At 29.9% G+C, this 288358-nt stretch overlaps 3 protein-coding genes across 3 annotated transcripts in view; 2 read left to right on the top strand and 1 right to left on the bottom strand.

The window, feature by feature from the left end:
• The window catches only part of LOC142322690 (4-aminobutyrate aminotransferase, mitochondrial-like), a 22556-nt gene extending 6553 nt beyond the window's left edge, over window positions 1–16003 (top strand). Inside the window, exons 5-8 of the mRNA XM_075361770.1 lie at window positions 1595–1790; window positions 5990–6162; window positions 8901–9038; window positions 15842–16003. Coding sequence (XP_075217885.1) covers window positions 1595–1790; window positions 5990–6162; window positions 8901–9038; window positions 15842–16003 — 669 coding nt within the window. The remainder of the gene's footprint in view (window positions 1–1594; window positions 1791–5989; window positions 6163–8900; window positions 9039–15841) is intronic.
• An 11587-nt stretch (window positions 16004–27590) lies between these two features.
• Window positions 27591–31062, top strand: LOC142323731 (BRISC and BRCA1-A complex member 1-like). The gene has a single exon (XM_075363891.1). The coding sequence runs from the start codon at window positions 27694–27696 to the stop codon at window positions 28495–28497; it is 804 nt and encodes a 267-aa protein (XP_075220006.1). The 5' UTR covers window positions 27591–27693; the 3' UTR covers window positions 28498–31062.
• A 34217-nt stretch (window positions 31063–65279) lies between these two features.
• LOC142323730 (receptor-type guanylate cyclase Gyc76C-like) lies at window positions 65280–207916 on the bottom strand. Its single transcript, XM_075363890.1, has 22 exons — window positions 207850–207916; window positions 190489–190903; window positions 176474–176671; window positions 134198–134263; window positions 123348–123588; window positions 119935–120081; window positions 109905–110104; window positions 106366–106534; window positions 104567–104721; window positions 98909–99205; window positions 97442–97702; window positions 95759–95830; window positions 94814–94979; window positions 91065–91217; window positions 83951–84143; window positions 80447–80587; window positions 76208–76331; window positions 73072–73170; window positions 70975–71119; window positions 68794–69050; window positions 67935–68183; window positions 65280–65860 (listed from the first exon to the last, which is right to left on the bottom strand). Exons 2-22 carry the CDS (start codon window positions 190876–190878, stop codon window positions 65609–65611), a joined length of 3975 nt encoding a protein of 1324 aa, XP_075220005.1. The 5' UTR covers window positions 190879–190903; window positions 207850–207916; the 3' UTR covers window positions 65280–65608.
• Window positions 207917–288358: the final 80442 nt, after the last annotated feature.

Raw genomic sequence — 288358 nt, 5'->3', positions numbered from 1 at the left:
GGGGTATTCACCGCCACCCCTTCATTGCTACAATTTCAGTTTTCTTAGCTGACAGTTGCAACCGCTGTGTCTGAAGCCATGGGCCAACGCTGCATGGGCACGATGACCTCCTCCCCCTCCTCCCACTCCTCAGACGTGATACTAAAGTTCCTTTTACTGAGGTAAAACTGCATCATCCTCAACAAGTAAGGTGAAATGCCTTGCTCCTCAAACTGCTGCAATATGGCCTCTCACCTCACCAGTGCCATCCAGTAAAATGACTAAGGGAAGCTGTCACTTTTTTAACAGCATCCACTGCGCTACTTCCTTTCCGGAGAATCCCCCAGTTCTCCTAACCCCTCCTTCAGCCTGTTTGCCAGAATAACTTCGAAAAGTTTCCCTAGGCTATGTTAGAAAAACTCATTAATAAGTGCCTGCATATCTTTGGCAAATTATTCAATGATTTCTGTAATTACTTTCTCTGTAAGTTTCATTAAAGAAAATATTAAGATTATCATCTACAGTTAATCACATTCATATACTCTTAAAGTATATGAGCCATTGCTCACAGCCACTGATGTTTGTGTAAGTTCTACACAAACTTACATGTAGACGAGAGTATATTGGCAGTGTGTGAGTGGCAGTGCTTCCCTGCACTGTGGGGGCATGCTTAGTCATGACATCTGCATATGCATGGAACAGAACATTGCGAAGCAAGAACTCTGAAATTACAAATTCCATGCAAGCATTTTTATAGTTTTTTTCAAAAATGAAACAAATGAAGATTACCACTGACAATAGCTTGAATATTACTGTACAAGTATTAAAGAAGTAAAGAAAAGAATCATTACACTTTTTAATATTTTCTGAGTGAAAATAGGAAATACTGCAGTTCCACATTGCTGTACACAATCTGTCCCTGCACACAAGTAAGTAGAGGCAGAAACAAGCAAGTTGTTTACTCATACAAGCAAAAACAAGTAAGTTTTCAATATGCATTACAACCACTTTTAGAATATATGAAAATCGTTCTCTTATTACATGCTATTTGTCTGTTAAGCAATAATTTTTGACTATATAGAGAACATAAGTACACTAAGATAAATTTCTAAACAAATGTAGAAATAGCATGATAAGTCAATAGTTTTTATTGATAAGATGCAGTAATAATCAATCTCGGAAATAACATGCACTTATATTTATGTACAATTGAAATTGATGTGTGCATGCACATACAAGTAGTTACAAAAGTATCTGAGGACTGTTTTGACTATCAATTTTATCAGATGCTTTATATCTAAATTTTCTTTTGTTATTTTGGTAGCTTCGCTAGTCCAGATGCAGATTGACATTCTTGAGATAATCAAACCCCCAACTAGCATGTGCACCAATAATATTGTTCAAATCCCAAAAAAAACTTTTTTGAGATTTGAAAAAAAAATCTGAACCTAAACTAATATAAAAGAATGGTTGTAATAACAGCTAATCAGTAATAATAGGAACAATTCACCAAAAAACTTATTTGTACGAAATTTCCATACTTCATTTTTCATTTTTCTTCATATGCATTAAGTGAATTAAAAAGACTACACATAATTTTATTTTTAAATTTTAGATAGCTCCAGTGGGACTATGTAAAGTAATACCAGCAGTATGTGACGCTGTAGCAACTGAAAATGCACTGAAAAGTGCATTTATAACCCATAAAATGAAACAACGCGGTAAAATATCTTTCACACAAGCTGAGATAGAATCAGCGATGATAAACTTGCCTCCAGGTTCAGCTAACGTATCTATTTTATCATTTAGAGGTTTGTTGGTACTATACTTATCATCTAAGACTAGAAAAGTTAAATAATATTTTTACTCAAACTTTAGAGCTCATATTCTTACTATCTTAATTTTAAAGATTTCACTAAAATACATAATATCTAGGTAATAGTTTCATTAGAAAAAATTAGCTTATAAGCTCTAATTCCTGGACATATAAAGTACCATTTATTCTTAAGACATTTAGGTTCAGATTCCATCTCTTCAATATGAGATGTTGTGGGTGATGTGATAGGTTGAAAATAAATAATTATAATTAATAATAAATAAAATTATATAATTATAATTGGTAGAATGATTAGATTACCTTCTTGCGTTCTTTCATTAATTACTGCTTTGATCTTTGACAGTATACTAAAATGAAGACAAATTCTGGTTATTTTGCAAAACATATTTTATAATATTACAAGTAGCATCAATCCTGATGTTACAGTTTATATGGATGAATCTAAGAACAATAATTCTGTTGGTTGTGCATTTGTGGTAGGCAACAGAACATACATATATCTGGCCTCCATAGAATCACCAGCACTTTCATTGTGGAACTGTTTGCTATTAAGGCATTAAGTACTACATAATTAGTTCAACATTTCGACATGTACTTGATTCCATGAGTGCCTTACAGGCAATTAGTGATGTGTACTCCAGACACCCTATTGTTTGTGAGATTCAGTGTATTATTTCGCAGATGACTAGACATAATACAACAATGAGTTTCTGCTGACTCCCCAGCCATATTGGAATTTCAGGTAATGAGCGTGCAAATAGTGCTGCAAAAGATGCTTGTTTTCACTCTACTTTTACCAATTTTGTTTCTAACGATCTTTTCTGTTTTCTGAATAGGGTAGTACATAATGAGTGGCAAAGTGAATGAGATGCTACTATTAACAATAAACTATATCACTATGGAGCTCCTCGTGCAGAAATAACTGTCAAGAGGAGGTTATTATTTGCCATTTATGAATAGGGCACACGAGGCTCACTCATGGATATCTAATGATGCAAACAGATTCACCCCTTTGTGCTCACTGAAACTGCCAACTAACAGTGCACCACATCCTTGTGGCTTGTATCTATTATGCGGTATTGAATTGCAAGTTTAAACTTGGGGCTGATGTGCAAAATATAAAGATAAATATTGCAGACTATCTTGCAATTTATAAAGGCTGTCTTTAATCTTGATTCAAGAATTTAGTAGTTATTTATTATGTAGTCTTTGTCAACAAAGACAAATTTTTATTGTTTTATATTTTTTTTAATGTATCCACTGTGGTTTTTGAGTTTTTATTTTACTTTTAGCATAAAGTTAACAGGCTTTTTCATTTTAAGATGTATTTTTACATTGCTAGGTTTTAGTTTTTAATTGCTAGTTATCTACAACAAATATAAATATACAAAATCATTTTCGTCCAGAAAAACAAAAAAAAAAATGTATCTGTAAAATTTTTTCTGCATCAATGGTATCTTCAATCAATATTCCAACCAACATATAAATTAAATTGTGATTATTGGAGTCACAGCAGTTATTGTCTTAAGACTGATGACACTATTAAATTTTTCTGACCATGCTGATCTGGGAAAAAATTTAATTATAATCTATATATATAAAAATGAATGTTTGTCTGTATGTCTCTTATGCCTTCGCCTTACTAAACCGTTCATCCAATAGCGATGAAACTTTGGGGAATGGTTGCACGCATTTGGACTCTCTGGGTGGTGCTGGGGTCAGAGATATTTTGAAAAGTTGTACTTATGATCTGATTTGGCTCATATTCAGAATATAAAATATATACCTATAATATAATATTTATATTTTTATAAATATATATTATAGGTATTATATACCTAATATTAAAATATATTCTGAATATAATATATACCTAGCAATAGTGAAGCATTGCCGGGTCTGCTAGTATTCATTTAAAATAAAGGGCAGTAACCACCCACAATAATGTAATTTAAAATGGTTGGGAAATATGGGTAACTATCATAAGTTACTAATGTTTGGTGAAAAGAATTTCACAAATAGCCCCATGTTGTGTTGGTGCATTATTTACCAATAAATAAAATCACTTTAATCTTTTACCAGCCAAACACCTTTTGTATAAATTTTTTTATTGTAAACCATGCTTGAAATAAAATAGATAACATCAATGTGTGTGATTTGTATAATATACCAGATGATTAGAATGAAACTGGAAGCATTCATTGGCAACAAAGAAATGACTCGCCCTCTACTATCAAAAATGGAATGTGGATATCCCTTATGCTTGCATGCTGGTATCCTGTAGTGCAGGTTAACTGACAACTCTATTGTATAAGACTGAGAATACATACATTATTTTTTTATAGAATACTCAAAATTGCCAAATGCTGCATTTATCATTTGTTGTTTTTTACTCTACTTGTGAAGTGCTAATTTAAAATTTTGTTTGTTCATTGCTATTGCTGGAAATTAAAAAAAATCAATAAACAATTTTGTTTATCCAGGGTTATACAATTAATCAAGTTTGTGAATAACTGGGAGCTAAAGAAAGAGGAAAGAAAAATTTAACAGGAAAAATTGATGGTTCCCATAATCTTGAAAAATCATAATTTAATGATCAAAATTACATAACTTTAATTATTAAATTAAGGAGTCTATTTTTATAAAATTATAGGAGTCTATTATTATAGGAGTCTATTCCATTTAAAATTATATTTTAATTTGTTAAATATTCACCATTTTTTAGTGTTAATTTGTTTTTATTTACTGATAAGAGTAAACATTTTTGTTCTGGTAACTACTTTTGGACATAAAAGAAGACAAAAATTAAGTGCTATGGATAGTGAAATGTAAATAATTTTAAAATTATAAAATTTGTTATAAATGTTTCTCCTTCCATTGGAAATGGAAACAAAATTACTAATTAGCAAGAAAACTTAGAAAATAGAGATGACATAGCACAGAATGAAAAGCAGAGGAATTTTAATTGTTTTCTTGTTAAAAAGAATTGAAAGTGAGCAACTTAATCACAAAGGAAGAAAAGAGTTGCAATATGGACTTTGAAAAAAGAAGTAACAATTTACATGTTCATTATGTGAAAAAGGGATGCAGCTGGATGGTTCCAAATCAAGATATCTGTAAGATATCTAAAGACTTAAAAAAATTTCAAACAACTCTAATCATTACTTGTTAACCACTTGTCAAGACATTCACTCATCAAAACATTCCCTCATCAAAACATTTTTTTAAATTGAATAACCTTTTCTTATGTTTTGGGTTATTCTTTTGTAACTGAAGGTTTTATTTTATATTTTATAATACAAATATATATATTATATTTTAAAAATAAAAATTTAAATATCACTGATAAATAATAATAAAATTATTGAAATTTTATCAGCTTATAAATAATAAAAAAATTGACAAAATATGATAATTTTTAAACAAGCAGAACTAAATTACTAAATTTTGCAAAACATATTCCAATAGGAAATTTTTTCCAAAACCAGAACATGGAGAAAATAAGGTGAATGATTTAACAACCACTATTTTCACACCAGTGTGAACAGATAAACAATTATTCATAAAGTTGGTCCCAAATGGGTTAAAATAGAATTTACCACTCAAATGTTTTCCAAGAAAAAGTCATTTCCAAGTCAAAAAAAGTCAGTTTTCCAAGACAAGCCTGATTGTTTCTATTCCATATGTTTCATTCCCATGAAGTTTCCATCCCCTAAAGATCAACATTATGATATGCCACCTTATCACTTACATATAACATTGTTTTACCATCTTATCACTTACATATAACAAAGGGTTGACATGAGAATCCTTTCACAAAATTCCAACTGCATCTTCCAAAAAGCATATTGTTGTCCAGTAATTGAAGTACAAAAGAATGCATCTTTAACTAACACTAACAGTTAAAGCATCATCTAGTGGTAAACCTTTCAGAACTTTTTTTTCATTTAAATTTATCTAATTACATAACATAATTAAAATCATTTTGGGCTATTCTACAGATTTTTGTTGGGGGACCTAAAAATAAACAAGTTCATAAGGATGCAATTAAATTAAAATGCAAAAAGAAAAATATAAATTTAATGATATTAGATTTAGATTTATTTACCTAACATAGTCACATTCATTCATTTTCTATACAAATAATTTCAGTGGCGTAATGACTATTAACAGGTTCATTTCATGGCCGTACTATGGGTGCTTTATCAGTATCACATGCGAAATACATTCATAAAATGGATATTCCTGCATTTAACTGGCCAGTAGCTTCATTTCCGGCATATTCTTATCCACTTCAACAGTACAATCAAGAAAACAGTAGAGAAGATGAGAGATGTCTATGTGAGGTAATTATGATCTTATAACTTCCTTTTTACTGTTTTGTTTTATAAATGATAAACTGAATCTCAACTGCAACAATTAGTTACAAATTTGTAACTGGTCCTCCACATTTTGTTCTTTGATTTACGTTTTCCATATAAGAAAAAAATAGAGTTATAAAATATAATAGAATTATTATATAAAATAGAAGTATAATAAATACACTTCTAAAATGTAGAGATTATACATTTCTTCAACTACAGTTCTCTTAAATGAAACTTATTTCATTTATGAACAGATTTACAAAAGTAATTTAAGATTTAAGTTAATAATCTTCATCTACAAAAAAAAAATACTGAATTATGATTTTCCCTAATCTTCAAACATTTATTGCTGTCATTTAGAAGTAAATTACCTCCATTAAAGAGTATTTTAGACTTATATTAGTAAATTTCTTGTTCAGGCTTATATTTAACAATTAAATAATTATAAATTTAGAATGAGAATAATCTGTGAATGAGAATAATCTGAATGAGAATAATCTCTTTCAGAACTAGAGATTATTTATTAATTAAAAATATTAAAGTCAAAAGAATTTAGGCTGAAAGGCTCTCCTATTAATAATGTTATCAGCAAGAAGTTAGGAAACATTACCTTAAGGTCCCTTAAAAAATCCATTTATTAAAAATTGAACTGTTAGGAAAGTATGAATAAGTTTACAAGAATATTAAAGTAGGACTAACAATTAATTAATTTTTAACACACATTATAAAAAATGTATAAATATTCTAAATGTAATAAAAGAAACCACAAAAATATATATACATTGCAAATCAGAGATAATTTGGCAACACTTAACTGGTGCTTTGGCTTTAATGAGTAAAAAATACAGTTGCTGCTACTCTGCAACAGTAAAGAGTTTAGTTTCAATGGAGTCATGGACTAAGTGCAATGTCCTTTTGTTATGACATTTTTTATAAAAATGAATTTTATGTTAACATTAATTTCAAAGGCAGTTTGGTATTCATCACAACTTTCCCTTATTGTTTATGCCATCAAAACTGGGAATCATAATGTTTAAGCTACTTGAAATACATTTATATTAATGGATAAAAATAAATTTTGCAGTATAAAAATGTATCAGAATGAAATGGCAGTGAGAGGCCACTGAATGGAGTTGATATGATTGTGTCCCACCACTCTGGATTACTTCAATTCTTCAAAGCCAGCATTCAGTACATTTCTTCACTCCTGAATAATTCAAGAGCTAATTGCTAGACAACTTATTGATGACTAATGAAATGAATTTTCATTTATTAGATTTTTTAAATAACACTTCTGTTAACAAAAGAATCCACTGTGGTGTTCAATCTCTCCCTTCAGAATTATTGTATTCTGAACATATTATGTCAACTGTTAGATTTGTTCATCATTCTTTTTCACAGAATGTTTTCTCTTCATACAGAATATCATATTTTCATTGACCTCATAGCAGAATGGTGATAACTCTGCTTTCATCAGGAAGGTTTCTGTGTTAAATTCCAGTCAGGCTTGGTTTATTTAATAAAAAAATTAAATTTAAAGAAGTTCGGGTAGCTGTAATTGGGCATAGGTCTGTAATTATCAGAGAAAGATTAAATTTTAGTGATTAAATTTAAATTTAGTGAGCACATCACTTGGTCTTTCAACTTGTCACTTCCTCCTCAGAAAATCTGAGAACTCTAAATAATTTATTCAATGTATATACATCAATATACAAATCAGAAGTTGAAATATAAAATCTATATTTAATCAAATTTCTGTGAAGATACTAATAAAGAGTGAGCTATGCAACAGACATAGAGGCCTACAGTAAAACTATGATCAATAGGATGTTTTAAAGTTGTAAGGCTTAGTGTTTATCTGTATAAAATACTTTTATACTTCTAAAAATTAGAAAATATTATACATTACATAAAATAATTGATTCACATACCTGTAACATTTAAATTGCATGTATGTGACAGAGAGAAATAATAAAAAAATGGTAATAAAGAAGAAAAAGGTAATGTGATGAAATTTCACAAATTTTTTTAACAATGACCAAATCAATTTGAACTGCTTTGTCTTTCTTCATCTACCAATTGATCTTGCTCATAATTATTTTTGGCAATTTCACACTGAAAAATTTATGCAAACGACATTTTACAGGTTTTCTCGTGTTTACAAGACTGTACCTGTGTTGCTGATTCTGATTCAATATTGTTCCTTTAGGTAAATACAGTTTTCAAGAGTGTAAGAACAAATAATTAATCCAAAATTATTTTGATTTTCACTACGTCATATCTAAATTTATTCATACTTTCATAAATTGTAAACATAATGCATAAATAAAAAATTAGTAAAAATGTTAAGCATTATTTAAAAAGACATATTTACAAATTTGAAACAAGGGCTGTATGACTCTGGTGGAAACTATTATTTTTAACAAGAATTAAAGAAAATAAAAATTAAGACAACCTTCATGGAAAATATTTTTAATTTTGACTGAAAGAGAAAATAGATGAGGAATGAAGTGTCAATTCAGCATAACGATTTTGAATTCATAACAATTTTGTTAATTCATAACAAAATTCATTTTTATAAATTTTTTTCATAAAAATTTATGAAAAATTTTTCACTAACATATGCATGTGTTATAAATAAAAAACCGTTACTTTTATAAAATAATCCAAAATTTTAAATCCTTATTTTTACTTAATACTCACATAATTTTATTTTTTAGGTAGAAGAACTTATAGAGACATTTAAGAAAAACGATAGACCTGTAGCTGGAATAATAATAGAGCCTATACAAACTGTTGGTGGAGATAACTATGCTTCAATATATTTTTTTCAGAAATTGCAAGAAATAACAAAGCAGGTAAATACAGTAGCTATTTATGATTAATGAATAACACAGGTCAACAAAATTAGAACTGATATTAAAAGTAGGTGAATTAGAATGTGTATATTTTATGCTGAATCTTAAAATGAAATCAGTTTTTCTTCATCACCCTCAGATTTAAAAAATAATTGCAATTAAAATTCCTACCTTTATTTTGCAGACATAACATTTATCTTAATTTCTTTTTTCTTATATTCCTAGTGTTCAGTGAAGTGTCTTCTCTTTTTATCATCAAGCAGTTGTCACTCATAGATTCATCCCATCTGCCTTGATAATGTTGTTCCATCTGCAATGTATCTTGGTTAATCCTTTCTCCTTGTTCATTGCTGATATCACCAAAGTTGAAAGGGGAAAGTTCAAATGAGAATGAGAATGTAAAAATGGACTTTCAATGACATTCTGTAACCTAAATTTTTACAGTTCATTTATAAGTTGATCATGGTTTTCAGATTTTTTGTTTGCAAGAAAACCAGTAATGACATCTTTAGGATTCAGTTTGATGTAAATATATTTTCACATGGATATTCCCTCTTTTCATTTGCCTTCACTTAATTGTGAAGGCAAATTAAACCATCTCTTCTAAACAATTTCAGTAAATCATTTCAGTTTCTATATACTGAATTTTAGTATCTTTGTTTAATAAATTCCATTCTTTAAGATGTGATCCTATGAGTACTGCATGTTGTTTCAACATATACAAGTCATGAATTAGGTTGCTCAGTTCTGCTTGTGTGATGAAGTGAGGTCCAGTATTTGATTCTTCTGGAATGTAATTATCTATTGAAGTTGAGGATTCAATGTTTGAGCCTTCTGGGGAATCAATAATTTCTTCCAAGAAATTGGAGCAATCTGGATTGGTAAATCAACACCATGAGGTGAATGAATGTTTGGGTATGCAACACTGATTTTATTGTTTGAACTGAAACCAGTAACATTTGTTAAGCAAAAATATAGCAGTCATCATAATGCTTAGTAGACTCTTGCCGAATCATAGGTATGCCAAAAGGCAAATGCTCTTTTTTTCCTTATAACCACTGGGTTAGTTTAAACGTAGTACTTGATGCAAGTCAAAACAATGTTTGTTTATAAGCAGTTTTCAGCAGATATGACACTGGTTTTTGTTGACTTTTATGGTGAATTCTCCACAAACATAAAAAATATTTGAAGAATTTTTATAAGCCTGACTATTATTCATTGTAAAATTCAAAATGTTAATGAAAAGTGACTGAAATATTTACAGAAATACTTTCTTAATTATAAAAGTAATTAAGTTTTAATTTATAAATACTTAATTACTTAAAATACTTAATTACTTAAAATACTTAATTACTTAAAATACTTCATGCTTAAAATACTTTGAGTGCAATAAAACAGTGTGAAACACACACACAACTTAACAAATCTTGATGGTCAACAAAATAATTCCAAAAGTTGTTCTGTCATAAAAATCACTTTGAATCTTCATAATATGTGTATGATAAAACCACTACCACAATTGAAGAACACAGCAAGTCATACCAAGAGCTGAGCTCATACTGTAGAATTTCATTATGTTGAATTAGTCATTACTTGACTCACCAACATGTCTATACATTTCTGGCTTGACATGAAATCACATAATTTGACTGTTATGTATCAAATATAGGTCTACAGCATACATTATAATATAAATCAGATGTGAATAAGCAAACATACAGACATACTAACTTCTTTGTATTGCTTGTTCCACAAATGATGAAACAAATAAATTGGAGTTGTAACTTAAGAACATTATGTGATGGGTTGTTGCAGAATACACATTCAGATTCAGCATATATAATACTATATAGACTATATAGAACACCTACCAAATGTTATGTTGACCAGTGTATTAGCTAATATTGAAATCAATATCACAGCCTGTGAAATTACTTGGTAAATAAAAATTACCAAATTTCATTCGTTGGCCAAAATTTTTGGCCAATGAATGACAGTTCTGTAACTTAACTACATCTGGGATTCTAGATGTGGACAATAAGCTGCAGCCCTTACAACCTGATAATTCCACACCAGAATATGAAGGGAAAAGCACTATGAAAGTAAAAAAACTGTTAAGAAAGCATAATAAAATACGAAAGACCATGTCATAATTAAGTTTTTTCTGTTCTGAGTGTGAAGTGAGTGTTTTTGTAGTTGATTTTCTTGTTTAATTTTATCTTATCTGTGGTGTCTATGGTGTAATGCCAATTTCCTTCAGATACTCTTATTTCCTGTAACCCAAGGACATTAAAGAATATCAGTGCAGTTGCCCTTTGAACATACTTATTACTTTTTATTACTACTGTTTTAACTACAGCTTTAAAAATCTGATGTGGACACCACATAACTTCTTTGTAGGCCTATTAAATTACATACAACTTTTTTAAAATGAAAACTACATAAAATTTTATTTCATTATTAACTTCTGATATTTTTTCATATATTTTATATTGTTATTGAATTATTATTTATCATAGATTTTTTTACAGTCTAGAGGTTAATAATTAATAATCAATATATTTAAATTAAAAAGAGATGGAAGTCTGATTTGAACTGATGTGAAACAAATATTGAACTGATTTGTCCAAATATTTCATTAACCATTTTATTTGGTCATAACTCTGGAATCAATGAGAGTACTACTTATGATATATCATTGAAAAGCTTTTTTTCCAAAAATACATATTTTTTTGGATTTTGGGCTTTTTTGGACACTCTTGATTAAATTGATTGCAATCAAAAGTGGATATGCACAACTAGATGTTAGTCTTAAATCCAAAATTTCAACATCCTATGACTAAATGTTTTTGAGTTATGCGAGATACATATGTACAGATGTCATGCTGAAACTAGTCAAAATGGACATTTCCATTTATTTCATACAAAGAAGTAAAAATTCACTCTTTACTAGTTCAACATCAAACAAATATTTTTTTTAGACCAAGTACAAGTCAAAAGGTTCTGAACCTGTATGGTGCAAGTAAAGATTACTTTAGTAAGGAGATAGAAGTGCTGCTAGCCTTGACCTTAAACAAATTCATTTTTCAGGTGAGGTTTGTTGTCCTTACCCCATTCATCTACTGTTAAAACAGGTTTTTTTAATGGCTGGCTTCTTCAGCAAGCTGTAGACAAAGAATAAAATTAGTTTCAGAAAAGGTTTTACCAAAGCTGCAACAATTATCTTTTAGTCATCTGTTGTCCAAGTCTCTTATGGGACTGTTTGGGTCTTGCATCCTCCCAGTACTTTTTCATACGTTCTGATCTTTGTACCATTTCTAGTGTTGAAAGTGCTCGTGTTGTGAGTTTTTTCTTATGAGTGTGAAGTGAGTGTTTTTGTACTTGATTTTCTTGTTTAATTTTATCTTATCTGTGGTGTCTATGGTGTAATGCCAATTTCCTTCAGATCCTCTTATTTCTCTGATCCATCTGCATCCTGTCTTTGGTCTTGGTCTTTTTTGAGTTGATATTCTACTGTACTAGCTGCCAGAATCTTGAATCTTGAATCTTGCATCCTAAGATATGTCCAAAGAATCCTAATTTCCTCTTACACATGGTAGCAGTGATGGGTACTAACTCACTGTCCGTGGGTAATCCACAACTGCCCATCTTTCTGGTACTTTTTATTGATGCAGGTTCTTCCATTTCTTCTTTCGATTTTCCCTTGTCTTTTCTGGAAGAGTGTTTCTGCTGTATAAATGGCTTCTGGTTTAATAACTGTTGTTGTGGCATATTTTTACGTTTATTGATAAGCATTTTTTATTGTAAGTGGTACCAGGTTAATTTTGAGCTTTAGCTAGTTTGTTTCTTCTTATTTGGATTGAGGTTTTTTCATTTAGGTTGTTTGTTAAAAAATTATTTCTGAGGTATTATTTCTGAGGGTTACTATTTGATTTTATTTACCATTTATATTTACTTCTTTTAATCGTGTTTGTCTTTGGGACATAATTTCTGTCTTTTCAAATGAAATTTTGAGGCCAATTTTATTTGCAATATTTTGAAGTTCTAATATCTCTGATTTAGATTCGTCAATGTCATTTGCTAGCAGTGTCAAGTTGTTGGTGAAAATAAGACAGTTAGTTTTGATTTTTCTGCCTACTTTTACTTTTGGAAGGAATTTTTTGAGCCATTCCCTCATTACCACTTCTAAAACACATTTGAATAATAGTGTGGACCCCATCGCCTTAGCAGTCCTGCATTGATCTCAAAAGATTTCAAGAGCTCGCCTGTGAATTTTACTTTTGATTTAGTATTTGTGAGGTCAGATTTATCATGTTTATTAATTTGATATGTAGTACAATGTGCCATAGCTTTCTTGAAATCTACAATGTTACCACCATGTCTGTGTTTCATTTCCTGTTGTAATTCATTATTAGTTTGAGACTCACGATCTGGTCTGGACAGCTCCACCAGGGTCTGTCTGAAACCTCCCTGGTGTTCTAGTTTTTTCTTGTTGTGGACTGATACTGTTGAGGATGAGCTTGAAAGAATTTTGTATGTTGTCTAGGAATGAGATTCCCCTGTAATTGCTAGGATCTGTTTTGTCCACTATTTTGTGTAGCAGATGGATGAGGTCTCTGTCGTCCAGTGTTGTTCTAGTAGTTCTTCTTTGATCCAAATGTTGACAAGCTGTTGAAGGGCATTTTTTATGATCTTACTGCATGTTTCCAGATCTCTACAAATCTCATCCAGTGCTTGGTAGACTTCTTTTATTGTAGGAGGGTTGATATTTTCTGGTGGTGTTATTGGGAAGTTGGTGTTGAAGTTTAGGAATTTCTTGATTCTTTACAATTTAGGAGTTTGTTGAAATATTTAGATACTTATTTAAATATTGTTATGGGCTAGTTTACAGTTACCATTCTTTATTAGTAGGGTTGGGGGTTTGTATTTTTGCAGCTGATTTTTGAAAGTTTTGCAGTAGTCCCACGACTGTTTTATTGAATTCTTCAGTTGACTGGGGTCTTTATGGTGTCTTCGTAATCACCTTAGGGTTCAGGTGATTTCTTTTCTTTGTTTACTAGATTTTGGAAGGATATTTCAAATTTTTGGGATTGGTGAAATAGCCATGCTTTTGATGTCTTTTTTCCAGTGTTTTTTATGGGATTTTATTCAGGCTAATTCTTCTGCGATTTAAGATTGTTGACTAGATCTCCCAGGTTTATCCATAATTGTTATTTTTTCGATTGCTTTTTGGTAACTTTCATTCTTGATTAGTTGGGTGGGGTCCATTTTTCTTTCAGTTTTTAGGGGCTTGGTTATGTGTTGCTTTCTTTGGGAAATAATTTAATTTTAACTTGAGTGCATAGTGATCTGAGCCTCTGTCTACTCCTCAGAGGACTTTTTTACATTGATCTCCTTGTGGTGGTGTTAGTCCATGAAGACATGTAGTTGCCATTCTCTTAGTGTAGTTGGGGTGTTTTCAAGTTTTGAGTTTCTGTGGTTTCCTCTTGAAATATGTGGATTTCGAGATTAGGTTGTGGTTTCTGCAGAGATTGACGAGTCCCTGTCCATTTTTGTGTGTTTTCTTTTGGGCAGGCCTCTCTAATTAATTGTCTTTGTTATTTATAGTCGGGTAGATAGTAGGTAGGTAAGTAGTCAGTAGATCCCAGAACATTTGTTTCTTACAGTCAATTTATTAGATGCTTTTAGTATAAGTGTTGAGATTCTTGGGGATTGACTAAGAATTCTTGTATGGAGCTCATTATTTTGAGGATGTAAAAAATGATGTTCCAAACTGTGGGACATTTTTCATCACTCTTCCCAGGTACACCTTTAGTAGTGTCTATATCCTTGAGATTCTATGGCGTCCTGATCAGTGTTTATTTCCTGCTGACCCATGATGAGAATTTTGTGTTTGTCTGTTAGGCCAGTTATTAGTTTTAGTTCATGCAGTCTGCATGGGCAAGTTTACATTGTGTGGGGAAATTCAGGTGCTTTGGTTTGATTTTGGACTTTGTATTTTTCTTGTTGATGTGTGTAGTGTTGGGGCATTCCAATGCTTCCGATCACATATAATCTTCTAAGTGGCAGCCCCACCGTATGACTGAAATTTTTTTATTAATAACTTTTATTAATAAGACTGATCTTTAATCATTCATTAATAATTCAAATGGCTGTACCTTTTGAATCTTGAAAACATATTAACCTAAGACTCCATAGAATGGTGGTAACATCTGAGCCTTTTATCTGGAGGTTCTGGGTTCAAATCTGTCAGGCATATTTTACATACACTACAAAATTTTAATTTCATATTCCCATGCACAAGCTTCAAGGTTATATGGTAAATTCAAAAAAAAAAACTTTCATTCAACAATATACAGAAAAAATTGCAATCTGACCTTGATAGATACAGAACTTCAATTTTATAAAAACAAAATAAGAAAGTTCTTTAAATATGTTAATGATCTTAAACTTCTTATGAAGTGTTTAATAATTTTTAAATTCCTTTTTTTCAAACTTCCTTTTTTTGAAGTTAATATGTAATCATTTTATTCCTTTTTTCAAACAAACCATAAATAAAAGCTTGCAGTTATCAATAATGTAATAATAATAATAATAATAGTATTTATGAATTATAATGTGGCCTAAGGTTAACAAATATCCAATTTCACCATAAAAATATGTTAACATTCTCACAAAAAAAGTTTTTCTCAACAAAAAACAATATATATTGGTAAATTATTAGTGAACAATAAAGATCATGTAGACATTATTTTAAAAATCTTGGTAGATACTAACACTAATCAATTTTTACATTTTTTCAGAATTCTATACCATTAATAATGGATGAATCTAACACTGGTGGTGGAGTAACTGGTAAAATGTGGTGTCATGAACATTTTTCTCTACCATCACCACCAGACATGGTAATATTTGGCAAACTGGCACAAGTCTCTGGTGTCTATTTAAAACATGAATATATGTAAGTTAATATATCAACAATGAGTATAATTTCATTTCATTTCATCTGTTAAAAAGAGTCCTGAACCTAGTAGTCATAGTGAATTTAATACAGTAATAGTCATGTAAATTCATGACTATAATGAATGTAATGTCATGTAAGCAACGATGACATTTGACAGCCTTTGTTGTTTACAAAGTTGAATAACACTATTATAGTTGATGCAGTTAATGACAGTTTTATTGCAGTTTAAGATTTTTTTCACAGTGGATGTCACAGAAGAGGGCAGAACATTGTCAGAATCCTTGAGGCAGCCAAAGGATTCTGTGAGAGCCTGTCAAAAATCTTTGAAACCATTTCGTGTTCGTTTGTGAAAGAGTATTAAGTATTTTACAGAAAAGAAAAGAAATATTAGTGTGCAGAGAATAGTTTTCTGAACATTTTGGTGTTTTTATATTTAAAATATGCTTAAGGAATGAGTAGATATAGAATTTAATCTTTTTCAATAGAAATATAATGTTTAACACTAGCCATATTGATAACAGGGAGTTGGCTTAGGGTTGCCGTCTTCTTCGTTTAGTATGTGTTCGTGTGAGATTGTGTTAGTTGCCAGTCTAGCTGCTGCTACTGGTACAGAGCGGATCATTTGATGCGCCGACCGGATGCGCGCCAATGACTTTCTCCTGCTAAATAAAGAATCCTTTTTTTACTGCTAAATATTAACTAAATTTTAACTGCTAGATATTTTTTCTTTTATTAATAAAATTAATTAATAATAATAAGTAAATAAAAATAACCTACGCTTATAAATTACCTGTAAATTAATTGACAACTGGCTACTTCTAGCGAGAGGGAGTCAGTCGCCTTGCGCAGCCTCTGTGAGCACATACAATAAACAAACGAACAATCACTCACATGAACTATGAACATGTGTGAGAACATTTAAATCTTTTCTTACAGAAATATTTAAAGCAAATATACATTTCTTTTTAAAATTACCATATTTATCTTCATCTTTACAGTATGCATATAATAGCAAGATAATTAATTTCCTTTCCGGTGGTGGGGGGGGGTTGGTGTGGTGGAGCTTAGTTGGTAGGGCATAGAGGCACACGTACGTTTCTTAACATCTTGTGGAACCTGTTAGCGACCAGACACGTAGTGTGTAAATGGCATTCCTCCTCTCACCAGGAAGAAAAAATTAATTTACTTTAAGGCATTTATTATTTTTGTACTTTTTCTTAATGTTACTGGATTTCCGAAATGGAAAATTTTGCAGGAACAACTTGTACCCACAGATTCAGTAATGGGGAAGAGATATATGGGATAGCTTCCATTAAATATTCAGTGTTATAAATGAAATGTTAAAGTTATAATGCATATTTTTTCATGACAGGGCCTAACATTGCTAGATGCCTTTAGGTATAAATAGGTTTATTAGAGTACAATCATGAATAATCTGTGATATTTCATATCTCATTGATAAAAACTGCATTTAACCCATTACACCCAAAAGCAATTAGCATTGTAACATTAACACTGTATATATATGTCCTGGTTAAAGAAACTTTAACCTGAATAAAACTTTTATTTTTCAGGCCACGTGCACCTTACAGGATATACAGTACTGTTGTTTCAGATCCAGTCAAATTTCTCTTATTAAACACAATTATAAATACAATAAAAAATGAACGGCTTTTAAAAAATGTTAGAAAAACTGGGAAAATGTTAAAAAATGGTTTATTAACAATAGAAAAAGATTTTCCTTACAAGATTAATGCCACAAGAGGAAAAGGTCTATTTTTAGCAGTTAATGCAGTCAGCGAAAAGATGCGAGACAATATTATTAAAGAACTTCTATTTAAAGGTATTTTGTTTCTTATGTTAAATGCTTTTTACTATGACATGTGGGTGTATATGGGTGTACCATGTAATATATAGATGAATGATAGTGTGGTGTATATGGTATGCATGTGCATGTGCACACACATAGCCACAAGTTAACATAAAAGGGCTAACTTAAAAGAATATATAGTTTATTCGATTATAAAAATATTTAATATGAAAATGTTAGTTAAATTAAAATTAGCTAACTGTGTATAACTTGACTGACTTGTCTAGAAAATCAGTCCTTGAGAGAACCCCTGTGAGGGGTCTCACTTGTCTTATGAATTGCTACTGCCTAAAATTTTAATATTTTTACAGAGGAAAGTCTCTTATGAACTATATTAACTGCCTAACAGGTGATCCCATCAGAATGTGAAGCTGAGATAATTATCCATTGAGAGATTATATTACCTAAGACTAGTCAGTACAGGTAGCTAATTTAACTAGCATTTTCAAATTAAAGATTTTTATTAAAAAAATCAAAACTTTATATCCATTTAAGACACAGCCCTTATTATAACTGTGTATAATTCTTAACCAATCCTAAAATATTGTGAACATAACTTATAACCAAACCTTGTATGTATAGAGTCAAATATTCCATTGTAATTCAACTTTCTATCATTAATGGCAATCATTACAGACAACCAAGTGCCCATGAATTTTAATATCACATTTATAGTGTCCTGAGCTTTCACAGTTGATGCCACAATAATTTTTTTATTGATTTAAAACATTATGTTAATTTTTCTGTCTTTAGTGTATTATGGTAGCACTAGTAGGCTACAGCAGTTTGATAATAAACATGCATACATGTTTGCTGTACATTCATACAGCAAAATGAAGGAAAATAACTTTTGAGAGATAGTTTAACAAGTGATACCACAAATTTAGTGATTCATTTACCTATAAAAGGCAATATTAAAAAATTTAAGAAATAATTTGAGTCGGATATTTATTTATACAATTAACATAACTTTTTTAATTTTTTTCAGGTATCATTGTTGGACCGTGCGGTTCTCATGGCATTCGATTACGGCCCTCATTTGTTTTCACACCAAATCACGCAAACACATTTTTGGAAAGATTCAAAGATGTTATACAAACTGTAAAATATGAATAATTATTTTATATGTTATTTTAATATTTTAATCAATCTTATACTTGAAATAAATGGCACTATTTTACTCATTTTTGTTTTCAACTTGTGAGAAAAAGTGTTTGATTTTACTACAAAAACAGTTAATACAACTAATTTCTCCCTTGCAGTGAACATTTAACAATTTGCCAACCCATTATTATATATTTATGACAAGAGTGTAAGATACATAAAATAACACATTACATACATTGATGGTGCCACAGGAATTTTCATAAATAATTCTGCACTGTCTGTTACCTCCTATGACTTATCTATTTTTGCCTTTCAGTAGTTTTTGGATTTCTTCACAAAACCTTCGCAGATGTGTACCTTACAGAATGATTAAATTCGTTAAAAGTTTTATGTGCTTATTACCCATTTAACAAAGTTATTGTACAGATTTTCTAGCCCAATTTATTGATTTTCATCCAATTTCCCAAAAATTTCAGTACAACCTCATTTCACCAGGGTAGGTGAAATTGAGTGAAATCATTCACTAAAAAAAAAGAGTATTTTACGACATATGTGTTTATATGAACTTTTACCATTGCTAATTCCTGGGAGAACTTTGTGATACTCTGAATATGGTTATATCTTCAGCTACAGGAACTTACATAAATAATTCTGCATTTATCTTATGACTATTATCACCTCTTATGACTGTCTTTGTCTTTCAGTAGTTTCTGGCTTTCTTCATAGCATTTCAATAGTTTGTGGAATAATTTGCCTTAATATTTCATGATAGCAAATCAGGTAACAAGACAACCTGTTTTCATAGTTTATCTATACTAAACAACCATTGAAGGGATGTTAACTGGTCAATGTTATATTTTCATTTTGAGAATGACTCGTACACTGTTGGTGCTAGTAGTAATATTCATAACTTAATTTGAAAAAGGAACAAACTGACAGCCATAAAAAAATCATTGGCATCAATGTAGCCTCTTGATTCCAATAATTTTTAATAAGGAATATTTTTATAATTTTTGTCATCTCTCACAGATAATGCTCTCTTTAATGCTCTTTTTCCAGCTCCAACTCCGCATGCTGGTGGAATGTACAATTAAGTTAAAGATAATTATTCCTTATCATTACTCATTTAAGTTCAATTGTATTTTCCAAATAATTTTGGGAATGACTCATAGACTTAAAACTTTCTCTTCAATACTACCCATAACTAGCAACTGTTGGTGCTAGTAGTAATATTCATAACTTAAGTTGAAAAAGGAACAAACTGACAGCCGTAAAAAAATCATTGGCATCAATGTAGTAGCCTCTTGATTCCAATAATTTTTAATAAGGAATATTTTTATATTTTGTCATCTCTCACAGATAATGCTCTCCTTAATGCTCTTTTTCCAGCTCCAACTCCGCATGCTGGTGGAATGTACAATTAAGTTAGTTAAGATAATTATTCCTTATCATTACTCATTTAAGTTCAATTGTATTTTCCAAATAATTTTGGGTTATCATGTTAACAGTTAATTCAATGCAACGTAACCTAATTCATCGCCACCTTCAAAGCAACAAAATAGGAAAAATGAAGTATCTTAATTTTTCTTCACTCCAAGAAATGCTTGATGAATACAAATTGCAAATTAATGGTTGAACTCTTTCCAAGTATGGTAGGTTGTGATTTGATCAGTCAAATCTTAAAAAAAAATATATATACATATATCATATGTTGCAGTGGTGGAGATTTGTAATAGCTGAGTAGTGGAGGTTGAAGCACAAAGTTTAATGAATCGAATTAATGAACTGTGAGAATGGTTAGATGTGCTGTTGTTAAGTTCATCATTTTTAGTGTTTTACTAGGTTTTTTGTTTTTCTTGGGATTGGAACTTGCGGTGGAAATTTTACTGGACATGTTTCGCTCTTCTGATTGATTTTTGGTTAATGGATTAACTTTTTGTAGTGATTTTTTAGTGTTCGACCGAGGATGATAGTTGGTTGTATTATTGCTGTGAAAGTTTTTGCAAGTGTATAGAAGAGACAAGGACTTGGAAAAGTCCTGCAACCAGTTTTACAAAGGGGAATACCTTTCCCTGTTTCTCCTCTCCCCTTCCCCCTTCCCACAATTCCAAAATTCTACCGGATCTATCCAATCCAGGACCTCCCTGACCCTCTGACCCCTTCTCCACCAAATTTTGGGGATACCTTTGTCAGAAAAAGAGTACCCTGTGGGCGGTCTGAAAGAAATTACCCAAACTGTTGGGGTTGACGATTTCGATATTGAAACTATGGTTCTGAACTGAATAAACTCATTCATGCACATGAGAAAGAGCTTGCAACTGTTTTTAACGGGTTTAGAGAGTTGACAGATGTGACCACTAGAAGTGGTCACACAGGCTACCCAAACCGAGGCTTTTAAGGGACCGGATATGACCTACATACTCAGGGCGGATTTGTCAGAGATAATAGACCTGTTTCCGTGGCGATGGCCATCTGAGTGTAGTAAGGTGAACTAGTTGAAAATCCTACCCACTGAATCTGGCGATACCTGAAGCTTCATCAAGAGAAAAGCAAGACATCAGTCCTAAAGCCTGGGAACATTGCTCGTGATGTTACGTCAATTATGGGTGAGAACTTCGCTTCCACAGACAGATGTAAATTCAAGATTCACTACAATTCCTTGGCGGGCGATCGAGCATCACCAGTGGTAATTTTGAGGGCACTGAGACGAGTATTGCAGAAGTATGAGTCTCCGGTATCCTACCTGCAGATTATATTGGAAATCAGATCAGGAAGTTATTAGTCTTTCTGTTTAGAGAACGGTCTGAACCGGTGAGTATTTTGGAGGAGGGATCGGTGGAACATGCCGGATGGCCCAAAAAGATCAACACTTCCGGTGAAGGACAGTAGATCAGTGGTTGTCTGGGCTGAGTGCAAGACATATGCGGCCTTGCTCCATACGATGAAGGATAGTATATCTAATAGTTGTCAGGATCAAGGGTTCTACTATGGCGGAGCGGTTCACTTTGACATCAAGAGACAAGGCAGCGGATCTGCAGGTGGACCTGAGATCACGCGGGGATAAAAGAGCGGTGGTCCATATTAAGGACGTAGATGCTGACAGCACAGATCAAGATTGCAGCACAGACCAGTGCTGCGATCTCGATAATAATTGGCGAGGGTAATGATTTCAGGGTCACTTCGGTGCGTCAAAGTGAGACAAAAACTTTCGGTGAGACAAAATACGTGACTATGATCACTACCTTTCAGGTGGCGCATAAACTAATCGAAAGTATAGTTATCGGATGGATCCACCACCGTGCATACATTAGGGATGTTTTGGAGAGATGCTACAGATGATGTGGCGCTGGACATCTGAGAATTGTGGAAGTCAACAACATTGCACCGGAGGCTGGAAATGCGATCCAACACAAAAATGATTTGGTTTTAGTTAACTCTTTAGTTAACCGAAGCACTCTCTCCCACGATATACTGGGGGAGCTTGCCAGAAGGCATGGGATAGACTTTCTGATATTTTCTGAACCGAACAAATGTGTGGTTGCCAGGAGTGATTGGTGTGCCGACACCATAGATGTGGCTATACTGGATGTGAGTCACCAGCTAGGGTGGTAGCTATTGTGCCGTTCACCTGGTTGAAGTAGTAGTGATAGAGACGTACATAATGCCGAACTGTGACCTGATGGTATATGATGAGTTTATTGGGGAGGCTTCATGAAGTTGTAACCAGGTCTTCGAAGAAAATTATAATAATGGGTAATTTTAACAGCAAGTCTGTAATAACGGGCAGTTTCTACACCAACCGTAGAGGTGAAATACTGTTTAACGCAAGAGCGCATTTTTCCGTGCTGGATCTCACCATACTAGATGGTCGCTGGAATCATGACCTATGATCGTGGAGGGTCTTGGACCAAGAGACCGCGAGTGATCATTTCGCGTCTTTACTGATAATTGACGATCCGGCGTTGCCGGATTGCCAGTGCTTATTCTTTTAGATATCAAGAATGCCTTCGGGACCCTGCCGTGGAATGTGATGTTATCCTTCAGAGACAACGGTATCAGCCCATACTTAAAAAAGCAGGTGCAAGAGTATCTCAGTGACAGATGGGCGGCAGCAGACACGGAGAGAAGACAGAGACTATCGCGTTCGCGGATGATCTCATGGTTATGGTTAGAGGCCGGAATGAGGAGGAAGTAACATACTGAGGTAATGAGGTGCTGGCCTAGATTGGTGCCTGGATGGCCGAGCATGAACTAGAGCTTTCGCCACACAAATGCGAATACATCGCCCTTACGTAGAAGAGAAGAATTGGCCCCATCAATCTTAATATCGATGCATTGCCATTACAGATTAGGAATATTTGGGAGTTACGCTTAACAAAGGACTCCGATTTAACGAGCATGTGTTGGAGCGTTGTGAAAAAGAGGGTGATAAAGTCCTTAAACTTGATAATGAAGTCGCGTACCACGCCTTGGGCCTCGAAGAAATTAATTTTGTCGGCAGTAACATCAGTCCCCCTGCAGCCCCGGTGTGGAGCGCGGCCGTCAGGATACAGAGGAAAATCATGAGGCTTCTGAAGATTCATAGAAGAATGCTTATAGGGGCAATTTTGGCGTTTCGTACGGTGTCGTAAGACTCGGCGTGTATAATGGCTTCAACGCCACCCATAATCTGCTGGTATATGAACGAACAAATAGGCACAACGACTTAAGCAAACAAAAAGCAAAACAAGCTACTTGGGTGTCCTGGAGCGCAAGATGGAGGTCTCCAGATCCCGGATCTGGAGCCTTGGTGTCACAGGGGCTTTGGCGAAATGATTGTTAATCTGTCACAAATGTTTACCGAGCACGGTAATTTCGAGTCATTTCTCCACAGAATCAGAAGCGGGAGACTCCGATATGCATGTACTGTCCATCGGAGGATACGGCTGAGCACACGATACTGTACTTCACAGAATGTGCATCCGAGAGAAGGCAGGCCGGTATTGAAGGCCTTAGGCTTGAAATAATTGCATATATGCTGGTCTCTGAAATTAATTGGAGAAGGGTGGATACACTTGCGTTCACCGTAATGGGCGGAAAAGATATCGAGGGAAGGATACGATGGTATTACAGTAAGGTGTGACGGATAGCCCCAGTCGAGAGGGCCGGCACGCTTAGGTGTGTCGGTTCCAATAAACGGCCGTGGACCCATTCAGGAACTGGGCAAAAATGAAAAGACCAGAGACCTGGCTGCCAGGTTGGGGTGCATAGTCGGGCCTGGTACCCTTTCTCGGCAGTTTGAGGCAGGCAAAGTAATGATGAGACCCGTTCTCTGGGTGGGGGTCCGGGAACGACATAATCGGGCCCGGTTACCTCCACTTGGAGATTAGAGGCAGGCACTTAAAAAGATCCAACTGGGAAGGGGGGCTGACCTGCCGTGCCGGACTTACTGACTGTGGGTGGGAGGCCCCCTCAGAGTTAAAAGGACAATCTCCTAGGCTGCGTAATACTTCATTGTTTATCCTGCCCAGGGGAGTAGGGGTAAAAAACATCAATTGAATGAATAATATTACAAAAATAATAGAATTAAATTTATGTTAAAATAATTCCTGTTTTAACAATAACAATAAATAATAGGTGAGATGGGGACTGCATGTGAGGCTATGCAAGCCCCTTCTGGGAGACTAGACCAGTCACCACCATCAACTGGAAACAAATGGGATGCCCCTGGAGCACTGTGTTGGAAGGTGCAATGAAGTGCACTCTTATAAATCTGCAATCATCTGATTTTCAAAATTTGAACGGGGGGTATTTGCTAATAGGTTGAAGGCTAACTTTTGCATGCATCAGGTACACTATCGATCTAACAGATCAGAAATGTACATAATATATATAAAAACTTTGTTTGTTATCGCATCACGCAAGAACCAACTGACAGATTACTTAATTTACTGGACACATTCGTGTTACCAGAGAAGTTTTAAGCTATCTGACCAAGGCCGTAGCTCCCTTTAAGGTTAAGATATTAAAAATATCCATTATTTCTTGGTCCCCAAAGAGAGTGAAGTAGTGAATTAAAGAAATGCATTAACGAAAAAATTGATTAATCCTTTAACATCATTATTATTTTTCTACAACCACGGCAAAGAAATAAGTTATGAATTGTTCATCATCAAAGGTGTTTGTACTTTATTTACCAGTTATTATTTTCACAATCATGAGGATAATGTGAAGTGCAGAGGTCCACGGGGTGGAGCCCTCTGGGTAGATGGGAATGAAAACTGAAGTAAGCTGCAGGTGTCCAGGGCACTGGTCCCCTGGCAAATTGGGTATGGTGAGCAAAGCAAGCTTTTCATTCAATTGGTAGGCCCCTTGGAGCTCCTGAGATAGCTCCAGGATTCAACTGGATTGACCTGAGCACTGAGGGTCCAGGTTCTGGCTAGACAGGCTGGCTAGTAGATAAATAAAACCATAAAAATTTACAACAAATTAATTCTTACAAATTACTAGCAATTATACTGGAATAGTTCACAATTATTAAACTTATAAACGTGAGATGATTTCATATCAAAAAGTTGTATCGCCTTTTTTTTTTTATGAATTTGACCAATAAATAGTATTTACTGTTAAATTTACATATTATTGATACAGTGTACACTATCTATTGTTGCTCTTAATCTTTGTTTTTTATCTGAACTTGTTTTATTAATTCACCTACTTTCTTTGTATTGTACTTTTACAATTTTGTATTCTGTGCATTACATCTGAGGAAGGTACTGTGTACTGAAACAGCTGTCATTTTTTTAAATATATTTTATGAAAATAAATTTTTTTTTTTCATTTTCTTTTTATTATGATAGATTTTCATAAAGTAAAAGGCTTCATCCATCAATTATCAATTTAAATGTGCCATTATAATTTTTTAAGCATGTTTTGGTATGTATGTTTGTTCCATGCATTACAGAAATATTTTAGCTAGTATGTTGGATAAAGGGGACTCCACAGGAAGCCCATCAGGTTGTAAGCTTTTTTGAAATGTAATAAAATCAGAGGCAAGCCCATAATTATTCATAATTACCATGAAAAAACTAACAAAAGCACACTTTAAAAAATACTAAAAACAGGTACTCTCATTTATACTACCTTTTCTCTCTCTTTCTTCCAGGAGAAATACCACTGTACCACATTTTATTACTATAATTAAAGTTTAATTAGCAATTCATTATTTTACTAGGAAATAGTTAATTCAAACTTCATTATTTTTAGTTACTATTTAATTCAATACCATTTTGTATATAGTTTAAATATCACCTTTTTTGTTTGGTAAGTTTTATATAATTTACATACTTTATGTTTACCAGACGAAGTTAGGCGAGCATTAGGTTAAGTTTGGTAACTTAGTATATGGTCTACAATCACTATGAGATACAAAATAGCACTTTCTCATCTAATCGATAATCGGCATACTAATTTACTATAAATAGTAAACTAATATTATAAATTAATTATATACAAATTATATATAATTTGTATATTTAATGTTAATTAAAAGAAGTAATTTACTTTTTCTTTGTTTAGCCTCCGGAAATTACCGTTGAGGTATTACTTCAGAGGATGATATGTAGTATGAGTGTAAATAAATTGTCTTGTAGTCGCAGTTCCACCATTCGTGAGATGTGTGGTTAATAAGAACACCCGCATCCACGATGTAGTATTCAAATCCGCATAAATGTAACCAAGACTAGAACGCTATAACTATTGACTTCCAAATCAGCTGATTTGGGAAGACGCGTTCACCACTAGACCAACCCGGTGCTTAATTATACGAGCGTTAGCTTAACGTCATAGTGTATAGAACTTCGTACGATATCAACATAAGGTAACCTAACCTCGCTTCGCTCGTTAACCTCATCTAATTAACTTTAAATATGCAAATTAAATATTACAAGTATAGATCGAATTATATACACAATGATACGGCAGATGAATAGTAACTAGTAATAACTACCGCCATCTAGTGGAGACTACTAAACTGAGATCTAGATGTAATACAGTGTTTGCCGGTTATATGACGAATTTGAACCTAGTGTTATATGTTTATGAAAGAGAATGTAGTTTCTCAAACACATAATCCCAACATAGCTATAGCTAAAATTCATTGAATAAATACACTATTGACATTCTAATAAGTCTAAAGCTAATTCCAAAAACCCACTAGCGGCAATATCAGCCGACGTCAACGTTAGTTCTAATCGCAAAAACGGCTGAAAATGTTCTGAAGTTAAAAACGTTTTTATTATACAATTTGGTTCCGTTTATAAAAGCAAAACTATATTTTTAAATCAATATTGTCGCTAATTATAAACCTTATGGTTTCAGCAGCAGGAAGTCGTTGACTTTCATTACCAATTTTACATAAGCATACAAGATAACGGAACCTCTCATGGAGGATAAGTTATATAATTCTTAGTTTCTTTAATGGAGAATAACTTTATTCTTATTCACTCATGAAAACGTTTTTAATTTTGTTATTTAAATAAATACAATAAAGGAGAAACGTTATCAAAAAGTAGATAAAAGTATAATTGCTTATTCATTCTTTTACTTCCCTGCAACAGGTTTTTCTTATTACTGTAAGCTCTATGTTTCTAACCTCACTTTTTATTTCGCGTTTTGTTTGTTATTGATATTGGTTAAGTTGAGTTCCAGTGACGTAAAAAGAAATTAATATTTCAATGCCAGCATTGATACAGTCAGAAGTCGAACCTAGTAATATGGAGGAAGCCGAAGATGGAAGAGAAAACATCAGAGAAGAAAAACAAGAAAATTCTGACAGTCATACTCCTTTAGTTGCTGTTCCAGAAAAGATTGTTTTGTGCATTGATGTTTCTGAAGACTATATATTTAAACCCTATATTTTATCGAACGATAATACTTGTAATCCGTTTTTACCATTGAAGAATTGTGTGATAAATTTCGTTCGCAATAAACACACTTTAAATGAGTTGCATGAATTTGCGGTTATGTCGGTCGAACCAGGTGCTGTGAAGTGGGTTCATGACTTTTCTAGTAATCCTGAAGAAATTATAAATGCAATTAACGGCTTGGAAGTTATACAACATCGCGATCCTCTCGATGTTGATATTACACCCGTTTTTAAAGAAATTAAAGGAAAAGTAGTCTTGCCTTTTGGTAGGCTGCCTAAAGTTAGAAACAGTACTGTTCATTTCCCCACACACATTATTCGTTTAATTCTAATCTACAATTCTTCATACAATATCCCAATTTTTGATAATTCTGATGAACATTTACTCTTGTTAACATCATCAAATTATTTTATATGGGATGTGTTATTTTTACATGATGCACCATCAAGAGAAAATAAGTGCCAAGAAATTTATGATGCTTTATTAAATGTATCGTCTCCAGGATCATACATTTTTGAGTCTTCAAGAAAGATTGTCAAACTTTATAATACAATGGCAAAGTTACTTGCACATCCTTTGCAAAGATTTGAACAACCCTTTATTAAAAAGTGAATATGTGTTATTAAATGTTAAGTTATCAGTTGAAACTTTTACAATAATTTTATGTGATAACTACTTGATTTTATCGTAACAATCATGATTAGCAGAACAATTCTTCCCACAATCGTAAAGAAAAAGATGTTACATGAAGTGGTACCATACAATTTTCTTTTTGTTCAGTAAGTCCAAAATGATTATATAAGTTTATTCTCTGTATCATAAGCAATTTGTAAACCATTTTTATCTTGCTGTAGTAATTTGGGAATGCCAGTTTCTTGAACTGGCAAACTAAATTTTTATAATAGAAATACATAATACAGAAAATTGTGCATAAGTTAATATCACTAACAGATAGTATTTAAGCAAATGTTTGTAAAGAACTTAATAATTTACCTGTTATTGGTATAATGTATTGGTATAATGTTATTGGTATAAGGTTGAAAACACTACTGATATTTGAAGTAAAACAAAAAACAGTTTTTGTTATTGGGCAGATGTGTTTTTGAAGTAGTTTTCTTGATTTTATACTAACAGTAAAAAAAATGTTCCTGAGTTCTATTTAATTATGGTATAAATTCAAATTTTAAAAATCAAGTTGTAACGTCTGTTATTAGTGGTAAATGGTTATCTTACGACTAGATGTGGTTATATTCTTAATGGATTTTAATAAATTTGTAAATATAAGTACATACTTAGTTTGTAATTTGTATTATTTATATTAAAAAATAATCTTTGTTTTCTACATTAATTAAAGTAGCCACCAACTTAAAGAAAAACAATTCATAGACCTGAATATAGGTTAACTGATCATAAGGCATGTATTTATTTTATTATTCTAGTTCAATTTTGATCGTTAATAGATTTTATTTATTTTTCAGCTTGTTAAATAATTGAACATAATTAATTTGAAATGCATTGAAAACATCCATGAGTTCTGTATTGTTCTGTATTAAAAGATAATATCATGCAGCAGTAAAACAGTACTTTTAACTCATATAAATAATAAGCTATAATCTAGGCCAAAAACTTAATTCAGTTTTGCATTAGAATTGTATCAAATTTAAATTAATACAGTAACATTTTTAATAAATAAAAACTTTATTTATTAAAGAAATAATGATTAATTGCTAGTTCTATAATACATTATTATGTTTCATACATTCTCCATAAATGTTTATTATTCCAGTTTGTTGTACTTATACAGTATTCTTTGTACTCAGCTTGTAACCAGAGTTGTAGATGGATTTAATGTTATTTGAACCAGTGCACATTTAAGTGCAGCAGACTTCTCATATTTCACATGCAACACTCCAGACAATTTGCCTCTGTATCACATTAACTCAACCAGGTTTATGAGGGGTTCCTCTATGATCTGTGATATGCTGATAAAAACATATTTTTTGTCATCAATCATTTGACTGGTTTGATGCAGCTCTCCAAGATTCCCTATCTAGAATCGTTTCATGTCTGTATACCCCCTACATCCTATATCCCTAACAATTGTTTTACATTTTCCAGTTGTTGCCTGCCCGTACAATTTTTCCCTTCTACCTGCATCTGTTTGCCGCAACACCTCTTCATTTGTCACTTTATCCACCCATCTGATTTTTAACATTCTCCTATAGCACCACATTTCAAAAGCTTCTAATCTTTTCTTCTCAGGTACTCTCATCATCTAAGTTTCACTTCCACACAAAGCTACACTCCAGACATACTTTTAATGTTTTCCTACATTTAAATTAATTTTTGATGTAATCAAATTATATTTCTGACTGAAAGCTCATTTTGCCGGTGCTATTCAGTATTTTGTAATTTCTGTTTTGTTCATCTTTAGTCATTTTTTACAAATGGCAATAACTAATAAGTGGCACACAGATATGATAACTTTTATTTATTTATTTAGCAACAACAGACTGATGCCTAATAAGTTATTTTTTAACACTTTTAGTCAAATAAAAGTACACTTCTCCTCAAATAAAAGTAAAATTAATTTTAGGAAGTTTACAATTGAAGATTTTACAATTCCATCAAAGATTCAATAGTATTGAATTTTTTTTTCTACATGATAAAAATGTGAGTGGAGATTCCAGATTGCTGCATCCACATGAAATTTAAATTTTACTTTTATAAAATGGTATTAGTTTTTAAATTAATTTGGGTGGAGGATTTAATATGATTAAAATAATTTGTTAACATGACTAATCATTTTTCAAACCGACAAGATTGTTTTAAAATTAAAAAGGCTAAATGAGAAAGAACCATGTTAAATCAATCAAAACTGAAATTGTAATAGGTAATTGTGTAAACCAAATATAAATGGTACAATAATTTAGATATGATTTTTAGGGAAAAATATTTGATTTACCCCAGATTGTAAAAATTAATTAATATTGTTAAAAAATTAAACAAAAAATCTATTCATTAAGAAGCATTATACAATCAGAAGATATTTTTGTATCTTTATTTTTGTACCATAAAAAAAATATCATAATTTTTTTTTTTAATAATAAAATGTAGTTAATATATTATTGTCTGTTTTTTATTACGATTATTTTCAATAAAAAAAAAATGTTTTAAAAATTACTTGTGTTATTTTATTTGCATGCTATTTAAAAATGTAAATAATATTGCCAATTTTATTTTATTGTTTATATTAGTGTTTACCTAATATTTTCATTGAAAAATATTATATGGATTAATAATAAAGCTTAGTAGTAATAGTAAAACTTATTTTACTTTATCTCCAGCTTTATTTTTTTTTAAATGCAAGCTTTTATAAGTTTTCTGTTTGTAAACAACCCATTGTAGTATAAAAACCTTAACAATTTTTGTATAGACAAATATATAGGTATATCCCTATTATAGAGTACTACCCTAATTTATTTCTGTTACTTGTCCTTAATTCAAATTCTTAGGACTAACAGCTATTCACAGTATCTTTTTTAAGATGAAATGATCTACTTTTTATTATTTTGTGTGGGCTCAGTCAAGCTATTAAATCTGTTCCATGATGTTCTCAGTATAGTTTATGTTAGCTGCAGACACAGAGCCATACACAACTACTAGATAATTGCATTTTCTAATTGGACACCAGGTGAGAGAATAAGTTTTCTTTGGTATAGTAAGCAATGGCATACATAAGATAATTTCTATTAAATGATGGCCAATACTGTTATAGTATAAATGCCTAAATATATGATTGTGTACCTTTAAATAGTTTTCATAGGTACACACAGGTGTGTGTATGTATATAATTTTTTTTCCTTTTTTTTTAAAGCCTATTTACTGGTCACTAGCCTTCCAGCCGTTTGACGAATGCTCATACATTATATAATGTTATGCTCTTTTATAATTTATTAAGCATACCAAATAGACAGATTGAACTGTTGGACTTTTATACTACTAGAGACTGATGCCTAATAACAGTTATTTTGGATGATGAATTTTTGTAATATATGAAACCTGCCCTCCTTGACTGGAATTTAACCTGGAACCTCTGGATAAAAGGCAAAGGCACTACCAATTTCAGTCTCCTCAAATTAAAATTAATTTTAGGAAGTTAACAATTCCATAGTATTGATTTTTGTTTTCAACATAACAAAAATGTGAGAGATTCCAGATTGCTGCATGCATCATGAAATTTAAATTTTACTTCTTTTTTAATATTTTGCTGCCTGGAAGATTAACTTTTGACAGCTCTTATAAGAAAGAAGATAATAATTTACCCACAGGTTTATTTCTTCAGATTATTAATATATTGAATTTTTTATATCTAGAATACAATGGTCTGAATCTTAGTATTAACTGTGTTATTTTAATAGTATTAATGGCCTGTTCTAAAGAAAATCCATACATCTTACCAAACCACTGTGGATGTGTTAATACTTTTTTGTAAACTCTGTTTTCTGAATGGGTTATTTGTGTGGTTATCTGGTTTTATTTTCAAATAAGGACGACTGGGTATGGATTGGTGATTTTTTTCTATTGGAGGTGTTATTTTTTTACAATTTCAGATAACGGATTGTTGTTTTATTGAGTTTTTATTTTATGAGCTTTATTACCAGTAGCCATAAGGGTCATTATTGAGTAATTACAAACTTTGGTTGTCGTAATGGGTTGAGTTGTTTATGACTAGGAGTTATGACTAGGAGTTATCGTCCTACTAGATATAGGGGATCTTCCTTCACCCATACCTCATCACTCTTTCCTCCTGCCACCGATTCCTTCTGGATCTATCCGTTTTAGACCCATGCCCATCTTTGACCCCCTCTTCCCGCCCCGCAAATCAGACCCCGGATTTGGGGAGATAAATTTTCCCCGACCACTCCCCCCCCCACAAAATATATTGAGTGGGGTGTTGAAATAAGCGGAATTTGGTGGAGAGCACATTTTTTTGGTACCTGAGATTGCTATGCAGCTTGATTTTCGAACTATGGTTAAAAAAAGCCAGAGACAGCAGACACTGCAACATGAGTTAGCATGTAGCTCTAATGATTCTACTACTAGCGAGTCCACTGATGCCATGACAACTAGTGGGAATAAGAAAGTACGCAGAAAGAGGAGTCATTCTAATAAGCCAGCCTTATATGGGAATGAGAAGAAGTATGAAGATATGATGGAGAACAGGGTACAAGGTGAATTGCTTAACTGTGCCCAAGAGTTAATCAGTGTGAGTGGCAGATTGTCAAAACATACCAAGAAGACCCACACTGCCTGTGAGCTGAAAGAACTAGCAGGAGATATGTTAGAGGTGGTCGCGGCACTCTGAATATTTGTCAAATAAAATCAGTTTGATGTAAAGACTGAGGGAATAGATATGGCTTGTGAGACAGTGAGATCCTGCGATGATTGCAGGAAGGAGGCAAGGATGAGGATATAGATAAAATGGTGGTCGCTAGATGGAACAAGGAGTGGTTTACCAATATAGTCAAACTTCAGGAGGGGATTTTCACTGAGAGAGAAAGGAATTTGGCGGTAATCCTGGACTTGGCGAAACTAAAGACTAAATTCTCAGTGTCTATCTTAGGGTGGCTCTGAGAGTTAGAGACATGACTACAGGAGGAAAATTAAGGGTGGGTCAACTGATGGCCTGTAGTGAAGCTGCCACAGTTCTTAGGAAGATAATGTAGAGGACTATGAAAGGAAAGTATTCACAATAGTGATAGATTCAGAGATTGCCGAGGCAAATATTCCTCATCTGAGAAAGTGTATTGTGGAAGTTTTCCTGTTAGCGATCTTTGGGGTGGAAGAGTGTGATGCAGCACGAGTAGCCAGGAAGCTGATAAGAGTATGCTGGCCTCCGATTGGGTAGAACAACTAGCATCTATACAGACAGTTCTGACAAGAGCAAAGATAGAAGGGATAGGTCCGCTAATAGGGCAATAGTAGAAAAGATTAAGAGCCTTGGTGGTTAGATCGGTAGAGAAAAATGGGAAGCAGACATATGAAGACCTTCTCAGAAAGGTCAAGGAAGGCATTAGAGATGGGGGCCCAGAGATCCTCTCAGCCTGTAAGGACAAGGGGGAGGACATTTGAATTCGGGTTCGAGATGATGATGAAGGTCCTGAAAAGTTACAGGAGGAGGTGCAGGGAGTAAAGGTTGCCCTCAAATCGAACTCTTGTGTTAAGAGGTTAAATATAAGAGATATTAATGCACTCACCACCAAGGAGGAGGTTGTTAATGCAGTGAGAGAGGTGATAGAAGTGAACGAGGAATTTGGAGGGGACCATGCGGCTGAGACCAGTGCACTTGATCACGCAAGTGGCATTGATGGTCGTTGGCACTAGGGAGGTGGATATACTCCGGCAGAAGGGGCGCATACAGGTGAGTATGGTCTACTGCAGAGTGACTCCAGATATGGAGCTTGAAGGTGCTACAGATGTTGGGACCTTGGGTACAGACATCCAAGTGTCAGGGTCCTGAGAGATCTAAAAACTGTTTCAACTGTTGCAAAGAAGATCACTTTAAGGCGGGGTGCCAAGAGCCCCCAACCTGCAGGAGGTTTGGTGGTGTAGAGGACCACAGACAAGAAAGTTTGCTGTGTAAAAAGTGAATACTACACCTAAATATGAACAGGAGCTGTCAGGCCCACGACCTCCTATGGTCAATGGCTGACCTGTTAATGATCTCAATGCCTAATCTAGGAGTAATGAGAGGAGACAAATGGTACAAAAATCACGATAATTTATGTGTGATAATGACAGCGTCGAGACACATTTTCATTAACAAAAGTGGACAGGGTAAGGGATTTTTTTGGGTTGTCATAGAGAAGACAACCTTTTTTAGCTGCTATTTTTCGCCAAACATTCCATTGTGGCAATTTTGTGAGGGAATTGAACAGCTGTTGTTGGCAATAATAAATTGTTATGGAAGGGTTGTAATATCGGGGGGCTTCAATGCCCAGAGCCCTGAGCTGAGATGTGAAAGGTTAGATAAGAGGAAGGCATTTGGTGGATGCTATGGCATCCCTGGGTATGATGAGTGTAAATGAGTTCAGGGTCCACATGTACTTTTGGGGGGGAGGGGGGTTATACACTTGATCTGACCCTGGTTAAGGAAGAATGCATGAATGAGGTGGAATGGTGAGTGTTAGATGAGGAGATGCTCGACGATCACAGATGTGTAGAAGAGATTGTTGGGCACCTCAAAGCATGTTGAAATGATACGGATCAACCCTGAGGATGCAGCAGGTATTGACTACTAGACTGCAAAAGGTCTTTGAGGAGAAGGTTGGCAAACTGGACAGGATGGAACCAGAGCGGTTGCATTGCGTGGTGCTTGGCTCTTGCAAGCAGGTCTTGGCAGTTCGAGACAGTGGCACAAGATGCAAACAGGTTTATTGGTGGTCAAAAATTAATGAGATTCGAAGAGAATGTATACAACTTCAAAGAATTTTGACACGAGGTAGAAGGTGACAGCAAACAATAGATACTGAAAGGAACATCACGATGTTGAAACAAGCTAGGGTACAGTTAAATAAAGCCATTATTAAGGCCATGAGGGCGAAGTGGTTGGAGATAGAGCTCAGGGATATTCTGCAGGAACTAATTCCAGCAGATAATAGCTGGAGAAGAAAGGAATTGGTAGTGGGGGAGATTACTAGAATCACAATGGAAGAACTAGAATACGCATTATCGAAGTTTAGGCTGTGTAAGAACTCTGGGCCGAATGGGGTCCCAGCAGACATCTCAGAGGTTTTGCCGGAGCGTCACCACTGGCGTTTATAGAGGCATATAACTAGGCCATCTTGAGAGAAAGTAATACCAAAAAGCTGGAAGGAAGCCCTACTGGTGTTAGTCGGCAAAGAGGGAGGCTGGGTTTTGATCTATTTCCCTTATAAATACAGTGGGGAAGGTATTTGAGGTGATGCTCACCAGGAGACTAGAGTTGGAGATAGAGAAATGAGAAGGTCTTTCACAAAGGCAATATGGCATCAGGAAAAGCAGATCCACCATGGATGCGGTTAGGAGAGTGGTCGAGCTTGCCAATAAGCTCGCTTAAGGCATACCAGGAGAATGCCCATCATGATTATGGTGGATATTAGAAATGCTTTTAATAGTGTCAGATGGGAGGCAGTCATCCAACAGGTGGAGAAGAGAAAGGTGACTCCCTACCTGGTTAGAATGATTCAGGAATAACTGACAGGTAGAGAGATGAGTTCTCTTCTTCTATCATGGTGATCCTGTCACCATGATAGAAGAAGAGAAGATTGTAATGACAATGGAGAAGGGCATGCCTCTGAGTGAGTATGTAGTCTATGCGGACGACCTAGCAGTAGTGGTGACAGCAAGGACAGTTAGAGAGGTGAGGTGGTTGGCTAATAGATCTGGTGGACTAGTCGAAGGCAAGAGGGCTAGAGGTGTCTTCGCATAAAACAACTATGCTGCAGATGATTGGGCAAAGAAGGATTCCTCGGATCTCGGATTGGCTGGAGAGCATTGATGTGACCCCCTTGACAAGAGCAAAGTACTTAGGAGTTTGGCTTGATGGGAAAAGGGGGTTCACCGCACATCTCATAGAAGCATGCAAGAAGGCAGAAAGAGTTACATACACGGTGGTTGCTTTAATGGAGAATGTGTTTGGCTCTTAAACCTCCATAAGAAGGATCATTGTGGGTACAGTTGTTTTGGCTGTTACATGCAGCCCCAGTTTGTAATGCCCTGAAGAAGAAGCGTAATAAAGCTTAGTTGCACAGTGTATACCACAGGCTGGTGCTGCATGTTGCGCAGGCATATAGGACACCCTCTCTGGAAGCAGCTTTGGTGATCATTGGAATGCTGCCACTAGATTTGTTGGCGGAGGAGCGTCTTGCCAGATGCCTGGGTGCAGATTGGAGAAGCCAGGAGGGAGCTCATAAGAAGATGGCAAGAGAGGTGGGACAGCGACAGCAATGGAAGATGGATGCATCAGATAATCCCATGCATTAGAATCTGGTTTAACAGGGGGCATGGAGAGGTGGACTTCTGGACGGCCCAGTAGTTGGCAGGCCATGGGTCGTTTCGGGTCTACCTCCATGCTAGGGCGAGGCGAGAGACGCTGATGGGTCAATACTGTCATGAAGAGGAGGATGTGATATATACATTTCTAAGGTGCCCCAGATGGGCGTCAGAGTATCCATTTAAAAGGAAGTTTCCCTGGAAGAAATAATGGAAAAGTATGATTGGATCAGTAAAGGGTTGGAACCTATGCGGGGGTTGGTTTAGACACGCCCTTGCCAAAAAACTGGAAGAAGAACGGCCCTGATATAAGGAAGTAAGCCTAAGGATGAGGGTGGAAGCTCATAGGGTGGGCAGCTGGGTCCAACAGGATCGTCAGTGCTAGGTACCCTCACGGGACACTGAAAGTCTTCATTCAAGGACAAATCCAGGAGATCCCAAAGACACAGATGGTGACGACAGTAAACCTTCTAGTGATTCTGTCACCTTGTCGTGTGAGAAGGGGAGGGTTTTTAGTGGGTCCCTGCTTTGACAGGAAACCCCACACACCCAGTAGTAGTACAGGCACTGGGAGTCCGGAAGCAGATTTTCCCAACTCCAATGCAAAACAAAAAAAAAACTGAAACCAACCACCAAAGAATACTAGTATTCAAATCAGTATAAAAGTAATTGCAATTTAAAAGACTTAAGTGTATCCATACCATTACATATATGTAAAGTAAACTTAAATTAAAATCGAATTGAATTACCATTAAAGAATTAAATAGGTAGATTGGATATCATACATTTTTTTTTTAAATGACTATTGTATTTGTATATTTTCTTTTATCAAATGGAACTGAGATGAGTGGATAAAGTAGAAATGAGCTTAAGTAAGTTTATGTGTTTAATATATGAAAATGTTGTTGTTCGTAACCCCTTTATACACTCGGGTTCACCATTTTGTTACAAAGCAGCCTCCTTATTGGTATGTTTTTTAGATTATGTTTCATTTGTAATCAATTGTAAGTGAATTTATGGCCTTTTATTGTTGACTTGTTAGTCAACAATAAAAGTAGTACTATAACAATTAATGAGATTTTAGTCATAGTTGTTAATGATGAATGTGTAAGTGAGGATAAGATTGTTGTAGCAAATAAAGAATAGAAGTAGTATAAAAGAAAATTAAAAAAATATATATATATTTTCTCGATCACCAGAGAAAGGTGGTGTATGTCACACACTGGGAAACAGATACCGGCCAAAACACGTTTGTAATAGACATGTTTTATAGAGAAAAATGTGGTACAAAATTTGAAACAATGTAAGGAGAAAGATTTGCAGTCTTATTTCTAAACAAATGAAAGTACTAAAAATGCAATACTTTTTAAGAGTGTTAAAATACAATGTACTGCTTGTCACAGAAATCAGGAAAGAAACTCAAATTAATTTCATCCAAGTAATCTGTTACTGCAGATAAAAAGAGTATACCTGCATGCATAAAGAGTAAACTGCTTTTTTTATCAAATCAGAAGGAAAAAATAGATATAATTCATGAAAAACTAAAACCTGGCAGAATGTGCAACCTATGCAACCTGTGTTATCTAAGGCTATCCCCATCAACAGACCTCATAAAATGGGGAATGATGTAAATCACTGTATAGTTGATCATATAAATAGATTCCTTGCAGAAAGCTTGCGTTATTCGAGACAACAATAATCCTTAAAAATAAAAACCTATGTCACCACTTTAAAATATTAATGAAGTAAAAAATACCAAGCCAATTTATAATTATTTAACTCTCTCTTACTAATTTATATCTTTAACCAAATTTAATCTCACATTTGATGGACCTAGAAATGATGCTTACAGTAAATTCAGTTCTAACAATAGTACTGAAAAACATGTCATATACATCACCATTTAACATCTACAAATGACTTCAGATCTTAATGTTTCTTACCTTACAGAAACAGCAAACAATGCTACTGCCAAAGCTAATCATTTTAAAAGCCTTTTACTTACAGTTGAAAAGTGCAAACCATTAAAAAAATGTAACTGTTTAATTGTCTAGACTCATGCTGTGGCCAGAATAAGAATTTTAATGTTTTGTTTGTATCAGTGATCACTGTAACCTTTAAGGATACAAAAAGGTTACTTTAAAACAATTATCATACATTTTTTTACGTAGGGCAGTAATCTAGATTCTAATCAAGACTTTTTCCAAATCAAGAGAGAAGTATGTACACATGAAACTACTTGTACAACTGAACGATATCATGAAACAATAAAAAATGTAAAATCTGTTGTTGGAATAGTCATGTAAAATTATTTTTGTGAAGTGGATAATTTACATATCATGTTACAACTTTTCAAAAAAAGAAGAATTTCCAGAATTAGGAAACTCCTTTTTGAAATGGAAGTAAATACTTATATAAAGAAAATCACAATCCATTTTGTCAACTCAGATAATTAGCCTCTAAAAAAAGGTGTCAGGGAACTATACAACTAAACCAGTTTTAATACAAATCTGTCCTTTTTTATTTCCTACTGTAGTTTTCTTTGGTTTTTGAAAAAGTTCTGAACTTAAATAAAAAGGATGATAATGTATTAAAAAATATAGTAAGGTGAGAAAAAGAGCAAGGGAAGAAAAAACTGCCACAAAAAATAAAAATATTACATACTTACTGTAAATAATTGCATACTTAGTGTTAATAATAAACACTATGCATGCAAAATACCAGAAATACATAAAAAATTTATTATTAATTTTTATCATAATTTGAACTTGTTTTATATAAATAATTTTTTTCTTTTTTCCGCTTTTACTATGTATTCTGAGAAATAAGTTTTCCTGAAGTATTATGGGTTATTTTCAATAAATAGTTGTACTCATATCCAAAGGAGAACCAGCACTGTAGTCTAATACATTTGAAAGGTAAAAATTAATTTTTTATTAACTAAATTCATTGGATAATGTAATGTATGAAAAAAAGTATAAAAAAAATAATAATTGTGAAAAAAAAATTTTAATAAAAACTTAGTTCACATATCAGGTCTATTATGAACTTCTGATGTATGCAAAGATTTCAGTAAAAAATAAATTAGTGTAAAAGTTTAAGATGAAGAAATTTAAAACTTATTTACTCAGAATATTATAAATGTGATAAAACTTCTTTATCCAGTTAACCCTTCAATTATGATTCTAGATATATAATTATTATAAAAATTAGAAACTTTGTTCAGTCAGTTTTGGGTAGTGAAATCCACTAATTTAAAATAAAATAAAAATTAATATTTTTATTAATCATCATCATGATCTGACATCCTGTTATATTTTGACATAATAATGCTTTAATATTATTAAAAATTAGATAACACTTTCTGGTATTTCCAAAAGTGGACTATTTAATAATTTATACATTTTTTTTTCTGCTCAATTTAATCTACATGCAAAGTAATTAATGGTGTAGTTTTCCTCATTTAGGATTAGACTTTTTTTACAACTACCAGATAGTAAAGTGGGAGCTTGAAAGGTGCTGCCCATGGTAGATTATATTAATACCAGTAACATAACTTACTGGTAATATAATTCTTTTCAAAGGGAGGTCACAACCTATTCAACAGCTGTAGAAGAAAGAATTATGAGAAAGAGATGGTTGATAGTGAGAAAAGGACAAACTATCAGACAGCCTTAAATATGAGTCAAAAAAACGCACCTGAAGATGTGATGCAAAGACTTCTCGTGTCCATCCCAACCACAATCCCCCAGAGTGACATATCTTCATTCAGGACGTGTACACCACACTTGCAATTAATTATTCTGTTCTGACCAGCTCAAATCTATCAACAACAAACTACATTTTTCTAGATTAATAAATAACCACCTGAGAGTAGGAGGTTTCTAAAGAAAACTTGTGCCGGCCATTCCCATAAATGTATGATTGATGAAAGATTCCAATCAAACAATAGGCTGTTAAATCCGATTCCCAAGAATGGAAAGTATCTACTAAACTTATAAACAATATAATTCTAAACAATTCAAAACAGTAAGGGGTATCATAAAAAATAAATGCACAACACATTTTTAAATTATTCACAGATTTTTATGAACATAAATGACAGTTAAGGAAACACTTGATAAATAATGAAAAAAATATGCATTTTGTTATATATTCAGAATATTTTTTTTTTTGGTTTACAGAATAGTAAAACAAAATACTATTTGTAAAATAAAATAATAAATAATCAAATTACAGCCTTATTAACTCCAACATTAATAATAATAATAATAACATTATAACAATATGGATTAATCTAAATACAGTATTATTTTAAATTACATATACATAATAAAGCTTACCTAATATGGCAACAGGTTCACTTTAATACATTTAATAAAATATAATAACATATAACACAATCAAAATACACCTAACAATAAGTAAACAACAATAAAATATGCCATCGTGCACACAAATTATACAACATACACACTTAACTAGAAAAAAATGTTCTTTTTTTATTACTCAGCCAAAAAATAATTATAAACACTTTTTCTAAAAAAAAAAGAAGTTGTATTTTTTACAATCATAAAATTATAAGATGTTTAAATATATTCACCACTGATTTATATATCACTGACTTGCACATCAGATTATTTTTATAAACGCAGAAAAAAAAGACTATTTTCTAATCAAATGAGAATGAAGGCCCTAAACCCTTTGATGTGTTAATTTCTGTAAAAATAAACTGAGCTGTTTTCCCAATTAATCCCTTAACTAGCAGCATCTAGTCTTGGAAAGATACACTTTAAAAGAGCTAAAAATGAAATTTTGATCTTGTAATACACATAAGCAATTATGAAGGCATACACTTTCAAAGTACAAAAATTTCTTCTAAAATATCTCTCCCCCACATCCGTATGATATTAGTGTAGATGACAATAATAAATCATTCCATTTATACTAATTATTTTAATTAAAATTTATTAGTTATTAAAGTATATTTTGTTACTTGTAGAAGAACATAAGAAACTTTGTTGGTTTTTATTTTATCATGTATGTATAATCCATTTATTCTTTTTAATAAATACAAATAATTATTTTACCCATTATTAAACAGGTAATTTTTTAATAAGTAGCTTATTTAAATTTTTATTATTCATTATCCAGTTTATTTTAAAACTTGTTTTACATTTAAAGATATTATTTTTATTAAAAAATATGTAATGATCAAATCATTACACAGTGTTTTCATTCACCTGTTCTCCTCAAGACAAGTATAATGGTCTGATACAGAGCTATAAAATATCTCTTTGAAAAATGAAATAAAAGTTACTATCAAACATACTCTAACATGAAATATCAAACAAGGACTAACATGTACTAACTGTAAGAATACAGTTCATAAAAATAGTCATACATCAAACATTCCTTAGTTCCACATAGTTATTTACAAACACAACGAACTCTATGTAAAAAAATTCACAGTATAGAAAGAATCACAACAGGGTGATATACAATTAATCTAAGCTTCAAATTAGCAATATTTTTTGACATGATTAACCAAATGTGCATCTTATTGCTAATGACATCAGTGTAATAAATTTTAAAAGAGAAAATAGTTTTTGTTTAAAAAACTACAGTCAACCTATCATTGTTCAGTTTTAAATGCTTATTTATGAATGTATGATACTTAAGTATCCATGCTGTTGAAACAAAACCTTTTGCTTTCATTCAATCAATAGTGAAACCTAAGTACTAAAACTCATGCTGTAGAAACAAACATTTTACTTTATTTCAAGCAATTTCTTTTATCAAATTTGTGACTTTTTTGACAAGCAGTCAAATGTCTGGCATTTATTTGCAATACAAACACAACTGTCTGAAATTGTATGATTGACTGAAACTAAAATCAAACCATTAAAAAAATTCATGATAATGAGAGTATAATGCGTAAGTAACAAACAAATAATAAAGTCATCATCTTGAATATTAATTTAAATCTTACAAATGACATTAACAATTGCTATTTAAAGCTAAGTAGCACAGTAAGGCAATCAGGGTAGATAGCAAATTCCTTTTTCTTTCACAATCACTAAGTATCAATGATATGTTCTGTATGCATACAAAAAATTTACAATAAAAATTATATATCTCAACAAAGTATTATCTAACTATTTGAGCCCACAATTAGGCTATTAGCCCACAAAATAGTCAAGTCAGTTATTACTAACCAGCCAAGAACATGATCAGATTAAGTAATCAGATTAAGTAAGCTAGCACTTTAATAAAAATATGTTAGTTACAAAATCATGCATTAATAAGTCATACATCCTTCCTTACTAACTGATTATCAGTTTTGATTCAAACCTCAGAATTTCTAGTATGATATCAACCAGAAAGTGTAGAAGGAGATCTACACCAAAAGTGTTAAATATACACATAAATGACACAACTACAGTCGAACAGCAAAATAATTTACAATGAAATGTAAATTTATAATTACATTATTCCCAGAATAATTGTAGTACAATAAATAAATAGCTTTAACTCTTTTTTAGCATTGTCATGTTGTTATTACTAGTAATTATGACAAATTAAACTCAGATAATGACATGATGTAATCAGTATTTTCTACTTTAATAACTATACTAGTAATAGTCAAATGCAATGTTTAATTATTGTCAGATTATTTAATTATTTATTCTTAGTTTTAAATTAATTATGCCAATCTCTACAATATGCAATAATAATTTAAATTACACACACAGTACAATATTAATAATTTACTTCTAACATATTACATAGAATAGAGAAATAATTTAACCGAATTGTTAGTAAAAAAATTAGATAAAAGAGAAATAAATGGTAACACATTAGACTAGCATAGCAAATCCTTTATTTATTGAACAGGAGGATGAAATTTGTTAACATTTTATAGTTATTAAATGATAGCCTCTACTCACCTTGAATAAATGAAACGTTTTCTTCCAAAGGCTTTTAAGCATTAATTATTAGCTCCTTGCTCAACAGAGGATTGGCATAAGCATATTACCTACTTAAAAAGAACTTAATAAATAATTAGCCATGAAAGATCTTTGGAAGAAAAACTTCCAGTAATATAAAAACAATTTGTTTAAATTTAATAATTTTAAACAGTTGTATATTTTAATTTTTTTATTATTCTTATTACTCTTAAAATTTTTCATTTCAAAAAAGCTGGAGTAAAATTATATTTAAATAACTTAATTCATAAATTACATCTAACCTTACAATTATCATGTATCTGACAATACAACTGGAAAGAAATTTGTAGATGAAATTAAAATTGAATCTGTGTAAATGGTTTGAGACCTTGCTCGAACCAAGGCAGTTGGTTTTATATGAATTTAAATGCTCGACTGCAAATACCGGTATTCTTTGGTGGTTGGGTTTCAATTAACCATACATCTTAGGAGTGGCTGACCTGAGTCTGTTTAAGACTACATGTTTAACACAGTACATTTACTTTTACATTACACCACACCTGTAGCTATGTCAGGCCTGGCAAACTGGTAATAATGATTGCAGTTACTAATCTTCACACAAAGAGAGAGAGAGAGATATCTGACGATAGCTGGAAAACTGATAGGAGAAAAAAAAATCAGTGAAAATGGTTGTTTAAAATGATAAAATTTGAATATCAAAAACAAACAGTTGTTTATGGCTATAAGATTTTAAACTCAGTATTGCATGGGCATGCAATATATAATAATTCAACAAAACTGAAATTAAATAATTGAATATTTTTTTTATGGGATTACTATCAATTACTATCATTACTATCAAAATACCATGGTGTATGAATTCCTATAAAAGTGGTTCCAAGAAATAAGAGATCTGAGGGAAATTGGCCTTATGCCATAAGACACCACAGACAAGATAAAATTAAACTAAAAAATCAAGGACAGAAACACTCACTTCATACTCACAAGAAAGAACACTCACATTTTCAACACCAGAAAAGACATGAAGATAGGAACATATGAAAAAGTACTGGGAGGACCACAAGGCCCGAACAGTCCCTTCAAAGAGAATTGGATAATGGTTTATATAAAGTGATGATATGCAGTAATAAAAGTTGAAAAAAATGAATTCTTAAGTAGATTTGACTGAGTAGCATAATAGCTCTTTCTGCCTTTTAATTTTTTAATTTATAATATTTTTTTTTATTATTAAAAAAAATAATGTATTGATTATGCACAAAATCATTCTAACAAGATATATAAAAATTAGACATTGTATACAGTTAAATATTTCAATTACGTATTAAATATTTTTACATTATAAAAACAAATAGTAAATTACAAACTCATCATCAGTTATTTAAATTATTAATTATTATAATAAATAATTCTTATTCCTGTTTCAAATATATAATTACTATCTAATAACCTTGTTAGTCATATTTTAATATTGGTGACCAAAAATTATCAAAACAATCTAAGAATTAACACAATCATAACTGATTAATAGTAAAGCAGTTAAACAGTTATTAATTTCATTAACCTAATTTAAAATGGTTAATTATATCGAATAATTTCTTAGCTAACATTGACATAACATCATAAAAATGTTATGTCACCTAACATCATTCATTAAAGATTAGGGTATATGATATAAAAGGTTTGGGAACAATTAATGTGTAATCTTGCTATGACTTGTTTACTTAAGATATTGAGATATAACTGCTAATGTCCAATGTTTACAGTTGTGTTCTGATAGACAGGAGTACCAATATAATGTGATGTTTATTAACAAAGATCTGTCTTTTGTTGTAAGAATATTCATAAAAACAGTAAAAGAAAAGTTAATTTTTAGGAAAAATTGTAAATGATATATATAAAATATTTTTTTTATAAAATCTTAAAGCATAATACAAATATATATATATATATATTAAAGGAGATTCTGAACAATATAAAAAAAATCAAGCCTGCGAAGAATTAAATTCATGGCCAGAAGAAAGACTTCACCACAGAGGTTAGTAAATATCAAAATGTTAAATGACTGCCCTGCAATGTAGGTGGTGGTACTGTTGCTTAGAAAGAAAATTAAGTTTGAAAAAGAAAGCCAAGATAAAAACATGCAAGAAATAGAGAAATTTCAAAATTTTTAAAAAGAAGCAAAAGAAAGGGGCTGAAAAATATAGGAACACAGATCCATAATCAATCTTTTTATTCCAAAGTACATTTCATCCAAAATTAAATTTAAAATGATTTCAGTAAAAATGTCTTCAAACAAGCAGCACATCATATGATAGCAACCAACTACATGTATATGTACATGTAGTAATTGTACTTAACTTATTCAAAAAAAGTCTGATTTTTATTCAACTACCTAAAAAAAATTTGGAATTTTTCTAAATTTCATTTACTGTAACTTTCACTGTTCAACATGATGAAACATTGTCAAACAAAAAAAAAAACTAACTTTCTATGTAGAAGGGTAAAAATCTACGATTAAATTTTGAAATTAAGTACTTAAAAGCTTTTTGATTGTAGCTATTCCTCAAATATCATGATTTTAGATTCTCAAACTACTACATGGTATTACGGAAAAATGATCATCAAATTTAAATTAAAATATGTAATATTTATAACTTTATATTAATTATTTTGATTCTGGAGCTTGCCTGTAATAAAAATTTATTATTTCAAGAAATCATTAAAAAAATATAGATTTTGTCTTGGAGATAGACATAGTTTTTTGCAGGACTAGAGAAGGCATTCAGTCAAAAGAAAAGTGCTGAAATATCATTAAGGGAAAACTTGTTTCCATTACCTTTTTTTCCTGTTTAGATTCCAGGAATCACCGTCAGGTATTACTTGAGAGTATGAATGAGGATGGTATGAGTTTAAGTGAAGTGTAGTCTTGTACAGTCTCAGGTTGACCATTTCTGAGAAATGTGGCTAACTGAAACCCAATCTACCCTGTTAATGAACATTGAAACAAAAGTGCCAACTGTCAATCCCATGCTTAACATTGAATGGTACGTAGACATCTTGCTTAACTTACAACAGAGAAGGGTTCTAGTTGGTATAAAATATCTGTACACACTTCTCTGCAGATAATATGATGTTTCTAAGAGGGACTGAAGATGGTTTAGAATTTGAAATTTATAACCTTTCCTTTTTAGAAAAGGAATGTGTCACAGTGTCATTAAGACAATCTAAATTTCAAAAAAGATATATTTATGAAACATTTCTATTATGTAACAAAAATTGAACAGAATGAACTGCTATTATAATAGATTCCCTTTAAATTATGCACATCTTAATTGCATGTGTGGCTAACTGAAACCCAACCGCCAAAGAACATTGGTAACCACAATCTAGTATTCAAATCTGTATAAAAGTAGCTGCATACTAGAATTTGAACATTGTTTCTATTGCCTGATCAAAGTTATCAAGTCTATAAAAATTACAAAGGGGAGATCTACCCTGTTAATGAACACTGAAACAAAAGTGCTAAGTGTTGCATCTTAATTGCATCATGGAGCATGTGTGATATTACTAACTGATATTTTAAAATTTCATGTTTGTTAAAATTTCTTAATCCAAAATAACATCCCCTATCTGAACAGCTACTCCACACATACATCCTAAACAAAAGCTTTAATAGTGATAGTTAACTATTATAGCCCTAATAATAGACCAAGGATTTTTAACAATATGTAAAGTACTAGAAAAACAAAAGATTACTTGAGTTCCTATCTTTATTTCATTAGAATTCTGATCTTTATTAAATGTGTTAAAAATGTTGTGTTTGTAAGTTGTAAATGGTATTCTTAATAAAATACACTCTACTGCAGAATGTTGTAACAACTTTTAATTAAATTTCACAGAAAATGTTATTAAATTAAATGAACTTCTACAACACTGAGTAAGAAAGAAACAAAAAAGGTAAGAAAGTAACAAATTACAGATACAAATGATATAAATATATTACCATATTTATTGACATAATAAGATTTTTTCCAGGGATGGACTTATGAAGGTTAAAATATTTTTTTAAATGTGTTCGATAATTATAATTCAAACATTTTGTTAACACAAAAACAAGTCTTACTTCTAAATATTTTTGTCTCATATTACTTACCAATAAAATTAAATGACTGGTAGAGATAGATAATTTAGCAAAAAAGTGTCCATATATCAGAATAATTAACAGTATGAGAACAATAATAAACTCACATAACCACAGTAGATACAACTTAAAAACATTTTTCATACCATTAATGAAGAATGTGTAAGCCAAATTAATATGGATCAAATGATCCAGTAACTATTTTAATAATTATTCTGTAGAAGAATCATAATATTTTATTTTTTTTTTTTTTAGTAAAATGTGTAAAACCAACCAACACGGCTATCACAATTGTCACTATAAAAGTTACCAAATTGAATGATTACTTTTGTTTATTTGCTATATGATATTGCGATAGTTTTGCAAACATCATGAGCATCAGTATAATAACATCAAGGTAGTTGGCCCAACATAATAAGAAAAAGTGGTCAAGTACATGGCTGTGTGCTAAAAACAACTGAATTCACCAGTTTACCATTGTCAAAAATAATTTGTTCTGAAGTACATAAAATTGGGAAAATTACGGATATATTTATTATTATGTTCCTATGCTTCCTATTATAAGTTTGAAGATATTCCTGATCAGAATACTGCTACAATTAGCAAAAGCATGCTAATTCTTCTTTCATCCAGTTTAGTTCTGTGAAACAGGGAGAACCACTAAGAGAACCCTGGATCGTATGACTTATATCCTATCCTATAACTTATTTTAAGTTATCACTAGAATCAAAGACTTTAATTCATAAAGTGGCATAAGAATATGGCTAGTCACCTGATTTGACACCAACAGAATACAAGAGGTGATGTATTTATCACACATTTCAAGTCACATTATAAATTCTAACCAGTCTAACTATATTTGAACTCGGACTCTACAGTTAGGTTTCTAACTATAAGTTCTTGATCATTGTCTTTACATAATTAAATAAATTAACATTAAATAATTTCTGTGCTCACTCATTAATTCAAATTCTTGTGTACTAAACTCCCTTAAATATTTAACACACACATGTTTCAGAAAAAAGGAAGCTCTTTTGTGCAAGTGTATACAATATATTACAATTAATGGCAAAATATATTCATAAAAAAGAATTATTAAATTCACCTTAATTTAAAGATTAAAACATAAGGAATTTTAATCAAAATATTAACATAAAAATCTTTTAAAAAAGAAATGTCTCTTATTTAATAATGACAAGAAATAATAAACTGAACATTAAAGAACCAATTTTTTGCTAACATATACATGCATACACACATACAAAATCACATTCATTATTTATTACAATAAAAATAATTAAGTAATATGGCTTTACCACTTTTGTGTATTTAAAATAATGAAATAAAATTTACACAATTATTAATTTATTATTAAATTTAAAGTAGATAATAATAAGTCTAAAATACACAGTGTCTCTAATTTATTATATTCAAATACACTACCTAATTATCCATTTAACTATACATCTAAAATATTTATGATGTTTTTTTAATATTATAATTATTATATTTTCAAAATTTATTTACATAAAATAATTATATATAATAGATTACTTACATATAGAATTAATAAACTGACTTTATATTTTTTAAATTATAATTATAATATGAATTATATAGATAATTACTAAATTTTATATCATTTCATACAATGTATACCATAACAATATATTAATTACATAAACTAATACACACTACATAAATACATACATACTTATAAACAATACAATGACTGGATATAAACATACAAGTTTATGTGAGAAGAGAATAAAATGTCATTATCTAACATTTTTATTCTCTCTTATTCTTTTCTATCTAAAAGGGTACTGTCACCATTAAAATTCTTTTCCTCAAATTCCCAATTTGTTCCATTACATTTTCTGATAAAAAAAAAAAAAAACAGTACTGATTCAAAAAAATCTATAATTACAAGTCTCCTACCACAAAAAACCAATTCTGAAAAAAAATTGTGCCCACTCAATTTTCATAACAGTTGGATTGCCTCAAAAAATTTATTTTGTATTCGCTGACTTGGGGATTATCTAATATGCCGCAACCTTTTTGTTTTAACAAAAACTTTTGATTGCAAAAATTACATCTAATCTGTTTTGAAAAAATTGCAATTTTTAAACCTGTTTTGAAAAATCCATCACTGCCCAGAGCAGTTCTTTGATCCATACTGTAACTAATTTCGATGAGCAGGAGAGCTAATTAAATATAACGGTTTAATTGGAATTTATCGTAACCATACAAGAATACTTCATCTATTTTTAATTTCTATCTTATTTGTTATAATCTTGGATGTGTTACATATATATTTTAATAAAAGTGAGAGAGATGATACAACAGGTAAAAAAATAGAATCTTCCTGGTTATCAAACCAAAACCAGGTGATGTAAAAGTCAGTTGTCAAAAGTTATGATACAATTACATGTCCAATTCGAATATACTTATATTTTCCTTTCCTGCTGTTATTATCATTTTTCATAATTTTTAAAAGTTTTCATAATCCTCATCACATCTAAGTTATTATCTACAGGTTTTCTAAGTTACCAGTAAGAAAGAGTGGTAGATGAAAAGTGGTAGATGGTAATAAATCGTAATTGAATTATGGCATGTTCATATATTATGAACATCATCCTTTTCTTCCATCATCTTAGTTAAACATTTTATACAATGCTATTCTCCCCTCTATGTGTTACCAACTGTTACTATCAGTGTTACCACTGATAGTAAATATCAGTTATAGTTGTTCATGACCACCTAATGTTATTGGTTTCTTTTGTAGTTCTATGCCCTTTTTTACATCCATTTTAGCCTAATTTAGAAATATCAAACTTGAAGTATGTTTTAGTATTTATTAAAAAGCTAAATTTGATTCAAAGAAAAAATGCTCTCTATTATAATTAACTTGTAAAATATTTTTTATTGTAAAAATTAATTAATTAGAGCAAAAAGTTTTCAAAGGTTTGCTAAATTCTCTTTTTTGCAACAGAACTGATACTTGTCATTTAGAAGACAGCACAGAAACTGAAAAAACTAAACAAGTTGTTTATTTTTACTTCTTAAATATTAATCTGATTACTGAAGTTAAAAACATTGTCCTGGAGAGAAATCTAGGAAATGTGGAAATCATTAACAGACATGAGATCAATTTAATACATAAATAATATTAGTTCAATATGTTAAATTTCCATGACTGATGTATTAAATTATAAGGAAAAAAGACTTATTTTTATTAGGTTTAACTAAATATAAAGTTTAAATATACTATGTTAATTTTAAACTTATTAAGTTAAAATATAGTGTCACTAAAAATGTGTGTGTGTGTGTGGGCGCCTGCGTGCATGTGTATATGATATTAAAAAATCAATTCATTAAAAACTGTTCATGTTAGATTTTAAATTATAATAAACATGCTTCTGATTACATTTAATAATTGAAAATCTAAAATAAAGTAACTTTCAGTTCATTTTTACTAGCTTTAATTTCATCTCTAATTCCTCAAATAGTATAAATATAAATTTCTGCCTAAATACAGATAAAGACAATAAAGTATAAAGAAATAAGCCCTTAACATATTAAATATGTTGATAATATAAACAGTAAACTAAGAAGACAATAAATAAAAAGCTACTTTAAATAAAACTGTGAAAAAGTTTAAACTACTTAAGAATATCATCAATAATTGTAAATATCAATTAATTAGCAATGATAAAACTGATTTATGATCAGATATTCCACAGCATCAGAACATTTTTGTGAGTAGCATCCTGGAAACTGAAGGGTGTAAGAAAGCCGAAAATGTTTATTATGCCAATTCCAGCAGTCACCAAAGTTCGACTGAACATCTAACAATGTTGAATTATATTGTATGATGTTTGCATTTATTAGAGGATGACAATATCAACCACCAGTTAACAGTTGTTTAATATTCTCAAAAATATGATTAACTTTGTTCACTGTTATATTTCCAACATACTGAGAAATAACAAAGTAATTTCTACATTTGATATTGTATATAATAAAATGTATTTATTAGGTGTTGTTTATTTTTTGTATTAGATATACAAACACAATAGCGTTGTAAAGTTTATTGTTTCTTTTGTTATCAAAATATTTGATAAAATAAATATTTTATAAAATGGAGGATTGAAATTCTTTTGTGTAAAATACAATAATGGGAAAAGTTTGACAACCTAAGAAGTAAACATTTAAAATTGCAGTCAGAATCTGACAACTCCACTCCCTTAATATAAGACACAACAGTTATCTAAACATGTTGTACTATTACAACATGCACTAAATTAGTATAAAAATCGATTAATATTTCAAGTGTTAAATAATAAGTCTATAGACACACAATATGTTCCTTCTAGTCAGTGTTTTTTAACCAGTTTCATAAGAATGTTGATTAACAAAATATTTTTATTTTACTTTGTAGGTGTATTTTTCAAGAATGTTTCTTGTAACTGTTCTAAAAGTGCATCAGAATTATATATTATATACAATTGTTTGAAGTCTATGTGAATTTGTGCATAGACTAGTGTATGAAATTTGTAAATCAGCATAATTATCTTTCTAAATGTTATATTTATCTCACTGGATTCTTAATTGTGTTAGGGTGATTGTTTATCTTTACTGTTGATAATCTGAAAAGTTTTTATCATGTCTATCACTATGAACTGCCAAGATGTAGTTAGTGCTATTATTTCAACTTATCATTTTGGTAATTGTTAAAAATAATTTTAATGCTTTATAAATTTGAAAAAGGTGGTCTTAACAACAGATGGGAAGTGAGAGGATACCAGCATCCATTTAGAAAAAAACACAGAAAGCCTAAACGCAACAGGCTTCTTACTAACACAGAATGTCAATTGAATACATTAAGACATATTTGTACTTATGAAACAATTCCAAAAAAACTTTTATCAAGTTTATTAACATAAATAAAACATGAACTGTATAAACTGAAAGGTATAAAACATTATTTATGTTTAATAGTAATATATCAAAGTAATAAGATCTTAGAAAATTTAAAAGATTAATTAAATCTTTTCAGAGTAAGATTTCAGAGTAAGATTAATTTATCTTCATTATGGATTAAGATGAAGGGTATAAAGAGACCACACTATTGAAAACAGAAAATATAGAAAGTCTGTTTTTGTTATATTTAAAGCATCATTCCATTAACTTTAATCTTTGGTTAGTTCATATTTGTAATCTTTTACTAAAAAGATATCTAGATAAGTCTAGGGTTAAACAACCCAATAAGACTTACTTGTTTTTCATTAGTTGATCCAGCGCCATTATAATCTACAAGTTACTTTCTGAAGTCATAGTTCCTTCTGGTCTACTTGTACTCTCACTCTATCCCTAATTTTTCTATCTAAAGATTTGAAAAAAAATACTTCCTTGAAGATGTGGTTAAATAGTTTTGAGAAGTAGAAAGAGAAATAATTAATACCTGCAGAAATGTCAGCATTTTCTATAGGGAAATGAAGGTAGGAGAAAAATTAATATAAGAAATATTGAAGAAGGGGAAACTTGTATCCAGGTAATTTTTTCATCTTGCCTTTTGTAGAAGTCAAATCTTGTTTAATATTTACATTCAGAATATATGTATGATATTTTCTTGCATAATCTTTTCTTTGGTAATTAGTTCTTTACAGAAAGTAATGTTTGGTAATATAATCAAGGAGAATAATCTTGAAATGTAACCAAATTTTTAATTATATTCCTTTTTTGATTTTAATTTTATTGGATACAGTTAACTCTAATTCTAGGTCTGATTATCCCTACTACAGCTTTCTCAAGTCCAAAAACTACTGGTAAATAACTCTGTCTTCTTGTCTTCAGTATAATTCTGTATTTTCATGCCAATTACCATGTCAGCTCCTAAGCTTTAAGAAAAGCTTTATTTGGTGATATATTAATATTGATCTTGTGAGATGCAAAATTTGTTTGATAGCATTATTATAACCAAAAATACATAAACATGATTTCATGAGTATTCCTGAAATCCTAGACTTCTTCCCAGAACAATATGAAATACTGATGACAGATAATATTATATTGTTATTTTAGAAGTCTATAAATAAAAATCATTACTTAAATTTTCCAACTGAAAAAAAATTAAGTAGTGGTTTTCCACTATTGTAGAGTTACATAGGGTTAATTTCGTTATCAAATTAAGCATAGAATCACAAAAGAAACTATTAATAGCATCATTTGCAGTAAATAACACAATGCAATATTTTATATCACTGCTTCTTTATGAATAAGTCAAGATGCTTTCTAAAGACACTTTATTATCTTACATAACTATTCAGTGGATATTTAAAACTTCAGTTCAGAATAGAGTAATCCTTTGTCAAAATAAACAGTGTGATATTGTAAGTGAAGATTTAAGTTGATTATCTCTTATATCTCTGGAATGAAACAATGAATCATCAACATATAAGCTATCAGAAAAAATCTTTTAAAAAAGCTATCAATAAAATTCAATGTATAAATTTTCATATAGGTTGTTTGACATTTGAAATGTTTCATACTTAAAGGATTCCCAACTTAACACTGTAAAATCTGAGGTATTTTCACAATCTAACAACCACAGGAATGACAACATTATCATTTTTACCAGGTTTTTGTGATACTATTTCTTTCCCGTGTGCAATACCAAGAAATAAAAATAATACAAACAATTATAAAAGTTAGTTTTAAAGTTTGTACATTTATGAAGATTAAGGAAATTTCTACTAGCTTCTAAAAGGATTGGAAAACTTTTTTTTCACAGTTTTGAATTTGTTATATCAGATATGTGATCAATGTAGTAACAAAATGATTAATGCCTTGACTGTTTAAACTAAAAATCATTGTACATGTGTTAATTGCAGTGTTAGATTTTAAACTGAAACTTCAGATTAAGATTTGTACTCCTTAACTGATAGATCAAAATTACAAAGGAAATGATGACATACCATATGTGTAAATTTTACATTCAATATCAAATATAATTTTCAAAAATAAATATTTATTTACCTTTTTCAGTGGGCCAGACTGCCTAGACAAATCCCCCCCCCCCCCCCCAAGAAGCTGTAAAGAGTTTAGTCTAGCAAGATACTGTAAATCTTAAATAACAATCGGACAAGACAAACTCTCTGACACATTTTAAAAGGTGATGATGAATGAATAATTGTAAGAAGTATAAAATCAACTTCCTGTTCAGACTGAGAAAGAGCCAGATTTATATTTTTAATCCTTTATTATGAATAAGGGCATGCTTCCATACAAATTTAATGATGAAAATAAGATGAAAAAATTGATATGTGTAAAAAAATGCCGGACCTTTGCTGGGTATCAAACCCAAGACCATCTGATCTAGAAACCAGAATACTTTGAGGCACTCTGTAAAGAACCCTTTGAGACAGCCTTAGCATTTCATGTTTAAAAATCTGGATGAAGAGTTGAGTTTTTACAATATGTTGACTTCGACTGGACAAGAGAAAAATGTATGAATGATTCACTACATCATGAAAAAGGCTAAATGTTATAATACGAGATTCGGCTTTATCAATGAAGACTGCATCAAAAATGCTAAGAAAATAGATGTGACATAGTAGATGATGGTAGAAGAAGGGTAGTGATGTAAAAAATATATAAAAATATAAAGTATAAATATAAAGTAATATATAAATATATGTAAAAATATAAAGTTAACAGTTACCAAAAGATTGATGTAGTGTAATGTGTGTCAGCTATGTGATACTGAATAATGTTCATAATGACCATTCAAAGAAGCTTGTGAATAAGGAAGTCTGTAAGAGTATTGATTAATTGGTTATTATTATCTCTTATTATTCATTAATTAGAAAATAGCAATAGAAAATATACATTACACTACCACATATTAATTATTATTTTAAACTCTAAACGCTTTAAATGATAAACTGAATTTTTATAAATTTGTTTTGTTGTTTAAAAAGTTAACGGTAGTAAATGATTTTCATCACTGACAAAAACAAAGCAAATATTAATTCAGCTATAACATAGCACAAATAATATAAACAATATTATATATATACTTTTAAAGTATAAATTAAGACATTACTGATAATGAATTTCAGCTAATTAAAACCACATAAACAGAAGATCAGAAGAATTAATCAAGGGAATAAAGGTGTTTTTTTAACAGATTTTGAAGAAGACTGATTTTTATCAAAAAAAGATTGAGATTTTATTTTTGTAATTATTGATTTTTCTGTAAAAACTTTGTCAGTGTGGTTTGGAACAACTCAGAATGAAAAAAAGGAAGATTAACAAATTTTTTAAGGTCACAGATCAGATGGGCATTAATTACTCACAACAAATTTTTTGCACTGGTTTTTTTTAGTAATAGACTGGACAGTATAGATTTATCAGATCAAAAATTTGACAGAGCAGATCAGAGTAAACTGAAGATTTTTTAGAATAGAATTTTAAAGAAAGTGTAATCTCTTAAGATTAGAAAGGTTGAGTAAGAATTAAAAGCTATTTAATGGTTTGCTCTCAAGCTACTCAGGTTCACAATAATTACTTAACCCATTCAGTTAAAATTATAAATAGATATGGTACATAACAAAAGTTTTTATTTCATACAAATCAGTTTTATTATGTTATAAATTTAATGCTAATAAAAAATATTTCATTTTCACTGAAATTATTGTTCACTAAATACAGAATAAATTTTTCTAACAACGTCCTACCTCCATTTAGACATTTATTGTAGAGGCAGAAATACAATCTACATATGCAAATAGATTGCACATGCTTACAATGTAAATTCTTTTCAAACTATCAATTTTCCCACAAAAAATAAATATATATATAATATAGTACAACCTTATTACTCAGAGGTGGAACCAATTTACTTGGTCATCATTTTGAATTAAAAAAACAGAATATTTTGTAAAGAACCACTAATAGCTCTCTACAAAAAATAACAATTAAGCAAGATGGCCATATTAAAAATATGAAGGGAATAATATTAATAACTCAACACACTAAACACTCATATGCCAGTTATGGAAAAATAAGTAATTTTTTAAGTGCTATGTATCTGTTTTAATAACACATACATTTATTGTTTTCTGAATTAATTGCAGAAGATATACTAGTACACAATATAAAATCATAAAAAAATCACACTTTCAAAATCTTTTAGCATCATTTAATTGATACTAAAAATTATTTATTTTTTTAACAAATAAGTTTCAGCCAAACTTGCAATAAAAACATCTGTTTAAAATAGATAAGATTTTTTTTAACTTAAAATTAATTGTACTTTATTATACTTGATCATGTTTTAAAAAATATATATAAACTATTACAAATGTAAAATTAAGTCAACGAATATTACAGTCAATTTTAATAATATTTTATTCTGTTAAAAATACATTTACTTTACATCTCATCCATTACAGATATCTGCAAACCGATTATCATTGATCTGTTTTGATTAGCTTAGATAATTTCTCGTAATTTATTTTTGTAGATTTATTATTTTGGCTATACTTTGATATATTTGATCAAATATATCTAAAATTATCTGAATAAGAAAAATAATGAGTATTAGGCAAGACAACATTCCCTCATAACCTGATAGATCCACAACACCTGTAGTATTTCAGAAAACTGCTCATTTCAAAAATAAATTAATTATTGAAACACATCTAAAGCCATTGGTCAAAACAAAAATTAATAAACTAGTTTCCATCAATCATAAACAATTTAAAAAAAGCTGAGTGTTGTTTCTGTTTAGTCAGGAAACTACTTAATATTGATACTTTTTATAATGAACTAAGCACTTAATTAATAAAGAAAAATTCAAATAAAACAGGGGGAAAAATTGTTATCAATTCTATTCCTTGATAATCAATACACATTTTATTTAATCTGATACCAAAATGTTAATTATTATACAAAATTATTCATACTGTCTCAGGAGGGGCATATAACATTTATATAACAGTTATCTAATAAACAACAATTGTCTGAAAGACAACAGAATATCTAATACTGATCATAAAAACACTGAAATGAATGTTTTTATTCCAGACATTAAATTAGAATAAATTCAAAATCACTTACATTAACACTAATACAACTATCACACCAACTGGCCTTCCATATAGAGTGTAAATAAATTTAATTTCAAAAATGTCTACTTTTAAATTTACATTTAAAAAAAACTTGTTTAAACTACTTGAATTTCTACAGTGCTAAGTTTAATGTTGAAGTAGTTTACAATGATACCTACAGGTGAAAAATGGTAAATACTGCCTCTGATTTGAGCATACACAATGCAAATCAATTTTTAAAAAATTAGTGAACTATTTATTAAGAATATACTATTAGTACATATATATATATATATATATATTTAATGAATAAGTTCAAAATGTAACATTTATACACCATGTATGAGTTACAAAAAAAATATGTTTTTTTCATTATATACACAAACACTGACAATAACTCAAAATTCAAAATACACACACACACACACACACACACACACACACACATATGCAAATATATATATATATAATTAAGCTTTTTAAGATATGTTTTAGACTCTTCTTTGAAAAAAAAAAATATTAAACATTTTATAACAGAGAATTATGCGTAATAATAATAATAATATCTGTTCCAGATACTTATAATATATTAAGTTTTATAACACTTGCCTAATCCAGTTGCATACTAATTTGAATAAAATTATGATTAAAAAAAAATTTAACCAATTTCCTTCCCTTCTTATAAAAAGCTCTTTTCAGAAGCTACATATAATGTAAAAGGAAGTTTACCTTCACTGTACATAATTTAAAAATAATATTCTTTATTCTATTTTGTAAGTTATGGTTTACAAGTATATATATATATATTGTATGATATATATATATATATATATCAAATAAATAAAAATTAGTTATTTATATTATTTTAAATTTCCCATTATCCCATTTGATCATGAACTGTAGTTAGAATAATGAAGAATAGGCAGATTTTTCATAATTAGTTTAGTTTCCTTGCCAGTATTGTTAAATTAAGCTGTGAATGTTAATTTAATGATTGACTCTATCCTGTTATCAAATTAAGTATTTCACATTATTTTCTCTATTTATATAATATAAAATTAATTTACATATAGTGCCCAAATATCTGTAATTTTTTTTACTTTTTCTATTCTTCCTGCTCTTGTCCTTATCACTAAATTCTCTTTGTTGTTTACTTCCATCGCTTTAGTTTTTCCTATGTTTATTTTCATTCCATAATCTTTCATACCTTCCTCCAGAGCTATTAACAATCTTTGAAATGCAAGTTTGCCATCAGCTAGAATTACCATATCAGCAAACCTTATTTTTTGTCCTCTTACACTTATTCCTTCTTCTGTTCCTTGTAATATATTACTTATCATATCTTCAATGAAAATGTTGAATAGTTTTGGTGAGAAACAGTATGCTTCCCCAACACCTCAAGCTACACCCATCCAGTCAGTCTTACTTTCATTGCTGCTGCTTGTCTCATGTACAATTCTTTAATTAACCTTCTCCCTTATCATTCTACTTTTTTCTTTTCAAAAATCTGAATCAATTTCACCCATTTAACTCTTATCAAATGCCTTCTCTAAATCTATGAAACAGATTCATTCTTTTTCCTTTCTCTAAATATCGCTCTCCAATCACCCTTAACAGCCCCCAATAGCATCTCCTTCCTTCTCTTCCTGAAGCCAAACTGTTCCATCTCCTGCATTATTCTTACTAATCTTCAGTTTAGGACTCTTACATTTTAGCGGTATGGGCCATTTATTAAACTTACTATTCTATGTGCTAACATTTTCTGGTGCCAATTTTCTTCTGAATTCATACCATTACTGTTTTCAAAAAGCCTTCAGCACATTCTCCAGTTCGATATATCCTATATTCAGTATAGGATATATCACAGTTACATAAACAGTTCAAAGAATGTTCATAGTTATCACAGTTCAATGAGAGTATTATGGATGAATGGAAATTATACGAGTAGAGCAGCAAGCTAATCTCTTAGTATAAAATCATAAATATGTGAAAGCTATGTAATAAATTTGATTCTCTTACAAAATAAACAGAACTTAAAGTAATAATGAAAAATCCACCTCTTTTTATTATGAGTGAGTTAGAGAGAGAGTGAGAGAGAGAGAGAGAGAGAGAGAGAGAGAGAGAGAGAGAGAGAGAGAGAGAGAATCTGGCTCTAAATAAACTTAATACTGTTAATATGTTTCTGTTAAAATAAAAATTTAAGTTAACTTTAAGTTAAATTAAATAATAATAAAAAGTATTATAAATAGATTTTACAAAATAAAATTTATTTTAAAACTACATAATTTTTTGAAAAATATGGAAAGGAAAAAAAATTATATTTATATATGTAAACATATTTTTTTTACAAAGAAGCAATTTTAAAATAATCACAAGAATAGTGCAGTTATTAAAATAAATACATTTTTTATACTAAAAATAATGGATAGTTTACAGTTTTAAAATAATATTTTTATTAACTGAATAATAAATCATAGTATTTGTCATTATTCTTTACAGCAAGACTAACCTTTTTTCACATCTTCTTTAAAACACATTTATTTTCAATTGTTTAAAAGGAAATGTTAATATATGAGGCTATGTCTTGAAATTAAAGACAAAGACTGGGAAGATTAAAAAAATGTTTCATATGAAAATATTGAAATTAAACATTTATTTACTAAAACTACATAACTTAACCTGCTACTCCTCACTATCAAAAACAGTGAAGCATATTGCAGAATAAAGCATGAACTTAAAAATCTCTGATCATCTTCTTTCAGTTTACCTAAGAATTTCAACTTGACACTTAATAATTTCAAAAAAATTACTTTTATAATGCAGTTCTCTTCTGTTCTTGAAACATTTGGAAAAATCAAATTGAAATCAGAGAGTAATGACAACAGTTTTTTTTTATTTTAACATTAATATGAAACTTCATTGTTGGTGATAAGGGTCCCCTGGAAATTATCTTCATCATCAAAGTTAATTCTTTACATTTCAAATTATTTTCTATTAAATTCATACAATTCTCTCATTCATTATATTAAAATTGCACATAACAACAATTACTATGAATTTCAGTTGTAATCTCATTCTGAAAATCCATAAAATGCATCACTTCCCAAATTTTACAGCTGGCAGTAACACTATTTTTTAAAAAGTTACAACTCATAATTAAATTATTTAATGAAATCACAAGTGGTAGATTGCAGCACAATTTCAGCAAACTAGCCGACCTTGAATGCTGCTAATAAATGGAACTTGCAAAAGAAATTACTGAAGGATTTTTACTTTCAAGAAAGACCTCAGATATGGAAATACAAAAGTTCTATTTCAAAAAATTAATATTTATGATAATTAATATTTTAGTTAACCTAACGGAAAAATTTTGTAAACTTAGCTAAAAGACGGATAATAAGAATTTTAAAATAAAGGTTGATCAGTTACCATTTGCATAAACAAGCATCTCGTTATATAAAAACCACAAAACAATATAGAATGAGTTTTTCTTCTAAATATTGTGCACAACTATATGATCTAAATCCATGTAATAAACTACCACTTTTACGTCTATCAATTTTACATTTTAAATTAAAAGAGCAAAGTCTATATCATATTACCAGTGCTATAAAACTATGACTCAAGGGTCAATAACAATAAAAACTATTTTTTCAGAGGGGATCATCTGTCAGTAAAAGATCACTTGCAACTAATTCAACATGTAAAATCAATTCAAACTATTATACACAAGAATAATTTTTTTTTTTTACTCAAATTTTAAAAGAAGAAATATTTTTTATAAATAAAATAAAAATCAAATGTAAAATTGCAAAATAAACTGTTTAGTAAATAAATTACAAAAATTCATGATAAAATAATGTAAACATGAGGATCTGGCATAACAACTTGACAAGAATAGTATTATCAAAAAAGTTATTTTTAAATACCTTCACAGGATCACGATTTAAGAGTAAAATGTAATTTTAAAAACACAGCTTAAATTAAATTAAGTATTTTAATTTTTCTGGGTTAATTTATAAAAAACAAAAATAATACTAAAAAGTAATATTTTATTAAAAATACAAATACAACGAACATGAATAATTTAGAATTATATAATAATAATAATAATATTATTATTATTAATAATTATTATTATTATTATTTGCTATACTAATAATAATAATAATAATATTATTATTATTAGTATAGCAAATGTCTTTTATTTATTTAATTTATAATAACAAATTTTGTGATCTGGAGTATTATCACTTGCTCATTTTAGGGGACAGAAATGAACATTAAAACATTTAATAGTCTTGTATCTGTTTTTTTTTATGTGTATCCCTTCTATTTTAGGTAAATATGGTACTAATAACTTTGCAGTGGATTTTGAGAAAGTGTTTTTATTTTTTAATTATATCTTTATTTTTTTACTAATACCATACATAAGTCAAATCTCACAATTATCAATAATCTTTTTAATATTTTTCTTAATTTTATCAAATTGCACAAAAATATGTTAATTATAATCAGTGAAAAAAATTTTAATTAACCAAGCAGATATTTCATTAGTGTTGTATAAAACTTTTAAAATGAAGTTTTTACTTTATGCTGGGTTTTAAATATTCATAATACATCGAACAGAATGCATTTTAAGAATATAGTTAACTTAAACATTTTCTCAACTTCATTTACTTACAAAAAGCATTTGCTTGGTTAATAATTTTTAAAAAAATATTTTAATTTGGCAATTATAAGACATAATTTAACTGATTTACAATACATTAATTAAGGTATGATTCCATAACATATTATAAATAGATTTTTAAAAAATACGAAAATAATAAGTATATAGTGTTAAAGCAAGCCTCCATTAAAGAAAATCTTATTTTAAAAGACAGAAATTGAAAAAATAAAGAATGAAAATAGATATTATATTGTTAAGATAATAATTTTACATCATCATAATTTAGAAATCTTACATATATATATCTCATCATTTTCACATTAGGCTTTGTATCCAAACATATAGCATAATCAAAGACAACTTGTGTAACAAATTGTTGAAATATGCCTTTGTAACTAGTTTTAATAACTTCTCCATCAAGCAACTTTCAAATGCTAAAAATTACTGTTTATTCTGATTTTAAAATAATTTATTTATATAATTTAAAACAGTTACTAGTGATGCATTTTAAAATAACAATGCAATATCATTACAATATTGCCCGATCATAAAATGAAACATGGTGCATGAACAGCATCATACAATTGTTATCCTGCAATGGATGCAGTTGTCAACTTTAATTAGAAAAAAGTATCACTTTTATGAACTAATAACCTCTAAAAAAAAAAAAAGACTGAAAAAAAAAATCAGTAGCAATGGTAAACATCAGATAGCCCTACATACATTATGCTTACTCAATACAAAGTATATTTAGTTATAACATATTTACGCTAAATCATTAAACATATATTTACAAAGTAAGACCTGAAATATAAATATGACTGGATTGTAGGGAAATAATAAAATTTGAATGATATAGGTATTAACAATGATTTTTTTTATGTCAACATGGTTACTTTTTCATCAATTGTGAACATTAAGTGGGTCAATCTATTGTTTACTTAATTTTCATTCATTTTTGAAATTTCTATTTTGAAAAGTAACTATCAGATTTCAACTACCATACACTGAAGTAGTATATCTTTTTTTATAAAAAAAAATTCCAGTAATCTAAGAGTTAAATTGATATTATTAAATATTATATTTTATATATATAATTTTATGACGAGTTAATTCATACAATAATGATTATGTCGCTTCTAAAAGTCATCACTTGATCATCAACTGGAATTGGGGCAGTAATTGCCAAATGGTTGATTAATATTTTTCTATTAGTCACAATTTACTTAATCTTCTACACAAAACTATGTTTATAGAAGAATTATAGAATAATATATTTTTGTTTACAAATCAGAATTAATTTATTTAGTAGTAATTCCTTGTATTCAGAAGTGTTCTGAATAACTTGGAACCCACCAAAAATACAGAGATATTTCTTAAAATATATTTTTACTTAAGACTGTAGTATCCCTACAATTTTCTAATAAACTTATAATGACTTTTTAATTAAATTTTAAAATTAATTTAATATGACTTTAATGATTTTTTTAGCATTAATTTTTTTTTAAAGAACAAATTATTAATTTAAGTATTTTCATTAGTTATTAATATAAGATAATTAATACATAAACTAACTGATTTACTTAAAGATAAATGAGAGCACAATTAACAAAAAAAACAGCTAAATTTGCCAAATTGAGATTAAAGATCCTAGAATTTATAACTTTATAAGGGATCAGAGAAACAGCTCTAAACAAACATGTGCTTATTCAACAACAAAAAAATTATTTTCAGTTTTTTATATATACATTATGTATGTAAAAATAATGATAGTATTTTTTTTTTTTTTTTTTAGTAATGGTAGGTTAAAGATTAATAAAAGATGTCCAGAGCATGTGTTACTCATTTAAAAAGTGAAAAATATTTAAATAAACAGTGAAAAGTCCCTCCAGTCTTTCATACAAAAAGTGAATTTCATGATTTAAAATATTTTTTTCATGAGATCAATTTAATTGCTTGCAAAAATGAAAAGCTTATATTCAATTTAACTTATCTCAGAAAAAGTAACTAAACCACTGAGCTTCAATTCTTGCAGAAAAAGTAACCAAAATAATACATACCATTATTAAAACCCTTCAATATGATTCCTTTTATTGAATAAATTGTGTAGGAATAATATTAAATCAATTAATCAATAACAAATAGTATAAAATAACAATAATCATAATGTGTCAACATAATAATAATAATAATAACATAATATTACAATTTTATAATATTATCACAAATTATGACAACATATTGTTTCCTAGAAAAAGTTTTAAATGTAAACTTCCAGGAATGCTTAGTATATTTAATAAAGTAATTGTTAATTAATTTATTTATTTATATTATGTTATTTAAATATATATATATATATATATATATATATATATATATATATATATATATATACATTATATCTTTGTAAATCTTACCTGAACACTGTACTATAACCTCTTTGGCATATGAATTAAAATTTAAAAAAAAAAATATATATATATATATTTATTTATTCATAAATAATAAAAAAAAAGGAAAAAAGTATTATAACATCACTTATACTGTTTTTTCTTTCTCTGACAATTATTACCGTTTTGTAGATTGATGAATAATAAACAGATATAATGCGAACAATTTTGCACAACTAAACAGCTATTACAATTAATATAATTAATTACAATAATAAACTAAATAAATTGAGATACCACACTAAACAACAAATATAATTTATTATAATGTAATAATTTAAAATATAGTCTATGTTTTTTAAAAATTAATACCATGTTTTCCGGCGAAGCATGTATCATACAATCCCTTCTTTTTCTGTTTGTAAATCACTGTACATGATTTTACGCAATGAAATATCACTATTACGATGTGGGTTTGAATTGAACAATCCAAACAGCCACGATCTAATCGAAGATCGTGCAATTAGTTTCTTCGGATACGGTTCGAGTCCAGAAACAGTTTCTAATGATCTCCATTTCTTATTTTCATTTAAAAGCGGTGCACTAACAAGTGACCCATTTCCAATTACTCCATCCCTTGAGTTTTCCTGAAATATTAAAAAAAATGTATAAAGTCAAAACATAAATAATCAAGCTACACTAATGAAATAAAAAATCAGCATATGCTTTCTCTTTATATTTGATGACAGGCTAACAAACAAAATTCAATAGATTTCTACTGGACTTTTTATAATATCTTGTTATATGTTTTTATTAAAAATCATTTTTTACATTTTTCACCGTATGTTTACCAGTTACATTAATTATGTAGTAAACCATTAGTTTCCCTAAAAATCCACATTTTTCAGAACAATGAATTCTAAGAAAAGATAACAGCCAAAGAGTTAGGACTAACTTAACCTTGATTTTGAAAAGCCCTTTCTTGAAGGGTTCTATTTTATATAATAAAATGACTTCTGAATTAAAGGTAGTAAAATATTTGGAATTACATTTTCTTAAAAATCTTCTTAACACATGTTTTTTTCTCTTTGAACCAATTTTAATTCTGAAGAAAACATTAAAAAAATTTCTTTTTTCTAGAAAAATCTCTTAAGACTGATTATATATAGGCTTACCATACATCCAGGATTAGCCCAGACAGTCCTGGTTTTTTAGTGCTGTCCGAGGTAGGAAAAATGTCCAGGGTTTGAGAATTTTATTAGTGGCAAGGATTTTTTTTTAATTTTAGAGCTATATGTTCACATCGCGTTTTTTAAAATTCTGGGATCTATTTTATCCTATTTCCCAGCTCAAATTACATAAGAAACCACCAACTTTACTCTTCAATTTGGGTCCCAGAAATTACAGTAGGGCTTCTTTTTATTAGAAGAGCTGAAATCCGGGTGAAATCTTTCACTAGATGTAACTTGAAAACAAAGCATTTCCAGACCTATGTTTATATGAACTTTTTTCATTATTTTCACCAATAGAATATATCCAGATAGTTTACCTGTTTCTTCTTGGGACAGTTGTACAATGTGTATCTTTCTATTGATTATTGGTAAAAAAAGGTCATAACTGTTGTTTGTATAAATGTTGAAATCTATTGTCAGTCTTAAATATACTGGTAATACAGATTGGATTTACAATACTGCAGCACTTACTTTGAATTCAAATGAAACAATAAGAATAACAATATGGAATGATATTCAATTTTATTTAGCTGTAACAATTAACTTACTCTAATTGTATTATACTAAGTAAATAATTTTTGATTTTAGTTTTTTTACTGGTTATTGTATCAATGGGGTTTTCAAATTCATCTGATAATAATATTTGAATATTTATTACTAGTAATTATGAATTTGTAAGCTATCTGGGTGTAAGGCTATACAAAAGTACTCTTTTTAATCACTGAGGGTTTATTTTTAGCATATGACTAGTGTCATTATATAAATGGATTCCCCACCATCTAGTTACTGTAAAATGCACGTAGTTTCTGTCAGAAGTAAATAAAGCACAAATCTGTTTATTCTTTGTTTTAGTTCTTCTTAATGTAGCAAATATAAATTAACATATGTTTAGTTACTTAATATACGTAATAAAGTAATTTAATGCTTCATTAATTAATGTATATATTAGCTGATAAAATTTTTCATTGGCAATTTAAATTTTAATTCCTATGTTATAATGGCAGATGCTTAAATAGGGAAAGCACCTTATGGTGGGTGGAGTAATTGTTTACTGTAGAAAGTTTAAGATTATGATTTTTATTTCAGTGTAAAATAAATAAATCATTTATCAATATTGTTATCTTTAAGCAAAAACATTTCTTATTTTTGTAAAATGTTACTTTTTTGTATTTACAAAATAAAAGTCAGTTAATATATCAGATTATTTATTTTGCATATATAGTATAATTAAACTTAGAACAATATTTTTATTTTTTACTATTTTGTTAGACTTATAACATAACACATACTTCAGATGCTATTGTTTTTTTTAATGATTTTTTTCTAAACAATGATTCTAATAAATATATTAAATACAATCAGCATATCAGAATTTTAACTGTATTTATAGAAGAAAAATATTTAAGAAATATACAAGCAAATTCATTTTTATGTTAATACTTGAACTTAAAATAATTATAATTGTAGTATTTAAATTTAAAAAAATTACCTGTAATGAGTGACAACTACGTTTACAAAGTGGAATTTTATTATAATGTTTATTTGGAAATGGATCAAGTGAACGGGCTTCACATATTAACCTTCTTACTGGAGAAGGAGGAGGTTCAGGAGCTCCTCTATCAATACTGTTACCTCTAGGTGCTGCTGATTGTCTTCTACTTCCATCTCCTCCTCCACCAACTAATTTTGGACTACGTCTTGGACGACAAAATAATGGTGGTAAATCTGTTACATCCACCTACAAACACAAATACTCAAAATAATAAGTTGTTTAATACATAAATTATAACCCCAAAACTGATTTGACATTCACCACTTCTACCATCAGCTTTAATAGGTACTAGATGGTGACTCATTTATTTTATCCTTAAAAGCTGATAGTACAAATCACCCAAACGTGGTATATGTATGACAAAATTGATTTACTTTCACACTACACCAACTGAAGGGAGATTACTATATGCAAATCTTAATTACTGGACTGTGATAGTAAATTCAGATACTTTTAATGTTTAACCAGTCTTTTATTTCTACTTGAGTTAAGTAAGGAAATTGACTTACACATTGTTTGGTAAATGAAAGAAAACGCTTAAGGAATTTGAATGATTATAATTTTATAAAAACTGGTAAAAAAGCATTATATACTAAATTATTGAATGTTCAATTCAAAAATTACTTTATTAAGAACTATTTAAATAACAAGAAAAATGTCAATCTAGTTTTACAAAATCACAAATTTTCCACTTTTTTGAGAATATTTCATTTCTAACCTTATATCCTAGATAAAATGCAAAGGCATTTAGGAATGTTATCTATAATTAAAGGGAAAAAGAAGAAAAAGAAATTACCTCTCGTCTTGTAACAGCACCCTCTGTAGCACCAATTAACCAATATGTTAAAACATTTCCTTTTCCTTTCATATTTACAATACCACGCTCTTCTGTTTCATAGCCACCAATTTTCAATAATGCATCTCTACACTGTTTACTAATATGAATTCTTAATGGTTCACCATTAGATTCCATTCTACTAGCTGTATTTACAGTATCACCAAATAAACAATATCTTGGCATTGTTAAACCAACTACACCTGCAACTACGGGTCCTGTAAAAATAAAAAAAAACTTTTTGCATATTGTTTTATACGATAAAAATCAGAATAGATCACTTGTATAAGTTGTACAGTTCTTATTTAGAATGGATAGTCCAACAGCAATTTATTTCCTCAAATGAGAAAAATAACTCTTTAAATCAATTAATCAATGAAACTCATGAATAACAATTAAACTTAAGTAATTAACTTTTTTTTTACTGTTCAAACCCAAAAAAAGAATTTGTAAGTTTTTTAAGTACAAATTTAATAATCTGAACTTGATAGGGCCATATTTGTTACAAATTGAGTAAGTCTGATAAAGAAAAAGTTACTTTAAATATTTTAATATTTATTCTCAATTACAGAATTTAAACCTAAAAGTATGAGTAATATTATTCAATGATTTACAAAATTTCATCTCTCAGAGATTTAATGAAGACAGTCTAAATAATTAAAAAGTCTAAAAAGTTTTTTTTAGGGGGCTCGACTTTTATGTAAAAAAACAGAAAGACAGGTGCATTAGTTCACATGGGTTTAAAGCTATACTTCATTTAGAAATAATACTGCAAGTTTGCATGTTAAATATTGTTTTAGGAAATAAAATCTATCATCTTTCCTGATATTTATACATTATTTACTGATATTGACATTTATTTAACACTTAAATTGTTTCATCTCTCTGCACTACAGTTTTTGCAGTAATGCACTATTTACAGCAGTGACTGAGGTTGTATTTCTGTGTTGGTAGTATAACTGAATAAAACTGAAGCTTTTTTTTTTTTACTGTAAATTTGTTTTAATTGAATAAAACTTGTTTACGCTGGGCTTTAATATAACAAGTCTATCTAAAAAAAAACTTTTTAATATTAAAAAAATTTACTTACAAATAAATTACCCTAACAATCTGTTCAACAATCAATTTGTTTCAAGACCCACTATTCCCTGGAAAAATTGGCAAGGTTAATTGGAAACAAGTGATCAAATTGTCTGAAGACAATATTGAGAATGATAGCATTTAAATTTAACTGATCTACCTTCTTTCTTTTTCCTGTTTAGCCTCCGGTAACTACCGTTTAGATAATACTTCAGAGGATGAATGAGGATGATATGTATGAGTGTGAATGAAGTGTAGTCTTGTACATTCTCAGTTCGACCATACCTGAGATGTGTGGTTAATTGAAACACCAAAGAACACCGGTATCCACGATCTAGTATTCAAGTCCGTGTAAAAATAGCTAACTGATCTTCCTAGGTGAACTTATCTGTCTACTATGTGAAAAAGGAAATTTTAATCCTTTGCACCATCCAGGACTGATGAAATTCAATAAAGACACTCTAGAGTAAAAAAAAATTGTAAATGGCAGTGCCACTATTGCTATTCACAAAAAAAAAGACTAGATGCATGGTAGATAGATAGATAAAATTTGTCTTCTCATAAAATATCAACTTTATTTACAACCAAGATTAATCTGGCCCAAAATTCAACATATGTTAATAGTAGAAATGGAAGAATAAATGGGATGTTTTCAGAAAATAAATTTTTTATTATTAGATAATGTTATTACAGCATATCTAAACATTATTTTTTAATATGAGATTGGTGAATATGAGTCACAAGGGAAATATCAATAGTTCTATTCTTTTTCGTTCAAAATTGGTGTTGGAAATTTCATAAGATCAACCAGGACCGATCTAGATTGTTCGAATCTGGCTTCAAACCATCGATTTCCCATAAGGGAAGTTATATCTGAATCAGTTGGAAAAGTCCAGACTAACAAAATTAATGGATCTTAAAAGCAAATTTTTTAAATTGGTAACTAATATTTATTTTGAACAAATCAAAAGAAGTAATTTAGCCTGTCATTCATATTGATTGGTAATTGCATGTTGCTAGTTGAAAAACATGTATAAAAAAAATTAAAAATTGTAAGTTAACCTGTATGAACTCCAATTCTAAGTTTTAGCGTATCACTAGGCCGATGAGCAATTCGATGATTTCTTACAGCAGCAAGAAGATCCAATGACATTGATGCTATTTCTCCAGCATGACTATCACCATTTCTTATAGGCAGTCCAGAAACCTTTACAAAAAAAAAAAAAAAAAACAACAGTATATAAACTCCTAAAACCTTATAAATGTATTAAATATAATGAAAAAATGAAAATAAAAAAAATTAATTTGTAATTATTATTCAGTGCACTGATTAAAAATTGCAATTCATTCAGTAAACAAAAAAGATTAAAAATTATGTAAAAATCAAAAAACAAAGTTTACAAACAAAACAAAAATATACAGTAACAGAAAAAAACACACATACAGGACCTTATAAATTTAACAAAAAGGATTGCAGTATAAAATGGTGTCTTGCATCTGTTACATCTCAAAAATTTCATTCAAAAATATATAATGTTTAGAATGAAATGTCTGTAGCTTAAGCAATAGCTAATTAACTAGTTCAGTTAGTCATCAACCTGGTAAGGTAAGCAATTACTGATGCAATTTCACTATGGATAGTCATAAATACATGAATATGTTATTAACTGTTGACTTAACAAAAAAATGCTGTAGAAATAGTGTACCTTGTGAAAATAGGAATTCAACATACATTATGTTAAGAAAAATGAATAACATCATAAGTATTAGTATTGATAATCAGTTCAAAATAAATATTATTAAATAAAAATCGTTAGTGGTTAAAATTAATTTTCACAAAATGTAAACCCTACATCAAAAAACTTAAATTTTCATAACATCTCTTCTATAAAAAATACATCCAAAAACTCTACATGTGTACAATTTACATTTTTTAAATTTACATTTCAAAATTTCATTAGATTTATAAGCTGCCATCAGTATGTTTAAAAATTAGTTAACAGATCTATTTTCATAAAACAATAAAGTGTTTGACCTACCAGAAAGTGCCTTATTACGCTTCCACTGTCATTTTTAAAAACTATCTAGCTGCCTAAAAGATCAATTCATTTAATATTAATTAAAAGATTTTCTTTATTAAAATAAAGATGGATGTGGCGATAAATTTTATAAATAAGAGATAATGCCTTCAAATATAGCAGTGAATGGGAGTAAACCAGTTTATGTTGTTGCTATAGGAGTAAAATAAAGTTTCAGTAATCATGAGCAGCTTGCTCGTAAACCAATGAGACAGAATCATATATAGAATTTTACAAAATGTTTTAGGATTTCATCCATACATAATACAAATTGTCCAGAAATGTTTACCAAATGATTTAACTCCAAGATTATATTGTGGTAAAATAAAATTCATTTTAATTTGTCAGGTCATACCACTAAAAATATTGTCATTACAGGACTAAAGAACAACCCAAAAGAATCCTCAAAATTGCTCTTACAGTATAAAAAAAAGAAATGTGTGGTGTATCTTTCACAACACTGGCCCATTCTGTTTCAAATAGAACAATGCAACAGTGACCGTATCATCTATAAGTGATGCTGAAACACTCACAAACCTTTTTCTGTTAATTCAACATTTAAGAATGCAATACCAGAAATTATGATTCAAAAAAAAAAATGGTGTTGCAACCCATGGAGCATGAATTTCAATTAAGGTATTAAGAAATTGTTAAGTTGCTTGATTTCATGCAATTGTGACATCATTTGGTTATTACAATCCCTGGGCTTTACTACACTTTTTTTTTGTAGTTTTTGGATTACATAGTGTTCAACAAAAAGCTTCAATATTACAGGAACTAAAAAACACCATAAAACTAGTTATTGAATTGAAATTAATGGAAAGTGACGGACAGTGTATTTTAAAATATTGTTGAATATATTGAAAAAGATATATTATGTTACATTTAACAAAAGTAATTTTTTAAATTTTAAATACTTGGTTAATAAGTGTTAACTTTTCTTTTTTAAGTAAAATACTTTTCTTATTTCTTTATCTTTAGAATGATAATTTAAAAAAAATAAACAATGAGTACACTTTTTTCAAGGTATGTAGTTCACAAAAATAGCATTCAATCTTTAAATACAGAGAATAATACTTACAACCATGTATGCATCACCAATAGTTTCTACTTTATACACATCATAGCCTCTAATGATTCGATCAAATAATGTGTACAGGTCATTTAAAAAGTTTACCACCTGAAAATAAAATTTGATTATGATAAATTAAAACTAAAAACTAAAAACTATCAAAGTCAAGACACTGTTAAGAAAATATATTAAATGTAAAAATTAATAAACAAAACTTAGTTTGGGAACGTATGAAAGTATGCAGCCAGAAGATATTTTTGAAGTTTGTTGTACAGCTCCTTAATAAGAGAGAAATTGTGGAAGATGTTGTCTGGTACTCAATTTGAAGTGGTTAGAAAACCTGTTTAGTAAGTGGTCGAATAGTATATTTGGTATACATTGTCAATCTGTGAACAAAATAAGCCTTATTTCTAGAAAACGTTGAATGATATATATCAGCATTACATATTTCTACTATTAATTGTTTTTTATCTGTTCTACCTATTACCTAAGATACTCGTCTTAACCTTTTCACTGTTCACTAATTTTTTATTCTATTTCACGTACGTTGAATTATGGAAAAAAATAGTCTTTTACACTAATTTATTTATTGTCATCATCTATTCTTATAAACATTACGAATATATCCCTGTATTTATTATTGCCAAGCATTAGATAGGTAGGGAAAAAATTAAAAATTGAGAAATTTCCTCTAAAACTATCTTCACACTGACATCAACATTTGCAGCTGTACTGAACCTTTACACAAATGTTAGCTATTTTAATATTTTTCACTTTTAAAATTATGCTAAGTCAAATAGGTTTTTATAAAAAAAATGATCTCTTTTTTATTCTTCAAATAACATACACATGCATGCACTTCTAATATGTGAGTTATAAAAAATAGATCATTCAAATAAATAATATTTTTTTAAGAAATAAAAAGCTAATACAGTCCTATAAATCAAAACCTGTAACCAAATATTTCAAAATAAACATAATTATCAGAAATTGTTAAAAACCTAGTTGCATCCAAATGACAAATAAAAGCCTATGAATATTACAACTATTACCCAAATATAAATACATTAATAAGCAATTTAAAATAGTTTTACCACATTTAAAAAAGAAAAACTCATTTTTTTACAATTAAAACATTAAAGAAACGTCATTTTATGCACAGTTAGACATTGCAACTATGAACAGCTGAGCACTCAGAAAATATCACATTTTCATAAGCTATCACAAATGATTAGATGCATCGCAGATAAATGTGTCAGTTGTGATGATCTTTTTTTTTCATTTTCTGTTCTTATTTTGAAATTGTGTTTATTATATACTTTTTACATGGCAAGATGCCGATCCATTTCTATTTTTATGTTTATTTTATAGTTTAAAATAATGATTAATAAACAAAAGGAGTGGTAGATTACTCAGGTGATGTCAACAATACACATAACAAAAACAGAGTTAAGGATATTAGATTAAAACAGTAAAGTATATTAAATTATATAAGAAAATCCCAACAGTTTATTCAATATTCTCAAAATAAGAACCCAAAAATTAATTTAGATAAAACCACAGACATGATTTTTATTATTAGTTATTATAGAACTTCAATAAAAATATAAATTTATCTTTTGAAGGCTATAAACTACAAAATACAAAGGAAACATAGTTCTTAGGCTTAATTATCAACGTCATTTTGTATTAAGTAGAACTTTAAAATTAATCAGCACAAATATATTAAAATAATTTCCTATGGATTCATTATCTATCTTAAGTATGGAATCTACATATAATGAAAAGCTGTCAATACTCATATGAAGGGAATGTTGAATCTATTAAAGAATATAATATGATATATTAATTGGGAGGAGTTTCTGCAGCTAAACATTTATTGAATATAAAATGATGAAAGTTCACTCACTTTAAAATTCTAAAAGAATTTTATATAAGTATAAACAAGGCTTTAGTTTTAGGTATTTTAATCATAGTGATATCCATAACCATTTAACATAGGAAGAGAACACATTTATTGAATAGCATAATTGATCAATTGTAAAAAGAACTCCAAAACTGGCAGGATCAATTTTGTTTATTAAGCTTCCATTTTACATAAAATAAACTAAAGAACTTAATTTAGGAAATTAAATTTTAAATTAAAGAAATTTAAGAAGGCATTAAAACAGTTTTCTATTATAAATTCTATTTATAATCTTAAGTGTAGTCTATGCTGTTAAGATGTGCTGTTGCAACTGTTCCATAATATAAGCCTGTACAGCAGAGCGAATATCGTCAACTTGTTATGTCACTATAATACTTTGTGTGTGTCTTTTTCACTGTATGCTTATTTTTTTAAAAATGTTACACTTAATTTTTTATATAAAATATTATTAAATAATTTTTCTAACTCATGCAAGATAGGCAAAATCAATTACAGAAACATCTGTTCCAAAAAGAACATCAATATCACATTTCATTTTCTTCTTTTAACTGAAAAATTTTTCGATTTTTTATAGTTAACCTATATTAAATCAGTAAAGCTAATCTTGCAACTAATTCAAGTCAAGTCACATTCATAAATGAAGTACCAGATGTCAGAGAAATTCATTTCATGAATGAAACCTATGTATTTCAGACTATTTTTACCAACTGAGCTATAAAAATAACTGGCTAATTAAAATATTGGTATTAAAAGGTTATTTAGGAGAATGTGTAAAAAAAGGACTAACGGTTTTTTTTCTTTCACAAGTATTTGACATATTTCCACCAACCTTTCATTTAACTTATGTTATAAACAATTTTTTTTTCACTCAAATTACCTTTGTCAACACAAGGAACATCAATAACTTAAATTATTTATGAAAAATGAAGAAACAATACACAAAAACAAACAAAAAATTCAATTATATAAACAGATAACTATCCAAAATTAGGATGTTAAGTTAATAAATACTGAGTTAAGCAATTTAATAACAAATCAGTAAAGCAATACATCTAATATATTCATTTAATTTTCACTAAATTATTCACTTTAGATGTATTATAGAATAATAAGGTAAGTAAAAGCATGATTCATTTATATGACAATCACTTTAAATTAATTTTCACTAGAACTAGCTTTAACAAAATATAACATATTTACTTGAAGAAGAAACATCACCTGTAGTGGTGTACTCTCAGCAGACATAGAGGTAAAACCGACAATGTCGCTGAAGTAAATTGTGACTAGATCAAACGACTCTGGTTCGATTCCAAAACCTCTTGTCAATCTGTCTGCTACAGGTCTAAAAGGAAAAAAAATGTAATTAATTCCTTTAATTAAAGTACACTATCAAGAACTTTTTGATCAGCATTTTGATTTTATTTTATCATAGTTGCATATATATTTTTTGCTAAAAACACATATATAATTTTTATTATCATCTTACCATACATGTCATAAGAATTTCCTGTATGTTTCACCACATCAATGTATCAGCATCATCATGGAATGAAAATTATCCACATTACTTTTCATTAGTCTTACATATAAAAAACAAATAACATCACACCACAATATAACATATTACAGTATATATTTACAAGAAGCATGCAAGCAAACTGCCATATTATTTGGTCTAAGTTTAGGCCTGAACTTAGACAGGATAACACAGCAATTTGTTTGTATGGTTCCTGTAAATATATACTTTACTATGTAATATTGTGATGAGATGTTATGTGCTTTTTATATGTAAGACTGATGAAACGTAATTTGGATCATTTTCATTCCCTGATGATGTGGCAAAACATATAGGAAATTCCTATGACAAATGTATGGTGACAATAATAGAAATTACATATGTATTTTTAGTAAAAAATAAAAAAAATAAATATATTTTTTATAAAATATAAATATTTATACCAACACGTGCGCGCAACACAATGTAGAATGTTAGCAAATTACGGTAACTCATAAATAACTTTTCATCAGTCAAACAGAAAAATTAAATTTAGCAAATGTTCCTACCTTGGAATCATCTGTTTTTTTTATATGAGATCACCATTCCAATCAACTAGAAACAGCAACCCAAACATTTTTAATGAAAAAGGTACAGTTGTGTCAAATTTTAAAGGGAAATGAAAAATAAAGATTTTGATGAAAAAAAACTTTAGGCTATAACAACTCTAACCAAAATGTAGCCATTTAATATTTTTCACAGCTAGTTTGAAAGTAGCCTATAGTACTCCTCAAGTTATAGTACCGTGCCAAAACTTAGATTATTTTGAAGTACAATCATTTGCTAAATATTTTTTTTTTTAATATTTCATTGTTGAGCAGTTATTTAAGAGGTACTGTAGAGCCATTTTTAAACTAGCTGTGAAAAACATTAAGTAACTGCAATTTTGATTAGGATTAGCCCAAAGTATTTTAGATCAATCTTTCTTCAATGACCTTTTAATAATGTATTAGAACTCTAACCTTTCCATTTAAGAATTTTAAATTGCCTCCCCTGGATGTTTGGAGTGTGATGGTTTCATATTAAAAAATAAATCACTTTAAGGTAGGAGTATTTGATAAATTTAATTCCCCTACATTAAACTTGAAAAATTATTTAAGAGTTACCTTACTTTGTTAACACTTTTATAAAATTGCACTTAATAAAACCCACCTTAATGAATAAAATCAAACTTAAAGTTAATAATTCACTTCACTATATATTTAAAAAAATTATATATATTAACTAATTATATATTAACAATGGTGGCCATGGAAAAATGAATTTGATGAAGCTTATGTGGTACTTTTAAATAATTTAGTAAATAATGAGAAAAATTTTGTAATTATAAACTACATTAATAGCATGGCTAATAAATGAATAATTTAAGATGTTTTAGTCCATGGGGTCAGAAGTGAAAATTATACAAGACCATTCAGTTTTTACTAAATCATATCTATTGTAAACATCAAAATGCTTTCAATCATTCTTGCTGCAATTTTCATTGTCAAGTACTGCTGAATCTCATAATGGTATCACTAATGTTAATAAGCGTAGATTTTTGAAATTTAATTTTTATAAAAAAAAATGAACAATGAAAGAAATAAAATACTTTTTTAATTCATTTAATGTAGTGATGGCTTGTGTTACACAGGAAATTATGGTAGCAAATGGAATGTTCCGAGTGCAATTTAATAAACAGCTTAAATGAGTTTGACTTATTAATCTTTCTACAGAGATTTTCATCCAAAATATTTCAAACATTACAAAATACTTATAGGGTCTGATAATAGTGTATGTAAAAAGTTGAAGGCGACAAATTTTTTGGTTAAAATAAAATATTTAACATTTCAGAACAAATTTATTTTTCTTATTTTGCATACTTGTAATAATTGTACGTGTTATAGGCATAGCATACAATTTAAATACATCTTTAGAATCTATTTTTAATTCTACAACATAATCTAAGTAACTGAAAGTACTATTCATCATGCTGCAGATTAACTTCTATAGAAAGATATTTATAAATTTACAATATGTTTATAACTTTAAAATCATTATAAATTTTCCTCCTTGGTGAAAATAATTTTTGCAAATTTTTAAGCTCTTTTTCAGATGAGGTTAACCAGCATTTTTTGTCATTGTATGTAATTAAGACACAAATATTATAATGTAAACATTTGTCAATGATTTATTTTATAAAAGTTTTTAAACTACCTTTTTAAAACCATATCAACACCGATGACAATGTATAAAAAGTGAAGAAAACGATTACAGACAATCATTGAACCATTAACAGAGTCAATAAGGATTACTACCAGGAATTTCTACACCATTTGCTTAAAGCAATCGGAAGAAAACACACAGATCTGTTGCGAAACAATTACAACACGATAATGCACTTGCTCACACTTCACTGCTTGTTCAAAACTTTTTGGCCTAAACACTTTTTGGCCTAAAACTTTTTGGCATCATAACGGTGTTATGACAAACACCGTTATGATGCCTCAGCTTCTGTATTCACCAGACATGGCCCTCTGTGACTTCTTCCTATTCTCCAAGCTGAAAAGAACCATAAAAGACCACATTTTGCCAACATTGGTGAGATAAAAGACAGAATCGCTGAAGGAGTTTAATGCCATTCCAGAAATTACATTCCAGAGGTGCTTCAAAGATTGGAAAAAGCAATGGCAAAAGTGCATTATATCTAAAAAGAAGTGCTTTGAAGGCAGTAAAATCAATACTGATGAATAAAAATTTTTTGAGAAAAACTAAAATTTCACGTATTTTTATATCAAATCTTGTAAAGATTGGAAGCTAGGTCAATTGTAAATACTGTGAAATACATGAAGATAGTAAAACACCTTAGGAGACATCTATGTCATGTTTGAAAATCATGAAGCCAATAAATCTGTAACACAATAATGCTTTATCACACACATCACATGTAACCATCTCCATATCCTCCTTACTCATCAGATTTGGGTCCTGTGATTTTCATTACCTTCCACAATTATAGAGGGATATTAAGGGTATTCATTTCACTACGGATGATAAACTGAAGGACGCAATGAGATCATGGATCTAGGAAAGATTGCCAAGCATTCTTCATTGATGGAATGAGAAAAGTGGTTTACCATTGGGAGGAATGTATAGCTAGCTATAAATGGTGACTGTGTAGAAAGATAAGTATAAATTATTATACCAAATAATATTCACTTATATGCCATACTTGTTTCATATGACTATTTTTTTTTCATTTGCCAATTATGGATGACTTCAATTATATTTCAGCCATCTCTCATATAATTGCTTATTGTAAGAATGAAATAAATACTTCATATAAATTCATTTAATACTTCAATATTATTATAAAAATTAAGTGAGAGATCCCTGTAATTTTATTCTGATACATATTTTTGGGGTAAATAAGCACAGGGTTAACAACTTTATGGCAAATCTTACAGGAATATATTTTATTATATTACTTTTTCAAAAATAAATAAATAACTACTTTAAATATTACACATGAGATAATTTATACGTATTACATATTTATTATGAATAAACAACTACAACTGTTTCACTTTGATAACTCCAAAGTTCCTACAAAGTTAAACAAAAAACTTTTATTGATTCAAATCAATTACACAATTTTTAATAATTTTTAACATCGAACTGAGGAAATTATGAATTAAATATTTTTCTGAATAAGGCCAATTTTATAAACCAGTTGTTCATTTATCAAGTGATAAACATAATTTGGAATATTCAATTAGTTTTGTTTCCTTGAACAAAAGGTTAAGATAACAACAAGAAGAGTACATTCTTCAAATGCATTCTGAATAATTTACAACCTAGACATTCAAATTTAAATACGCTTTCATAAATATAATATTAATATTTTATAATCTCTTTCTTACGCAGGTAGCATCCTATGAAGAAGATCTTCAGTTTTCCTTTTCTCTTCAAAAACTTCTAACGTCCTCTGGTTGACTAGATCTTCAAGGTTATTGGCATATTTTTCCATCATTTCCATCATCTGGTCCATTATGTTTCTTTGCCTAAATAAAACAATCACTTTTACATAAAAAATACATCTATACTCACATTATATCTATTTAAAAGATTAATAAATTAAAATGTCTTAGGGGTATAATTTTATCCGCTTCATATAATAAAAAAGCTATATTTATATTTTATCCTGATGGTGGATGAAAGAAGTAACCATTATTTCCAATTGACTATTATAAAAGGTATTCAAAAAAACTAATTTTTCCACTTACTGCTTTGTTCTTTTTCTCCATGAGAGAGAGTATACTCGCATGTTAACTACTTCACTAAAACAGATGTTTACCATCTCAATCTACATATATAAAAAATTATACCAATCCTGTCTGTAACCATTTTGCGGCCACAATACTAAACATATATTAACCAAACTTTATGGGGCCCATATACACCTTCAGGATCATTTTAAAACAAAAAAATTCAAAAGTTACAACTAAAAAAAAGTCAAAAGATGCCCTTTTTTCACTATTTGGCAACATCGACATATGGCAACATTGATATATATATAATAAATTATCTCCTATATGTCTGCCATCACGTAGTGGTCACATTTTAACATCTAAAATTCAGATTTTAAAAGGTCAGTATTCAGAGCTATGAGATGTAAATAAGTCAAAATAAGTTTTAATTAATTTGATTATATTCATGGCTAATGGATAGAATATCAATAAAAAAATCTTACAGAAATTCAAGTTTAAATTTTTCCTTCAATATGTAAATCATTTACTCCACGAAAAGACCACTGCTGGGACAGCGGAACCCCCCCCCCCACCCCCCGTCATCTTTAACAATAAAAATATAACCCTTTCGCTCCACAAAGTCACTGATATTAAAATATCACATATATAGTTTATATGGATATGATCTATATAAATGAGATCTACTGAACATATCAGTGACTGTAAGCATATTTGTCCATATTTTTAATATTTTAATTGTTTTTATTTTAGTTTCTTCATAAAGCATTCGATGAAGCAGAGAAATCTTTGCAAAAGTACTAAATATGGAGCATTAAGAAGAAAAATTAGTTTGATAAATATACTGCTGCTAGAATGTAATTAACCAGATTTATAATAAATGTATTTTGATTAAAAAAGCCTAATGTTTTAATTCAATTAAAATATATCAAAATTCTAACTGGACTTAAGTGCTGACAAATCTGATAAACAACAACATTAAAGTACCAGACAAATATGGCTTAAATTAAACTTTATAAATACATATGATATTAGAAGGATCATAGCTACTCACTATCTCTCCAGAAACCACTAAAATTGTAAATCAAACTTGAAAGGTATTAGAGAAAACAAATAATAAAAATGCTTTATGATCATAAAATGTACAAGATGCTACAATGCTCTACTAGAGGATTTCAAATTCAGCAACTTTAAAGAGATAAAGGAGCCCTGAAAAATTGGATAAATATGAGAACCTTCTTACTCTGTAAGACGTTTTCTTAAAAAAAAAACCATATGGACTGCAAAAATGCTGTGGACTCTACAGAGTCTTATCCTTAAACTCATGAACTGTAATAGATTCTTAATCTTTTAATCTTATTACTTCTATTCTTAATCCTATTACTTCTGAGTAAATGTGTATGTAGAAAATTATATAAATTCTGTACTAAACGATTATTAAAGGAAAATTACTGTATTATTCTTTTTTTTTACTATCAGTCCCAAATAAACAAGATTAACTGCTGAACTTTCTATTTCTAGTTAGTAAAGTAACAATGTGATAAAATAATAATTTTTTTTTTTTTTAAATTAGGAGATTTTAATTTCTCTGAAGCTAAACTATGCAATGGCAAACTTGACTATGCAATATATAAATACACCAACACATTTTCACTCACCCTCTACTCTTTACCATTTTCAGGTACAATAATAGAAAGAGAGAGAGTGAGAGAGAGTGAAAGAGACAGATTTCCCGAAATATAATTTTAAGATATAACCACTTACCGAATCAGATGGATTTTCAGACCCAGCCAAACATTATATTCAGTGGTGTTTAATAGCCTTTTGAAGAAACCATTTGTTAATCTGGTGTTCAAAACGAGTTACCACTTTGATTTCAAAGCAGACTTACATTCATATTTCCACTGTTTCTGTAGTCTGGGCGAGAAGATTTCTTCCATCTGCTATTAGGAGGCTAACCCTTGATTCTTGCAATATTGTGTGTAATGGTTTAATAGAGAGGTATTAAACAAGCAATTGCTAAGGGTGTAGAATTATGTTCATTATATTTTTTATGCTTGACTTGAAGATCTATTACTCCACTGTTTGAGAATTTAAAATGGCTGCAACTGGCATAGGAGATTTATTTCATTGCTTTGTTTACAGTTTTTAAAAAGGATTTCGGTTACCTATCTCAAAATTTTATGTCAAGGTCATCTGTTCATTGCAAGGATACTTGTTCAGATGAGAACCAGTTCAAAGAACTTCATTACTCCACCAGTCTTTGCAGCAGAGTGGTAGCGTTTTGGCATTTCATCCAGAGGTCCTGAGTTCAAATCCTGTCAGGCTACATATGCTACAAAATTTCCATTTCACATTCCCACAAGATAAGCTTTGTGCTTATATAAAAAATTTAATCATAAAAAAATAAAAAAGATATAGTCCAACTTTGCACTTTCATTGTTTGTTTATCTTTTAACAAATAAATAAAATTGAGATTTTCTCTCAACCTTTCCAAGATACTTTATTTCATGATCTGATTTATTTTTTCTCACTTTATCTCCATATCTCTCTCTCTCTCTCTCTGTTTTCTTTTTATTTTCTGCTGTATTATACATTCACATTTGTAATTATAATATCTGTTTTATATCTACATAAATATGTGTGTTATTTTGCTACATTATCATAGATCTTAAAAGACCAAATTACAAATAAATAAAAAAAAATTAAACAGTTTAACATCTCTTTACCTAAAAAGACTTCCTAGAAAAATATTGGAAATGGTGTGTTTCTATGATTGTTTTAAAACATATGTTTGTATACTTTTCTAACAAGTGATTTTCTTGATTGAAAAGATCTCTACCAAACTAGAATTATTTTTCTAGAAATTTTTCTTAAAACATGGCCTCCCAATTTAAATTCCACTGCAGAGAGATAGTATTTCTGGGTTTGATCCAAAAAGTTCAGGTGAAAATCAGTAAGAACTGGAAATTTTTATACACTATAAACTTCTATTGTTAAACACAAGCCCCTAAAGTATTCCTGTACTGAATTAATGAAAAAAGGTTAATTCTTATAAGAATCATATTATAGGCAATTTTTTTCATGAAACAATAGCTACTTGCAATATCTTTTTTTAAAAACATAGTGATGATACAGTAAAGATATATGTAAACATACTTGCAATCCTTCATATTTTTCAATCTTGATCTAATAGTAGTGAAGTCTGGCCTCATTTCAGGTGTTTCCGCCCAACAATCCTGAATTACACATAACACAAATTCTTGTCCAGCTTCACAATCTCGAAGGATATCTATTCCTGGTCGAAATAACTCTCCATCTTCAGGTACTTTTTTCACCATTTTTATAATTTCTATAACAATATTAAAGAAGTATATCAAAATTTATACAAACATATACATATATACAGATATATATATATATATATATCTGTTGTGTGCATTTATGTGTAAGTTTTATTTTAAGTTCCAAATATCTTATAAATAAATAAATCCATTCATTTACATACATTATTTCAATAATTAACATCAATAATCAATTAACAAGAATCTAAATACAATACAGTACAGCAGTGTAAAATTGATATAAATCTATGATATTTTATATATTCACCAACATCATTTTGCCACTATAATAACTTTAACACAGACTACATTGGTGCATGTCCAAATAACTGGCCATCATTTCATTTACAGAAATCCAGTTCTTTAAAGGAAAACTGCTCAATTCATTTGTAACTGCTTACAAATGACTGCAGTACAGAAGTGTTCCAATGCATACTGGTAGTAGTTTTCCTAGAATCTTCTCCTTTAAATATAAAACTCTTGAGTTGTATAAGATCTAAAGATGACATGACATGAGAATCATGTTACAGGTCATCCAAACAAGAAATCAAATAAACTACGTTTTCTTATTAGCCTGAAAAATTACTGTATATGGCTTAAAAATGTTTTTATAACTGAAATTACTTTACAATTGGATATAATAATATACCATAATTTCGTACTATGAGACCTGATACTTGATTTAATAGTCTGCAATGAAAACCAAGGTTTAGTAATAGACAGCATTAATTAGACTACATTATTATAATAAATATTTATGAACAGTAAATGTTTAAGTAAAAAAAAGGAACTTACTTTAACATGTTAGCTGCCAAATGTATAAGAAAAATCATGCCCTCCCACGCCACAGCAGTTATGTGTAAAATATTGTAACTAATAAATAATTAATCAACTAGAAGTGGACCAAACTGAGTACATATTAAATATTAAAAAAATATATGAGTTCACCGGCATCACTCAAGCATAGGAGTAATGAAGAAATAAAATTTCATTTTTCCATTTATATGTCATGAGTAGTGCCAGTAATCTTGCTTACAATGTGGTTATTATATTCATATAAAGTTATTTATTCTAATAATAATAATATAATGGTTTTTTGTTTTGAGATGTTTTTATAGTCACATTTTTGGTAAAAAAAGATTATCATATATTTTTTTCTCAGGGTTCTATTAAAGAATGTGACCATTTACAGAATCTGTTCCATTTTGATTGACTTGAGTTGATTTACTGTCCTTGTCTATGATCAATAGCTGTGTTTAGTAAAAGCTCAAAAGCTACTTTGTGGAACCACCAAATTGTCCACAAAGGTATGAAATACCTTGTCATTTGATCAGAAATTTCTATGACCTACTTACCTTTATTATAGTTGAAAATAGCAGCTGGGTAATAAACTGATTCTCCTTTTTTGTTTTTCCCCAGGGGTCTGTCTCTGTGTGCTTTGTAGGCAAGAAATAAACATCAAATTTATCTTTTCATTTGCCAGATACAATGCCTTTTTAATTTTACTTACCAATAACCTCTCCTTTTGATAACTTCTGTTGAACAACATGCTGTGAAAGATCTTTTCTTGTTTTCCTGATTGTGCCCAACAAATGGGTATTTTTTTCCTAATAAAGAATTTGCCAGTGGCATTGAGGGGTAATAATTTCTGTTATTATAGTTCTTCCTTTGGATAAATATTTATTTGCCTCACAAGAACTAATTTTTCTGACAAACCAGTTGTTTTAGTAACAGATTTTCCAGAATATATCAGTATCTGCAAAGTGTACTCTAAAGGATTACATACCTTAAACATTTTAATACCATATTTACTAGCTTTATTAGGTACGTACTGCCTGAAAAACAATCTACCACATAAGAGCATCATTGTTTTATTCGCAGCAATTTCCTCATCATGTACATACTCAGCACTAAAATTTTCTTGTGCCTGGTTCATGAAATCCTTTATTAAAATAAAGGATTTCATGACTGAATAAATTCAGTCTATCAGTTTTATCAGCAGTGGCGTCAACTCCAAAATGTATAAATTTCAGAAGTGATCAAAATCTGTTTTGACTCATAATAGTTGGTATCAAAGTATCTTTATAAAAAATTCCAGTTTTCCAATAATCTTCAATATTTGGATATTTTATGACACTCAAACTGTACGTTATTATAGCAGAGAATTTCCACAATTTCTCTTTATCAGTATCATGCCATTTACTAATCCTATAACTATGATTTATTTTTAAAATTTCATCAACATTTTTTTATATACCTCAAGAATAGTTAAATCTTCAGGGTTCTGGGGATAAGTATCATGGTGTATATGAGGTTTGATAAAAAAATTAGGTCGAATTTTTATAATTCCCAGGCTGTATAGATCCAATTGTCACAATTTTTTTTTGTGTTGGTACACTTGTCCTTAACGTATGTTTATATTGGTAGCCATATTGGATTAGTTTATTGTTGAAAAGGTTAGTGTTGAAAAGGCTATTAAAAGAAGTTTTGGTATGGTCAGCAATTTTATACTAGTGGAAAAAATGGAACAAAGAATTTGGTAAATTGTTCTTTAAAAATGGAAGTGCATTATAAATTTGAATGTTGCTTTCAGCAATTCATCTATGAATAAAACAAGCATTTACAAGTGGTACAAATAATTCCAAGAGGGCCATGAAGATGATGAGCACCCTGGACATCCCAGCACATCAACAACCAATAATAATGTTGAAAAAATGAAAAAAAATGATTATGGGCAATCTCCAAATCACTATCATAGAGTTGATACAGATTACTACCGGTAAATTCTATGCCATATGTATGAAGCAATCTGAAGAAGATTTGTGGCAAAACAACTCATGAAAATTGCACTACAATAATGCACCTGCTATCAGCAATCACTTCATATACAACAGCTTGTTTATGAATTTTTGGCCAAAAGCAACACCATTATGATGCCTCAGCCTCTGTAATTTCTGGAAATGACCCATTGTAAGTTCTTCCTATTCCCCAAGCCAAAAAGATTCATGAAAGGCGATGTGTAGCCAACATGGAAGAGACAAGACAGAATCAGTGAAGGAGCTAAAAAACACCATACCAGAAATTGCATTCCAGAGGAGCTTCGAAGATTGGGAAAAGACTGACACAAAGGTATTTTATCTGAAAAGGAATACTTTGAAGAGACAAAATAAACAATGATTTTGAAATAAAAGATTTTTTGAGAAAAATTAAAATTCCGATTTTTTGACTAAACCTCATATAATTTTCATCTCAAACAGATTTTATATGAAGTGGGAGTTTGGCATTATTTATTTATTTCCACTCCTCTGTAATCATTTGGTTAGGTCTATCATCTGTTACTTTGGTAGCTTCTGCATAAGTTGCTTCAGTCATTATCATAGTAACATCTTCAACTAAATTAGCAACTTCTGATGATAGACTTTCATCACTAAATTCAATTTCAGATTCAGTTTCAGATAAAAATAAACTATTTTCATTTTCACTACCTTGAAGTAAAGATAAAGTTTCTTCACCAGAGAAATGTCTTGAATGTCTTGAAATGTCTGAGAAACGTCTTGAACATCAGGGTCTTTTACTACAACTAAGCTGATTATCCATGATGAAGTTATGTAATAAAATTGATTTATAAAAACAAACAGTTATATTAAAAAATAAAGTGGAACAATAAAATAATACTGTTTTAACTTAAGAATACTTTAGTTCAAAAACGTGAATTTCTTCAAGAAATTTAACAAAAATTGTTTGTAATAACACAAATTCTAGTCACACTAACTAGTAAATTATTTTGATAAAGTACACATTAATTAAAATAAATAAACCATATAAAACAACACTAAAATAACTTATTGAAAACACGTTATACACATCCACTTAAGTCTAACTATTGTATGAATTCTGAAGCATATAATAATAGTTAATGAATTCATAAACAGATGGCACTAGCTTACAATTATATCTTGTTATTATATGAATGCCATAGACACTATTAGAAAGCCTTTAGTGCACCCCGAAGTAGATTGTAGTGCTAGATGTTCAAATAACAGTGAGAGACACCAACGCAGCATGTGTGGAATGGTAACGCTGGCACATTTCACAGCAGCCAACATGTAAATTACTTTTTTTCTTTTCTTTTATTTATTTAACCTCTGAGATCACCATTAGGTAATGCTTCAGAGGATGAGATGAATGACAAGTAGCATGTGAAAATGCCATGCCTGACCAGGATTCAATTTGTGAATTACTTAAATGATAAAAACATTTTTTTAAATCTATTAAATAACAATCTAAATTTAAACGACAAAAGAACTGAGCGATTAAAGTTTTTAGTCTCTAGAAACATGACATAAACTTTTTTTTAAAAGATCTGAAGAATTTATTTTTGTAAAATATGATTTTTTTGTTATATTAAGTTGAAACACTTTCAGTAAATTTATGATTTGTTTTGCTTCTAGGTGCTTTTATTTTGGCTTCTCAAACTGAAGGGACATTAGTTGGTTCAGGTTTATTTTCAGTTTCATCACTGCCAATGTCTTTGTTTTCTTGAACTGGATCCTCTAATATTTCTTTGTCAACATAGTAGCTAAAGAATAACATACTGGCTCATTACTGTCAATATTTTTCCAATTTTCATTAACTTTGCTGATTTCTGTGGTGGAGTGGTAGCATCTAGGCCTTACATCCATAGGTCCCAGGTTCAAATCACAGCCAAAAGTGTTCAAAAAAGACCAAAATCAAAAAATTTAGATTTTGGACTTTTTCTTAACTACAGTAATAAGCCCTCATTGAGAGCTTTTCAACGATATATCATAAGTGGTACTTATTTTCATTGGTTCCAGAGTTATAGCCAAATAAAATTTTAAATAATGAAATATTTGGATCTTACAAGAGGAAGGCACTTTAGTTCAACTCAATTAGCTAAAAAGAAAACAAAAAAATCTTGGACTTAATTATATTTTTATTAACTTTTTTTTTTTTATTTAAATATACTGATTTATTAACCTCTGATTGTAAAATTGTTTTTACAATAAATCAATAAAAACAATTTTTAAAAAATGAAAAAATATCTGAAGTTATTAATGAAATAAAATTTTATGTACATTTAAAAAAAATCTGTGTATATAATTTAATAGGTGTACAAGGAAGTCATTGTGGTGTTCACAAGAGATTTTTTTATCTACTTTCAATATGTTTTTTTATGACTAACAATATACTATTACTATTAACTGTATTTCTGGTACACTATTTGTAAACAATATAAATACTATTTTAAGGTAGGCATTTTAAAGAATAGATAGATGTTTCTTTTCTAAATTATTAATGCCGACTTTTGTTCGAGTTAAATTTAAATACACAGCAAATATTAAAGCTAAATATAAATAATCCATGTTGTAAATATATTACATTTTTTCCATCATAATTAGTAAAATAAATGACAAAATACTAATTTTCACTTTACATCTTTTAATAATTAATATAAAAAATACTAGAATGATTGGTTGATGTAATAATATATATAATTCCATGTATTGTTTGTTATTTCATACAGTTATACTTTTATGGGAAGTGCCATTTCAGGCAGTCATAATAACATATACTTGCTGATTAGGTAAAGAAGTAATTATTCAAATAATATAAATTATAAAGTATACTGCAGCCAATTATAAAGTAAATGATGCAGCTGTGGAATGTGATGGTTTTCAAAGTGATTTCATCATGCAATTAGATGTAATATAAACAAAGCACTGTTAAGTACAATAGTTATTTGCAATTTATTACATTTCATTACTTTTTAAAAGCTGTTTGTTTTTTAACTGATCTCTCTGAAACTCTTCTCAACTCCTCTTCTTAATAACACATTATCAATTCATCTAATATCTTGAACGATCTTATTTTTGCAAATCCTCAGTGGTACACAACTTATTTACAAACACTTTAGATTTCAGGCACTTCTAAAGGATGCAATCTGCAGTAGTTACACATGGAGATCTATGCAGCCAATCTATATCTTTAAAATGGGAAAAATAGTCCAGGAAGCAATTCTCTCAGAACATTCATTGTTTCTTGAGCAGTATGGGCATGGCAACATCGTGCTGAAACTATATTTCACCATGAATTTCATTAGCATCTCTACCGCAATAAGTACCTCTCGGTATCACTCAGAAATAACAGTTACTGTGTGACCATCTTCTTTAAAAAAGTATGGATCAGTAATTTCAAATGAAAATATATAACACCACACAGTAACTTTGGCACTATGTAGCAGTTTCCATGCACTTGCCTTGGATTTTCATCATTCCAATAATGAAAATCTTGTTTTCTATCATCAACATAAAAATATCCCTCATCCAACACAAGTCCATTTAATTCAGTATTTGTATTCAGAATTTGATTAACCCAAGTACAGGATTATAGTAAAAAAAACAATATCTAAAACTTTATGAACAAATTGCCGATCTCCATGGAGTGGAAGCATCTTGGCCTTTCATTCAGAGGTGGCGGGTTCAAATCCCAATCAGCCGTGGCATTTTCAGATGCCACAAATCTCCATTTCCATATTCTCATCAAAAAGCTTCTCTGTAAGGTTCTGTGATGAATTAATTCATCAATAAAAAAAAATGTATTTTATATGGATGAAATTTGATACGGTCACAGAGTAGAATATATGAAACATTTTTCTCTGATATGTTTGAAGAAGCCAATTTAATGCCTACAATATACTGTAATCTATATAAATCTAAATGTCATAAATTAATTAGAAAGTCATACTTATTTTTAATTACATTACATATCTAGGATACCAATGAGCTAGGCACTTGGGCTATGGTCTATTTTTTAAGCAACATCATTTCAAATTTAAAATCAATACATTCTGCAGTAATTCATCAAAAAAGATACTAAAAGCATAAAATTATAATAAAAAGTCAACAAACCTTTGGGTTCATCAATACCACAAGCACCAAATGGCCCTCTCCTACCAATAATTTCATGCATTATTATTGCAAATGCATAAACATCAGCCTTTGGGGTACCACATATTGGAGCATGAGGGTCTCTTAACAATTCTGGTGCCTTCCACAACAAACCTAATATTCAAAATAAACAATTGTAAATAAACTTTTTTAAAATGTTTAATTATATAAGTAATAAAAACAATCTAACTTGCTGTTTGTTAAAATTTAATTATTGTTTATTTGAATCTTCAACAATAGATCAAAGTCCAATCATGGTAGGCAATTTTAATTATCTGTATACAAGTGGAACTACCTAGCATTTATCCTAACAATCAAATTCTATTTATTACTCAGCAAACTCAGCTAAAACTCAAAAAAAATATTTCATACAAATATTAATTAAAATTTTTTGTTTGCTATGATTCTTACCATCTGAAATAAAAAAAATTAAAAAAAAATCATTCTATAAATTACAAAACACTGTCCTCCTCATAAGATGAAGGAGGGGGCCTTCCTTCATCTTAAAAATTTCAGCCACATTGTAGATAATTTTACTACTAATAATTTTCAACAGCAAAATTATAACAAAATTAAAAAAACATCATGAGCATATAAATTAAGAAATGTTTTACCAAAATGGGATTGATTTAATTTTTTAGTACTAATTGTTTTTTTTTTCTTGTTTAAAAAGTTCATTATACATTAGTAATATCAAAAATTTACCAACACCTTTTCCTAGTGCAATAATATTTCACTGGTACAAATTTCAAATAAATAAATATCAGGTATTGTTAAGATGTGTAACAACAGACATATGTGAATTACTATGTATAATTACATAGCAATGAAGAATGAAGAAATAAGTTCTCTCTTAATGTTTCATTTATACAGGTTACAGCCTTCATGCATAATCTCATACTAAATAAAAGGTCATAAATTGAGATAATGGGCATAAATTGAAATAAAATAAATTTAAAAATCATTTTGTTTTAGTTTTGTGTGGAATTCAATAACATAAAAATAAAACACCTCTGAAATTTACAATGTAAACTGCAGCATGCTTTCTGTTTAAGTTTTATTAAAAGTTTTAGTTTTAGAGGAACTAAATGGATAAATTAAAAACCAATTCTCAATCTTCAAATTTCAATAAAAACATTGGTAAAAGAATTATTTAGATCAGCCCACTAGTTCATGAGTTTTAAGCAAAAATCAATACAAACACATATTCACACATTCTGATTTATACATAGAGATATAATTAAAAGACAACAATATGAGGGTCATTCAATAATTAAAATCACAAGTTGCTTTGGAGCTAAAACTGTTTATTTAGTAAATGAGACATTTTCTCACTTTTCAACATAATCTCCACCAAAATTAATATACTTGTTCCACCTCTGAATCACTTTATTTATGCCTGGTGCAAAGAAATCATTGTCTTGATGTCAGAGCCAATTTAGCACATTTTCTGTGATTTCATCATTGCAATTAAACTTCTTATCACATAACGCCTCTTTAGTCGAATAAACAAATGGAAATTTGATGGGGCCAAAAGTCAGTTCCGTATGGGGCTGAGACAGTACCTCCCAATGCAATCTGCTGATGGTTTCTCAAGTTACCTGAGCTGTGCGAGGCTGGAGGTTATCATGAAGCAGAATGATGCCTTTACACTGAGATCAAAGATGTTTTTTTCAATACTGCTGGTGTCACCTTGTTGAAAAGCATACACAGTAATATGGACTGTTTATTGTTCACTGATGTTCTAGAAAATGTACAAAAACCAGGCCTTTTGATCCCAAACAACTGTCATCATGATTTTTCTGCTGATGGTTGGGTTCAGAATTCCTTCTTGACAAGTCAACTTTTGTCCTTCCATACCATGCTATGATTTTTGATTCTAGTTCATAATGGTAAAATCCATGTCTCATTACAGGTTAAAATACCATGCAAAAAAATATCATTTTCCAATTGATACCATTGTTTCAGCTCTGTGCACATGCAAAGTCTTATCTCCTTATGATGATCTGTTAACTCTTTGGAACCCATCAGGCCATGTTTTATGGTACATGAGCTTGTTGACAATAATGTTATGACAATAAAACTGTAGCAAAACTTACATATAATTTTTCAGTCATAAACTCAACTGTATCCATCAATCTTCTTGGATAACAGTCTATGTGAGTTTCAAGCGCTACAATTGAAAATTCAGTTGAGATCCAGAACAGCACTTGTCAATCATTGAAGTTTGACTGCCTTTAAATTTCTCTACCCACTTGTAAAAATGTTTGCGGTTCTTGTAACTTTGTCCATATTGTTTGATCATATATGAGTAAATTTTAATCAGTTTTTCACTTTCTGAAAGCAAAACACAGAACACTGCACGCTGTTCAACTAATTTATAAACTTTTAGAGGACTCACTACTTTAAAATGAAATTTTGATGTTATAAAGAAAACAATTTTACTCAAACAACTGATCAAAAGTCATCACATGGTTACCAACTTCCTGTTCTGAAAGTATCATAACTGTCTTACCACCTGTTTCATCTCCATAGCTGTTTGTGTCTTTAATTACTGAATGACTCTCATATTTATCTATCAATTTCATTTATCTTTACAAAATAGATGAAAAAAGAAATTGTATGAAAACATGTACGTATTAAAAATAATAACAAAGAACTAGTAAATTATCACTTTCATATTCCATTCCCATCTAGCAAGTTGGGATCAGGATGGACAACCTGGCATGAAAACCCACTAAAATCTTTTGTACCTACTCACAGAAAAATGGTAGAAATGAACATAAGAAATTAAAAAATATCTAAATGAGAAAAGAAAACAATAAACATAACACCAAAATGTAAAAAGTAACCTAAAAAAAATACTGTTTTCCTAATGTACAATTTATCAGGCCTATATAAAAGTGAGCAATTTCATCTAAAATATTAACCATTTGACACATGGATGTACCCAAAATAGCCAAGATTCAGTAATGATGAAACCCTAATGTAGGTCATTTCATTGAATTAATTGATGAATCAAAAGCATAATTTTTCTAACAATGAGAAATGTAAAAGAGAGCTTGAAACCTGCTCAAATATTAATGAACATACAACTCAACTTTCCCCAAAATCTCTGGATCATCAACTTCTCCCTTAGTATTATTAATTGTTAACTTTTCCAACAACAATTCTTATTACTATGCATTTCAATCAAATTAATAAGAATCATAATTAAAGGTTTCAGATTTGAAGTAAGTGTAAATTTAGAGCTCACAGGTGGGAAGAATATTAACTTTATTGTGCTGGTATTATTAAGAAAAATTCTTACATATTGTCAAAGCATAAACCACACAATTTTTTTTTACGATAGTAAAAATATACTAAGAAATCTCATTCAAAACCGGAATCACAGATAACTCCTAAATCAGATCTTTTGTTAACCCTGTTCAGTTTATTAACAAAAATTGTGTAATTAAATTTTTTTTTTTAAATGTAATTACTAAACATTTAGAAAAAGTGAAATGCAACTTGTTAATAAGAAATCAAAATGAGGGCACTTATTAATTTTAAGAGCCCTAGCTTGCTCAGTAAATGATGTAGTTTTAAATAATTGCACATTAACTGCATAAAGCAGTAAGTACTTTAAAATGATCAACGACAAAAATTTCTTTTTCATAAACATCAAATTTTCAACTCATTTTTAAAACAATATAAAGTAACAACCATACTTCTATAATACTGATGTTCCCCAATACTATCATTTTCAGCACAATGCCTCAACTCATGTAGACCAAAATCTGTGACTTGCAAGACCCAACGACTAGTAACAACACAATTTGATGATTTAAGATTCCCATGACAACATAATAATGAGCTATGAAGGAATATCATACCCTGAAAAACCACAATAAAAATATAAATCAGTGCACAAAAAAAAAGAAAAAAGTTGATAATTTACATAAATATATTATAAACTTCTTGTTTTCATTTCACTGCTCACTCATCATTTTTAAATATATATAAAATTAATTTTTTAATAATTGATTGAATTTTACATCGGTCTACGATTTAATTAATAACTTTTATTTTTAGATGATAAAATAAATTACACACACATATTATTATATTACCAGTGACTGACAGACTACATGCCCAACAAATGATGTCTGATACTTTAGATTAAAGTGTCTAGTCTCTGTAGTCTGAAAATATATTTTGTTATGAAACTTTGTGTTCAGAACAAAATATGTTAAATCTTACACACAATTTTTTTTTTCAGTTTTATGATGCATGAAAATAGATGGCAGGAAATACATTGTGTAGAAATGTTGTCTTAGCCACAAATTCTGCCAGTGAGTACATCACTACTCATTAACACTGGCAGGGTTAAATTATTGGTATGCAATGACTATTGGCAATATAACATGATTTTCCTTTGATATAATCCTATGATATCCTTTGATATATCATAGATACAACTTTGAAAAAAAAAAGAAACTGCAATTATATCTTTGATCTACGGGTATAAGAGGAGATTAGCATAGTTGGAGTTATACTGCAGTTTACAGGTGGATTAAAAACAAGACAACATAGATTTTTAATGTCAGAATTTTTTCAAGTGAAAAGTAAATAAACCAAAACTACATTAAAGCAATAATATTTAGAATACTTACCTTAATAAGATCATGTACAAGTGATGCTATAAACATTTTATCAAGTTTAATATCTTCATTTTCCACAATATCCTGAAAAATAAACCAACAAATTTTTAATAAAAAGAAAACACAGAAACTAAATCTTTAATAATCTGAATTGTTTTCTTTAACTAAACTAGAAGGAACACCCAAGTGGTAGTCACATGTCATTATCTACTCACTGAGCAGCAAATACTTTTGTTATAAAAAGAACTGATAATATCAAATTAAAAAAAAAGTTTGTTAACTTTTATTTTGAGGAGCAGGAGTAATTATATAACAATGAAAAACGTTTACTCTAAAATCCCTTTTTGTCCTTAATTTTTTTCCATTTGATATTTTCTGTAAAACAAATTAGAAGAAACAAAAGAGTACTCTTGAAAAAAATATTCTAATAACCATGGGAGGCAGAACCTATTTTAAATTTCAAACAATATTTTCACAACTGTTACTGAAAAATTTGTGCTTTGTTTCTACAGTTTCAATAGTTTTTTAAATACATAATTAATGATAACGTTTTTCTTTTTTTTTAATTTAAGTGGTAGTATGCTACCTCATAAATAATTCATGTTGAAAGATAAAATGCACATTTCAATTATGATTAATTTCCAAAAAGTTTCATAAAAAATTGGCATACAATCATGAATGACATATTAACTGATAAAAACAGCACAGAGTGGGATAGAGATGGACTTGTTTACATCAGCCTTTTTTTTTTGTAAAATTGATGATACAAAAGACCACATCATGAGGAATACCTACACAAGTTTTATTTCATATGGGTAGTTATAGTTTGCAATAGTAACTAATTTTTTAAAGTATTATTATTAATTGCAAGGCCAACCAAATTGTTAAAATTATTGAAATTAACCTGAAAGCTAAGGTGGGCTGAGACCTCCTCTTCCACAATAATGGAGTCTTTAAATGACTATTTGAACCTAGGAATAATTGGGAGTAAACAGTATATTCAGTACTGAATATTTTACTGGCCCCCAGATTCAGAACACTATTTATTTAAGAATAGTTTGATATCAGAGTACAATGATTTTTGTTAATTTAGGAGCTTGGTGAACTCAACAGTCGAGAGAGGCAAAGTTTTTAAATTTCTTTGACATCAAGTAGTTTTTGAACTGCCCCTACAAACAGGATTAATTTTTTTTTTTGAAAATTGAAATTTTCTCAATTATTGTTAATTTAACGATGAAAGTAATGGTATCTGGGAGTACAGGAAAATCCTAAATGTATAAAAACATTAAATTGTTCTTTGGTGCAGCTTATCAGTTTTGTGAATTATATCAAATAATGTTTCCCTTTCAAACTGAGTTTAGTGGTTTATAAGTTTAATAGTATGTTTAATAATAATTTATGTTTACTGAAAGTAAGATGCTCTATTATATTATTATATAAAAGTAACCGTAATATAAAGGTTACTTTTTTTATTATTTTTAAATGATGCATAAGCACAATTTTAACTGCTTCTTATACATAAAAAAATATTGTTATTTATTTTACATATCTGAATGTTCATTTATCAAATATATGTATAATTTTTTCTATGTTTTTATTTAAATATATAAATTTGCAAACTATATATATATATATTTTATAACATAATAGAAAATAAGAAAATATAATATTATATCATAATATCATAATACTTACATATAAACTACCCTTAGCACAGTAATCAGTAACAATGAGAACTCGCATCGGTTCCACAACAGCACCAATAAATGTATTAACATTATCATGACGAAATTCACGTAATAATCTCATTTCTTTCATAACATTACGAGCAATATCTTTTTTCTTTGAAAATTTTAATTCTTTAATTCTAACCATTACACCACGATACTGTCCTGTTAATGCAAATACTTGAGCTCCACAACGTGATTCATACGATGTAGCACTCATTAAACTTACCTAAAGCATTACACAAACAAATATTTTAAATTAATATCAAATAAAAATTTGAAAAATACTTTACTAAACAAACAAAAATTAAATGGAAAAAACATATTTAAAGAAAAAAGTCAAAACGAATATTATCATTTTTCTGTAATCTATGCTAATCTGGTAGCTGTGACACACATTAACAAAAATCATGGACAAAACCAACAGCTCTTTTGATTTGTAGTAATAATTACAAAAATGGGTTCTTTTGAAGTTAATGTCTGCAGAAAAAACTAGATGATAATTTTTTAAAGAAATTCACCCGCTATAGAAGAAGAATGCTGATGAGATTTAGCCCAATGTTACCTGAAAAAAGCCTAAACTAGACTTGGATGACATGGAATAGCCAATGAAGTGGCTAAAATTAACAAATATTTAGCTAAAAAAATTCAATAATTTTGTTTTGATGTCTTTATCACACCCATGGTAGTAAGAGCTAATAGATTCCAATTAATTTCACAATGATATCTGTTGCAACATTTGATGGCTGACTTTAGTGTCTCATATGTCATATATAGAGTAGGTTCTTCAGTTATCACGATAATAATGCAAGCTCTAACTGTAGTGACAACATTGGGTATGTCTGTCTCAGCATGAAAAAAGATTTTTGAATTCACTCCATACATAGCAAAACAAAGTTAACAGCTGTGGATGTAAACAGTTAACCTAAAATTTTCTACGTAAATCTTTAATAGCTCTGTTGACTTTGTCTATAACTGAATAAATATAAAGCAAAGCATTATCATAAACTACACACATAATTTTTAGAATCAATGATTGCATTATCAGCTGCTACTACTACTACTACTACTACTACTACTACTACTACTGAACAAGTTTTGCATGTGTTAAGTGATACATGAGGCATACAAAAGCCTCTGCTTAAACCTACAAAAGAAAATAACCTTATTAAGTGGAAATCTTGATTTTTCAACCACACACCTTCAAAGATTTTATTTCCATGTAACATTTTTTTTGGTAAAACTTTTATTTAAAATTTTTTGAAAAGAGTGCATTTCATGACAATATTCACAGCAGTTAAATATAATCCAAAAAGCTCTAGTTTGATAAATAAGAAATTTAATCAATGAAACAACTTTAAAATTAAGAAAAAATTTTTATTTAATTAATAAAATATAAAAACAGACATAACAACTAATAAAACTGTATTGATACCTTACTAGGGGAAGCAACAATATTTTCATTTCCATGAAATCCTATTAAATCAGATAGATCAATTTTCCAAAGAAGTCCTTCAATTTCCTGTTCTATCTTCCATTTCCGGTATATGCTAAGCGTAATGACTGAAGTACAGAACAGAAGAAGTCCGAGGACACTGGCAACTATTATGCTACCTTGTTGACTACTATCTTTTGGACACAATTCATTTAAAAAACCACAACTAGGTTCATCTTCAGGTTTATCTTTTCCAGGCCAATCTAATCCTGAACTTGGAGTATTTAACCTGTACACCTAAAAGTAAATTAAAATATAGCTGCATTAATAGTAGTTAATATATTATAGAATTTATAAAGTAATATTTTTCAACATAAAATAAAAAAAAAAAAAAAAATTACGAGAAATAAAATTATATAAATACCTAAACTGAAAAATTTCACTTAATTTACCTATAGGAAAAAATATATATACAGGTTATATCACCAAGTTCTGGAACTTTCAACCTATTATACTCGTAAAAATAATAGAAAAAGTTCATATAAACACTGTCCTAAAATGCTTTGTTTGCAAGTTATGGCTAGTGAAAGATTTTGCTTGTATTTCAGCTACCAGAGTAAGATGAAGTCATAATGAAATTTTTAACTGTTAATTAAAATGCAAAATTAGTGATTTCTTGTGGTTATTGATCTGAAATATTGAATAAAATAAAAATACAGTCTCAGAACTGTATATGGAGTAGTTTTTGAGGAATGTGAGGTGAAAACCAATAAATTGGGGTAAAAAAATCCTGATTTTATGTTTGAGATACAATATATTGGTTAAATGGGTAATAAACTTATAAAAAATTTAAAGAAAACTTGTAGAGAATTTAATTCTGAACAAATTGGTGTAAGATAATTTGAATAAAACAAAGAAAAGTTAGAAAAACTTGAATTTAATTTAGAAACAGAACATACTATGTTTTTCAGAAAAGTACTTATTTAATGTAAGCAAAAATCAAATTTTCTTTTGATGTGAAAAATTTTTAAAAGCAAAATTTACTGATAAAAGATTAAAAAATTGGAAATTACACAGCAATTGTAAAATTAAAACAAATAAATAGAAATTACTTAGATAATAATTTTTTTATTAATTACAGAAATATAATAAATTATTTGAAAAATTATTATTTTAAAGATGGCAATAAAATAATAACAGCTGATCAACAATGTGCAATCTTGCATTAGTGTTTAAATCATTCTGTAAGGTGCATTAAGTATATCGTGTACTGTGAACTGTGCTGTTATTAGCAAAAGTTTTGTGTGAATTTTTGTTTGAACGTGATTGGTTTGTCATTGAAGTAATGCTGCACCTATTTACAACAGAGGAATACGCCGATATGGTATTAATTGTGGGTGTGTTTAATGGTAATGCTACAGCTGCTGCAGTAGAATATGAAAAATGCTATAGCTGCTACAGTAGAATATGAAATACATTTTCCAAATCCCAGGATTCCAGATCCCAAAGCAATTAGCGTAACTTTTTGCAATCTTCAGGTAACAGGTTCACTACTTAGCATTCATAACAGCTATAAACAATCTGTCCAATACAACACTGTCATTGATGAAATTATTATCAATGTAGTTCAGTGCAGTCCAGGCACCAATACACATTTTTCTAAGTGGATTGGAGTATCACATTCATAGTTTGGAGGACGTTTAAACAAAACAAGGATTATTCTTATCATAAACAGCCAGTTCAACATCTATACCCAGGACATTGTCCACTTCTCTTTGGAGTTCTGCAACTGGTAGAATATAAATCAACATAGGTTTTGTTTACCAATGAGGCAAATTTCACTGTAGATGGAGCCAACAACTTATACAATGAGCATACATGGGCAGAAGCAAATCCTCAAGAAACACTGGAAGGTAATTTTCAACACCGAATTAGAGTCAATTATCGTGCAGTTTTCGTCACAATCAGCTGTTTGGACTGTTCATTTTACCTGGCTGCTTAAATGCTGAGGTCTACTTGCACTTTCTTCAAGAAAAATTGCCACAGCTGTTTGAAGATGTTTATCTAGTGCTGAGATGCTAAGTATAGCACACCTCTCGATTTCTCTTGTGCCATTTACAGTCACTTAAATCATCATTTACCTGAGAAATTGATCAGTCATGAAGGTCCATATTCTTGGCCAACCAGATTGCCTTATCTAACACCTTTAGATTTTTACAGCTGGGGATGAATGAAAAATACTGTATACAAAAATACATTCTCATGAGGAATTAATTGACCACTTTTTGCATGCGACTGAGCAACTTAAGGACAGCTTTGAAGAACTAAAAAGAGCAGCAAAATCAGTACAGAATGCCAAGAAATGTGTTGAAAATGGCGGACTCATTTTTGAACATTTACTATGAACTGGTATGTACAATGCGCTTTGGTCCAGTGTACTGTTTCTAAATAAAATTCAAATTTTTCTAACATTTCTTTGTTTTATTCAACTTATCTTAACAAATTTTTTTCAAAATTAAATTCTGTACAAGTTTTGTTTAAAAGATTTAAGCGTTTATTACACACAACAAAGCTATTTTACGTTAAAACATAAAAAACAGGTTTTATACCCCAATTTATTGTTTTCACCCCACATTTCTCAAAACTCACTGCAGATACTGTTCTGAGACCTATTTTATTTGGTTTTTCAGGTCAATAACCATAAGAGATCACAAATTCTATCCCTTAATTAATGTTATAAAAATTTCAGTATGACCTCATTTCACCAGGTTAGCTGAAATCCGAGCGAAATCTTTCATTAGTCGTAACTCGCAAACAAAACATTTTATAAGATAAGTTTATACATAGTTTTTCCATTATTTTCAAAAGTAGAATAAGTTATGAAAGTCCTGGGAGAACTTTGTGACACACACTGTATGCATGTGTGTCTGTGTATATATATATAATATATATATATATATAAAAGGAAATTCAGATTGATCAACCTACAAACAGAATATGAAAATGACACAATTATAAAGGCTGCAGTAGATGGCAGCACTTTTTCATATAATGATAATGTATAATTCAATTTAATTTAATTCAAACATACACAGTACTGTAACACTGGCTGGACACGCTACATGGTGTATTTTATCCTAGTTATTTATTTACTTTAATTTTTACCAAATTTGATCTCATATCTTATATATTGAGTTTTTAATTTTTTATTTCTATAATTTATATTTTAAAAAAGCTTTATTTATTTTTGATTTTTAAAATAAAAAAACGTTATATTTACCTTGATATATTTGAATGTATTTGAGTGTAAAATGTAATTTGATATAATAAACAGTTAAAATAAATTACAACTGGCGATGTGGGTTTCCATGAAAATGTTTTTTTTTAAATATGAAAAATAAGGTAAATGTCATCTTATTAATGTATATTTCTATACTTAGGTGGATCAGTTTGGTTTATATATATATAATATATATATAAAATGACCTATCAATGTCCTACAATAAAAATTTGAGATGAAAGTACCAATCCAAAAAAATAAAATAAAATACTTGAAATTGTTATTTTAGCAATAAAACAACGCTTTTAAAAAATTTTTTATATTATATTCTAAAGTATGCTTTTATATATATTTTAATGAAGAAGATAAAATGTAATAAGTGATAAATGAAAAAGCTATGGACACTGCTAAGATCCAAAACCAAAAACAGACTGATCTAAAAGTTGTCTGGCTAACTACTACACCAACTGAGTAGGCACCAGGGATTAACAAAAAAGGCAGAACTAAACAGTAGAAAAGAAAGGAAGTTAAAAAAAAAACAGAGGCTCTTGAAATCTGATGTTACCAAAGTCTTAAAAATTAAGGGGGTTTCGAAGTACAAAATGAAAAGGTTTTATAACAAACTGGAGAAAATATAAGTTTGTGGCAGAATCAATAAATGTTTACTGGCATAATAATACTGTAATTATTATCATTATTGCTCGCATGATACAAGTCCACAGTCTGCCCATCTTAAAACAAATGTAATGGAATCCTAATCCCCTTTTCCTCAGACAATTATACAATTTTTGGATGACTCCTACATTTAACTAATACTGTGTGAATATTATATTCAATTCAAACACATAAGTTAAACATTATGTGATAATTTATTAACAAGTGAGCTACAGTAGTCTTGCTAATTCAAATTAATGTGAACAAGGACATCTCAGATTAATAAAAAATTACTAGTAACTAATAATGGTTAAACCAAGAAATTGTACTATAATAACAAATATTGCACTGTGAGTTAATTTTTGCTAACTGCATCACCAGTTATCCATAACAAACCATACTTATACTGAAATCACAAGTAGTCTAAAATCAAATGGAAAGATAGAGAATTATTTTATCAAATTAAGAAAAATGATTAAAAAATTATCATCATATTTTTAATTTTATCAAATTATATATCACAATAATTATACACTCAGGCATAATAAATAAAAAAGTTAATTATAGTATAAAAAAAACTATTATACTAACTTGATACAACACAATATTTAAAATTTTAGAAATCTATTCAAATTCAAAAAAGGAAAAAACAATGATAAAATGTTTTTTATACAGATTTTACTAATTAAAATATAAGAAAAAACATTTCTATAACACTATAGCATCTATCAATTAATACAGTAGCACAAAAAGAATATTTTCACGTGTACAGAGGTTTACAGCCTGAATTTAACTTTAAAAAAATTAATAATTTTTTTGAAGAATCAAGTAGCAAGTATCATTTCCTGCCAACAGATACTAATTCATCTATAGTACAAATGATTTGGTGCATATCAAAACAATGATACTTGCTTCTAATCAGCAAAAAAAAAATTACAATGCCCACTTTTACCTACTCTACAAAGTTTCGTTTTAAAAATTAATTTTATCATAGTTATTCTAAAGTTTCTTCATGCCAGTTTACTGCTTTGTGATGTATAATTATCCTTTACAGTACTTCAACTGCTCACATTTTCTACGTAGCCTCCTGATACACATTATGAGTCATTCATAGAATATGAGTAGCATTTCTTTCTCTTACTGTAATCTATATATTGTTTTTATAACTTAAAAAAAAAGAAAGTGTAATACATTATGTGTTTGTTATAACACACATTTATAACTAGTTACAATACTGTAATAAGAAATTTTTTTTTCGACTGATTTAGTTTTATTCTGATTTCTAGCTGTGCTCATATTATTGGAAACTTGGTTTATTAAAATTTAGATTAAAATGACTGTACTGTATTTGCATCACAATCAGAAGATTATTTTTTTCTTTAAGTAAATATTCCTTCTACATTCATTCCAGCAATTCTATAATGGATGCAAAAATCTAATCAATCTCATACTAAAAAAATAAATCCATTTACAAAAAACATATAAAAACTGACAGTTCATTGAAAAATTTTATACTGACATCATTATGAGCTATGCTCCTAATTCAAAGTTCAGTTATACTTATTTTATGAGTTTTTTCTTCAAATATTTCTTTCTTAAAAAGAAATACAGTACTCTGAATGTATATATACATATATAAATATATACAACAATAATAAAAATGATAATTAAAGAATCTAAATATAACAATAAAATCATGTAGTCATACCAACTCAGTTACTCACAGGTTGCTCTCCTTGCTGGAACTGCCCAACTGGTATCATATAATAACTACACGAAAAATTATTCATTGAATAATTATTAGGTTTCAGTGCAAGAACTGTGTAGTTACCCTCTGAATCACCATTTGCATCTAACTTAATAGTAGTCCCTGTTATACCTAAAAACATTAAATTTTTTGTTATTAATGAAAAATTACTATTACTGTTATCATAAACATTACATAAAAAATTATGAAAACAGAGTACAATTAAATATACTTACAATTAAAAACTAATATTATAAACTGCAATAATTAATAACAAATTTGAACAAAGTCACATCTGTACACAATCATAATCGTTTTGTATAGAGTTTATGAGAGAAACATTACAACAAAAGTTCACAAAATGATTGTTTCATAAAACAAAGCAAATATAAAATATGATAAATGTTTCACTTATTTCAAAATATTTTTAGCTATATATGTGCAACCTTTCATTAGTAACCGTGCTAATGAGAAAAATAGCTATTTTAAAAAACTACTTTATCATACTCTACTGTGATTCCAATTTACGTTATTTCTGGTAGCTTTAAGAATTATAATGATAGATATTTAAAAGATAACAAAGTAGTTACAAAACAGGCATTTAATTAAGTAATAATCAAATTTTAAAAAAAAAATTAAATAAACTATAATTATAAAAGCGACCTGCTTTGGATTTCTAACATTTATGGAAAGAAAACCTTTGCTCTCGCTGACTGTTGTACTTGACGATAGTCTGTGTAGCAACAAATAAATAAGAAATTATCTTATTATGTCTCTATTTAAAGATAATATGTCACAATTACAGGTAATTCATTCACTTATTCTGATAAGTGTGGCTCAGAGTAATTAAATCAGCTTCTGCTAATTTGATAAACCTTGCACACATCTATTTTGTTGAGTACAATTAATACATAGTATAAAGTTGTTAAGCTTTCTTTAAATAGTACAATAATAATGGTTTTAACCCAAATATCAAATACACATATAATAATATACAAATAATACTTACATAAACACCCAAACATATAAGTGTACAAATAATACTTACCTCTCTATAGGGTTCAAAATTTCTTATTCAATACCAGTGTGCATAACTGCTGTCATTTTACTATGAACAAAATTTTCCATATGCCCATTTTATTAGTTATTAAATAAATTCTAATAAATGTATGAATTAAAAATAATAATACAACACATCTTTTGTAAATAAGTATTTGTTAAAAAATGTATTTCATAACAAAAGGACATTCTTGTCACTAATCATCAAGGCAAATTATACAAAACTATTATATATATATATATATATATATATATATATAAATTTGTCCTTCAAGACTAAAGAAGACGGGTTGATTTGAACCAAAATAATATTTTTTTCTGTGGTTGTGAAAATTGTTTGGTGAATTAATTATTGTAGTACATGTTAGACAACACATATATAAAACATGTTTTAAATGATTAATAAAAGGATGCTATGAAGTTTATTTACTTTAGATGCAATATTTATCTTTCATAAATAATCAATAAATAATGAAAAAAAATGCTTAGTTAAAAGCCATTAGAGCAAATAAATAATTTCTATGATGCACAAAAAATGTTTATTCCATGCATAGAAGACTTTTACAATTCATGTAATACTTCACACAAATAAGACGTACTAAGATGCAACAAGAAAGATCCACCACTGTTTACAAAGAGTTTTAGAAAATTTTGATACACATTTTAATATGAATATAATTAAGAAAAACATTATAAAAAATTAAAATATTAACTTACTTTGATATGAACGATTTTTAATAATAGTTTGTATTATCCTAGTTCCATTACTCGCAACTTGTTCAATAATTGTATCATTTAAATATGGTTCTTCATTTAATAATTTATCTAGCGCTCTTGCATACAATTTAACTGAATCGTACAGATATGATGCATATATTGAAACATACTATTCACATACCAAAAAACAATAAAAGAAAAACATAAAAAAAATCATTAATTCACAATTATATAAAATAGATAAAAAAATAATAAAAGCAAACACAACTGATTAACATTAAGGACGAATAAGGAAAAGTCTATTTCTATTTTGTTAATACATAACTTTATACTAAATCAAACATCAAGCACTATACTTAGAAACACTGTAATTAAATATTAAGTATATATTTTAATATGTTAATTATTACTATAAGGGCACACATTACTATAAGGAAACTACTCACCCAGGAAACCAATTATGGGGAAGCAGGGATCAAGAATGAGGAAAAGGGATGGGTGAAAACAATGATTTCCCATAGGATAGTTTACCAATTTGCTGAGCCCACGGGAAAGTAGGAATTAAAAACAACTAAAATTACCACTCATCAAGCAGTAACTTTAGCATTCATTATTACAATGACTTTTTTCTAACTCCTGTTCTAAGGGAACAGATATTTTAACTTAGATATAATCCTGAATATTTGGAATTTGTTCTCAACAGGAAGATTAAGTGGTCTGTTTTAATGAGACATTCTTATTAATTTTTTAACAATGACTTAGTACACAGCCTGTCAATTTAATTTTACAAGATTCTGCCATTACTTATTATTTTTCCATTTTCTTCTTTATTAAAAGTCTTCTACTCTTTGCCTTTTCTGCAATAAATCTATGCCATTCTGATATTTCTTCTAATTTGTTTCTGGTCTCTGCTAGAAAGCGAATGTTATCAGTAAATCTTAACATATTTAATTTCTATCCTTGTTATTTACTCAAATCTGTCTTTCAGTTCCTATTTTGCATATAATTTGAAAAAAAGGTGGGACAGATTACATCCTTATCTCATTCCTTCCAGTCTACAACTTACCTTTCTTCATCTACTATTCTTATCACAGGCTACCTAATTCTAGCATATATTTTAGATAAAATTTTCTCCCTACATCTGAATCTGATTTTCCTTCAAATTTCTTTCCATTCTATTTAATCACAATGCTTTCATGATATATACAAATGTCTATTTATCTTTTGTTTCTCAACAGCTCATTTTTCTATTTATTTTCTATTCTGGGATTAGGCAGGTAGGATTTGGTAAGGTATGTATACAGGGATGCCCTTCCTGATACCAAATTACTTGTAGAAGTAAGTGTGAAAAATTTTAGGATAATGAAAAATCCCATACCTTATCAGAATTCAAACCCAGAACCTCTGGATGAAAGACTGAGCATTAAAATGTCAGAAATTAATATTATACTGCTTCAAACTGTTTCTATGCCAGGCTGAAAATCTAACACATTTAACCAATATTCGTTTTTAAAAACTGAGTTGACCTTTTTTAGAAAAACACTTCATATTTTATTTACCCACAAACTATTATAGAAATCTGTTTGTACATTATGCATTATATCTTAAACTGACACTTCAGAAATTTTCACACCTGCTTCTGCTTCCTTCAATTCATTTACAATTTTTTAAAACATTTTTCTTCACTTACTTCTAAACAAAATGAAAATAATTCTGATAGTATAAAATTTATTCCAGTAATCAATATGAGCTCATGTTTACACCTAACTGAATGAATTTATTTTATATTAATTTTATTTATTTATTTTTTATGAATCGTTATTTTACAAAAAATAAACTAAAAACATAACATAAAAATATGAGCTAAGCTAAATGGAAAAGTGAACTAAACAAACAGTTAAAACCACTTTTACTAATTAAAAAAACAAGAATTAAAGATGAGTTTGATCATAAATGATAATCATAAAATATAAAACAAAAAACAGAGAAAAGTTATAAAAAAAACAAAAGCAATACAATGCACTTTATTAATCCAAGCCAAAATCAAAACTTTAGACTGCAACAAAATCCATATAAACAACTTTCCCATTGAACTGAGCACCATGACTCAAAACATCAGAAACATATAAAATAACTTAAAAACCACAACTTGCAATTTAACATAATTACAAGCAAGAAATTGGTCTTTGTTCCCAAAAATATTAAAAATAAAACTAAACACTGAGTAAGCAGGTAACTTACAAATCAATTTTTACAAAATAACAAATTAGAATATATATGGCAACTACAGGTAAAAAGTAGAACCTACAATGAAGGAATAAGTGACTTATTTAAGAAAGAAAAACTTTAAAAATATGTCATACCAAACATTGCTTGGAACCTGGTCATAAAATAAACTTAGTGCATAAAAAAATGCTTTAAAAATGACCATATAATTTTCTAAACCAAGCAATATTATTTTAATATGTGCAACCAATGGTTTTTAACTCCTTAAATCTTTACTTACACTTTACCATTGCCTAAAACTATTGGGTAAAAGATTCCTGAAAATACCATTATAAAAATTTTAAATTGTTCAATTTATAGTCAACTAATGTTAATCCCTGAAATCAAGATAGGTTATCACTTGAGATTAATTTACCAGATTTTTTAAAGATTATTTTGTAGCATGAAGAAATAAAATATTATTTTTATCATAATGTTAATACGTATGAGATAGTTTAACAAGAATTCATTTACTCAAGAGAGTTAAGTTTTACAGCTGCTCATTTACAGATAATATCAGAAGTCTGATATATACATGTCTGATGAATACATGTAACAGAAGTTACAAACACAACACACATTCCAACTATAACTGCTCTACGAATTCTTATTTACAAGCATCATTTATTTACTAAATTTATAATCAAAAAGAAAAATGATTGATGTTTATGTTAAATAGTATGCCTCACAAAACATGACAGTAGTCTTCGATGCAGTGGTCACTTATTTAATATACTGGTGAAGAAATTTATAAAGAAACTCAGTGACAAAATATTGTACTATCAGAGTAGATCTACATTGAACATTACCACGAAAATTAATGGTTAAAATTTTGATTATTTTGTAAATAAAATCTACAGATACAAATTCTTCTTTATATTAAATGATCTTTATAGACACCTAAATAGATCTAATGCTCAAGATAATTCCTATCTATCCAAGGATACATAGGAATTCCTACTGGACTACTCTAAAGGAAAATATTTCTTCATGAGTGAACAGTTAGCACTATCACTGCTTGGAGCAGATCTGGGCAAGACAGTGAACTACCTCAATATACTTTGGATAATAAAAAATGCTTATTATTTTTTTAACTTATTAGCATTATTCATCAGTTCTAAATAAGATTTGATCTTTTATGAATATTTACAATAAACTGTTAAACAAAAGAACCTGTTACTTAATAACACATAGATTGTAAGAAAACATTATAACAAGATTTATTAAATAAAACCACACATAAATAAATAAAAATAAACATAAATGATACTTACTTTATTGAAGGAGTTATTTGAGAATATAGGAGGTGTTGGAAAACTAAATGGTTCTTTTAAATTATAATCACGCACTCTTTTACTAAACTCTTCTTGATATATTTGATTTGGTGGTGATAAAACTATGACGAGTAGTGAACGTGCTCTTTTTAAAAAACCTTTATGAGTAATGCAATTAGTTCCTATATCCACTTCATTTCCTTAAATAACAAAAACAGGTATACAATTTATAATATTATAAATAATATTATATTACAAACAAAAACCAACTGAAGAGTAAGTATTATACAGAGTGAGCAATTTAAAACTGAACTGTTACAGACAAAAACACAGTTGTGACATGTAACATGTAAAGGATGAAATGATATTTTACCATATTGTAAATGATAATTTACCATATTTCTACAAAAGATGTTCAAAGTAAGCACCCTGCACAGCAATGCACTTTTGTGCTCAAATTTAGTATCACCTGATGTAACACGCTGATGTCAATGCCATCAATTATTTGCTTAATGTTCGCCTTCACTTTATCAATAGTGTGGGGATTCATTTCATAAACTTTATCCTCCAAATAGCCATAAAGAAAAAATCACAACTAGAAAAACCTGAGGATCACAAAGGCCTCTGAGCAGAGAGGCCTTTGTGAGCAGAGGATATCCTCTGCTGACAGTATGTTCTTCAGTAAAGGCTGTATGAATTCATACTAGTGAATCATTAAATGTGAACACATTGCTCCATCTTGGTGGAAGATGCCCTACTCTTTTTCACAATATGTTAACTGAGCGCAAAATTCTTCAAAAGTTACATGATATATTTCTATATTGACAGTTTGGTCAAAAAATATTCCCCCTTCTATATGATTACCAGAAAGAACACACCACAGGCAGATTTTCTCATCATGAAGTGAATGCTCAAACATCTGGTGAGGATTTTCAGTCATCCAAAACCAAGCATTGTGCAAGTTAACACACCTAGATAAATAAAATCACACCTCATCTAACAAAATATACACAATCGGGTCTGTCTGTCTATCAACAATATTTCAATAATAAATAAGTTGCAATAATTAATAAGTTTCAGTTTGTCTGTTCCATTAAATTGTTATACGATACAGTTTCAAATACGAATAGCTCTTACAGCAAAGATATGTATTTTACACCACTTCATTGTGATAACTTAAATATAGATTTTTTCAGATGGGCAGAAATTCTTCTTAGAGTATCGTCAATGGTCTCTATTGGCTAAAGGAAGGTTACCTATTTCAAATTGAATTTGAAACTGATGCTGTTGTATGCCACTTTTTAATAAAATTGGGTATGCTACTCTTTGCTGGGATATTGGTATTAAGAATTTTTTTTTGCAAATATTTTACATGTTTCTAGAAAGTATCCAGAATGTACATAAGATTCCAATATAGCAACTCTATTCTTGATCAAATAAGGTATGTTAGTCAAAGCACAGTTTCAAAGAATGAACTTACAATAAACTGAAACATGAAATTGTTGCTGTTAATAACAGCAATAGTAGCAGCGTTAAAGGTGGCATTCAAATAACTTCAGTTCAAGCCAGCTTGTTTCTGATTTAAGTTGCTCACTCGGTAGCATACTAATCACACCTGACTGGTCACTCTAATATAAGATCAACAGCCAAACTGTGTAAGATTTACAACCACTGTTAGATAGTAGTACAATTTCCATTAAAAGTACAACTAATATATTAATATTTTAACTACATTGCAACAAACTATTAATCTCAAAAAGAACTGCTTCCTTCTTTTTCCTGATGTTTCAAGAGCTGTTATCAGTTGCATTGTTCATGTCCATTTATGCTTCAGTAAGGTTTGTGCATGTTGGGTGCCGCATGTCTTAATGGAACATCATAAAAAAATCCGAATGGGATCTGCTTTGGAATTTTTTATGTGGTACACAGAAAAAGGTGATGACTTCCTTAATTCAATTTTTACTGGCGATGAAACTTGGATTTCATATTACACGCCAGAGAAAACAGCAGTCCAGTGAATGGCGTCATCATCAATCACCAACCAGACCAACAAAGGTCAAGCCCCAGCCATTTGGACGCAAACTGATGGCCACAGTGTTTTGGAATCGGTTTGGCATACTGCCGATTGATTTCATGCCAAATGGAAGGACTATAAATGCAGAAACCTACTGCAAATCTCTATGTAAGTTACGGTGCGCCATTCAAAATCAGTGACATGGGCGGCTGACTGACAGCATTGTCCTGCTGCAGGATAATGCACGTCCATATGTTGCAGGTCCAACACGTGATTTACTGAGAACATTTGGATGGGAAATTTACCATCACCCACTATATAATCCTGACTTAGTTCCTGATTACAATTTGTTTGGGAAACTGAAAGAATTTTTGAGCAGTAAGCAATTCACAGATGAACTTAAAATGCTGTTAATCAGTGGCTAAATGGACTGGCGGCAGAATATGATGAGGGTATATTGAAGTTGTGTATCGCTACGATAAATGTCTTAATTCATGTGGCGATTATATAGCGAAGTAGAATAAGGCATGTATGTAGTTTAAGAGAAATAAAAAATATTGATAAAATTTTCAGAATAGATTTTTTACAATGAAACGGTCTTTACTTTAGAGATAACCGCTTCTAAATAACTTTTAACAATTAAAATAAATGTTTATTCATTTACAAACTCAATTCCATTTATTTTTCAAAATTTTATGATCATTTAAACATTTTTTTAAATATTGGTTTTTCCAATGAAATTTCTTTCTTAAAAGAAATTTACTTAAGAGTTTTCTATTTCCTTTGAAGTACCAAATTTCCAAACTCTTTACTGAGATATGTCACAATATTTGTAACATTTTTCAGCAAATAATTAATAGTCTTAATGCCTAAAATGTAGTTTTTCATACATTAACTCCAGTGTTAACAGTCAAATATATACAGTCCAATATCTGAATTACTATTAATATTATTTTTTTTTAATAAATTATAGAATCTTTTAATGGCAATGTAACATTTACTTCTAAATAGACATTAAAATACAATTACAGTGATGAATAATTAACCAAATTTGTTTTAGACTACATTTTCAGAGGGTATGCTAACACTGATTTGTAAACATACAAAATGATAAGATCAATTTATTTTGAGGTATTTTTTGAAAAGCATGATGAAACATGGTACCTAGAAGATCTTTTTAGAGCTAATTACAGTAAATCCTTCATATATATTGAACTTATCGGTTTACATCAGAATAATTAAATAGATTTAAAAAAAGTAATTTTAATTTTTCAAATTTAAAATTAGCTGTCATGATAATTGTTCTCAATCAACCAAGTTACAGAAGATTAGTTTCTGTTCAAATTCTGAACAAACATTTTTTAGTTCAAAAGTTCAGTCTATTTTGACTGAACTTTAATTAGGCTGAGATTTTGAAAACTAAAAATATAAAACATATTTTTTTTATTTATAGACAAATGTTAGAATAACATAAAAAATATTTAAAAACTCAATTCAGTAGACATTTCTTTGAACTGTTTCTAGTGACAGCCTCTAATTTACTAAGAAAATATTTATCACTGATTATTATAATTACTTTTTCAAAAAAAAAATTATTTCATGAAAATTTAATAAAAAGCAATATCAAGTATTGTTATAATAAAAAATCTGACTACAAAGTTGTAATACTTTCCTGGCATTGTTATTTATTCTCGCAGTAAAGTAGGAAAATAATTATACATGAAAAAAGCTATGAAAGATTTTTTTGGGGTGGGGGTAATTTATGATGAAGTTTTATTTAAAATTATCATTATATATATAAATAAACCAGAAAAAGTTTTAAAAAATTTTAAAAATCAATATTTTTTTATTTTTTCTGCTCCCCCACCTTCAAAAGCACCTTCCAAGGAATTCTTTTATCTTTCTACTTTTCATGTTTAATGGGAGAAACTAAAGAAAATTCCACTAAAAAATGTACAACCAGTAAAAAATTACCTAAGATTTCTTTTGTGGGGTGGGGGTGAATTATGATGATATTTTATTGTAATATAATTAATAAGAGTTTATAATTTAAACTTTTAATTAGTTTAAATAGGCCCAAAAAAGTATTTAAAATTTAAAAAAAAAATTGTAATTTTAATTTTGATTAGCTTCCCCCCCCCCCTAATACTGCCCCCAAAGTATTTTTTTGGGTTGCTTGCACTACTACTATGCCTAGGAGGACATTTACAAAATTTCATTAAAAAATATGTAATAAATAAAAAGTGCTGTTTTTGATTTTTGGGGAAGGGGGAATTTTGGAGGAAAATGTGCATGTATTGAGCTTAATATAAAGTGGAGTTACGTTTGCAAAATTTTGAGAAAACTGACCCCCAAAAAACACATCCACATTCTGGATATATTGACCCCAAAATTTTACTAACAAATTGCCCATACATAGGAGTCTACAAAATTGGTTTATCCAGTCAAAGGTTATTAAGCTTCAAACACACCAATTCATGTACATATGTACATTACCCCCTCTTTTTTTTTTTGGAGTCCCTGGGTCATAAAACATTGAGAAATGCAAAAAACCATACCCATTTTTTGATTGATTATTGTAATTTCTTTCTTGCAGCATAGTTCTACAGCTGTGATGCCAGGAAAATAAAAACATATAATTAAATTTTAAAACAATTTATTAAGATAAAGTTTAAAAAAAATTATAATGAATGAAATTATCAGTTTTAATTACACTTTTTGTAGCAGTTTTGTTAATTATTCAAAATAACTCCTTAAAATATTTCTGCTATTTTAAATATAATATTAATGATACTATGTTTATAAACAATAAAAGAAATTAAAAAAAAAATTTTCATAACCCATAAAATCTGATTTGACTGACAAAAAATGGTTAAGTAACATACTTCCCTCCCAAGGAATTTTCCTGAGTGGTAGCCATTAATCGTTATTCATAAAGACAACTGTCATAGCTAAATGAAATAAGTTCTCGAGAACAATGAGAAGTGCTGCCATTACCCTTGACTTACTTCTGTAACGTTTTTCCAAAATCTCTGTTATATTTGGATTTAGAATCTTCCAGGTAAAGGGCTGAATTCTACACACCACTCCACCACATACATTAGCATTTTATATAAGCACACTAGTGCAGTTTTAATAACCAATGTCACTTGGAATTTGATGTTAAATAACATCAACCGAATGCAATTGTTAAGATTTTTTACTTTTTTAAATTTTTTTTTCTGTAAAAGTTGCATCAATTGTTGCAATCACTTACTAGATGTGAAAAATATCAATAACATGCAGTGAAAATGCACCAAACGTTTTTAATTTCATTGATCTACAGAAGTCAATTTATTAGACAAAACATTTGACATTGGTACTACAGCTTACTTTATACTCTTCAATTTCTAGGAAATACCCCTTTAAATGTTCCAAGTATTGCAGAACCATCATCAATCTGTACGGAATAGAATTTACTATTTTACCCAGAATTCTGTATTAAAATCTCTCAATTTATTCTTCAGACATTAAGTTTCCATTTAAAAATTCCAAAAGTCAGAAAGCAGATATTATCAAGCAAATGATATCTATCTTGAGGACATAATTACGTACCACAAAGAATGATGTTGAGCACACACATACACACACACTCAAATATTTACTCGGATCAAGTAAGCTACAGATTTATTTTATTTTTATTTTTAAAACACAATTGCAAACAATAACACAATTACAAATTTTATTTTTAATAATAATAATAAAAAGAAAATTCAATAAAACAATTTCTGAAATATAACAGAAAATATGTAACTTGCATGAAAATTTAGGTACTCTATGTAGATAATCCGTGTTAAGGGTTAATATCCAAATTTATTTGAATATTTCTTACAATAGTATGACAACTGACAAAACACAAATAAATGTATAAAAAAATACTAAATAACTAAAAAAAAGGAAATATAAATAGATTTATTACTGTAAGTAAAATTAATTTCAACTACCTACATGAGATTTAATCACTCTAGACCTTAAAGCGCACTAAAAGTTAGTAATTATGTTTACTTACTACTTTTTATAAATGAAATATGATGCATAAGTATAATGTGGCCAAATTTAAGAAAAACATAATTTTAATTGTTTTTAACAGAATTAAAAACAGAGGGCTTCAATTCAACTCAAATGTACATCTATTTTTTATCAATGTTCAATCTTCCTTCTCACTAAATATATTAGTTTCTAGTAGGGGCAGTAAGTCCTGGCACCCATTGTAAGTTCAATTCTGCATAGTTTAACAGGAGGATTTAAAATTTTTTTTTTTTCTACACAGATAATTTAGTTATTTTTTTTAGTAGCAGACTGTTACGGTAAAATTATTATAGATTGATATCATTACAATTTTTTTTTTTGTCTTTAGTCATTTGACTGGTTTGATGCAGCTCTCCAAGATTCCCTATCTATTGCTAGTCGTTTCATTTCAGTATACCCTCTACATCCTATATCCCTAACAATTTGTTTTACATATTCCAAACGTGGTCTGCCTACACAATTTTTTCCTTCTAACCTGTCCTTCCAATATTAAAGCGACTATTCCAGGATGCCTTAGTATGTGGCCTATAAGTGTGTCTCTTCTTTTGACTATATTTTTCCAAATGCTTCTTTCTTCATCTATTTGCCGCAATACCTCTTTATTTGTCACTTTATCCACCCATCTGATTTTTAACATTATAATAAGCAAAATATTTTTGTGTGAAAATTTAAGAAAATTAGTAGGAAAACTTTAAGGGAAAAAACTAATACAAAATCCTGCATTTCAGAGAACATGCTGACAAGAATGAGCCAGGACTTATCTTATGATTCATAGAATAAGCTACCCAATTTAAACCAAGAAAAACGTTTTTATTGTTTTTTTTTAACATTGGCTTTTAAGTTGGTATTAGTAAGTTGTAGGTTGTTGTTTTTGTCACCAACTTTTAAAGTTACAATTAAAAAAATATATTGTGATGTTAAAGGCTAGGAATAATGGTCTTCAATTTAAAGCTAGCCATGGATGGTGTGAGAAATGAAAAGCCAATGTCTGTCACTGAATTGCAGAACCTCCATCTGCCAGAAGTTACAATCAAATTATGAGTATAAATTAGTGCAATATCAATGTTACATAGTCAATCTACGATTAAAGAAACAATACTGTCTCAGTCAAACTGATAATGCTGATGAAGTTGCTATGTTCTTTCATATGCCACCAAATTACACTGTAAGTGAAAAGTGACAAACACCAAGTAACAGTAAAAACAACTGGATAAGAGAAAATAAGAGTAATAGTTACGTTGAATGCTACTGCAGACGGAAATTATCACCATATGTAATTCTGAACAGGAAAACTGAGCCAAAAGAAAGGTTCTGTGATGATGTTATTGTTCAAGCTCAACAGAACACCTGGATGATGAGCGATTAATGCAGGTTTGGTTAGGATGTGTAAGGGAACATAGACCGGTGGACTTCTGAAATGAAACAGTACATTAGTGATGGATGCTTTTCATGGTAATTTGTCTGACAACATTAAAACAAAACTGACAAATGGAAAATGTGATTTAGTTGTAATTCCTGGCGGTATGAAAGTCAATTACAACCACAGGATGTCGGGAGTCTTTAATAAATCTTTTAAAGATCATATTCATGCAGAATACAATTAGTGGCTGACTGAAAACAATCATCCCCTTACACCAAACAGCAAAATTAAACAAGCATCATCAGCAACAATTGTAGAATGGATATCAAAAGCCTGGAATAATTTGCCATCAGAAATAGTTAAAAAGTAATTCTTGAAGTGCTGCTTGTCAAATGCATTGGATGGTACATCATTGGTATGATGTACTTTGGAACCACAGTGATGCAAATGAATCCAACTCACATGAAACGACAACGATGATTGACAACATAGAAAGCTAGCGAGACACACTGTTTAGTCACAAAAAATTACTGTGATTAGGGAAAAAATGCCATACTTATAAAGCTAATATGTACTTAGCTAACTAAATTACATTTGAGGTACTATAATACAAAATATAGTGTTAAATGCTTTCGATTTAGTTGTTTATTGCATATTTAGATTATTCAATAGATTGTTTTACATTTACCTTTTTATATTCATTTTTCAAAATAGGATTAACTTAATGAAAAATACTGATATATACAAAATACTTATATGACTTCCTGTAATTTACAATAAATAAATTATACAGTATTTTAATATTTCTATTGGATATTTTTATTTTTTCCAGAAATTATCTACTAAATTTAGAGTGCGTCTTAAATTTGATGGCATCTTAAATTCGAAGAACTACTGTATTATGAAATCTATTCCAATTCTTTTCTTACTTTTATCATGATAAAAGTTTCTCAACTTTGGATTTATTTATTTTTATAAAATAATTAATTTACTTGCTAAGTGTAATTAATTAATTTACTTGCTCACTTTTTATAGGATTATCTATAATTTGGAAGAAAAAAAATAAAAAATGAAAATAAACAATTTTTAACAAATATTAAATCAGACCTAAATAATGGCTCTAAAAAGACACAAAAATTGTTTTTTTTTTTTAAATTGGCAGTTATGTTAGTCGGTAGATTGTTGGAAGATGTTTTTTATTTGACATCAATTTCTTTCTAAAGGTTGATATTAAATATTAACTTTAAAAAAATATTTTTTTTTTGTTTTTAGTGAAGTAATTATTTTATTTGGTTTTATTCTGTTAATTTCTCTTTTATAATAAATATGATAAATTTGTTCTCCTCCAGTATTACTTGAAATTTAAAGAATAATTTTAAAAAAATTCAAATTAAGTTTTTTTTTAGAAATAAATTAAAAAAGAAATTAAAACAACAGTTTTCTTTTAAAATGAAATTGCTCTAAAAAGTAGAAAATAATTTTTCAGTGATTATAAGATAATCAAAATAATTTTCAACATTTGTAAAAAGAAAACCATTGTGTGCTCGTAAAATATTACTTTGTCTAATCATTTTAATTTATGTACACATTTTTATCTTTTTAATTCTCACAGAACACCTATTCGAATTCTTCAGCAATATTTTACGAACGCACAATAGTTTTCTTTTTACAAATGTTGAAAATTATTTTGATTATCTTTATAATCACTGAAAAATTATTTTCTACTTTTTAGGGCAATTTTGTTTTACAAGAAGCCATTGTTTTAAAGATTTTTTTAAATTTATTTATTTTTTACTTTTTAGTCTCCCACCTGCACTGAAAATCACAAAATCAAAAATCAAAATCAACATTTATTTAGTTATAATAACAAATTGGTTTGTCGTCATAACAATATCAGAAAACTTACAGTAACGAAAGGTTATAGTAACAAATCCATTTTGTTATCGTAACATACTCATTTTGCTGTCACAACACAAACCCTTATTTACTGAAACATATGATCTGCAATTCATATGTAAATACAAAAATATGTTTTCACAATGTCTGCCATATTAGATTTAGAACAATATTAAATAATATCTGCCAAACTGGATTTAGAATGATAATGAATATGCTATATTATATTGTCATCAGAATCAAAGCTGTGTGCAAAATTTCAGCTTCATTGGATAACAAGAAGTGTGTCAAATTTCAGTTACTAAATTTGACCTATACAGGATTTTGAACATAAGAAAACCATTGAAAAACTACTTTTGTGAATATTTTTTTACTGACATGGAAATGTGATACTTCCTGATAATGGTTGAAAATTTTCTTATAAATCTTCTTTTTTTTTAATTTATCCATAACAAAACTAGATTTGAGTCTTCTCTCTAGGATTAATAATAGGGACTGGTGCAAAAAGTTAATTTAGTTAAAAAAAAACTATATGTGTTTTTTACAACAATTAGCTACCTTAAAATTCAATTAGCATATAAATAATAAAATTGATACGATTCTTTTTTTATTTAATTTTTCTTCACGTCAATTTTTTTCTTCGTAAGTTGTAAATAATAAAATATCCTTTATATAATGAATATGATACCTACTCCACAAGTACCTATAGGCTTCCTTATATGAGTAAGTTCCTGGATCTACATAAATCACCATATATTCACCATTATCAAATATTCCTAGCGTTTGCATTGTCGCCATCATTTCATGCAAAGTGGTAACAGTTCCCAAGAATACATATACTGTAAAAAAATAATAATAAACACACACAAACATAATATTAATTTTTATCACTACTAGACAATTCATATTTTGTTATATCATATAACACTACTTATAAAAACGATTCATATAAATTTTCATATAATTATAAAAAAGTAGGATGACTGTAACTGGATTTTGAGCTTATTGTTTTTAATATGAATAATTTCATTTACAAAAATTTCAGTAATGAGTTTTTTTAAATAAAACAAATAAAAATGTTTGGTTTGTGGTTAAAAGAAATTTAAATATCATTGCAGTCAATAAAATAGTTCACTTTTTAGAAAAAAATACTTGCAGAAAGCTCATTTTTAAGAATTAATTCACACTAACTCAGAATCACCTTTAGTGAGATCAAGTAGACCTTCAAGACACAAATTCAATGACCATCCTTCTTTATTTTCCATTGCTTTATGGGTGAAATTACTTACTATCTTCAATACAAAATTGAATCTAATGATTCATTACAACAATGAAGAAAAACAAACTTTCACTGAGCAGAAAAATAATAAATCAACAATGAAAAAAAAATAAAATTAGGTAAATACAACAGGGTTTTGCCTGTAGTATATTTGCCTATAGCAGGTTACTAGTAGTAGGTTCTGCCTGGTAGACAATACAACAGTATCTATACCTGAAGTTAATTATTTAAAAGAAACTGAAAATTGTACAATAGCAACTATCTAACTTTAAATATGAAGAAAACTATCGCATTGTGCTTCTCAGATAGATGCAAACATTGCTGATCATGTGGATAGAATTCCCACAACGTAAAAGTTTCTGTTGCCTATAAAACAAAATTTACAGGTGTTTTATTAGATGACAAATTCTCGTGGGATGATCAAACTGATTTCTTTTGTAACAAAATCATAGTGTACTGTTTTGCTTTGAACTGCCTTAATAAAACTCTAAGCTTGTCATCTTCATTAAGTATTTATTATGTCTACATATATTCTCATATAAAGTATTATGTCATCTCTAGAGGCTCCCTCAAAAAGTCAGAACAATACATGAATCTCAGCTGATGCAGGATGTCAGCATTGCTAACACATTTTGGCAACAAGATGCTAAGAAGTTTCAGGTTATATTTTTACAGAGTCAATCTGTCAACTGTATAGATTAAATCATCATAGCAAATATAGGGGACCAAGACAGTGTCCACACATATTGTGCTGTTAAAATGATTAGAATACAAGGACCATTTTTCTTTGAGAAGTCTAATGTACTTGAATAAACAACAAAACTTTTGATACCGAGCTTAATGAAGACAAAAAAGAGAGAAAAAAGCTAACTATCCCATTATCAAAATAAAGCACTTTAATACATAAATTAAAACTTTACACAACATTAGATAAGATGGGGCAAGTTACAATAATGCAACATTAATAAAATGTGCCTTGATGATCCAATCAATGGATTTAACAGCATATGATTTTTACCAAAAGGGATTCATGAAGGATTCTATTTGTATGTCCTCATAGCCAGTTGATTTCACAGAAATTTGAAATTGCTGCTGTAATGTGAACAACTATGAATTCTTAAACATGTATGGAACAAAATACTTCCAAAAACATCTAGGTACCTGACTCATCCATAAATGCATTGAACAATGTAAAAAATTAGAGTCTACATACATATTTTAATGCAGAAAAAATTTGGAAAATGTTTCATAAATTTTAATCATAACTATTCATTCTTTTTTAAAGAATTATGAGCAATCCTGTTGCATGATTTAACGAGGCACTATTTTTTTTTTAATCACATTAGTTCAAAACTTCATGTATGGAAATATGGAATGGAAATTATGAAGTTAGTTTATGAAAAATTCCATCTCATTCGAACGTGGAACCTTCATCCTTCTGGATGAAGGAAGGCTGTCATGAACCCAATAAACTTAATTCATTAGCCAAGTTCAAGATGACCTTTTATAGCAGCACATACAATAAAGAATAAAATTATATTTTTAAAATACTAATTTATTAACCGATTTAATAAAATATGTTCATCAAACAATCCTAAAGTTTGATAATTTAATTATACAAGGGCAATTCGGAAAGTAACTTTCGATTCGTTATTAAAAAACACTAATTGATAAAAAACAATTTATTACATTCATCTTATAGCTACTTTTCTACATAATTGCCATCCAAATTTAGGCACTTGTATCTGTAAACAAGTTTTTGGATGTCCTTGTCATAAAGGTTTGTTGCCTGTAGTAGTAGTGATGGTTAAACAACTCCAATTTGAAACTGTCGATTTGGTGATGAGTGTGTACTGCAGTATGCAGATGAGTGTTGTTTTGAAGAAAAACAATGCCTAAACTCAGCATGTTGCGTCATTTGTTTTGTATGGCCCTTCTCAATTTCTTCAATGTTTCACAGTAAGTTTCAGAATTATTTCAGTTCAGGGATATTTGGAAATTAACCTTTGGTCCTCGGTATTGCAAGGAGTTGAAAAACAGCATTACAACCTGGCTTAATTCACAGGCAGCAGAGTTCTATGACGAGGGTATTCAAAAACTTGTTTACAGATATGACAAGTGCCTTAATTTGGACAGCAATTAAGTAAAAAAGTAGCTTATAAGATGTATATAATACAGAATTTTTTTACCAATTGGTGTTTTTTTAATAACGAATCAGAAGTTACTTCCCAAACAGCCCTCATATGTTGAAAAGTATCAGTTAATCCAATCAACAGTATATGTAAACTGTGATATGTGTAGTCCAAAATAAATTGAAATCACAGACTCCTTTAAGTTTCATTCCAATCCAACAATTGAGAGAATGTTAAGAGTAATTATTGCTAAGCTGTTATTACATAAGCATTATGATAGTGCAAGACTTGGTTCAACTCTAGAAAAATTACTTAAATTGGATTTAAATACCTTCATTTTTGGTAATGGCACCTTCATTCTTATTTTTAAATGTTATTTGGGGCGTTTTCCTCCATACTTAATACTAATTATTGATCTTTTGTTCTGTGCAGATTTAGTGAAACATATGATGCACAGGCTGTAATCAAGCGCCAACTTATGTATACCTTAATTCAAGGGGTTAAGTCAATGCCTAAGACATGTTAGTAAAGTGTAGATATGACATACTTCATATCCACACCATCTTATTTCTCATAAAGTTATTAAAATTCCATCTGTTTTCATAATTAAGATAGTATTTTTTTTAAATAAAAAAGTAACATGATATAAAACAAATTATTAACTATAATGATAAAAGGAAAAAAGACCACTTACTTCTAGTTCCATTCTTAGTATTTCGAATAAGCTGATACCAAAATCCATTCTGGCAGCAGTCAGTGTTTTTAATACAACATTCATGCATATCAGCTACTATCATATAATGATTAACAGTCAAATTATTCTGAAATGCTTGATTTTGCAGAGACTTAGCAACAGTTTCCCATTCATCTTCAGCTATTATTGAAAACTTTTTCCAGTTATAGTACTTTAACAGTGAGATCACAGATTTTGTTACCTAGGAAAACAAACAAAAAACTAATTCTAAATACAGACTGAACAAAATTTAAATTTAAAAAGAATTTTTATATAAAACTGAAAATTAATGAAATAAACTTACACGAAAATCATATACAGAATACTTTTATCATCAAAATACAAAGCCCAAAAGTTTATAAATTAAAGTTCACTGATCGCACAGCTTTATATAAGGCAAACAGGATGTAACTTCACAATTTCAATGAACACATGAATGTGCCCCACAGGAACATATGAGTTTGCATACACAAAAAAGGTCCACATCTTAGCAAAACTCAATTTTATGAAGCATGTAAACAAACAGAAGTAAACAATGTGGATAAACAACATGTATTAACAAAGTTCAAATACATTTATTTGTATTAACTGACTCAAAATAAATTAAAATTTATCTTTATTTTATTTTTTAAGTATCAGTATAATTTTTTTTTATAATAGAAGAATTTTCAAGATTGTTGTTTTTACATATCCCAGTCTTGATTATTGCTTTGATGCAAGTTTGTTACCAAAGGTAAAGAAGTACTAGTCAGAGTTGTTTTCTTCTCTAAGTTCACTACAAAATCAGTCCCTTTTTTATACAGTCTAAAAGGTGTCATTTGTAGAGGTGAAAATTCGTTAATTTCAGTGGGTTTGTCATGCTTATGTGCACCAGCAGTTTGGCTCAGTGAAAAACCCAAATGAGAAATCACTTTACTCCTTATTACTCTTAATAAGCCTGGCATACGATATTTTTTGTCTCAGTCAGTTCAGGTGTAGCTTGTATCAAAGATCAGATTGCCTATAACTTCTTTTGGTTATGGTACTCAAAATATATACAAAAAAAAGTAGATTATCATGACAGATAACAGAGCTTTTCAAGATGACTAATAAAATAATCTTATTTTCAAATTTTTCAGAAGAAATTTTATCTACCTTTAAACAATTAATATTTGAAGCACAATTTTCACTGTAAAATAGAGTAATTTTTTATCAATATCTGTTTTTATAATGAAGATTATACTTTTTTTTTTGTCTTCAGTCATTTGACTGGTTTGATGCAGCTCTCCAAGATTCCCTATCTAGTGCCAGTCGTTTCATTTCAGTATACCCTCTACATCCTACATCCCTAACAATTTGTTTTACATATTCCAAACGTGGCCTGCCTACACAATTTATTCCTTCTACCTGTCCTTCCAATATTAAAGCGACTATATGCCTTATATGTGGCCTATAAGTCTGTCTCTTCTTTTAACTATATTTTTCCAAATACTTCTATCTTCATCTCTTTGCCGTAACACCTCTTCATTTGTCACTTTATCCACCCATCTGATTTTTAACATTCTCCTATAGCACCACATTTCAAAAGCTTCTAATCTTTTCTTTTCAGATACTCCGATTGTCTAAGTTTCACTTCCATATAAAGCGGACACTCCAAACATACACTTTCAAAAATCTTTTCCTGACATTTAAATTAATTTTTGATGTAAACAAATTATATTTCTTACTGAAGGCTCGTTTAGCTTGTGCTATTCGGCATTTTATATCGCTCCTGCTTCGTCCATCTTTAGTAATTCTACTTCCCAAATAACAAAATTCATCTACCTCCGTAATCTTTTCTCTTCCTATTTTCACATTCAATGGTCCATCTTTGTTATTTCTACTACATTTCTTTACTTTTGTTTTGTTCTTGTTTATTTTCATACGATAGTTCTTGCGGAGGACTTCATCTATGCCGTTCATTGTTTCTTCTAAATCCTTTTTACTCTCAGCTAGAATTACTATCATCAGCAAATCATAGCATCTTTATCTTTTCACCTTGTACTGTTACTCCAAATCTAAACTGTTCTTTAACACAATTAACTGCTAGTTCCATGTAAAGATTAAAAAGTAACGGGGATAGGGAACATCCTTGTCGGACTCCCTTTCTTATTACAGCTTCTTTCTTATGTTCTTCAATTATTACTGTTGCTGTTTGTTTCCTGTAAATGTTAGCAACTGTTCTTCTATTTGAACCCTAATTTTTTTAAAATGCTGAACATTTTATTCCAGTCTACATTATCGAATGCCTTTTCTAGGTCTATAAATGCCAAGTATGTTGGTTTGTTTTTCTTCAATCTTCCTTCTACTATTAATCTGAGGCCTAAAATTGCTTCCCTTGTCCCTATACTTTTCCTGAAACCAAATTGGTCTTCTCCTAACACTTCTTCCACTCTCCTCCCAATTCTTCTGTATAGAATTCTAGTTAAGATTTTTGATGCATAACTAGTTAAACTAATTGTTCTGTATTCTTCACATTTATCTGCCCCTGCTTTCTTTGTTATCATGACTATAACACTCTTTTTTGAAGTCTAACGGAACTTCCCCTTTTTCATAAATATTACACACCAGTTTGTATAATCTATCAATCGCTTCCTCACCTTCAAATCTTTTAACGCTCTCTTAAATTCAGATCTCAGTATTGTTTCTCCCATTTCATCCTCTTCAACTTACTCTTCTTCCTCTATAACACCATTTTCTAATCATTTCCTCCATACAACTCTTCAATATATTCCACCCACCTATCGACTTTACCTTTCGTATTATAAATCGGTGTATCATCTTTGTTTAACACATTATTAGATTTTAATTTATGTACCCCAAAATTTTCCTTAACTTTCCTGTATGCTCCGTCTATTTTACCAATGTTCATTTCTTGCCTAATCCAACCGCATTAGGCAAGTAATGCGGTGCATGCACAGAGACGGTGGACGCCGTCTCTGTGATGCACAAGCTTAGGAGGATTGCTAGAAAGGATTACGTACTGACGGGTCGTCATTTGTACATGGTGTACCGGGGTGTCTTCGAAAGTATGACCTCTTACGCAGCGTCCGTTTGGGCGCATAGGTTGGATAGAAATCGAGCACTTATTCAAAATTTAAGGAGTGCCCAGCGCAGAGCCTTAATTGTATGTACTGGTGTTTTTAAAACAACCTCCTACGAGGTTACCACTGTATTGGGAAAGGCTCTCCCAATCGATTTAGTGGTGAAAGTTCGGGTGGCCATGTGGAAATTGCGAAGAGGCAGGGAGGCCGAGGTATTTGGGGTTCGATTTCGAGCCGGGCTTGTACCGGAGCGGAACGGTGAATCTCAATGCTCCGGTTCTAAATTACGAACAGTTGCCAATCTCCCGCCTGCGGAAGAGGCTTTACAGCCTCGCGATGGAAGCACGGCAGCAAGAATGGACCCTATGAAATGTTGCCTACGACGGGGTGTTCCGGCTCCCGATACCCCCAAAAGTCGCTATGCTGGGCTGTGCGGATGATCTGTCCCTCGTAGTTGAAGCCGTAAATAAAAGATAGGCAGTCGAGAAAACCACCAGTGCCGATAATATAGTGAGAGAATGGCTGAAAGAGGTTGGCCTACGACTGGCACCAGACAAGACTGAAGCTGTAGTGATCACACACGCCAAGAATACCTACCTTAACGATATCATTAGAAGGACAAAGAATTGTGTCTCCACAGGCGATTAAGTACCTGGGCGTCTGGATGGACTCGCGGCTAAGCTTCGGCTCCCAAATAAAAGAAGCATGTGAGAAGGCCGGAAGAACTAGAAAATTAGTTGCTGCCCTCCTCCCGAACTGTCCCGGCCCACGACAAAAACGGAGGAAGCTGCTAGTGAGCGTAATCTACTCGAAGCTCCTTTACGGAACAAAGGTGTGGGAAGGGTAATGAAGTACACAAAGTACAGAGAAATGATGGAGGTGACACACAGGAAATGCTCCCTGAGAGTAACGGCAGCCTACAGGACTGTGTCCAAGCATACAGCAGAAGTACTTGCGGGACTCCTCCACATAGATCTAGTATTTGAGCTATGGGTCAGACTACGACAGCTTGAGCCCCTTTCGTCAGCAGATAAAAGGAAATGGAAGACGCTGACTGAGGAGATGGAGAACAAGTGGCAAACGGTGGAATGACAGCACAAAAGGCAGGTGGCCACACCACCTGATAGGAGATGTTAGGCGATGGTGTAGGAGAATCCAAGGCTCACTAGACTACTGCCTTATTCAGTTTATGGCGAGCCATGGAGGGTACAGGACATACCTCTTCAAATTCAGCCTTGATAACGAACAGACTTGCCCGACATGTGGAAGACGAATTGCCGCTTCATGTATTCTTCGAGTGTCCGAGATATGAAGAACCAAGGACAGAACTACTAGACTCTCTGGGCAGAACAAAAATGTTCCAACCGAAGAAAGTGATTGACATCATGATAAAGAAAGAAGAACACTGGAAGGCGATTGCCGCGTTAACAAGAACTATAATGAACGACCTCAGAGCATGGCAAGAGTCACGTGCAGATATGCGGTATCAGTGGTCGCGGGGGAGGACAGGTCTGCGGACGAGCGACTAGGCGGTCCTCCGCACATCTGTGGGTCGGCTGGCTGCAAAGAAGCCGTGGGCACTCCTCCCGCGTGCCTGAAGTCGTCCGCAGGTGTTAAATATAAGGTAAGATAAAGGCATGTAACTGCCCTGACTAATAACGTAATAAGACATGTAATAAATAGGAAGGTATGTAACTAACTGACTGTATATATTATTTGTAATTAAATTAATATGTACTTCTATTGTAAAAAAAAAAAATGTATAGATTGTATATATTAAAAATTGTATAGATGTATATGTATGTATTGATCATTGTATGTTCACATGTTTATTTTATTCCTATTGTGTGTGTATGTATGTTAGTTGTTAATGTATTGTATGTTAGGAAGTAGTTTGAGTAAGTTAGTTTATGTTGATTGGGCTGATGCTCTTTCTGAGTACGTTGTGTCTCTTGCTTTGTTTGCGTACAGTTTAACTGTGTTGCGATCTATTTTCTGCAGTATATTAGTATGCTGAGTTGTTCTTACGCTGTTTATGTGTGATTAAATGTGGCATGAATGCATGAAAGGGTGTATTCCCTCCTTCCTGAAAGAATGCTACATCAGCGGTCCCAGGAAGGGTGGGCAGCCAGGGATGGCGGTTTAGTCGGTAGTGCGCAGGTTATCATGCATACACAATAATATCTTGCGGAACCTGTTAGCGACCCCGACCCTGCCCAAGTTGTACGGGCGTCTGTAAAACGGATTCCACACCTCTATAACACATAAAAAAAAGCTGGCGTGAATTCTTTAAAAACACTCATTTTCATAGTAAATTATTGGAGAACAAGATTGAACAGCGAAAAAAAAACATTTTCATTGTATTTATTGGTAAACAAAATCGAACAGTGACGTTACGATAACTAAATAGTTTAATTAATACAATAATTAATTAATAATAGATTTGACTATTACAACAAAAAAAATAAATAAATAAATAAAAAAATAAAAAATTAAATTGGATTAAAAAATGTTTTATCTAGTTTACGCGTATATCGGCTAAATATAAATTTATGTATTATTTCAAATTATAAATAATATTTACTTTTATTAACAATAATGATGGGTGTGTGAAATTTTTAATTAATAAGAAGCATCCCAGTGGTGGCGTAGATGTAACGAAAAAGCTAAATATTCTCAAAGAAAATCAGGTACATATTTCTTCTCTAATAGTAGTACTGAATTTCCATATTATTATGAAACTTTTAAAAAACACATAAATGTAGAATAAAACAAGATTTTAAACAAGTCTTGCATCAAACTTGTATGAATTTATACCGATTAGGTACGTGATTTTTTAGCCAGGTTTCATCTTTCGTTGTACATAGGTATAGTATAAATAATATGTAAATATATTACAAGATAAAACAAAACAACAGAGTTTAAGTTCAAGGTTACAATCGAAAAACAACTTTTGACCACTTGTGTGTTTAAGATTTGTTAAGCCTATCTTTAATACGTACTTTGATATATTTGATCATTCTAATCCTCTAATTCAATTAGTAATTTATTAATTTTTTTATTTTTATTTTTGTAAATCCTATAGTAAAATAATACGCGATAACGTACCACTTTTTTTCCTTCATCAATGTGGACTACAAAAAATACCGACATTATATAAATAATTTAGTGGTTATAAGTAATAAATAAGTAAAACTTACAAGTAAAATTGTGTTGTCTATTTGGTATAATAGTTGTCACATGAATAATCATGTCAGGCTTACTAGGGAAATTAAAAAGTGATCTCAAGCTTTATTCTCCCTGGGACAAAAATGTAGGGTCTTTCATTTGTAGGGTCTTTCATTGTTCAAAAAAGTATGCGTAATATCAAACAATTTTTTATTTATTTTGAAGCTTATAACTTTACATTATGATCGATAAACAATCTCATTCATATGACCACCACGGCTTTGTCTGACACAGTCAAATCTATCAACAAAACTTTGCGCGACTTTCGCACAAAACAGATTAAATTCTAATAACGCGTCGAATAGTTACTTTCAAGTCAAATAAATACTTAATAAATGATATACTTATTCCGTGCTTCTAGCACTTCTGATAATTTCCCTATATATAGAATCGCTTTATCAATAAATATCCTTGCCGTCCGTTAATACTTTGTGCACCGTAGTAGACATGTGGTACCAATGATACAATTCTACGTACTTTCGTGCAGTCGCAATCGCATAAAACGATATCAATTTCATACCCACATGAATCTTATTTTTTCAATAATTATTGAAAGTGTTTATAATTTTAATACATTTTGCTAGTACTTCAGTTACTCTTTAACAGTAAAAGGAGAGTTTACGACATGAATATATAAAGTTTAAATGTTTAAAATTACGTTTTTAAACCGAAAAGTGTTATTTTTTCACAGTTTTTAGTTGCAAATTGTGGAACTCTAGGACAATAAAGTAATTTCACTATATTATATTTTTCTGAGATGATTCCATTTCGCACAATCGAAATCGATTTAATAGATTGATTTTAACACTATTTGAACTAGGTCCGCTCTCGACTAACAACTATCTTATAGCGTTGCTTAACTTCGAATAACAGACTTAATTGCGCCCTTATCTACTTACTCAATGTATTTTCTTATCTGTCAAACAGCAGTGTAACCAATCATAAGTAATAATATCCCATATAGGGACTTCATTTTTACTCATCACGGCCATCTTTTAAGGATCCTGAAATACTGTGCACCTTTAATTGTTGAGTTAATTGAATCTTATACGGATAAAAAAAAAAATTATGCAAAATTTGCCATGTTGTTGTTGAAGAAAAGCGCAATTCTTCAGAACGATGGGAAATAGATAAGTTTCGATTTTCACGAACACTTACATTAATATTCTCTCGACTCCTTGCATTTTTTTTGTAAATTAATGTTTCAACATCAAGTAGAGAAAAATACTCTTCGAACTTTTTAACCAAACGATGAATTGTCCTTTTATTTGGCCTACTATGCACACCATAAAAATCGTGAAACGCACGATACGTAGCTGTAATCGATTCCATAATTCGATAATAAATTTTTATGTTTTGTAACATAAAATTGGCTCTTTGTTTTGCCTCTTCCTTTCTCTTTCTTTCTTTGTTTTCTTCTTTTCTTTTGTTAATTGCCTCTTTGTTGAGGCGTGTAGCATTCTTCCATGATGATTTGTCATAAACTATTGAAAACAAATTACGCTTGAAAAATTTGTTTAAATTCAACGTAACCACCACAATTTGTCTACTTTTTGTGCTCAGTTTGAAAGACCCCTTACTATTACAAATCAATAAGTGAAACCCACCGAAAATGTATTTTAACCTGACAGGTTACACCTTCATAGGGACTGGTCTATAATAAATTATCATTACTGCCAGAGAAAAAATAATAAAAAGAATCTAATTAGATTATATTTGCATACGATCAAAGTATATAATATATCCAGACGAGGAAGCAGAACCGGTTCTATTAACGTTTCGTAAATTCCACGTTTGTAAAGATACAAAATTAAATACGATTCATGTATATTAACATGGAAATTAATAAATAAATGAACTAACTTATTAATAAATGATTTATTAATAGGGAAATATTAAAAATTTTAAAGTAATAATCTGAACCAAAAACCCTAACCCCGATGGAAGGAACAACAGATATGGGACGCCTTTTCAGATGAAAATACAGTACTGTATGTCCCTGTGACTTTTTAATAAAATATTTAATATATTCTAGAATCAGTACTTAGTGGGTATGATCTACAGTAATGTTATAAGACGACATTATCGAATCGATGGAAATCGGCCGAGATGTGAATCCATGTCTGTCGGAACCAACGTAAAGCTAAATTTTTATCAGCTTAAACTTTTTCCTGTTGAAGAAAGAACACAAAAAAGCTTGTTAAAAATAGCCAACTAATATCATCATTAAAAATTGCATCAAGACTAGTTCCGTTTACGATCGTAAATGTTCATTTATATATTGTAAAGAGGTCGTTAGGTACAGTTTTTGCATGTAAAATTGAAAGTCTATTTATTAAGACATCATTCCCTGAATCGCTTACCCATTGGATAAAAGGAAACACGGATATCACCCGCATACTTCAGTTTTTATTAGCCATGGCCGATGACTGATTACTAAAAGAAGGTTATACCTTTTTGAATTTTAGGCAATGAGCGCGCTAATAGTGCGGCAAAAGAAGCTTGTTTCCAGCCTCCTTTGACCAATCGCATTGTTTCCAACGATCTAGTATGTTCTCTGAAGGGGATAGTTCATGAGTGGCTAAGCGAATGGGATGCTACTTTTAACAATAAACTTCATCGAACTAATAACAATGTATCACTATGGAGCTCCTCATACAGAAATAATTGTAGAGAGGAGGTTATTATTTGTCTTTTGCGAATAAGGCATACTACTCTTGCACATAAACACCTAATGAATTAGACCGATGCACCCGTTTGTGCTCGCTGCGACAGCAAACTAACTATACACCACATCCTTGTGGATTGTGTCTGATATGTGGCAATGTGGCATTGCGCCGAAAGTTTAAAATAGGGGCTAACTTCCAAAATATCTGAGGAAACAATAAGAGTATGTTATCGAATGTTTTACGAATTCTAAGGCCGTCCGTTTACATTAAAATATTTGAATTACTGTAGTGTGTTTCAGCTATTTATGTCATTTGCCGTAAAGCAGATGCCGTAAAATTACCATTTTATTACTTTAATTGAGATATATAATGTGATATGTCTTATGTTTTTATTTCGCTTTTAACACAGGTTACAGGCTTTTTCCTATTAAGATGTATTTTTACGTTACTGGGTTTTTAATTAATTTTTAATGTCTATTTATTTACGACAAAAATATCGTGTCCGGACGACGGGAAAGCGTTTTTCGCCCAGAAAAAAAATCCTTCAATAATTGTGTTCTTAGTATGTTTATAATGGAAAATTAAGTTAAAATCCTATTAAGAAAGTATTTGATAGTGGAAAATTACGTCAAGAAAAATTCTTATAATCGCCGTCAACGAACTATTCTGGAAAAATGGAAAAAGTATTGACCATGAAATGTGCAATTGAAGCTGATAAAAGATTTCGTGAAACAAAAGGTTTGGTCCTGGATAAGAAACGGGTCCGATAGGGGAGAATTTTAACAAATAAACGTAATAGAAAATATTCAAACATTAATTACTAAGTCTTTCACGAAATTAAACAAAAGCATATTTCTTTAGGTTCAGTCCTTACCAATAAAGAAGAATACTGAAAATCTATCACTAACAACTGAATTTTTTTCAAGGTTTAACTCCGCTGACTGCTTTAAAAGAGTCGACTTATGTCAATGAAGCTTGATTCGAGGCAAAATTGATGTTAGAGCGACGTTTTTCAGGAAAAAGCGTGATTGCACCCCAAGGTGAGCTACTGGTATAAACTGATCTACAGGACCTGAAATCCTGGAAATTCGCATAATTTTATTGTATCTGCTCTGATTTCATCAAAAACAAAAACCAAGGCATCCGGAATGGAATTTTTAAGGCAAATGGTGATAGACCCCTATTTTATGAAACCACTACTATAAATGTTGAAGCTTACTAAAATATTATTCTACAAATTATTGTTCTGACCCAAGAGGAAGAGCGTGACTATTCATTCCGACAGGAAAATGCTATTTTTCATGCTGTCAATTCTATACAAAGATCAACGCTACATAAAGATACTGTATGAAATCATTTTGGTAAGAAAAATCATTTAGACAAAACTATTGCCGAAAAGATCCCACTCTGAACACATTAGCCTAGATTTCTTTTTGTCGAGCTAATTAAGACATTCCTGCAAGAAAATTTAAACGCTCTAGTCGAAGGTAAACTCTACTGATGTCACTCAGGAAACAGTTTACGGAAAGTTACAAAAAATGAAAAGAAACACACTGGAACGTGTTAATAAACAAATTGAAACGGTTGAAAATATATTCTTTTTACGTTTTAGTGTTTGTAACTATGGATTCTTTTTTAACTTGTACCAATAAAATATTGAGAAAAAAATGAAAATACGTTCACAAAATAAAAGATAACTTAAGATGAATATACCAATCAAAAAAAAAAAAAAAATTAAAATTAAAAAAAAAACAGCAAAAAAAATAATGGAGCCTAAATAAAAATTATTTATATTAATTATTTATTATTTTGCGTACATAATTAATAATACAAAACACTTAAAATACATTACCTGAGTGTCTGGAGGCTCTGTTCTAGCAAATGTTGGTACCTGAGACGCTTTGTAATCAGAGCATTTCTGCAAAAGAAAACAAACAGAGATTAGCTCACATCTTATATATTATCACTAACCTTTAATTCAACAGAAATAAATCGAGGAAAAATATACTTAAAATTAATAAAAATTGTAAAAAGTAACATAAAGTTTAAAAAATTAATGAAGAATTCGAAGTATTTTTTTCTAAATAAAAACAAAAATTTCAACAAAAGAGGAAATCTTTAGAAACCACCCAAGAAGAAAAAGTTTTTGTCAAATAAAAGCTCATACTCGTTTAGATACTCGCATTATATTTATCTAACATCTCATATAATGTAGTATATAACAGTATACCACGTGATACCAGACTACATAATTAGCACAGATTAAGCATTGAAGAAATTAGTTTTGAATGGATTTGTCGAGTTACACAGAAGTTTACGATTATGGTTTTTAATTTTTTATAATAATCTTAATTAAAGATATAATTTTACTCTTTGTAAACTTACAAAAATTCGTGTAAAAACAGGCACTAAACACTTTCGAATGGTGGCATTTTTACTTCCTTGTACGAAGTAAAGCAAGTATTGTAATCGCGAAAAGTTTCGGTTTTCAGAATTCAACGGAAATATCCATTTAGACCATCCCTGAATCCATTTTGAATAGTTTCGGCGTGAAACCAAAAAATTTGGATTTTGGACTTTTTCTTAAGCAGTAATAAGCCCTTCATTGAGAGCTTTTCAACGATATATCATAAGTGATACTTATTTTCATTAGTTCCAGAGTTATAACTAAATAAAATTTTAATTAATGGAATATTTGGATCTTTCAAGGGGAAGGAACATCGGTTCAAATCCGACTACATTTCCTTTTTTTTTTTGTTTTTAATTTAAATATACTGATTTATTAATAATTATTAAACTCTGATTGTAAAATATTTCTACAATAAATAATAATTCAATAATAACAATTTGGAAACAAAATTTGAAAAATTATCACAAGTTATTAATGAAATAAAATTTTATGTACTTTTAATTTTTTTTTAAATGTGTATATGTAATTTATTAGGCGTACAAGAAAGTCACGTGGGGTCCAAATCAGATTTTTTTAATAATGTATTAGAGATGAGCATGATAGAATATTTTTTACGCTTTTATAAGATTAAACTTAAAAAAAAAATAATAATTATAAACCTTCAAAATACTCCCTAAAAAAGCAAAAATTTCTTTACATTTCAGCTTTTAAAAGTTAGCGCTAAATAATAAGAATTATCAATAATAAAATTTCTTAATCTGGTGCCGACTTTAAAAATGTAATGTTTAAAAATTGTAATTCTTTTTTTTGTAGGATTTTTGGTCAGTTTTACTTTTTTAACCAATTCTTTATTTAATATATGTAAGCGTCTATGTTAAATGACACAATCGTAACAGTTGTAGGCGACAATGTGAGTCACTAAAACATAAAGTCATTCCCAAAAATGACATGCTATCCTAAAGCATATCATAAAACCCTTAGCAAGAAAAATGAGGGATGAAGTGGTTTCCTGTTGTCTTCTTCACTAAGCCGACTGCATATTAGAATGTCAAGCCCAACAAAATGCAGATAATAATGGAAGTGATACTTCCATTCTGTACAACCGTAGGGACTGGTTGTATAGTAAGCATTACTATTTTCAGCAGTTCTGCCTGTTCTCAAATGCAAGTGTTAAAATTAGAAAATTCATAGAACTAATTTTAAGAGATGGGTTTGAAATGTTTAAAAAATGTAACGCTATTATTATATTTGTATCGCCAATGATATTATATTCTGATACGCTAAGAATGAGTACAAGTAAAACTTTCTATAGGCGTTAATATAACTGGCGTCTCTTGCACCTCAGGTGTTTTACATGCGTTATAGCCATCTGGGAGAGAAAGTACATCAATAGATTAATATAACCGTTTTCTGTACTGAAACAAAGCGTTAAATAGTTCACTTCTTTCAACTCGGCAAGAAAATATTTAGATATATTTACAAAACATCGTCTGTTTGGAAAACATCTCTTGCAAAATATGCAAGACTAGAAACCTACATTTTGGTAAAGAAATAATTTTTTTTTGCGTCCTCCCTACTCCCCCCTTTTATCCGTCTGATACACCAATAGCAGACAAAAAGCAATCATACAGTGAAAGAAAGGAATGAATTTGGGACAACAGAACAATGAAATATTTTGGTAAATTGTCCAAGTAACAGATTAAAATTCATAACACTGTTACTAAAAACGATTTATTTTAAAAAGAAATTAATATGTCAAAACTTAAAGTAGTCTATAGTGATTAAATTAAATACGATCGAAACGATTTATAGTTCCCTTAAGAAGAATTCTATCTTTTATATGTAAAAGGTAACGAATTTTCTATGGAAAATGTTTTACGAAACCATTTTCAAAATCGGCTGAATCACAGAAAAGATCGACCACTTCATCATCACTAACATTTGCAACTCTAAGATACCTGGTAATAAATGCGCGCTGATTTACAACGCTAGGTTTATACTTATAATTTCTAACACCATACTCAGGTACTCTCAGACCAATATCCAAGGGAACGACGCTCTTATCTTCCGATACCTTTTGAAAAAATTCATTATCACTGAATATCTGACTTTTCTTTAAGGTTGAAAGCTTTAGTCACCATAAAAGATTTCATAATCCTTAAAAACAAATTGATTGAGGGAGAATTTTTTTCCCTCCAATATAAATTTTTTTATCGTAAGTTTTCAGATTAATTTTCTCGAATTTTTGGGTGAAAATACTATGAATAACGGAACGACAGACTATATATATATATATATATATATATATATATATATATATATATATAAATATATATATATATATAAATATATTCTCACTGAATTGAGAATTTCCTTTGTTTATTCTTCACCATCATCACATGGTGTTCTGCCAGACAGAAGGTCCAGACAGAAGGTCCAGATCCATTTCAATCCCAAGCTTTCCCTTTATCCCTTGTAGTTTCAATCTTCACCCCCACCATCCTTATTTTTCCTCGCTTCTTTTCTTCTTCTAATTAACTTTCCAACGCAGTTGTCTAGATTCCACTTTCTCTAAACACATGACCTAACCGGTTTCCTTTTCTTTTGTGTACTTTATTCGTCCATCTTACTCATACAATAAGACACTTCAAACATAATATTTGATTAAAAATGTTAATGGTTAATAATTTAAAAAATGTTTGAAAAAATATGAGTTTAGTACGCAACTGGAATCTTTTTCACAAAATCATTTTAAAATTAATTTAATCATTATTAGACTGTATAATAAATGAGATAAAGGATAATATTCCATTAACTAAGGAAAAAAACCATTTTATTGCTAAATAAATTATTACACTTAAAGAGATGTACAGTTCACCGACACACGCACACGCGCGCGCGCAACAAAAAATATGAAATAGTCAAGAGGGTAATGTCAGGACAAGCTAGGAAAAAATAAAAGGATGAGCTGTTGTTGGAGAAGAAAACATGACATTTTGCAAACACAGTATCATAATTTATGCTTGGTCTTTGTTTACTACGTACCGATAACGACATAGGGTGGTAAAAAAAGGCAGTTTTGAAGAGAAGCAGGAGTGATGAAAGTCGGTGGCGGGGTTTGGAAAGGGAGAAATATATGTATGCTTAGTGCAAGGGGTGGGGAATAGATCATCAGACCGCGTAATATCACCACCACCACCACCACCAAACGCCAGTCAGTATGTTCGCAATTCAACCGCACGGGTCAAGTAGGATCGGGACGGCTGCCAATCATTTTAGCCAGTAAAACAACAATATCAACCCTCTCTGTCTCTCTTTCACCATCACCCTTTAACGCATTACATCGGTTATACTACCGTAACATAATATAATGACATACCACAACAGTAATATATTACTATTATCTTCATATCACAAATAGTTCAGTACGAATAATACCACGGCTGTTAATAACAACCATAATACTAGCAGACACATCATAAAGCCTAAAATATTAATTAACATTAATTAACAACAGTTAAATTCTCCCACGAACATTTATTTTTGTTTTGTTTAGTACAAATTTTTAATAACAAATAAACAATTAATCGTACTCATCACTAATGATTATATTCACATTATATAAAACTTGTATTATTTATGTATTTTTTGAGTCATTCATTTAACCGGTTTGATAATTAATATTCAGCATCTCTTCCTGTTCCGTACTTATCTTTTAACCGCAACATAAATACGACAGCGTACGTCCTTGATTATCCGTTTTATAAATTCAAGGAAATAAAATTTTTAATTTCGTCTATAATTTATTTCATGATATGGTATTTACTTTGGTGATTTTTTTTTTTTTAATATCAATTTTTAATAATTTCTTTTTTATAGATTTTCAAAGATTTGATTTAAATTTATTTTTAATTGCTTATTAATATTTATTATTTTTAAATTCATTTATTATTTTTGTTAATATTTAAATATACGAATTTATTATGTTCATGTAATATTAACGTGAGTACTAGAAAGATTATTCTGTCCTCGGGTTAACAAGAATATATCCACGCGAAACATCGTAATTGTTAATTTAAAAAAAAGCATCGATAGTAAAATATGGAATAGAATTGGGTGTTAAAATTCTTTTTTAGTAAAAGAAATCGAACATCAAAATAAAAAATACTTTTCCACAGTTCTTCGCCAGAAGACCGAATTTTCGTTAAATTTAATTTTGTTCTAATATTTCTTTTAATTTGGATTAATACTGCTAACAACAGATACCGCACATAAAAAAAATGTCAAGGTTCCAACCTGCAGCATCATAACGAATCGCGCTTCTAACTTGCCTTGCTCAAAGTTTTAAACATTAAATTGAGCGTCACTCAAGAACGACTCGACCAATCTTCATCAAATTTTCACATGCACAACTGAAGATATACTACTACAACATATTTAAATTTCAAAGAAATTGATCCAGTAGTTTTGGAGATTTTCGAGCCACAGGATTTTAAACATACCCTAGGCCCCTATATATACGTATATATATATATACGTATATATATATATTGTGTGTATATATATATATATATATATATATATATATATATATACACAGACACACATATATATATATATATATATATGTGTGTGTGTGTGTGTGTGTGTGTGTGTGTGTGTGTGTGTGTGTGTGTGTGTATAAAAGGAAATCCCAGTTTAAGTGAATGGTATTTTCGTACTCCTCATACCTCAAAACGTAAACAAAATTCATCTTTACCCCCCCCCCCACCATACTACAACAATGAGACCGAAAGTAATACCGTACTTTTCTTCGAAAAGTCGGTAAAAAATGTGTTATTTATAATTTTTAGAAGGATTACGTAGCAATTATAAAAATTAAATTATGTAAAAACTCAAGCCCTGATTCAGAAACTAAGAAAAGAAAAAACAAAGATATATTCTGTTTCCTCTTTTCAACTCATACGCACAAGAATTTATTTTAAAATTTAAAAATAAAGAAGTTAAAATTCGCCGATGATGTAAGTCGTAAGAGAAATAAAAATTAAAAACGAAAAGAAATTCTTAATGGCGTTTACTTATTTTTTTAGAGAAAATTCGATTTGAAAATAAATAAGAATAAAGAAAGGTAGTAAAAAGTTATAGAATAAAGGATAATGAAAAGTTCAACATTAAAACAAAGAAATGTAATAATATATAAATAAGATTTTATAATTTAAATAATAACATTACAAAAGATGAACGAAGTAAGATAGAGATCACGACCAGAAAAGCACTATCAAGAAGACCTTTCACCCAAAGAATAAATTTGCTTATACCAAATACAAAAATCTAATTAGGAAGAGATTTTTTTTTAATATTTTTATTGAGTGTAGGGCTTTACGGTAGAAAAACATGGATAACGGGAGAGAAATCAGAAAAGTAAAGAATAGAGGTTTTAGAAATGCGATAGAATAGTGGGAAGCTGAAAAATTAGTCGGGTCGATAAAATTCTATATGAAAACATCTTAAGACGAATAGGAGAAAAGAAAGATTTGTGGCAGAACTTTGCAAAAAGACGAACCGGGGTTTAATTGAGCTACATAGAATGTAAAAGCAGTAAAAGAAAACAACGATAGAGTATAAAAAACAGGTAGCTAAAATGCTTGATGTTGTTATTAAAGTAAATTGGCACAAAACAAAAACAAATGATTATTAGCAACAGACCGTCAACTGATCAGTGACACAAAAAAAATCCCTTTAATATATAATTTAATGATCGAATAATATATTCCATCTACCGTATTTGCTTGTTCAATATGTTATTATATTCGAATTTAAAATGTTTTTAAACTTAAAATCGTTCTAGTGTATTCAGACAATAATTTTTATTTGTTATGGGTAAAATGCGCATATTGTTATTAAATACCACTGCTATAATTAGTCTGCCAATGTCTTTATAAACAGGTTGATTCAGGAGGAAAGGAAAATAATTTGGGAACTGATTCTAGTTCTTGAAATAAGGAAAAAAGTTCATACAAACATGTGTCCGAAAGCGCTTTGTTATCGACTTACGACTAGCAAAAGATTTCGCCCGGATTTCAGTTCCCCCGGTGAAATAAGGTCATACTGAAATTTTTAAGGCTTTGTATAAGGGAAAAATTTGATGGTTTCTTATGTTTTTTTGGGCCTAAAAAGTCGAATAAAAAAGGTGACAGAAATGTATCTCACGTAGTTTTCATGATATCCAACGTAAAATAGAAAAATTCGGTGACAAAAAACACGCTTTTACGTTTGAAGTAAAATGGCTTTTGTTAACTGTTTAACAAATGCGTAAATTTTATTATTAAAACTTGTAGAGAACTTAATTATGAGAAAACTGATGTAATAAAGGCTAGGAAAAAATCAACTTTTATTATTAAAAACAAAACAGAAGAAAATTTAACAGAAATATGTTTTGAATTTGTAAAAATTGAAAACAAAAAATTAATTTTAGTACAACAAATTTAGACCTATGAAAAATTAAAATACTTTTAAATTAGTTTAATAGAATACTCACTGTGATTAACTGTATGCTTCGAAATTAATTTGAATAATACTCATTTTTGTCATAAAATTGTAGTTACATAATAATTAACGTTATGCGGTTTAGCTGTTTTTGACATAATTTCGATTGTGTTTAGTTATTTTTGAGAATCAAGTTTTATAGTGTTTGTTGTACAATAAATTATAACCTACATTTTTCCAATTAAATCTGAAATTACTAAACTGAATTTCCGTTGAAAAATGCCGCGTCTCTTCACTCGTGCAGAATATGCTGATATGATTTTTGTGTACGGCGTTTACGTTGGAAGTGTTCCAGCTGCGGTGAAAGAATACCGACGTAGGTATCGTGGACGAATGGTTCCAAAGTATTTCGTAGAAATTTTAAAAAATCTTCGTGAGAACGATACACTTCCCAGCCCTTATGATTCTTTCATCTGAACGTCAACCGGTATATGGTGATGAAAGTGAAAACATTCTTTAGATGATACAGCTTAGTCCTACAACGAGAAGGCGAAGAATTTCTACACGACACAACATTCCACAAAGTACAGTATGGAAAACATTACATGTTCAAGGATTGCGTTATCATGTTCAGACAGTTCAACACCTCCAGTTTGGTGGAGGATTATGCTAGACGACTGCAGTTTTTTAAGTAGATTGTCAATAATTATCACTTAATTCCGTTCATACTATTTTCGGACGAAGCTACTTTTACCCGTAATGGCATAAACAATACACAGAATTCACATCGGTGGTCTTAAGAAAACCCACATGTAGTCAAATCAAATTTCCAATAACGATTTTCGGTGAACGTTTTGTGTGGCATGATCGAAAACCAATTAATACGCCCTTTCACACTAGAAAAACGTGTCACGGGGAGGAATTATCTGGAATTTTTAAAACATAAATTTCTTACAGTGCCTAAAAATTTCTCACTGGCGAAACAAACTTAAATGTACTATCAGCTCAATGGAGCACCGACAAATTTGACGAATAAATTAAAACAATTCTTAGATGAAAAATTTACTGGTAAGTGGATTGGACGTAGAGAGCCGGTAAATTGGCCACAAAGATTACAGGAGCTTACTCCCTTAGATTACTATTAATGGGAATGGACAAAATTTTATACTGAAGTTTGTGTGTAATGCATAAATGTGTTACTTGTAGACATAGATTAATGTGTATCCTACCTATACGTGGCAGTATTTAATGCGATTACTGCAGCCTATTTTGTATACTCATAAGTTGTGTTTCATTAGTTTGCTGAATGATCTTATATATTTTGTTTCCAGTTGTGATGGTAGCAACATAACCTTCTTTTTTCAGAATATGATTACCTAATATAAATTAATGTTAGGTACTTTCTACCACTAGATATTGTTCTTTTTTGTCGAAAATACAAAATTTATGATATAAGTTTTGATATAAAATAAAATTTGACATAATTGTCCGCTAATAAAGAAGTATCCCAGAAACCTATTTCATCTGTACAAGAAGTGCAAGATCATGTTGGTTCGGATGGATAGATGTATTTATGGATAAGAATGTCAGTACTAGTGATTTTATTTTATAAATATATTAAAAAATAATAGATATTATTTTGGTTACAATGATATATCAAGTTAGTAAGCACATATTCTGCACGGAATATGTGCTTATATTCTGCACATATTATGGTCATATTCTGCACGAAAACGTAATTAGGGACAAAAATTTGTTGTTCATGTGAGGAATTTATAATATTATCTTAAATCTCCGTTGGAAGTAAAATGTTATCGATACTGGTATGTAATTTGTCTACATCACTATATTATTACAATAATAAATAAGCTTTTTAAGAGTATTATAAGACGTCTGCCAGGAGATTTATGTAGGTGAACTCATTCGTAATCCTGCTAGGCTCTTTTTTTAGTGATTTATTTAGATGTCGACGGTTTTTTGGACAGATATGTTGTACAGAGGTCGGTTACACTGAAGGTTGTAAATACGCAAAAATTTTGAAAGTATACATCATTAACTTCGTCGATAAGTCATTTTATGTATGAAATGTTTTGATGCATTAAGCGTGTTACCCAGTGGTTCTGCATGACTAATTAATATCTATACAGGAGTGATGAAATAACACGTATTTTAAGAAGAGTATGTTTATCTAAGAAAATTGATTTAAAAACATTGCGCTTTTTCTTGTTGTAGCTTGGGATTGAGACGAAAAGAAAAGCACGGGATTGTAACAGATGGAGATAAGAGTAGGGCCAGGGACCTGCAAACAGGCAGAACACAACATCATGATGAGCTTGGGATTCGGTAAGTAAACGTCTCATTTCAGAATCTTAGATAATCATTTTCTAACTTAATACGATTAAAGATAATAATAAAACATATTAATGGCGATTCGGAATTAAATGAAAATATAAAGAAGTGATTAAATATGTTTACGTTGAAGAGAAAATAAGTAACGATGTTAAAATCGACTGAATTCTTAAGGGGCAGAAAATGGTTTTTAAATTAAATCAGACAATGAAACTACTGACCGAGGGTACGAACATAATCGGATGAAAATATTTGATGATAATAATTTAACAGGAGAGTCAAATTTAGGAATAAAACTTGAACATGCGGTTAAAAGCCTCATAAACTGTATATTCAGTAAGCAAATGAGTATAATATTCCTTCTTATTAGTTACTCTTCGTTACGAATGACTATAGAAAAACCACTAACCTTACAAGAAAGCCAACAAATTACTTAATATATTTGGTATCAGCAATAATCAATTCTAATATATTTTTCTTAATAATATCTATCACTTTTAAAAATAACATCAGAATTCAAAAAAATAATATAAAAATTTATAAAATATGTAAAAACTTCTCCCAGGCAGCCGGAAAAAGGAGACTGTGTTTCTTTGTCACATCTTTAGAAAGATTAATAATAGAATTCTGTAAAAATTAACTGATTTCTGCTGAAAGAAAAAAAAAAACAAAAATAAATAGTAATGAAACACTTAAGATATCTTTCAAGAGATAGCAGTTGCAGAAAAACAAACTTTATACAAGGATCACTATAAAAAGTTAATTTTATAATTATGGGTTTCAAGAAATAGAAAAGAAGACGGTTGTGAAAAGAACTGTACTGAAGAAAGGAGAAAGAAAATATGATTCAAAACATGAAAAGAAACTGAAATAAAATTAAAATAAACTTAATCCATAGATAGCCTAACGAAAAAAGTCATTTAAAAATGTAGTTCCACAATCAGAAACTTTTATTTTTATTCATAAAATTTTAATTAAAAGATTTTATAATTTTTGTAATATTTTATTTTAATTAGTTTACCAGAGAAGTCCACATTACAGAGTAAAAAAAAGAATAAATAATATGATAGGTTTAAAAAAAAAATCTTTAAATAATAAATTTAAAATCAAATTTGATATGCTAATAATCTTTTTTTTAAATCCATAAAAAAGTATTCATACGCTAAAAATAATAATAACAAAATGCCATTATAACAGGTGTAGTAAAATATATATACATAATACAGTAAAAGGTATAAATAGAGTTGCATGGTCACGGCATTTGCATAAAGTACTAGCGAGTTAAAAATAGAATGCCTCACCAAGAGCTTATCCAGCAGTTACAACAGCAGCAGTTATACTAGATGACCTTGTTAACTTGAAAAACAGACGTACTCCGTCTCGACTGCTTGTGAATGCGTAAACCTACAGCTGCAACGGACTGACTAAACGTCTACGCAATATTATACTGTAATACGTACTTTATATTTTTGTTTTTACCTTCTACTTGCAAAACAAAGACAAATTTCTATTTTACGCTAATCAAAAAAAAAAAAACACAGCTTTTCTCAAAGAATCTATCCAAAGCATATTTGAATGATTATTTCTAATTCACCTTCAATTACTTATTCAATTAATCTAAGGAAAATTAAAGTGATTTTATCATCAATTATATGATCAGACTACTTCAATGTAGAAAGTATTACATGAGGAAACGGAAAGAAGTACGCGGAAACGAATTCTACACGTAAAAATAGAGAAAAAATATTTGTAATTCATTTAATGTACATTTTTAAAAAAAATTATTGAAATAAAATAGATCCAAAAATCGTGGTGTTTTTAACTTATGACTGCCGAAATCTTTTTCCCAAATTCTATTGCAAATATAAATGCATCTTTATGAATATCAAATATGAAATTAAATTTTGTTTTAAGAATACTCTTATTTGCTTGAAGAATTAAAATAATTAGCCACAAACTGTTATATTCGACTATTTTATTTATTAAATCTGTAATCATAAAAAAAAACTCAATAAACAGTTAAGGATATTTTTATAAACGATCGAATTGAGAACCTCCTCGTTTAACTGAAGCCGATTAAATTATTTTTTTATGTTTCAAGTAAATAAATGTTATTAATTGCAAGTAAATTTAATACATTTGAAAAAACCCATTTTATATATATATATATATATATATTAATTATATAAATATTAATTAATATTTTAATTAATTAATATAATAATATTATATTAATTATATATATATTAATTATATATATATATATATATATATAAATTGACGTAATAAAGTCTCTATCTGTTTAGCCTCCGGAACCACCATACGGTATCACTTCAGAAGGTGAATGAGGATGATATGTATGTATGAATGAAGTGTAGTCTTGTACAGTCTCAGGTCGACCATTCCTGAGATGTGTGGTCAATTGAAACCCAACAACTAAAGAACACCGGTATCCACAATCTAGTATTCAAATTCGTATAAAAGTAACTGTCTTTATTAGGTTTTGAACCTTAGAACTCTCGACTTCGAAATCAGTTGATTTGCGATGACGAATTAACCACAAGACCTTTAACCATATCAGTGGTCATATAATAAAGTCTATGAAAAACAAAAAAAGATTAACTTTTATTATTAACAAGAAAATGTTAAGAATTTAAAAAAATAAAAACAATTGTTTTAGTACAATAGGTTTAAACCTGTTAGATGGACATTGAACTACTTTGAATTTCTGATGGCTCCTAATGTGACAGTATTTGTATCAATTAAAAGACACATTACATTTGACAAAAGAGAAATGAACTGTATAAAGAATGTGATCACAATAAGATATTTTATGAGTATGTTAGTTGTCAACTGAAAAAATGTGATATCATTCCCTATAGTATACTTTTGTAAGAGAAGTTATTAATGTAGTAAGCTATTAATGGGGAATATCTCCGCTTACACTTCATTACAAATGTAAAAGTAATTCTACAAGACAAAAAATTGCTTTTTCTGTTGCAGATTAGTTGATAAATTATTGAAACCTCTCTTTGTGGATAATGGCTCACTCTTAGCTGCATATAAAATGAAGCGTAATGTAGCACTAATACAGATCCTTGTGGGTTCCGCGGGCGGGGGGGAGACGGCATAGCTGGGTCTTCCTTGCGCGCGGGGGATTGGAGGCAGGCAATATGAAAAGATCCGGAACCGGGGGGGGCTGACCTATCATGCCGGACGTACTGCCGGTGGGTGGGAAGGCCCTCTTAGAGTCACAAGGACACGTCCCTGGGCGCGTATACTTTAGTGGATGTCCAGCCCAGGGATGTAGGGGGAAAAAAAGAAAAAAAAAGATCCTTGAGGGAGTTTGTTATCTCTGTTCGTAGTTAGTTAGAGAAAGAATTTTTAAAATCCACGGTTTGGCGTACATTATCCAAGATCTATTAATTTAAAAAAATTAACACAATTCAAATCATATATTAAAAAATAAGTACCATAACCTTTTACCATGTATCATAAAATATATGACACCACATCAAACATTCAAGGTGTATCAATGAAAGATTAAGGATGATGTTCGTAATTATAAAATAGACGATTTCAGGTAAACGTTTTTTTTAATTTTATTTATATAAAATAAAAATAAAAATTGGCATTTTCTCACAATTCCATTATTATTTATTACTTATTTTTATTTATACATCACTATTTACTTAAAGGATATGAACATTCCTATATATTTTTATAAATAAATTTTTATGTAGAATCTTAACCTTCCAGTACAATAATTAAGCTCAATTTTATACAAAAAAAAAAGATTATATATATATATATATATATATATATATTTGAATAAAATAAATAACTCTATAGAAAAATAGATATTTTTTTTAAAAGTTACATGTATTTAGTTCAAAATTCATGCCGGCCTCCGTGGCACTAGTGGTAATGTCTCGGCCTTTCATCCGGAGGCCCCGGGTTCGAATCCCGGTCAGGCACAGCATTTTCACACACACCAGAAATCATTCATCTCATTATCTGAAGCAATACCTACCGGTGGCCCCGGAGGTTAAAAAAAAGGTAAATTCATAAATTCATGTGTCGAATTTTAATTTTCACTGTATCCAAAGGAAGTTTTGACACGGAGAGATGAAAGAACTGGCAAATACACATATTATTATACACAGGATGGCAGAACCAGAGGAATTTACCCTAATGTTAACCTAGAGAACTCCGAAAGACGAAAAATTAAGTTTATTTTTCAGCTAAACTTCACAATCAAGCTGAAGAATTTGGCAGAAAGTAACATTATGATGAAACCATTAATTAAGGTTGTTTGTACGAAAACAATATTTTCAGCGAATGGAAGAAGAGGACACGATATAGTTACACTCAACCATAAATTTTAAACAAAAAATATTTGGTTTGGAAACTTTTAATTTTACATTACCATCACACAATCTCAGACGACGGTAACACCTGCCCGATGTATAATTTTAATTCTTATACTGTAACAGACGTGGGAAGAACTACGACATGAAACTTTCTAGAATGTTAATCTTTTATTAACTTTAAGATTTAAATTTATATTCAATAAATATAATGACTCTAATGAATGCTTCCATTAGAGTCTTATTAGTTGAGTAAAAAAAATGAACATCTCGATACTGACGCATATAAATTATTTCCAGAATATGATCTTTACATGCGCCTTCATTCTAGTGATAGTTCGGTCCTCCGAACATTCCTCTCGCCATTCACATTCGCTTTGCATGTACTTAAGGTATGATTGACGGCCATCTCTTCTCGCCAGACATTGGTTCTGGCAAGAAAAGAACCAAAGTAGGATGAGTACCCGTGGATTCTGGAAACGGTTGCTGCAACCGAATTTTCGAAAAACAACTTCACTAAGAGTAGCCGATCAAACTAGCTCATCTAGCCGTGGAATACTTGCTTTCCGGCACGAAAACCTAGTTTTAGCTTGCTGTTGGCGTGAGACATAGACCGCCTTCAAGAAGTCACATAGAAACACGAACGATTAGGGTACAGTGAGCCCACCTCGGCAATTGCAGTTTTCTACCTGTCCTAAACGATAACAGTGTCTCCAAGCCATTCGGCTGGCAAGAGCCTGGGGTTAAAAATAAACTGATCAGACACAAACGGTCATAGTCTTCTCCCGCGTTTTCTGAATTTAAGTTCGTCAGACCAAGGCTAGGTTTAGCCATAACATCAATAATATGTTACGAGTAATAAAACAATCATAAAAACGGATTCGTAAAGAAATAAGATTAAAATAAAAAAACGGTTGATATTTTATATCTTTAAATACGAGTATTTATTTATTATGGGAAAACTTAAAGTTTAATTATTAATTTTAGCTAATTTTTATATTTCTGTAATAAACTTCGTAAAAATATGGCCAACACCGATCTGGATAATTACCATTGATTCGTAATTTTAAAACGCATTTATAATGAACTACATCTAGAAATTTTTTCAAAAATCCGGAATGCTAGAAACTTTTTGAAAGCGGATGTTACAAAGCTATATAAAAAGCGCTTTCGTATTATAAGATTAATATAATCTACGCAAAAAAATTAAATCACATAAATTTGATTACAACATATTTTTACGGAATAAATTATAAAAAAAAGTCAGAATACAAAGTGAACCAGAAAAGTAAATTCTTGATTACATCTGTTATCAAGTGGTGGGAAACATGAATCAATAATATAAAAGGATAATTGACATGCACAATTACAAGAAATAAGTTAACTAAAATATATATAAAACGGTCTCTCTGATATTCTCTGGAAAGGTAAGTGCGACGAAGCGCTAAATAAAAGGGCGGAAGCATGGAAACGATGGAACTCCCATAAAACGGATGAAAATTGGAACAATTTTAAGACAACGAAAATACAAAGCGAGAACCATCAGAAGAATCAAGAGGCAACATGACATTGCTAAATTTGAAAAGATGGAAGAAGACTTCAAGCAGTACAACACTAGGGATTTCTAAAAGACTTTCAAAGAAGAACTCAAAGGATACCAACCAGCGGGACTACGTTTTAAAAAGGATAACGTTTTAAGGATAGCCTTAAATAATAAAGAAAATTGCTATATTCTATCTAAATATTTTCAAAATATATTAAACTGTGAAACACCTAAAAAATTATTACATTTCGAAACTAATAATAAACCCAACCCAGACTCAGAATTCCCCACAGAACAGGAGTTAGAACAGATCATTAAGACACTGAAAAACAATAAAGCATCTGTAGAAGATGGAATAATGGCGGAAATGTTGAAATTGGGAGAAGAAAAAATAGTACAGAAGATACAAAAAATCTGCGAAGAAATTTGAAAACTAAAAAGATCCCGGAAGAATGGAAAAGCGCCCCCCTCATACACCCTCTGCACAAGAAAGGAGACAAAAGAGACAGCAATAATTATAGGGGAATCTCCCTCCTACCGGTAGCATACAAAACGTTTCAAAGCCTCTCCAATATAAAATCAACGAACGAACGGATCATCTAATCGGTGAATATCAGGTAGGATTTAGGAAGGGCAAATCGTGTGCCGAACAAATTTTCAACCTTAAGAGCATCATAAGGCTTAGAGCGATAACCGGCAAAAATATAGCAGTAATATTCGTGGACTTTAAAATGGTGTATGACTCCATAGACAGACCAATATTATTTAAAATTTTAGAAGAATTTGGCATGGATAGAAAGATCGCAAAATTACGGAACAAACTTTAACATGTACAACTTCCAAAGTTAAATTCATGGGCGAAATATCAGAAGCCTTCAGCATCAAGACAGGAGTTAGGAAAGAGGATGGACTTATCACCAACGCTTTTTAACACTGTACAGGAAAAAATCATCAGGGAATGGCAGAAACAACTAGAAAATGAGAATATTGAAGAAATACGACTGGACCGAAAGTAAACAACAGTAGACTGCCTGGCATTTGCGGATGACATAGCACTTCTAACATCAAACATAGAAGACGCACGGATAATGATTGAGAAACTACAGGAAACAGCACAAAAAACTGGACTACAAATCTCACTCGAAAAAACGATATATATGGAATGGAAACACAAAAATGAAAAATATCTAGAAAAAATATACGGCAAAATCAATAAGGTCAACAACAGCTTCAATCAAACTTTCAGTCAGCTAATCTTAAATGTCATAGTCAAAATTTCTGAGCCGTATTTGGCACTCTTCTCAACGAATGCATCAAACAATCGAATCTTCGTCTCTAAAACATACGCTCTCGTTCCAAAGAGTTCAACAACATCCGTGTCACGGATTTCCCCTTTTCCGTTTTGATATCATGCACAGCCGAAGTTAACACAACAACAAGATATCTGTCATCTTTAACTAACTTAATTGATCCTTATTTACGTAACTTTAAAATTCCCATTTGTTATACTTTTCGGTAAGCTCTTACAAAGTTGATCGAAGCGTTTTAAGAAGAAACATTCTTTACCTTTCTCATGGACATCAGCGAAAGGTTAAGTACAAAATTAATTAAATGGAAAACTTCATTGTTTACATAAAAGATCTATCATTCTTTCTGTCGTCATTAATGTTAAGTATTATTAGATTGTTATTGCATAATGCCCAGCCTGAAATTATTTCCATACTCAGAAATTATTAATATAAGAAAATTGATCGGGAAACTTAATCTCATATTACTTATTCTCACATTTCTGAGAGTCTAGTTTGCTCAATAGAAATCTTATTACGTAGTTCCTCTGCGTTCAATTATTATTTTTAATAAAATGCAGTAAAAAATAGTAAATTTTCCCCTCATTATATAGAAGGAAACGTTGTCAGGTACACAACTTAAATACAGACTACTTAAAGATGTTTTTATTTATTTATCTCATTAGTAATTCGTACTAGAGTCTTAGAGCGTAATGAAATATAGTCAGAAGTCAATATTCAAAGTATTTTTATTCGAAACTTCAAAAAAGTTAGTAGGCAAACATGAGGGGAAATAATAATATTTATTCTCACATTCCAAATAACCTTAGCTCATGCTTGGATAGTAATCATTTAATGTCGTTTTTTTCAGGATCCCTTTTGCGTTTTCCGTAAACAGTTTGTTTCATACGGGCGACTTATTTTTTTTTAAGGCTATAATCCATGAGTAAAATCAGAAAAAAGTAAAAATAAAATATTCTTCAGGAATCACGAAGTTAGTTAGAACTTCACCAGTTAAGAGTCCGCAGACGGCGAAGTCAACGAACTCGTTTACATTACAGTTCTAAACATGACCTAACCTAAAAGTGAAATGAAAATGGAAAAAAATTACAAAATAAACATGAAAACATTATATTTCAGTTCAATTAGATTTCTAAATAAAGAATAGTTTCAAAAAATATCTCAAATTTTGTTAGAAAATCTTTTTTTCCATTTGATGAACCGCAGGACTCGAATTGTCTTTTTTTTTTCTTTTTTTAATGGTGACTTTACGATTCACGCCGCTAGATAGCAATACTTGATAGTACTAGGTAGCGTACAAAAAATTGATAACGTACTTGAAATAATAAAATTAAAAAGTAAATATACTGCAGCTTGTTTTTATAGTAAATTCTCTTATGTAAATGAAAGTACTGAATATGAAACAATTTTTATAACTCCCATCACTTCTTAAAAAAAAATATAAAAGTATTAGTTTACAAGAGATTATACACTAGTTTTAATAAAAAAGGAATAAATAAAACAGAAATAAATTCGATTGGTAAAATTTTTTATACTATAATTAGAACTGTTTGACCTAATTGATAGAGAAATTTTTTAAAATGTTCATTTAATAATAATAATAATACAAAAAGTGCGTCCACGGATACGATAAAAATCGAGGGTTACACTTACAAAGTAATAAGTCCAATATTGCATCACGGATCTTCGATTCGTGCAGGTCATTATACTAGTTTTATTAAAAAAGTAAAAATATGGTATGAAGTGAATGATATGACTATCGATAAATAAAAAAAAATTGGCCGTGAAATTAAAAAAATGTTTATTTGTTTGTTCTAGAAAGGTAATAAATTTTAATAATAAATCCATATGATAACAATCAGCAATTCATAAAAAAAATAAAAGAATACTCTAGCAAAACGCAGTGATATCCAAAAAAATCACAATGAAATTGTAAAGTGTAAAGTCAGGTAAGAGTCGGTAAGAGTAAGTGTACGGTTTTGAGCGGTCTTCCGCTCAAAAAACAAGAATTTCGGTAATATAAATAAAACTGTTTTTAACTAAATGATACTGATATCAAAAAAGGTAAGACACTCTATTATCAAAATCTGTTATTAATTTATACAATTTAATCTGTTATTAACCGTATACAAAATTCTATACGGTTACATTTTCATTGTAATTTATTTGGATACAAAATTATACGTTTTAGATTTTAAAAAAATATATATATATATTTATATTCAAATGTGAACATTTGTGGTTTTTTTACACTAATTTCCCAATATAATTTTTCCAAATGGAACTAAACATTTGACAATTAATCCATGAAATTCTATGCATCCTTTCCGGAATTACAGGCACAAAACCAAAAAACATAACAAGCAAACACACACACACAATTATATTCCACTGGCGTAACAGTTAAAAAAGCGGATTTGTAAAATCAGAAAATTTATTTTAAAATTTAGTAATTTTTTTTATATAAAACCTTTTGTTTCTTTTTCGCCCTTATTTATTTATTTCTAATGTACAGTTTTGAAAAGTAATAAAAATTAGTCAAATAAATAATGTTGTATTATTTTTATTTATGTAATAAAAATAATGTAAAAAAACAACAATTTAAAAAATTAAGCTAAACGATAATTATCATTTTTTATAACTAAACAAAATGACGACAAATATTAACGTAATTAAAATTCAGTGTCAAAGTAATACCACAATATTGTTATTACTGATATTACTAGACAAGGCTAGTCAAATCTAGTCGCAGAGACGCGACATAATTTAACCTTTTACATATATATTTTTTTATCTATTCATTTTATTTTACGTATTATTAAACATCATAATATGCAGACAACCAATAACATAAGACGCCGTTTTAATTACTAATGAGAATATTAGAAATATCTTAGATTCTTTTAAGAAACAGGATTTTAACTACACCGATACAAAATAAATCGTATTACAATAACAATTAAAATAGAAGATCAGAATATTAAGAAAAAGTACCTCCTGGTAGCAAAACCTGCCGATAAATATGCAATAATAAATTCTGATTTGAGAGTAAACGTTCTTGGGTAAAGAAAACGATCTATAAGGTCTTTTATAAAACAGAGTACAACTTAACTGTATTTATATGCAAGTATGTAACTGTGTTTATAAAAGAAACCATATAAAAGCGTATAAAAAAAATATACAAAAACGCTCAGGAACTGTTTATAAAAAGGAAAATCTACAATATTAGATGCGCATTTCAATTGTTAAATAAGCATCATCATCATATGTAAAATAATTAATTACAAATAAATACTACAGCAAAACATTAAAAAAATAACAACAAACAATTTAATAAAATAATTAACACTTTATAAATAGCACAACAAAACCTTCCACCTGTATTTATAAATAAAAAAATATTGCAACAAGAAAATTAAACTTAACAAATGTATAACGTTTCTTTCAGGTTTTTGCTGCACCTTCTTTACATTTTTATTTCGTATTTATTTACGAATCTTTTTTAAATAAATTGCTTTACATTCACTGTAAATGATTATATAAGAGTCGAAAGATGCTTTTATAAATTTCATCATGAAAGAAAATGATTGAAAAAAAGATTTTTTCGTTTCTGTGTTTTTTTCTAACTAAACCAGTACGAGTTACAGCAAATAACATAAAAAAGTGCTCTTTTTTTCTTGTTTTCCCCGTAACGCAATTTCAACGTTCCTTTTCAAAAACAGATTATACAAAAAAAAATTAAATGTTTAAGTGTATTTAAAAAAAAGAAAGTTATTTGCCAATTAACTCTCTATCAGGCGTGCTAGATGGCCTACCCACTCCACAACCGTTTTTTGTCTCCCAACAGTATCATATCGCGTACGCAATCCTCGTACCTTCCAGTGAACCTACCAGTATCTATCCAGTAAACTGTTTATACACTGCGTTAGGAAAGTCGCTGTGCAGCGTGGTTTAGAATTATGTGGTGCTTTCTGTTCTTTCGGCGTTAGGTTAACTGCCCTGTGTGTTCGTTGGGCGTTGCTCAGCAATAAACAAAGACGTCAATTGTTGACTTATGATTGAACTTGATTAATTTCGTTTATCGGAATCAATAGTTGCGAGAAACGAACTGGTTCTTTTGGCAGAGGAACGCATTTTTATTGTTGAACACATCTTTCGTGAAGGTAACAAGTATACTAATTTAATGAAGCACAAATTCTATGAAACGTTTGCAAATATTCTTGTTCCTCATCGCAATGCAGTTCGAAATCTTATCGAAAAATCTCGGGCAACAGGTTCTGTTGAAGACTCTGATGAAAGCCTAAACTAAACGAACAGAAGCTGCTTGATATTTCGGATGCTATGGCCGAAAGTCCAACAAAGACGATGGTAAGGTAGCACAGCAGCAAGATATCGGACTTGCTACCGCACATAAAGTTCTAAGAAAACGACCGAAAATTTTCCCCTACATAGTAATGTGTGTTCAAGAACTGAAAACTACAGATCACGCCAAAAGACAAAATACTGTCAACGTTTTAAACTTATTATTGAACAAAGTTATGTAGATATTCTCGACATTACGTTTTTTACAGATGAAGCTTGGTTTCATCTGAGAGGGTATATTAATTCACATAATACACGACTGTGGTCGACAACTAACCCCCATGAATTACACAAAGCGAAAATTGCCAACTGGCTTCTAACATTGCCTGATTTAACACCTCTAGACTGCTAACTGTAGGGGCCATTTGAAATCATTAGTATATGAACAAAAGTGTAATACAAGATAAGAGATAGATTAGAATCCTTAGTGCGGTACAACTAATAGAAAACAACCCTGTTGAAATACGGAAAGCCACCAAAACCATTGTTCGTCGATCATTGCTGCATTAACTGTGGCGGAGGACATTTTCAACAGTATAATTTTTTGTGTTTGTATTTGTTATTTTTCTAAAATATTTAATTTGTTTAGTAATACTAACATTATTTTTTGTTTAATGAACGAAATCTGAAATCTGCCCTATTTTAAAATGTTTTGTTTTTAATAAAGTTCGGAATTCTTACTTTTATGTTTAGTTTCTGTGGACTTCATTCATATCATTTTACGTAGAATCAAATTCTCTACAAATTTTGTTTAAAACTTTTATGTGCTTATTACCCAATTTAATAAAGTTATTTTACGTCAAACATAAAATAGTGTGTTTTTCGATCCCAATCTTTTGTCTTTTACCCCAAATTTCTCGATAACTACTAAAAATACAGTTAATTTTTTTCGATTCTTTAGGCCAGAATTCATATAAAACAGCTAAATTTACCTCTACTTAATTTGGGTCCCGAGAATTAGAGTCTCGCTTAATTTTACCGAAGGTGCAGAAAATTAGGGCGAAATCTTTCGCCATCCGACACTCACTAACGAAGCGTTTCGGAACCTGTATTTTATGTACTTTCTTCTTTATTTTCACTAATAGAACATGTTTTAAATTTTGTTACATTATTCGTGAATCACTCTGTACATTAAAATAGAGAATTAATATTTTTGAATTTTGTATGAAAAAATTACATTTTACAAAAGGATATTGAGTAATACACATTTAGTATAATTGCTACATACTATTATTTCACAGATGAGTGTCAAAAACCGCTAATAAATTATTCTTATAAATAGAAAAACTCGAATCAATGTAACAACCCAGAACTAATTCAAAGAACTATTATTCCATGGGGAAAAAATTCCTATTAGTTACACTTATTTTCAATAGATAAGTAATAAATAATATACAAAACATGCAATAGAAATAAATGGTAATAAAATTAAAGAAAAAAAATAAATAGAATTATTTTTTATGGATGTCAGTGGGATAAGCAGATAATTATTTATAGTAACAGATAAACAAATGCAGTAAAATAAAAATAATTAACATCACAAAAACATCTATTTTACTAGGATATAAAATAAAAGGTCAGTATAAAAGGGAGGAATTTGCATATTAACAACGCTCGATGGTAACGCGGTGTTGTTCAAATACAAATAAATACGTTTAGGCCTACTCGTCTACTCGTACAACAAAACTGTTGTGTATGCCAGTGAATAATGTACAGAAGTGCTTAAAATGAAAGAAAACACTTAATGCAGATCGCATACTCTTACGTATATTACATTTATTTAGATAATAAAGATAAAGTACGTGTACAAAAATCCACAAATACACATAGTACAGTCAATTTGTATTTTTATTTGAAAATCCTTACCTACCGATTGATGTTTTTTCCATATGTTAGGGGTGATGAGGGAAGCTTAACTTCAGATTTTTAACATCACCTCCCATAGATTTTTGACAACTCAAAAAGTTATTGAAATGCGTTTTTCTCTGAATCTATGCATTTTAGAGAAAAGTTTTTCAAACAAAAAATTTAGAGGACATTCTCCTCTACAATTAATGTCTTTGAAGTTATGCTGTATAATTTTAAATTGAAATACTAGGTGGCGCTGAAGTTGTAAAAAACGTGTTTTTTCGGTTTTTTCATCGGAAAAAATTGTCTTTCGTCTGTATTGCATTTGGAAAAGTTGTTAATCTCAAAAAAACAGACAACTTTTATTCAAACAATTTTCTTGTACGACTTAGCATTCCAGAGTTATAGCGGTACAATGGCAACGCAGCGGTCCTATTTTACTGTAGCCGGGGAGATCGGCATTGTTCAGCGACTAGACCGGTTTCGAACACGTGTCCAATTCACAACATTTTCACACTTTCACAAGCTACAGCTCCAAAACGGTAAGTCGTACAAGAAAATTGTTTAAATAAGCGCATATTAATTCAGTTACGAAAAAGTCCAAAATCCAAATGTTTTGGATGAAAATTTTTATCGTTTTTCTAAAAATATTCATACATAAATTAACAAATCTGCTAACGCAGTTTTCTCTAAATCAACTACTTCATTAGAGGCTAAAATAAAAAAAAATAAAATCTTGCAAAATCTACGGAAAACCTTTTCTACACTTTAGGTCCGGGTATATAATTAAAAATAAAATTGAGATATTTCTTGAAAGCTCTACACGCGAAGAACTATGCAGAACTTTCAAAAAGTTTTGAAAAATACTTAAATTTTTAATAATATTTATTTTTTTTAAATATGTGAAAAAACTTAAGGGAGACAGCAAAAGAATAAAATGCACATATATATTTCAATTTTAAGAAATGGTGGTTGACTTTTTGAAAAAAAGCTTTTTGTATTATATACGCATTGTAGTTAACAGATTTTCTTTAATAGAGTTTTCTCTAAAAAAAAATCCCTCTAAAGAAAATCGAAATTGGGTTTTTCGCGATATTCCCCTACTCCCTAAACGAATTTTGAGAAAAAAATCAATGCCTCATATATAGAAATATTTGAGCAAAATTTGAAAAAATGTGTTTGGTCAAATCTGAGATTTTACGCTAGCAGTGCATCTATATAAGTATGCACACACGTTTTTTTTTTTGGTTTAGATGAACTAGTTGGACCCTAAAACATAAATATTAGCAAAAAAATTTGTTACTCCATTTCTGACATGATCACTGTACTTTCCCCTTTAATAAGCTACTCTACCTATATTGGCTAGGAAAGTAAAAAATTAAAAAGATTAGAAATTAAAATTTTTTAAAGGAATTTCAAATAACAATAGGTATTCTTCAGGTTTGATTCATAAGATAAACTTTATAACTCGGTTCTAGATATAAGGCAGTAAAAATGTAACTTACTCTAATTGTAAATATACAAATACTTTAACTAACTGTTATTTTGGAGGGAAAGGAAATTCTTCATTGGAGTAAAACCATTTTTCAATTTAAAAATTACTTGAACATTTTTTTTTAAATTTGTCAATTACTACAGGTATCGATCTCATTTGATAATTTTACCACGAATTCTGGCCCTACATAAGTTGAGAATCAAAATAATGCAGTTCTATGAATTTTCACAAACCTACTCATTATGTCATAATTATTATAAATATCAAATTACAATCTCTTTTAAAATCCATCTGTCTAGGAGTAATTATTATTATTCCATAAATAAATAATGAAGAAATTAATTGTAAATCTTTTAAAGACTGCTTATATGTTTCACTTTCTTATACCTAATGGGTTTCTTTAGCAGCCTTAAAACATTTATAAATTTTGTTTAGATGATGAATCTCCATAAAATGAATGTGTTCATGAAATGCTCCACTGAAATCCATGATATACTGCCCTCATTAATTTATCATCACTAAGCTTAGAAAATAACTTAACAGCAACGACATTTGACATTTTCTCTGGATGAGCTGTAACTAAATAATTTTAAATATAAATTAAATCAATGCATTGTTTCTCAGGTACACATAACATTGCTGATCATGTGGGTAGTAGTCTTATAAATGACAACAATAATATTTCTGTTTTCTCAAAACATAAAGTTTGATCTGAAAAAATGGGTCCCATAACTAGAAAGCTTAACTTACAAGTACCATAAAAAAAGGAAAAGCTTAACTTACAAGTACCATAAAAAAAGGAAAAGCTTAACTTACAAGTACCATAAAAAAAGGAAATTAAATAAAAAATTAGTAAAATTCATAACCATGCACAAAAACAAAATGATGAGGTTTATCTTCATATTATTTATGCAGAACCTTTTTGAACTTGTTATTTTGTTAATCCAATAATTTAACTGTTGCGCACATTCAAGTAGCAATTGCAGGAATAGAGGATAATACAATTAATTAAGTTTTTAAGTCATAAAAAATTATACATCCACAACTTAAAGCAAAGACAATTACTGTAGACTGAAGATTTTATATTTTGAAGAGATAAATAGAAATAATAAAAATGTAATTTATGTATGTTATCAATTGTCATACGATATTTTGAATTGTATTAATTAATAATTACTTTTATTAGATCTATTTAAATCAGACTAATTAATTTAATAACTTTTAATTGCATCAAATAAATTTATTTTAATTGAATAATAATCTTATATGATTAATAAAGATAAAAAATTAAAGTTACCAATCATTTGTAATTAATAATTATAACACTTATATAATCCGACATTAAAATTAATTTAAGTTCATGATCCAATCACTGCTGAAATTTCGTAATAATATGTTTGTATGATATTCACATACAATTATGTTCATTACGTAACCGTTTACACTGGTTTTATTTAATATTTAGGTACAATGATGAAAATAAGTTTATTCACCTACTTATGTAAGCGTTCTATTTTTAGCAGGATAAGAGGCAGTATAAAAGGTTTCATTGTTTAGAAAAGAGGCAAGATCAGTTTATACATCACTATCTCAAACCGAGAGTGCGTAATAAAATATCAGTAAAAGAAAAGATTCCTTCATAATGAAAACATGACCAAAAAGATTTTACAGTTTTAATATGTAGGAATAACATTAAATGAAGAAAACGTTGCAGCTATGAAGATAGAGAAAAATTAAAACAACCAACATTTGTACAATTGTGCTCAGTAAAGAGTTTATAAAAGATGCTCAGAACTTTAAAAATTCATACGAAACTCATTAAGAGAAAAAAAAATTGGCGTTGAAGTGTATTTAAAGAATTCAAACACCTTAAATAAATGAATTTAAGATTTATCTGTCAATAGTCAATGCTTCAATATGACTATGAGCAAAAATTATCAATGAACTAAAAGCAGATATTACTGAAGCATGTATTATCCTTAACATAACATATTTAACAACCTTACATAATATTATCTAATTTAATCCTGATACTTATTGAGTATGGTACTGAACGAAATAAATCATTCAATAACAAGACAACATTTGTATAGTTTAATGTACTGTATACTGTAATGTGCTACTATACTGTAATAATAACTGAAACAATAACCAAATCTTGGGTCCAATTCTCAGCAAAGGTCCAACATTTTTTGTAATAATAATTGTTTGTGACTATCAGAGTAACCGCCTCTACAAAATAAAAAGGCATTGAAATTGATAATGGTACATCTTTTAAAAATTAAAACTTGAACCTATACTTAAAAAAAAAAAACATTAATAAATATGATGTACATCTTAAATTGATATTCGTCTTTGTTCTTTAAGTTGTTAAAAAGTAGTGATTGGGTTAGTCCATATATATATATATATATATATATAAATTAATATTTTCATTGCTAATAGTGTACAGGTGTACAATAATAATTACTGCTGCATAGTAAAAACAATAATAATTTTAAATGAAGGTAATTGACCCATATAAAGATTTGATTAATAATTATAATTTGGTGTGTTTATCTGAAATTCTAAGAAAGAGTTGGCTAGAGACATTGTCATGTCGGCGCCAACTTAACTGATCTACCATTGCCAAATATCTGTTGCCAAACATTCCAAAGGGTTCACAGCAGCTACATAGCTTTTTTTTTACTTACTTTTGCCTTATAATAAGTATTAGTTTTCATTAAAATACCTAACATACATGTATGATTGTGTGCACACACATGTGGAGGGGGAATATGTTACATAACAAAATTTACATAAAATACGTGATTAATTTAATATAGATGATTTCTTTCAGATTTTTTTTATTAGTCCATATTTTTCTTTTATTTTTTTTTGAATTTTTTAAAATCACTTTATTTCTTGTAATTTATTCATACTGTTTAAAAAATATATAATATATAAGTGGTACAGGTTAAATAATTTATTCTATTCAAAATTTACCGTTTTACCAGTTCACATATTTTTACAGACTGATTTTTTATCACTTAGAATAAAAACAATCCTTCAAAAATATATTAACTAGACCACAGGGGCAAATTGGATCTAGCTTCAAACTACTAAAGATATAATGAATTCATAAAAGCCGTTATCATTTAATAAAAACAAATAAAAAACAGAATAACTTTAAACAGTATCTAATTACTCAATGATCAGTATGATGCATAATATTTACATTTTTATAAAATAATTCTGATAATATTTAATTAAAATATGCTTCTGGAAGTTCTAATGCATTGAAACTATAATGCAGATCCTTCTTCAGAGGTACTACAGATGAATGATTTGCAATTAATTTATTGTTTATTATAAAAACTACATATTTACTTATTAGAACCACATTTTAATAAACTAGAACTTTATGAAATCTGGTACATCTTTTGGCTTAAAAATTTGTCACCAGTTAAAAATTCGGCATTATTAAACAGTTATCTCACTAATAAAGATTACAATTTTAGTTTAAATTTTTCTATTACACATAAAAAAAACTTATATTTTAAATCCGAGTGAGTTTATAATAAAAATTTTAATTTTTTATATCTATTTAAATGTTTAAAACTGAGATGTGTACAAACTTAATATACATAAGTTACTTTTTACACTCCAATTACAGCGAAGTTTAGACATGGGTCTTTGATAGTGTATCCCTACTATTAAAAATATAGCAATTTCTTGTAAGAATTCAGAAAGTATATTTTAAATTTTCTATCTTTTAAAACTTTCTTTGAGTACGTATATCCTTAAGGTATGATTACGATCATATACACATTTGTTAAAACACTTTGTATTAAGAGCTTTAAAATAAAGTTTATTTTATATAAATAGCTTTGTATCTAATTATGTTTTTGTATCTTGTTTTTTTTTTTTTTAGTATATTAATATTAGATTTTAATGAAGTTTAATTTTGTATTATAATTAGAGTTACAATATTTATTTCATTTTGTAATATTTTTTATTAACTTTTATTTAGAAAAAAATTGTTTACGTATATATATATATATATATATATATATATATATATATATATATATATGTGAATCAAGAGAATATATATATATATATTCTCCCGATTAAATTATACTATTTCAGTATCATATTCAATACTATTTAATTTATGTAACATGTAAATTGACATGAATATAAGTAAGATATTTGTTTCTTTTAACAATATTTGGTAAATTATAAGGGATAATTATATTAATTTATGATATACTTCTAATTAAGTGGTACTCAAGGTTTTATGTGTTTTGTTCTCCAAATAGTTAATATTTTAATAATAATTCACTTCTGCAATGTTTTGAAACCAAAAAGGCATACAGGTATTTATATGAAATGTATATAAAGTCTGGGTTGTGTAAATGTAAACACGTTAAGTGTACGTTTTGCATATTCTATTAGTTACAGATATGTCTACATGCATTCCTTGTATATTCATATATAAAATATATATATATATATATATATATATATATGGGTTGAGGCTTGTTGTTTCCCTTTCTGTTATATTTTATAATTGACTTTACATAGTAGTTAGCTTTTGTACACACAGCTTCATCCAGTTGCTGTGCAGCTCATTTTGTAACCTCAGTTTCCTCACAGTCCTCTGCAAGAGGTGTTTCAAAAACTTGTTTAGGAATAAGGAAATTTAAATTTCAACAGTTTATATATTCAGTTATTCTTTGTTAATACTCGTATATTTGTTATTAATACTTGTATATCCAGGAAAAGATATTTATTTAACAAGACTATAATTTTTACTTATTGTAACTAGTTATAAATTAATTTTAATTGGGGGATAACAACAGATCATTTAAGTATAATATTTTTAATACTCATTATTTTTAAATTAAATTTTTTTTTTTAAATATTATTATAGTTAAAAATGAATTAAAAATTATTTAATTAATTTAAATATTTATTATTATTAATTTTTTGTTTTGTTTTAAAGAATTTACAAATTTAAAGGTGTGTTTTTATTTTCTTTAGCATCATAGTTTTTTCAATATTGATTGGATCATTATAGTAAAGTGACATAATATACAGCCTGACATCATTATGACATTCCAATTATTTGAATGTAAAATTTTTAAAAAACCTGAATTAGCATGCAAAAATTAAAAAACCAAAATGTCCTGGGTACCAAGGGCTTTGCCCTCTACAAACTATAGCTCAGGAGGAAAATTAAGTGGATGTAAGGACAACTAAAAAATTATGTATGATCTTCTCTTTGAGAAGAAATCTGAGACATGGGTTTCATGAAGACCCTATTTTTCCAGTCCCCTAGACTAACTGTAACCAAAATTAAATGACATCAATGACCATATTAGAAGTCAACATAAAATTTTACAGAGATTGGTTAATCCAGTCTAAAGATATCAAACAAAACAATAACTGACAAAAAAAATTAGACTTTAATAACCGTCCTTAGAAGAAATTGACCAAATACATAACAAAAATGATATTATAATGTAATGGAATCATGACTCCAAAATGACAAAAAATGAAAAAGGTATTTTTCCCCCTACCTTTACGGGGATTTGAATAAGATCCAATATTAGGGTGGTTCCAGCATATACTCTGTGTTTATACCAATCAGATTAGTGATTTGCTAACATGCGTCGTCATGTCATATACCACAAAAATACAGGCATTTGATCTTGAGCATTAGTTTACTTCATTGTCATAAAAGGTTGTACAATGATTTACAAAGGTTGCAGAGTTTTCTGGCTCTTTGCTACCTAATAAGAGCACTGATAGATGTATCATTCACAAATGTAAAAAATATTACACTGATGAGAACCATAAATACAAGCTACCAAAGACCATGTTAATGTACAAAAAGTGAGTGAAACTTAAGATGATCCATCAACATCAACCAAAAAAATAACTTTACAGATAGATTTGTATGTGTCATTTCAAAGCAGACAAGGTGCTATTAATATATTAAAGCTGTACTACTATCGCATAACATTGTTGAAGGAACTGAAGCTTTCTGACATGTCACAAGATCTGCATTTTGGTAAGTGGTTTACTGGTTTTGTTTAAGACAGAGTTGATGTTCTCTAAAAGACTTTTTACTCTAATGAAGCCTGGTTTCATTTCACTAGCTACAATACAAGCAATTTTTGGATTTGGTCCAAAAAAAATTAAAACTTTGGTCCAGTGAAAGTAAAAGTGTATCATGACCTGCCTGAATAACCTGATAAAATGAGTGTGATAGATCTTATCATTATGAAAAATAAAGGGTCAATTATTTTTTTTAATGTAACCATCATCTGCAACATTACTGTCATATTATCAAGCCATTTACTCCATCACTGGTATTGGAAGATCAATTGTTCAGATTCCAAAATGTCAATACCACACTGCATTCTGAAAGACTATGGATTATCTGGAAACATTTTTTTTTTTAAGTCAAACTTTAACATGTATATGGCCTACTACTAGCTATTCCAGTTTGTCCCTAATGTCTTGTTTTGAGCTATTAAAAAAAAATAAAGATTTTGAATCAAGTTCAAGAATTTTGGAAGAACTGATTCAATGATAATGGTATAAATCAATGCTATTTCATTGGTGATGCTACAGAAAGTATAACCAGAATTTTGTGAAAAGAGTGAACCTTTGTAAAAAAGAGAAAGGGAGACCAGATTCAGCATCTACTGTATATATTACTATTAAAAACATTTGTATTACAGTATATATTAGATATTTACCTATAAAATATTTTTTTAAATATTTTTGTAGTTTTTTTATTATGTTGAGATATATTTTGGGTTACGTTTTTCTCTATCACACTCAGTAGGTACATATGTAAACTTATAGTACAGAAAATATATATTCTCTCATTCTGTAAACTCTTTATCATCTGTAAATTTTTATCAAGATGTAGGTTTCTTATCATCTGTATATCTATTATAAATAGCATTTATCACACAGACAATATTTTATAAATCTACTCATGCTTAAAAAAATAATAAAACTAAAAAAATTTAAATGAAACAAATATTAAGAAAAAAGTAATAATATAAAGTATATTTAAGCAAGTGGGTAAAAGAAATAAATTTTCAATTGTTAAATGTATGACTTTTTTAAGTCTTTGCCAAATTAAAAACAAACAAGTTGATAGTTGTTTATTTTTTAATTTGGCATCAACTTCAAAAACTTACAACTTAATTTGGTCAACAAAAAGTACAAAATAACTATTACTTTTTATTTGTAATATCTTTTTGAAGTCAGTTCATTATTTTTTTTTAAACTTTATTATTTCATTTAATTTTTGTTTTGTTTTATTTTTTATAAAAAATACAATTATCTTCAAATCCAATAGATGCACACAGAAGTATATATTAAAGTAAAGGTTCAATATAAAAAGAATGTTTAAAGAAGTAAAAGTTTACACAAAAGTAAAAGTTGTATTTCACTTAGATTAAACCCCTTAAAGTTTCCTTTTTCTTATTTTCACATCAATGGGGCAAACAATGAAGTAAATGCCAAATTTTCATAAAAATAAGTTCAACTTCCCAGTAAGTTATAGTGAACAGAAATGATTAGTACTGAAAATTAACTATAAAACTGCACTATAAAATTATTCATCTATCACTATGCGTACTCGTAACTGTAAGTGCTGATAACCAGAATTTTGTGAAAAGAGTGAACCTTTGTAAAAAAGAGAAAGGGAGACCAGATTCAGCATCTACTGTATATATTACTATTAAAAACATTTGTATTACAGTATATATTAGATATTTACCTATAAAATATTTTTTTAAATATTTTTGTAGTTTTTTTATTACGTTGAGATATATTTTGGGTTACGTTTTTCTCTATCACACTCAGTAGGTACATATGTAAACTTAAAGTACAGAAAATATATATTCTCTCATTCTGTAAACTCTTTATCATCTGTAAATTTTTATCAAGATGTAGGTTTCTTATCATCTGTATATCTATTATAAATAGCATTTATCACACAGACAATATTTTATAAGTCTACAGCCTGAGCCTGAGCTTTCTTGAGAAAACAAGCATTATAGTAAAAGAAAAAAAAAGGTTTCATTTATTTCTTTTTATAATTCAACAATCTTATTTTAATATTTTCTACTTGCATTTTCCATGTTAGAAGTCAATTTTGTAATTATTAAAAAAAAATTATTTCTGCTTTTTAGAAATATAATTAAATTTACATTATTTTATCACATATGATGATAGATACAAAATAATGAGTGAATATTCAATATTTATAAGCAATAAATAAACATAGGAACAAACTATGCGTATAGATTTTTTTGTAGCTGTATAACTATACAAATAATTCTTTGAAAAATCCTATTTCATCTAAAAAAATTTCCTTCTATAATTTTGGCAGATTTAAAATTGTGAGCAAATGCAATTTTATCAGTTTTTTCTTTTCTTAAAAATGAGTTAAAAAAACAAATATTGTATAATATTTTTTTTTTGTATTATTACCAAAATAAAACTTAATTTAAAAAACTATTTTTTTCCCCCACAACAAAATAATCATACATTTTTTTTATAATTAATATACGTTAAGCTTGGATAGGAACAAAAAACTGAATTTTGTACTGTATGAAAACATGACCAGGACACAATCATGATAAAAGCCTGAGAAGGTAACACCCCACCACAGAAATCAGGATACATGTTTTTTTATTCAACACTAAAAATGTATACATTAATCAAATACAAAATTATAAATGTTTAATTAGTTTCACAATTATAAAAATAGCAGGTGTACAAAAAAGTATATCTGGGTTTTAAAGCTATTTAGTATCCCCTAACGTTCAGTTAAACAAAAGAATTTAAATAATGCTCAAGTTATTTCATTTTTATTCTTATTAATATCTATTAATAAAATTTATTTCAATATATTCTCCAACATTGAAATGATTCTTGTTTCAATTTAAAATGTTATTATAGGGCATAAAAAATAATTGTGAGATTTTAAAGCTACTTTATATCTCTTTAACCAGTATGTCTGGAATAATGGAAGTGACAGCCGCTTAATTTCATTCCGATGCCTCAAATTGGGTAAATCAGTAGGTAGGGAGGAGCATACAAAGATCCTTTATAAAAATACCAAATGAAAAAAATCACATGGGGTCAGATCAGGTGACTTTGGAGGCCATCACAAATAAGCTCTGTCATCGAGTCCATGCCGACCAATACAGTGGTTGGAGAAAACATCATTCAACCGATCCTGCATAGTTACACCAGTGAGGAGGCACACCATCTTGTTACTAAATACAACTCTCTGATCCAACTTGCAATTGCGCTATGCAGCCTACTCAAATAAGCAACCCCTGTTACGCTTGCTTCGGCGAAAAGAATGGCATGTAAATTTGGCATTAGGATATTGTACAGAAAATATTTCATTTTGAGGAGACCCTTTTTTACTTCCTTGTACAAAGTAAAGGAAGTACTGTGATTGTGAAAAATCTTGGTTTTCAGATTTCAACAGAAATATCCATTTTGACCATCCCTATCCATTTTGATTAGTTTCGGCGTGATGTCTGTGCATACATATTACATACATATGTGTCTTGCATAACTCAAAAACAATTAGCTGTAGGATGTAGAAATTTTCGATTTAGTACTGTTGTAACATCTAGTTGTGCATCTCCCCTTTTGATTGCAATCAACTGAACCAAAAGTGTCCAAAAAACGCCCAAAATCCAAGAAAATTTGGATTTTGGACATTTTCTTAATTGCAGTAATAAGCCCTCATTGAGCACTTTTCAACGATATATCATAAGTGGTACTTATTTTCATTGGTTCCAGAGTTATAGCCAAATAAAAATTTTAATTAATGAAATATTTGGATCTTGCAAAGGTAAGGCATATCGGTTCTAATCAGACTTCATCTCCTTTTTTTTGGATTATTTTATTTTTTAATTTACATATATTGATTTATTAATAATTATTAATCTCTTTTTTTTAATTTACATATATTGATTTATTAACAATTATTAATCTCTGATTGTAAAAAACAATTTATGATAAATAATATTTCAATAATAACAATATAAAAAATATCAGATGTTATTAATGAAATAAAATTTTATGTTCTTTTCATTTAAAAAAAATGTGTTTATGTAATTTAATAGGCACACAAGGAAGTCATGTAGTGTCCACATCAGATTTTATTGTAAGAGGTCATGGGGATTTTCTGACCTCCAGATACAGACATTATATTTTTATTTTTCCTTAAAATGAAAAATGTTAACTTTTATTAAACACAATATTGATGAAGACAGGTGTTGTTTTCATGCTGTAACATTTCGATTGCAAAATTGGCACACACATCGTAGTCAGTGGTAGGCTTGAAAGCCTCTAACAGCTGTAAACAATACATTTGCATATCTTAATGGTTTCCTTAAAATATTCCACACTGTCATCATCGGCATTGCTAGTATGCAGCTATTCTTCCTAACAATTTTTTAGGACTATGCAGGATAGACTCCTAACACATTCAACATTTGTCTTCAGACACCCCTGGTTGTCCTACACTCTTCTCTTTACACAGACATCTGGTCATTACAAACTGATTATGCCACTGACAAATTTTATTGTTACTTGGAGGATCACAATCAAACTTTCTATGGAACGCACATTGAACTGTAACTACAAATTCACATTTAGCAAACTGCAAAACACAGAATTTTTTCTCCTCTGGAGTTGGTATCTTTGGTAGTGGCACTATCAAGAAGAAGCTAGAATCTTTGATTCTAGCTTTAGATCAACACTGTATAAATCATCCAAGGGATATGACAAACTAAAACCCTGATATTCTTTTTTGTACATCCAATACACTAAAACTCAAGTTTGGGACAATAGGACAATTAATTGTAAAGTACAAAAGTTTCAGGAATTATACCCAAGAAAAATTATCTAAAAGATATATTAAACTTTACAGATAAAATTCTTAAATAAAACAATAAATAAACTGGAAACAAGTAAAGAAAACCTGTTCACAAAAATTTGTTTACTTAAAAAGTAAAGTTAAATGACCATTTTGATTATTAAGCAATCATCATCAGTAGATACTAAGAAAATAGGATAAAAAATTACATAAATAAATAATAAATATTAATTAATAATACTTACAAATCAATAAAAAAAAGCATTTATAGAATAAATAAAACAGATGAAAAACAATCATTGTTATTTTAGGCAGTACCAATCAAAACCCTAATCCGAGCTAAAAAAAAAAATCCATTCAACTGAAACCTCCAACTGGGTTGAACAATCTGAGTTCAAGGTTTCAGTGATTTGGATATTAACCTAATTTATCCTTTTGATTGCTAAAACAACAACAGTTTTTAGCTTTTATACTAACCTATAAACGCAGTAAGAAATTATTTTTTTACTGATCTGTAAGTTTTATTTTACTCCAGAAGCTTGTATGGGAGGAATATGAAAACAAACATTTGTAACTATGAAAAATCCCATACCTGTCTGGAATTCGAATTCAGGACCTCAGAAAGGTCAAATACTACCACTGTCACAAACATTGGCATTTATTAATTAATGTTTATTTATCTCATTTACTTACTTAATTTTTTATATACTACTTCCTTAGTAGTTACTGATAATCATTATTTAACAATCAAATAGTAATTAATTTTAAATTTTAAGGAAAAAATTGTTTGTAAACATTTCATTTTCTTGTTTTGCAATTTATTCTAAAACTACAAACATTTATTTAAAACTTTTATTTTTATTTTATAAATGCTGTTAGAAATACTCATTCCTGTTTTAATAAAAAAAGGTCTAAAGAACGTTTTTAAGAGATTTTATTATTGACCTCAGACTTGTTTTTATACATATTATAATGAAGATGAGATTGACATGACATGTATCAAATGGATATATGTCTGCTATGTAACAGACAACAAATGGGATTAATATCATGAATATTTTGTACATTATGTTTGTGAGTTTAGTTAGTAAATAGCTGGCATGTACTGTTAACAGAAAGACTGAAATACCCACTCAACAACTATACAAGGAGAAAAATTGTAATGCAACAAACAAATATAATAATTCCATAACAATCAATATTATTGACTCATATTTTTATATGCAATTTATTATGTTCAATGAAAAACAATATATCTTGAAAAATGACTTAATTAAATGCAGTGAACATTTCTACAAGTGACAGACAAAATAACATTAAATTTATAATGTTCAATGACATATCTGAATAAGAATTCAAACCTTAATTTTTTTCAGATAAATGTAATAAAACTTGAAAGTAGTTTCTGATCATTGATAGCTGCTATAAAATCCATTCCCACATAAAAGAATTTACTGGAGTATATTTACACCTGAAATATAATAGTATATCTTTGGGCTCCTTTAAAAAAAGCCAGAACACTTGCAGGATTCAAAAATTAGCTGTCAGATATAAAAATCCACTTCTATGCAACCAAAACAACTATTTTCACAAAACAGAGCACAATATTTTTGACTGTGAAAAGAGCATTTTTATAATTCTACTTCTATTTTCAACTATCTACTACTTAAAAGTGCAGTTGTTTAATTTTATAATGCTCACGAATATGCTAAAACATAAAAATATAGAATTAATGACACTATAATTGTTATTTTATCTAGTTATTAGCTCCACATTATGCTTTATTATTTTGCAGTTAATTATTTTTTTATAAACAAATAGTGATTATAACCACTTATTTTTTTAATAACTAACCATGGTTTTTCTTGAGTCTACCAGGCAAATAATGTGAGAGTTAAATTTTTTACCATGCACCTACCACAAAACATTAAGTACTAGGAGACTTGAAAACATGGAAAAAAACAGATACCAACAGACAAACCAGATTATTTTCTAAGATTAGTACACTGATTTTTGGTTCAGTTGTCTTGGGTTTGAATCCCAACAAGTATCCATGATTTTTTTTATCAATTTCATCTTCATTAAATATGTGTAGGCCATGTCTAAGATTGTGATAACAATAATAATAAAGTATAAAAAAATAACAAGTATGATCATTATGCAAGAAATAAATGTGATAAATAGAGCACAAATTAAAATAATTTCAAAAGACTGATTAATTTAGAGTATCTTAAAATAAATTCCTCCAGATATAATAAAAGATTAAGTAAATAAGAAATCATAGAAAACATTACTGGAAATATCACCTTGAATAAATATCACATTTTACTCAAAAGACAAATTCCTTTCCTTACAAACTTAAGTTATGTCATTATGTTTGTTTGTTAAATTATGTTTGTTTTTTTTTATTTTTATGTATTATGTTGCAAAAATCATGTATTTTCATTTAGTTAAATTTTGTATTTTTAATTAGTTCTTTTTGATAATCAACCTATTATTATGATATGAATTCACTACTAGCGCTCAGGTCTTCTTTTGCTAGCTGCATCACAGATAAATATGTTGAGTAAAATTATGTGTAATTTTCTATTGACAATAATACATTATTATCATTGGTGATAAAATATTCTCCTGTTAAAGCCGATCAGGGCTATGAACAGGGAGGGGGGCGACCAGAATTGTCACAAGACCTTTTGTTAGTACTGAATGATAGTTAAACTGTTATTATTCTTTCTATATTTCTTTGAAATAACTACAGTTTGCTTTTAAAAAAAAACTATTACTCATCAACAGAATAGGACTTGTCTGACCATAGTTAAAATCAGTCTGATTTACACAGACATACGCATACTGAGATTTTTATTTGTTTTATCTATAATTTAAATTTTTAAATTCTAAGACTGACAATCTGCAAATTCATAGTTTGAATTATGAATTATTTGTGGCTGATAAGACTACTTTTATCTAAGTATAGGAAGTCTGGCTATTATAAACAATTTTCTGTAGCACCAAAACCCGTTCTCACAACTCCTACACTGCAAGTTATTTACATTAGTCAGGAAATGATAAACAATTTCCTCTGTATGAATCATTTAAATCATTCTTATGATTATTTAAACATCTAATCTGCAGCAGACACTGACTGATTAACCAATAAATTGCACAGCTTATTCAGTTCAATTTTAACCAGCATGCAATATGCATCATGAATCCACATTGTTAATTCAGTGTAGTGCAGTCTTCCAAATATTAATTTAAAATCACAAACAGGTTACAATTTATTTTAATCTTAAAAATTTGTAAAAAGATTATTCTGAAAAGTGATTTATATTTACAAATTTTTTTGCATGAACTACAATTATTGTTAAAAATTGAATTCAAATTTCTTTTTAAACCGAGAAATATCTCAAAGAAAAATAGTTGTAAACTGTAGATAAAAACTACAAGAAGGAATGTGCTAAAATACTTTAAAAAATTAATAAACTAACTTCAGTGTGGTTTGATAATATGTACAATATGGATCAGCCCGTCGATCGGACTAGCTTTGGGAAAATTCCATTATCTCTTTCATTATTAAAATGCAAAAATTAATCAGTAAATTGTTCTATTGACACAAATTATCAGTTTGGAAGTTGTTTTCAGAAAGTTTCACATTAATTATTATTAAAGATAAATTTTTTCTCAATTATGTTTTCAAATATTGCAAATTACTTTTTTGGCCAATTAAGATCAGACAAATAGCACAACGGCTTGCATAGAAATGTAGTCATTCAGTTAATTTTCATGAATCAATTTTCTAACAGCTGTACAATCCATGTCAATACACTTTGCTTTATCACATAATTGCAAATGATATATTTTGTTTAATAGTAGTATCTTCATTTTTCCACCAATCAGAAATAAACTTTTCAGTAACTCCTTATATAATAGTTAAGCCACAAGGTGAGTTGTAAAATATGTACATGTGATGTTTGTAAATGATTTTATAGTTGCAAAAAATACACATAAAATTTTTTAAACATATAAAATATGTTTTAGAAATAAGTTATATATCTAAAGTAATACTCATTATAAATAATGTTGAATAATATATATAAAAACAAAAAATATGATATTAAATCAATAAATACAATTAAAATTAAAAAAATCTGATGTGGACACTACATGACTTCCTTGTATGCCTATTAAATTACACAGACTTTTTTTTTTAATTAAAAGTACATAAAATTTTATTTCATTAATAACTTATGATATTTTTTAATTTTTATTTTTTTTATTATTGTTTAATTATTATTTACCATATTTTTTTTACAATCAGGTTAATAATTTTTAATAAATCAATATATTTAAATTAAAAAAAAAAAGTTAAAAAAAAAGCAGATGAAATCTGATTCGAACTGATGTGCCTTCCCCTTGTAAGATCCAAATATTTCATTAATTATAATTTTATTTGGCTATAACTCCAGAACCAATGAAAATAAGTACCACTTATGATCGTTGAATTACTTAATTAACACTTATTGAAAAGCTTTCAATGAGAACTTATTACTGCAGTTAAGAAAAATGCCAAAATCCAATTTTTTGGGGATTTTGGGCTTTTTTGGACACTTTTGGTTAAGTCAATTGCAATCAAAAGGGGAGATGCACAACTAGATGTTAAAATAGTACTAAATCCAAAATTTCAACATCCTACGGCTAATCGTGTTTGAGCTATGTGAGATACATAACATACGTACAGACGTCACGCTGAAACTAGTCAAAATAAATTCAGGGATAGTCAAAATGTATATTTCCGTTGAAATATACGATCAAAAAACTTCCTTTAATTTGTACAAGGAAGTAAAACACATATATAATTAAAGGTGATGATATATGCCTATATCTGTCTGTAGTTGTAGGTTGAGCATGTATATATAACAGTACAAAAAACAGGAAGGATGACGAAAGTAATGGGAACGACAGAAAACTGAGAAATTAAGAGTAACACAAAAAAAGAGGAGAAATGGGTTACAGATAGATGCTAAAACATAAAAGAAAGGGACAATGAACTAATGTTCTTAAACATGAAAGAAGTGAAAAAAGAGAACATGCTTGCCACTAGATAAAAACTAGAAACTTAAAAAAATTGCCATAGAGATGGTAAAATGTTACACAAAGAAACATATATATTTAAAAGGTGGGAAGAATATATCAGTCTAGGAAAAGGCTGCTTATCTGCTTATGCAAAATCCAGATGAAATGGAAGAGGAAGAAGTAAGAGCATCAGTTCTAAAATCAGAAGTTACATAAACAATAAGATGTAAAGAGTGGTAGAGTTGTGGAAATTAATAAGGAAGGATTTTAAGAAATGGTAAAACTGCAAAATGTGATATACAACAGTAGAATATGCTCTTAAATCTTTATTTAACCAACCACCAAAATTATGATACAATAACATTAAGATTGCAAACAATTAGTTTAATTGATATTCAGCAAAGATTCCTCTGTGAATTCTGGAAAGAAGACTAAACAGTAAAATAGGGCAAATTATTAAAAAAGAGAAGAGACATAACAGACGTGATTAGGCTAATAAGAACTAATGTTGAAGGGTATATAGAAAGACATAAAGGAATAAATGTATATTTTGCATATATGAAAAGGCATATAATCATTTTACATGGTATAAAGTAACAGAAAATATTAGAAATGCAAGTAGAAAATCAATTGTGAAACTCTAACTGAATCACAAAATAATTATGAAAATAAATATACAAATAAACGATATGACCAGCTGTATGGCATGGGTACTGCGACAGAAGATGAAGAGATCAGCATAGGAATTAATAGTATAATACTGCCACATAAGATGAAGAGATCAGCATAGGGAATTAATAGTATAATACTGCCACAGATGATGAAGAGATCAGCATAGGGAATTAATGGTAAAAGGTTCATAAATAAGATGCTGTTTAGGAAATGTACCACATAATTTCACAATTACATAACATTGTGACAGAATATAGTGTGAAAACAAATATATGTATTACTAAATAATGCTTGCAGTTAAATCCTTACGACCTAATAATTATCAATTCAGATCACCAATTTATTCTTTTCTTGGGCTTTTTTCTACACACTATATAATGATTCTTGTAGCTTGTTTTAATCAGTGCTTCTCCTCTCATGAGATGTTTCAACCAGTAAACTTTTCTATTCTAAACTATTCTGTTTAAGCTTGTATTTCCACTTGTACTCATTACTTCTTCATTCTTCACTCTAATCATTTAATTTTCTCCAATAAACACATTTCAAATGCTTCCAGCCTTTTTTTTTCCTTTTTCTTACTGTTCATATTTATATCCATATAAAAGTACAATTGTAACATAAGACAACTCACTAGATGTATAATAAATTGTTATGTAACAAACTGATAACATGATAACTGATACGTAATAACTGTTTTTTTCTTAAAAAGTTTCCTTATCCATTCTATTCTTGCTTTTATTTTATGATCACTTTTGCAATCTTCTGTTAACATCATACCTAAATACCTACACTTTTATACCTGTTCGATTCTTCCTTCTTTTGTGTACTCATTCATTGGCTTACTGTCTTCTGTCCTTGTAATTTTTGTTTTCCTTTATCAATGATTATGATGAACACATTATACCTGGTTTGACTTGAGTATTCAAACTAAAAGTAATACCTGCTGATCATATTCATACAATCTGGCACAAATGTGTTAACATTCTGCCTTTTATATTATGACAATTAGTGTTATACGTACATCTTTATCAAAAAAAAGATAAAACTGTCTATATACTAAGGAGAAATTTTGTACTTAAAATCTTAAATAAAAACTACTTCAACTCTACTGCAAGAATTTGCAATGGGTATAGTGTGACACATCTTAGAGATCTAGTCCAGCTAAACAATTTCAGAAGATATTCATTTTTTTCAAAGTTCCTTATCATTAGTAGGAAAATTTTTATAACAAAAAATAGAAATGAACATAACATAATTGTAAGATATTTTTTTTAAAAAATAACAATACTTACATAGCTAATCATAGGTATATTTCGTGACTGTGCGACAATAGCTTCCACATAACAAGAGCCTTCTGGCCCAAAAAATGCAGTTACACCTTCACACAACATTTCAGTTATGGCACGTGTAGTCAATACAGTATCACCCCTTGTATCATTCCACTTTAAAACAAGATTTACGTTTGGCAATAGATTGGTATCATTGTTCACCTAAATCACACAAAAAAATTCATATTGGTTAATTAAAAACTCTGAATAGACTAAAGCATTAAATACATAAAAATGTTTTACAATAATTAACTCTAATTTATCCTGCTACCATTTTTTGGAATCATTTTTCACATATTCAATTTTTATGTTTAACATTATTGTAATTTACTCATTTGGTTGATGGTTTATTTTATTATAGAAGAAAAAAGTTTTTTTTTGTCTTCCAATTATTAAATACATCTGAAACTGCAAGGAATATATTACACATCCATTTCATTTAAATATTACTTAACATCAAAGCTATGAAAATTTTCACCTCCTGGAAAAAATCATTACACCACAGTAATAAATCATAAATTTAAATCTTTTCCAATAGAAATAAAAATGGTATAAAACAAACACATCTTAAAAATTAAAAAAAAGGTATTTTAAAAATAGGACCAAATTATTCTACCTATCCTAAAAGTTAAAAAGATCTGTCACCAGCATATTAGAAAAATCTGAAATTGAAACAAATTATAAAAATACACAACTTATAGACAATTCAAAATTATTTGAAGGGTCTCTCCCAACTTCCCTTGGCAATCCTAGGGAATCTCTGTAAACTGACTGTTTCTAGTTACCCCCTTTCATAATACTTAATCCCCCTTTCTTGGAGAGATACCAAAGGAAATGTTTCACAACCAAGAGGTTCAATTGAAGCCCAACACTGATCCAATCTTGAAGTTGGTAAGGTAAAAACTTTCTTTAAGGAAAGCGACTACCTACCAGAAGTTGGTGGAGCTTGGAAACTCTTTTTCCTCTCTAGGGTTTGAATAAAAAGCCAAACTTGAGATGACAATTAGTTTGCTGTAAATGCCTTTGGATGACAATTTCTGCTTCTATAACCAATCAACCAATGGAGAAAAAAAAAACACTCTTCTCTTTTATTTTAAAATATTACTGTTTAATAGTGGACTACAGTCTCAAAATTATCATCTCTGTTTGAGAATTAAATATATTTTTGAAACTTTATTTAATAAAAATTTTAACACAATTCTATGGGAAAAAAAAAAAATGTAAATTTTGCAATGGCTTAAAACAATTTTTTAAAAGAGAGGCTTCACATTACTTCTGGCCTTATCTTGACAAAGAACTGGTTTTAATGATTTCCTTGCTTTGGGTGCACTTTAATGAAAAAACCATAAACAAAATCATTTCATAAAATAAAAGAAGTGTATTACACCAAGGCTCATAGCTGATTAAATCAGTGTTTCTCAACCTGTGGGATGCGCCCCCCTAGGTGTGCCGCGATAAAACTAAATGAAGGGCGCGAGCACATCGAAAACAAAATATTAAAAAAATTTATTATTTTACTGAAAGGAAAGCAAAACAAAATACATTCTGACATAATAAATAATAAAATATATATTTATACTGATATAATACACCTATAAATAAGATTGTATTAGTACTGCACAACGTATTTAATAATTAACTTATCAATACAGAATTAAAAACAAGTTTAATAATTGTTCCCTTGGGCTTGCCTTGCAGAGCAAAGTTATTAGAGACAGACACTCATGAGTTCTTTTTCTATATTTAGCTGAGATCTATGTTTTGTCTTTAAAGCAGCCACCACAGAAAATCCATTTTCACAAACATAGAATGTTGAAAATGGTAATAGTATAAAACAATTCCCTTGTTTTCAGTGCAGAAAACTCATCATCTACCCCTTGCCCAAAATTCCCTTGCCCAAAATTCAAACAGTGATGTATTACTAAATTGTCTTCTGATTTCGCCAATTGCCATGGAGTCTATGAAGATTTCTTCTTTGGCAGTTGAGAGCCCTTCAGGAATATTTTTAAATGGATCCCTAACCCACTCATAACTTGCTACCAAGTTGAAGTCAGCAAGAAAATACTTTTTAAAATTCTTTACCAGCATCGCTAAATGATTTTCAATGGTTACAAAAACAACTTTCACATGTTGTTCTTCAGCCTTGTAAGTTTTTACACATTCATCCACATTTGCCAACATTTCTAGGATTTTACTTTAAATCTCTGCTCCAAAATTCCTATTTCCTACAAAAAGCATTAACTTTATCATTCGTATCCAACATATGTGTATTTGCTCCTTGGAGTTGAAGATTCAATTTCTCGAATATGTCGACCAAGTAGCCTAATTCCATCACAAATAAACCATCCTAAAACTTCTCCACTACTGGTCAGTTTTCCTCTTCTAGAAAAATGGCAATTTACTCTTTTAATTCATAAACAAGTTGCAAACATTTCCCACATGATAACCATCTTGCCTCACAATAAAATAGTAATGCTGAATGTACTGCACCCATTTCTTTACAAAGTGCTGAAACAATTCCTGATTTTAACAATTTTAAACAATTCCTGATTTTCCTGTTTTTTTATATAATTTACTACAGTTACAACCATCGTTAGCACAATATTCAAACCAGGTCTCATTTCTTTGGAAGCCAGAGCTCTCTGTGGATCATGCAATGTGTCCAGACACATAGTGGAGATTTTTGTTTCACAAGTACTTGTAAACTTTGGAATCTTCCAGAAATTGAATGAGCACCATCGGTGCATATTCTGACGCAATTTTTCCATTCTATGTTTGCCTCATTAATATCAATTATCCGAGTGCTATTGTTTTGAGTTCTATTGGTTTATAGAAAAGTAGTTCTTCTACTGCTGACATACCATCACAAAATCGAGCATAGGCAATGAAATGAGCATCTTCTTTACTGCTATCTGTTGCCTCATCAAGTGGAATTGAAAACAATTTGTCACGCAACTTCCCAAAAAGCTGATGCCGGTTATATACAGCTATATCACCAATTCAATGGGCAACAGTACCATTTGATAGAGGTATGGACTGCTATTGTTTGGCAAAATTATCTCTAAACATAGTTTCTACAATCTCAACTGCAGCTGACAAAATAAGTGAAATTTGATTTGTATTTTACTGATGCAAATGTCTGCCAAGGCATTTACATCGGTGGCATCCCGACCAAGACCTGGCTGATGACATGAGATGTAATCAGTTAGAGGGTCTAAAGATGACCTCCAGTAAAGCCCATCAGGGCTTGGAATGGAGGGGGTGGTGTGGCGACCAGTAATGTCACAAGGTGGGTGTCTTCCTCCTACAGGGTTGGGATGGCAAAATAAGCTCTTCACCAATGGTGTGAGGCGTTTTCATCTGGCTATTTTATATGAAACTTTGTAAAAGGCAAGTAAAGCTTTTTCATTCACAAAGTTTTTTTTTAAAAAGATGTTTGGTTTTCATATGATTTTAGTTTTAATTTGAAGAATTCTCGGTTTTTGTTAACGAACTCACTATGAGGCGTTTCCAATGTCATTTAACTTTATTAGGTTTCATACTATCTGCTGCCAAAATTTTTGAGCAAACGCATACAGAGGGGCCTTTCTTCTTCATTTACTTCAGTAGTGATAAACCCAAAATTTAAGTATTCTTGAGAATACTTTCTTGATTTTATTTTCAGAACCACGCTCATCTGTGCACTTGTTGATACTTCACTATCATCTAATGCTCACTTACGCCTACTTAAAAATTTACCCATGATTCTATATAAATCGACTGCCATGAACACTTAATACCATGAATTGCAATTAATATGCAAATTACAACATATACATTCACAATAGATTCAATAGTGATAGAAGGATCGACGCGTATGAGACTGGCTGGAATTGAACGACATGCAGCATTTATACACATTTACGCAGACGATCATACAGACATTCCAGAATGTTCAAGACAAATTAGAACTTCTCATGAAGCTGTGAGAATGTCCGATATGGTGGACGTAAGACAGAGAGCAATACAGAGGGATCAATTCTGATTTTGTCAATGCAGCAGATCGGTGTTGCCAAATATCAATAAACTTACTTATTCTTGGTAATTTTTAAGGCTTGTAATTACAGTCACAGTGTAGCTTTAGCGTCAAAATACATTATTATTGTTTAAATTGTTATTGTACAAGAGGTAGGGGGGGGCGATGAAAATTATGATTGAAAACTGGATTGCAAATAGTGAAAGGTTGAAAAACACTGAATTAAATATTTATTTTAATATTATTTTTAATCATATGATAAAAAATCATTTTATAATAATCATCTGTAGGTCCCAAAAGTTAAATAGTGCTAGATTTCCATAAATCTGGCTAATTATTCTTTTTGAATTTTACTGTTTGTTTTGTTTTTAATATTGTTTTATTATTTAAAATCATAACAGAAGAATATACACATGGAATACTGCAAGGTATCAGATAGATTATATCATGGTTAATTAAAGATTTAGAAATTAACTCGTCAACTGCAAAGCATATCCAGAAGCAGACATTGACAGCAATCATAATTCAGTGATAATGAAATGTAGATTGGGGTTTAGAAACCTGACAAAAAGTGTCAGATGATTAGATGGAATTTAGAGAACCTTGAGGAAGAGGAGGTAAAGAAGATTTTTGAGGAGGACATTGCAGAGGTCTGAGTAAAAAAGATAAGGTAGAAAATATGGAAGAAGAATGAGAGAATGTTAAAAAGGAAACTCTTAAATCAGCAGAAATGAACTTAGGCAGAACAAAGAGAACTGGTAGAAAACCTTGGATATCAGAGGATATATTGCAGCTGATGGATAAGCATAGAAAGTATAAGAATGCTAGTGATGATGAAGGTTAAAGGACCACAAAACTACCACATGAAAATAAACAAGAACAAAAGGAAGGTAATGGAATGTAGTAGAAATAAAGTAAATGGAACACTGAATACAAAAATAATATAAGATGAGAAAAGACTATGGAGGTAGAAGAATTTTGTTATTTGGGAAGCAAAATTACTAAAGATGGACGAAGCAGGAGCAATATAAAATACCGAACAGCACAGGCAAAATGAGCTTTCAATCAGAAATATAATTTTTTTTATATCAAAATTAAATTAAACATCAGGAAAGCAATTCTGAAAGTATATGTTTGGAGTGTAGCTTTATATGGAAGTGAAAGTTGGATGATCGGATTACCAGAGAAGAAAAGATTAGGAGCTTTTTAAATGTGGTACTATAGAAGAATGTTAAAAATTAGATGGGTGAATAAAGTGACAAATGAAGAGGTGTTGCAGCATATTGATCAAGAAAGAAGCATTTGGAGAAATATAGCTAAAAGAAGAGACAGACTTATAGGCCAAATCTTAAGGCATCCTGGAATAGTTGCTTTGATATTGGAGGGACAGGTAAATGGGAAAAATTGTGCAGGCAGCGTACATTTGGAATATGTAAAACAAATTGTTAGTGATGAGGGGGTATACCGAAATGAAACAACTGTCATTAGATTGGGAATCTTTGAGAACTGCAGCAAACCAGTCAAACTACTGAAGGCAAAAAAAACTGTTTAATGACCTACCATAATCTGAAAAAGAATAAATAAGAATATGCAAATCAATGACAATATATCACATGAAAATTTTTTCTCTAAATTTCTTGGATTTATTGTTAACAAATATTTACCATGGGATAAACATGACAAAGACTTTTATGGCTAAGTTGCAACTCTGGATATACATTTAAAAAAACTTAATAATAAAAAAAAAACTGAATAGTAAAAATATAAGAATTTACTCACATTGAACAACTTAATTTAAACACATTTTGAGAGACTCATTCAAACATGGTGCTAAGTTAACATAAAAACTATCAAATAATGAACTAAACATTGTAAAAATGAAAAATCATTTAAAAAATAAAAAGATTTTTAATTCATTTGTATTCTATTCTGATGAGTTCCTTACTATTAAAACTAGATTTTTTTTTGTTGTCTTCAGTCATTTGACTGGTTTGATGCAGCTCTCCAAGATTCCCTATCTAGTGCTAGTCGTTTCATTTCAGTATACCCTCTACATCCTACATCCCTAACAATTTGTTTTACATATTCCAAACGTGACCTGCCTGCTCAATTTTTTCCTTCTACCTGTCCTTCCAATATTAAAGCGACTATTCCAGGATGCCTTAGTATGTGGCCTATAAGTCTGTCTCTTCTTTTAACTATATTTTTCCAAATGCTTCTTTCTTCATCTATTTGCCGCAATCCCTCTTCACTTTATCCACCCATCTGATTTTTAACATTCTCCTATAGCACCACATTTCAAAAGCTTCTAATCTTTTCTTCTCAGATACTCCAATTGTCCAAGTTTCACTTCCCAAATAACAAAATTCTTCTACCTCCATAATCTTTTCTCCTCCTATTTTCACATTCAGTGGTCCATCTTTGTTATTGCTACTACATTTCATTACTTTTGTTTTGTTCTTGTTTATTTTCATGCGATAGTTCTTGCGTAGGACTTCATCTATGCCGTTCATTGTTTCTTCTAAATCCTTTTTACTCTCGGCTAGAATTACTATATCATCAGCAAAACGTAGCATCTTTATCTTTTCACCTTGTACTGTTACTCCGAATCTAAATTGTTCTTTAACATCATTAACTGCTAGTTCCATGTAAAGATAAAAAAGTAATGGAGATAGGAAACATCCTTGTCAGACTCCCTTTCTTATTACGGCTTCTTTCTTATGTTCTTCAATTGTTACTGTACATGTTAGCAATTGTTCTTCCATCTCTGTATTTGAACCCTAATTTTTTAAAAATGCTGAACATTTTATTCCAGTCTATGTTATCGAATGCCTTTTCTAGGTCTATAAACACCAAGTATGTTGGTTTGTTTTTCTTCAATCTTCCTTCTACTATTAATCTGAGGCCTAAAATTGCTTCCCTTGTCCCTATACTTTTCCTGAAACCAAATTGGTCTTCTCCTAACACTTCTTCCACTCTCCTCTCAATTCTTCTGTATAGAATTCTAGTTAAGATTTTTGATGCATGACTAGTTAAACTAATTGTTCTGTATTCTTCACATTTATCTTCCCCTGCTTTCTTTGGTATCATGACTATAACACTTTTTTTTGAAGTCTGACGGAAATTCCCCTTTTTCATAAATATTACACACCAGTTTGTATAATCTATCAATTGCTTCCTCACCTGCACTGCTCAGTAATTCTACAGGTATTCCGTCTATTCCAGAAGCCTTTCTGCCATTTAAATCTTTTAATGCTCTCTTAAATTCAGATCTCAGTATTGTTTCTCCCATTTCATCCTCCTCAACTTCCTCTTCTTCCTCTATAACACCATTTTCTAATTCATTTCCTCCGTATAACTCTTCAATATATTCCACCCATCTATCGACTTTACCTTTCGTTTTATATATTGGTATACCATCTTTGTTTAACACGTTATTGGATTTTAATTTATGTACCCCAAAATTTTCCTTAACTTTCCTGTATGCTCCATCTATTTTACCAATGTTCATTTCTCTTTCCACTTCTGAAACTTTTCTTTAATCCACTCTTCTTTCGCCAGTTTCCACTTCCTGTTTATAGCATTTCTTAATTGCCAATAGTTCCTTTTACTTTCTTCATCACTAGCATTCTTATATTTTCTACGTTCATCCATCAGCTGCAATATATCGTCTGAAACCCTAGGTTTTCTACCAGTTCTCTTTTTTCCGCCTACGTTTGCTTCTGCTGATTTAAGAATTTCCTTTTTAACATTCTCCCATTCTTCTTCTACATTTTCAACCTTATCTTTTTTACTCAGACCTCTTGCGATGTCCTCCTCAAAAATCTTCTTTACCTCCTCTTCCTCAAGCTTCTCTAAATTCCACCGATTCATCTGACACCTTTTCTTCAGGTTTTTAAACCCCAATCTACATTTCATTATCACCAAATTATGGTCGCTATCAATGTCTGCTCCAGAGTAAGTTTTGCAGTCAACGAGCTGATTTCTAAATCTTTGCTTAACCATGATATAATCTATCTGATACCTTGCAGTATCGCCTGGCTTTTTCCAAGTGTATATTCTTCTATTATGATTTTTAAATTGTGTGTTGGCAATTACTAAATTATACTTCGTGCAAAACTGTATAAGTCGGTCCCCTCTTTCATTCCTTTTGCCCAGCCCGTATTCACCCACTATATTTCCTTCCTTGCCTTTTCCAATGCTTGCATTCCAATCTCCAACTATTATTAAATTCTCATCTCCTTTTATGTGTTTAATTGCTTCATCAATGTCTTTGTATACACACTCTACCTCATCATCATCATGGGTGCTTGTAGGCATATAGACGTTAACAATCGTTGTCGGTTTAGGTTTTAAAAACTAGATGAATATTCTATTACATTAAGTAAACATTATTAATATTGTAATAGCTAAATTGGCTCAGTAGTTAGCCAATCTAGCAATTTGTATAAGTAGAAGATTTATTTATAAAAGTAATCCAACCTGAGATTTAGAAAAATTTGAAAAGGTAATAATTTATTTTTAAAAAATGGTGTAAAAGAAATGAGATAAAGCAGAATTAAATAATAATTATTTTAAAAGTAAACGAAAATTAAAAAAAAACAAAAAATTGTTTACATAAAAAAATTCATTATACAGCAAATATACATCATTATTAAAAGGAAATCAAATCAGCAATTGCGAATCCTTCTGGAGAAGGGGGCGCATTGCTCTCTCCAAACAGTTATTGCCCCGTTGTGGCTAGCCTATGAAGCGTTAGCACCGAAAGGACTTCAGTGGACGGTCTGAAGGGGAATTAAGTCAGGAGAACAGGTTTTTAAAAAAAGCCTAGCCTCCTGCGATCGGACCCAGAAATGGGTTCAGGAACGCTGGTACAAACGGATATGGAATGCTAATAAATCCGTCCATAAAATATAATAAAACATTAAAAATTAGTCCCGTCATTAAAAAAATAAACCCTTAAACACGCCTGATTATAGAATCATACAGCAGCAAGGGACACTGTCCAGGTTCTCCGATTCAAAGGGAGAATTTGTGAAATTCCCGCCACCTTTGCATTTCATTCCATTAAAAATTTTTTTTTAAATTAAACTGGAGGAATACGGACATCTTTTACTCCAACAGAAATTTATTTATATCATTCTATACAATTAGATTACATTAAAAAAAATTAATTGAAGGCCTTTGAAGTTGGTTTTTTTAATAATTCTGAGCTCAGAAAAATAAGACATAAACAAGATTTCCGCCATAAATAACCTGAAACTTGTACCCCCATAAAGACTATAAATTAAAAAACCTCCGGCATATATTAGTAATTTACAGTTTATATTATATATTTTTCTTTAAAAAAACACTGCCTTTTTTCACAGATAAAGAAAAATATCTGATATTTGACTGATCATCTTAAATAAAATTTACTGCTAATATAAAAGTTAAAATAATAATCAGCACCATCATTGGTTATCTGCTCTGAGACCCCTACATCATGTTTATCTCCATTCTCCACTACGACTGGATAAACTTTTAGGTTCATAATAGTTCAACATAATTAAGGTTAATATATCATAATTTTAGATTTGTAATGTTTTCTGTTTAGATTGCTAAAAAGTTTACCCTTTTCTGGCTTCTCTTCTCTGTACTTCAACAAATCTTCTGTCACTGTTTTAATCAAAACATTTTCAGTTATGATATGTCCCAACCATTTAGTTTTCCTATTTTGAATTATAGTGTCTGAGCTGTTATTCTCACTGACTCTCCTACTTACTTTCCCATCCATTCTGTCTCTCCATTAATCTTTATTTCCTCCATGTATACACAGAATTAAAATAGAATTACAAAAATAGACTTCTGTTTACTTTAAGGATAGGGACAAAAACAGGAAAACCCAAGTCAGATGTCTGGCCTTTGCAAATGCTAGCAAAGACAGAGGAAGAAGCGATTCAATGGGTAGAGGATCTAAAACAGGTGGCTGAGAGTGCAGATTTAAGGGATATCCTTTGGAAAATTGGAAATATGCCCAGCATCAAAAACTACCCCAAAAAGAATATTAACACAAAATACAAAAATCTTAAAGTGGTGTCTAGTTTCAAATATCCAGGGAAACAATAAATACAGGAGTATGGTTAGAGCAGTAATAGAAGAAAGAAGAGATAAATTATGTTTCCTGACCAAAGATATCTAGAATAAGAAGAGCCACTCAAAAAGGACCAAACTAAGATATTATGCCGCACTGGAGAAACCACTGATATTATCAGAATGAAACGTTACACCTTACCAACCTAGAATCATTAAAGAAAATAGAGAGAACACTCAAAAAAAAATCCTTGGCTCCAAGAAAACAACAGAAGGATAAACTGAAACCATAAACTGAATGAAGAATAGAGGTTATCGAAAAAGCAATAGGATGGAATCTGAGATTCCTGGACCATGTGTACAGCAGAATGAATAGAGACTAAACAAAAAAATAAGAACTCATAAAACTCTGCAAAAATGAGTACCTACAACAAATGAAGAAAAAATCACACAACCTAGGAATCCAAGAACAGGAAATGAAAGATAGACAGCTATTTATAAGACAAAAAATACATGAAGTTGAGTTTGAAACAGTGAGAAAGGAAAAAATCATACCAAAGTGAAATGGTGGAAGGTAGAACAACCAAACACAGGGAAAGAATGCTATTTGTGTGGTCCATACTTGGCCTAACTGCAAAAAAATTTCTGTTTATGAGTTTTGATATAAGCTTGTATATATATATCTCAATTTAAAATATTTAAAAATATTTCAAATTAATGAAATATTAATGAGAAATGCAGAATTTCAAGACCCAAAACACAGTGTTTTGTAAAATATTGATCACTTTAGAATAAATTGGGATAACAGTCCTAGTCTCTTCCAGGAATACTGAAGAAAGAACAAAACACAACTGAGAAATTTAGTTAGTTGGAAAAAGAGAAATTTTATTTGCATTGATGTTTTTATTAATGGAAAAAAGTTAAATTAGATATGTCAGTAAACAAAAAATATGAAGACAAAATGAAAACATTTTTAAGAATTTTGACCAGAATTCCCCTTCCACTGCATAGCAATAGCTAAGAGGTGATAAATAGAGGAATGCTAAATAGTGCCGCTTAAATGATATTAAAATTAAAGGTATACTGCATTTTAATACTTTGAGTACCACATGAGTCCAACGTGGATTCACAGATCTTTCTTTACTGTTTAGTCTCCGGTAACTACCGTTTAGATAATTCTTCAGAGGATGAATGAGGATGATATGTATGAGTGTAAATGAAGTTACAGATCTAGTGAGTAGAATGTGTCACCACATGTTAGGTTTACTTATATGGCTGTGTAACTCTGCTTTGGTTTCATAGTTCCTATTAAAAGACATGGCAAGTGAAAGAGCATGGCCAGTATGTCATGAAACTGTTATTGGCCTGTTGATAGCGAGTCCACACTGGTGTCACATGGCTATTACTGTATGATAAATGTAATGAAATAATGCAGAATATCAGTATTACAATATGATGTTATTTTTATTGACAAAAACTATACAAAAGCAACTGCAGAAAATCTGCTTGAAAATAAAATATAGATAATAAAATTTCAACTTGAAAATAAAAAAAATTAACTTTTCAGACAAAATATTTATGTACACCAAAAAAACAGTCCAAACAAAAGTGTTTTTCACACACCACACATTTATATTTGGTTTGAGTAGTTTTTCGCATGGCAATCTTCCTGCCGTCGGCCTTTGACTTTTTTTCATAACATTTATGACATCGCCTTCTTCCTTGTCTGACAACATCGACAAGGCGGTGAGGTTGGTCTGCTGGTGTCGGAGGAGGAGGAACGGCACTAACGTTGATTCCTGTCAGTTCTTCAACTAATTCTTCTTTGAATGCGATGATTTGCATGTTTCCATTTGTAAGCTGATTGTATAAGTATAGCGCATTTACTACATTGGTTCCAAGAAGCAATTCTACAGCAAGTTTTCTGTACCACTTCACTCCACGTCTCAAAGGTGAGCAGTAACTCTTGGTTTGGTTTTTTTGTCAGAATCTGTTAAATCTCTTTATATACTGTAATTGTTTGAAATTTTTTTCACAAGAGGGTAGCATAAGACTATGAAGGGAGGCAATCAGATACCAACATATTTTCGCAGAGCGCTAATCAACCGCGGATCATTGTGATGGGAAAAGGTTTTAACCATTACTGGCCGCATGAAGCCAATGCGTCACTACACAAAAAAACAATCGCTAAAAACGTATTTTTACTCAAATGAGTGACAGTTATTACTAATACATTTTTTTTGTGAAAAAATTGGCCATTAAAATCGTTTTACATCCTGTATAGGTGGCACCCAAAGTGTTAAATAATGGATTAAAAATTGTTCATTTGTTTTAATAATTATATTAACATACTTTCCTTTTCTGTTAAAAAAGAGGGCAGCATTATGTGTCTACTTACAAGTAATATTCAATTTATCTACACATTGTTTTTTTACTTTTAAATAAACTTTTGGCTCATTCATAAATTTCACTTTACTTCTAAATTTCAGTGCACACACACACGCATGCGCACGCACACACAAAACAAACAATAAATAAAACATGACTTGTCAAACTGTAATAAAAATTTTTACATAAAATAAGATATGAATAAGTAAAAAATTGATACAATCTGTAAATGATCAAACAATTCTCAATAACAAATAAATCACTATACTTTTTACTATCCACTCAATACGGAAAACAAATTAATTTAAAAATATGTAGTAACAAAATAAGTCAACTTTATTCAATTAATGAAACATTTAAAATATCTTCTTTTTTTTGCAAAATAAAAAAATAAATTTTCCTTGTTACTGACAGTTATACAATCAGCAAATAACATAATGCCAGAAGACATAAAATAATGGACTTGTACTTAAAATACATGACCTTACCAATTCAGTTGATACAATTAATTTTTATCAAAAATATATTTCTAAATTTTCATAAATACAATGTTGTATTTTGCCTATAAATTTTTAATTATTTTATAAGAAAAGTACTTACACAGAACATGACTTTCTTAAAGTTGAGTTTATGGTACAATCACTAAATAGAACATCAAATACTGGGAATTGTATATAATAAAATGAAAAAAAAATGCAAAACAAAGGAAAAGCCCAGACAAATATTTAGAAAAAAAGTTGTCCAACAAAAACTAGTATCTTAAGTTAAGTTATAACTCCTTCAATGAAAACTAATCAAGGGTAGTCCGTCGATAAGTTGATAATTTTCTTTCTCTTCACTCATTTCCATTTCCTTAATTTCTTCTTCCTTGAATGAGAACTGTAGGAATTTTCCCTCTTTCCACCTATGCCATTAACAACTTCTAGCAGCGAGGTGGGCAGCCATTTTCTTATTACAGCTCTGTTATCTATCCAATAATTACAAAAAGTCAAACTAGCAGATGAGGTATCTACTGGGAAAAACATGAAATTCTGTTGCTCATAGTTATAATATACTATTATCCAAGATACTCTTATTTCACATAAAATCTAATCTAAACAATAACAGCCGCAAAACTTCTGTCAAAATGTTTCCTAATTAACAAAATTAAATAAGGAAGTATTTCTGAAGAAAAATTTTCTAAAAGTCTTAGATAGATATGTAAGCTTAAACATTGGTAACAATGTTTCCTTCTAATACATCCTGAAAGAAAGTATGATATTTCAAGACAGAAGTGTAGTACAAAGATAAAAGATAAATGCTTTGTAATATTTAAAGCAAAACATTACAAATTACATCTTGAAAATTGTATAAAAATCACATCAGGTATTCTTTAGTTCTGAGAAATCAGACATAAATAAAACATACAAATAATAAATTTTACATAAAATAATTTAAATGTAAGCAGAATATATAAACATACACTAGCTGCAACAGATACAAAGAAGGAAAATAATTAACTCACCTCTTCTAATGCAAGTCCTAAAGCTCCTGATATAGCCAATCCTTGTTTATCCTTTAATTCACCTTTTATTGCAGTTAAGTATCCAACAGTTAAGTTCTTTTTTGGTGGTGTCGCTGTAGTAGTAGGAAAAGTTGTTTCCATTCCACTAGTAGTAGTAGTATCCATTCCACCAAAACTGTTATTAAGATTATTAGTATGAACAAAAGAAATTAAAGTCGAAGAAGAATTAGTAGTGGTAGCAGTTTTAATTGTTGAAGCAGCAGTCAGGGTAGAAATGTCTGTGGCAGTATTATAATCTGAAGTCGTCTCTTGGACCGCAACGACCAGAAGCTGCCGGCAGACGAAGAGCGGAAATAGCAGCAGCAGAAGTCGGAACGGTCCGGGGCGCATGGCCGGCCGGCCCTTAGCCCTTCACCTGCAAAACAAAAATTAAAAACTTATTAATAAATAATAACAATTTAAGCAATAACATTTTAAAAAAAATTAAATATAATAATGATGAGATTGCATGATGAGGAGGTTCTTCTTAGCATGAAAAAAAAAACAAACACAATCACATCCACCTGCACACTACTGACCTCCTGAATTACAATTTTTATCAGACTATTCTGATCAGCCTCCACATTTTGAATTTAATACATTGATTACTAGCTACTCCAATATACAGCACATAAAATATGATAGAGCAAGTATAAATAATCTCATTAGTGAAATATGGAAATTGAAAAATAGCAACTAGATGATTAGCGAGACAGATTGATAGTAGTATTTAGTAAAATCAGTTCTATGCTAATTTTAAATCGCTTACAAATAATTTAAAAAAATGTGTAATGTAATATTTGCTTTTTAATGTTTAGTATGCTAAATTTTTATGTTATATATGTTGTTTGACATTATTATGTTTACCATAAACAATATAATAATGTTAAACATTGTGTTTAATAAATTTATGTTAAGTAGTTTAGAAATGTTAAACAGTTTAGATTAAAATGAAATACAATAAACATTTTAAAGTAAAACTGTAATTCTATAAAAATTATTGTACACAAATGTTTATAATGGTAATTTTAGAGAGATTTTATTCAAGTATTTAGTGTTACTAATCCACCAAATTTATTTTTAATTTGTAATATTGCAATCTGTTAACAATCTATTCATTTTTTAAAACTATTTAATTAAATTTAACTTTCAATATCCATAATTATTAATAATATAAAGGATAGCTTTAGTGTTCTTACATTCTAATGATACTCTCTATTAGGTCTTTTTGTATTTTAACCAATATTCTCTCAGCAAGAGAAAAAACATTACAAACATTACATTGTTGTTTCCAACAATTTCCAACTGTTGGAAACAAATCAGTAAAAAAAAAAAGTTCTCCCAAAGTTTTTAAACATTTTAAGCTAATATTATTTCTACCAACATTACCTTTACACAAATCTATAATTATAGAATGTTGATAAAATTTTTAAAAATAATTAAATTGCTTAAAAATTTTTTCACTTAATAAAATGGTGACACTATTCACTCCCTAATCAAAATTAAATAGAACTATATACAAGTTGCTGTGATAAATAGTAGCTTATAGTAGATGGTAATTTATTGTCCTGGGCAAGATGTCATCTATCTGGCCTACCCCCAATGGATTTTTTTCTAACCTCTGGGACCACCGTTAGGTATTGCTTCAGAGGATGAGATGAATGATAATTTTTGTAGTGTGTGAAAATGCCATGCCTGACCAGGGTTCAAACCTGGGTAGGTTTGAATCCCAGTCAGGATAAAAAGGGTGGGTGGTATTGAGAAAATACTATCCAACCCCAAAATGGTTGGATAGTATTTTCTCAACACGCACCCCTTTTTATTGTTTTTGATTTTTCTTCCCCAAAATTAGTTCTGAAAATGTAGGGCTGATCCTACAGATGCTTTAGTGCAGAGGATGTTGAAACACTGATCACAGAGCAAGGGCATTGTTGGTGTTATCTGGTAGAAGGAGTGTCCATGGACTATCTCAGTGACTTTTCCTATCCAGCAGCTGCCCATTCAGTCTAATGGCTGAAGTACTTTCCCTTAAATTCACTTTCCCAAACAAAAAACATCTCCCTCTTTACTTATAATACAACAAACCTCTTCTCAGCTGCTAATAATACAATTATGTTATATAACCCTATGGGTAAATTTAAGCTAATTACAAATAATTAAACATTTCATTCTATAATTAGAATGTAGTAGTGGATTGTCCTTAGATCAACAGGTGAGCAAATTAGATAGAACTACAAGGCACAATTATAAACCATTTTCTATTTCAATTTTTAAACATGAAATGGAAAACTACTTCGTACATGATAAAACCACCCATTTTATACATTTTGAATTGAAAAAAATTTAAAAATGAAATGTTTTATTTCTGATCAAAATATAGTAACTCTTATTATAACTGTCATAGTATTATCAGAATTAAAAAGCTTCAAACGACAGATTTAACTTAATTTTAATTCATCTAAGTATTTCTCAGATATTTATATTTTAGGAGGGATCTGGAGTTGCAGATTTGCCAGGCAGGCATTCAGCTACAAGGAAAATGCAGCAGCTACAAGATAGGAAACAGGGTCCCCCAGTACCACCAACCAGGGTCAACAGATTTCTACCAGCCAGAATACACCAAAGATTCAGTTGCTCTGTAGCATCCTTTTATGGACCTAGCAAGGTCAGACCAACACCCAAACAATAAATAATAAAAAAAAGAGGTCAGGTTGAGGAAAAGGGATAGGTGGTGAGAAAGGAAAAGTAACCATAATAAACGACAATATAAGACAAACAATCCCAGACAAAACAAAATCCAGGTAGCCACATGCCACAATCCCTTAGATTAAGCATTTTTACCCAGGATGGGAGCAGCATGTTGTTGATCAATGATTTTGCATTAACAAACTTAAAATTATTGTAGTAACAAAGAATGCTTTTTCTCAGGAAATGAAAGTGAAATGGTAATAGAATCTTATAAGAACAACTTTGCCAATTTCTGGAAGTGTGTTCCATCAGAAGTATCTAAGTGAACTGCGAACCAAACTCCCACTGAAGGTATCACCTCTCAGTAAATCCAATAAAAAAAAATTAGTCATGTTTGGTTTCCTATCAACCCCCATATGTTGATCAATGAAAAAATTACTTATTCCTTTACATGATTACTTTTATTTTCCTGAAGTAGATTAATTACTGATTAATTTATGTATTTCCACTTTAAGATGATAATAAAATTAATTAATGGTCGTAATTTTTTTTTAAAATAATAATAAAGGAACTTGAAAACAATGCCTACATATAAATCAGTGACATAATAAAAATAAATAATTACATAAGGAAGAAATAACCAGCAAAATAAAAACAAAATAGAAAAAAAAATGATTTGGCAATAGATAGTGTACTTCAGTGCCAGATACATTTCCACGAAGTAAGCATAATCAGTTTTAATTAATTACTTTTTTTTTAAACAGTTTAAATATTAATTATAAAATATGTTTGAAAACACAAATTAAAAACACTTCAAAGAATTATGTTCAATAAAATAATGATACAATATATATCAACCAATATCAGAATTTCTCCATCTAGAAGAAATACATCCATAATTAAAGATATTTATAGAAAAATTTCTGGGATATTTTTCACATTTCTGTATTAGATATTTTCCAACAATCCAAACTAAAAAGTTTTATTTAAATGATTCATTAATTTTGTAAACATTATCATTAGTTAGTGCAGTAAAAAAGACAATATACTAATCACAAAAAAATTATCAAAATACGAAATTTGCATATGACTGTAAGTCTATGTGTACATCTGTAATATTTGTAAAAATAATAATAACAGATATGTAATAAGGACTTCTGTAATAAAATTTTTATTATGAATCACCCTTGAAACCTCATAGAGTAATACAAAGAAAAATTAAACCTTCAGTTATACACATATTTCTTTTGCAAAATGTGTTACTCTAACAAATAAAAAACTTAATAATACCACAGAGATTCAGGTCTCCTGACTTCCCCCCCCCCCTGGCATTTAAGCCCCAAATTCTCATCAATAAAAAGAGAAAACTACATCATTAAGATACATTCTTCACTTTCATAAAGGATTCTAATTCTGGAGGGGCCAATAAAATTAGTGTCAAAAAATTCAAGTCCCTTAGCTCTTTCCAATTAACAAATACTGAAATAAAATGGAACTCAGATTATGAACTTAATTTATGCCATAAAAACTGTTCGTAAACCAGAAAAATTACTCATTTAAGAAGAATCAACATAAAATGGATTAATCCATTCAAGACCCAAAGAAAATGGCCCTTTATTATTTTATTTTCTACTTCATGCTTGAAATCCTATGCAAAGTATGAAAATTCAAAGTTTTAACTGTAAAGGAATCAGAAATAATAAAACAAAAAGAATAAATGTCAAAGATACTTAATTTTAACTTATTTTACAAAATAATAGTGTTATTTTTGGAAAACTCTCCTTCCATGAAAACATTGGATTCTTGAAGTTCATAAGGTTTCTATCTCACTAAAAAACTTATCTTAATGAGATTTGTTTCGGATTGTTTTTTATAATGTTGTAGAAATGAGATATGATATCATTTAACAGATTTATAACATGATTTAATAAAATTTTATCAGAGCAATATTTCTCACAAAACTTTGCACTTTATTCCATTTCGCACACATTTCTCTGATGGAGGACCTAAGAACATCTTCCCTAAGAACATCTTATTGTTAGAGGCTGATTAACAATCAGCCTCTAACAATAAAATTTCCTGTCACCATTTTTTGCTACTCAATGAAAACCTGATACAGTTCTTTCATAGTGAGTTCATAATGTTGAGTTCAACATCATTTCATGATGTTCCAAATCAACATTATCAACTTCTAATCCAATCATATGGCCTATAGATACAATATTATCAACAATATCAACAGACTCAATCTCACAGCCATCAATGCCAGATATAGAGTCTACTCACAATTTCCTCCAGGCTGTTTCATAGTTTTGTAAGTCACTAGCCCCCAGGCTTTATCAATAAAATTTTAACATTGCAGGATATTCAAATGTTTTTTCTGGAATTCTCTAAGTATTACAATTCAAAGGTGTTTTGTAACACCTTTGAAATAATTACTTGATGTAAAGTTTCTTAAAATTTAAAATGATCTGCTGGTCCATAGGCTAGATTACAGGAGTCACGTTAAGGAAAAAGAACTTCACTGCGATAAAACTGTGATAATTGCTCACCCGACTCACCTTGCAAATCCGGAGGATAAGCAGGAGCAATGCCCATCACAATAAGGCATTTCAGTGGCAAACATTTTCTTGGAGATATTTTCACATGTTTGGAGCAAAGGCTTCATGGATCCATTCAATGAACAGTATCCTGGTTACCCAAACCTTACTATTATCTCTGCATATAAAAGATATTTACTTTTCATTGTATTATTTTTCTTAAACACCCTTATATTCTCTTAATGGTATATAATGTTAATTGATTTTGAAATACTTGAAAATGATATTGAAAAAAGTAGCCAATCCTTTATTTGGCTTATGTCCACGGAAAACTTTTTTTTCTGAGTGATGTAGATCCTATTTAGCAATTTTTCCAAAATATGCCAGTTTCATCACAGTTCATTGGCTAGGGAAAAACTCTCAACTTTTACATATTACAATTTCTTAGCAGGTTCCTGATCTGAGCTTGCTGTGTCTCCATGAATAATTACATTAAGTATTCCAGTTTTCTTCTCAAACCATCCTCACTTAGCTTTGAACAGTTCAGTATAGGTTCTCATACCAGGGTTTGTTATTAACAGATCATCAAGTAATCATTTTGCTTTTGCACAAATTAGAGCTTCAGAATCAATACCACAAACTAACTGTTTCTCACTTATCTAGATCAACAGAAATTTCTCCACATTGTCAATAAATTGTAGTCTTTGTTTAGAAATATTTTTTACAACTTCTGAGACATCAATTTTATTGATCATATCTTTTTTTTTTTTAGTATAGTACAGATCCATAATTTTGCTATACCAAATTGTGTAGCAAGCAAGATCGAAGACACATTTCTTATTTACAAATACAATTTTCATTTAATTATTAAAATCAGACAGAATTTCAGATTTAGATACAATAAGAAATTAGATAAATTTATTTTTTCACCTCTATCATTTTCAAATTTCTTTTCAATTTACTTTTATCATTCTTTGACTTCATGATCGTCTAAAAAAATTTAATTACATGAAAATTAACTTCGAAACATTAGCAAGACATAAACAAAAACAATTCAAGAATCATTCAATTAGTAGTCCAATAAACATGATGCACTTGAACAGCAGTCTATTCTGAAAGAATGCTTGTGCTAACTAATACCTCCTCCAATTCCCAGACTCAATGATGCTAATGCTAGTGAAAATGTCTGAAGTTTTAGGCAGCAAGTGACTGCCTGTTTGTAAGCTGGAAATTGTGTTCACAAATCGAAGCATTTTTTTGTCAGGATTTTTGTTTATAACCAAGGTTTTACTGTATTAAGATATTCAAATTATTATTTTTGTAAATGCATTATACTTTAAAATACAAGTAAAATGTATGGCATGGCCCTAGCTTCCCTTCAATAATGAAAACTGAAAAATTACAGTACTTGAACTATTCTTTTTTTGAAAAGTTTTCTGACTAAACTTAGTAAATAAATAACCTATTGGTGTTTTAGTGGATCAGGATCAGAGTCTCTTGTTCTCGTAAATACCTTAGGTTCCTAATCTTTCCATTAACAAAAATTGATATAAATTTAACAGTACAACCTATGATATAAGTCTAATTTCTTACATTATTACTTCATACATTCTTAAAAATTAGAAATAAACATTCCTAATATTTTATATAGATTATAAAATAGGAAAGATATATATTAAACATATTAACAAACTCAATCAGAGATTGTAAAATTTTGTTACTATCCAACAATGAACAAAAATGATTTGTATGAAAAACTAACAACAAATTTATTGACATTAGTCTTGGTAGCTGTGTTTAGTTGTAACAACCAGAAAAACTTGTATAAAGCATTACTCAGGAACAAAGACAACTAGAAACTGAATATTTCACTTCAATTTGATTAAGGATTGAACAATGCCTAAAACTATAAATCCAATACGATTCAACACACTTCTATGCATTGACAGACTTAGAAAATCTTGTAATTTTAGCAAACGTATTTATTATATATTTTTTACAATTAAACAAGTTTACTGAATAATCAGTAAATGATATCAGATTTAATATACAGTAAAAAATTACATAAAATATCATATTTAAAATAATTTCATCAGAAAACTAACACTATAATTGGCCGAGTGGAGCAAGACCCTGTTTTAATTTGACCTTTTGGCACTTGTCTGCACTTAAGTAGTTTTGATTCAGTTACGAACTATGACATTTTTCAATTTTTTTAAATTTTGTAACAAAATTTCTTGATATAAAGCCAGAACTGTGAATGTGTATGTGGTGTTCCTCCTAAAGGATCAATCTATAAGAAGAGCACCGACTATTAAAACTCACTTGAATCATCAACTGACAAGTGTTCTTTATACATGATAAATTCTAAAAATTAACTTTGTTGCATATTTATTGTACAGAGTGATCAATATAAAATCGAGCTGCTACAAACTAAAAAGTTTCATAAAATTTTATGAATGAAATAAAAATGTAAATTTAATTAAATTTCATATTTACATTAGCAATAGTTTACAATTTTTATAAAAGCTGTTTGAAGTGAGCGCCCTGCTCAGCAATGCACTTTTGTACTTGAATAATCATACTGAGAGTCATCTGCTGCAAAACCTTGTTGTCAATGCCAATGATTTCTTTTTTAATGTCTATCTTCAGTTCCTTTGTAGTGTTGTTGTCATCATAGTGTTGGAATGCGATTTATTAACTCTATCCTTCAAATAACACCAAAGGAAAGGATCACAACTAGACAAATTTGGTGAACATGGAGCCATCAATCTCTCTGCCCTCTGCTATTAGTTTATTCTTCTGTGAAAACCCCCATGACACGTGCTAATAAATCGTTTGATAAGTGATATGTTGCTCTGACAATCTGGAAGAAGCCACACTCTTTTTCATAACCTGTTAACTGAGAGTAGAATTCTTCAAAAATTGTATGGTACACTTCTGTATTGACAATCTGGTAAAAATATTGTATAGTCCCACTGTACAACTAGCAGAAACAGCACACCATAAACCGATTTTCTCATTGTTCAAGTGTTTGCTCAACTATCCAGAGAGGATTTTAATCATCCAATACCTGGCGTTGTATGAATTAACTTGCCCAGATAAATAAAACCATGCTTCATCTGACATGAAATACAAAATTGTATCTATCTGTCTGTCCATCAACAATATTTTTGAGAAGCCAGTCACAATAATTAAGACGTTTCAGTTTGTCTATTCTCTTAAGTTGTTTCACAGTTTTTAAACGAAAAAATTTTAAATTTTAATCATGAAGAATCTTACAGCAAAATATGTATTTCACAATATTTTTTTGTGATAACATAGGCTACATATAAATTTTTTCATATTGGCAGAAATTCTTAATGATTATCAATTATGACTCTGGAATCCTAATGTAAGGTTGACTATTTAATTTTTCTTTTGAAACAGATCCTATTGTATGCCATACACCATTTTTTAACCAAATCGTATATGCCACTCTTTGCTAGGATACTGGCAATCAGAACAAACACAAATTACACAAATACTTGACGTCTTTCTTGAAACAATCCAGAACACACATAAGCTTTCACTGTAGCAAACCCCTCCTCGAACAAATAAGCATTTTAGAAAAACACAACAGCAATGAACAAGACTACATTGCACTGAAGTATGGACAATTTACAACTAACAACAATATGCAAGACTGTAGTACACACAACCAATAGTTGAGCTAGTAGTAGCAGCAAAGCAGTTACAAGGTAACACTCAAATATCTTCAAGCCGGCTCAGTTCAATTTTAAATTGCTCATCCAGCAGTTAAATAAACATTAAAAAAAAATATATATATATATATATATAAATATTAAAAAATATCTATAAGGTATATTGAAAGTACCTTCTCAACATTTAGCAACCAATGATATCCGCTGATCCTTGAAACAGTATTTATCATTTTTCAACCAGTAAGATTACTTTTGCCACTGGCTGAACTTCCACATTCAATTGCAATCAGCAATTCCATTTTGTAATTTAATTTCCACTTTATTAATTACATTCTGTTATAAAACAATTAGTTAAATTCAGTAGAAAAATTATGAGGTCTACTGTTCATAGAACTATTAGTTAACACTAATCCATTCTTGGGTAGAATTTTGCTACAAGTATATAAAAAAATATGATTTAATAATGTGTTTACATACTAACCGGAGGAAATTTTTTATCAGTGTATCACAATTAAGGAGATCTTAATAAATGTTTATTTTGAAACCATGTCTTCAGCACTATAACAGACTACATGAAGAGAAATGGATGAAGTCATTTCTACTTGTTGACCAGTGTTTATATAATAACTTTACCAAATAGCACTGACTGAAGCTAAATCACAGATATTAGAACTTCAAAACATTGCAAATAAAATTGGCCTCAAAATATCACTTGTAGACAGAAATTATGCTCTAAAAACCAACATGATTAAAAGAAGTAAACATAAACGGTAATAAAATCAAAATAATAACCCAATTAATATACCTCAGAGAAATAATAACAAAAAAACCTCAATCCAAATAAGAAAAAACAAACTAGCTAAAGCTCAAAAATTAACCTGGTACACTTACAGTAAAAAATGCCTATATATAATTGGTAAAATAAGACTACAACATAGTTTTAAAACCAGAAGCCACTTATGCAGCAGAAACACTCTTCCACCTGAACAAACAATCAAAGGACAGACAGACTCCAGAAAATCAAAAGAAGAATGGGAAGAACCTTCGTCAATAAAAAGCACGAGAAAGACGGGCAGTGGTGGATTGTGCCCAACAAAGTCGTGTGCAAATTGTTAGAACCCATCACTGACACCACGCGTAAGAGAAGAGTAGTATTTTTTGGACATAGCATGAGGATGTAAAATACAAGACTTCTGAAAAAGCTAGTACAATAAAAAAATACTAGTTTTTTGTTTTTTTTTGTCTTCAGTCATTTGACTGGTTTGATGCAGCTCTCCAAGATTCCCTATCTAGTGCTAGTCGTTTCATTTCAGTATACCCTCTACATCCTACATCCCTAACAATTTGTTTTACATATTTTGGAATACGTACGTGGCCTGCCTACACAATTTTTCCCTTCTACCTGTCCTTCCAATATCAAAGCGACTATTCCAGGATGCCTTAGTATGTGGCCTATAAGTCTGTCTCTTCTTTTAATTATATTTTTCCAAATGCTTCTTTCTTCACCTATTTGCCGCAATACCTATTTATTTGTTACTTTATCCACCCATCTGATTTTTAACATTCTCCTGTAGCACCACATTTCAAAAGCTTCTAATCTTTTCTTCTCAGATACTCCGATTGTCCAAGTTTCACTTCCATATAAAGCGACACTCCAGACATACACTTTCAAAAATCTTTTCCTGACATTTAAATTAATTTTTGATGTAAACAAATTATAATTCTTACTGAAGGCTCGTTTAGCTTGTGCTATTCGGCATTTTATATCGCTCCTGCTTCGTCCATCTTTAGTAATTTTACTTCCCAAATAACAAAATTCTTCTACCTCCATAATCTTTTCTCCTCCTATTTTCACATTCAGCAGTCCATCTTTGTTATTTCTACTACATTTCATTACTTTTGTTTTGTTCTTGTTTATTTTCATGCGATAGTTCTTGCGTAGGACTTCATCTATGCCGTTCATTGTTTCTTCTAAATCCTTTTTACTCTCGGCTAGAATTACTATATCATCAGCAAATCGTAGCATCTTTATCTTTTCACCTTGTACTGTTACTCCGAATCTAAAGTGTTCTTTAACATCATTAACTGCTAGTTCCATGTAAAGATTAAAAAGTAACAGAGATAGGGAACATCTTTGTCGGACTCCCTTTCTTATTACGGCTTCTTTCTTATGTTCTTCAATTGATACTGTTGCTGTTTGGTTCCTGTACATGTTAGCAATTATTCTTCTATCTCTGTATTTGAACCCTAATTTTTTAAAATGCTGAACATTTTATTCCAGTCTACGTTATCGAATGTCTTTTCTAGGTTTATAAACGCCAAGTATGTTGGTTTGTTTTTCTTTAATCTTCCTTCTACTATTAATCTGAGGCCTAAAATTGCTTCCCTTGTCCCTATACTTTTCCTGAAACCAAATTGGTCTTCTCCCAACATTTCCTCCACTCTCCTCTCAATTCTTCTGTATAGAATTCTAGTTAAGATTTTTGATGCATGACTAGTTAAACTAATTGTTCTGTATTCTTCACATTTATCTTCCCCTGCTTTCTTTGGTATCATGACTATAACACTTTTTTTTGAAGTCTGACGGAAATTCCCCTTTTTCATAAATATTGCATACCAGTTTATATAATCTATCAATCGCTTCCTCACCTGCACTGCACAGTAATTCTACAGGTATTCCGTCTATTCCAGGAGCATTTCTGCCATTTAAATCTTTTAATGCTCTCTTAAATCCAGATCTCAGTATTGTTTCTCCCATTTCATCCTCCTCAACTTCCTCTTCTTCCTTTATAACACCATTTTCTAATTCATTTCCTCCATATAACTCTTCAATATATTCCACCCATCTATCGACTTTACCTTTCGTATTATATATTGGTGTACCATCTTTGTTTAACACATTATTAGATTTTAATTTATGTAGCCCAAAATTTTCCTTAACTTTCCTGTATGCTCTGTCTATTTTACCAATGTTCATTTCTCTTTCCACTTCTGAACACTTTTCTTTAATCCACTCTTCTTTCGCCAGTTTGCACTTCCTGTTTATAGCATTTCTTAATTGCCGATAGTTCCTTTTACTTTCTTCATCACTATCATTCTTATAAAAATAATAGTAAATAAATAACAATAGTAAAATTTTGTCTTGAAAAATACCAAGAAAGGATGCAGTTGGATCAGAGAAATAAGAGAGTCTGAAGGAAACTGACTTTACACCAGTAGACATCACAGATAAGATAAAATTAAACAAGAAAATCAAAAACAATAACACTCACTTCACACTCACAAGAAAAAGAGTTACACCACAAACATTTTCAACACTAGAAAGGGCCCAAAGTTCAGAGCATATGAAAAAATACTGGGAGGGCTGCAAGGCCCACATAAAAGATAATAATTATAACCTTACAAATGATAGAAACGCTAACAGGACTATCAAAAGTAAGATAATGTAAAGAAAAAAAATCTTGTGCAGTTCTCCGCAAGAAGGCCGACTTTTTGTTAATTTAATTTGGTTTTAATATTTTAATATATTTTTAGTTTGGTTTAATATTGCTAATGGTAGATACTGCAGATAAAGAAACGTAAACATTCCAACTTGAAACAACAAATGAACCATGCTTCTAACCAGCCACTCTAAAATTTTTTCTATCTTAAATTGAATGTAACTCAAGAACAACTCAACCAAACTTCATAAAATTTTTAAAACACACGACTTCAGATATACTACTACATCATATCTAAATTTCAATGAAATTGATCCAGTAGTTTTGGAGATTTTTGAGCCAAAATATTTTTTATATATATACAAATATAAAGGAATCCCAATTCAAATGAAAGGTATTTTCATACTCCTAAAACGAAAATAAAATTAATTTTCACCCCCTACTCCCACCATGTGACCGAAAGTAATATTGTTTACTTTTCTTTGAAAAGTCGGTAAAAACAGAAAACTTTTACATAGAAAACATTTTTCTTACCTAAGATTTTGGAATTATATAGAGAATTTTTTTTTTATAGAATTTTGTTACAGTACATTCTGTGGCAAATATGAAAAATATAAAAGTTAAAAGTGAAATTAAATAGAGTCTGAATGTGATATTACAAAATAATGTTAAATATTACACGAATTGATTAGTTACTACGTTAGTAACAGTAATATATAGTGTTTCATGAAGAAACGTAAAGAATTTCATGTTATATTCTAAAGAGAAGATAAAGAAAAAAGGTCATCCATAAAAACAACGCTCTGGCACGCTTCATTTTGAGTTATAGTTTGTGAAAAATTTATCTGATTTCTTCTCCAAGAGTAAAATGAAGCCAAACTGAAAAACTTGTAACTTAAAGGATAAATTTGATGGTTTTATTTGGTTTTTGACATGAAAATTTGAATAAAACAAATTTCACAACTGTATTTCTGGAACTGTAAAAAAAAAAAATACAAACTGAAAAGTGACATTAAAAACAGTACCTTATAATTTAAACCGAAACAAGAATTATTTCAATCTTGGAAAATATCCAGAAATAAATAAATAATTAAAAATAAATAAATAATTACGTATTCCTAACTTAATATTACAATAACACTTTAAACGGGTGTTAAAAAGGTCCTTCCCTCATTGTTTACATAATATTATGTTCTATTTAAAATCTCTTGCATGGTTTCTCTTATGTATCATTTTGTATAATTTCAAATGCATTGAATATTCTTTTTATAGTTCTGGGGGCTGATTTATGCAAATTTTTCAGGTCAAAAACAATTAAATTTATTCCCTTTAATTGAAGTTCAAAGAATTTCATTATGGCTCCATTTTACCACGAAGTAGAAATCAGGAGTGAAACTTTTCAAGTTACAGTTCTGACAGTTCTGGAAGCGTTTCCCGACCCATGTTTATGTTATTTTTTCTTCATTTTCACTTGCAGAATATGTCCTAAAATTCTTTCTATTTATATTATAAATATACAATACAAATATTATTTGTATTTCTAACCATAATTACATCAATAATTTTGATATTTTGGTAATTAGCAGGAATAATTACAAAGAAATAAAAACTTTAAGGGAAAAGACACTCACTGGAATATAAGAAATAGATAAATAAATTTTCAATAAACAATGATTGGCATACACCACAAAGAAGTGGATAATTGTATCAAACAGGTCAATGGCGATAAAAATAAATAAAAAAGATTAACCCAAACAAAAAGTTATACCAAAAGGTTTACTTGCTGAATCTATAAGAATTGTGAGATTATACCATTCACTTTTCTGATCAGTGAATTTGATTCACTGGTCACATTTGGAATATTTCAATGCTTTTAAATTTCCAAGCTCAAATTAAAGTTTATGAGAGAATTAACTGTAAAAATTATTTAGTGAAAACAATGAAGGAAACTCTGTATCTATAAAGCACCATCTCCTGACTGACTCATAATCAACACCCAGCAAAAGCTATTGAAAATAAATTGATGAAAATTTGTATACTTGTTCTTCTTAGGGTGTAAGTGCATACTTAAAGGATTTTTTAAAATTCTTTATTTAAAATGTTAAACTCTGCGTAATTCAGTTTAGAGAGGATAGCTTTTTCACTGACTTGGTGTTTGACAATGACAATGGCGTATTTACTGACAGTGATGCTGAAACCACTGATATTCTCTATGATATCTCCCGCATTACCCAATCTTACAGCCTGAAAATAAATGTGGATAAGACACATGTACTAACAACAGACAGCCTTACACACCATCATCCAAATGGATGGTGTGTGTAAATTGAACAAGTGCAAGAATTCAAATATTTGGGCTCACCGGTCCAGGAGAAGAAAGTAGCAACTACAGTGGAAATCCACAGTCAAATCGACCAAGCAACCACAGCATTTGCTCCCTGAAGAGGTGCTTGTGGAAACAAAGCAACATCTAACTGTAAACCAAAGTTTGTCTTTTCCGAACCCTGATCCTGCCAATTATATTGTATGGAGCAGAAACGTGGACACAAGTTAAGACAGACCTGAGCAAACTTGAAGTGTTCCAAATGCGATGCCTACACTAGTTCATCAGAGTATCATTTCGCGATCACATCCGAAATGAGAATGCCATCACTGTGAACAACAGCCAACAATCAAGAGGAACAGATTCAAAAACTATGACTGCAATGGTTTGGCCATGTCTGCAGAATGAGTGGAAACCGACTGACTACCAGACCTCTGACATGAACGACCCACCCACTGGAGAGTACAACGAACAGCACGAAAGAAAACGTGGATCAAGCAAAACAATGATGATATAAAAAAACCACAGGCTAAACCTTAATGAGACCAGGACAATGGCCATGGATTGCCACACATGGAAGCGTCTTGTTAGTGAAATCATATAACCATTGGCACCCACAGCAGCCTACGGGCTTCGGAGTCGATCCATTCCAAACGCCAGCTCGGGATCAAAAGAAAGAAGAAGAATGGGTTAAAATGGAGTACAATGAATTTTACAATTTTTTTTTTAAGTTCTCGGTAACAAATGCAGATATCAACATGATTTTTGATGTGTGTAATATCTATAAGAATATCTAAAAACCAATTTCTACACTTTTCAAAATTTGATCTTAAAAGGGGTGAAAAAATTTTCCCCATTTCCGACTGTAGTAAACGAGGTATTCACTGGATTTTTCTTGCAAAATACAGATAGATATCTAAAAACCACTTTCGGTTTTTTTTTAATTTCGATTTTTTTAAGGGGTGCGACGTTATTCGGGGCGTTGGATCAACCTACACAGCCACTGCCACTGTTACTGTATGTGTGACACGACTGGGGCTGCACCTGTCTCCGGTTACTTGACTAAAAAATATAAAATAAAAAATATTTAAATTTAAAAAAAAAGAAAAAGAAACTAAGTACGGTCACCTCCTAGTTGTGTTTGTCCGGTAACCCTCGTAACCGGGAAAAATAAATTTTTACCCGTACGAAGAAGAGTAACCATCTATAACTATTATTTTTAAGATGGAGGTCGAATATTTTGAAACCCGCATTTATCAGATCACTAAAAGTTGCGGGTTCTGTTGCTCTGAAGAAATTACAATACACTGATAGTTTTTATAAACTGGACAGGCTTTGTATCATTATTATTCTCACAAGCAGGAATTTAATGAACACAAGAGAATCCAAGGGGCAGAGCCCCTTCATCGGCTAGTAAATAAATAAAACGTTTTCTGCCTCTGATATTTAATTTTTTTTTTTAAATATACTGATTTAAATTTAAAACAATAGAATTGCAGTAAATGTAATTATCACAATACGTACAAAAATAAAATTTAATTAATAATATACGCGAGGTCTTCTACCGAATTATTCCAGATTTATAACAGTTTTAATTTTAAAGAAAAACAACACTATCTTTCAAATTTTTCACCCATCTGAATGCACATGGAAGTGTTTTTTTTAATATCACTTGTATATAAAAATGATTTGGCCACAATTTTTATATTTCTTATAATTCATTTCATTCATTCACTGTTAACAAACATATTATATGTAAGTAATGCTGGCTAATGTTTTTGTTATATAATTAATTCTGTATTATTTGTTATTTTTATAATGAAGTCAGTTTATATAAATATAAATAAATACAATATGTGTAATATACATAATATGTATACAGAACACGTAATAAAATAATATCCTGTTTTTAAAAGCATACAAGTACCGGTATACGGAAAGCTATTTTACATTGAAATATACCTGTAATTGAAAATGCACACACAGATTTAATAGAATGAATGAAAGAAAATAAATTCTGCTGATGATTATAAGGTTTTAAGGGAAAAATAAGTAAATAAAGATATTTTTATTAAAGAAATTACAAAAGTGTGAATTTTGTATAGGAAATGATATAAAGTACAAGGAAATAGATGACATATTCTCAAAATACATCAAATGATATGGAAAAACGACAAAAATCCATTGAAATTATGACCCAATATTATTAGAACAAATTTGTCGTTTTGCCATAGAAAATTAAAAAAATATTTCGTATAAAAAAATAGTTAAAAAAATTTTTTTATCTTATATTTTTAGTATATTTTTAACCCGTTTTCATTTTCAGATTTTCTTATAATAAATAAACGTTTGCATTTTATGTTATGCGAGCTAAAATCATTTACGTAATAAGCACTATAATCTTTGTACGTTAGTGTAAAAACAGTTACATGCTACGCAGGAATTACATGATTCATATAAGTTTTTAATTACGCAATATTACTGACATTTGCATTTTTTCTAATGTAAAATATTAATATTACGTTTATCAATTCCGTAATTCGTAATTTTGTCACCTGTACGGCTCAAAAATAACGAATTATAGAGATTCTACTATTCTAATAAAAAACAAAAAAATTATATCTTACCTGTGGACCAATAGGAGGAAGTACCCCATCGCGATCAGCATAGATCTCACCTAAAAATAAATGAGATAAAGAATTAATAAAAAAGTTAATTAATTTGAAATAATATTTTTACTTCCCAGCAACAGCTATATAGCTGCTGGACTAACTATAGCTATAATGGAGAGTACGGGGATCGGGGAAAATAAGTTTGGATGTGGAGATTTTTGCAAATATTGACCTTTCATGACCGAAAAACACAACGAATAAATATACCGTGGAAAATTTAGGAAAGATGTACGTATGTTGGCCTGTGTTTTGAAGTTTCAAGGAAACGCTTACAACTGCGTTCATATCGTTTACGTATGTTACAAGCTCTAAAGCTTACATTTTACGGTTTGCGTGCTAGCTTCGCAAATGAAATGATGCACCGTGACGATGAAAACTTTCTTTATCGTGTCGTATTCGGTGACGAATCAACATTTCATGTTAATGAAAAAATAAGCACTCGTAATGTGCGTATCTGGGGATCAGAAAATCCTTACAAAATATTGCAGTGTGAACGAGATTCCCCAAAACTGAATGTCTTTTGTCCTGCATGCCGACGGCAAGGCTACGGACCGCTCTTTTTCGCGGAAGCAAGTGAATGTGGAATGAACTATCTTGATATGCTACAACTACGGCTCTTTTACTCAACTGTAATACGAACCGCAGAACTTTACTTGGCAACAATATGGTGCGCCTCATCACTGGCATAACGCTGTAGGTGATCAGTTAAATGAAATTCTTCCCGACTGATGGATCGGTCGCCAAGGACCAGATGACAAGGCTTGTTTGGCGTGGCCTCCACGTTCACCCGATCTGACCCCGCGCGATTTTTTTTCTTTTGGGGTTTATAAAGGATCGAGTGTATGTGCCACAGTTACCGGCTGATCTACCCGACTTGAGACACAAAATTGAAGCAGCTGTCGCATCAATCACTTCAGACTTGCTGATTAAAGTCTGGACACAGATTTGAACTTTTCTATCGGCTAGATGTGTGCTATGTGACGAATCGTACTCACACTGAACACTTATAGGAGAAACTGTTTGAGTTGCTCTTTCGTTCATGTATATAATTTATCAGCCTACGTAAAACTTAATAAATATTACATAACTTTAAAACCTCGATATTCATTTTGAAACAACTACTTTAAATTTTTGCAGACACTAAAATAGATAACGGTCATATTAATTATTTTTTTTACAGAAATATATACAAAGAATTTGTTATAAAAAAATAATAAGTACATATTAATTAATAATATTTATAAAACTATAAATTATTGCACATTCATAACGCAAAAACTGCTCAAAAGCAGAGCTTGAGTCAAAGAATAGAAGTTAATACTTTTTTACGTTCATGGAGGATACCGTTAAATGTAAAAAAAATCCAAAATAAAAAAGGACATACGTAACACCACTCTATATCCAAATACGAGTATATATATTTATGTATACCGGCCGATATACTATAAACACAAAAGAAAGAGTGTGTTCAATTTATCGTAAAGTAAGTACAGCTGAAAAATAATAGAAAACAGTTGAAGAATAAAAAGAGATAAACTCAAGTGAGCCAAAAAACAAGACAACGTTTACTATTACAATTGGCAAACAAACATGAAAACACTATATTTTCAATTTATTTTATCACAAAGTATTTCTTTTGGAAGTACTGGCCGATTTAAAAAGGACTTCATTAATTTGGAAGGGATATAGAAATTTGCTCAGAATATATACAGAATCGATTGAGGCGGCAAAAAAACACAAGTTTTTAATAAAATATAATTTTTTCTCTGGAAATTAATGTTGATACGGCTGACATCCCACTTGAAACTGATTTTTTGCCGAACTCGAATCACCCCGCCACTTCTACAACTGGTGATTCGATTTTTAATTCTGCAATATCGGAAGGTAAGCGCAAAATAAATATAATTTTTATGAATTCTATTAAAACAATTAAATAATAACAATAATAACACCGATCCACCGGGGAAGTGAAACCACCCTTCTTCATATTCTGTGATCAAACAGGTGGTTCTCACTCTCCTCATTATGTTTTTATTTTTCACGTTATCCGATTAATCTTCGCCATGCCCATATTTCAAATTCTTCCAGTATTTTTTTTATGTTCATGTTTCAAATCCGTACAGAAGTACATTGAAACGTAACAAGTCCCAAGTGTAATATTTCACAAGACAGATCTGCAACATTTGCTACATAATAACTATTTCTTTTACTTTTTTGGTTAACATCTTCCTTGACCATTTAATACCCATTAATATTACAATATTATATTGTGTGTTCCAAAATGAATATCGGGCTTTTAAAATTATGTACTATTTATGAAGTTTTACGTACATTGATAAATTATACATGAAATGAAAGACAAACTCAAAACAGTTTTTCCTATGTGTTCAATGTGAGTACCGTTCATCTTTAATCAGAAGATAATCAGACTTTAATCACAAGTCTGAAGTAATTGATACGACAGCTGCTTCAATCCTGTGTCTCAAGTCGGGTAGATCAGCCGGGTGGCACATACATTTGATCCCTTATAAACCCCAAAAGAAAAAAACCACGTGGGGTCAGATCGGCGAACGTGGAGGCAACGCCAAACAAGCCTTGTCATCTGGCCACCGGCGACCGATCCAGAGGTCGGGGAGAATTTCATTCAACTGATCACCTACAGCGTTATGCCAGTGAGGAGCGCATTATAATGTTGCCAAGAAAAGTTCTGCGGTTCGTATTACAGTTGAAGAAAGAGCCATAGTTGTAGCATATCAAGATAGTTCATTTCAGACTCACTTGCTTCCGCGAAAAAGAGCGGTCCGTAGACTTGCCTTCGGGATACGGGAAAAAAGACATTACGTTTTGGGGAGTCTCGTTCACAGTGCAATATTTGGTAAGAATTTTCTGATCCCCGATACGCACAATATGAGTGTCCATTTTTCCATTACAATGAAATGTTGATTCGTCACCGAATACGACACGATAAAGAAAGTTTTCATCGTCACGTCCCAGATCATTTCATTCGCTTGCTTTCGCAAACCATAAAATGTAAGCTTTAGAGCTTGTAACATCTGTAAACAATATGGACGTAGTTGTAAACGTTTCCTTAAAACTCTCCACAAAGACGTCACTGGAATTGCTAATTCGCGGCTACCCCTGCTAACGGATTTCCTAGGACTAAACACAAAAGACTGTTCACGTTCAACATTGTCGTCCGACACACTCAGTGATCCTGCAATCTACCTTTACAAATAAAGTCAATGGTTTCAAATTGTTTATACCATCTACGAATGTTATTGTCACTCAGGGATCGCAACGGAACTTCAAAAGGAACGCAAGTTGAACGGTAGATTACAGATTCACACTTTGCAAACTGCAAAACACAGAACGCTTTCTGTTGGGGGTGGTTACCATCTTTACTACTAGCGCTTTCAAGCGTAAGGTACAGGAAACAGTTTTTGCGCTTGCACACACCTAAAACTGTTTGAGTTGCTCTTTCATTCCATGTATAATTAATCAATGTACGTGAAACTACAAAATCGCAATTTTTTGCAATTTTTTATTTTTGAGTTTAATTTTTCAACAAAAATTTTTTTGTTATAATTTTTTTGTTACATCGGGTTTTAAACCCGATATTCATTTTGAAACACACGGTAGCTTATTTTGAAAATGTATTATTAAATTAGTTAATAGTAGTATCGCATGTTAAACGTTAATTGTTTAAATAGTATTCCTACGCTTCTTTAAAGTTCATAGAACTTCCTTCACAAAATTCTCAGCAATTTTAAATAAATTTTAATTTTATATACATAAGATTTGTGGAATGCACTAAAATCATTTTTATTTATTTAACACAATACTGTAATACTTAATAATTGCTGTTACTAATACTTATTAACTTTAATAATAATGAAAATTACTTAGTCTATATTATACTTATTATCTTTGATACGAGTACAAATGAGAATACATAAAGACGTTACGATAATACGATAAAAAAACAACACAAAAAATTCACGATTTTTAACCTAAATCATCAAATCAAAGCTAGTGAAACATTACAATAATAGAAATTCTAATAAATTTTATTCTCCCCCCTACCCGAACAAACTAATATTCTACAATAAATTATCTTCAAGTAATCAAACCGTTTTTAATTGTTCGTAAATTTAATCGCGACTTAAAATGAATATCAAGTCAGCGGATGAATCTCAAGAAATAATTTTTCTTCTCTTTTAATGCACCAGGAAATATGACGAAATCCATTTAAAGAATAACATTACTTTGGGCATATAAATTCCGAAAACCTAAAGTTTTTTTTTTAAATTGTAAATTCATTACTTTTTTTAAGGAAATTAACAAAGACTCACTAAAAAACATAAAAAGTGCATTAATATAAAAAGTATATTAAACTACTCAAGATAACGTGGCAATGAAAATGTTCAATAAGTTATCAGTTGGAAATTCCCTTCGCTTCGGCAAATTTCTAATCAAATTTTTCAGCGACATTTTTTTCAAAGTATTTTCTTCTATGCTGAATCCAATCACAACAAAATTCTATGAAAATTTGCATTAAAATATAATGTATATAAACTTAAAAACCTTTTTTTTCTATACGTAAGTTTAGTATTTTTTTCTTTTTAGGCAAACTTATGAAAATAACGTAATAAAATTTACTTATAAAAAATCTCATACTTCAATCAGATTCATTTTTTTTTAATTACATAATTTTATTTTACCTACAGCATTGTAATACGAAAAATTAGTATCTAAATTAGTAAAAGTCATAACATTGACTCGCCTAATTTATTCAGACGCAATATTATTCGAAATGGTAAATAATCTATCACCGTAAGTTAACTGCGATTTATTGATATTACTTCAACAATTACCGCTGTACTTATTTTATATGAGTCATCGTAAATTAGTCATGTTTACTGTAAGTTCCTTTACTATAAACAAAATTTTGTTTATCCCTTCATGATATACCGTACATGGGTGTATCGTGGTACGGCGGGCGGCGTATTGCTGTGCACATAGGCTGACGGCTGGCTTACCGCGCTATTAACTATCCTGACAACTCTGAGAATGTACAGCATACTTAAGTATACAGAGCTATACGATATGTTTTCGTAAAGGAATGACTATCTAACTGTTCATCCGTCCTGTCAATCTATCTCGCACGCAATGTGCACAGCTATACGCCGCCCTCTATAAACTACGTTAGACGGCGCCCGTTTATACACCCATGTACCACGTGCGCCATTTTGTCCAGAATGACGGTTGCAAAAATAGGCTGCGTGTCGTACATGGGTTTTAAGGTTTCACATTGATGATAAATGATCGTTAAAGTTTTATATATATAAATCAATCAGGTCTATCCGTTCTCCGTGGCAAAGTGGTAGCGTCTCGGCCTTTCATCCAGAGGTCTTGGGATCGAATTCCGGTCAGCATAGCATTTTCATACGTTACAAGATTTCCATTTCATATTCCCACGCACAAGCTATGGTTCGAAGCTTATACATTCACCCTCCCCCCCCAAAAAAAGAACACAGAATCTACACAATTGTTTTGTTTCGACTACGAACCCTCATCCAATGGAATAAAATTAGTTAGATAAAACAAAAAACTTAAACTCTTATCTACACTTAAACTTAAACTCTTATCTAAACAGAAAATTAAACTCTTATCAGCGACGAGGTACCATAATTATCGGAAGCTGTCCCTTGCGTTTCTCACACGTAGGCTATTCATATTTTCATGAAAACATTTTTATCAATCATTTTAAGAATAGTTTTGATTGTGACAACGACCTTTAAGCACGTAAAAGTATCATGTACAGTAAAATTACAGAACAAGTAAAAAAGGTACGTATTGCTGGTTACGAAAGCACGGAAATCGTGCTAAAAGCAGAAAATTTAATACAGCAGAGTGAGAGATAAAATAAAAAAAGGAATCTCTTGTAGCCAATAAAACAAGAGAGAATTTTTGCAGAAAACGTGAAATATCCGGAAACAAAAGAAAAACTTACAGCGTATATATGGAATGTAAGTCAGTTTGGATACGCGATTCTACAGAAATGTGTAGAATAAAAGCCCTGAAAACTGCCTATGTTTTACATATCGATAGAGATGAACTTGAAGCTAGGTACGCCGATTTCTTTGTCGACATTAATTTTTCTATTCGAAATAGGTCAACAATAGCACAGCGGTAACCAGAAGCATACGAAAATAAACCGACCAAGTTCTAAAGATATGTCATAAATTTACGAAAAAAAATTAATTATTCCCTGTGTAAAATTGAGTATGCGGACCAAACTTTCGAGATGCCATTTACAGCAATAATTTAAGATGTAGGTGCAAAGAGTGTTCAGATACGAACTGGCCGGTTACGAAAAACAACCTTACTGGGTGAATCTGATAATACTGTCAGACGGGAAAAAATGACCTTCGTAAAAGATGATTTTTAAAAGAAAACATCTATTGAAAGGTGAAAAATTTTTACTTGATATTGTCGTATAAGCACAAGAAAAGAGGATAAATAAAGAATTAGTAGTGGACTGGATTAAATTCATTTGGGAGCGTCAACAAGACGGTTATTACGAAAACCTTCCATACTTGTAATGGACAATTTTAGGGCTCATACAACTGATAATGTAAAACGAAGACTGATTAATGAAAAGTGTGATCAGATTATTATTCCTGATGGACTGAAATTAATCTTTCAATCCCTAATTATCTGCGTAAACTGACCATTTAAAACCAAACTCCGTAAACATTAGAAAAACTAGATGGCTAGTCAACACGACACACGACATTGTATCATGTGGTAAATATAAGAAACCGTCTTTCACACAGCTTTATGAATGAATTATTGAGGCTTGGTCACACATACCGGATGATTTGATAAAAAAATCGTTCAAGAAATGTCGCGTATCGAACGCTCTCGATGGAATTAAGGATGGATGGAATTATTTGTGGTTACGAAGGTATCTGCAGTTCTATGAATGACGGAAACTCGAACACTGATGACAGTAATTAAGGTAAATATCCAGTATAATTTCTAGTTATTAAATATTTACAGTATAAACTGATTATGCAAAAAAACAAATACTATTATATGTTCCCTTTTCTGTGGTAATTTTGTTAATAAAACGTAACGATAACAAATTCTATTTATTTTTTCAATTTTCCAACATGGGTGCTCATGGTACATGGGCGTATACGGTAATTACCGTACGTTTAATTTCCAGTTAATTCTACAGTCGTGTTTGACTACATAATATAGTATTATAATTTATTTTATAATTCCAAATTCTACTTCAACAAAAAGTGAAAATGACAACAAATTAATGTCGTCAAAAACAGAATCGGTTTCCAAATCAGTAATTATCACTTGCGGTATGCATGCTGAGTCAAAGTTATAATAATATAAAAGAAATAAAAAAATGGATATTTTTAATAAATAAACTGTCAACATCAGTTTAAAGACATCTCTATCATAATGTATTGAATCGGATTGAAAATGTACAGTCCTTCGTTAAATATTAGATCACAAAAAAGAAATCATTTTAGGTGCCATAAAAAAAATTATGAGAGAGAAGTTCGAGAGAATAATTTTTTTAGCTTGGAAAACGATATGTGAAAATATAAAAATATTTAAAAACAAAAAAAAAGTTTGATACAACAAGAAAATACGTAAGCCATGCTGTCAATATTATTTTATAAATTCTAATGACAGCGAATCAAATTTTACGGATGATGAACAAATTGATGAAGACACAACGAATTATTTTTTCTTTTCTAAGAGCCTGAAATGAATACAAAAAACTTATTACATTTATTTATTTAAAATAACAAGGAAAAAAAATTTAGTTTACATAATAACGTGTTTAATATTTTAAATAATTAATAATTTAATTATAACAAAAATTACATTTATAATGGTTAATACTTAAAGGATAACGGATAGTAGGATACATTGTGTTAGTATCGAATGAATTCCCAGTATTGACAACACTGATACGATAAGCCTCTGGCTCCTGTTAATTACTGCGTTGTTATATAAATCGTAATTTAATAACCATTAAAACTAAATCTTCCTCTTTTGTTATTAAATTCAAAAAAACTTGAAAATTCGTTGTTGAAAAAACAGCTGACAGCAATGCTGAAATAATTTCCTGTCATTGATTATTTATTCTTATATACTGGAAAAATAATGATACATGAAAAAAATTACCGAGGATTTCTTTTTTGGGGTGGAGGTAATTTATAACGAAGTTTTGTTGTAAATATCATAAATATATATATATATATATATATATATATATATATATATTAAAAAAAATTGGTATTTTTTTCTGCTCCCTCACCTCCAAAATCACCTTTCAAGTAAATTTTTTTGATTCTTTTTATGTTTACCATATTAAATAGAAGAAACTAAAAAAATGTACAACCAATAAAAAGTAATGTAAAATTTGTTTTTTGGGATTGAAGGTGAATTACGATGAAATTTTATAGTAAAATGATTATTATTATTAAAAGTTTAAATAAAACAAAAAAGTATTTAAAATGTCAAAAAATCTATATTTTTACACACTGATTTGCTCCCCCACTCCCAAAACTGACCCCAAAGTATTTCTTTTTGTCACTTACACTACCACTATACCTAGGAAGACATAAAAAAATGGTCGGTTAAAAATATGCAAAAATTAAGAAGATAGCTTATTTCGAAGGGGGAATTTTGGGGCAAATCTTTTTTAAAAATGGTAAGCTAAGCATGCACACATGTACTAAGCTTAATATAAAGTGGGGTTATGTTTACAAAATTTTGAGAAAATTGACCTCATAAAACTATCTACCCCACTATCTACTCCAAAATTTTACCAACAAATTGCCAGCATTCATGAGTATCTGTGCAAAATTCATCAAAATTTGTTTAGCCGGTCAAAAATTATTAAGCTTCAAACACATCAATACACGTATATTCGTCCGTACAAACATTACCCCTACTTTTTTTGTTTGTTTTGTTTTTTGGGGTCCCAAGGTCATGAAACATCGAGAAATGTAAAAAAAAACCCGTAGCCCAGTTTTTATCTGATTACCGTACTTTCCTTCCAGCAGCATAGCTCTAGAACTAAGAATGTTAGTACTGTTATTAAACAATATGCCCGTAGGTTTGCTTGATCTTTGGTTATTCGCGTATATTACGATTACAGTGTAATAAAAAAAAAAGCTAAAATAGTTCAGTTTGTTTTTTTATGACTTGAATATGTATTTGAAATAAAATCTCATTAAAGAAAATTAAAGCTTATTAATTATAATACTTTTTAATTTTTAAAAAGAAACGATAATTTAAACAAATTAAAAAAAAATGTTGGTCAAAGTAAGAAACCTCATTAAAAAACGGGGGGAAAATCAGATTCAGATTTATTTTAGTTGAAATTATAAATTCTTCTACTTCTTTAATAAATTACACAATTTTTTTTTTATCTGAGGATCAAAGGTAATGAAATTTAATTCCTACCTTATTTTCTGTAAAGGAAAAAACACTGAAAGAGTTAAATATAAAAATATAACAATCATGAAATTTTTTTTCATGTTCAAATATACTTTTTTAATATTGGTGTTGTCATTTCGTCTAATTAAAATTTTCTTTACTGAAATTAATTATAACAAATATTAAATTTATATTATTATTCTAGGTACAGTAAGATTTATATCAAATTACGTGTGATATGATCATCGTGGACTACTTTGTTAATTTCATTTTTCGTTGACCTAATTTCTTTACTATTAAATAAATTTATTAGAATATACAACACAAAATATAAAAGATTACTGTTTTTAATAATATAGACTTAATCATTACACTGTAGAATAATATTCTCTTATTCAAGAGTTATGCTTGTCTTCATAAACGGTGAATAGAGACGAAGAATTATGTACCTTAATCCTTCTTGAAGACGAGCAATCGACTGCGCCAGTTAAGTTATTTCTTAACAATATTTTTACGTTTTATAAAATATAAAGAATTAATTTAAATACTAATTATTTTTTGTTTAAATTACAATTAATTTAAATACGGAGTATTGCATTTATTGCGAGGTAATTTTTGTTTGAGTTAAAATGTTGCGGAATTCGGTATTAATTAACCTAAAAAATTATTATGGTTTTTGTTAGGAGCGCCTTTTCTTACAAACTGATTATTATTATCATTATTAGAATTAAGCTTACTTATTTCAAGTTGAAAATCATTCCTACACATACGTAAATACATACATTCGTAACATAAATAAAGCTTCTTCTAGTGAATTGGGGATTTTACTACGCATAAGTCACCCTAATGGTTCATGCAATCCTCTAAATAACTCCTAAAGCTAATTTTCTAACCTATTCATAAAAAACCTTTGCTATTACAAGTTCTCTATTTACAAGTTTAATAATTTTTGGATCCTTTCATAAAAATTAAAAGATTTTGAAAACTGGATTAAAATTTTGATAGTTCCAACATATTTATTTTTTATCAAATGAAAGAATGATGAACTTATAGGCCTACAATTTTTCGAATATATTATTTGTTATTATGTGACCAAAAAAATAAACGGTTATGATTTATGCTGTCTATTATTATTATTTACTACTCCCTTTGACAGCTCTTTAAATAACATATTCATTGTCAACTTGTCGAGGCTTTGACTGGATAATCGTAATCTGCACTATTTATTATTTTATCCTAGTTTTAAACATTTTAAAGAATATTTAAGAATCTTGATTTCTTTTTGTTTAAAATATTCTACCGTGGAAGAAGAGAATCTGTCAAGTCAGGGAAAACTTTTATGTAATTGTAGGACTCCTATTGGTGTCTGGAATGACGAAAGAAGTTAAGTAAACAAATAAACATTGTGAGAAACAAGGGAGCAACTACGAAAGATTAGTTCGCCATTTATTACTTCCTTGTATGAAGTAAAGGAAGTATTGTGATCGCGAAAAATGTCGGTTTTCAGATTTCAACGGAAATATCCATTTTGAGTAGTTTCGGCGTAACGTCTGTACGTACGTACATATGTATCTCGCATAACTCAAAAACGATAAGCCGCAGGATGTTGAAATTTTGAATTTAGGACTGTTGTAACATCGAATTGTGCACCTCCTCTTTTGATTGCAATCGACTAAACTACAAATGTGTATACAGTCAGACCTCTAAATAGATTTGAATTTTGGACTTTTTCTTAACTGCAGTAATAAGCCCTCGTTCAGAGCTTTTCAACGGTATATCAAAAGTGGTACTTATTTTCATTGGTTCCAGAGTTATAACCAAATAAAATTTTAATTAATGAAATATTTGGATCTTACAAGGAGAAGATACATCGGTTCGAATCCAACTTCATATACATTTTAACTTTTTTTTTTTTTTTAATTTAAATATATCAATTTATGAATAACTAACTATTAACCTATGATTGTAAAAAAGTTTTAATAATAAATAATAGTTCAATAACAACAATACAAAATAGAAGTTATTAGTGAAATAAAATTTTACGTGCTATGCATTTTAATTCAAAAATTTTAAAATCAGAAGTTAATAATTATTAATAAATCAATATATTTAAAAAAAGTTAAAAAATAAATACATGTATATGAAGTCGGATTCGAACCGATGCATACATGGTTACGGATCCGACACGTTCTCACTTACACCACATATCTACTTGAGCGACGTGAAACAAAATTAATATATAAACTATGAGTAATATAAAATGCTGATAAGGACACCACAAAAAATGTGATGCAATGTGGTTTCCACCACAATGCAATTGTGTAACTGTACACTTTATACTAAAGAATTGGAGGATCGTATCTCACTTTCAAATGAAATAAGTTTAAGTGAAATGCAGCAAAAAATGTGTATGTAATTTAATAGGCTTACAAGGAAGTAATGTGGTGTCCACAACAGATTTTTTGTAATAAATTTTATCACCTTCACATGTTTGTTAAGTAGTATTTTATTCGTTGGGACCAGCATTATTCCCTAGACCTGATAACTAATGATCAGTCTTTGCTGTAGGTTTATTAATACATTCAGTAATTTCATTAATTGTAATTAATAGTTTACTAAATTAAATTTATAAAAATACTCAATCCAGCGTTACGTAGAAGATGGATACACACACACAGATACGTATATATATAAAATAGATTAAAAACGTTTTACAAAGCGATTTATTGAAATGAAAAGTAAAATAAATATTAAAATACAAAAAATTCAGAAATTGTTTTATTTAATATTTTGGTGAGATTTAGCAGGAAAATAATTAATTTAATTGAAAAATATCGAACAGAATAAACAATCTGTACTGAAATAGACAGACGAAATAACGGATAAAATATGGCGGACTGAACAAAGGTAGATTAAAGGAACGGAAGAGAGAAGTTTGATAAAGGATTACTATCAAAATAGTGAATGACTCACAGAACACAATACCAGAAACATGAAATTATTTTATTCTTGTTAAAAAAAATTAATTAATAAAAAGAGGATTATGAACGTAACAGCGTTATACAGTCATTTCATTTCTGCTCACATAAAAATTTATAATTTTTCTATTTCTTTATCTAAAATGTTAACTTTATGGTTTAATTTTAAATTTTTTTTCTGTTTATAAATGTTTAAATTAGTTTAAACATAAGTACCACAATCATAACCGTAAGCACTCTTTCCCCTTCCGCTACCCAAGGTTTCTCCTCATTACCACTACACCACGGTAATAATACAATACTGAATCATCATTTTCTCTTTACAAGCCAACGTTTCGTCAACTCATCTTAGGTATTAATTAGCAAAATATTTATTGCATTATTCTGGTGCGCGTAAGAAGTAACTGTCACATCTGAAACTTTTTATTTTACATAAAATATTTCTCTAATTTTCCCACATGTTCAAAACTGAAATGTTACGACTAGATTTAAATATGGACTTTAAAAATGGAAAATTCGTATAACTTTACTCAAAATCTACATAAATTAATATCTCAAAGTCAATATACCTGAAATAAATTATTTTAAGTCTTCATCATCTGATAAATCTGTCGTAGTTTCGTCACAGTCAGCTTCTTGTAAGTTCACTACAATGCATTGTAAGTAGTCGTCCCGTAATCCTTCTTTATGAAAATCTTTTAATTGAAGATTTTCTGCGTGTGTAATGCATTTTGTCGTCATCTATTGTTATGCGGTTTATGGCATCTTCCAATAACGTTTTTACGTCATTTATTTGAAATGCACTGTTTTTGACTGCCATTTCACCTTTTATCTGCGCTCAAATTAGCTCGATTGAGTTATATTGGCAGTGATACAACGGAACTCAAAAACGACTTCATGCCCCCATTTCTGTTGCAATGTCGTAAAGCTCATACCTTATATATTTTTCTCCATGTTCAATAACAACAGACAGTAATTCGGGAATTATGTGCAAAGGATTGTGCGGTATTTTTTCTCTTCTAACCGTGAAACAATTTCCGCCTTTTTTCTGTTGGTCACTGGCACTTTCTCTTTAAGCGCAGAATGATAGGTGGCATTATCCATCACGATAACACAGCCTTCTTCCAAAGATTGCAACAAATTTATGAACCGTTCTCGGTAAACATCACCGTTCACTTCATGATGGAAGTCCCCCGTATACTTCGACTGTAAAACGAGAGCACAGTCTTTTTATAAAAGCAGGTTCATAGCAACCAACGTGGTATGTAATTAAACGGGATCCTATCCCAACCAGTCTTAAGGCTACCACTGCTCGTTGAATTCTACCAGATGTACGAGTATATCCTGGAATGGTTCTGATTTACCCATTTTTCATCTAGGTAAATTATTGGTCGAGAATTACTTTGTCTAATTTCGTGAAGTTTCCTAAAAACGTTTACCCGAGGAAAAACAATGCCAGATCTCTCCATTAAACATTTTCTGCTGCCATTATATTTACGAAAGCGGAACCCTAATTTTGTCTTAGAATTTTCCACGTGAAATACGCACTCCCGGTAATTTTTTTTTAATGTCTAATTTTACTGCACGTCCGATACTCCCTTCTATCGTAAAATTCTTGAATGGAACGACGAACTATATCTTTATTAAAATCGTACAGATCGGTTACCCAATTTATATGGGGAATTTTTTTCCGAGGCGATTCTTAAGAATGTTCGCCTTTGGGCTGATGCATTTTCATTACTTTCACACAAATATTTTGTACAGTACGCATTGACACAGCACACTTAGTTGAGGTCAGTTTCTAATTGCATTAAAAACTTCCTTAATAGTAGCATTGGATTTACTTTGCACAAGTTCTTTTAAATAATTATATACCCATTTTTTTAGATTTTTTCCGAAGATGCGGACTGCTTGCTGCCGTTTTAACATACACGGGTACACAATTAAAAGAAAGTAATTTTCACAATTAAAGATCAGCCAAAGAAATTGCACGTCCGATTGATAAAAACCATAATCTGAACTGGTCGAAATTGTATTACAAAACATAAGTTGCGTAAGCGATGACAAACGTGACGTAACAACGTCTTGAAAGTAACATAAGACTATTTAGAATACAATTAAACCGAATAATATAAATGATAATTATGTTAGTATTTTATTTAACAAAAGATTTTCTTCTGTACGTGACTGTTATTCAATAACAACACAAAAAGTTATGAAGTAATTCGATCGCGAAATATAAGGTAAAACATTTACAGTTTTTTGGAATGAAATAATCTAATTGCGTACCTAAAATACCTTAAGCGGGGTTATTGAAAAATTTGATTTCAATTTTTTTGACTTAGTTATCTACTGAAATTACAGTATTTGTAATTTCTGACGCGTAGTTATTGATGGATAAGGTGATGTAATGGCCGTACGCGCTCCGCGCTGCTGCAGAATACGACTGGTGAAGGTGGCAAGATGAGGAAGTTGCGTGATCTTCACCCGCAAGATGATTTTAAATCTATTATAGTGTTATTTGTTATTGAGAAAGCTGTTACTATTAGCATTTGGGTCATTAACTCCAACAATAACTGTTATTTGTTGTTTGATGTAATTCTGAAGGAAATACGAAATAAAAAAGTTCTTAAGGGCGTTTTATTATTATCGCGACTTTTCCGTTTTTGCAGTATCAATTGTTTATAACTCGAAAATGAAGTCATTTATCGAGAACCGGTTTTCGACATCGTTTTTCTCCTAAAATTTACATTAAAATTGTGTATTAGATGAAACTTCCTATTTAAAAAAAAACGTTTGATTCAATATGGCAGAAAAAAATGTCAAATAGACCGTAAAGTAGTAATTCTGTAATTAAGTAGGTCCGCATTTGTTTCTACCTCATAGAATTCGTTAGTCTTGAAATATGAAGCAGTTTTTTTAAACTGAATATCACCTTATAAATATATCTATACAAATAATTCATCTAAGTTTAAAGCTTATACGTGTAAATATTTTATGAAAATTTGTACACTAAAAAACACCCCAAACCTGATCGGGGTTGTAACTCCGGTAATTCAGATATGATCAAAATTAAATTGGTCAAAAACTAACGAAAATACAGAATTTTTATAAGAAGAATTATATTCAGTAATAATATGAATTTCAAAATTAGACACCATTTAAAAAAAGGGAAAAAAAAGAAAAATGGAATGAAATTTTATTTATCCTTAATGTACTGATAATTTAATATTACGTTATTAATAAAATTACACCGTAATATAATTATTCCGTAATTTTAATTGCGAAATAAGATAATTACATTTAAAAAACTGTGTTAAAAAAATAATAATTTACTTAAACATATTACTGCCCTGAAACAGTTCTTAATTAAACGATAACATAACACTCGAGAATTACTCGTAAAATAACTTTTATATAATAAATATATAAAATAATAACAATACATAACAAATGTAACAGAAAATATAGTATTAAATCTTCTTTATTGTTTCCTACGCTTACGACCATATTATTCAATTAAACGTAAATAAGCTGCATAATGCATCCGTTATAACATTAAGATTTTTCAAGTACATGCACAATCATACTACATTACCAATTAGTTATCCGGCAAACTGGATACCAATAATGGTAAACTGTCCGTGAATAATTCATTATATGAATCCAAAGAAAATAATGTAAAGCTCACCTTTAATATTACACAATACAAATAATAAATACGTAATTAATAACATAAATATTTTAATATTTTATTTAATATGTACAAGTGTATTTATATTTTTTTTATATATATATATATATTTTTTTTTTTTTTTTTTTTGATCGACATTTTGAAGAAAAGTCCGGTATTACTTTCGGTCGCACGGTGGGATTAGAAGGTGAAATTAAATTATTTTGCATCTGAGAACGAAAATACCATTCACTTAAAATGTAATTTCCTTATATATATATAAAATTTGTGGCTCGAAAATCTCTAACACTACTTGATCAATTTCACTGAAATTTAGATATGTTACAGTAGTGTATTTGAAGTTATGCATGTGAAAATTTAATGAAGATTAGTGGAGTCGATTTTCAGTTAAGCTCAATTTAAGGTCATCGACAAACAACATAACTTCAATTTGAGGTTATGCTGAATTTGTATTGGTGTATTTTCCATATGCGCTTATACAATGAGTCAACTGGGGTGAGTGGTTTTAAACTTAATGCTTGTGTATAAGTTCTACTCCTTAATTTTAATTATTTCATCAAATTACGGTTATAATAATTTAATTTTCTTATAAATAGAAAATAGATTTTAATATTAATTTTTTTTAAATAATTACACCTATTACTTTTCCCATTTAATTTATGTTTTGTATGTATACTAAATAATTATACAAAAATCACGAAAAATCGGTCTTCTTGCGGAGAAATACGCGGGAATTTGTTTTTTTTTAATAAAAGGCAGATTCTAAAATGCTTCATGTTCAGCAGATTTTTGGCTAAAATATAAAAATATCATTCGTTTGGATTTTAATATACCTAACGTTTGTTAACGTTGTACTTAGTACGGTAGAATAATAATGTTTCCTAGTATATAATATTAAAAGAATCTTCTTTCAATATTATGAACAATTAATTATGAATTACTATAAATTTTATAAGAAATTTACAACTAGTGGAAATTTAACGAAATATATAAATTTTTCAAGATAAGTCTGAAAAACATTAAATATATTTTGAAATGTGTCATTTAGATATGTATCTACCAAAATAAATTTATCAAAGTAATAGAACGGATGTGTTTATTTTAAATTCTAATAACAACTAACCAACTTGTGTTTTGATTTTTTTCAGTATTTCACTGATAACATTATATATATTAATTAACATTATATATAACATTATTATTAACATTATTTATATTTTAATTAAATATAAATAATTTTCTTGGATATTTTTATTAAAGCCGTTTTTTTAATATAACTGTCAGATTGGGCTAATATTAATCGAGCTTCCTCGAGCAAATGAGTTTAATTTTTTTATACTCAGATGGAAACAACTGATGTTTGTTTACTGTTTTTCAATTACGATTCGCCGAAACTTTATGAAATATAAAGATTTAAAAAATAATAATTTTACAAATACGGGAAATAAATTGCTTTTTAAACTAAGCTACTGGGACTGATCTATCATGTTATGTGTGGATATATATTTACTTTATGTGTATTCAGTTTGAAGTATTGTGAATTTAAAAAAAAAATTTAGGCATTTTTGTGAGATTTTTATAAAAGCTATAGATTGTTTACTACAAACTAAGCCTATGACGGTTTTTTCCGTTTAACCTCCGGGACCACCGTTAGGTATTGCTTCAGAGGACGAGATGAATGATTTGTAGCGTGTGTGAAAATGTCATGCCTGACCGGGATTCGAACCCGGGACCACCGGATGAAAGGCCGAGACGCTACCACTCGCGCCACGGAGGCCGGAAAGCCTTTGATTTTTATCAATTTTTAATATTTTTAATCGATTATTCTCGAGGAATACCACAACCATATTTTATACTCAAAAGGAACAAATTTTAACTTTTATTTATTAGTAATTTAATAAAATATGAAGCTTAATATTCTAAGTTTTATAAAATCGACACTGGTTTTTGAAAACTATGTTCAAGAAAATTATCTAGCGGGTAATTTAGATTTTGAGAAAAAATTGTTCAAGTTATTCTCAAGTAAAAACAAGTACATGATGGTTGTTTTCTGTTTTAAGTATACGTATAGAACGATTCACGAAAAATGTAACAAACTTTCAGGACATGTTGAAATTTTTTATCTTATGTACCTATTTAAAATTTACCACATTTTGATATGTTTTCTTTTTAAATATAAATAAATTTCGAAATACTTACGTTTGTATTTAGTTTCTGTAGACTTTATTCATACTATATTTCATACCACATTACTTAGAATCAAATTCTCTAACATTTTTATTTAAAACCTTTACGTATTTATTACCCATTGAACAAACTTATTTCACGCGAAACGTAAAATAGTGTGTTTTTGCAGCCCAAAATATTGTTTTTTACTCTCCAGTTATCTCAAAAACTACTAAAAATACAGTCTAGGACCTATTCTTTTTTTTCGATTTCTCATGTTAAATTTCATATAAAACCTTTAAATTTACCCTTCAATTTTAGTCTCAAGAATTACAGTCTGGCTTATTTTTTTTATCAAAGGCGCAGAAATCAGAACAATATCTTTCACCATACGATACCCGCTAATGAAGCGTTTCCAAACGTATATTTATATGAACTTTCATCTTTAAAAAGAACACCAATAAAACATGTCCTGAAAGTTTGTTACATTATTCGTGAATTATTTTGTATATCTATTTTTATATTTTTTATTAAAAAACTGTAAACAGATTATCTTTTAATCTAGGGTTTAAAAATCGACGTCAACCTATCAATAATCGAACCTAGTTAATAAGCAAAAATACGTTTCCCGTTTTATTTAGTTAAATTGATTTTTTTTTTTAAGTTTTCGAGCTCGAATTAAACTGAAATTAAAATGAGTAAAATGATTACATCGTATATTTTTATAAAATAACACTGATTTTCTTTTAATATAATTTTATACGGTGGGGAGAAGAGTTTTTCTCTTCGTTGTCGAATCATATTGAGAAGCCCAAAGCCATAAGTATATAACTCAAACGGAAAAAATGAAAATTTCTTTATAAATTGACAAAAGTAGCAATTACGGTAAATTTTGTAAAGTAGATTTGTGAGGTTGATTCATGGTAATCGAACATTCTTGAAAATACCACGTTGTTTAATTTATATTCATGAACACAATGCATGTGTTTTTTCTTTTTCCCCGCAAATATAATTAGCGGAAATTTGATAAAATAGAAATTTAAATATTATTATTGTCTCAATATAAAATTTAAAATCAGTTGCAATATTAAGAAACTATAAGTTAATATGATCACATAATAAATCACATACAGAGGCTTCCATCGAAGCTCCTCGAAAATGACATATTAATATTAACTATACAGAACATTGAATGTATATCTAAGTACACACATAAAGTTAAGTCAGAGAACAATATCATTGGTAGCTCAAAACAAAACAACACAATCGAAAGGATAAACAAACAAAAGAAACCATTAAACATTGAGCGAAAAAAAAAACTAAAATTAATAACGAAGGAGTAATAACTAAAACTGAATAAAGTGGAAAAATGAATTGACAGGTAACACTAAGTTTATGGAGTTCCACCTCAAATCGCATAAAGTCACCAAGGTCCAACACGTGCAGTCGTTTTGGGCTTCTAACGTCTTCATTATTGTTTAGAAGATTAACAGCCAAAAATAGTTCACGTATTTGTTCAACCGCAGTTTATATTTTGTACCGAATCGCTGTATTTCTTCTCGAACATACGGTAAAACCAGATATTCGTATATCTCGCTGTTTCTTAGGAACCAAGGTGCCTCTGTTATGCTCCTCAGTAATTTGTTTTGAAATCGCTGTGTTATCTTGACGTTGCTGCTGCTTGTAGTACCCTAAGGCTGAATCCCGTAGGTCCACATCGGTTTCAGAATAGTCGTGTACAACAACTGCTTGTTAGATAGTGAAAGTAAGATCTCCTGCTCAGCAACCAGTACACATTTCCTAAAACTTAATATTCAGTTGTTTTCTCTTCTCCGTTACATCGACCTTCCACCGTCAGACGACGATCAAGATGAAGACCAAGGTTTCGTACATTTTGAGCATGCGAAAATTGACCTTTGAAAATTAGGCTTTTCAGGGTATGGCCTATCGATGAAAAGACTTACTCCTGAACATTTTAAGCGTTGTTTAATTTACATTCATGGAAAATAATTACTTTTTTCGGTTAGAATTAAAGGAAATTTATGAAAATACAAAATGTTATCTTAGTTATTTTTATAAAATCGTTAAATAGATCGGTTTTTCTAAAATAGGTTTTATGGGGTTGATCCATCGTTTGTGGTACAAATATGAGAAACAGTGATACTCAGATGTGAGATGATTACATGTCATACTATGACAAGTAATCATCTTCCATGATTACATGATGGAAGAAAGTGATTATGGGTTTATTTAAAATTCATGAAAATTTACAAGTAATAGAATAAGGAATTTTTTGATCATACCGGTAATCTAATAAGAGTGGCAAAAACGTTAATGTATCTAGGGAAGTTGTCCGACCGGTGACTATAACTACTTTTAAGAAGCCCAGTTTTTTTCTTTATTAGTCGGTAAGGAATGGTGGTGATTTTCTTTATTCTTTATTAAGTTTCAATCCATCATCTTTATACATTACATTTTGTCAATATTACAATTGTAATACAGTTTTTCTTAAAACCTAAATGAGAGTGGTTTGGGACCACTTTTATTCTCTTATATCAAAAAGTATAAGGAAGCACCAAATTTACCCTTCGATTTATATCATTTTACCCCAAACATTTTAGTATGGTTTAATACAGAGGGAGCAGAAAGCAGGGCTAAATGTTTCGCGAGCCGAAATTCGCTAACGAACCATTTTCTGACCTATATTTATATAAATTCTTTTCTTATTTTTGGCTATAGTTTCTTATGAAAATTGAGATTGCCATGCAATTTTGAATCATCCTCTGTGTGGGTGGGTGTGTGCGCGCGCGCGCGCGCGCGCGTACATTTAGAAGTTACTGTGAGTTAGTTACTCTTTCCCGCAAAAACTACTCAACCAATTTAGATGAAATTTTGCTGAACATAAGTTTTATACATAGAAAGAATATAGAATTATTGTTACAAGATGTTTTACCTTTCAAGATGGATGGTGGCCGTTTTAATGCCTTGTGGTAACAACCGGATTATGTCTGTTGCTGATATTCACCTTTACTATAGCCAAGGCGTTGGTCAAATCGAATTCAAAGACCATTCGCAGTATTGAAATTAAATTTTCTACATAAAAAAATATGTTTGTCTTTTTCCACATCTCTTTTAGTTATCGAGAAATAAAGGCTCATGATTTATGAAACTGAAATAAAGGTCTACATGTGCTAATAATGCCGTCACAGCTTTCTTTTGAATTAAAAATACATTCCTTGCGATTAAGCGCTCAAAACGTTTTAATCCGTATGCCGTAATAGAATGAAAAAATAAAAAACAGACCGTTCTTATTGATTCATTGGTTATATACACTTCAAGTTTCCGTAAAATATAAAAAACACTGGATAGATTTACTAAAAAAGTTAATTAAATACACTAGTTTTTTTTTTTTGGATAGAGTGCTTATTTTGATACGGTTCATTTTTTTAAGTAAATTTTTTAGCCGGATATACTTATATTAAAACCAATCTAAAAAACTTAATCGTTGTACTCCATAATTAGATTGTATTTTGGATTTTTCTTGCATCATTTCTAATAAAAATGTGAAAATTTCACCTAATATACGGAATTTTTAATAAACTGTATAAACAATGCTCAACCGTTATATTATAATAATGGAGATACAATAAGTAACAAGATACAAATTAATAAAATTATAGTAATATTATAATCTACTCTGTTGTGGTTTGCATAATACAACCACCGTACACTATTCCAGAATCTTTTACCGTTAGGTCTCTTTAAATATGAAAAAAACGGGATTTGATAATAACCTCATTAAAGATTTCTATTCATAATATAACTAAAATATGACATAATAATTATTTAGATACACAGCACAGGTTTTAATTATAAAATGAATGAGAAAATCATTAAACTAATAAAATCTATTTTTGTATTTTTCATATTTTTTCTTAGATTTTCAGCTTATCCGGGTATCACTGTTTCTACATATTGGTTTTTACGTGGGAATAGGTTATAATTCAAGAGATATTCAAAGCCTGAGTGTTAACAGATTTAAATTAATTTATTTTTAATGAATCATTGAATAATCATCGAAAGGTTGTAGAAACCTATCGGGAAGACATAATGTCTGATTATGGAATTAATGTTCGTTATTCCAGGTAACTTACTGGTTGGTGGATTAACTTGATTAAAGAGGGAATAACCACAAATCAAAATTTAGCTAGGTTAATTCGATGGGAGTTGAGCCAATAGCGGTAAGTAAATTTGTTTGAAATGTGTGTGTGTGTGTGTGTGTGTGTGTGTGTGTGTGTGTGTGTGTGTGTGCGTGCGCGTGTGCGTGTGTGTGTGTCTGTGCGAGCTAATAAAGCAACTTGTCAGAAAAAACTATTGAAGATAAATTGATGAAAATTTGTATACAATTATTACGGTGTCAGTGCACACTAAGAAAGGATTTTTTGAAATTCTTAGTTTAAAGGGTTAAAATGGAGTAAAAATTAAATTTACTATTTTATTTTATTTCTCTGATTTTTTTTTGATTTTTTAAATTTAATTTCCGTTTAATTTTCATGTGAATATTTAAAATTCATATAGAATGAATTTTTATTTACCGTTTTATCAAGGTAAATAAAGACAATCTGAAAACAATATTCTTGATTAAATAATTTTTATTTTTAAATAAACAGATAAGTGTGCTATTAAACAAATACTACGAGTGAAGCCGCGACAGGGGAACGCTAGTGTATGGGTGTATATATATATATATATATATATATATATATATATATATATATATATATATATATACCAGATCCCTTTGTATGAAAGATAGAGGGCGCGCGCGCACACAAAAACAGAGAGAGAGAGAGAGAGAAAGATTTCGCTGTGTTCGTCGTTAAAGTAAATCATGAAAGTTTGTAAAATGATTTATCAAAAAAATGTTAACACAGACAATATATTTTTAAAAGTTTAATACATACGTGTTTAAGACGTTTTACTTTCCCGCCTAGCGCTATAGCAGAACTACAGCTTTAAAAAGGAAAGTATTGTAATTCGTCCAATTTGGGCATATGCGGTTCATCGGATCTTTACGTTTTGACACCTACAGAATCCAAAAAACACAACAACGAGATGGAAATAAGAACCAGATGGTTCATGTACGTGTGGCTGTTTCGGTGTTTCACACCTTATATCTCCAGATCTCCAGAACTACTCGACCGATTTCGATCAAACTTGGTCAAATTACGTTCTATATATGGGGCACTGATCCCATTAAATTTTCAACTCAAAAGTTCACGGGACTGAAGCTGTAGAGCAAGGTCACCCCCAGAATCTCGAGATTTCGCCTAAGGTCTTATTTTTCTTAGACACATTTGTTAACACTTAAAAAATAATATTACAAAAACGTTTTTTTGCAAAATCGCACCCCCAAACCCAAAAAATGCTCTAACTAAACTAGTGGCTAAGTGGGTATACTGCGTCAACTGTACCCCCTCTCACTACAATCAGCGCTAGTGTAGCACTGACGTACAGCTGCTGTAGTTGTCTGCTATGTTGTAACGTCACAGGTGAGCGGTAGAATTAAATAAATGAATAATATTTAAAATGTAAAAAAGTATTTAGGTGTGGCGGTACCGCCACACCCGCACGAATGAAACACGGTATGCGCGCGCGCTTTAGTTGTAATCATTGAATCAAATAAACAAAAAATATTATATTTCAATAAAATGATAAATATTTTAAATTAAGTTGTGTGTGTAAACCGTGCATCGTAACAAAGCCGCGTGACGAGAAAGTCCTAACAACTGTGTTGTCAGCTTTTCTTTTCAGGGCTACCAGAAGGTTATAAATTACAACGAGCCGTCGAAGCCAATCGACGACGACAACAGCCCTTCTAAGAGCTACAACAAGGTTATGATGTGCCACGTGCTATCAAAGCCATTTGGGGACTATATTTCACTTTCTTGTGAGACGATAACTGCCGTAATTTTGCGCCAGTCACTTTCAAATCGATAAATAAAATAAACCACCCAAAATCTCGGTGGAGTTCGTTATTGGGCAAAATCGGACCATACAGGTGGAAATGGGGGGGACTTTTTCGAAAAAAACAAAATACCACTATAACTTTCTTATTAAGTAAAATATCAAATTCGTTTAAAGTTCTTACTATTCTTTGGATAAGGGCCTAAATTTTGTTTAAGTAAGGTTTTTTGATATCAACTATTAACCCAATGTGTGGAAAAAATGGGGTTTCGAAGACAAAAAAAAATCATACCTCCCTTAATAGTTACAGTATCGAATCTGTTTAAAGTGATGGTTAGTTCTCTAAACGTTACCTAAGACTTTTGTCTGAAACAACTTTTGATATGACCAACCCTTACGGCAAGGGATGATCAAAACGTTGCTGGAATTGTAAGAAGATGGGGCTTGTCGTATGCTGAACATATGAAACTTTTTTCACACGCAACCATTGTCGTATTGAGTAAATTTGAAGTTTTTCTTAACTTTAAGGTGGAAATATTTTTTCACCCCCTACTTGGCACCGATGAAATCTACCTCTGCCCTCCGGCGTGCCGAAAGGGATTTTTTTATTGATAAGTGAATCATCAGAGGATTTTTGTTAAAAGAGAATTCTGGAGCCTGTTATTAACATTTTTTATATATGAAAAGATACAAAAACACCTGCGAAAAATATTTTTTTATTCAGCTTTTATTGGGTTATTTGGGTTTTATTGTTATATTGTTTTACAACAAAAAGAAACATAAAAATATTTACATTTTCAATCCAAAAATTAAATAAATAAAGTTCCCACAGCACTTAATGTTTACATCATTCCTAAATGTAAAGTAGTACAAATTTAAAGGATATTAAACTTCTCCCTATAGGTAAAATATAAAAAAAAAACATTTTTTCCAGGATTTATTTTTGTTATTTTTCTTATTTTACTCTAGTTTAGTACAAAAATAATAAATTTAAATTAAACACCACTGTGTAAAAATTAAAACACTAAGTTCAATTTTTATAATAGTACTTTATAACTTATTAACTATTTCAAATTAAACAAATATTGAATTATTCCATTCAGTTTATTCGAAATTGTTAAATACAGAAATCATTTAAAATAACCGTTTAAACATCTATAAATGACATTAACAAAATACTTCTAAGTTTCATGATAATATATTTTATATGCTTTTAATAATAAATATCTAGCAATAAAAATCGATAGCAATGTAATTAATGAAAAACAAAGACAATTTAAGTAGTTATAAATAACAAAATAAAATAAGTTTATTTCTTTACCTCAACAACGAAAACGTATAGAAATAAAAATCATGTTTTATAAACAACGCACCTGTTGTGCACTTCAGCCACATGTAATTACAATCTATTAGTACCCTTTACAAATGTAGCCTTGTCAGAAGAATATAATTTTCAGCTTTTGTAATACGGAGAGAATTTTTTAAAATAGATTTTTTCTCAAAATAACAAAAATTTAAAACATGATTTTTTTTTAAGGACGTTTAAATAGTAAGCGAAACCGAATATCGTAGAATTGGAATAAATTTCGTTAACCTTTTATTGGATAATTAAATCATTATAACTTTTTATTTTTTTTTTTTTTAGAACACAGGTAAATAAATAAATAAGAAGAATTTTAAGATTATACGTAATATAATAGTTTTCACGTTTATTAAAGAATTTAATAAACGATTTTAGATTTTAACCTCTATGCATATCTTAGGAAATTTCAGCGGCATCGTGGTCAGTGCTTGAGAAGTTTTGTTTGTTAGAATACACTCTTCATTCTATTGTGCTGTATGGGACACTGGATCACATTCGAATCATATTACTTCCGTAAATTTTACACACAGCAGAGGAATAAAAAATTATCAACTAGCAATTTCACATTCCCAAACTTTTGAGGTCCAAGAATTAAAATAAAATTAAAGATCTGTGTGACTATATCTATATTATAAAACAACGTGTCCTAACTGACACATAATCAATGCCCAGCAGAAACTACTGAAGATAAATTAATGAAAACTTGTATACACGTTTTGCTTACGGTGTAAGTGCACATTAAGAAAAGACTTTTCGAAATTCCAACATTAAAGGGTTAAAATGGAGTAACAATGAAATTTACTACTTTTCGAATTTCTCGGTTAAAGAATGAAGATATCAACTACATTTTTCGAGTGTGTAATCTTCATGTAGATATCTAAAATTTCTAGATTTTTTTAATTCGACTTTGAAAGGGGTTAAGAAAGGTAAAAAAACTTCGAATAATAATTGCAGATTTTCCCTGTTTCCGATACTAAAGTATTCACTCGATTTGGGATTGCAAATACTCTTCAGATAAAAAATAACTAAAAACTATTTTCGGGTTTTTTGAATTTCAATATTTTCAGGGGGTAAAAAGGCATAAACTGTTTTTACCGACTTTTATGTAATACCGTGTGGATAACTGTATTACTTTCGATCGCGGTAAAATTGGGGGGTGAAATTAAATTTTCTCTACGTTTTGAGGTATGAGAACGAAAATACCATTCACTTAATTTGGAACTTCCATATAGGCCTATGTATAAAATTTGTGCTAGAAAATCTCCAAAACTACTACATCAATTTCACTGAAATTTATATATGCTGTATTAGTGTATCTGAATTTACGCATGTGAAAATTTGATGAAGATTGGTTGAGTCGTTCAAGAGTTATGTTAAATTTAAGGTCGACAACACACAACATAACCTCAATTTGAAGTATTTTTCTCGGTGGAACGGTGGTATTGGGGAGTGAAAATTAATTTTCTTTTCGTTTTGAGGTAGAAGGATTACGAAAATTCCATACGTGTGTAAAATTTTGAGGCTCGAAAATCTCAAAAATAACATTCATATATAAAGTTTTGTTTCCAAAAAAAAAATTCCAAAGCTATTAAATAAATTTTATTGAAGATTTAGATATGCTGTAATAGTGTGTCTCCAGTTTTGCATGTGAAAATTAGATAGATTGATTGAGTCGTTTTTCAGTTACGTTCAATTTAAGGAGAACAACAGACAACCTCAATTTGAGGTTATGTTGACTTTGTATCGATGTATTTTTCATCGTGTATCGAGTCACAGTGGTGAGTGAGTTAAACTTGATGCTTTTGTGTAAGGTCTACTCGTTAATCGAACATATGTAGTGGGTTGTACTCTGAAATTCAGTCAGTTTCTTACTGTGAAATAGTTAAAGCGTCGGAAATGAAAAATCGGTCTTCTTGCGCATTTCTGCGCAAGAGTTTTTTTTTTACATATTTTCCATCTTACGTCACCCCTGTTAAATCAATCTTTAGTAGATTTTGTAACATTGTGATGCTAATTTATGTTTGTAATTCTAATAATGTATTTCGCGAGCAAAGCCACGACGGGAAATCTAAAATCTAATTATTGGGTCCTGTACTTAACAAAATGTTGCTCTGAAGAAATTGCAATACACTGACAGTTTTTATAAATTGAACAGGCTTTAATTTTTATTTATTATCTTTCTAAAAAGCATGAATTTAATGAACACAGGGTGGTCAAGGCTAAATGGAAAGGGCGAGCGAAGCGAGCCCTGACCGGCTAAACATTCCTTGAGCTCGATGGGAAACGCAAGAAACCATATGGCGAGGGAGAAGCCACGACGGGAATGCTAGATGTACATAAACGTCCGTTTTGCTTTATATCTAGACAGTAAAAATTACGAAATTTGGTGTGTACGCGACAGAAAGTAAATTTAATTATTTGGATTTGAAAAAAAAATATTTTTAAGGTGAATTCGAACAGAAATTTAACATAGACATTATATCTCATAATAGTTTTTTTTTCCTAAAACAAAAAAAAAATAATCACCCACTTCAAATTTACGTAGGTTACTAATAATTAAAAAGGAAAAATAAAAACTATGCTGATTTTTAGAGTTATTTCGATGTAAATTTACATCTGAACAACCCTTAAGACAAACAGAAGTAAATTTATGATGTAAATTTTCTTAGACACGTTAAATTAGCCTCGATTAGCTAGGTTACAATTAGGGTAATTTTAATCCATGTAACACAAGGTTAGATTAACCAACCCTCTTCATATTTTACAAAATCCTATCATAAACTAATATTTCCTTTCGTAAGAAGAAAAAGTCCAAAGTAAATAAAAAAGTGAAAAAAAATTAAAAAACGAAAGATCAAAAGTTAATAAAGGAGTTTTACAGCGATCAAAATGTAGTAGTGAAGAGGAAATAAAATAAGAAATGAATAAGAAGGAAAAAGATTAAAAGGAATAACACAAAGTTGTTGCAAGTTACCATCACCTGTTTGGTACATGTGCGCAAAAAGTTTAATAGAAAGTTTTTTAACGCTAATTTTGAGGTTTAAAAATCTTAGGTTGGTGATGCATTATTTGTAATAAGATTTTTACAGAATTATATAAAATAATGTCAATTCTTTAAAGCCAGACTACAAATTCTAGGATTTTATTATTAAGAAATACTAGATAACCGAACTTGAATAAAATCATTAAAATAGAGATCTTGTTTAATAAAGAAAATAGATTTAAAGTATAAAAGATTAAGAAGTAACAAAAATGTATTCTCAAAGCAGGTGAACCATTTAATGAGAGTACTAATTTACTTTGTATATTATCTGGAGTAGACATTATGAATTTGCGGACGCACAAACACAAACAACAAACATAGACAAACGAGTAACTGGTTAAAAAAGATAAGGTTAAAAATAGCTCGTTAATGAGATTAAAAAGAATGTGACGACAGTAACAAGTAAATGGAGATGTGTAATGTGTGGAGGTGCCACAGAACAAATGTACGTGAGCTGTTATTATTATCTTATCCTAACATTTACCAAACCACATACATATATATACATACATACAACCTACATTTTAATGTGAAGTGGTTTATAAAACTATTAATAAATCATTTTCGTTTCAACACTTCATTTTAACACCCTATTTAAATACTTCAAAAATGTTTACCATATTTTTCCTTTAATGCCTAATTGTTTTTATTTTTAACGTTACTAAATACACAAACATTTTACATTATCATTAAAATACAATAACGTATGCAAAACATTATGCGATAAAAACAGTAAAAAAAATTATAAAAAAGGTTTCACTTCACTTTTTTGAAAAAGAATATTCACGCCAACTAAACGGTTAATTTATTTTTTCTGAGTAATCGATCTTTACTTCCAGTTTTCATTAATTTGTTCCCCAGTTTTGAAATTCCTTTACAAAATCTCCTTAGGTTATTTTTTTTATCTTAGAATGTCGGTACATCCAAAATTTCGTTGGTTATGCTTATCGCTATTGTTTTTCAGCTTTTCTACAATACGTAATTTTTTTTTTTAATTATTATTTTTTTTATTGATTGTGAAGATTGAATCTTTTCCTTATCTTCAATCAAAATGAAAACAGCAGATCTCACCGATATATTATTTTGCTTGAAACTTTTTTTCCTTAGCCAATTATTATCCGTTACAACAGTTTTAATTCCTTAAAATATCTTGCTCATCGGTAGAAATTAGCCGCTTAATTAAAATATTATACCGAATAAATAATAAAACATTCAGCCAATCCTCCGCTGGATGAATATCCTCATTAGATGAATACATAAAAACCAATTTTATCAATGAAAAATCTATTCGTAAATTTCCGATCGAACATTCTTAATATTAATACTGTTCTCTCAATTATTAATTCATTTCTAACAAAGTTTAACTTCTACATACACCAAGTTAATATAATTTATTTATATCCCGTTTTGGCGGTTTTATGGCATATTTTACTTTGTTTCAATAATTAAAAAGACAGTTTTTCCGCTATTTTTGGGTCTTCATTTGATTTACAAAATTGAAATTTATTAAATCTTACATTACTGCGTTTGAACCAACTTGATAGTTTGCAACGTTATTGCGTACTGAATACAAAATGTTAATTTTGGCGACCATTTCGAGGTGAACCCGACGGCCGAACGCGGCCATTTATGAATTTTTGTAATCCTTTAACGAAGCTTAGTCTGAATCGGAAATCAAAATCAAAACCTGAGACAAAAAGTGTTCTCACACACATACATAGTGAATTCAATAAAGAATTTTTCGTTCGTTGAAAATGAAAAATATTTTATCAACCTTTTTGCCGCAAATTTAGTAAAATATTCCATAAATTCGTTCGACGCATAATTCTCTCTTAGTGCGCTTTCCTTTACAAAAAAAAAATATTTAAATACATCCAATTTATATATATATATATATATATACTATTGCTAGTTATATATGCCAGTTATATAAATATGCTAACATCCTCGACGGTGTGGCAGTGGCTGTGTTGGTTGAGCCGCCGCGCTGAACACCGTCGCACCCCTTAAAAAAAAATCAAAATTCAAAACACCCGAAAATTGTTATTTAGATATTTATCCAAAGAGTATTTCCAAGCCCCTATCTAGTGAATATATTATTTAGTATTGTCAGAAATAAGGAAAATTTTAAATCATTGTTCAAAATTTTTTTACCTTTCTTCAACCCTTTCAAAGTCGAATTTCGAAAAATCTAGAAATTGGGCTTTAGATATTCACATGAAAATTACACTCATCAAAAATCAAGTTGATATCTTCGTTCGTTACCGAGAAATTAAAAAAATGGTCGGGCATCAAAAAAAAATTCAAAAATCCATTTTAACCGATTAAACGCGGAATTTCGAAAAATGTAGAATTTGTTTTTAGATATTGACATGAAGATTAAACACACCAAAAAGCAAGTTGAAATCTTCATTTTTTATCGAGAAATGAAAAAAAAAATAGTAAATTTCATTGTTACTCCATTTTAACCTTCTAAACTCGGATTTCAAAAAACCCTCTCTTTTAGTGTGCATGTACACTGTAAGAAGAACGTGTATACAAATTTTCATAAATTTATATTCAGTAGTTTTTGCTGGGCGTTGATTATGAATCAATCACAACGTTTTACATATAACTGGCTGATTCGATGATAGTCGGAATACTAAAACGATTTTTTAGTTGAAAACACAAATTTGTTTTATCAAGTGCTCCTCCATCTACCTACGAGCCGTATTTTCAAAAATGCATAAGTTTGAATTAAAGAGTTCAAATGCGAAATCTTCGCAGTTTTGTAGTAATTGTATAAGATAATAGTAAAAATTGATCGAAATAAATTTGCCTAGAAATTAGAATAAGATTTAGTTTCAACTAAGGATGTTTGTAGTTTCAGGATTTCAACTACTGAATCTTAGTTTTTCACTTTTGTTTAATTCTATTATTAGTTTAATAATTATAAATAACATAAATTAATTTATTTTTTATTTTTAGTATATTTTATAAATATTAATTTTCTATTGGATTTTTTGTTTGTTTCTTGTTTCATCTTTGGACCATGTTTACATAAATTGGCTTTTTCCTTTTCCTTAAATTTCCTCATAATTTCTGCTTGTTTTTTCTTCTTTCTTCATACGAACACTTGAGATTTGATAGCACGTACCACGTCTATCAAATCTATCGTACTGTAGCATGTACTTTGTCTGCCACAAAGTGGCAGACGTGGTACATGCTACAGTATCAGAAAATATAAATGAAAATATATATAATTTAAATCGAATTTATATTTTTAAAACACGACATATTTTTACTACGTCAATTATTCGGACAAGAAGGTAGTTTTTTTTTTAATCTCAGTCAAAGTAAATATTTTTCTCTTAAAGCTGTGTAATATAATTGAATTTTAAATAAAAATTCAATGAAATTGATTAACATAAGGCTGGGTTTTTTTAAACCGCATTTATATTTTCAAAACACGACATATTATTACTACGTCAATTATTTTGAAGAGAAGGTAGTTTTTTTTAAATCTTCGTCTAACTAAATATTTTTCTCTTAAAGCTGTGTAATATAATTGAATTTAAAATAAAAAATTAATAAAATATATTAATATCAAGCTGGGTTTTTTTAAACCGAATTTATATTTTCAAAACACGACATATTCTTACTACGTCAATTATTCAGACAAGAAGGTAGTTTTTTTTTTAAATCTTCGTCAACTAAATATTTTTCTCTTAAAGCTGTGTAATATAATTGAATTTAAAATAAAAAATCAATGAAATTGATTAATATCAAGCTGGGTTTTTTTAAACCGCATTTATATTTTCAAAACACGACATATTATTACTACGTCAATTATTTTGAAGAGAAGGTAGTTTTTTTTAAATCTTCGTCTAACTAAATATTTTTCTCTTAAAGCTGTGTAATATAATTGAATTTAAAATAAAAAATTAATAAAATATATTAATATCAAGCTGGGTTTTTTTAAACCGAATTTATATTTTCAAAACACGACATATTCTTACTACGTCAATTATTCAGACAAGAAGGTAGTTTTTTTTTTAAATCTTCGTCAACTAAATATTTTTCTCTTAAAGCTGTGTAATATAATTGAATTTAAAATAAAAAATCAATGAAATTGATTAATATCAAGCTGGGTTTTTTTAAACCGCATTTATATTTTCAAAACACGACATATTATTACTACGTCAATTATTTTGAAGAGAAGGTAGTTTTTTTTAAATCTTCGTCTAACTAAATATTTTTCTCTTAAAGCTGTGTAATATAATTGAATTTAAAATAAAAAATTAATAAAATATATTAATATCAAGCTGGGTTTTTTTAAACCGAATTTATATTTTCAAAACACGACATATTCTTATTACGTCAATTATTCAGACAAGAAGGTAGTTTTTTTTTTAAATCTTCGTCAACTAAATATTTTTCTCTTAAAGCTGTGTAATATAATTGAATTTAAAATAAAAAATCAATGAAATTGATTAATATCAAGCTGGGTTTTTTTAAACCGCATTTATATTTTCAAAACACGACATATTATTACTACGTCAATTATTTTGAAGAGAAGGTAGTTTTTTTTAAATCTTCGTCTAACTAAATATTTTTCTCTTAAAGCTGTGTAATATAATTGAATTTAAAATAAAAAATTAATAAAATATATTAATATCAAGCTGGGTTTTTTTAAACCGAATTTATATTTTCAAAACACGACATATTCTTATTACGTCAATTATTCAGACAAGAAGGTAGTTTTTTTTTTAAATCTTCGTCAACTAAATATTTTTCTCTTAAAGCTGTGTAATATAATTGAATTTAAAATAAAAAATCAATGAAATTGATTAATATCAAGCTGGGTTTTTTTAAACCGCATTTATATTTTCAAAACACGACATATTATTACTACGTCAATTATTTTGAAGAGAAGGTAGTTTTTTTTAAATCTTCGTCTAACTAAATATTTTTCTCTTAAAGCTGTGTAATATAATTGAATTTAAAATAAAAAATTAATAAAATATATTAATATCAAGCTGGGTTTTTTTAAACCGAATTTATATTTTCAAAACACGACATATTCTTATTACGTCAATTATTCAGACAAGAAGGTAGTTTTTTTTTTAAATCTTCGTCAACTAAATATTTTTCTCTTAAAGCTGTGTAATATAATTGAATTTAAAATAAAAAATCAATAAAATTGATTAATATAAAGCTGGGTTTTTTAAACCGCATTTATATTTTCATAAATATGTATATATTTTCAGATTCAGATTAGCAAAACTGCTAATTCATCTGATCATCTGAATACCTAACGTTGGTTCCGGAGGCTTAAAAAACAGGTACGTACGTGTGTTGGCATGTTTGAAGCTTAATAACTTTTGACTGGATAATCTGATTTTAATGAAATTTTGTACAGAAGACTTGTGAATATGGGTCAATTTCCAGATAAACATTTGGGGTCAATATATTTGGGGAGTGGGAGGATTATCTTTGGTGGTTAATTTTAAAAAATCTTTGCAAACATAATCCCACTTTATATTAATTTCACGCATGCTTGCTTATATTACCATTTTAAAAACAAATCTTGCCCCAAAATTCCTCCTTTCACCAAAAACTGAAAAAGCTATCTTTATATTCATTGCATATTTTTTAACAGATTTATTTAAATGTCTTCCTAGGTATAGTAGTAGTAGTACAAGCGACCTCCTCAAAACAAAACACTGAGGACAATATTAGGGATGGGGAAGCCGATCAAGTATAAAAATATCGATTTGTTGAATTTTTCAAAACCTTTTTGTTTTATTTAAATTTTTAATATCAAATCATATTAAAATAAAAGTTAAATAATATATTTTTAGTAATAATATTACAATAAAATTTCATCAAATTCAAACACCCACAAAAAAGAAATCTTAAGTAACCTTTTATTGATTGTTTGTTTTTTATGGAATTTTTTTCGTTAGTTTTTTCTTCCATTTAACATAATAAACGTATCAAAATCAAAAAAAATTCTTGGAAGGTGATTTTGGAGGTGAAGCACAGAAAATAAAAAATACCGATTTTTTTATTTTTAATTTTTTTTTGGTTTATTTTAAACATATAATGATAATTTTACAACAAAACTTCATCATAGATTACTCCGTCCCAAAAGAAAACTTAGATAAATTTTTTCCTGTATAATTAATTTTCCTTTTTTTTTGTCTTCAGTCATTTGACTGGTTTGATGCAGCTCTCCAAGATTCCCTATCTAGTGCCAGTCGTTTCATTTCAGTATACCCTCTACATCCTACATCCCTAACAATTTGTTTTACATATTCCAAACGTGGCCTGCCTACACAATTTTTCCTTCTACCTGTCCTTCAAATATTAAAGCGACTATTCCAGGATGCCTTAGTATGTGGCCTAAAAGTCTGTCTCTTCTTTTAACTATATTTTTCCAAATGCTTCTTTCTTCATCTATTTGCCGCAATACCTCTTCATTTGTCACTTTATCCACCCATCTGATTTTTAACATTCTCCTACAGCACCACATTTCAAAAGCTTCTAATCTTTTCTTCTCAGATACTCCGATTGTCCAAGTTTCACTTCCATATAAAGCGACACTCCAAACATACACTTTCAAAAATCTTTTCCTGGCATTTAAATTAATTTTTGATGTAAACAAATTATATTTCTTACTGAAGGCTCGTTTCGCTTGTGCTATTCGGCATTTTATATCGCTCCTGCTTCGTCCATCTTTAGTAATTCTACTTCCCAAATAACAAAATTCTTCTACCTCCATAATCTTTTCTCCTCCTAATTAGTTTTCCATTGTATAAGAATAAATAACCAATGTCAGGAAAATATTACAACTTTGTTGTAAGCTTTTTATTGAAGAAATAGACCATCAAAGGATCACGCATAAATATGTTCACTCATCATGTATCCAAGAAAACTCATCTTTTTTCTACAATCTAATTCAAGTGTATTGATAAATTTCTTTATCTGAAATATTTTTATTTAATCTTAATTTATAATATTTTGGTCCTTTTTAAGTCCGTATTTATTCTTTAAATTTAATAATTAATAATTAAAAATATATTTTTTGAAAAAGTAATTTTTGTCACATTCATTAATTTTTGGCTAAAACGGACCCTTTTACTTGTTTCTTTTTGTTTAATAGTAATGAATATCTTAAAAAATAAAATAATATTTCTTTTTTAATAAAAATATATGACAGAGTAGAATTAATTACAAATAAAAAATGTTTGTGAATTTAATCGAGTAACTATTGTCAAAGAATTTTAGTTGTTTGCAATTACTTCATAATAAATTTTTCCTTCTATTTAATAAAATTGTTCACAAATTTTCGTTAATCGAAAATATAGTTCATAACTGAAGAAAACATGTGAAAAGAAACCAGCGAAATAAACAGTTGACCAGATGCTGTTTATCAGTTGTTATTTTATTAATTTATTTATTATATAATTGATATCCTTATTACATATTTGTTTTCTACAGCAGTTAATAATAAAAACTCTTGCGCAATTCTGCGTAAGAAGACTGACTTTTCGTTACTATATTTTGTTTCATTTTGAAAAAGTATCAACTCCTTCTAATAATAATTTTTCAAATAATTCAAGAACAATTTAATCAATCTTCATCAAATTTTCACATGCACAACTTCAGTATCTAGTAGTTTTGAACCACGAAATTTTTATATATAGGCCTACACACACACACACACACACACACACACACACACACACACACACACACACACACAGAGAGAGAGAGAGAGAGAGAGAGAGAGACACGTCCCATTTTACGTTAATAATACATCTTGCGACCGACAGCAATACCGTACTTTTCTTCGATAAGTCGGTAAAAAGTGTTCACCAATTTAATTTTTTTTCAATTTGTGTACGTAATCACATTTTTAAAAAATATCATTAATTCTACATCAGGAGTTTTTTTTTAATGTAATATTAAGTTTGCTTTCTAGTTTTAATTTTAATTATTCAATTTAAAATGCTTACAAATTTTTTAAATGTTAAATATATATTTTTCATCAGTCGCGGAACTTTACTGTATGTACGCATAATAAAAAAAATTATGTTTTTAAAATGCTATAACAATATTTACCTATAAAATGAAAAAAAAAAAAATTATTTTAACCATTCTGTACGCTGGATGATGTTGCATCGACCTTTTGATTGGTTATAAGCGACTTTTCACAAGACAAAGACTCCCAATAATGGTACAATCATTCACAAGAATAACAAACATCCTATGCCAGGATTACATAGAAACTGAAGAATGATTCCCCCCTTTTTCTTCGTAATATAATATGTAATCAAATAGAATTTCATAGTAAATTTAAGTAATAAACAAAAATAATCTGTAAGCAAAAGATTTTTAAATCTAATAGATAAATGGTATACATTTTATTACTATTCAGGTTATGTAGTTATTCTGTACAGATATACAGTAAACTTCATAAAAGAACTATGCTAATCGGATAAAATTTTGCGAGTCGGGGTTTTTTTTAGCAAATATTCAAGTTTATGACACCTTAAACAAAAAAAAACACAATTTCAGAATTGAAAAATTCCGGTATATATGTTGGTCTGTTTTCTCCGGATTGGACCGATCTGGATGAAACTTGCCAGAATAATTTATGCTTACGGGAGACTAATGCAATTTTATTTTTGGTGAAGAGGCAAGGATATACAGAGATAAAGGAACACAAAATTGATTCCCAAAATTTCACTCAGAAAGCAGGTAAATGTTTCACATAATTTAATCCCTTTAATTAAGATTTTTTCCGATGTTCTTATTCAAACCCTCATAAAGACGTGGAGGCAAAAAATAATTTTTTTTCATTTTTGTCGATTCTGAATTCAAAGACACATTCTTGGAATAATTCGATGATTCCATTAAATTAGCGTTTTGGTTATGTGTTTGGGCGATTTAATTCTGTGGTGGAGTATAGTAAGTCTAACTGTTTTGCTTTTTTTCGTCAGTCATTGTTTTGCTTATTATCTTCAGATTGGATAAACCAAATTTTATGAAACTTTAAACGATGACTTCTGTATGTGGGTCATTCTTAACAATTAATTTTGGTTACAATTGGTCAAGCGACTGGGGGTACCGTTTAAGGTTTTAAGAAATTTAATTTTTCTGGCAAAAACTGCAAAAACTATAATTAACTATGCACACTAATACTATGATTTATATTTTTGACACTGTTAATTTAATTTAGGTTATGATAGATGCAATAACTGTAATGATTACAGCTGACCTGAATGTAAACGTTCTCCGTGACCTCTGTTAATCCACGTCTCCTTGTCTATCAAACTCCTCGTTCACTCGGCACTACCACCTGTCCTCCATCTGTACCGCCAGCTGTGGATAGTATGGGCCCTCGACTCAGATTTATTAATACCCTCCAATATTCCAGTTCTTATATTCACCATCAGGTCGACAGGAGGGACAGACGCCAGTACGCATGCCGCGTCGTACGAGACAGTCCTATATGCAGAAATCACACCCAGAAGAAATCGTCTGTGCGTTCTCCGCAATTTGATCAGGTTTCGTAGTATTCTCAATGCGGATCCCCAGACTGGAGCCGCATATAGTATAGCAGATGTTATCGCAGACATAATAGCCCTGCGCTTTGAGGCCCTTGGTGCCACCTGAGATGTCATAAGCCGGTTTAGAACCTTTAGGGTTCTCTCAGCCCTGTCGCACCTTACCTGAATGTGCTCACTTAATCTGCTTGAATGGTCTAGTGTGACTCCCAGGTATTTAACAGTACGCCTATGTTGCAAGGCGTGTTCACTTAATTTGAGCGTTATAGACCCCACTCTTCTTTTACCAGTTACTGTTATAAACTCACACTTCTACGGCGCCAGTTCCAACCCATGACTACTAATCCAGCAATCTATCATCTGCAGTGCAGAGTTGCCGCGTTGCAGGCGATAGATTGCTGGATGACCTACCTAGATCTTGCTGGATGATGGATTACAGGTAACTATCAAAAAGCAAACTAACTTTCAAAAATGGCATACCTATATTATTAAGAATAACAAACAGGCTTACCGAGGAATAAAGTGGTTTCACGATACCTTTTTCTCTAAATACGTTATTGGATATCATTATGTTGAACCAACTGAAACATTCATCTCAACAAATGAAACCTTTATATGCTTCTCAGTTATATGAGACTGTGAGAAATCATTTAAAAAAACAAATGAATTCCTTTCCGCGGGAAAGAATGATTTATATCCATGTCGCTCCTCAGTAGAATAGTTGATCATTTTATAATTTATCAAATTGAATAGTTTGAAGAGAAATTTTTCTAGTACGCAAGTTAAAATTCAAGTTTTTCAGGAATCGAACCGAAATCATTCAAACCGTTTAAATTATGTTTTATTTTGTCAATGTGTGAAACTTCATTCGGTCATATTAAGTTTATTTTATCATTAGAAAAACGTTATCTACTTTAACGTAAAAACGATTAAATCCATGATAATTCGTATTAATAAATAAAACTAAAGAAAAATAATTAACTGACAATATTACTCGTCAAAGTTTAGCAAACGTAAATATACATATGCGAAGTACTTCTAACTGGGTTGACTGAAGTAGCTCGGTATTGTTAACTGTACACTGGAGGGGATAGTGTACCGCAACAAAACATCGCAGGTGTAAGAAGCCACTTGCGGTCCACAAATCCGTCCCTATTCTGCGCATCAAATTGTTTTCTTAACTTTGACAAGGAATAATATTAAATGATAAAAAAATTAAATTTTTATTCCTATGACCCAATTGCATCCAAAATAACTAAAATAACTTTTGCTAAAAATATAACGTTATTTTTAAAAAATAATTAATTAACAGCGCTTGTCTAAATTTTTTTCGTTATCATACAATAATGTTATGTTACAGTTCGTAAAATACGTGTTTCACTACAGAGCTATGAAATGTATAAATTATGAAAGCAAAACGTGACAACTGTTGCAAAGTTTCATATTCCACTGCTATTCTTTTGTTTATATATACTCGTATATGTAAAGAACATGTTCTATCTACTATGTACAATAATGAAAATTAGATGTCTGCGCATATATGTGTGTGTGTGTGTGTGTTCGCTCTTTGAGAACAGAAGGTATGAGAAATGACTGTGTATGCATGAAGCTGAACAATTCCTAAAAAGTCTGTGACATGAATGGATATTAAAGAAGAAAAAAATACTAATGATAAAACTAAACTCTGTATCATAAAACTTTACACTCGTTATTAATTATAACTTAGGGTATTGTTTGTATACAATATATGTTTGCATAGAAAATGAACATGTTTGAATTTAAACTAAATCAGAATTCAGCTAATAAATAATTCTTTTTAGATTTTCTAATTAAACATAACTTCATTATAAATTGTTTAATAATCATTGTATTTTATACAAACGGACGTGTTTTAATTCACTGACTCATCAGCGTCTATAATCCATAACAGGAAAACTTTCTTTCTTTTTCCTGTTTTAGCCTCCGATAACTACCTTTCAGATAATACTTCAGAGGATGAATGAGGATGATGTGTATGATGGATGATATAATGAAGTGTAGCCTTGTACAGTCTCAGGTCGACCATTCCTGAGATGTGTGGTTAATTGAAACCCAACCACCAAAGAACACCGGTATCCACGATCTAGTATTCAAATCCGCGTAAAAATATCTGACTTTACTAGGACTTGAACGCTAGAACTCTCAAATTCCAAATCAGCTGATTTGGGAAGACGCGTTCACCACTAGATCAACCCGGTGTGTCATAACAGGAAAACTTAAACTTACGTCCTCATTTTCTATCAATAAGGTGGGAAATTTATCGTTGTATGAAAACAGGCAAAAACAATTTTTCTTGAACCATTCTCTCATAGTCATTGAAAAACCTGTGAAATTTGGCAGAAATAAAATTTTGCATTACGTAAAAATAAATTCAGATATTTCACATTAATATTACCGTGAAAAACCAATATCTGGCAAACGTGTCGACACATACCAAATACGTCGGTGAAACCCCAAATTATTTGCTTATTAGGAGGACCTTCGCCGGTGTAGGTCGAAAAACACAGATAAGCTGTGGTGAAGGTCGAAACCATAACTAGAAATTAAAAAAAGATCACCGGATACCAATCTCTAAGGTAAATAGATTACAAGAAATCCTCGTAAAAAAAAGGAAGTTTATATTTAACACAAACATATCTACGCTCGCTAACCTCGTCTAATTAACGTTAAATATGCAAATTATATATGGTATTCTCCAACATTGGAGGTGATTAATCACATTTACTGCATTTATAAAAAAACGTAATCCATTTTTGGGATTTTATAAATTCAAAGGGCCAATCAGGATTGTGTTAACTACATGGATGAACGATAACGGTACAAATAAACGGTCGGATGATTTGCCCTTTGTTCAATTCTTTTACAAAAATAATTTTTATTCAATTTTCACAATCAAAGCATGCTGAATTTGATTAATCGCCTCCGATGTTGGAGAATAACATATAAAATTTGTATATTTAACGTTAATAAGATGAAGTTAGCAAGCGAAGTGGGCGTAGGTTATGTTTGGCTTATTTAAACTACCTTTACTTTTACGAGGGTTTCTCGTAATTTTTTACCAAAGATATTGGTTTCGGGTGATTTTTTTAATTTCTAATTAACCTTTCGACCCCCACCTCAGCTTATCTATATTTGTCGAAATATACCGAAGAAGGTCCGAATGTATAATATATAAGCATATATATGGGTCTTTCATCGACGTATTTGGGTATGTGTCGACATTCTCTAATTTTGGTTTTTCACGGTAACATTAATATACATATAAGGAAGTGAAACGTAGTTAAGGACAGATAATATTATTCTATTTTATTGTTTATTTCTTGTCTACTGAAAACCGTATTTATTACAAAAGTCCTGTCACCGCATAAGACCTGCAGGCTACTTTTAAGATTAATGAGAAGAAAAATAATTTTTCTCGTTCAATACGTTTCATTCTACGTATTTATTTTGTTACAGAATAAAGAACTAATAATAGAGACATTTTGTCCCCCTTAATGTATATAATAACCCTTAATGTACAAGGTGGTGTGGTATCCCACATGAACTTCACCATTTTTGCTCTACCAAAGTGCCATCGATTTTCACATCATAATAAGCTTCAGTACCTTTCCTTTTACACTTTCTCTAGTGGTAGAGGCGGGTATTATAATAAAATTCATCTTGATTTACTTTTGTACAACACCTTTCATAGTCACAGTCGAATTTGATACTGGCTTGAAAAATAAACCTTTTTTGAGAATACCATTTTTGTTTTGTTTTTTGTTCGTGGGTTTTTTCCAATTTGTGAATCAGTTTTTTTTTTTTTAAATGAAAAAGCGATTTGTGAAAAATATTTTCACAAAAAAAATCATGAGTTTTTTGTTTTAAATTTGGGCTCTAGGAAAGGGAAAAATTTAAACTCGGTGAGGATTCAGATTTTTCATGTACTGAATGCGAGGGCGATGTGATATCGAATGACGATAACATGGATGGTGTTTACAATGCTAATGAAAAAACACGCTAACTACTCTTAATTAATTAAAAAATAAATCCACGCTAATTTTAAGATTGATTATTTCCATTTCGTGAGTGTACATTTTTAATACAAAATTGAATGATATTATATCGTATATAATCAGATATTGTTCATGCAGTAATAAAAGTTCAATCATTATAATGATTCAAATAAGACCCGTAGCCCGAAATTTTAAATAGGAAACCATAAAATATGCTGCGGGGCTTATGTTAATAAATAAATAAATTGCGCTTGTTTATAATTTCACACCTGTTTTAACAACTTGCTTACAAACAAAACACATAAAGAAATCAGATAATTCATTTGTATGTACCGCTTAAAACTCAACTATATACGGAAATTGAATAAACAAAGTAAAAATTAAAAAAATAAACGTACAAAGAATTGTCGTTGGTGATAAATCAAAAACGGTTTTTACCCGCTCAAAAAATAATTTTACTCTTCTGACAATAACGTAATCACTGTTTTTAGGGACAGTGGACATCACTAACTAATAAATATAGAATAGTTACTACTGCCATTATATCCTACGTTCAGATTAAACATTTTGTTATTACATATGTACAATATACAACAAAATTAACATTTTGAAGTAATGAGTATAAAAAGCATCTGGTAACAGATGGCCAACTGGTAACAGTCAACTCTCATCTTAACAGCTATAGCAACCGCCATTTTGAAACAGATAATTCAATTAAAGATCGTTGCACATACGGAATTCCGTTTAATAAATGGGAAACTTAATGTAAAATTTCATAAAAATCAGTCATAACAAACACATAAATAAATCTATGTCAAAAGAGTTAAAACAGACCTCGCTTCGTTCTGTCAATAATAAAATTATAAATAAATAAGAATCGAATTGAGACTCCTTTTTTTTTAAGCAGATTAAAAATTATTAATATAATAAAAAAATATTATATATATATACTTTTTTTTAATTAGTTTTTACAAATAGTTTTTTTAAAAATATGAACAAAAATTAATTAAATTTCATAAGGGTTATCACTGAACTTAAACCAGTTTTTTCTAAATAATAAAAATAACACACTTTAATGTATTAAGTCATTTCTATAAATAAAATTACAATTAATCAACTTCTTGTGTTTACAGTGAAAAACAAATTAAATTCCGTGTATTTACTATTTTAAGATTATATATATATATATATTTATATATATATATATATATATATATATACACTAAAGATTATAATTAATTCAAAATTAAATGTATTTGGCCTCCATTTAATTTAAATTATTAGAAAAATATAAGTTAGATTTTAATAAAATGTATTAAAGAATTATATAAAAAATAAAAAAGTGCCAAGATAAAGTTCAAAAGAGTTACAAATAAAAGTTTGCACACTTTTTATAGGATATTACTTGAAGTTATATTGTTTTTCTGATATCATAAGAAGAAAAATGTCCTATATATATTATTGGTAAATAATATTTGTTCATTTCTCAATAATTCTAGATACGATTCATATTTTTTTTAATATATATTTTTATTGGATATCCTTCTAATTTTCTCTTATTTATCATTACTCTAATATAAAACCGGTTTATTACACTGAATTAATATAATAGCCTAATTTCATAAATTAACTGAAAACGATTTAGTCTGAAACTAATTAATTATAATCATTATTATAAATAACAAAATTTTAAATAACGAAAAGATTCAGGCTGTATAATGAAAAATTAAAAAAATAATTCCGATCTCCGTGGCAGGGTGATAGCGTTTCGGCCTTCCATCCAAAAGTCCCGGATTCGAATCCCGGTCAGGCATGGGATTCTTGATACACTACATATTTCCATTTTCATATTACCGCGTACAATTTTCTTTGTAAACCTCTGTGGTGAATTAATTATCAGTAAACAAAAAAAAGCTTAACTTAAACTTCTTCAAAGCAAAACGCTTTGCTCAAAAAAAATTATTTTTTATTAAAAAAATTGAAAATAATATTTTATTAAATATTATATGACTTTACAGAAAACACTTCTTTCAATCTCCAACATAGAAGAGATAGGAACAACGTACTTCAAAGATGAGTTCAGCAAAAAAATTCAAAATATTAAACAGTTTTTTTGCTGACAAATTTTTTACTGTCGGTTGACTAAGAATAGCTATCCGCATAAATATCGATTAGGTAAATTAACGAAATCAAAATTAAATGTCAACAACAGTCAGATTACACAACAGTAAACTACAGCATACATAATACATAGCTGGTAACCATAATACGAAAAGAATTATTCATACATTATACATGTATGTTTATATTCAATATATACACTTTGATATGTATATTTTAAATAACAATGTATATATACATAAACACGTCATAATTTTGATAGGTTAAATATGACGAAGGTGGAATGATACGTGACAAGTTGATTTAGTAACAAAACAATATTCTCTACTTGTCATTACAACGTTTATAAATGGATAAAATACAGGGAACTTGTACATACAATGTTTTTAATTACTGAATAAATCAAACAGATTTTGATTTTACTTCAAATTTATGAATTGTATTTAAAAAGGATTAATAAAAGAATCCTAATATGATTGTAATTAATCTATTTTTTATCGTAAATACTATTCATGATTGATTGGAAAAATAAAAAAATTAAGAAAAAAAGGCTCAATATTTAATTAAACATATCCGGTATTTTCTGGATCATAAAATATAACGGCCCAAAATTTAAAACCATTAACAAAATTTTATATTAAGTACGAATTCTTTTTGTTTTAAGTTTATAAAAATCGAGACTATAAATATTTGCGAAAAGAATTAATTTTATTTAAAATTCATTTTTAATTATTTATTTTAATATAAGTTAGCAAACAAAAATTAGCCTGATATTCTTCTTCAGGTAAGTTTTCCTTCTAAATTTTCAACATTCTATACTTGAAATTACAAATATACATTTCTAATAATTTTTATTTTATTTTACTAACGTTTACGTTGCAATCTGTTCAACTGAAGAACAATAAGCAACTCCCCACGGCATAAAGTGATGAGGATGATACGTATGACATGTAAATGAGGTGTAGTTTTATACAGAGTCAAGCCGTTCATTCCTTAGATTTTTAGTTAATTGAACCATCAAAGTACACCGGTATCCACTGTCTAGTATTCAAATCCGTATAAAAGCAACTAACCTTTATTAGGAATTGAACCTCAAAACCTTCGACTTCAAAAATCAGCTGTTAAAACAACTGCAGCCGCCCAGTGGGTTGTAAACTTCATAAACTTTTAGTAGTAATATTATAATAAAATTTTATCATAATTCACCCCCACCCAAAAAAATATATCTTAAGTAACTTTTTATTGGTTGTTTATTTTTTAATGGAATTTTTAGGTGGGAGGGCAAAAAAACTTTGTTAAATACAGATTTTTTTTTGTTTATTTAAACATATAATGATAATTTTAAATAAATCATAAATTATTCCATCCCAAAAAGAAATATTAGGTAACTTTTTTCATGTATAATTATTTTTCTACTACATACTAATAAATAATCAATGCCAAGAACGTATTACAACTTTGTTGTCCGCTTTTTTAAGTTAGTAATACATTTATTTTTTACCTAGAAATCAATTTTGACAACCTTGATTGCTTTTGACATCACACATCGCATCATTACAGATTTGTAGACAAAAACGGTATAACAACAACAGGTTAAACAAATGTTAAGATAATAAAGCAATGCAGTAATTTTATAACCTCTAAAACTATTTGAGTTCAAACAATCATGATTAAATAGCAATTGAAATAATAAAAACAAAAGTAATATTGATTGATTGATTGAATTAATCAACACAACTTAATAATAATGTTTGTCTATAGTACATGAACTTGGCGGGTCAATTCAAACAAGATTCTGACCCAAGTTTAATAACATTAATAATATCAACTTTTAGCTATACCAATCAATCATTTAGGTTAAAATATAATAAAAAATAAATTAACGAATTAAAAAAAGGGAAGCAATAGTTATAAAAACTAAAAAAAAAAATAAATAAAATGAATTAATATTCAAAAAGTATCTCATGTTATAACAAGACTACAATAATTGTTAAATGACTAAAAATACTCGAACAAAGAAAAAACTTTCATGAGAAATTTCCTAATCCATTCCTAAAAACCCATTAAAATCTGCATAAAACGAATATAAAATGTGAAAATACTGAAGGCGTTGGAAATGCTCCACAATCATGTTTCTCAATAATTAAATATATGGCAAAAAGCAAACAACTTGTGGAGATATTAGTAAAAAGGCTTCAAATATCAGCTAGAAAGGCTTTTGTTAGATTGGAAATAACTATCAAGTTTATTGAAGATTCTACACGAATCCAATTTCAAATTTTATCGGCCAAGATCTTCATGCAGTTTGTGAAGGTGATTTTTATTAAATTCTTTACAAGTTTTGATAATAAAATGAACGCATTTATTAGTCAAAAATCGTGTTTTTCGTTATCGAATTTTTATGTTTTACATTGGATATCACGGTAGCTACGGGAGATATAGTTGTGGGATCTGTTTTATTCCATTTTTTAGATAAAAAAACATAAGAAACTATCAAGGTTACCCCTTACATATGATGAACCGTTATTAAAAAAAAAGACGACTACGCATCCATCAAGCGCACGTAGGTATATCTCATCCCTCTCTCCTTCGATGAATGATCACGTGATTTCCGATAATTTTTTACTTGGCATTTTGCAATTGAGAGCTCAAAGCAAAACGAAGTAATAAAACTTAAGTATCTACGAAATTTTCTACAGTACAACCTGCATAATGCCGGTCAAGTTTTTCACACTCCTTTCTATTTTTTCTAAATATAAATTTATCAGATACTGTATTTTTAAATTAATAAAGTAAAAATAATTTTTATTAATTCGTTAATTTAAGTCGACTCTTTGAACTCCTTATCGTTCGTAATCCAATAAAGAATATAATATTTTATAGACAGTGTTCGTTGGAAAATGCTGTTCGGTCATTATCTTTACTTAATAATTAGGCTACACAAACATTTAGTTGCGTTTTTATTCGTTGTTTATAAACTGTCGAATTACAACAATGAAATGTTTTTATATTCGAATTGTCAAACAAATAATTGTAATGAATTTATCATTTAGCAACGAAAATCACGTTCCAGAGACTAATTTATTTATGTTCAGAGATAAATAATTTATTGACAGCAACGGATAAATAATTTACTGGCAGAACCAGGAGGTTTCAGAATTAATATTATTCTGAAGTGGCAATTAATTCCTCAGTTGGGATTTATGTGTGTTATACAGATTGTCCCATATAAAACGCAACCCATCAATCACTCATCCATGAAATTTCAAAAGTCAAGCTTACTCCCCTACTCGTTACTGAAATGGACTCGTCCTACATCTGAACATCGCGGCGACGCAGTAGAACACTACCGATAGTACCAACAATGCAATCATAACGTTCAGTGTATTGCTGGAGAAAAGATGGTGTTTTCGCTAGATGAACGTGTTTTCATTGAGTCGTACTTCAGTATGAAATCAGTGGTTGCTGTGCAAGACTTGTTTCGCCATAAGTACCCAGATAAACCAGCTCCTAACAAAACATCAGTATTAAGGTTAGTTGCAAAATTTAGAGAGACCGGTTCTGTTGATAACAAGGAACACAAAAGATCTGCGTCAGTGTTGAATACAGATACAGTCACTGAAATCAAAGACCGATTACTCGCCTCGCCAAATAAATCAATCAGACGTTTGTCTGCTGAAAATAAATTTGTCTAAATCAACCGTTCATCGGGCGACCAAACAATTACAATTGCGACCTTATCGCATTCAAACGGTTTATCAACTTCTTGAGCCCGACAAAGAAAAACGGCTATAATATTGTCAACGGTTCCATCGATTTCTGCGTGAGGGAATTAATGTTATGGATTCGTTATTTTTCACAGATGAAGCACGGTTTCATTTGGATGGCTACGTAAACAGCCAAAACAGTAGAATTTCGAGCGCTGAAAATCCCCACGTTTATCACGAAAAACAATTACACCCGCAGACGTTGGGCGTGTGGTGAGCGATATCGCGGAAGAAAATAATCGGTCCTATTTTTTTCGAGTACACCATTAATGCAGAACGATATCAGGATATTTTATGTCAGTTCATTGCAATCTTGGAAGAGGAAGACAGACACTGCTGGCTACAACATGACGGTGCGACATCGCACTACGCAGGTTCAACTTCTGATTTCGTGGAGGAATTCTTTGGTAATCGTGTTATCGGTCGAGGCTTGTGGTCACCAAGATCTCCAGATTTGACTGCGGCGGATTTTTTTCTACGGGGTTACCTCAAAGAAAAAACCTACAGCGACAAACCACGAACACTTGAACAATTGAAAGTCAATATTGAACAAGCTGTATTAAATATCCAGCCACAAACTTTGAAAAAAGTTGCAAGAAACGCTGTAAAAAGAATTGAAGCTTGCATTCAAGAAGAAAAACAAACCGACATACTTGGCGTTTATAGACCTAGAAAAGGCATTCGATAACGTAGACTGGAATAAAATGTTCAGCATTTTAAAAAAATTAGGGTTCAAATACAGAGATAGAAGAACAATTGCTAACATGTACAGGAACCAAACAGCAACAGTAGCAATTGAAGAACATAAGAAAGAAGCCTTAATAAGAAAGGGAGTCCGACAGGGATGTTCTCTATCTCCGTTACTTTTTAATCTTTACATGGAACTAGCAGTTAATGATGTTAAAGAACAATTTAGATTCGGAGTAACAGTACAAGGTGAAAAGATAAAGATGCTACGATTTGCTGATGATATAGTAATTCTAGCCGAGAATAAAAAGGATTTAGAAGAAACAATGAACAGCATAGATGAAGTCCTACGCAAGAACTATCGCATGAAAATAAACAAGAACAAAACAAAAGTAATGAAATGTAGTAGAAATAACAAAGATGGACCACTGAATGTGAAAATAGGAGGAGAAAAGATTATGGAGGTAGAAGAATTTTGTTATTTGGGAAGTAGAATTACTAAAGATGGACGAAGCACGAGCGATATAAAACGCCGAATAGCACAAGCTAAACGAGCCTTCAGTAAGAAATATAAGTTGTTTACATCAAAAATTAATTTAAATGTCAGGAAAAGATTTTTGAAAGTGTATGTTTGGAGTGTCGCTTTATATGGAAGTGAAGCTTGGACAATCGGAGTATCTGAGAAGAAAAGGTTAGAAGCTTTTGAAATGTGGTGCTATAGGAGAATGTTAAAAATCAGATGGGTGGATAAAGTGACAAATGAGGAGGTATTGCGGCAAATAGATGAAGAAAGAAGCATTTGGAAAAATATAGTTAAAAGAAGAGACAGACTTATAGGCCACATACTAAGGCATCCTGGAATAGTCGCTTTAATTTTGGAAGGACAGGTAGAAGGGAAAAATTGTGTAGGCAGGCCACGTTTGGAATATGTAAAACAAATTGTTAGGGATGTAGGATGTAGAGGGTATACTGAAATGAAACGACTAGCACTAGATAGGGAATCTTGGAGAGCTGCATCAAACCAGTCAAATGACTGAAGACAAAAAAAAAAAAAAAAAAATTCAAGAAGATGGCGGCCACTTCCAACATTTACTCTCATTGTAAGGTAATGGATGGTAATAATAAAAATTACATTTACATTTACACATGCCTTTTTATTATTTCAATACCTACCAATATAAGGTTGGGTTGCGTTTTATATGGGACACTCTGTATAAAACGTCGCGTCTTTGCCCATACTTGTGGCCTGAAAGTAAATATTTGTGTGTCTTGCAGTGTAAATGTGTGTAAAAGTTATTTTATAACTAGCCTAAAACGATATTAAATTTTCAGTTTTCTTTTAATTTCGTTAATTACAATTACATTTTTCTGTTAATAAAGAGTTAACGAGTTTTCGTCTAAAAATAAAGTTGATTAATAAACAATATGGCGATTACTTCTAGAAACGTATAAGGAAGACTTTTAAAAGGTCAAGCGCGTGAAATTGTATATAATGTAGCTCAATATTTTGAACGGATAAAAAACAAATTAATTCACCTGACATTAATATCATTAACATGGCGGTGGAGGCTACGGATATTTCCGAAAGTACGGTATGGAAAATTCTCATAGAAGGATAAGAATCCTCCGCGAAAGTTCAATTACAATTTTCAACTCCTAAGGGGAAAAGTGCAAAAACAAATTTTAGTCGACGGCTTTACTGAGTGTCCCATCCATAAAAAAAACCCCCAATTCTTTTATACAATAAGAAAAGCGGTTCCGACAATCAAAAATTTACTGGCGGTCCTGAAAGAAGATGGTGTCATCGACTGTAGTCGGGACTACCTACGAAAATTAATAATAAAGCTTGGTTTTTGATGGAAAAGATGTCTGTCGCAACCAAAACTGCTATTGAAAGGCCAGATATTGCAGCGTGGAGGATATTTATTTGCATAATATACGCAAATACATTAAAAATGATTGGAACATAGTTTATTCAGACGAAACCTACATCCAAGAGGGACACTCCGTAGAAACATGTTGGCAGTCAAGTGAAGAACGGGGAGTCCTTAAAAAAAATCGGTAAAGGAAATAGGCTAATTATTGTTCTCGCCGGTGAAAAGCAAGGCTTCGTAAATGGAGCCTCATTAATATTTAAACCCAAAAGACAAAGCGGAGACCATCACGACGCCGTGAATTTTAATAATTTTTGCAAGCGGTTGACAAAAAAGTCTTTTACTGTATTGGAATCTCTATCAGTAATTATAACGAAAAACGCCAGCTCCCATTCGGTTGAGAAAGACAAAAAAACAATTTCTGCATCTACTTGATGCCGTGAGCTTATGATCGTCCAGCGATCAAAAGCTCGCTTACGGTAAATCATGGACAAAAGGACGGCTTTTGCAAGCGGTGAATAATTTTAAGCGGGAAAAATGATCGTGGGAAATTATTTAATAGTACGGCCGTATATCTCTGTAACGCTAACATCTTACCATCCCGATCTAAATCTGATCGAGTTGATTTGAGCTGTACTTAAAAAAGAAGTGGCCGAGCAAAATATCAATTCGCCTTCAGAAAGAAGTGGCCGAGCAAAATATCAATTCGCCTTCAGAAGAAAAAAAGATATTTTGTCTGAAACTCTTTCAAACTTACGAAGCAGAAAATTGGAAAAATTGTTGTGAATATGTTAATCGAGGACAGGAACTTTGAAAATGATATAATTGACTAGGAAATGGATAAATTTATAATTAGTATAAACTGTGACTGAATCGAACACGACGATCAAAGCAGTGGTGTCAGTGACATAGAACATCTAAGCGATGAAAAGTAACTGTAGTTTAAGTGTATTCTAGTAGCCTGAATAGGAAACCACCGGGTTGGTCTAGTGGTGAATGCGTCTTCCCAAATCAACTCACTTGGAAGTCGAGAGTGCCAGCGTTCAAGTCCTAGTAAAGTCAGTTATTTTTACACGGATTTGAATACTAGATCGTGGATACCGGTGTTCTCTGGTGGTTGGGTTTCAATTAACCACACAACTCAGGAACGGTCGAACTGAGACTGTACAAAGACTACACTTTATTTACACTTATACATATCATCCTCTGAAGTGTTAGCTGAAAGGTTATTACGAGAGGCTAAACAGGAAAAAGAAAAGTAGCCAGAAGAGGAGAATTCGTAATTCGTAACCATGGTTGAGGAAGGAGACACACTCATCAACATGGTAAATTCCGCCTTCTATTTGATTTAAAAAGTTTTACTACAACGCCTTAAAAATTTCAGTATGACCTCATCTAAGCTGAAATCCGGGCGAAATGTTTGAACATATGATAGTATAAACCTTTTTCTTACTTCAAGATCTAGAATCAGTTCCCAAATTATTTTACTTTCCTCCTGAATCACCCCTGTTTGTTTTGTTAATTTTTTAAAACGTAATTGTAAAATTAAAAAAAAAAAAATCACTGATTACTATATAAAACATTGATTCCGAAAAATGCTCAGTATTATTTTTGCAATAATGTAATTAAATTTATTCACCATATTACTCACAATAAAATCCTTTTTTTAATTAACTAATAACATTGTTTGATGAATAGATGCCTAACGAAATGGAAAATGAGGGCTTAAACAATCTGATTACAGGAAACATGAAAGTTAGGTATGTGAATTCAACCCGAAAATTTGCTTCGTTTATGAATAGATTCCATTATCCACCTCACACCCTTTTAAAAAGTATAAAGTTCAAATTTCACTTTTGTTTATTCAACATACTCTAAATAGAAAATCCTAAGTTTTTAAATTAACATAGGTAGAATATTAGATTACGTTTTAAAATTAATTTTATCCACGTGTGTATGTAACTTTAGTAGATAACTAGATTAAAGAGTCTTTTAATAACAATATCAGATACATTATATATATATATATACATATATATACGCGCGCGCACACACACACACACCCAAACCACCAGATAATAATAATAATTAATTTGTCTTTAAGGTGATAACAACACCGATTTTAAATAATGCATCCACAACATAGTTTTCGTGATTACAATTTTAAGCTTAACTGATTTAAGCTGATCATCAAGTTTATACAGATGCAAAACACATTTTTTACATTCACAGAATGCACACAATATTTTAAATCTTAATATTTCCGCAAAACAGAGGGAAGACGTTTGTAATGTATTGTTTATCACAGAGTGGAATGAATACATTAATTTGTTGTTTTAAAGCTTCTTAAGGCTGTGAAGCATGTGTAACAAATGAGGTACAAGCGTAACCGCATTTGTTTACATGTTCTCTGAGAATAGAGAACATTAAAAAGCTAGTCTCTGATATGACGAACAGGTATTATTAGTAAGGCTGTAATTACTAGTAACTTAACATCATGCTTCTTAAACAACAAAAGGTTAGAAAGAATTCAACAGGAAACCACTCCATTCCTCAGTTATCTTCATAAGCTTTGCCAAAGGTTGTTTTTTATGCTTGGAAATGGCTATACCATTTTCCCCAGTATTTTAATTTTCATTCAAGTTCGTCAACAACCGTTACGTTATGACAACCAACATACATGCAAACAACCAAAACATAAAATAAATAATTTATTAATTAAATATACAACGGTTATTCAAGTTAATAGATGTTGAAAATATTTTTTTGAACTCAAGAGTTTTCTTTTTATTTATAGTAATATAGCTAGTTTTTTTTCAAAATAAAAATAAATTAAATGCATTCAAAATATAATCTGATAAGTTATGACTACTAATTAGAACCCAAAATCCCCTGGCTATATTTCCAACCTTTGGAGAAGTTTTAATTTTTACAGGACTGCCCAAAAAGGAGTGTAATGTATTTATTAGGGTGTACGTATGTTTGTTTCACCGTAGCAGCTCAACGGCTAGAACCGATTTAGATGTATGACCCCACGTTGAAATCCTTACGTTTCCAAGAGTCATAGGCTATATATATATATATATATTTAAAGAAATTGGAAAACAAAATTTTACTATATACAAAATTGTCACCCGCACGGTCTTTAATTATCCTATATAGTAATCATACTATATTAAACAGCAATATTTTATTTGGCGGTCCAGTTTTTTAATATTTATCTCTTGTTACTTATATAAAGTATGGTAACTTCAGCTTTGGATTTGTCCTTTTGAAGTATCTAAATCCATAAATGCAAATTAAGGAATATTCTACGTAATTATTTAAATCTTTGTGTAACACATGTTTAGATTTTTGTTTATTTACGTATTCTTCGTTATACAGCGCGAATTAAAAGGTTTCATACGATTTCAAGAAGCTTTACGTTTTAAACAAGTGAACATATAACTTTCGGGTGCATTATACATACTTGTTCGAATATAAGATTTTACTTACAATTTTCACAACTGCTCAATATGGCTCCTTCCGGATGCATGGCATACATCGACATGATAATTTAAACTTGTCCCATACTCGAGCAATCATGGCTGGTGTTAATGCAGTCACTGCTTCTGTTATGCGATTTCCCAGTTAATTCCCAGTTTATAGAAGAGGGAGCACACAAACGAAATGTTTCAGCACCGATGCCATTAAATCTTCAACCTAAAAGGTCAAGGTGGTGGGCTGTAGAGCAAGATTTCAAGTATCTCAAGATTTCGCCTAATTAAGGTCATAGTTTTTTTTAAACACATTTGTTAACAATATCTGAAAAAACAAAATTCGCAAAAATCGTACCCCCACCCCAAAAAATGCTGTTGTAGTCGTCATTATGTTGTGATGTCACCGGTGAACGGTAGAATTAAATAAATTAATAATATTTAAGGTGTAAAAAAGTAACTCCATCTGGTTGGGTTTCGAACTCGATCGCCTGGTCGACTCGGTACCTGGTGAGTTAAACCTCGTGGTTACACCAGTCTGCCGACCGTAAAATCAAAATTTGTTCTATGTAGTCGTGAAATTACATTAGTTTGGTTAGTGCAGACCGTGCCGCTAGTACCGCCACACTCGCGTAAACTAAATACGGTATGCGCGCGTGCTTTAGTTAGAATCATTGAATTAAATAAACGAAAAAATATTATATTTAAATAAAATGATAAATATTTTTAATTAAGTTGTGTGTAAGGCGTGCATCAGAAACAACTGTGTTGTCAGCCTTTATATATATATATTTATGTACTTAAGTAAATCGTTCCTAGTGAATACTTATAATTTGAGTAAACTGACTGATAACCCATGTGTGGCCTAGCTTAAAAACACTCAGATTAGGCGAGATCAAGAAAAAAAGATCTGAATTAGTTATTGAAGCATATTTTTTGAAGAATTATATTTTGTGTTTCACACACGCGTTAAGTCAAAATAAATAAGTTATTTTCGTTAGCAATTTTTTTATTACCGACTAGTACAGTATTAAGTTCGGTCTCATAGCAGGAACAGAAAACGGTTAAAATGAATTATATTTACGTGGGAGGAGTACGAAGATACTATTCACTTATATTAAAGTTTCTTCATATATATAAGCTTATTAATAAGATTTTTTGGATTTTTTTTAATCTCCAAAACTCTAGATCAATTTCATTAAAATTTAGATATGCGTAGTAGTGTATCTGCAAGTTGTGCATATGAACATTTAATGAAAATTGGTTGAGTCGTTCTTCAGTTACGCTTCATTTAATGTCGAAAAAATTTGAGCGGGGCAAATTAGAAGCACGGTTCATACGATGCTGCAAGTTGGAACGTTGTAATCGTTAAAAGGTAGAACCTACCTCAATTTGGACAATTTAATGAGTTGTTTTTACAATTAATTCACTGCATTTAAATTTAAATATATGCAGTATCATAATCCATTTTACTGATACATCAGTAAAAATAATCTTTAGAAGATTAGCCAAACTACTACGTTGGATGCTTGCGTTTCAGTCTTCGTACAGTTTTTTTTTTTCATTGTCTATTATATTTAATGTTAAATGATTTTTGTAGATTAAAGTATTTTTTTCCAATTTATTGATCATTTTGCAACTTCTACTTTGAAGTTAGAAATCTTTTAGATCTATATAAATTATTTTATTTGTATTGTACCACAGTGTAATTGTTCTCATAAATTTTGACTGAAATCTCTGAATTATTTCTGTTTCAATTTGAAGAACTGTACGCTCACATTTTTTTAAGAATGATTTATTTTAAGATTTTATTGTATTAGTGATAATACGGAAAGTCATCCAAGAAGCCAAAAGAATCGCTAGAATTTTGAGGAATTAGTTGGATTTTATATTTAAGTCTCTCTAATAAAATAAAATTGCATTGATAAATAGAAAAATGATTTAGGAATAAAATAATATTAACTTTGATTTTTTATCATTATTATGAAGCGTATCATTAAGAATCAAACTAATGGATTTAATTAAGAGATTAAAAGAAAATATTAGATAGAAGTTTTTTGATAAAGGTTTATACTCAAATCAGGCTGAATAAGATCTATCAATAAAAAAACATGCATAAATTTAAAATAAAATTTATATAATGTCAAATTATATAAGACGTTCAAAAGCTGATTGAAATATGAAGAAAGAAGAATTAATTAGTATTTACAAAAATCAGGTACAAAAAGGATGAGATAAGAAAGGTAAGGTTTAATTCTGAAGGAAAGAGGCGACAAAGATGTAATCTATCTTAATGTTTTTTTGAATGAATATAAAAGAAGCAATAAAGGAAATGAAAGAAGTAACGGGTAAAAGTATTCAACAAGAAAAAAAAAACGTTAAGATTCGATATTACGTTAGTTCTTTTAATTGCAACCAAAGAAGAACCGAGTTAGAAAAACTACTTTTAAATGAGAAAAAAAACACGGAACATGATTTATGGAGACAAGTTTATTTTGAAAATAAATAAGACAAAAACAAATGTGATGGAATACAAGAAAAAATAGTAAAACTATTAGTTAAACATTAAGATAAGAAACTTTCGGAAGTTTGAAAATTTTATTTAAGTAATGTAATTAGAAGGATGAACAAAATAAAGAAGATTTTAAGAAAAAAGAAAAAGATGTATGGGAGTGTGGCTTTTTTTATAATAAAACGCTGGATCCTTTAGCATTTATTTTGTTTTAATCATTATTTTTCCTGTAGTGATTTTTTTTTTTAAGGGAAAACTAGTAATTAATCTTACAAAAGAAAATAGAAATTTATTATTCCAATTACAGTTTTCAAAGAAATACCATAAAATAATTAAAAACTGAATTTGATTAAAAATTGACCAACATATGTAAAATTAGTTAGTCTTACATAAGCTCAGATATAACAAACGTTAGTGGGGGGGGGGGGGGTCATATGTTTATACAAAATTGGGCACGCATGTATTTCCATGAAAGAACTCATTATCCTATTAAAAGCACTGTTCTTATAAAATCGTTCAACATTAATGTAAACAAAAATCTATTCGTAGTGTCGATGATGATAATGATGAAGTGTGTGTGGGCGCGCGCGCGCGTTAATATAATTCTTGTTCATTTGGCTGTTAAACTTTGTTGAACAAAAAACGATTCAACCGTAAAGCAATGTGAGTTTTTTTCAGCTGAATAGTAAATTAAATATTTTAAAAAACAAAAATAAATACATGTGTATAATCTTTAGAAACAAAAATAAAAATAGTTCTATGCAGTAATAACTAAATTAAAAATTTAATTAAACAATTACAAACAAAATTGTAATTATAAAAAGTACTACTTTTCTTTTTTTCATTAACAAGATTTTTTTTAACGTTTAATTACAGTATTAAAACTTTTTTAATAACGTAATAAGTGGATGATTAAAGAGATATTTCCCGGAAGGATAGATAGATATTTTGTAAAATTTTGAAATAAAAAATGCTCCTCTAAAGCAGTTAACTGCTAACACTGGACGCGCGCGCGCATATACACACAAATATGGCAATATAATCTTGCACGCATGTACAGACAAATAAATATTTCTAGTAATATAGAAAAAACTATGACTATCAAATAATTCATAAGAATTAATTAGGTACAGAAAATGTCAATCAAATTTTTAAATTTTATTACAGTGAATAATACAAAATTTGTCTTTTATTTGATAGTCATTTCTCGGATAGATTTATAAATGTTGAGAAAAATGTGGTGTAGATGGCCTATATATTAATATTAATATTCATAATGATGGGCAAAATTAGGAATTGCAATAAATCTTATTTCTACTCCTTTCTAATTGGAGCCTAAATTCTCTTAAGATGCGTTTTTCTAGCACGGCGATTTTGCACTGCGTACAAGGCAAAACAAAGATCGCGTAAGTTTTGCGCTTCCTAAAATTTATTTTCCTACATATTTGAAAAATATTAACAAGAACGCAATACAGTTTTTGTAGCCATTCTGTACAAACGAAAATTAATAGTCTGAATTTACTGATTAGAGGAATACTTATTACTGGAATACAGGATATCCAATCTTAAATGTAACTCGATAATCGTTATTGTGTTTGACAATGACTGTGAAATGATTAGTTCTCGGGAAAACGAGAAGATATTTAAAATTTTAATATAGACATGTTCTAGATGTTTAAGTCGATCAAATTTAAAGCCTACTTTCGATTCCAGGGATGATTTCCAGTGATCATCATTAGATGACCGATCTCAGCCCAAGTTAATTCCTTCTTAAGTGTTTTTTTTATAATTCTTTATCAGCCATTTTCAATCTCACCGGAAGCCACAAAAACCAGTTCTATTCGGTAATCATCTTCACGAAGTGAAAATTTAGCCGAATGGGATACCATTTTGTACAGTTCAAAGAAACGTTTCCAAGGTCACACAACAAACGATATTGTCAGCCATTCTACGCACCCCGCAGCGAGGACTCTGAGACGAGTCAGTTAGTTACGTAGCGCTCTCCTCAAAGGGTTGCGTAGTCTAGGAAAACACTTCTATATTTTCACACGTGTTTGAATAAGCTGCATTTTGCGCAACGCAAAAGTTCCGGGCCTAGAAAAACGTATTTAATATCTTAACGTCTTTTTTATCTTAACATACCTACTCCAGTAACTTGAATCATCCGTTTCATATGTTCTAATATTTTACTATTACTGTACTTTTACTACTTACATTTCCTTTTATAATTTATTTCATTAACCTATAAACCAATCTAATAACCTATCTATAATCTAATTCGTTAACGAGATTCTGAAAAAAATATCTATTCTAGAAGTCGTCTTATAAACTTTTCTCTCATCTCTCTTTTCTCTCTCTCTCTCTCTCTCTCTAAGAGAGAAAGAGGGGCCTATGAATAAAACGTTTGTGGCGTTTAAAATCTCCAATACCACTGGAGCAATTTTATCTAAATTTAGATATTCCATACTAGTGTATCTGAAGTTGTGTATGTGAACATTTCATGAATATTGGTTGAGTCATTTTCGAGTTACGATCAATGTAAGGTCGAAAAAATTTGATCGGGACAAGTTAGAAGCGTGGTTCGTTACGATACTGCAAGTTAGAACGTTGACGTTTCTTTATCTTCGGTATCTATTGTAAGCAATATTGTTCGGCGTATTGTTGTACCGTTACATACTTTGAGGATCATGATGACCGAGTATGTATTTTTCATCTAAGGGTTATATCGACTAGTAGTGATGTATTTCTCATACGCACTTATGCAATGAGTCCCCGTGATGAGCGAGTTGAAACTTGATGCTTGTGTGTAGGGTCTACTGATTAATCGAACGTAAATAGGAAGTTACTGAAAGTCAGTGCGTTTTTGACAGCGAAATAGTGAGGGCCTCGGTCTTCTTGCGCAGGACTGCAATTCTTGCGCAGAATTTTTTTTTTAAATGCGTCCATTTGACCAAAATTGTGCAATCGTAACAGTTAAATTTATTTATGTAAGAGAGTTGTTAATAACTAAAGAGAAATGCTAACAACGGAAAAACTATTTAATAGAATAAACTGAAACCAGCGTTCAAGTTGGTACCCCTGATATAGAATATATCAGCTGTTCGAAAAGAATTTACATCATTATGACATTTTTATTTGAAAATGTCGCATCTACTTGAAACGTGTACCGTGGAAAAACAGCGTTGTGATAAGATTTTCTGGAAGCGTACAACCGGCTGAAACTCACTCGTGGATGTTAAAAAGTATATTAGCGTGAAAAGTTTTCAAAGTGAATCGAATAATTTAATTCAGACAGAACAACTGTCAACGATTTCATCGTAACGAATGACCGGCGGACGTTTCGACTGACTCTTTGCAATAAGATTGTATTAATGATCTTATTCGCAAGGACAGACGCTTAAAAATTTGGGAAATAGCTGAAATTTATAGTTCAAATATCGGCACTGTCTATTCCACTATCCATGATACTACTATTACTGCAAAACGTGTTCAAGGTAATTTCCGAGACGGTCGATTCAAAATCGCAGACACCCAAATTCACATTTGTACGGTACTTAACGGTTTTTAACGGAAGGTAATGCTTTTTTCGATCGTATGATAACTTGTGATGAAACTTGAATCCATCATTTTGAGTCTTAATCCACACGTCAGGGTATTTTAATGGAAACATGCGAGAGTTCGCCTATCAGGAAATAATTCAAAAATTACGCAAAAGCGATGCTAACGGTGCTTTGGAACTATAAAGGCCCAATTTGGAAGAAAAACGTACAATCAATAGTGAGTAATATTGTGGCATGTCACAAAATAAAAAAAAATGAAACCCACATTAGGAAACATCCCGGTTCTCTTTAAAAGGCGTAATTTTTCTGCATGATAACGCCTTCATTATATCACTCAAAAGATATGGGAAGCTATTTCAAAAGTCAGGTCCAAAGGGGTTCCCAGAATCCACCTTACAATTCTGTTCTCGCATCATCAGATTTTTTCTTGTTTGGTTCTTTCAAACAGTTTTTAAGTAAAACCAAGTTCGGCATCAACGAGCAAGTCAAGAATGCGTCATAATAATGACTCGGGTGAACTATTCTTTACAAAATAGAATAAGAAAGTTGGGACAAGTTCCTTGAGATTTAACGATACATCTAATAAAATTGTTCAATAAAACTTTAAAAAACAAAATTCAACAAAATGTCTTCAATCATCTTTGCAACTAACTACAGTGATTGGTGCTTTAGGAATAGTGGTTGAAGGTTCATTTAACCTTCAATTAATACTTTTATTTTAATATTTATATTTTTTCACAATGTTTAAATATGTTAACATGTCGTATTTTTTGTTTGTAGACTGTTTGCAGTGTTGGTAATTTATGATCTGTATCTACGAAGTGATTAGCAAATGTTGACTACGTCAATGTGGAAGATTTTTATGTACTCACTGTATCATTTTACGTACTTTTCGAATATAGTACTTTTCTTCGAAAAGTACTATATTACTTACGGTCACACGGCCGTTTTTTTTTAATTCGGGTGAACTATTCTTTACAACTTGAATAAGAAAGTTGGGACAAGTACCTAAATGCAACCGGGAATTATGTTAAAAAATAACGTTTCATTGCCAAATAAATTTTCTACAGTTAATTCGTCTATTTAATTACTGAACGACCCTCATGTGTATATTCCTGGGGCATTGTGTTTTTTTTTTTTATTGACTGTGTTCTTTAAGTAATGATTTATTTTGTTTTGTTTGTTGTTCTGAAGGATAGCCAAGGATAACTAGAACAAGAAAATAGGGCTAGGAAAGAACATAGCAATATTATTTTTTATCTCAACAAGGAAGTGCTTGTTCTCTTTGCAGCAGAAACATATTTTTTATCAGTTATCCGACAGTAATGTACAGTTTTCCAGGGAGAAAATTATACCCTCTAACAACACTCTTTATAACTCTAACAACACTCTATTAATTATACACTCTTCATAGGAATAATTTTCCAGAATAATTCTAGCCGTAAGATTCTTCCGTGATAATAAATGAAAACCTTGAAGCTTCAACGTAGGAACATAACAATAAAAATTTGAAAAGTATGTGAGGAAATGTCCAACTTGACCTAAACTCAAACCTAGTTATCTTCAAGTTTAAAGAAGATACCACACTACCGCAGAGGGTCAACGGAGCAATATCATTATATTACACAATGTTACTATCATGAACAACCTTGTGCCGTCTAAACTCAGGTAGAGAAAAAAACATTAATTTACTAACAAACAATCTCATAATTAGTTAATGTCAAAGGAATGTAAATGTTCATAACTTCAGGGAATAAATAAATATTTGTATTTATAAGATATGTAAAACATTAATCAAAATAACACATAACAGATGTATAATTCAAAAAGCAATAATATTATTTATTATATTATTCATATACACTCGTGCATCGTCTATAATAGATAAATATTAAAAATAATTTTAATTATACAACATAATAAATAAATAATATATAATAAGTAATAAATAATATTAATAGTTTACAGAGAATGAAATTATGTATTAGAACAAAAGCGGTAGTTGATGAACACAGCATAAGCAATGTATTATCTACTCAGTCAAGGTCATGGAATACAAAAACGCGGTAGTTATTTTGTAAAGTAGTTATCACATTGCTGTTAATGATAATACAACTCTTATACAGTTTAAATAGTGACGTTTTAAGAGTAGAACGCTGTATTAATGTATTAAAATAATAATCCTATATGTAAACTATTCCAAGCTAAACAAACAAACTTCTATAATATATTATCATCATCTATTTTCATGTAAATTATGCTTCCATTTTTATTTCGAGTTAAAAAAAAATTAAAATTATAGTTTTAAAAAGAGATGTAATTAGAGTAGCTTAACTAAGAAAAAAAGTTGTATTTAGTTTTTTACTCTTTTTGAGTTAACTTTAAGTAACTGAAATAATCACTGTACATTCATATATTTAAATAATCTATTATTACATAATTTTGTTAAAAAGTTAGTTAAAATAATGTAGTCAGCCACACAATCTCACAATTGGTGAATCTAGCCAAAACCAAACGGCTTAATTTTAGTCGTAAACATGTATACGATACACAATTCTGAAAACAGAAAGACGAATTCCTTAAGCAAGTCTGTTAATAAGCTTATTCTTTAGTATTTGGAAGAAAAACTTTTTTTAATTCACATATTTCAATCGGTCATGGCACCATTTAAAAGCAAACATTGATTAATAATAATAACGCTTAATCTTGCATGAATCAATCTTCCGGGGAATTATCGGCAAAATAATTGGACTTCAATAACCTAGAGAAAGGGGACTTCTTTGTACCGGGTTGTTTGAGTCGTTTCATGAAAAGGAAGGACGTATTTCTCGATTAGTGGATCTCCCGTTTATCAATATCCACTTCTTCCATTCATAACTTTGATAATTTATCCTCAATAGAACTCAATGAATTTTGATTAAACGCCTCTGGATCCGTTGACAACAACCAAAAAACACGAAGAGTCAGGCAAAAAGAAAAAAGAAAGCCGTACAGCCTAGACTGCTAGAAGAAGAAGAACAATCTCTACAACCTACATTCCCTATCCTTTTCTTTTCTTTTCTGTTTAGCCTCCGGAAATTACCGTTCAGGAATTAGTTCAGAAGATGAATGAGGATGATATGTATGAGTGTAAATGAAGTGTAGTCTTGTACAGTCTCAGTTCGACCATTCCTGAGATGTGTGTTTAATTGAAACCCAACCACCCAAGAACACCGGTATCCACGATCTAGTATTCAAATCCGTATAAAAGTAACTGCCTTTACTAGGAATTGAACGCTGCAACTCTCGACTTCCAAATCAGCTGATTTGGAAATCCCCTATCCTATAGACACCGTATACGATTCCCAGCACAAAGATAATGCATCACTAAACTAGGGCTGTATGAGGTGCATTCCTGCTAGACCTAAAAGCTCTAGCAGAAATCCAAAAGGCCTTCAATTGACGTGCTAAAAGGGAATAGCGCCGGGAAACGGACGCAAATATCTTGTTAATCTCCAAGAAATAACCCGAGTAAAAATATCTTCTTAAACACGATCTACAAAAGATCGGAACGTCAATCTTAAAAAGAAACTAAAAATAATTCTATAACTGTCATTAAAAATTGAAATACCCGTCAGATAAATAGAAAGACCCAGCAGTAATGGATTGATGTCCAGCATCTGCAATAAATAGGGGGATAAAACATCCCCCGACACATAGTCATCAAAGATACTATGAGAATAATAAGGTGGCTACACTAAACTTGTAATTTGGAGACGTTATGCTTATCGGTTAAACCATACTTTTTTAGATGAAACCATACAACATAATATCCAACTGTATATAAATCAAATTTCTCTCAGGTGTGTCAGATATTACTTACTAACACATAAAGCCAATTAATTTCGTGAAATTGATACCGAAATCTACTCTCTGCTATTTACATTTACAAATAAGGTGTAGAATAAATTTATAAAAAAAAATTATATATCCTGTCTAGCAAGGGGGCTCTGCTCCCTGGACTCCCTGTGTTCATTTAACTCATGCTTGTGAGAATAATAATGATAAATAAAAATTAAAGCCTGTTCAATTTATAGAAACTTTCAGTGTACCGTAATCTTCAGAGCAACAGTTTGGTCAGTACAGGACACGAAACTTTGAGCGATCTGAACAATGCGGGTTTCAAAATAGTCGGCCTCCATCTTAAAAATAGTAGTTATAGCTGGTTACCCGACAAACACCACTAGGAGGTGACCGTACTTCGTTTATCATTCATTTAAAATCTTTTAATTTTATGTTTTTTAGTCAAGGAACGGGAGGTGTCGCACATACACTAACAACAGCACCACTATATTGGTTGAGCCGCCGCGCCATACACTGTTGCATTCCCTTAAAAAATTGAATTAAAAAAAACTCGAGAATGGTTTTTACGTATTTATCTGAAGAATATTTGCCAGCTCAAATCGAATGAATATCTCGTTTAGTGTAGTCGGAGATGGGGAAAATTTGCAATCATTGTTCAAAATTGTTTTCAACTTTCTTCACCACTTTCAAGCTCGAATTTCGAAAAATCTAAATTTTAAAAATTCTAAATCTAAAATGGATTTCAGATATTCAGATGAAGATTAGACACACAGCAACCAAGTTGATATCTTAATTTGTTACCGAGATTAAAAAAAGAGTAAAATTTAATGTTACCCTATTTTAAACCCAGGATTTTTAAAAATCCTTTCTTGTGCATTTAAACCGGAAGAAAACCTTTTTTTTCGAGTTAAAGAGTTAAAATACAATTTTTATAAGTTTTTTACAAGTTTAAATACAAATTTTATCTTCAGTTGCTGTAGCTGGGCGTCGATTATGAGTCAATCAGGACAATTTGTTTTTTTAGGTACAGATTAATGTACCCCATTTCATCATACAAATATCATTCGAAGCAGCATTTGACAGGAAAAATATAGAATTTTTCCTGTGTCAGAGTAGCAGAGAGGTAAAATTATCTTTATGTGATATTTCGGCAGGTTGTGTCCTAACTGAAAGAGTTGATTTTTTTAAAAACGGTCAAAGTACCTACGATATAAGTGGGATCACCAGTTTACGTTCCCTTAAATTAAGTAACCGGCTAGTAAGATGCAATCAATTCTTTTCTTTAATAAGTCGAAGACAATTTTGAAAAAAATGACGGAATCTCATTCCACTTTAGGCGAAATTTAAAACAATAACTTTTATTATTTGCTGTATTAAAGCAATTACCAGTAAATTTCAACTAATTTAGTAAGAAACTCACGATAGATGAAGTTAAGTCATACTGTTTCTTAGGATAAAATTTAGAATAGAGCACGAAAACAATACTAGTCTCGTTTACGCGGCCCGATTCATGTTCCAATAAAAGATGAGTAAAATCTTGCCGAAAGCTTTATTCAGCCACGCCGAACTTGGTTTCTTTTACCCCATGATATTTTTATGAATCTTTCCCCACCCAACCTTGACCTAAGGGGAGTCAAACTTTCAAGTAAAAGGTCGTACGCAAGACTCTGAACTGATTTTATTGCTGAATTTCACTTCTAAAAAGATATTTTTTGTATAATATAAAAAGATAAAATATTAAAACTATAATAAATAATCGTGCAAATAAAACGAGTAGCAACTGATCAATCATTGTCTCTCTCCATAAATAATAATTTTCCTAGCTTATTTCATTGTTTGAGGATATCTGCTTGTCCGAAAATAAATTTTCTAAAAGAAGACATATATCAAGGAAATATCTGTGACCCAAAGAAAATAAAAACATGAAATTTTAACCAATTCACTACTGACCGAAGTTTAATAATAATTGGTAGGAAATGAATTAACGTTTTTAGAAAAACGAGTTTAAAACAGATTCAAATACCTTTAGCTTTCTAAACTAGTTGTGTTTATCTTTACCAATAAATTTGAAAATGGTACGGCAGAAATTTAGAGAAATGGATGAAAAAAATATTTTAAAGATAAAAGATGAATATTATCAAGCCGACAGGACAGTGTATATGCAATCTGAAAGGATGATAATTTAGAATGATGGCTACAGTAGTGACGAAGAAGCTTAAGGTTTATTATTAATATATTCCATAATAAAGATAAAATCGAGGATGATCTTATGTATGATTCACAATTTTTACTTTCCTGCTATTATAGCTCTAGTGCTATGTTCCAAGAAGGAAAGTACGATAATCAGTAAAAAAAAAATTGGATATTGGTTTTTTTTTGCGTTTTTCGACGTTTCATACACAGGATACCCCAAAAAACAAAAACGGGAGTAATGTTTGTACGTATACATGTGTTGGCAGGTATGAAGTTTGATCATTTTTGACTGGATAGAGCGATTTTGATGAAATTTGTACAGAAACTCGTGTATAAGGCGCAATTTGTTAGTAAAATTTTGAGGTCAATATCTCCAGGGGAGAAGATTTCTGACGTTTAATTTTCTCAAAGTTCTGAAAACGTAATCAAACTTTATATTAAGCTCATTACATGCTGCATGCTTATATTACCATTTTTAAAAAACTTTGCCCCGAAATTCTCCCTTCTCCAAAAATCGAAAAAAGCTTTTTTTACATTTATTGCATACTTTTTAAAAGAATTTTTTTTAAATGTTTTTCTAGGCGTAGTAATATTGCAAATAGTGCATATTAGTGCAAGGCTTAAAAATATCGATTTTTAACTTTTTTCGAAATTTTGTTGGTTTAAACTTTTAATAATATTAGAAGTTTAAATATAAATAAACTTTTAGTAATAGGATTAAAATAAAATTTCATTATAATTCATCCCCATGAAATGATTAACTTTATAATGGTTGTACATTTTTATTGAAATTTTTTTCAGTTTCTTCCACTTAAAATAGTAAACGTAGAAAAGTTATAAAATTTCCTTGGAACGTGATTTTGTAGGTGGGGGTGCAGAAAAAAATTTAATTTCGAATTTTCGGTTTATTTAAACATATAATGATAATTTTTACAACGAATCCACATCATAAATTACTTCCACCCCAAAAAAAAGAAATCTAAGGTAATTTTTTTGCACGTGTAATTCCACAATACACAGTACAAGAATAAATAAATAGTGCCAAGAAAGTATTAAAACTTTGTCGAAAGCTGTTTTATTATAAACTTGGTCTTACTGTCAACTTTCTATTAAATTAAACTTCACAACTTTTGACTACAGTTTTTATCTTTACATTTGAAACGGATAATAAAAACTGTAAAAGTCTTAATTTCCTGACTAAAATATTATTCCGAAAAAAGCAGGTCAAAACTATAATAACATCGGTTTGAAAATGCCTAAACTGAACAAAGACAACGAGAAAACATTAATTACAGAATTTGTATTTTTTTATTCAATTGAAAAAAAATTAGAAATTAAATAAATTCGATAACTTAATAGAAATATGATTACAAAATAAAATAAAACACCATCGTCAAAGTTTTACCGTTATAATGAAGCAAATTATTAAGCGTAAAATTCATCCGCAAAATTATAACGCAACTATTAGTCTACAGTTCATGCGTTCTCCAGCCTCAATTGGCCTATCACTAGGTTGCATATTGGAGTCTAAATCCGTTAATCTCGTAATCGATTCGCGCTAGGGGTCTGTCATTGTTTACTTAATTTCATCAATTTTATTTTCTATATTAAAATCCATAATGAATAAATAATAACAACTATTACATGCTCAAAGACATCACGACAAAAATAATAATAATAATAAAAATAATAATAAATAAAATCCATCGATACGTAAGGAGAGAAAAGGTTAACTTAAAAGAAATATTGAATTCGATTTAATTATTTTTCATAATATTTTCTCTACCATTAATTATACAAAACAAATAAATAATTAAATTCTTTAAAAAAAATAGCCTAATTATTTTATGTAAAGAAATACATGAAATAAGTGTGACAATGATGAGAAGACAAACGTTTTAGCTACATTTTCGTGGCCAAATTTTATTTTATTAGCAAGAATGGAATTCAGATAGTCTACCGGTTGAAAAATATATTCACGGGCATATGAATTCACCTTAAACTGTTGATCTAAATCCGTAACGAATGACGCTTTACATAATTCACAGTAATTTCTGATGAAAATTAATTCATTAATATAAAATTAATTCATTAATATAATCAATAGTGAGAAAATAGTTTTTCCTCTAGTGTTTACGGATGGGTTCAAATTGAAGATTAGTTGCATTTCCATAGGAAATTATCGTATTCATGTAATGAATATAGGATAAAAACTCACTTATATGAACACGTAGCAACACTTTATTACAAGTAGCCACCTATACGCGAAGTATACACTCACACTGCAGTTACAACAGAACATCTTTATTAAGTAAAAAATAAAAACTAAATAAAAATAAAAAATACATAAATAATTATACTGTATACCAAATTTTAGAAGCAAACACTAATCTATCTATGAAATAATTTATTGCTTAAACGGAAAAGAGCCGAATAAATTTAAATCAACAAACAGATCAATAAATAAGTATTCAAACTGTAAGATCTCTACAGAGATTTAATTGAAAATTAAAGCAAAGGAGCAAATTAAAGATCAAAGGAACGACTATATTTAAATGTGAAGCCTGTTTAAAGGCTTTAAACAGTCATTATCATAAAAAGGTCAGAGGTTCAAATATACTCGACAACAAAGTGTTGTCGACAACACATTTAAATGTGTGTGCGCAAATATGTGTGTGTGTATGTATTTTTTGTATATTATTCTCTTTATAACAGAACTGTTTTCTCGTTAAATGACTTACAATTTAATTAAATAAATAAATACTCTAAATATATATTTAGTTAGACTGCATGCTACATTAAATTTTATTTGAATTAATAATGTTCAGTTAAATACAATTTCATGACTAAATTTTTCTGAATTAAAATTTTAACAACTTCATCAAACAAAATAATTCTGTAATTAATACTAATCAAATATTTTATTACGCTAAGCGCTCAGTCATTTTTTAATTAAAATAATTTTTTTTAAATAACTTACAAAAATAATTGAAAATTACGATTTACAAAAATCGAAAGAAGTCTGTAAAACAGAATTGTCTTAATGTCAATTGTATTATACGTAAGATGAAATAAATATTATTATTATTATTATCAACTCTTTACGTCCAAGAAAAAACAGAACAGAAATAACAGAAGAACAATTCGATTAATTTTAATATAAACATTATCTGAATTAGCCGTTCTTCACATAGATAAATATTATATTTTAAGCTTAGGATAAATTACATCACTATTTATTATCTATATAAATAAAAATGTAAATGTTCGTTTGTTCAGAATCTTAAATCTCCGAAAGTTCTTCACCAATTGCTTTGAAATTCTGACACAACGTTGCATTCGAATACGCGCGTGTTTTTATATACTTAACATGTCACACCTGCGACAGGTAAAACATGCTTTTTTTTGGAAAACAGCGCTATTTGTTGGACGTAAAAGCAACACACGCTAAACTAAATACTTTACGATTTCATTTAATGTTTCCGATATGGGTGTCCGCTATAGACTACTAAAACTACTGGACCTATTTACGCGCCGGGAAAAAGGGAGAAAGCGAAAATCGGAAAAGGAAAAAATCGAAACAGGTAAAAGGGAAGAAGCTAAAAAGGGAAGAAGGAGAAAATGGAAAAAATAAAAAAGGGGGAAACGGGGAAAAGGAAATGGAAACGGGAAAGAAGAAAAAAGAAAACGGGAAAGGGAGGAATGAGGAAGAGGGAAAGGAAAGAAAAATGGGGAAGGAAATGGAAATGTGAAATGGGGAAAGGGAATATGGCCAAAACTAAAATGGGAAAAGGGGGAAACGGTAATGGTGGAAAGGAACAGGGGAAGGAAAAGAGGGAAAAGGGAGAAAGGTTAAAATGGAAAAAGGGAAATGTTAAATTTTGTGAAGTTCCGTAATGTTCATTTTGTTAATGTTTTATAAAACTTTCAATTATGTTCTTTTAATCTATATATATATATATATATATATACACACACTAAAATCTAGCTGTAGCGAAGCATTGCCGGGTCTGCTAGTTGGATAATAATTAACAGCACTCGTATATCCTGCGGAAACTAAAATTCCACTTAGAAACATTAAAAAACGTGTAAAAGCGTTGGTAAATATCATCTCCTTGCTTACAGTTGACTATTAATTTAATATCTCATCGATATATAATCCTTAGAGATCATTAACGGGCCGAGTTGATTTATTTTTTAAGAGGAAAGAAGTGTTTTTGTGTTCATTTCTACATATTAAATGAGAATGCTAGGATATTAAACTTTTTTTTCTCAAACTAATTAAATTTATTTCTTAATCTTTCGATTGAGATTAATTGAAAAAAATGCATAAATTTTTTCTAGTTTATATGGTTATATAGAAAAAAAATACAATGATAAATATATTCTTCGATAATTTATAATTTTCTTCTGGTAAACAGATTTCTCCTCTTACAATATTTTATCTCTCGTATATTTTTATGTAATATGACGAAGAAAATACCAACAACTTCTTTTAACAAAAACTCATCAATCTACCTCTCTAACATTTAGTTAGGAGTTGGAATTTTCCAGAAAATACGATAAAGGATTGTTTGCTTCTGTTATACGAATATAGAAAAATACGCCTTTAGAGAAAATATGTTAATGTATTTATATGTTTTGAGATAAAACGTTAAAATAATTATAAAAAATGAACATTTTTAACTTTGTTTTAACTATCTATGGTTTATCTATTTATGGTTTTATTTCTACTTCTTATTAGTTTTAATTCTTATTACTTCTCATTAATACTTATTAAATATTAATAAGTATAATAATATATATATATTATATATAAATATAATAAAATATTAATACGTATAGTACTTATAAATATTAATATACTTATTAAATATTCTTATCAATACTATACTTATTAATTTTCATTCTACTTCTTATTCTGCAATGAATTAATTTTATAGTGTGTTCATTGTTATTATTATTATTTTTTAAGTAACCTACATTTGGGTAAAATGGAATACAAGAAAAAGTTTTTTGCCATTTTATAACACAATATTACATTATTTTCTTATAAAAAAGTTGTGTACTTTTCGAAATTATAAAATTAAAATAATATTTATATCAGTTTATTAGTATGAAATATATTATATATTTAGAAATAGTTTTTGTATTTTATTTTCATAAGGTTAGGTACCACGATCTAACGGTTGTAGGTGATTTGACATCCATAAATAATTCGCGTAAAAAAATAACCAGTAAAAATCCATTCACAATAATAACAAACATTCAACGTCGTGCTTTTTAAGGAAATGAACAGATTTTTAATTGCCTTTTTCACCGGACTCAAATATATAATTGCATATCAGCAAGCCAAATACATCTTCCTACAAGTTACATTTTCACTTTAAGCCGGTCTACATTAAGGCTACATTAATCCTTTTTAAGTCTATCGATTAAAATTGAGAAAGCAATTACAACATTTTTTTTTTTTATCTCCTTCCATTCCCTCTTATTGACGTTCCTTACCGTTCTTAATCCAGGGACAAAAACGATAACTGACCGATACTGGAGCAGGAGTACAACAAAACAATCTCAAAAAATACCTTAGTTTATTCTAAACTGACAACATATCAAAGAAACCTCTAAAAAGATTGAACACCGCAACAATTTACAGGATACTTTGTAAAAAAAATAACAATACCTTATAGGATATACGTGTATACCATATATTCAATACTCAGTCAAGTACACAAACGGCAGGTTACCACGATCAGAGAGTGTCACTGCCGTATGACATACCAAGGCGGGGACGGTCCGCCAAAAACAACAGGACAGTAATAAAATAATACTTATAAAACGCCTTGTTCTAGACGAATCATATGATTTTTTTACAATTATAAATGAGTTTAATAAAAGGTAAAATTTGTAATAAATAGTTTTGAAAGAAAGATAAAATAATAATAATAATACATTTAGTTGTTTCTAACAATAATAACAGGAATAACATTGACAAAGTATTAATATAAGTGAAAAATTGCGTTTGCATAATAACAATTAATACAATATGTAATTTATAATCACGTTCATAGACATTTATAAAAATACAATCAAATGAAACAAATGTACGAATATTTAAATTGATAACAATATTACAAAAGGAAAACATATTATTTCAATTATTTAATCAAATGTGCTTGATAACAGGCATAATTTATTAATAGATCTTCTTAATAGACCGTTAGCTGTTTGCAAATCCATAACTCTTACAATATTGTCAACCTGGATAAACTTGTGTAACAATTCAATGTTTCCGTGCACAGGTGGATAATTTTCGCTTGTAATTAATACTAAGTCCCTAATACAAAAATTACGTGATGGAAAACGCATTTGTTTCGTTTTAAATAATTTAAATAATCCTTTGACCATTTCTGAGTCTGAGCAATATGGAAATTGGATCTTGAACTACAGGTAAAACTAAAAGAGTATCGTTGAGTGATAAACCGTTAGCGATTTTCGCTGACTTGATAGTCTAGTCAAGTTAGTGATGACTTGACGGTTTAAATATTGGATGGTGCGGTAAATAATACACATTTGTTAATTGTTACACAATTAATAAATCGGTGGAATTGAGTAATGTCATATGACCTAAATCAAAATATTCCTGTATGAAGAAAGAATAGTCTTTTTTTAAGGTTGGAATTGTTACTTAGTTTTCTTGTAAATATAAAAATCTATTTTTAGCATGACGAAGGAATCATCGCTGATTTGATATTTGTGATTGGTGCGGTAATTGTATGGAAGGCTAATTGTATGTTATTATTCTTGCATGGTAACTACAAGACAAATTTACCCTGATTGCTACGAGTAGTATTGTTTTGAAAATGTTTTTCGCATGTTGAAGTTTCATTTCTTGAAACATCAATATCAATTTCTTCTATTTTCCAGAAATTCTCGAGTATAGTAGATAAATTTTTGAGTGTTACAAGAAAGATAAGACATTATTGTTGCCCTCAATGTTGTTAAGAAGGCAACCGTTAACTATATATCCTAATTTAGTTTCCTGTAAAATAAGATATCTGAAACTACGAATGAATCTCCTAGAAAGGATAAGACTCAAGTAAAATTGATCTCCATCAGTAAGTCAATATTATTTGCTATACTGAATTTGGGATCTACTAAGAATATATTGCGAGGAAGTTTCAGTGTTGAAGGTAGTTGATGGAAGTCGATCAGAAATATCAGGTAAACAGCACATTTCATCTTGAATGAAAGGTTCTTGTATCGAGAATATAATGCAAGAGTAACATCATATTTGGATTGTGCTAATGAGTTATTTATACCTGAAATAGATAGATCATTCTTATGTTTGAGACCTAATTTTCTTGCAAATTTATATTTGCAAAAAATTGCCTGACTACCGGAATCTAATAAGATTCTACATGAATAACGGTTACCATATATGTCATTAATATTACATACAGCTGTTGACAAAATTATAGTATCGATTGATTTTTAAATGAACAATAGGTTATACCTTCAGGCTTATTGCCACTTACCTTAGAATGATTAATTTTGTCCATATCAATGAGTAAATTGTGCATCTTTCCACAAATCTTACATAGACCTTTTGAATAACATTGATTAATGGAATGGCCTTACATAAACAATTAAATTAACAATTTTTATTTGCCGAAAAAGTTTTACGATCATCAATGGACAAAGTTAAAAATTCCTTACATTGAAATATGTAATGATTTGACTTACAAAATGGACACTGATTAAACTTGGATTTTGTATAGTAATTAACATTATAACTTTTGTCTTCTTTATTAGGATTTAAATTAAAACGTTTGGTTAAAGATAGTTGTAATTTTATGACGTACCTTAGTATCGATATCTGTATTCAATTGCATGTTTGAAGTGGATGGGTGAGTATTTTCTAAAAGTTGTCTAGAATTTAGAAATTCTATAAAATCTTTAAAAATGAGAAACTTTGATTTGACAACCTTTCCTTCCATAATCTTTAAATACTGTAGTCCAATTTTGATGTTAGGAATTGGACGACAATAAATTCATATGTGATAATCGGAAGTTGCATTGCTTCAAGGGAATTCACATATGATGAAATTTCATTAATAAATTTGGATAAATTATTTACGGATTCCGTTTTTATTGAATCTAAACTAATAATGTGCTCAGCATTATGACATGCAATTATAGAATTATTGTCAAATCGTGTTTTTAACAATTCTAAAGCTATAATACAGAGTTATCATAAAAGAATGGGGCGGTTTAAGTAATTCATAGGAAGATTGTAGGGAAATTTCTAGGTGTTATATTAGTATCCCTGAAAGCCTCCAACCCAAAAGTTTGTTTATCTGCAGTTGTAACCACAACGTCAGTTCTTGTATTGTTGTTGCGGTGAGTTTAGTGAGTTACTATGTTCTCGGTAAAGACAAAGCAAAGTGTGTTTTATTGATATCTGAATTAAAATCCGTAATTTTAATTCAATGTGCGTTCCGACGTGAATTCAGAAGAGATCCACCACACAAAAATAACAAAACACGTTGGTTCAAACAATTCGAAGAAACTGGATCAGTTAAGAAACAGAAATCAACCGGCAGACCAAGTGTACCAGACGAAACGGTTGAACTAATTAGACAATCGGCAATTAGAAGTCCTGGGAAGTCCATCTACCGTCGAAGCGTCGAATTAGGTATTCCAAAATCAACAGTTCACAAAGTTTTACGTAAAAAACTTAAATTACACGCTTATAAAATCCAGATACTGCAGGAATTGAAACCTGATGATGGTGTAAAACGTTACAATTTCGCTGTTGAAATGTTGGACAGAATAAGTGAAAACGAATCATTTTAGATGATATAATTTTTACAGACGAAGCTACATTCCATGTGAATGGATGTGTTAACAGACACAATTCACGAATATGAGGCTCTGAATACCAACACGCAATTATTGAGAAACAACGCGATTCGCCTAAAGTTAATATTTGGTGTGGTGTGATGAAAAATCGTGTAATAGGGCCTTTCTTCTTCGCTGAAATAAATTAAGTTAACTCTCTACTTTTAGAAGATATATTTTGGCGACTATGTTCTCAGCAGCTGGCCTTGTTCACAAGGAGCGGCTCTCGCCTACCTTCATTGAAAGGGGGCGTGGGTCGGTTGCTGGTCTTACAGCAACATCTGAACGGATTCAAGACTGGAAGCTTCTCTGTGAGGAAATCGCGAGTGATCATAGAGCAATCACTCTTAAGTTCCATACTGAACGGACTGGACGTATTGTACGACCCCAACAATGGAAACCGTCTGCTGCTCAGGCTATGGATGTTGTTGTAGAGTTGTTACCAGGTTTGGAGTAAACTATCCCCATTACTCCTGAGAGCTTGTCAGACTCCATAAGTAAAGAATGCTTGCGTGGTGGAATGTCTGGCGGTCCTGGTAAGCGGCGTGTATATTGGTGGTACAATGACTTTGCGAACAATGCGGCCAGGAGGCGACTACAGAGTGCTAATAGAAGAGCTGGTCGGGTCGTTGATGAACTCCTTCTAGCCTACCGTCGTGCAAGAGGTATATTTAATGCTACCACTAAGGAAGCCAAGGCTAAGGCTTGGCTTGATTTGCTTGCTGATTTAGACGTCACACCCTTGGAGGGAGGGCGTATAAAATTGTTATTGTTACATTTAGATCTACACTGGTGGGGCAGTCTGCAATGGCTGTTCTTACTGCAGTAGGTAAATAAAATAACAGAAGATCCAACCGGCGGCCTGACCTGCCATGCCGGACGTTATGTCGGTAGGTGGGGAGAGGCGTATCCTTTAACTCAAAGGATACGCCCCTGCATAGTGAAATACTTTGCTGTTGGTCCGGCACAGGGGTGTAGGAAGGGAAAAAGCACATCGGTTCAAATCCGACATCTCCTTTTTTAATTTTTTTTTTAATCTAAATATATTGATTTATTAATGATTATTACCTCTGTAAAAATTATTTTCAATAAATAATAATTCAATAATAATATGTGTATATATATATATATGTATATATGAAAAAATATCAGATTATTAATGAAATAAAATTTTATGTACTTTTCATTTAAAAAAAAAAAAATGTGTAAATGTAATTTAACAGGCGAACAAGGAAGTCGTGTGGTGTCCACATCAGATTTTTCTTTGCAGTCTTCAGTCAGTAGTTATTCTCAACTATTTCAGTTTTGTGCTAATATTTTAATCTCAAATAATTATTAAACCTGATAAAGCACCATATAAAAATCTGATTTCTATGAGCCTGTTACTCTTTCATGCAAAAACTACTCAACCGATTGAGTTGATTAACTGATATTCAACTTCACTATGACCAAACCGATGGTTAAATCGAATTCGGAGACCACTCAAGGTATTTGAAATTAAGCTTTCTACAATAAAAGGTCTAATTTGCCTTTTTTGATATTTCTTTCAGTTACCGAGAAAAGTAACTTTAAAGGTGCGACGATATACGGCGCGGCCGCTTCAAACAACACAGCTACTCCCACTGTTACTATGTGTGCGACGCGACTGGCTGTGCCTGCCTCCGTTTACTTGACTAAAAAACAAAAAAAATAAAAAATGGGAAACCGTCACCTCCTTATGGTGTTTGTCGGATAACGCTAAGAACTGTGAAAAATACTCTTTTACCAGCGCGAAGGACGAATAATCGGTTATACATACTATGTTTAACCGACTATTCTAAAACCCGCGTGCAATTACATATCATGATGAAATTTTAAAAAAATATATAGATTAAAACCAATAATAATAATAATTTTCATTGAAAAATAAATTTTGCAAATTTAAATTATTATTAATGATTCATTAAGCGTGAAGATAAAGAGAGATTCATCAAATCATAAAAAAAAAAGTCGTAATGATTTATACACATACACAAAGCTAACTATAGAATAACAGAAGCTGCGCAACATAAGACGAGATAAAATTATCAGCAGTTGTCAGCAGAAATATACTGAAAATTAGCGTAATAATATTAACGGTGGTGAAATTAGTAAATACGGGTAGATAAGCAGCCAACCATCTTAATGTTGGAAAGATTAAACTTCTAATAATCTTACAACACAATTGGTTATAATTATTGCTTAAACAAACAATTAAAGTTTATATGGCAAACTATTTAGCAAGATAAACTGTAGTTTCACAAAGTAATTAGAAATACTTAAATATAATTTATTCATAATCAGACCTACCAACTATAATAAATGAATATATAAAGTTATAACACGGAAGTAAATTAAATCAGAATTAAAAAAGTAATAAAGAAATATTAATAAACAGATTTAATTTAGATTGTTGATTTATTTGATATTTTTACGCAAATCATCTTTGATCTTTTTTTTGGAGTCATCAATTGACAATTGACTAGCTTTATACCATTTTCTATTCCTTTCTTTTCTGAGCTTACCTTTTAACTTCAGCTTAATTACTACATGTTACAACCACAATTATGTGTTTCATATATTTTATTAATTTATCTTAAAATACACTGCATTATTATTATAACATCAGATATCAACAAAAAGGTCAATAATAGCAAAATCATAAATACCAGGTTGTCTAATACGTATTGAGCTTTTGGAGGCCAAAATTGAGAACAAATTTATTGTTATTGGAAAATAACATTGAGAATACATAAGCACCATTTTTTTCGATGACCTTTTGCCATTTTTCTGGCAATACCATAATCCCGACGCTATAGGACGTCTGATCAAAAAATTGTTATGCGGCTTTTCACAGGCCTCTTCTGAACCTAACTTAATACCATTCAGGGAGTTCTGCAGAGATCGAAACAAATGATGGTCTGGCGGTGCAGATCCAAGCTAAACTGGTGTCGGAGGAGATCGCCGAGCTGCGGGGGATTTGCGTCCGCAAGAGGCGTATCCTCACTAGGTTTAAAGAAGAGAGGATCAAGAGGCATCCGAGAGAGCTATGCTGAAATGGAGAAATACTACACGGATCCTCCGAAGGGCTATTAATAAAGCTAAGCGAGATAGATGGATGGGGTGCCCAGTTAGATGAGTGAGAATCCCTGGAGCATGGTGTATAAGCTGATGACAACGAGGCTGGCAAGGTCACTGTCCAGAGTTCCTGAGGCGTACCTCCAGGAAACATTGGCAGTTTTGTTTCCGAGAGATGTGACTCCGAAATGGAGGGAGCTGGCGGCGGCTTTCGGAATTCCGCGTGTCACTTCGGAGGAGCTGTGGTACGCTGTTTCTCGACTACGCCCGAAGAAGAGTCCACGGGTGGACGGCGTGCCTGCGGAGGCCATGAAGGCATTGGTGGAGACCTCTCCGTCCACCTTTTAGAGGTCTTCAACGGCTGCCTATTTAAAGACAGTATTCCGATACCATGGAAGGTGGCGATGGTGGTCCTCCTGTCTACAAAATTTGAGGGAGAGTTTGGCCCAGCAACATACAGGCCGGTTTGCTTGCTTGGTAGCCTGTCTGAGCTGTTCGAAATAATATTGGCGAACAGGCTACAGAAGGGGCTACGGAGGTCAGGAAGCTTCTCTGATAAACAATATGGCTTTCAAAAGGGCAGTAGTGCAGTGGACGCTGTCCGAAAGGTGGTGGAGGGGGCAGCACGACGGTCCAGGCATGTGAGGAAGATTCCTGGCTGTCCTCCTGGATGTCGCCAGCGCCTTCATTTGGGAAATTTTTCGACAGTTGGAGGGAAGAGGTATCTCGCCGTACCTGCTGAGGATGGTACAACAGTACCTCAGTAGAAGGGAACTGAGAGTTATGTCCGAAGAAGGAGAGGAGGTCATTGTACCCATGCAGCGTGGGTTGCCACAGGGGTCAATCCTGGGGCCAATTCTGTGGAACGTAGTATATGACGATCTCGTTCGGAAGGAGTGGTCGCCAGAAGTGGAGTTGTTGGCATACGCTGACGATTTGGCGGTGGTGATGAGGGTGAAGAAACTGCATAAGGTGGTGAGGATTGCAACAGGGACGGTTAAAAAATTAAGATATGGCTTCAGAGGCAGCGACTACAACTGGCAGCCAAGAAGACAGAAATCGTATCGATGACAGGGAGACGGCGTATACCTTCTTTTTTTATTAAAGTAGATGGAGAGGAGATTGCCACGAAGAATGGGGCCAAGTACCTGGGAGTGTGGCTTCACAGGGGCTTTGCCTTCCATGTACAGCAGGTGGCCATGAAGGCAGAGGAAATGTTCTCGACACTGATGAGGCTGATGGCCAATGTCGGGGGTCCCAGGATATCTAAACGCTGGATGTAAGCAACTACGGTGGTGTCGACCATATTGTATGCAGCGCCGGTATGGTGGAAGGCCTTCAGAATAGAGAGAAATAAATGCTCATTGGCTGAATAGCGTATATAGGAAGTTGGAAATCAGGGTGGCCCAACTATACAGGGCAGTCTCCCTGGATGCTTCACTAGTGGTGGCGGGAATGCCACCATTATTGGACCTGGTGGCCAAGGAAAGAAGGGACCACAGAAGGCAAAGAGGAGGCGAGGAGTCGCATGGTTACTGAATGGTAGGAGAGGTAGAGGAATGCAAAAGAAGGACTTTGGAGCTATATTCTGATCCCAGAGCTAGCTGCTGCGTGGGTCAACAGACCACATGGGGAGATGGACTTCTGGACGGCTCAGTGACTAATTGGACACGGGTCGTTTGGGGTCTATCTCTGCAGGATTGGATGGAAGCGTACGGATCAATGTCAGTATTGCGAAGAAACGGAGACGGTGGAGCACACCTTTTTCGTGTGTCCCAGGTGGAAGGAAAAATTTCGACGATGTGGACTCACCGGGGAGAGTCACACAGTTGATGTTCTCGTCCGGTGAAGTTTGGACTAAATTTCTAGGAAATTTAGTGCACTGGAAAACTCAAAAGCGAGTTCTCCAGACCATAAGATCATATTTAAAATACAACATGCACATTCTGACCACGGATTTGGATTCTACGTTGGAAAATACGCGTTATGTTTGAAATTTTTTTTATCAAAATGCGTTCTTTGACCTCTAAACAATCGTCTTAAGTTGGTTGACCTCGTGCCAAAAATGAACTTCGGGTCTTGAAACACAATTCCGGTAGGAACCGGAAGTTGAAAATATCGGTACTAGAAAGAAAGATTTCGGTATAAT

Source organism: Lycorma delicatula, chromosome 4, assembly GCF_047948215.1.
Source record: "Lycorma delicatula isolate Av1 chromosome 4, ASM4794821v1, whole genome shotgun sequence".
Classification (NCBI taxonomy): Eukaryota; Metazoa; Arthropoda; class Insecta; order Hemiptera; family Fulgoridae; genus Lycorma; species Lycorma delicatula.
Note: the sequence above shows the minus strand (reverse complement) of the source record. Positions and strands in the feature narration are given on the sequence as shown.

Bases quoted from the DNA above. Each gene is read 5' to 3' on its own strand.
- LOC142323731 (XM_075363891.1), top strand. From the start codon at position 27,694: ATGCCAGCATTGATACAGTCAGAAGTCGAACCTAGTAATATGGAGGAA.
- LOC142323730 (XM_075363890.1), bottom strand. From the start codon at position 190,878: ATGCGCCCCGGACCGTTCCGACTTCTGCTGCTGCTATTTCCGCTCTTC. The intron at 120,082-123,347 runs GTAAGTGGTCTT...ATTTTTTTACAG, and splicing joins TACTAAGAATGGAACTAGAA to TATATGTATTCTTGGGAACT. The intron at 65,861-67,934 runs GTAATTTTTTTA...TTAATATTTCAG, and splicing joins GTAGTTGTCACTCATTACAG to GAAAACTCAAGGGATGGAGT.